Genomic DNA, 288,358 nt, shown 5'->3' with positions numbered 1-288,358 from the left:
TTCTCTCTCTTCGGGTTCTATCTCCACCTATTGTTTACTCCTTATCCCCTAAGCCCATTGTATCTCCTGCATAAAACAAAAAACTTTGTCCTAGCTACCAACAGTTCTGAGTAAGGGTCAGCTGACCTAAAACATTAACTCTGATTTCTCTCCACAGATGCTGCCAGACCATTAATATGTAAATCCCAGAAATTCTTTTAAGTCACATTATCTCGAGAAAGTTCCGGGATTTACATATTAATAAACTGAGACCTGCAGCCCATTCTAAAAGATGAAAGACTTAACAGCAATCTAGGTTTGTTCAATATATCATTTCAGCTGCATGATACTGTAATCTTTTGCTATAAATTATGTCTCTTATGATCCTCTTCCACAGTTACCTGATGAAGGAGCAGTGCTCTGAAAGCTAGTGCTTCCAAATAAACCTGTTGGACTATAACCTGGTGTTGTGTGATTTTTAACTCTATTCCTATGTGTCATTATAAGCAAAAGAACTCAGTCCATAAAGATGAAATGCTTCAGCTGTCAGCTATTCCATAGTGAGAGGACGGTGCATAGAAAGAAATTGAAGCTCGCACAAATACACTTGTCAACTGAGGTCCACATAAAGACATCTTCTATTGTGAATGATGAACAATTGAGAGTGAAAATTTTAACTCATTCTCCTGAGCTTAACATTAAGACTAATTGTAATCACAATTAAACCTTGAAACTGCATACTTTAGTGCAGTCTTTTATCTACTTGGTTATTAGTGAAAGTCATGGGTCAGAAAATAGTAATTAGGAGATAAGTATAAGACAGATGTCATAGGTAGTTTCTTTACTCAGAGAGTAGTAAGGGTATGGAATGCTTTGCCTGCTTCGGTAGTAGATTCGCCAGGTTTAAGTGCATTTAAGTCGTCATTGGACAGCCAAATGGACGTACACGGAATAGTGTAGGTGGGATGGGCTTCAGATTAATATGACAGGGCGGTGCAACATTGAGGGCCGAAGGGCCTGTACTGTGCTGTAATGTTCTATGTTCTAATTCTTTACAGAAATTTGCTTGTCTGGGATGGTAAAAGACAGTAATGGAAACTAACACTGATTTAATCCTCACAGTAACCATTTGTAGATTATGGATTTAATAATACAAGAAGGGTTTCAAGAAGGGACTGACTGAGCAGAAGGGCATTGCATTCAAATAAATTTGAGGTTGTAGAAGACATGGTCACTTAAATATGCTGGATTCCTGACCAGATTCACCACTTGATCATTGGGCGGAAGCAGAAATTTGGCTGCAGGCAGGAGCTCATGGAAAATAGATCATCAATGGCAGGAGGGGATTTTGTTGAACCATATTGGAAGTCTATGAGGGGAATGCTGAGGAAAACCAAGAACTTGCAAGATTTGAAGGGAATACTGATTTCCTTTTGTGCTAAGAGGTATAGTGCTAAGTGCTAAGACACAAAAGGGGGTATTTAAACTTACTAATCCTCATGTGACCTGTCAGTTCATGTTTCTGATGTCGGGCAACAGAGTATCATACTCACCCATGTAAGATCTGTTAAAATTAATTCCTAGCACAGGTGAAATCATGGTACTAACTGTTTTCAGTAGGAGTCTCAATTAGGGTCTGCATCTCTGTCATTATTATGGCAACCAAGAAGGAAGCATTTTTTGATTCTAACACTTTGCTCAACACCTTTGTACTTATCTGAGGTAGGGCAGGTGTAGTTTAAAATCTAGGCCAATGGGTCAGAATATATTCAAGCTTTTTAGATCTATGTTAGATTCTTCATTTCGCTTATCATTGTCTTGATCTACAAACGTTATACTGAGAACTACAAATTCCAAAATCAGAGGTGTGCAACTCTCACATCTATAATGTCTCACAAAAGACTTCCATTACAGGTAGGTACCAAGCTCAAGGAAAGCAATCTGAAGAACACTTCAGCCACCATCATCATATACACACTTCCAAATATTGTTAGCATAATATTGACTATGAAATGCTTGGCATACAATCAGCTGATGTAGATAGAGTAAAGTAAGATAATATTCTTGTGATAAAAAATTAGGTCTGCAGGTGCTGGAGATCAGAGTTGAAAATGTGTTGCTGGTTAAAGCACAGCAGGTTAGGCAGCATCCAAGGAACAGGAAATTTGACGTTTCAGGCATAAGCCCTTCATCAGGAATCTTCTTGTGATACAAGATCTTCACCTCAATAAATTTAAAAGACAAACATTTATTTCAGGTTGTGTTACTATAAAAATACTTGTTGTAGTAGGAGTCTTAAGTTCAGCATCTCAGCAAATTCAGATCTGTGCAGCAGAAAGCATGCAATATTCAGACAGAATCTGTACTGACAAGCATTTGGTATGAGAGAAATAATTTAAGCAGTGCATTTATCAGTTAGTCTGCACAGGACCCAAGAACTAACCCATCCACTACCCCAACTCCAGTCGACAGAGAAATGGTCCTCAAAGCTTTATTTCTTAAAGTAATCTTTAGTTCCAAATGCCTCAAATGTCTGGAGACATCCATTGAACAGTGCCACTATTCTTTGGTGTGTAGCATTACTAATAAAAAGCCCAAAAAAGAAGTAAAACTCTCTTTGACCTTTGTAATCTGCAATTCAGATTTGGTCAAGAATTACTGTGATTATTTAAAGGAATAAAACTAAAAACGTGAAAAAAAACTTAAATGTAGATAGATTTTCATGTGGTGTCACACCTTAATTGGAGACACTGTTCAGCTGCTTTTCTAAACAACCTATGTAACTTCAAACTTTGTTACTGTATCTCGTTGCTCACAATGTATACTGTGTTTCAGCATTCTATAAACAAAATTTTGGGAACATTCTCCAAATTATCAGATAAATAACCCAAGGACCATTCATGTAAAAATAATTTACAATTTGTCTTGAAAGAAGGAAAATTACATTTCAGATAAATTGTAAAGACAATCCAGAAATATATGATCATTGGGTCCTGACCCTGTACAGCTCACTGTACTAAAATATTAAACAATCATTGAATCGATAGCACCAGCCTCTCAAAGCTGATTATTTTGCGGCGTTTCCCCACCACCCCAAACTCTTGCATTTGTTGACCAGACAATGCTGGTCACTGAGCAGTCAGAACTTCGTGGTTTCAGTTTCTCACTGTCATCTCTAGAAACCAGTGACTAAGATGGCAGATGCTGAAGCATACACAACTGAACATAAGAAAAATCAATTGTGTTTTCAGTTATCACTTGGACAGGTTACCGAATGAAGTGCTGGAACCGAGGTTCCCAATTCCCAATAATACATACATACATTCTTAACATAATATTTGTATACAGCAGTGCTTGTACTGGTCATGGTTGAAAAGAAAGGGAATCATATTTGAATTCTAAAGCCCATGGCTAAAGATTTGCACAACAAATTAAAAATGTGTTCAGTTAACACTTCAATGATAGGTCAATTAAAGACACCAACAAATCAAACCCTTTCTGTTAAAGCTTATTCAAACAGCCAATCAGAAATATACATCCAATGTTTGTAGGATCATCTGGCGGCAAAGTGGGCAGTTGCGTTGGTAGACAGGCTGCTCCAAGAGAATAGCTGTGCAACCTTGACAGAGGCATAAGTGTCGGCATGGGAGCAACAACACAGATTTTGCTTGGTCCTGACAAATAACACATTTTTTTCGTTCTTCTTGCTCCTTCAAAAGCATCCAAAGATTGTTTTCCACAGGAACATTGCTATTATTGTCTTTGCCACCTGCTGGTTTTGCTACTGAAGACAACAATCCATTGCCAGCTTCTGGTCCACATACAGATGTCTCAGCCATGGTTAACTGCTCCCTTAGAGGGTTACCATTTCCTTGAGCTGGGGTGGGATCTATTTGCTGTTCTAACTGGAGAGTTAGTTGTTGGTCCGTGATTGTTCGATCCTCCAAGTTGTCATTACGATCAGTCTGGTGTTGCCTTCTTTGGTCAAGAGGCCAGTTACTGATATAATCAGGGTTCAACCCATGTAGTTGTTGACTGTATATTTGTTGCCATGTCTCAGAGTTGACCATCAGCTGCACAGTAGCCACTACTAACCCACAGATATGTGCAATATTTCTCCTGATCCACTGAAGATTTGGTGCAATGCTCAAGTATAGAGTCATCTGATTAGTAATCCTCAATATTAACTCTGGATTTACATATATTGTTGTGACGGAGATGACAACAAAAGTGATTGCCAACCCATACAGATTCAGGAGAAAAATGTCAACCAACAGTTTGGTGAGGGACATCAGGACTTCGATGACAAACTGGCACGGTGTCCACAGCAGGATCACATTGCCAAGGACACTGCTTGACAAATAGGTGAGAATTGAAGCAAAGACATCCGATACTTTTACCAAGGGGTCCCACAGCATTGTGACAAGAGAAAGGAGGTTCTGGGTTCCAATGAGGAACAAGTTGATGAAGGTATTGACAAAATATGCAGACAGGCTAACCAGGATCCCCACAGCATCCCACGCCTGCTTGAGAAAGTGGTGACTAGAGCTGAACGCGTTGGCGAATCCCCTTTGCAGCATCTCCCGTCCCCTCAGGCTTAGGTAAGAAAGCAGGTGACCCACCAGCTTCAGACTTTCTGCCAGGCTGAACAGCACGCTCAGCAAACTGCACACCAGGTTGAGAACGAAGTGCAGGGCGCTGTAAGACAACTCCGCCGCCCCCAGTACCAGCAGCCCCAGCAGGTTGCAGCACAGGGCGAGCAGACACGCCACGGCACCGGGCAGACACAGCAGCAAATGCACGGTACCTGAGACAGCAGCGACCACAGAGGAGACCAGCCAGAAATTGAGGTCCAGCAGGAAGCAGAGCAGGTCCAGGGCCCGGCCCAGGCCGCGAATGAGGAAAATGAGAATGTCAGCCATTGCGGATACCGGCGGCCAGGCGGCCTGGCGAGGCGCCGCTGCGGATCCAGGGCCCAGCCTCGCGCCCAACGGTCAAACACAATTCAAAAATAAACAGTCAGCCCAAAGCAGCCGATCACAGACACATCCACCGAGAGGGGCCTGGAGGAGCACCAAACATTCGATCGAAACCTCTGTCTACGAGGAGGGCTGCATTACCTTTATTAAACACGCTTTTTGAGGTAAATTAGTTTTAAAGAATACAGTTACGCGTTTCGATCCTTCACCAGAATATACTTTAGAATATGAAAACCGTGTTTGGCCCCTCCAACATCATGATTAATTTTTCCACAGAATGACCCCCCTGACACTAAACCAATAACAAAAAAAATTCCAGATGACCCCCTTGAGAAAACCAATAGCCAAGACTTTAACAAAATCTTAGCAGGACTTATACACTTAATGGTAAGGTTCCAGGGAGTGTTGCTGAACAAAGAGACCTTGGAGTGCAGGTTCATAGCTCCTTGAAAGTGGAGTCGCAGGTAGATAGGATAGTGAAGAAGGTGTTCAGTTTGCTTTCCTTTATTGGTCAGAGTATTGAGTACAGGAGTTGGGAGGTCATGTTGCAGCTGTACAGGACATTGGTTAGGCCACTGTTGGAATATTGCGTGCAATTCTGGTCTCCTTCCTATCGGAAAGATGTTGTGAAACTTGAAAGGGTTCTGAAAACATTTACAAGGATGTTGCCAGGATTGGAGGATTTGAGCTACAGGGAGAGGCTGAACAGGCTGGGGATGTTTTCCCTGGAGCGTCGGAGGCTGAGGGGAGAACTTATAGAGGTTTACAAAATTATGAGGGGCATGGATAGGGTAAATAGACAAAGTCTTTTCCCTGGGGTGGGGGAGTCCAGAACTAGAGGGCGTAGGTTTAGGGTGAGAGGGGAAAGATATAAAAGGGACCTAAGGGGCAACTTTTTCATGTAGATGGTGTTGTGTGTATACAATGAGCTACCAGAGGAAGTGGTGGAGGCTGGTATAATTGCAATCTTTAAAAGGCATCTGGATGGGTATATGAACAGGAAGGGTCTGGAGGAATATGGGCCAGGTGCTGACAGGTGGGACTAGATTGGATTGAGATATCTGGTTGGCATGGCCGAGTTGGACCAAAGGGTCTATTTCTGTGCTGTACATCTCTATGGCTCTAATAAGAACAAAATCAGTGTAATTTAAGCATTGCTTTACAGATATTAATAAAATGTCTACCCTGAGCAGCAGTACAATTACACTCAATTGTAGTTTATAATCTTATGTCCCCATTCTATAATCACAATCAAATCTAGAGATCTAAAGACAAAGATCTGTTGATGCTGGAGATCTGAAATAAAAACAGAAACAGCTGGAGAAACTCAGTAGGTCTGCAGCATCTGTGCAGAAAAAGCATTTCAGGTTCAGCGACCCTTCTTCAGAATTGAATGATGGGTGCAGGAAATCATGTAAAGAGCAGCAATATCCAGACACAGAGTCATACAGCTTGGAAATAGATCTTTTGGTCCAACCCATCTATGCAGACCAGACATCCCAATCCCTAATACCATTTACCAGCATTTGGCCCAAATCTCTCTGAATCCTTCCTATTCATATGCAATCTAGATGCCTTGTAAATGTTGTAATTGTACTGTTCCCACCATTTCCTCTTGTTCCATACATGCACCACCCACTGTATGAAAAAGCTACCCCTCAGGTCTTTTTAAAATCTTTTTCCTCTCCCCTTAGAAGGGTGGTAAGGACAAGCCAGGGAACTATAGATCAGTGAGCTTGACGTCAGTGGTAGGCAAGTTTTTGGAGGGAATCCTGAGGGACAGGATGTACAGGTATTTGGAAACGCAAGGACTGATTAGGGATAGTCAACATGGCTTTGTGTGTGGGAAATAATATCTCACAAACTTGATTGAGTTTTTTGAAGAAGGAACAAAGAGGATTGATGAGGAACCTTGTTGAATGCCTTACTGAAGTCTGTATGTGATCTATACAGATGTCAGTAAGGCGTTCGACAAGGTTCCCCATGGGAGACTGGTTAGCAAGGTTAGATCTCATGGAATAAAGGGAGAACTAGCCATTTGGATACAGAACTGGCTTAAAGATAGAAGACAGAGGGTGGTGATGGTGGAGGGTTGTTTTTCAGACTGGAGGCCTGTGACCAGTGGAGTGCCACAAGGATCGGTGCTGGGTCCACTACTTTTTGTCACTTACATAAATGATTTGGATGCGAGCTTAAGAGATACAATGAGTAAGTTTGCAGATGACACCAAAATTGGAGGTGTAGTGGACAGCGAAGAAGGTTACCTCGGATTACAACAGGATCTTGATCAGTTGAGCCAATGAGCCAAGAAGTGGAAGATAGAGTTTGATTCAGATAAATGCGAGGTGCAGCATTTTGGAGTAAGCAAATCTTAGCAGGACTTATACACTTAATGGTAAGGTGCTAGGGAGTGTTGCTGAACAAAGAGACCTTGGAATACAGGTTCATAGCTCCTTGAAAGTGGAGTCGCAGGTAGATAGGATAGTGAAGAAAGCGTTTGATATGCTTTCCTTTATTGGCCAGGAGTATTGAGTACAGGGGTTGGGAGGTCATGTTGTGATTGTACAGGACATTGGTTAGAGTAAAAAATGAGGTCTGCAGATGCTGGAGATCACAGTTGAAAATGTGTTGCTGGTTAAAGCACAGCAGGCCAGGCAGCATCCAAGGAACAGGAAATTCGACGTTTCGGGCATAAGCCCTTCATCAGGACATTGGTTAGTCCACTGTTGGAATATTGCATGCAATTCTGGTCTCCTTCCTATTGGAAAGATGTTGTGAAATTTGAAAGAGTTCAGAAAAGATTTACAAGGATGTTGCCAGGGTTGGAGGATTTGAGCTAAGGGGAGAGGCCGAACAGGCTGGGGCTGTTTTCTCTGCAGCATCGGAGGGTGAGGTATGACCTTATAGAGGCTAACAAAATTATGAGGTGCATGGATTGGATAAATAGACAAAGTATTTTCCCTGGGATGGGGGAGTCCAGAACTAAAGACCATAGGTTTAGGGTGAGAGGGGAAAGATATAAAAGGGGCCTAAGGGGCAACTTTTTCAAGCAGAGGTTGGTATGTGTATGGAATGAGCTGCCAGAGGAAGTGGTGGAGGCTGGTACAATTGCAACATTTAAGAGACATTTGGGTGGGTATGTGAATAGGAAGGGTTTGGAGGGATATGGGCCGGGTGCTGGCAGGTGGGACTAGATTGGGTTGGGATATCTGGTCGGCATGATCGAGTTGGACTGAAGGGTCTGTTTCCATGCTGTATATCTCTATGACTTTATGAATCTATACCCTCCAGTTTTAGACTTGCCTACACAGGGAGAAAGACCTTGGCTATTCACCCTATCCAGCTTCCTCAGAGCCAGCTCTCAGAGTGAACAGAATTTCTGACACTCCTGTTCTTATCTGTCATCCCGGGCTTCCTGATTAGATCAGATTAACAGCCTCAGTCAGGCAACTCATACTCTATGGGATCCATCTGGCTGACAACATTATAATCATTACATCCCTCCCCTTCTGAGTCCAAGGACATCAGTCAGTTCATTTTGTTGTAGCTCCTCCTTTAGCGTTTTAGCACCAGGTCTGGTTCCTCCAACTCAGCCTCTGACATGGGCAGCAAGTAACACACAATAGCTTGCCCCCGGAGTGTCTCAAAAGAAATTCATTCTCTTATTCAGGTAGCATAGGTGTTGACATCAGTTATGCCCATCTCAGATTTCAAGGTATCTTCAACGCTTGAGGGAGACGGAGAATCCACAAATCCCAGAACAGACGGAAAGGTTGTCAAGAAGCTGGGCACATTTTGCTCCAGCACTCTTTGTGAGTTTGCAGTTTTCATAACCATCTGATGAAAGAGCATCGCTCCAAAAGCAAGTGCTTCCAAATAAACCTGTTGGACTATAACATCGTGTTGTATGATTTTTAACTTCATATGATCCACATGCTTGGTGAGGACCGCCACACCTACCTGAACTTTATACATTACTGGACCTGACCTTATGTCTACCATGCCTCTTAACCATGCAGGTTCCTACACCAAACTTTGTCCCCTGAAATAAACTTTCTTTTTCACTTTATGTCTGGTATTGGTGTTCCTGATGCTGTTTCCCCCTCCACCCCAGGTCTGAGAAAATCAGATTTAACCTGGGGGGTGTGAAGACTTCTTCCCATTAGCAATTGTGCTGGAGCTAACTCTGTAGTTGCATGAGGGGTGGTCCAATAAGGACAGTTTAGTATCGAGTGAAGATACAGGCTGTTTCTTTAAGCCTGCCTCAAACTTTAGACTGTTCTTTCTGCCAGACATTGGATGAATGATGGTATAGTGCTGTACTAATCCCCACTCCCGAGGCTTCAGCCTCATTCCTCATGAAGGGCTCCTGCCCGAAACATCGATTTTTCTGCTCCTCAGATGCTGCCTGACCTGTTGTGCTTTTCCAGCACCATTCTAATCTTGACTCTAATCTCCAGCATCTGCAGTTCTCACTTTCGACTACTTCCATCGGAATATCCTGCAACTTATATTCTCCACTGCCGCATTTTCCAATGACAAAGCTGGTTGTAGTGCCTGTTTGAAATCCAGTTGGGCTTGAGCTAGTAGACGGTCTTGCATGGTTACATCATTAATCCCACATACCAAACGGTCTCTCAGCAACTCATTAAAGGTTAAACCAAAGTCACATATCTCTGCCAGTCATTTCAACCTAGTCAAAAGTCTCAATATGGATTCTCCTGGTTCTCAAAACATCGTGAAAAACTTATAGCATCTCCAAATTAGAGGAGGCTAAGGGTTATAGTATTTCTGAACTAAATCCATCAACTCTTGAAAGTTTTTAGTAACTGGTGCCTCAGGGAACGTTAGGCTCCTAATAACCAAAAAACCTATGGGTCCACAACCTGTAAAAAGAGTTACTCGTTGCTGTTCATCTGCCCCAATGTCATTCTTTTGACTTACTGGGCCCAGTCTTTGACAGCAGAATCAAACAAGTCAAGCTTCCTAAATAATGGCATGATGCCATACATGCTTACCGCAACTCAAAGGTGATTACTTCAAATGAATTTCTTCAGGAGTGTGCTTTTCCCTCGCCTCTGAAACAACTCCACATAGGCCAGTATACTGTCACCAATTCACCCTTTATTTACATGAAACGAGACTTTAACATTGATCCAGCTCCCTCAGAGCCCACTTTTGGAATGAACAGGATGTCTGACACTCCTGATCTTATGTCAGCCAGGGCTCCTCCAAAGTCACTTGATTTCTAGAAAAACAGTAGATGTCTTAGAATACACTTTGAACTGCTGATTCATTTCTAAGAAGTCACATGGTACAACCCCTCTCAATCTATAAATATCCAAGTAGTCTAAAATTTTTCAGTGTTTCCAAAATATTCCTTGAGTATAATTATGTATTCCCCACACAAATACATTTTCAGCAGTTACTGAGTGCTCAACTAGTCCTGGGTCTCTATGCAACAGCAACCTTTCACTGGGAGGAGTCAGGAGCTCACACGCTGAAGCCAGCACAGCACTGAGAACTTTGCAGAACTCTTCCATCCTTCGTTCCAGCTCAACAAGTAGATCCCACACTCCTGCCCAATATTCCTGTGCATGTCTCTGCAGACTGACCAAGTCATTCACAATCAGGAATAGAGGATGTCTTCAGCCTGGGTCTAAACAGATGCTCGGTCTCCAGCAGTTCTTGGGGTGCCAGATACCTCATACATATCCTCCTTGAGTAGCCGCAGAAAATTGTCAGTGACAGGCTTATGGAATGTCCCCTTGAGGCTAAGTTGGATAGCGAACCTCTGAGATGAAAGTCACCTTGCTGGTGGAGGATACAGGTGCACCTTACTAAATGCATTTTCTGAGGCTTCTCTGGTTTCCTCCTCAGGAGGTGGAAGTAGAGCTGAGGGATTCTGGCTCAGTTTTTCCTGCAATTAAACAAAAGAAGGAATTGAGTATGAAATAAGTGGATGCAAGAGTAGCTCGTCCTCATTGCATAATCCTTTGTATGGATATAATGCATATAATACTGAGGGTTGTAATGCATCACCCTTAGTGAGATGCATGTTCAATGGCAGAGTTATGATGAATAATGGCCCTTTGAATATAGCAGAGAATAGATGATATTAATCATCTTTGCAAAATGCAGGAGATAATTGAACTTGGATTTCTTCTGTCTTCAATTTCATGGTGAGCACCAGTGAGGTGGACAGTTCCTGGTTTGCGGCATCAGAGGTAGTGTGCAATTGGGCTTGAAATAAAAAATAAGAAGTGTGGAAGCCAGAAGGTTTTCATAGTAATAGAAGCAGGAGTAGGCCATTTGTCATGTTGAGCCTGCTCCACCATTCATTAAGATCATGGCATCTCAACTCCTTCTCCTAAGCCTTAATTCCCCTGCCTTGCAAAACCCATCCTACTGGGTCTTGAATATATTTAATGAAACTGCCTCTACATTCTCAGGCAGAAAATTCCAGAGATTCACTACTCTCTGGGAAAAGCAGTTCCTCCTCATCTCTGACCTAAATCTATTCCCCCTAATCTTGAGACCATGTCCTCTAGTCCTAGTCTCACCCACCAGCGGAAACAATTTGCCTGCCTCTAATCTTATCTATCCCTTTCATAATTTTACATGTTTCTGTACGATCCCATCTCATTGTTCCAAATTCTAGCGAGTACAGTCCCAAGTGGCTCACCTCTCCTCATAGGGTAACCCACTCACTTCCGGAATCATTCTAGTGAACCTCCTCTGCATTGCCTCCAAAGCCTTTAATATCTTTCCTCAAGTAAGGAGATCAGAACTGCGCACAATGATCCAGGTTCGGCCTCACCAACACCTTGTAGAATTGCACTAGAACCTCCCTACTCTTAAATCAAACCCACTAGCAATGAAAGCCAATATTCCATTTGCCTTCCTTATTACCTGTTGCACCGGCAAGTCAACTTTTAGCGATTCATATACGAGCATTCCTAAGTGCCCCTGCACAACCGCATGCTGCAATTTCTCACAATTGAAATAATACTCTGACCTACTATTTTTCCTTCCAAAATGGATAACCTTATATTTACCAACATTGTACTCCATTCAACAGACCCTTGTTTACTCATTTAATCTAAATCTCTCTGCAGACCCTCCACATCCTCTGCAGTTTGCCTTCCCACTCAATTTAGTGTTATCAGCAAACTTGGATATGTTACACTCGGTCTCCTCTCCCAAATCGTTAATGTATATCATGAACAGTTGCGGGCCCAACACTGACCTCTGCGGCACTCCGCTCACCACTTACCTCCAACCAGAGAAACACCCACTTATCCCAATCCCCTGCTTTCTATTGGTTATCCAATCCTCTATCCATACTAGTACATTCCTCACAACTCCATGCATTCTTATCTTATGGATGAGTCTTTTATGCGGAACCAACTAGGACACAGAACAATACAGCACAGAACATCTATGGAGAGAGAAACAGAATTGGTGTTTTGAGTCTGGTATGACTTTTTCAGGACTCTGAGAAGAATAGTTGCCAGAATTTCTCCAGCATTCTCCCTGTGTGTTTCAGATTTTCATTATCTGCAGTAAGTTACTTTTATTATCCTAAAATTGGTCACTGTAGAGGTTCGGTTAGTAGAGGTACAAAGAAAACTGATGTGAAAGGTACAAATGTCATATTGATGTACCAGTTTGATCAGGTTCGTTGTACACTGTTGCAAAATGTAAAAGAATGTAACTCAGGATAGGAGCAGGGCATTGGGAGTTTGGAACCGAGGAACTGATATAAATATTCAATATATAAGGCATAAGTAAAGCCAAATATAAATAATAATTTCAAAAATAAGCACTCATTGTTTTTCAAATATTCATCTGATTTGACACTAGTAGCATCAGTTGCTGGCTGCTGCTGGTTATAGTTAAATTTGCCGGAAAGGCATGGTTCTTCCTGTCATTCACCCTGCTCTAAAGTTTACACACATGAAAAGATACATTGAGTTGGATCCAAGCCTCATAATTCCTGACCAAGCTCAATGCATAAGTTTGAGGGATTTCTTTGATAAATCATTCCTTGTGAATACTAGTATGTAGAAATTTTAAATTAAGCTCAAAAATCTTTTCAATTTCATTCTGTTCAAAATCCTTACTGACTTATTGAGCTGATAACTGATTATTTTATCAGTAATTTATGAGTATTTCTCTTTCAGTGACTGCTACAAATTTTTCTGTGCCCTTGTGGGACCTCTTTGCCAATATCTTATGACGAGTGGATTTTTTTTCTCCTCGTGCTTTTGAGATAATGACTTGCTTCCTCTCCTGTTATTTTTGTTCTTTCCAATCATGGGAATGCCACAATGAACCTTTGTATAGAGGACAGACTGTGTACAATTGCTCCGAATTGCTGCTTGGAATCACTGTGATGAGAAACCTTTAGCTGTTGATTTTTCTGTGACTTACACAAGCTGATTACTCTTTACCCAAGTAAATGCAGGAGGAGACTTTGTTATCCTCGTCACACCTGCACCGTAGTCAGGTCAACTCAGTTTAGCAGAACAACCACACAGACTTGTATAGAGAGAAAAAAACAGGCAAATTGCTATCATTTCATATTGAGGAACAGATGCTTTCTATCTCTAACGTGAAGCCAAAACATCATAGTTTCACATACTGAGGCAAAATTAGCTGACAGGTACACACAGCTGATCAACATCTGAAACACTGGCCTAATTCTCTCTGAATGATCAGCTAATACACCAGGTTTTGACCAAAACACTTCTTCGAAATTTATTCATGAGGGAAGTGGGTGTGATTGGTGGGCCACCATTTATTGCCCTTCCTTAATTGTCTTTGAGAAGGTAAGTGATGAGTTGCCTTTCCAAATTCTGCAGTCCATTTGGTGTAGGTAGACCCACAATGCTGTTCAGGAGAAAGTTTCAGGAATTTGACCCGGTGACATTAAAGGAACGATGATATGTTTCCAAGTCAGGATGGTGCATACCATGGAGGGGAACTTGCAGGTGGTGGTATTGCCATGTATCTGCTGCCCTTGTCATTCTAAATGGTAATGGTTGTGGGTTTGGAAGTGCTATTTAAGAACCATGGTTGATTTCTGCAGTACATCCTGTAAATTGTACTCATTTGCTGCCACCATATGTCAGTGCTAGATGGAGAGTATGCTTGTGGATGTGGTGCATTTCAAGTGGGCAGCATTGTCCTGGATAGTTTTGAGCTTCTTGAGTGTTGTTGCAGACAAGTGGCAAGTCTTCTCACTTGCACCTTGTACATGATGGACAGACTTTGGGGAGTCAGGAGGTGAGTTACCAATTGCAAGATTCTTAACGTCTGACCTGCTTTTGTAGCAACAGTATTTATACAGCTAGTTCAGTTCAGTTTCTGGTCAATGATAATACCCAGAATGTAGATAATGGGGGTTTCAGCAGTGGTAATGCTCTGGAATGTCAAGGAGTGATATTTAGACTACATCTTGTTGGACATATTCATTGTTTGGAACTTGTGTGACACAAATATTACTTTCTACTTATCAGCCCACACCTGAATATTGGCCAAGTCTAGCTGCATTTGGACTTGGATTGCTTTAGTATCTGAGGGATCATGAATGGTGCTAAACATTGTGCAATCATTGGTGAACATCCCCACCTCTGAACTTATGATGAAAGTTCATTGATGAAGTAACTGAAGATGGTTGAGCCTTGGATACTCCCTTGAAAACTCCTGCAAAGATATCCTGGAACTGAGATGACTCACCTCCACAACCATAACAATCTTCCTTTGCTTTAGGTATGATTTCAACCAGTCAACAATGTTCTCCCTGCTGTCCGTTGACTCTAGTTTTAGGGTAGTCACCCTCACCTCACTTTTGGAATTCATCTCTTTCATCATGTTTGAACTAAACTTTGTGCTTATGCAAGTGCACATCAATCACAGATAGAACAGAGATTGCGCTCAAGGTATCTCTACCCTTTCCTCTGCTGCTACACTCAGAGCCATACTGTACGGAAATAGACCTTTGTGTCCAATCAATTCATGCTGACCATAATTTCAAATTAAACTAATCCCACGTGCCTATGCTTGGCCCATATCCAAACATTTCTTTTTCACGTACAGATCTAAATGTCTTTAAAACATTGTAACTGTACCCATATCCTCCACATCCTCTGGAAATTCATTCCACACATGAACCACACTCTGTGTAAAAAATCATTGTCCCCCTTATCTTTTTAAAATCGTTTTCCTCTCACCTTACAAATATGCCTCTAGTCTTGAAATCCCCCACCCTAGGGAAAAGACATCTGTCATTCACCTCTACACCCCTCATGATTTTATAATCTCTGTAAGGTCACCTCTCAACATTCTATGCTCCAATGGAAAAATGTCCTAGCTTCTCCTTATAACTCAAACCCTCCAATCCTGGCAACGTCCTGGTAAACCTTTTCTGAACCCCCTCCAGCTTAATAATATCCTTCCTATAACAGGGTGATCAGAACTGGACACAGTATCCAGCAGAGGCCTCACCAGCGTCTTGTGCACTCTCAACATAATGTCCCAACTCTTATACACTCAAAGGCTTGAGCAATAGATGCAGGCATGATAAGCTGTCTTAACCACCTTATTTTTATGTGATGCAAACTTTAAAGAATTCTGTGCCTGAACCACTAGGTCTCTCTGTTCTACAACACTGCCCAAGGCTGTACTTTTAATTATGTAAGTTCTGACCTTGTTTGTTTTACCAAAATGTAACACTTTACATTTATTCAAATTAAACTCCATCCACCACTCTTCAGCACGTTGACCCAGTTGATCAAGTTCTCTCTGAAATCTTAGATACATTTCTTCACTGTCACTACACCATCAATCTTGGTGTCATCCACAAGCTTACTAACCATGCTTTCCACATTCTCATCTAAATCATTTATATAAATGACAAACAAAAGTGGACACAGCACCAATCCCTGTGAAACACCACTGGCTACAGGTCTGCAGTCCAAAAAACTATTCTCCACTATCGCTCTCTATCTCCGGCTGTTAAGCCAATTTTGTATCCAATTGGCAAGCTTACCCTGAATTTCATGTGATCTAATTTTACTAACGCGGAACCTTATCAAAGGCTTTACTACAGTCCAAGTAAACGTAATCTATTGCTCTGCCCTCATTAATCTTCTTGTTTACTTCCTCAAAAATAACTAAAAAAAAACTCCTCAGAATTAACCAAACATGTGTCCCCAATCAGAAGAGAAATTTGTGCTTAAGGAATATCTAAAATAATACAGGAGCAAGGGCAACAGAGGGAGATAATCTCCCTCCGGCAAAGAATGAGTTATAAAACTTGTGTTGCTTTTGATTTCAATAAAATAAAAATGAAATGTTGACATGTTTGGATGTCTCATCACGTGACATCTAGCCTTCAAATATTCTGTGAATCAGATAAACTTTCTTCTTGTCTCTAACATTCTAATAATTATTAATTAAACTTTTAAATGAAAATGGGAGAGACATATAGTTTTGTTTTAATGCACTAATAATTTTTCTTTTGGGTTTCTTGTAATAGAGTCCAGGAAATTAATTTTCAATTCCTGGAGATTCAGAGATACCCTGGAGGGTTGGTGACCCTCTAATTGCATGAGTGAAATTATCTGTTCTTACTGGTGTCTAAGACCTTTTGGTTTGTCATCCCAACCTGATTTCCATCCATTTAAGTTCATGCCATTCCAGTGTGATATCACTGCATGTTGGCTCTGAGTTCCATGTAGGCTTGTACATTGTAAACATGCCAGTTGTACCCTTATTAGGAAATGACTTTTAAAGAAATTATTTCCATTCTGCTTTGCCTGTAGGAAAAGCTGAGGAAATTTCTCTTAAAAAGGCAATGTTTCATTTTTAGCAATTTAATATTTGAATTTTCTAAAATTAACATAGATGCTTAGAAAAGATCACTGGTCAACCATGACTACCGCAGCATTTATTAGTAATAGGATGGGGTGCAGGGTCAGACAGATGGATTCTTTAAAATACAGTTGATGAAAATCAATGAGTATGACAATCCTGTACCTGAAGGCTGATTTTTCCTGTCCCCATGATGGTGGGCTTACAGGACAGGAAAATAGGAGAAATGTATGTCAGTACAGGACCCTAACTCATTCTTGCATCAGTGAAGTTTCCTTTATATTTCCTAATCAAAATGTTCAGAGGTGTTCTTAAACACCTCTGTAGCAGGTGGGACTTGAACCTAGGGACACTACCACAAGAGCCCTCAGTGAAGTTACCTCTTGTTTTTATACCTAGGAGTGCTATCACCCACATAATTGAATGACTTTCCCACCACCAAATCACCATGACTTTTTTAAAAAAAACACCACTGCCAATAATCACCTGTGTAACCAATTAAATATTTACAAACAAAGCTCATTAAGGGCAAGGCGAACCATCAAGGGGGAGGAAGGTAAGTGAAGTTTCCTTTTTAAAATGTTTTTTATATAGTGCCATAGAAAATGAAGACATTGGTGTGAACTGTTTATGATTTTATGTATATTCATTTTTTTCTCCACCACCAGGACAACACTTATTTTACATATTTACAAGCAAAGCCCACTCTGAGCAATGTGAACAGTCAAAAGTGAGGGGGCTGGTAAGTGACGTTTCCTCAGGACTGTCTGGGAAGCAAATCACCTGGCAACTGCATGAAGCCAATTTATAAAATTAAACTACAATGAAGGACAATTTTGAAACATTGTCAGCAATTTGCCTGTTCTTTAGGTTTACCCTATTCATATGCAGATTGAAATCATCTCTAATCTCCTGATTAATATCATACCTAACACCACTATTACAGTTTGGTGAATGTAAATAACTCCTATCAATGTTTGCCCTCTTGCTTAACTCCACCCCATCAGATTCTACATTTGTTATTTCCAATCTGAGATCCTCCTATCCTACTGCGCTCATCGTATCTCTTACTCTCAGAACAACACCACTTCCTCTTCCTTTTTGCATGTCCTTCCTAAATGTAAAACATTCAATACACAGTTTCCAGTTTTGCTCACCTTGCAGCCATGGTTTTGTGACGGCAATTAGGTTATACCCTTTCATTTTTATTTGTCCCTTTAAATCATTTAATTTTTTGCAAAAGCTTTATGCATTCAGGTAGAATGCCCCTAACTTTGTGATTTGGATATTATTCCACATCCTAAACTTAGTTGATGCTTGCTTTCATTTCATCTGCCTCCTAATTTCATGTCATTTTTATACTTCCAGTTACTGGGTTTATTTCTTTCCAAATTGAGGTGTTCATCTCCCTGACAAGATAGTTTAAATCCTCCCTAACAGCACCAGTGTCTCTACCGATAAAGCTACCAGTCCCAATCTTGTTAAGGTATAACCTGTCAGGCTTTAGAAATCCCATCTGCCCCAGAACTGGTCACAATGCCTGTCTGTCTGTATATCCCTAACTTGTACCGTGATTGTCTCCCTAAATGCACTATGTACTTCTTTGTCTCATGATGCACAACAACAACTTCAGCAGCCACTTGAGTTCTGAAGCTTGTACAGCTGGTGAGACTTCTTGCAGATGTAGTCATCTAGAACACATGACTTACCACATACTACAGGATGTACATCCCACTTAACAGATCTGACCTGCCATACCATGACTGAATAACCTATTTACTATAACTCCACTTTTAAAATACTATGTTCAATTCTGGTCTTCATGTTGTAGAAAAGATGTTATTAAACTTGAAAAGGTTCAGAACAGGTTGACAAGGATATTGCCTGGATTGGAGGGCTTGAGCTATAGGGAGAGGTTGTATTAGCTGGGCCTATTTTCCCTGGAGCATCAGAGACTGAGGGGTGACCTTGTAGAGGTTTATAAAACCATGAGGGGCATGGATAGGGTGAATAGATTTCTTTTTCCCAGGGTAGTGTAGTCCAAAACTGAAGGTTATGGGTTTAAGATGAGAGGGGACAGATTTATAAGGGACCTGAGGGGCAACCTTTTCATGCAGAGAGTGGTGTGTGTATGGAACAAGCTGCCAGAGGAGGTTGTGGAGAAGGGTACACTTACAATATTTAAAAGGCACCTGATTGGGTGCATGTATATATAAGGTTTAGAGGGATGTGGGCCAATTGCTGGCAAGTGGGACTAGATCAATTTAAGATGTCTGGTCAGTATGGACGAGTTGGACCAAAGGATCTGTTTCCATGCTATATAACTATGAGTGAATAAAAGAAGATTACTAAGTTTCAAGGCCTAAGTGAAATTAAACTTCTCTTAGCTTAAAGTGTAACTTTAATTAATAGCTAAATTAAAGGCAAATTGGGTTTTAGATATAAATGAACCTCTTATACGGGTACACACACAGCAATTCTCAGATAATCATTCAGTTTTCTTTTGAAAACAAAATTGAATTTGCCTCTACCTGCAATAACCGGTGTTACATTCAAGATTCTAACCACTTGTGACCTCATGTTGCCTTCAATTAATTAGCCAATGACATTAATTTGATATTCTCCAAATGGAAAAGATTTGACCCCATCAACACCATCCGAACCCTTTGTGATTTTGAATATTTTGATAAAATGATCTCTCAATCTTCCCTTGACAATTAGCTTTGCCAGCATAACCATGTAACTGAGGTCTTGCAACCCTGGAACTATTATTGTAAAGCAGTTTTGTACCCTGTCCTATGCCTTTATTTCCCTCCTGAAGTGTAGTTCTCTGAAGTTAAGAGCAAACCAATGTTTTGTAAAGATTCAACATAAATTCCCTACCGTTACTCTACGCCTCTATTTGTAAATGCTGGGATCCTCTATGCCTTATTAACTAAACTTTTTCTCAGCTGGCCCCTACCACCATCAATTTGTGCACATTCACTCTCTGATCCCCTGCATTTTAGAATATTATCTTTTGTTTTATTCTGCTTCCCATGATTCTTCCTCCCAAAACATATCACTTCATACTTCTCAGCATGAGATTACATTAGTCACATGTTCACCCATTTTACCAGCTTGTCAACGTTCACTAGAAGTCCATTACTTTTCCACAGATAGTTCACAGTATTTCCAATTTGTGTTATCTGCCTATTTTGAAATTGTGCTCTGAATGTAGGCCAGTAATATTAAGAGGCCATTAATATCTTCCGCCTAGGAACCCTCCAACCACAAGGGATGAACTCAGATTTCTCCAGTTTCCTCATTTCCCCTCCCCCCACCTTGTCTCAGTCCCAACCCTCGAACTCAGCACCACCTTCCTAACCTGCAATCTTCTTCCTGGCCTCTCCGCCCCCACCCCCACTCCGGCCTATCACCCTCACCTTAACCTCCTTCCACCTATCGCATTTCCAACGCCCCTCCCCCAAGTCCCTCATCCCTACCTTTTATCTTAGCCTGCTTGGCACACTCTCCTCATTCCTGAAGAAGGGCTCTGGCCCGAAATGTCGATTCTCCTGCTCCTTGGATGCTGCCTGACCTGCTGCACTTTTCCAGCAACACATTTTCAGCATTAATATTAAGACAAAGGTAACTAGTGGTCCTAAATGCAACTCTTTGTAAAACCACTATGTATGATTAATATGTTTAAAAAACAGCCATTTATCATATTTCCAGTTACCCAGCCAAGTTTTTAATCCATGCTGTCACTAATTATTATTCTATAGGCTTTAGATTTACTGACAAACCTGTTACTTGGCATTATGCTCTACTTTGTGGTGGTTCAAATGTGTGCCAAACTTTTAGGCTTCCTTCTCCATTAAATTAAAATACCAGTCCTATAGGAGTTATTTGCTGCACGTTAGTCACACCAGTTGTGTTTTGTAATGTTAGCATCTTTAACTGGTAAGTCATATTACTCACAAGTGCCAATTGCCTGATGATTAAAAGAAGATTCCTTAACAGCCTCACAGACGGTCAGATCATTATGACAGAGCACTGAGTGGAATGTTCTTTTCAGAAATGATTCACAATGCTCATTCTCACCATAGCAACAATAAACTAAATTCAACCTCTATCTCTTTTTGTTTATCAAACAATTTTTTGATGGTAAATCTGTGTTTCTGTCTTTGTGTACTCTGGGTCTATATGTCTCATTCCTGATTGATTGAATTATCTAAAACATCTTATTATGAGCTTTAACATGAAAAGTATAGTCTAACTGCCTCATTTTAAGGTATTTCAAAGCTGTTTACCATTATTTAAAGTATGCTCGAAACGTCGAATTCTCTATTCCTGAGATGCTGCCTAACCTGCTGTGCTTTGACCAGCAACACATTTGCAGCATTATTTAAAGTTAACCATGCTTCCTACCGACACTGCTAATTATTAGAGTTATTCATTGTTATTCACTGCAAATAATATTTAGTAAATCCTTCAATGGCCCACTTTAATTGAACTGTTCCAATATTAAATGGTGTCACTGAGAAAGGGAGCAGTGTTTAAATTTGGTTTTTATTGTTTCTATACACTCCTGCTCAAAATGCCAAGCTGAATTTCAATCTTTTAGTAGGTTGTAGTTACCGTCTGTGCTACATACTGTCAACATAGTACAAGATCATTAAAAAAGGGGAAAAGACACTGTAAGTAAATGCAGCACTTTTGTGCTTCACAGTACATTATTGAGAAGGGGGACCAAATTTCTGATCTTCCCTTCTAATGCTCAGCCCTGATTGTTGTGACATTTTACAAAACAGATAAAGCTGAAGAATTCATGTGGTTAAGGAAATATTTGTCCTGACATCTCGCATACTAAGGCCATCAGCCCATTTGGTAGGTAGAATAGTTCGTTACCATATATAGTGAAATTAATGATTTCACTCCAAGAGCCAAAGTAAACCTCTCCAGACCCATTAGGTTTTGTCTAAAGCTCCTTGGTAACTGGACTCAAACCAGCCTGCAAGCCCTGTTTACAGAAATGCACCAATGTGAAAAGAACACGTCAGAGATCTTAACAAAGTGGGGGATGGGGTTAGATTTCACTTTTAAAGGAGCAACATCATTTATAAGGAATCTGTCCCATCTCTATATGTGCTTAGTTGTGAGATTGAGGTGGATTTTCATTCTTTTGGATATATTCTTTATGACTATGCTCTTTTTTTTGCCTATTATCCCTTTTTAATTGGCACCTCACATTATTCCTTGTGAAAAGATTTGGCCAATGACCTGCCCCAGTATCTTAGTTGAATTCACATACTGACAGCATGCCACACAGGTTCCAAGTGCAAGTACTAGGTCACCCCTAATTACGGAACTGCCTAGTCTTCACATATTGGCATGAACAAGGTTGTGAAGTTGCCCCACAAGGAACTCAAAACAGAAGTTGTGTAACAACATTCCAAGGTCTTGAAATAATTAATAAAAAGTTTTTAAAAATTGTTAGATAGTGCCTCAAATTATATGTTAGCAAGAAAAGAGCTGAGAAAAAAAGTTGTGACCAAATAGTTTTGGTGCTATACCAGGATTTATAGATGCAAAATTCTTTTCTTTACTTCCTAATTGGGATCCCGTAGTTGTTTAAAAAAATACACATTGATAGATGTTCTGCTCATCTGGTGTGACTTTGGCAGAAGAGCTGCAGAAATAAGATAATAGTGGAAAGTCTACCTGACACACTAAGAATACACAATGTGAGTGTTCCAATGTAATGGGAGAATTTATTTACTTCTGAAACTTTCTGAAAATATCACAATGAAGTAAGTGGTCAGCTGTGACTCAGTTGATAGTACTTTACCTCTATACCACAATGCCCTAGGTTCTGAGTACAGAGAAAGCAGTCTTGACCATGTTGTCTTTATCATGAGAGATAAATTGTAGCCCCGCTTGCCTGTTCAGATCATATATAATATTCTGTGGCACTATTTCAAAGAAGAGCAAAGGAGCTATTCCCGTTATCCTTATTTATATGCATTCTTCAATCTACATCACAAAAAGTAGATTATTAGGTTAACCACATTCGTAATTTTAAAAAAATATTGGTGGAATATAGGTATTAGACTGTGTCACTAACACAGTCATAAGCAGAATTACCTCTTTCAGATGAATAGAAATGTGTATGAAGTGCAAATACATGTTGAGATCTACTGCTGTGGGCCACCATTCCTTTAGTTGCCTCCATTGCCAACCCCCCCCCCCAAAAGAAAACTTTGGACTTAAACCTGGAGATTACTGATCTACATCACATTTTCTACACAATGCAATATGTTGGGAGGTGTTGCAGTACAAGGGGTAGCATTGCTGCCTCTGAGCTGGAAGCTCTGGGTTTGCGTTTTGTCTTTAATCCCAGGTCCTGAAGGCCAAGGAAGGTACATTATAACAAAGCCAAACAGATTACTCTTTGGACTTGCCCGTAGCTTCTGGTGCCATCTAATGCCTAGACCACAGCCTTACTATAACTGACACCTTGATCCATCTGAGAAACAAGTACAAGGCCTCACAGCAACAGCCTCAAACTAAGCACCTCAACTATCTAATCACCCAAACGGGGCACTGAAAGGAAGTACATATCACCCATACCATAACAACAGCCAATGACAGACTACCACTCTAGATTGCGCTTTCATTAGCATCAATGTTACCTCAAAGCAACAGGAAAATCAATGCTGAAGTACTCAAAACATCTTAACAAGAAACCTAATTTCAAACTGCACCTCTAATGATTCTTAGTGATGCAGAGTCAGGGTGTCTGCCTTCCAGGCCACTTGCAAAAAACAACACAGTCACTCCATCATGAAACACCACGACTACTTTGATGAGAGCAACCAGGAGCTGATAAACCACAATCACAAGGCATTTCTGAACCTGAAACAGCTGAGTTATGCAAAAAACTTATGGAAGTGCAAGAGGTCCAGCAGTTAGCCAGTAACCAGGACGTGCATGGTTACTTTAGCCAGTTAGCACTAGTTCAGTCAAGTTTACCTATAGTTCATCAATTAAAGGTCCACCCCACTGCTAGCTAAGAAAAGAGATACAACATTACAGTGCAGTACAGGCCTGTTGACCCTTGGTGTTGTGCCATCCTGTGGAACCAATCTGAAGCCCATCTAACCTACACCATTCCATTTTTATCCAATGACCATTTAAATGCCCTTAAAGTTGGCGAGTCTATTACTGTTGCAGTCAGTGCATTCCACACCCCTACGTCTCTGAGTAAAGAAACTACCTCTGACATCTGTCCTATATCTATCACCCCTCAATTTAAAGCTATGTCCCTTCATGCTAGCCATCACCATCCGAGGAAAAGGACTCTCACTGTCCACCCACTCTAACATGCTGATTATCTTATATGTCTCAATTAAGTCATCTCTCAACCTCCTCTCTAACAAAAACAGCCTCAAATCCTTTAACCTTTCCTCGTAAGACCTTCCCTCCATATCAGGCAACATCAAAGATCAGCAAGAAGGCCTTTGTGTGGAGCTGCAGAAAATGGGGGAGACACTAAATGAGTATTTTACATCAGTATTTACTGTGGAAAAGGATATGGAAGATATGGACTGTAGGGAAATAGATGGTGACATCTTGCAAAATGTCCATATTACAGAGGAGGAAATGCTGGATGTCTTGAAATGGGTAAAGGTGGATAAATCCCCAGGACCTGATCAAGCATACCCGAGAACTCTGTGGGACGGTAGAGAAGTGATTGCTGGACCTCTTGCTGAGATATTTGTATCATCGATACTCACATGTGAGGTGCCGGAAGACTGGAGGTTGATAAACGTGGTGCCACTGTTTAAGAAGGATGGTAAGGACAAGTCAGTGAACTGTAGACCAGTGAGCCTGAGCTCAGTGGTGGGCAAGTTGTCAGAGGGAATCCAGAGGGACAGGATGTACATGTACTTGCAAAGGCAAGGACTGATTTGGGATAGTTAACATGGCTTTGTGCATGGGAAATCGGCATGGTGGCACAGTGGTTAGCACTGCTGCCTCACGGTTCAATTCCCGCCTCAGGCAATTGTCTGTATGGAGTTTGCACATTCTGCCCTTGTCTGCGTGGGTTTCCTCCGGGTGCAAAGTCATGCAGTCCAAAGATGTGCAGGTTAGGTGAATTGCCCATGCTAAATTGCCCGTAGTGTTAGGTGAAGGGATAAATGTAGGGGAATGAATCCGGGTGGACTGCTCTTTGGAGGGTCGTTGTGGACGTGTTAGGCCGAAGGGCCTATTTCCACACTGTAAGTAAGTAATCTAAAAAATATCATGTCTCACAAACTTGATTGAGTTTTTTGAAGAAGTAACAAAGAGGATTGATGAGGGCAAAGCAGTAGACGTGAACTATATGGACTTCAGTAAGGTGTTCAACAAGGTTCCCCATGGGAGACTGATTAGCAAGGTTAGATTTCATGGAATACAGGGTGAACTAGCCATTTGGATACAGAACTGGCTGAAAGGTAGAAGACAGAGGTTGGTGGTGGAGGGTTGTTTTTCAGACTGGAGGCCTGTGACCAGTAGAGTGCCACAAGGATTGGTGCTGGGTCCACTACTTTTTGTCATTTACGTAAATGATTTGGATGTGAGCATAAGAGGTGCAGTTAGTAAGTTTGCAGATGACACCAAAATTGGAGGTGTAGTGGACAGAGAAGAAGGTTACCTCAGATTACATCAGGATCTGGACCAGATGAGCCAATGGGCAGAGAAGTGGCAAATGGAGTTTAATTTAGATAAATGCGAGGTGCTGCATTTTGGGAAAGCAAATCTTAGCAGGACTTATACACTTAATGGTAAGGTGCTAGGGAGTGTTGCTGAACAAAGAGACCTTGGAGTGCAGGTTCATAGCTCCTTGAAAGTGGTGTCGCAGGTAGATAGGATAGTGAAGAAGGCTTGGTATGCTTTCTTTTATTGGTCAGAGTATTGAGTACAGGAGTTGGGAGGTCATGTTGCGGCTGTACAGAACATTGGTTAGGCCACTGTTGGAATATTGCATGCAATTCTGGTCTCCTTCCTATTGGAAAGATGTTGTGAAACTTGAAATGGTTCAGAAAAGATTTCCAAGGATGTTGCCAGGGTTGGAGGATTTGAGCCATCGGGAGAGGCTGAACAGGCTGGGGCTGTTTCCCTGGAGCATCGGAGGCTGAGAGGTGACCTTATTTATAGAGTTTACAAAATTATGAGGGGCGTGGATAGGGTAAATAGGCAAAGTCTTTTCCTGGGGTCAGGGAGTCCAGAACTAAAGGGCATATGTTTAGAGTGAGAGGGGAAAGATATAAAAGAGACCTAATGCGCAACCTTTTCACACAGAGGGTGGTATGTGTATGGAATGAGCTGCTAGAGGAAGTGGTGGAGGCTGGTACAATTGCAGCATTTAAGAGGCATTTGGTTGGGAATGTGAATAGGAAAGGTTTGAAGGGATATGGGCCAGGTGCTGGCAGGTTTGGGACTAGATTGGGTTGGGATAACTGGTCGGCATGGATCGGATGGACCGAAGGGTCTGTTTCCATGCTGTACATCTCTATGACTCTATTCCACATCCTTCCTATAATGTGGTGACCAGAACTGTACGCGATACTCCAAGTGCGGCCGCACCAGTTTTGTACAGCTGCAACATGACTTCATGGCTTCGAAGCTCAATCCCTCTACCAATAAAAGCTGACACACCATATGCCTTCTTAACAATCCAATCAGCCTGGGTGGCAACTTTCATGGATCTATGTACGTGGACACCGAAATCTCTCTGCTCACCTACACTACCAAGAATCTTCCCATTAGCTCAGTACTCTTTATTCCTGTTGCTCCTTCCAAAGTGCATCTCCACATTAAATTCCATTTGCCATCTATCAGCCCAGCTCTGCAGCTTATCTATGTCCCTCTATAACCCGCAACATCCTTCAGCACTGTCCACAACTCCAGTGACCTTAATGTCGTCCGCAAATTTACTAACCCATCCTTCTACATCCTCATCCAGGTCATGTATAAAAATTACAAACAGCAATGGCCCCAAAACAGATCCTTGGAGTACACCCACTAGTAACTAACCCCAGGATGAACATTTCCCATCAACCACCACCGTCTTTCCTCTTTCAGCTAACTAATTTTTGATCCAAAACGCTAAATCACCCTCAATCCCATGCCTCTGTATTTTGTGCAATAGCCTACCGTGGGAAACCTTCTCAAACACCTTACTGAGCTCCATATACACCCCATCAACCGCTTCACCCTCATCCACCTGTTTGGTCACCATCTCAAAGAACTCAATAAGGTTTATGAGGCATGACCTACCCTTCACAAAGCTATGTTGACTATCCCTAATCAGCTTATTCCTTTCTCGATGATTATAAATCATATCTCTTATAACCTTTTCCAACAGTGAACCCACAACCAACAACCTAAGTAAGGCTCAGATGTTTATGAAGAGAGACAGTCACCACCTGCTGGAAGGAGCACCTTGTAGATCTCCTTTACAAAGACTCTTGTCTTCAATACGAGTGTCCTCAACTCCATTCCACAGCATGGTACCAACCATAATTTCAGCAACCTGTTACATGGTATAAAAGGTGATATGACAGCTAAAGAATAACAAGGCACAAGGAGCAGATGGAATTCTTGTCAAAGCACACTTAGAGGCTGAACTTCAGGCTTTTCTCAACCCATCAGTGAGATGTACACTGCTAACTGCTCAGAGGCTGGTGTCCTGTCACCAAGTCACCCTTTATTTACTACTGCACAGTACACTCACTGTGGCTAACCAGTTTGGAGTCAGTCCTCAATCTCCTGATTTTATTTTTATATATTTTTGAGAAGATTCTCATGTCCTGGTTATATTTTTAAAAATGCCACACTACCGCAAAACAGCGATTCTGCTTATTTATTCCTCAGGACCCATATCATGTGTGTGCAGGTGTAGGCACAGTGTAGAACGCCGAGTGTAGAAATCTTCATATTCCACCACCAGGAAGAAAGGAAACACCCAAGTGGCCAGTGACGAGCTGTGCCCTCCTTAACAAAGGGCAATGCTTCTCCTGGTTATATTTTATTAAACAGGACAAGTTACAAACAGACAGTTAACATGAACAGCAGTTTACAAGAAAGAGCAATTTACAGGAGAAAGGGATGGCAAAGCCAAACCCCAAACCCCACCATACAACCAGTTCACAGGGAAACAAGGACGAATCCCCCCTTAAATTATCAAAGAGTAAACAATAAATGCAATCACAGACAGACAGTCTGATAAACCAAACAATAAAACAGTTCATATATCACAGACACCCCTGGCAACCCCTGGCCCTCCCATCTTCCGGCCACTCGAAGGCAGCTTGCCTCATGTCCCTTCCGGCCCTGTGTCTGCCCTGACACACCTTCTGGCCACCTCTAGGACAGCCCATCCCCTTCCTTGGGATGATGGCAAACAGGGCAGCCAACAGGCCATCCGGATCTTGGTCTGCCCCTGGCTCTTGGCCGCTCTGACACACCTTCTGACCACTTCTAGGTCAGCCCATCCTGATTACCCCTTCTCAAGATGACAGCGCACAGAACAGCCTACCCACCTTCTGGCTCTAGGGCCGATTGGTATCGGGGCGGCCTACCCACCTTCCAGCTTTCGGGAGAACCTACCCAGCCTCCAGCTCTCAGGGTGACAGCTTTCGGGACGACCAATGAGCCTCCTAGCTCACAGTAAGGCCTGCCAGACCCAGGAACACACAAGACAGTGCAGGTGATAACCTCAACAAACAACAAGACAGAATTAATTACCAACAACGAGAGTCCCTTCTGTTACACAGAGTCCGTTACCATAAACAGTTCTCTTCAGAATGCAAAATCCATTCCCAGGAACAGAATCCACTCCAGTAAAAAAAGTGCATTGTCAGAGATAGAGTCCACTCCAGGTATGCAGAGTCTACTCCTGAAGGCAGCAAACCCACATCCCACAGCACACACAGGTGTTCAGTCTCAATAGAGGCCTGATCTATTCACAGAGAACCAGGCCCACTCACAGGAATACAGTTCATTGTAAAAGGTACAGTTAACTCTCAGGGGATGGTCCACTCCAACAAGCAGGGTCCACTTCAGCATGCAGCAGATGCTCACCTCCCAGCATACACATAGATGTTCAGCCTTTACAGAGGCCTAGTCTACCCACCAAGGGCCAGGCCTACCATCAGAGGAGGAGTTCATCTGGAAAGGTGCATTATCTCAGAGGGACTCAGTCTAAACACCAAAAAAGTGAAAACACACACAAAAAAAGAAAGGAAACTGGAATGCACAGGCTAAGCCCTGCCACAAAATCAGTCTTGTCCTTTTCTCAAAGTAAAAGAAAGAAGTAACACGCAGGCTGTAATCAGCAAGTGAAACAGCAGTTTCCCAATGAGAATTGAAATACTGACTGTGTAGATCAGCCAGTTCAGGGATCAAGTTTCCCCAAAAAAACCAAAGACCAATAGCAGTACACACTGCTGGCTGTGGCCAACCAGCTTGGAGTCCATCCTCAACTGAGGAAATTTGAGATTCTCATCTCCTGGTTATAAACAACAAAACAATGCATATATCACAGACGCCCCTGGCAACCCAGCAAACCACCCATCCCATCAACCTTCTGGCCACTCAAAAGCAGCCTACCCCTACACCTCCTCAGGCTCTCGGTCTGCCCTGACACACCTTCCGGTCACCTCTAGGACAGCCCCGTCCTGTCTCCCCAACCCTCCCAGGATGACAGCAATTAGGACAGCCTACCCACCTTCCAGCTCCCTAACAGCCCTTCCACACCTTTCAGCCACCTCTAGGACAGCCCGCCCTGGTACCTGCCTGGAGTGACAACACTGAGGACGGCCTACCTGCCATCTGCCTCTTGGTCTGCCTCTGTGTACCATCTGCCTCTCGCCCACTCCGATGCGCTATCCAGCCTGTGGACTGCCTGACTCACCTTGCGACCATATCTAGAACAGCCCATCCCCCTCCCCAGGACGTCAGTACACAGGGCAGCCCAAAGCTTTCCGGATCTCAGCCTGCACCTATGACCTTCTGGCTCTCAGCCACTCTGACACACCTTCCGACCACTTCTAGGACAGACCATCCCAATTACCCCTTCTCAGAATGACAGCATTCAGAACGGTATACCCACCTTCCAGCTCTCGGGGCGATCAGCATCAGGACGCCCTATCTACCTTCCAGCTTTCGGGACAGCCTACCCAGCCTCTGGCTCTCAGGGTGACAGCCTTCAGGATGACCAATGAGCCTCCCAGCTCAGAGTGAGGCGTGCCAGACCAGGGACATACAAGGCAGTGCAGGTAATAAACCCAACAAGCAACAAACAGAGTCCCTTCTGGTACACAGAGTCCATTACCACAACGGTTCTTTTCAGAATGCAGAATCCATTCCCAGGAACAGAGTCCACTCTGGTGTGCAAAGTCCACTCTTGAAGGCAACAAATGCACACACCACACACACCCAGGTGTTCAGTCTCCGTAAAGGCCTGGGTCTACCCACAGAGGAACAGTACATCTGAAAAGGTGCATTATCTCACAAGGCTTCAGTCCAAACACCAAAAAGTGAAAACACATGCAAAACAAACGAAAACCAGAATACAGGGCTAAGCCCTGCCACAAATCATTACACCCGTAGTCCTTTTCTCAAAGAATGGGCACATTGGTTTTAGCTGTTTTAAATGTAAATTCCAGAACTCTCTTAAAATTACATTCTCAAGTGAACTTTAACAATAAATGCCATGTTGACCCAGATAATGCATTGAAAGTGTGAGGCTGTCTGTGCCCCAATGTTCAGACTGATTCTAATCTAAAAAAAGGGATTTATAGAATCTTACATGGATTCATGCAGTTTATGAGCAAAATAAAATGTAATTCTGCCGGTACAAATTCACCTCACAAACGTGTGTATGTGGGGTGGGGGGAGTATGAGTGTCTGTGAGAGAGTGTATGTGTGTGAGTGTCAAGGGGTATAACTCTGTGAGAGGGTGCGTATGTGAATGTGTGTATGTGTGTAGTATATAGTGTAGTGGGGTCACCTGTAGTGTGACATGAACCCAAGGTCCCGGTTGAGGCCATCCCCATGAGTACTGAACTTGGCTATCAGCCTCTGCTCAGCCATTTTGCTTTGTTGCCTGTTCCGAAGTCCACCTTGGAGGATGGTCACCCGAAGGTCCGAGGTCGAATGTCCCAGACTGTTGAAGTGTTCTCCAACTGGGAGGGAACATTCCTGTCTGTTGATTGTTGTGTGGTGTCCGTTCATCTGTTGCTGTGGCCTCTGCTCACTCTCTCCAATGTACCATGCCTCAGGGCATCCTTACCTGCAGCAGGGATAAAAAAGAAATACTAGTTAACAAAACTAGCTGTATAGATCAGCCAGTTTAGGGATCAGATTCTCCCTATAAAACAAATACCAACAGCAGCAGCAAAAACAACAGTTGCCAGCCAACTTAGAGTCAGTCCTCAACTGAGGAAGTTGAAATCTTCTGGTTATATATATATTTTTTCTTTTTATTTGAGGAGATTCTTATGTCCTGGTTACATATTTTTAAAAACGCCACACTACCACTGAATAGCTGTACTGCTTATTTATCCCCCAGGACCCATATTGTGTGTGTGCAGGTGTAGGACACAGTGAAGAATGACGAGTGTAGAAATCTTTATGTCTATTCTACCACCAGGAAGAAAGGCAACACCCGAGTGGCCAGTGACAAACAGTGCCCTCCTTAACAAAAGGCAGTGCATTACCTGGTTAGATTTTTTTTCTTCTTATTCACTTTTCTGAGGAGATTCTAAATCTCCTGGTTAGATATTTTTCCTTTTCTTTTTAATTTTCCCCCACACTACCGCCTAACTGCAGTAGTGCTTATATTTTCTTCCGCACCCATGGTGTGTGTGTGTGTGTGTGTGTGTGTGTGTAGGTGTGAGACGCAGTGAGAGACACAAGGTGGAAAAATCTTTATTCATTTTCCACCACCAGGAAGATAGGAAAACACCCGAGTGGTCCAGTGACAAGCAGTGCCCTTCACATCAAAGGGCAGTACATCTCCTGGTCAGACAAATTACAAAACAGTTAATCTCCTGATTTTTTTTTCTTTTCTCTTTTCTTTTTTCCTTTTTTTTAAAATTTTTTTCCCCCAGCACCCATGTTGTGTGTGTGCAGGTGTGAGACACAATGAGAGATGGAAATGTGTTGCTGGAAAAGCGCAGCAGGTCAGCAGCATCCAAAGAACAGGAAATTCGACGTTTCCAGCATAAGCCCTTCATCAGGAATGAGGAAAGTGTGTCCAGCAGGCTAAGATAAAAGGTAGGGAGGAGGGACTTAGGGGAGGGGCGATGGAGGTGGGATAGGTGGAAGGAGGTCAAGGTGAGGGTGATAGGCCGGAGTGGGGTGGGGGCGGAGAGGTCAGGAAGAAGATTGCAGGTTAGGAAGGTGGTGCTGAGTTCGAGGGAATTGACTGAGACAAGGTGGGGGGAGGGGAAATGAGGAAACTGGAGAAATCTGAGTTCATCCCTTGTGGTTGGAGGGTTCCCAGGCGGTAGATGAGGCGCTCTTCCCCCAACCGTCGTGTTGTTATGTTCTGGCGATGGAGGAGTCCAAGGACCTGCATGTCCTCGGTGGAGTGGGAGGGAGAGTTGAAGTGTTGAGCCACGGGGTGGTTGGGTTGGTTGGTCCGGGCGTCCCAGAGGTGTTCCCTGAAGCGTTCCACAAGTAGGCGGCCCGTCTCCCCAATATAGAGGAGGCCACATTGGGTGCAGCGGATGCAATAGATGATGTGTGTGGAGGTGCAGGTGAATTTGTGGCGGATATGGAAGGATCCCTTGGGGCCTTGGAGAGAAGTAAGGGAGGAGTTGTGGGCGCAAGTTTTGCATTTCTTGCAGTTGCAGGGGAAGGTGCCGGGAGTGGATGTTGGATTGGTGGGGGGTGTGGACCTGACGAGGGAGTCACGAAGGGAGTGGTCTTTTCGGAACGCTGATAGGAGAGGGGAGGGAAATATATCCCTGGTGGTGGGGTCCGTTTGGAGGTGGTGGAAATGACAGTGGATGATACGCTGTATACGGAGGTTGGTGGGGTGGTAGGTGAGAACCAGTGGGGTTCTGTCCTGGTGGCGGTTGGAGGAGCGGAGCTCAAGGGCGGAGGAGCGGGAAGTGGAGGAGATGTGGTGGAGGGCATCGTCGATCACGTCTGGGGGGAATCTGCGGTCCTTGAAGAAGGAAGCCATCTGGGCTGTACGGTATTGGAACTGGTCCTCCTGGGAGCAGATGCGGTGGAGACAAAGGAATTGGGATTATGGGATGGCATTTTTACAGGGGGCAGGGTGGGAGGAGGTGTAGTCTAGGTAGCTGTAGGAGTCAGTCGGTTTATAGTAGATGTCTGTGTTGATTCAGTCGCCCGAGATAGAAATGGAAAGGTCGAGGAAGGGGAGGGAGGAGTCTGAGACAGTCCAGGTGAATTTGAGGTCGGGGTGGAAGGTGTTGGTAAAGTGGATGAACTGTTCAACCTCCTCGTGGGAGCACGAGGCAGCGCCGATACAGTCATCGATGTAGCGGAGGAAAAGGTGGGGGGTGGTGCCAGTGTAGTTGCAGAAGATGGACTGTTCCACATATCCTACAAAGAGACAGGCATAGCTGGGGCCCATGCAGGTGCCTGTGGCAACTCCTTTAGTTTGGAGGAAGTGGGAGGATTGGAAAGAGACACAATGAGAGACACAAGGTGCAAAAATCTTTATTCAATTTCCACCACCAGGAAGATAGGAAAACAGCCGAGTGGCCTGTGACGAGCAGTGCCCTTCACAGCAAAGGGCAATGCTACACAAATTCTTTTTCTTTTTAAGGGCAATGCTTTGTGAACGCTCCTATTTTTATTTATTTTTTCTTCTTTATTAACCCCCGCCTAACTGCGGTAGTGCTTATTTTTTTCCCCAGCACCCATGGTGTGTGTGCAGGTGTGAGATGCAGTGAGAGACACAAAATGCACAAATCTTTATTCAATTTCCACCACCAGGAAGATAGGAAAACACCCGGGTGGCCAGTGACAAGCACTGCCCTTCACATCAAAGGGCAGTACATCTCTTGGTTAGATTTTTTTTCCCTGTTTATTTCTTTTTATTTTATTAAACAAATTGCAAAACAGTTTACAAAAAACATTTACAGCTGTATAAGAGACAGCAATTTTACAAGGGAGAGGAGCAGCAAAGCTAGGCCCCAAACCCTACTGTTTGACCATTTTACAGGGAGATGAGGACAAACAAATCCCAGTTCCACATAAGACAGTGACAACAACATTTGTACATTAAACAATACAGTTACATACAGAAGTGCAGACAATACAGACCCAGCAAGCCCCCACCCCTCCCACCTTCCGACCACTCTAAAGGCAGCCCGCCCCTACCCACCTTCCAGTTCTCGGTCCACCCTCACACACCTTTCAACCACCTCTAGGACAGCCCGCCCCGGTACCCGCCCGGGGTGACAGCGGTTTGGACGGCCTACCCACCTTCCAGCTTCACTAACCACCCTCAGCACCTTTCGACCACCTCTGGGGCAGTCTCTTGGTTAGATTTTATTTTATTAAACAAATTACAAAACAGTTTACAATTAACATTTACAGCTGTACAAGAGACAGCAATTTTACAAGGGAGAGGAGCAGCAAAGCTAGGCCCCAAACCCTACCATTCAACCATTTTACAGGGCGATGAGGACAAACCTCAAATCCCAGTTCCACATATGACAAGATAGTGACAACAACATTTGGACATTAAACAATATGGTTACATACAGAAGTGCAGACAATACAGACCCAGCAAGCTCCCACCTTCCGACCACTCTAAGGCAGCCCGCCCCTACCCACCTTCCGGTTCTCGGTCCTCCCTCACACACCTTCCGACCACCTCTAGGACAGCCCGCCCTGGTACCTGCCCGGGGTGACAGCGCTGAGGATGGCTATCCACCTTCTGGCTCTCGGTCTGCCCCTACGTACCATTGGGCTCTCACCCACCCCGATGCGCCTCCAACCAGTGGGCTATCCTAGCACACCTTTTGACCACCTCTAGGGCAGCCTGTCCCCTTCCCTGGGACGACAGCATGTAGGGTAGCCCACGAGCCTTCTGGATCTCAGCCCACCCCTATGCACCTTCTGGCTGTCAGCTGCTCTGACACCTTTCGACCACCTCTAGGACAGCCCGCACAGGTATCCGGCCGGGGTGACAGCGGTTTGGACGGCCTACCCACCTTCCAGCTTCACTAACCACCCTCATCACCTTCGACCACCTCTGGGGCAGTCTCTTGGTTAGATTTTTTAAAATATTTTTTTTTCCTCCTGGTTATATTTTATTAAACAAATTACAAAACAGTTTACAATAAATATTTACAGCTGTACAAGAGACAGCAATTTTACAAGGGACAGGAGCAGCAAAGCTAGGCCCCAAACCCTACCGTTTGACCATTTTACAGGGAGATGAGGACAAACCTCAAATCCCAGTTCCACATTTAACCAAGACAGTGACAATGACATTTGTACATTCAACAATACGGTTACATACAGAAGTGCAAACAATACAGACCCAGCAAGCCCCCACCCCTCCCACCTTTCGACCACTCTAAGGCAGCCCGCCCCTACCCACCTTCCAGTTCTCGGTCCACCCCGTGCCCCTTCCAGTTCTCGGTCCGCCCTCACACACCTTTCGACCACCTCTAGGACAGCCCACCCCAGTACCCGCCCGGGGTGATAGCGGTTTGGACGGCCTACCCACCTTCCAGCTTCACTAACCACCCTTAGCACCTTTCGACCACCTCTGGGGCAGTCTCTTGGTTAGATTGATCAGCCAAGGCTTTTCTGATTGGCCCAGGTTAACAAACTCAATCAAGAGCCTTTTAGCTGGTTCCAATCACTACACTTACACTAAACATTCCTAAGACAAAGGTCCTCTACCAACCTGCCCTTGTGACACTGCATTAGCTCCAGTTATCAAAATCTACAACAAAGTCTTGCACAACATGGACCACTTTCCATATCACTTATTGTCATCAAGGGCAAACATTGATGACAAGGTTCAACACTGCCTTTAGGTGTGCGAGTGCGACCTTAAGTTGCCTGAGGAAGACACTGTTGAAGAGCAGGACTTCAAACCCAGCAGTAAGTTCATAGTCTACAGAATATTAGTAATGCTCACCCTTCAATGTGGCTGAGAGACATGGATTATGAACAGCCAACTTCTCAAAACCATGGAGAAGTACCTCTAGTGCTGCATCCTCAATAACCTGAAGAACCATTAGCAGGATAGACACCTCTCAGCAGCATTCTTGCTCTGGTCAGCATCAAAGCACTGACCACGCTCAATCAGAACCATTGAGCAGGCCAAATCATCACCATAGCTGACATGAGACTTCTAAGCTAAACACAGTGCTCTGAGCTTCATCACAGCAAGTCAGCCTAAGGAGGGAAATTGCTTCAAGGCCACCCACAAAGCCTCCCTGAATAGGTGCAATACCCCACTGATACCTGGGAAATCCTGCCCAAGACCACTTCATATGGGGGGAAAGAATCTGTACACCTGCAGTTTTATTACCAAATATTAGCCAAAGTCAAGCATCAGACAAGAAAGGAGCATGTGGCAACCTGGGATTACCACCCTCTCATTTCTCCAACCACTGTCTGCCCCAGTTGAACTCCTCCAATACTTGAGAGCTAATTTTTACTCTGGAAGCAAATCATCCTCAACTATTAGGGACTACCACAGATGAAGAGTTTGTAAAAGTAAATGTTGCCATAGTAACTCAGATTCTCTAAGAGAACCTTACAGGACACCACAATGTGACAATATGGCAAAGGTCTGGTTAACCATCCAGTCTTTTTCCTATTGCACTTATGTAACAAATTTTCTCTTTAGTGTGTGATCAATTTGCTGTTTTTAAACTATTGTACATTCTTCACATTTTTCAATATTAAGAAAGCCTTTTCAGCTGTTTAGTTTTTATCTAACTGTTAAGTTTCTTCTAATTATATCCTTGCAATCTCCTGTTTTCCTGTACAATTTTATGTGATCCACAAACTTGTCCTTTATTTTTAATACCACAAATAAAATACTATTGAGTGAACAGCAAGAGTCCTCGGCCTGATTGCTCTGTTTACTACCACCCACTTAAAATTGTTCCAGGTTATAATTAACCTCTACTGCTTACACAATTAGTAATCTATTCACAACTTCACGTTAAATTCCATCAGCGTATTCCACAAATTCCAGTAGTAGCAAAAATTAAATTTACTTAATCACTTGCTGGGGAACCCATGCTGAAAGGAATGCAGAATACTGGTGTTACAATATTGCAAAACTGTCAGACACATACTCCACACAGTTTACTGAAATCACCCTGGAAAAATGATCACCATATCCACAAAAAAAAAGAGGGAAAGAAGAGATGGAGTACAAAAGGAGAAAGTGATTTCATTTGATTTGATTTATTGTTGTCACATGTACTGAGATACGTGAGAAGTGTTACTTTGCATATTCGACAAGCAGATCATACCATACAAAGTTCATCAGGAAGCAGAACAGAGTGCAAATACAACGTTGCAGCTACGAAGAAGGTGCAGAGAGAGAGGTCAACATTAAGATTTGAAAGGTACATTCAAAAGACTGGTAACATTGGGGAAGAGGCTATTCTTGAATCTGTTCATATGGACTGGTTGGATTGAAGGGTCTGTTTCCGTGCTGTATGACTCTGTGGATTTGACTCTATGTATTGAAACTTTTAATCTTCTGCCAGATGGAAGAGGGTAGAAGAGAATATAACCAGGGTGGGAGGGGTCGTGGATTATGTTGGCTGCTTTCCTGAAGCAGAGTGAAGCTTAGATGGTGGAGAGAATGAGGTCTGCAGATGCTGGGGATCAGAGTTGAGAGCGTGGTGCTGGAAAAGCACAGCTAGTCAGGCAGCATCCGAGGAGCAGGAGAATCGATGTATCGGGCATAAGCCCTTTATCATTCCTCATTCCTGATGAAGGGCTTATGTCCGAAAGGTCGATTCTCCTGCTCCTCGGATGCTGCCTGACTAGCTGTGCTTTTCCAGCGCCATGCTGTCGACTCTGAAGTATAGATGGTGTCAATGTTTGGAAGGCTGGTTTGTGTAATGGACTGGGCTGTGTTCACGACTCTCTGTAGTTTCTTGCAGTCTTGTGAAGAGCAGTTACCATGCCACCCTGAGATGCATCCAGATAGGATGATTTCTATGGTGTCTCTATAAAAATTGGGAAAAGTCTTTGTCAATGTGCCAAATTTTCTTCGCATCCTTAGTGGGGGCTTCAGAATCAAACATGTTGGAGTGAAGATGAGTGATTGAACCTGACAAGTGCCGGTGGGTTCTGCAACTTAGCTTTTGGTCATGAATTCATGAAGTGCTCCCAACTGGAATGTTAAAGAATGCAGAGGTTGATTCTGAAGACCAGAAATGGTGTGGGAGTTCTCAGAACTTCCATGCAAAAATTGGAAGGCTGACAATCGAGACTGTCATTAACAGTTTAAAATAGAAATATAAAAGAAAAGCATGAAATGTTCATGATGGGGAATATTTTTTTACTATTCTTTGGCTTTGAGCCATAAAGCCTGAAAAGCAGATGATTGATGAGGAGTACAAGTGACCGTAAGTATAGTGGAATGGAGCCACCTTGACTTGAAATTTCTTTTACTTCCTAATCAATGTGTATGGAGCTGTTATTGCACACCTCAGGAGTAGCTAGGACTTGAACCTAGGCCTCCTGGCTCAGAGACAGATACAGTGCCACAGGGCCGTTCTAGCTGAGCTTTCTTCTTCTTTAGATCAATCTGTTCAGCTATGCTATAACACATGTCTGGAACATGTCAGACTCAAACACAGGTCGTCTGGCTCAGAGGCAGGGGCACTACCACTGTGCAGCAAAAGCCCTCTTCAGCTTGAAGTTCCAGCTCAGTTGCATAAAACAAAGCACTTAGTTCTTGACAGTGGTTTGCTTTGAGAATCAGGAGAAGAAATGCAGCTGCTGTCGCTGGTATACTGGCACACGCACACCTGTTGGCTTCACAGCCTTTGGTATCTGTTTACATGCAGTGGTCAGAAGATCTCCACACCTGGTGATCTTGAGGAGCTGGTTTGTAATCTATTTGTCTCCTCATGTCAGATCTATTAATCCTGAGAGTGAGTGCAAGGCTGCTACCAAATGTTTCCCTGCAACTCTTCACACAGACAGGGCAAAGCAGCCCACTTGATTGCCACCACATTCATGAGCATTCATGCTACATTCAGTAGCAGCTGGGGGCACTGGGCACTGTCTACAAGATGTGCTCTAGGAATTCACCAAAGATCCTTAGATAGTACTTTCCAAACCCACAACCAATTCCATCTAAAAGGACAAGGGCAGTAGATATATGGGAACACCACCACCTGCAAGATCCCTGCAAGACGTACACTGGCCTGACTTGGAAATATATCACTGTTTCTTCACCACTGCTGGGTACAAATCCTGGAATTCCCTCACTGATGACATTGTGAATCATTGGGCTGCAGCAGTTCAAGAAGGCAGTCCACCACTTCTCAAGGGCTACTAGGGATGACAATGAATGCTGACCTAGCATGAGTGAATTAAAAAAAAACACATGACTGCTTTATCTCAGATAACTACAAAATGATACTGTGCAGAAGGAGACCATTTTACCCATCATGCCTGTGTTGTGTTCTCAATACATGCAGCCAATAACGTCAATCTCCTATACTTTCTCCACAGCCTAACTAATTTACTTTCAGGTAGTTGTCCAATTCTGTTGAACAATAATAAAGATTTACGTAAAGTAAAAAGTACAAGTGATAGACCATAATTTGAATACACTTGAGAACAAGAATAACTAAGTGTTTATAGTTTGTGCATCTCCAGTTCAGAAATTTATGTGCTGGAGGCCAAGTTGCAGACATTTCTAAACATCATGGAGGAAGAATGTTACCTGTATATTTTGTACCAGAGAGGATAGTCACAGCCCTCAGCACAGGGTATTGCCTTTGAAGCAAGTGAAACGTAGCTTTTCAGGATGATACGTGGACTTCAGGGGACAAATTATGAGGACACTTTAAACAAAATTAGACCTGTTTTCTTTAGATTTAGAAGGTTAAGGGATGATTTGAGTGAAGTCTTCAAGATATTAACAGTAAAGATAGGGTAGATAAAGATAAACTATTTCCACTGATTGGAGATTCTAGAACTAGGGGGCATAGTCCAAGAATTAGAGTCAGATCATTCAGGAGAGATGTTAGGAAACATTTCTACAAGCAAAGTGTGGTAGATGTTTGGAAGTCTGTTCCACAAATGGCAGTGGATATTGAATTAGTTGTTAATGTTAAATCTGAGATTAGTTTTTGTTAAGCAAAGGTATTAAGAGATTTGGGCCAAAGCCATATGGAGTTAGGCCATTAATCCTACATTATCTCATTGTAGAGTGGAATGGGCTAAAATGACTGAATGGCCTACTCCAGTTCCTATGTGTTCTGATTTGCTCACGAGTCAGGGAAGAGAAAGTGTGTCTGCGAGTAAGGCAGATGTGAGAACCCCGAAGGCAGCACAGCAAAAACCTCAGTCTTTGTAAGCTTCTAACAGGTTTAAAATTCTTTCAGTTTGTTTAGTTCAGTATGTAAAGATTTCATTTTCTGTATTTTTGATTGTGGACTGGAATAGAAAAAGAACTGCTCTTAAAAAGCAAGGATTATTGAAGAATTGCTACACATTTTCAAAGCAAATAACCTCACTCTGCTGCTTGTTTAAATGGCAATGCAAGTCTGGTTACACTTGAACTGGGGCCGGGGAGCTGGATACAAAGGAAGATTTGGGCAGCAACAAGTAGCTGATTTGTCTGTGGACTGGTGACCAGTTACTGATGACAAAGGCCTGCTGCATACCAACAATTATGTGATTCATTCCCAGGTAGCAAAACAGTTTAGCAGTATGAATCTTTGACAGAAGCCACCTGGTCTTTGCAAGGGCAGGTGGCACCTCTTTTCTCTGCAATAAAAACTTTCGTAAGCCTGAAGAAAGTCAATTTATTTTTCCCAAAGCAGTTACTGTCAGCAATGGCTCCTTAACCAGTGAGCCACAGAGTTTTATAAGTGTGAACCAGCTACCCTGCAACCAAGTGAAAATATCTGGAGAGGAATCAAGGTGCAGCATGTCCTGACAAGCTCAAAAAGACCACCCCAGAGAACTCAGTGTACAGGGACATTGAACTTCCTTCCCTGTTGTTCCGTCTGCCCATCACACCCGTGTTTCTTATCCTTACTATGTCCAGGTATGTACGTAGGGTAATATTTTAAGGGGGAATCATGTTTTAACTATTGCGTAATATGTCAACAGTTAATAATTGTTTATCTGTAGCTAGAATCCATTTATTTGCACAGTCATTCGTATTAAATACAGAAAATTGGTTTGTACTTTCAGTCAACCTTTGTCTAAAAGACAGATACATGGAGGAATTTTGCATATTTGATAAAACCTTTAACCTTTGGGACAATTACAGGACTAGCAAGGCTTGGTTTCCAGCAAGTTATCTCAGTGAGATGTACCAAAAATTAGGGATGCAGGCCAAGTGAGCTACGCAAGTGGTGGGGAGGGGAAGAAAGCAGTGGTTATAGGGAACAATATATTGAGGGAGATTGACATTTTTTTCTGTAGCAAAAAGGGAAATCCAGAAAAAAAATACGTTGCTTGTCTAGTTCAAGGGATTGAGATATCTGCTCAGTGCATGACAGAACCTGTAGTAGAGGGGAGTAAAGGAAAGTTCTCTCTAAGCTGCACACAGCTGCTCTGAGGCTCTTATGAGATCCCGTGCACATAGACCAGCATATTAATGCATTGACTTCTGGTTTTGGATGTTGATGCTGCGTGTGGACCTCAAGAGTCCAGTGAGTATTGGAGCAGCAAGGATTCAGTCGTTGTGATCCATGAAGCTATCAATGCCATAGATACAAGGAAAGAGGTACTTCAGAGTCAGTAAGAGAAAGTAGGCACCAAATTGGGAAGGCAAAAGTGAGGACTGCAGATGCTAGAGATCAGAGTCAAGATTAGAGTGGTGCTGGAAAAACACAGCAGGTCAGGCAGCATTCGAGGAGTAGGAAAATCAACGTTTCAGGCAAAAGTCTTTCATCAGGAATGAGGCAGGGAGCCTCCAGGATGGAGCGATAAATGGGAGGGGGTTGAGGCTGGGGAGAAGGTAATCAAGAGTGCAATTGGTGGATGGAGGTGGCAGTAAAGGTGATAGGTCAAAGAGGAGGGTGGAGTGGATTGGCAGGTAAGACAGATCATGAGGATGGTGCTGAGCTGGCAGGTTGGAACTGGGGTAAGGTGGGGGGAGGGGGATTGAGGAAGCAGAAGCTCACAGGCAGTTATTTCTGGATCATTACCTGAGCCACGTGTAAATAGGTACAGGAGAAATAAGATTAAAGAAATGAATGTGTAGTTCAAGATTGTTGTGGTAGAAATGGTTTCCAGTTCATGGGCACTGGCATCACTCCCGGGGAAAGTGGGAGCTGCACCATTAGTTGGGTCTACATCTGAAATGCGTTTGGGCCAGCGTTCTAGCAAAACATGTAAATAAGCAAGTTGAGAAAGTCGTAAATTAAATAATAAGTTAAAGAATCAAATTTAGAAAGATGTGGTAAATCAAATAGAGGCGAGGAAAAACAACAAAGTATTAATATGGGAAATCATATATATACTGTGACAGGCAGAGATAACAAGAGATAATCTGAGAATGATTCAATAGGTAAAGCTAAAGACTACAAAAATAATAAAAAGAAAAAATAGAGGATTTGTATCTAAATGCACTTAATACTTGGAATAAAACAGATGAACAGTAAAGCAAAGAAATGTAATCTGATAGCCATGACAGAAACCAGGCTGTAGGATAACTTGGATTGGAACGGATTGTGGGTATAGTACATTTAGGAAGGACAGAGAAGATGAGAAAAGATGGAGGGGTGTGTTTATTAATCATGATATTAGCACAATAGAGAGAGATGACCTAATCTGAGGAATCCAAATGTAAAATTGGGTAGAGATTATAAAATACAAGAAATTATAAATGATGAAGCGGTGTACAATTCCTCTAACTGCAACTATATGGTCAGGTAGAGTACAGAAAAAGAAATAAAAGGAGCTTGTCAGAAAGGTACAGCAATAATCATGGAGGATTGTAATCTAAATATAGTCTGGAAAAATCAGATGACAAAAGTAGCCTAAATGAGGAATTCATAGAATCTTGGTGTTTCGATGATTTCTTAGAACAGCATTGTTTCAGAGCTGACCAAAGAGCAGGTTAGACTAGACATTCTCATAAATTGAATTTATTAATGACAGCCCCCTAGATGGCAATGACCATTATATAGATTAGATTCCCTACAATATGGAAACAGGCCCTTCAGCCCAACAAGTCCACCGAAGCGTAACCCACCAAGACCCATTCCCCCACCCTATATTTACCCCTGACTAATGCACCCAACACTATGGGCAATTTAGCATGGCCAGTTCACCTGGCCTGCACATCTTTGGATTGTGGGAGGAAACCTACACATACACAGGGCGAATGTGCAAACTCCACAGATGGGGTGGAGGTGGGGATTGAACCGAGGTTCCTGGTGCTATGAGGCTGCAGTGCTAATCACTGAGCCACCATGCCACCCATATAGCTAACATGTTTTATAGCTATTTTAAAAAGAAGACATAATTAGGTCTTATAGAAAGTGAATCTGGAGAATTAATTATAGGTAACAAGGAGATGACAAATGAATTCAGAAGGTGTTTTGCATCAGCCTCTACTGTCGAGGATACAAGTTACGTTCCAGAAAAGGCTGTAAGTCAGGAAATGGAAGGCAGTGAAGAACTCAGGAAAATTACAATCACCAGGGAAGTTGTACTAAGCAAATTGCTAGCACACCAGGCTGATATGTTCCTGGGTTCTGGTGGACTCTTCCATTAAGTTTTAAACGAAGTGGCCAGTGAGATAGTTCATGGGTTGGTTTTAATCCAAAATTCCTGAGATTTGAGAAAGGTTCCATTAGATTGAAAAATAGTGAATGAAACTCCATTTTTCAAAAAAAGGAGACAGAAAGTGAGTTAGTTTATCACCTGTCATCGAGAAGATGTTCGAAGCTTTTCTTAAAGTCATCATAACAGGACACTTAGAAAAAATTCAAGGTAATCAAACAAAGCAAACATGGTTCTGTGCAAGGGAAATTATGCTTCACTAACTTTCTGGAGTCCTTTAAAGAAGTAACATGTGCTGTTGAAAAGAGGAACGAGTGCATGTACTGTACTTAAGATTTCCAGAAAGTATTTGATAAGTTGCCACATTGAAGGTTATTGTGGAAATTAAAAGTTTATGATGTAAGCAATAACATACTAGCATGGATAGAAAATTGTCGAGCAATTTTTACATTTTATGTAAATGACTTGGATGAAAGAACCCAAGATATGGTTGCTAAATTTGCTTATGATGCAAAGACAGGGAAAAGACAGTAAGACATAGGAGCAGAAATTAGGCCACTTGGCCCTTAGAGTCTGCTTTGCCACAATCATGGTTGATAAGTTTCTCAATCCCATTCTCCTGCTTTCTCCTCATAACCTTTGATCCCCTTGACAATCTATCTCTGTCTTAAATATACTCAATGAACTGACCTCCACAGCCTTCTGAGGCAGTGAATTCCATAGATTCCCCACTCTCTGGCTGAAGACATTTCTCCTCATCTCTGTTCTAAAGGGTCTTCCCCTTTACTTTAAGGCTGTGTCCTCGGGTCCTTAATGTGTTGCCTGCTGCGCTTTCCCGGCAACACATTTTTCAGCTCTGATCTCCAGCATCTGCAGTCCTCACTTTCTCCTTGGGTCCTAGCCTCTCATATCAATGGAAACAGCTTCCCAACATCTACTCTGTCCAGGGCATTCAGTATTCTGTAAGTTTCAATTAGATTCCCCATATCCTTCTAAACTCGGTCATGTATAAACCTAGAGTCCTCAAATGTTCCTCATATGTTAAAGCCTTTCATTCCTGGGATCATTCTTGCAAACCTCCTCTAGACGTGCTTCAGGGCTAGTACATTGTTTCTGAAGTAAGGGGCCCAAAATTGTTCACAATACTCTAAATGTGTTCTGATCAGAGCCTTCTAAAGCCTCAGAAGTACATCCTTGCTTTCACATTGTAGTCCTCTCGAAATAAATGCCAACATAGCATTTGCCTTCCTAAATGCTGACTCAACCTACAAGTTTATCTTAAGAGAATCCCGGACTAGGATTCCGAAGTCCCTTTGCAGTTCAGATTCTGGATTCTCTCCCCATTTAGGAGAGTCCATGCCTCTATTCTTCCTACCAAAGTGCAAGATCTCACACTTTCCCACATTGTATTCCATCTGCCACTTCGGTGCCCACTGTCTTAACCTGTCTGAATCCTTCTGCAGCCTCCCTGCCTCCTCATTACTACCAGCCCCTTAACCTATCTTTGTACCATCTGCAAACTTAGCCAGAATGCCCTCAGTTCCTTCATCTCGATTATTAATGTATGAAATGAAGTTATGGTCTCAACACTCAGCCTTGCAGAACATTGGCTGCCATCCTGAGAAGGATCCTTTTATCCACACTAGCTGCTTTCTGCAAGAAAGCCAATCTTCTATCCATGCTAGTATCTTGCCTCTAATATCATGGGACCTTATCCTACTCAGAAGCCTCCTGTGCTGCACCTTGTCAAAGGCCTTTTTGAAATCCTGGTAGACAACATCCATTGGCTGTCCTTGATCTAAACTGCTAGTAACTTCATCAAAGAATTCTGACCATGGTTTTTTTTTAGATTAGATTAGATTAGACTTACAGTGTGGAAACAGGCCCTTCGGCCCAACAAGTCCACACCGACCCGCCGAAGCGAAACCCACCCATACCCCTACATTTACCCCTTACCTAACACTACGGGCAATTTAGCATGGCCAATTCACCTGACCTGCACATCTTTGGACTGTGGGAGGAAACCGGAGCACCCGGAGGAAACCCACGCAGACACGGGGAGAACGTGCAAACTCCACACAGTCAGTCACCTGAGTCGGGAATTGAACCCGGGTCTCAGGTGCTGTGAGGCAGCAGTGCTAACCACTGTGCCACCGTGGTGTACTGTAAAAAATCAAAAAAGAGAAAATGCTGGAAAATCTCAACAGGTCTAGCAGCATCTGATAAGGAGAGAAAAGAGCTGACGTTTCGAGTCTAACTGACCCTATGTCAAAGCTAAAAAAAAAGGAGAAATAGGGAGGTATTTGTACTAGGCTGAGAGAAGGCGAGTCATGGCTCCAGAAGCAATCTCTCTACCAATGCCATATGCCTTCTTAACAACCCTATTAACCTGGGTAGCAACAAGTCACTGGATTTGCTTTTATTCAGTGTACTGCAAGGATCTGTTTTGGGGCGACTGCTTTTTGTCATTTTAATAAATGACCTGGATGAGGGTGTAGAAGGATGGATTAGTAGATTTGCAATGACACTAAGGTCGGTGGAGTTGTGGATAGTGCTGAAGGATGTTGCAGATTACAGAGGGACATAGATAAGTTGCAGAGATGGGCTGAGAAATGACAAATAGAGTTTAATGCAGAAAAGTGTGAGGTGATTCACTTGGGAAGGAGCAACAGGAATAAAGAGTACTGGCTAATGGTAAGATTCTTGGTATTGTAGATGAGCAGTTAGATCACGGTGTCCATGTATATAGATCCCTGAAAGTTGCTACCCAGTGTTGATAGAGTTGTTAAGAAGGTATATGGCATTGGGAGAGAGATTGAGTTGCAGAGCCACAAGTTCATGCTGCAGCTGTACAAAACTCTGGTGTGACCACATTTGGAGTATTGTGTACAGTTCTGGTCACCGCATTATAGGAAGAATGTGGAAGCTTTGGAGAGGGTTAGGAGGAGATTTCCCAGGATGTTGCCTGGTATGGAGAGAAGATCTTATGAGGAAAGGTGGAGGTACTTGAGGCTGTTTTCGTTAGAGAGAAGAAGGTTGAGAGGTGATTTAATTGAGACATATAAGATAATCAGAAGGTTAGATAGGGTGGACAGTGAAAGCCTTTTTCCTCAGATGGTGATGGATAACACAAGAGGTCATAGCTTCAAATTGAGGTGGAGATGCATATAGACAGATGTCAGAGGTAGATTTTTTTACTCAGAGTAGTAGGGGCATGGAATGCACTGCCTGCAACTGTAGTAGATTCGCCAACTTTAAGGGCATTTCAATGGTCATTGGATAGACGTCTAGATGAGAATGGAATAGTGTAGGTTAGATCAGCTTCAGATTGGTTCCACAGGTCAGCGCAACATCAAGGGCCAAAGGGCCTGTACTGCAGTGTAACGGTCTATGTTCTATGTTCTATGCTGGATTTGATATGTGTAATGAGGTTAGATTAATTGATGACCTCACAGTAAAGGATCCACCAGGGAAGTTTAATCAAAGAATGTTAGAATTTCAACTTTAATTGGAAGGTGAGAAACTAGAGTCCCACGTTAATGTTTTGGCATTAAATAAAGGTAATTACATAGGAATGAGGACAGATTTGGCACGAGTGGACTGAGCAGGAAGACTAAACAGTAGGACAGCAGATGAGCAGAGACAGAGGAGATACTTCATTGCTCCTAACTAAAATCTACTCCAGAAAGGAAGAAAGATTGTAAGAGGAAAAAATCATCCATGGCTAAGCAAGGAAGTTAAAGATAATATAAAATCAAAAACTAAGGCATATTTTACTGCAAAGGTGAGTGACAGGCTGGAAGATTAGGAAACTTGAAAAAATTGACAAAAGATTACTAAAACAGTAATAAAAAGAGAAAAGGAAATTCTGAAAGGAAGCTAGCACAAAATATTAAAAAATGGATAGCAAAAGCTTCTATTAGTACTTAAAAGGAATGAGAAATGTCCCTTGGAGCATGAGCCTGGGAAGTTAATAGTGGGGAACACAGAAATGGCAGAGTCACTAAATCACTGTTATGCTTCAGTTTTCACAGTGAAGGACACAAACACCATCCCAATAGTTATAGAAAGGGAGGGACATAGAACAATCATCATCACTAGGGAAAACGTACTGAGCAACCTATTAAGTTATAAGGTAGACAAGTCCCAGGGTCTAGCCCGACATTCCTGGGTTTTAAAGGGGTAATGGATCTCTTCGTTTTAATATTCCACAATTCCCTGAATGAAGGAAAGATTGCGACATGTTGGAAAAATGCTCATATAATGCCCTTATTCAAAAGAGAGAGAGATGTAGGAAATAGGAAACTAAAGACTCGTGAGTTTAACATATGTCTTTGGGAAGTTGTTAGAATCCATTACTAAGACAGCAATGACAGGACATTTGGAAAGCCAAAACATAATCCGCACAAGCAAGTATAGTTTTATGAAGAGTAAATCATGTTTGACTAATCTGCTAGAGTTCTTAAAAGATCTAAGTGGGAAATCGAAGTAGATATAGATGTAGTACATCTCGACTTCCAGAAGGCATTTGATAGAATGGCGCACAAAAAGGTTCAAACACAAGGCAAGACCAATGGCGTTTGAGGTAATTCATTAGCTTGGGTGGAGGATTGACTAACCAATAGGTAGCAGAGAATTGGGATAATGGAATTCTTTTTCTAGTTGGTAAAATGTAACTGGTTGGGTACCACAGGGTTTGATCAATTATTTGCAATCTGTATTAATGACTTGGATGCAGGCATAGAAAGTATTATATCCAAATTTGCAGATCATAATAAAATAGATGGAAAAGTAACTTGCAATGAAGAAATAGGAAATTTATGAATGGATATGGATAGGTTAGGTGAATTGGCCAAAATTGACAAATAAAGTTTAATGTGCATAAGTGTGAAGTTATCCACTTTGGCCAGAGGAGTCAAAAACAACTTATTTTCTAAATGAAGAGAAACTTAGAGTGTTTCAGTGCAGAGGGATCTAGGATTCCTCATGCATGAATGGCAGAAAACTAGGAAAGGAATAGAATATATAAGTAGGGAAGTGTCGCTACAATTATACAAGCACCTGGAGAATTACATACAACTTTGGTCACCTTACTCGAGGAGGATGCACTTGCATTGGAGGCAGTTCAGAGGAGGTTTACTAGATTAATTCCAGTATGAGGGGTTTATCTTGTGAAAAGATTGAGCAGTTTAAGCTTATATTCTTTGGAATTTCGAAGAATTAGTGGAGATCTAATGAGGTCTACAATATTTTAAAGGAATTGACAAAGTCGATGTAATGAGGATGTTTCTCATGTGGAGCAAGTCAGAATGACAGGTCGTAGGTTTAGAACATGACCTGTAACAAATTTAAAACACAGAAGAAAAGAAATTACTTCTCTCGAATGATCGTGAATCTGGAATTCACTACCCCAGAGTGTAGTGGATGTTGGGACATTGAATAAATTTAAGAAGGAGATAGATAAGTGTTTAATTAGTAAAAGGTTGAAGGATCTGGAGGACAGAGTTGATAAAATATGGAGGTGGAAAAAGCACAACAGGTCAAGCAGCATCAGTAGAGCAGGACAGTCAAAGTTTTGGGCAGGATCATTCATCAGGATCACAGAGCAAGATATGGAGGGCAGGCAGGAATTTGGAGTTGAGGCCAAGATGAGATTAACCATGATGGTATTAAATAGCAGAGTAGGCTTGAGGGCCTGAGTTGCCTATTCCTCTGCTTGATTCCTACGATCCCTGTGGTACACTGCCAGACACTGGCCTCCACACTCACACAAATAACCTTCTACCACCACCTTGTATCTCCTACCACAAAGCCAATTTTGGATCCACCTTGCCAAGCTCCCCTGGATGTCATGTGCTTTTACCTTCTTTATCTGTCTGCCAAATGAGACCTTTACCAAGGCTTTGGTGAAATTCATATCAACCATATCAACTGCACAACCCTCGTCTATACACCTGGTCAATTCCTCAAAACAATTTGATCAAATTTGATGGGTATGACCTACCTCTGACAAAGTTATGCTGACTATTTTTGAACAATTCTTGCCTGTTCAAGTGGAGATATGAAGTACTCATTCAACACCCACCAACATTCTCCAGCTCCTTGCACAGCTTTCCCCCTTGGTGCCTAAAGAACCCTGCCCTTTCCCTGGTTATCTTCTTCTCCTCAATACATTTATAGAATATGTTGGATTTCCCCTAATCTGACCCAGCAATGTGTTTTCATGCCAAACTCCCTGTCCTCCTCATTGCTTTTTTACGTTTAACTCTGCACTTTCTACACACCACTGGAGCCTCCATTGCATTGCTGCTTTTGTACTGAACCTGTTGTTCATAAATGAACGTTGGTGAACCTACACACACAAACACACAATCACATACACACACCCTTTGCCTTTGCATACCATCTTTTTCCTTTTCCATATCAAACTTGAAATGTACAATAGGAACAAATTACTGCAGGTGCTGGGAATCTGTACTGGCATCATCTTGACCCAAAACATTAGCTTGCTCTCTCTCTATGGATGCCGACTGACCTGCTGTGATCTCCAGCATTTATTGTTAAAATATACAGTGTTGTGATTGTAATCACTGCAACTGCAGCAGCACTGCACCATCCCTTGTTGGACCTCTGCATGTTGATTACAAAAAAAGGGCTCCTGAATTTAAGAAGTCTGCTCCTTCTAGCAGCAGTTGCTTAAATGTCCTTAATGTCTCTGACTCTACTCCCACTGCTGGCAGCGCATTCCACACACCCACCACACTCTGTGTAAAGAACCTAACTCTGACATTTCTCCTATACCTTCCTCCAATCACCTTAAAATTATGACCCCTCATGACAGCCATTTCTGCCCTGGGGAACAGTCTCTGGCTATCTACCCTATCTATGCCTCTCCTTACCTTGTACACCTCTATCAAGTTACCTCTCTTCCTGCTCTCCAGTGTGAAAAGCCCTAGCTCAATCCAGCCCTCTTCATAAGACAAGCTCTCCAATCCAGGCAGCATCCTGATAAATTGCCTCTGACCCTCTCTAAAGTATCTACATCATATAATGAGGTGACCAGAATTGGACACAATATTCCACGTGTGATATGACCAGGGTTTTATAGAGCTGCAGCAAAACCTCATGGCACTTCAACTCAATCCCCCGTTAATGAAAGCCAACTCACCACATGCCTTGTAACAACCCTATCAGCTTGTGTAGTGACTTTGAGGGATCTTTGTACGCAGACCCCAAGATCCCGCTGTTCCTCCACACTGCCAAGAATCCTGTCTTTAACCCAGTATTCAGCATTCAAATTCAACCTTCTAAAATGAATCACTTCACATTTATCCAGGTTGAACTCCATCTGCCACTTCTCAGCCCAGCTCTGCATCCTGTCAATGTATTGTTACCTGAAATAGTCCTCGACACTATCTACAATACCTCCAAACTTAGTGTAATCGTCAAACTTACTAACCCACCCTTCCACTTCTTCATCCAAGTCATTTATAAAAACTACAAAGAGCAGAGGTCCCAGAACAGATCCCTGTGGAACACCACTGGTCACCAGTCAATACCACTCACTGTCTTCTTTGGGTCAGTCAATTCTGTATCCAGACAGCCAAATTTCCCTGTATCCCAGACCTCCTAACTTTCTGAATGAGTCTACCATGGGGAACCTTATCAAGTGCCTTACTGAAATCCACATAAACCATATCCTCTGCTCGACCTTCATTGACCTGTCTCGACACATCCTCAAAGAATTCAGGAAGGCTTGTGAGGCATGACCTGGTTAGACTACACTTGGAATATTGGGTTCAGTTTTGATCACCTTATTATAGGAAGAGCGTGGAAGCTTTAGAGAGGGTGCAGAGAAGATTTACTAAGATGCTGCCTAGACTGGAGGGCATGTCTTCTGAAGAAAGGGAGCTAGGGCTTTTCTCATTGGAGCAAAGAAGGAGGAGAGGTGACTCGATAGAGGTGTACAGGATGATGAGAGGCACAGATAGGTGGATAGCAAAATACTTTTTTCCAGGATTGAAATGGCTATCACGAGGGGGGCATAATTTTAAGGTCATTGGAGGAAGGTTTAGGGGAGATGTCAGATGTTGGTTCTTTACACAGAGAATGGTGGGTGCATGGAATGCACTGCCAGCAGTGGTGGTAGAGTCTGATACATTCGGAACAGTTGTATGGATGATAGTAAAATGAAGGGTATGTAGGTTAGTTTGATCTTAGAGTAGGGCAGAAGGACACAATATCGAGGATCTGAAGGGCCTGTACTCTGCTGTACTGTTCTATTATAGATCAGGGATACAGTAATTATAGTGAAATAAATGCATATTGGTCTATCTTATTGTTACAACATGGGGTAAACCCTCCTGCAACACAGGAAAGATTTATCCCATGCAGTAATCTGTAAAAATCAAGTGGCCAAGAACTATTTAAAGTAAAAATTAGTAACTTTATTTCTTAAAGTATAACAGAGAATAATTAACTAACCATTATTTACAATTTCTTTCTCTGACCTACCTTTTACCTTCCCTTCTATAATATTAGTGTGATAAAATTCCCAATTAAGATTTACAAAACAACACTTCTTGTCTCAAAACCAGGCAGCTGTAGATTCTTGTCTTCAGATCTTCCTGTGTCTTCTTTTCTTCTGGTTAGGAATTTCTGCTTTGCAAGTCATTGATCGAAAAGGTGCCTTTTTAAGAGAGCTATTTTTTCAGCCAGTCCGTTTACATGTTAGATCATGGCAGTTTTCCTCTCAACTGTTCAATTTTCCCCAATCTTATACTCCAGAGCACGGACTGTGTCATTGGCCATCAAGATTGTCAGTATACTCAATTCATACTTGATTGGTGTTTGATATGTTTCGAGTATAATTTAAACTGATTGGCTGAATTCAAATTTGTTTTTGTCTCCAAGCAACGAACTAATTGAGTGGTTCGACCCAGTGTTACATTGTCACCTTTTTGAATACACTTGGTGCTGTGTCCAGTAGTTCTGCTGCTTTTAACTCTCTTAAAATACACCCATATCTTCATAACAGTTATATAGAAAAAGATAGTATGATAAACTTTGTATCACACTAATTATACTGTTCAATCGATAATGAACTTAAAAAATTTGTAACCTAATGTTGGTATGAATTGTACATCAAAACACATAATAGCATGAGAAAAGAAATTCATTTCCTCTTCATAACATTTATGTACAGGATAATATCTTGACTCACAAATGTTGATCTGTTATGTGTGAAGAACTAGGGTTGTCTTTTACACGTGATATATGGAAAATTCTAGATTTTTTGGCCAGAAATAGAAGGGTCGATGTTTACATGAGGTTGATTTTTACTCGAGTATATATGGTAATCGTTTATTTCATTGCTGTTTGTGGGACCTTGCTATGTTAAAATTGGTTGCAAAAACCCCAGCTGTTGTGACATCAGGTGTTGATCGAATATTCCCCATTTGCCTGGATGAGTGCAGCTCCAACAATACTTAAGAAGGTTGACCCCATCCAAAGCAGTCCCCTTGTTTGGCACTTATCTGCAAACATTCATTCCCTCCAACACTAATATGCACCATCTACAAGAGACACTGCAGAAATTTTCTAAGACTCTTTTTACAGAACCTGTCAAACCCATTTAGGAGGACAAGAAAATTAGGTACATAGGAATACCACCACTTGCAACTCCCCTCATAGCCATTCATTCAGCATCCTGCACTGGATGCATATTGCCATTCCTTCAGAGTGAAAATCCTGGAACTTCCTCCTGGACTGCAGTGGTTCACGAGGCAGATCACAACCACCTACTCAAGGGCAACTAGGGATGGACAAAATTACTGAGGCAGCAGCAATGTACAGATCAAATGAATAAGAAAATCTTTAAAAAGTACTGCGTTGGCTGTGAAGTGTGGCAGGACACCAAAATGATTATGAAAGGCTTTATACAAACATATAAATGTATGTTCTTCTTCTTTTGTACTTTTCCCACTGTCAAAATCCAACAACTAATGTCGTCAGCCCTCGTGTAGAGAAATAACCTAACTAACCTTTACAATTTCACTTCATCATTTATGCTCTTCTGATCTTTGAGTTATCAAACTGATACTAAAAGGCGCAAAGAGATTGATGGGTTTAGCCAAATCCTATGGGTTCTCCTTTTCGTAATCTCTGTAGGATTATCTGTACTTTCACAGTTGGGGCAGCATGCACAGACTACAAGTCTAGTCAATTCTGTGACATGATCGACTGGGTGAGAGATTTTAATAAGACACAAACTATGGCCTTAACCCTTTGAGTACTGCCGCAGTACAACTGAATCAAACTCAATGGTCTTAACCTTACCATTTGTGGCTAAATCCAAGTTGCTTAGAATTTTTAGGAGTTCTGTCATGAGGCGTAGAAAACTTTCTTATCATATCTTATCAAACTCTCCTTATTGGCTACCTACCATGCAGCCATAGTGCTGTGACGTCTGATTCCAGCTCCCTTAGACCATGCACTAAACAACTCAGTGGACATCTAATGAAAGACCAGCATTTCTTACACCAACAGCATATTTAAGAGGCCACCAAGCATCAATGACATTGAGTATTAAATGTAGAATGCTTTTCTTTCTATACATTTTGGTTACCAACATGATAGGAAAAATACAAAGCTTCTCCACTTTATAACACAACAAAGAACAGTACAGGCCATTCTGCCCTAGATGCTGGTGCTGGTCTTTTATCCTACTCTAAGATCAGACTAACCTACGTACCCTTCATTGTACTAACTTCCATTTGCCAATCCAAGAATCGATTAAATATTCCCAATGTATCTGACTCTATTACCACTGCTAGTAGTGCATTCCATGCACCCACCACACTCTGTGTAAAGAACCTACCTCTGACATTTTCTCTAAACCTCCTTCAATTATGTTAAAATTTTGCCTCCTCATGATAGACATTTCCACCATGGAAACTGTCTATGCCTCTCACCATCTTATATACCTCTATCAAGTCACCTCTCATCCTTCTTCACTCCAATGAGAAACGTCCTAGTTCCCGCAAACTCTCTTCATAGGATATGCCCTCCAGCCAGGCAGCATCCTGGTTAATCTCCTCTGCACCTCCCTAAAACTTCTGCATCCTTATAATGAGGAAACCAGAACTGAACCCAATATTCCAAGTGTGGTCTAACCAGGACTCTATAGAGCCACAGCATAACCTCGCGACTCTTAAATTCAATCCCACTGTTAATGAAAGCCAACATACCATATGCCTTCTTAACAACCCTCTCAACCTGCGTGGCAACTTTGAGGAATCTATTGACATGGACCCCAAGACCCCTCTACTCCTCCACACTGCCAAGAATCCTGCCTTTAACCCTGTATTCTGCATTCAAATGCGACCTTCCAAAGTGAATGACTTCGCACTTTTCCAAGTTGAACTCCATCTGCCATCTATCAGCCCAGCTCTGCATCCTGTCAATGCCCCATTGCAACCAATATAAGCCCTCCACACTATCCACAACTCCACCAAACTTCATGTCATAGGCAAACTTAACCCTCCTTTCACTTTCTCATCCGAATCATGTATAAAAATCACAAAGAGCAGTGGTCCCAGAACAGATCCCTGAGGACCACCACTGGTCACCGAGCTCCAGGCTGAATACTTTCCATCTACTACCACCCTCTGTATTCTATGGGCCAGCCAATTCTGTATCCAGAGAGACAAGTATTCCTGTAACTCATGGCTCCTTACTTTCTCAATGTAAATGTATTGTTAGCTGAACAATTTAACTTTCAGTTTATTTGTAATTTCATAATGCGACAAAGTAAGTAGTAACAATTGCTGCATTGAGTTGCTTGTAAATGCTGTCATCTTCAAAGAAACAGCACATCACTGGGGCCTCTTTGTATTTTGTAGGTGGCACAGTGGTTAGCGCCAGAGACCCGGGTTCAATTCCCGCCTCAGGCGACTGTGTGGAGTTTGCACATTCAACCCGTGTCTGCAAGTGTTTCCTCCAGGTGCTCCGGTTTCCTCCCACAATCCAAAAATGTGCAGTTTAGGTGAATTGGCCATGCTAAATTGTCCGTAGTGTTAGGTGAAGGGGTAAATGTAGGGGAATGGATCAGGGTGGATTGCGCTTCGGCGGGTCGGTGTGGACTTGTTGGGCCGAAGGGCCTGTTTCCACACTGTAAGTAATCTAATCTAATCTATTCTAATCAAACTAGAGTGATCTTGACTGAAACATTAGCTTGCTCTCTCTTCATGGATGCTGCCTGACCTGCTGTGATCTCCAACATTTGTTGTTTTCAGTCAATTACAGCATCTGTAATAATTTGTTCCTAACTTCTATCTATCCTTTTCCCAGACAGATAACAATGGAAGCAGCATCTTTTCAATATTTTGGATTTAGTGTGAGGTCTCTAAATTGGCTCTACATAAACTGTTGCTGTCCCATAGTTTCCTGGATAAAGCATGAGTAAGCCATCTGTTAAAGCCAGACAAACAGGAAAGACTTTGAACTATATCCTTGGCCAATGATGAATCGTTAATTTTAGCCAGAATGGCAGCCAGAGTTGGAGCAGAGAAAAATAAGCCAGAACTTCCACTTGTGTCACTATCCCAGTGACGCCTGCTGGAAATTGTACACAAGTGATGCATGCCAAAACAGAAATAGCTGAAAGTAGCCATGAAGAATAGCTACTTGAACATGTGACTGAAGCTCTGCCAGCAGCAGATAATTATATGTCAGCAACAATCGAACTATCTGGGTAGAAAGAGGAAAATTGAGAACATATAACTATTCTTTTCCAGTCAGAGAACTGAAAGTAATTTTATTTATATGGATGTTATTAAGCACACTACATCCACACACACAGTCCTATCTTTTATCATGATCTGTCACTAGAAAATTGTCCAGGGTTTTATGCTAGGGTTGAAAACCAGTGAAGTGCCCTTGGTCTCCATCTGATTATTGTGTATAATGGATTTGGAGTGGCTGCCAATTTGGATCTCTGGTAAGTGTTTTTATCTGATTTCTCTTGTCCATATACTTGCAACCTATGCTTTCACATAAATTGCAGGCATACTCAGGTGACAAAGACCATTAGTTGTCCCACAGATTTCACTGATTCAATTAAAATTATTTATCAGTAAAATAGCAGAAACTAATTTAACGCTCAGACCTTTGCTGCTGTGCAAACCAGACATCGACATTAATGATCAAAAATGTCAGAATCTTACCGAGGCATATGAACAGATCACTTATTTTTATTTATTTTCCATGCATATTGATTAATTTTCAATGTTAGAAATGATTTACAAATGTTATAATTATTATTGGTAAAATAATTATGATGAGTCTGATGTGAAAGTAATCTGGTTGGTATAAATACTGTACAAATGTGGAAACATCACTGTAATTTTTTGTTAAAAATCACACAACACCAGGTTATAGTCCAACTAGTTTATTTGGAAGCACTAGCTTTCAGAGCGCTGCTCCTTCATCAGGTGTTGTGTGATTTTTGACTTTGTTCAGCCCAGTCCAACACAGGCACCAGCAAATCATAATTTATTGTTAAAATGTTAGTAAAGATTAGATAATTTTAACGTGAAGAAAATACTGACAGAAGATGTGATTACTCGTAGGATGGTGTATGCTGATTTTAGCAATGATCCATTGTAAACAAATTGCCAAAACCAGAACTAAATGTTACTGTGGGTAAAACCTTATAAGGAATTGAATGGCACGGGCTACGGCAAGACTTATGGCAGAATCTGATGGGAGAGCCAAAGAAGTAAATCTTGACATCAGGAGCATCTCACTTTGTTTTTTAATGATGAGTTTCATGCTAAGCAGCAATGAATTGCCAATTATGGAGGATTATTGCTACCTTGTTAAATCATCTCATTAATATTCAGATTTCTATCTTGCCGATTACACCAAAGAAGCTCGAGTTGAGAAAACTCAACATGGAAATCAGAGCAAGTACCTAGCAAATTTGAGTTTGCTTGCTCTAAAAGATCTTCATGTTTCACATGACCAAACAATACCTCAGAGAATGTCTTCAAGGCTCCAGCTGCACACACCCCTCAGCCATCTGACATTTGGCAACCCCTCACAGCCATCATGACATCTCTCTAATAAATTCACGGGGCACATTGGAAGCAAAGATCTGGCTTTGATGGCAGGGGATGCCAACAACTAGCACTACAATGCTGCTGCAGGGTCACTTTACAGACATGGATAGGCACCTAGCTGAAGGAGTGGATCAGGCTGCATCTCAGGGACTGCTGCCTGGTGTTTATAGTGGTTGCTCACTTGGTGCCTACCTGTATGCTCATATCATTCATGCCTTTCAATGCCTCATCTTTCCTTGCCAATTAACAAAGTCACACAACCAAGCAATTTGTCTTGCTGGTCAGCAGTCCTCAGTCAAGGATGCATACATCATGTTATAAAGCAGTGTACTCTGTCATGGCAAATGCAATGCAAGTGCAGAAAGCAAGCATCAATGTCTGAACATTTGGGAGATTAGTCCTTTCCAAAGAGCATGGAGGTACTACTCAGTCAGAGATCCTGGCACAGTAAGTCAACATAGAACATAGAACATAGAAAAATACAGCGCAGTACAGGCCCTTTGGCCCTCAATGTTGCGCCGACCCAAGCCCACCTAACCTCCACTAGCCCACTATCCTCCATAAGCCTATCTAATGCCCTTTTAAATGCCCATAAAGAGGGAGAGTCCACCACTGCTACTGGCAGGGCAGATATTCCAGTCCAGATATTTGGCCACAGATGTTGTCTTGGGGCATTCTTAGACAACGGTCCATGTCTCAACAATGAGATTACAGGATCAAAACAGATCCCCTGGTTCTGTAGTGTCAGTTCAGGCATAGGGCTTCTGCAGTCAGGAAGATGTACAACCACCAGTCAGGGGATTGGGCACTTCTTATCCTGGGGGTGCAGTTAGACCATATGACAGAGGAGCAGAAATTAGGCCATTCAGCCATCAGGTCTGCTTTGCCATTCAGTCATGGCTGATAGGTTTCTTAACCCCATTCTCCCACCTTCTCCCCATAACCCTTGATCCCCTTGATACTCAAGAACCTATCTATCTCAGTCTGAAATATACTCAATGACCTGGCCTCCACAGCCTTAAGTGGCAATGAATTCCATAGATTCCCCACTCTCTGGCTGAAGAAGTTTCTTTTTATCTCCGTGCCAAAAGGTCTTCCCTTTACTCTAAGTCTATGGCATCAGGTCCCGGTCTCTCCTATCAATGGAAATATCTTCCCAACATCCACTCTGTCCAGGCCACTCAGTGTTCAGTATGTTTCAGTTAGATTGCCCCTCATCCTTCTAAAATCCATCGAGTATAAACCCAGAGTCCTCAAACGTTCCTCATATGTTAAGCTTTTCATTCCTGGGACCGTGCTCGTGAACCTCCTCTGAGCACGCTCCAGGCCAGTACATCCTTCCTGAGATATGGGGCTCAAAACTGCATACAATACTCCAAATGTGGTCTGACCAGAGCCTTATAGAACCTCAAAAATATATCCCTGCAAAATAAATGTCACCTTTGCATTTCCCTCCTAACTACTGACTCAACCTGCAAGTTTACCTTGACAAAATCCTGGATGAAAACTTCCAAGTCTCTTTGCACTTCAGATTTCTGAATTTTCCACCCATTTCAAAAATTGTCCATGCCTCAATTCTTCCTACCAAAGTGCGTGACCTCACACTTTCCCACATTGTACTCCATCTGCCACTTCTTTGCCCACACACTTAATGTGTCCAATCCTTCTGTAGCTTCCGGCCTCTTCGATGCGATCTGTCCCTTTACCTGTCTTTGTATCATCTGCAAACTTAACGAGGATGCCCTCAGTTCCTTCATCTAGATCGTTAATTATAAAGTGAAAAGTTGTGTCCCCAACACTGAGCCTTGTGGAACACCCTTATCACTGACAGCCATCCTGAGAAGGACCCTTTTATCCCTGCTCACCGCTTTCTGCCAGACAGCCAAGCTTCTATTCATGCTAACACCTTGCCTCTGATACCATGGGCCCTTATCTTACTCAGTAACCTCCTGTGTGGCACCTTGAGAAGGCCTTTTTGAAATCCAGGGAGAGAACATCCATTGGCTCTCCTTGGTCTAACCTGCTTGTTATTTCCTCAAAGAACTCTAGCAGACTTGTCAGGCACGTTAGGTTGCTCAAGGGATACGGTCAATGCCAAGGATCTGTCCATAGATATTAAGGGGATTGGGAAGAAGAAGGAGATGCAGCAGGGTGGGGAGGAAAGTGATGGCAATTGTGAAAGGAAGCAACAGTATCTAGAAGGATGGGATAAAGTAGAGCATGGATGAGAATGGGGATACTGTGGGAGGGGTATTTATCCCTGGTCAGGTGCATCCTGACTTCAAGCAGAAGATAACTGTGATCACACTTAGCATAGTCATCTCATATATACCAGGTGTTGGATAGGCAAGGTAGGCACATGCAGACTCTTGTGCACAGGTTGGGTGACGTCTGACGGGGAATGTGTATTTGTGTGTGGGTACCTCATCTGGCAACCCTTGCTATTCATATACCCATCCAAATGCCTTTTAAATGTTGCAATTGTACCAGCTTCCACCACTTCCTCTGGCAGCTCATTTCATACACGTACCACCATCTACATGAAAATGTTGCCCCTTAGGTCCTTTTTATATCTTTCCCCTCTCACCCTAGACCTATGCCCTCTAGTTCTGGACTCCCCCACCCCAGGGAAAAGACTTTGTCTATTTACCCTATCCATGCCCCTCATAATTTTGTAAACCTCTATACGGTCACCCCTCACCTTCCGATGCTCCAGGGAAACAGCCCCAGCCTGTTCAGCCTCTCCATGTAGCTCAAATTCTCCAACCCCGACAACATCGTTGTAAATCTTTTCTGAACCCTTTCAAGTTTCTTTCAAGTTTTTCCAATAGGAAGGAGACCAGAATTGCGCGCAATATTCTGTCAAACTCATCTGAGGGGGCACCCCCCAATTGATGAGATAAAGTGCTGACAGAAAGTGTACTCTTGGCACTGAGCATCCTCTTCTCTCTGTCAGATGTGTAGGGATCAGTCAAAATTGTAGTCTTTTTTTGAATAAAATCACTAACTTGAGAAATACAAAAGAGGCCCCTGTTAGATAGCTCATACTTCCATGCTAACTGATCAAAGGACATCATTGTATCACCCTCAAATAAATCGCCCATGCAAGACACACCCCTAGCTGCCCAATGTTTAAGTCCTGAACCTATCATCCCCGTTGAAAACTCCAGCATACCCACTATAGATGTAAGAGAAGATGTTTTGCTAATATCGCCTTCCCTCTGCCGAATTGCCCTCCATGCTTGAACAGTATTGATAACTATTGGGTTATGGCAATATTCCCTAACTGTCATCATTTTGTCCAAAAACAGCAAGCTAGTAAGGGGGCAACTTGCCTGGGAGGCTTCAATATCTAACCATATTGAGAGAGGGTCCCCACAAGCTCAATCACTCATGTAGGATAAAAACGAGCTTAGTTGGTAGCTTTTAATCTCTGGGAGATCCACTCCCCCCAATCTGTGAGGCAACTGCAGTTTAGCTAATTTAATAAGGAGCTGCTTACGATGCCAAATAAAAGAGATGAACCAGCCGTTCAGTCTCCTGAATGTTTGCTTATTGAAAATCAGGGGAGCATCCGTATAGGGAGAGAATATTCATCTTAATAAGCACTATCCGACCCACTATGAGACTGGAAGCACCTCCCATTTTTCAATTAGTTTTGAACAACCGATCCAGAACTGGAGTAATGAATATGCCCAAATACACCACAACCCCCCCCTGTGACCACTTAAATGGGAAGCGATATTTGCCCTCACCTTTGTAAGACCACCCCAGACACAGCCTCTGATTTTGCAAGATTAGTCTTGTACCCTGAAAAGGGGCCAAACAAGCGGAGGCATTGTATCAGGGCGAGGTACCGAAACTGCTGGATATGACAAAAAAAAGGACATTTCTATGTACAACAAAATTTTACATAATATTGACCCTATGTCTGGAACCGATATATTAGGATCTCTACAAATGGCCTCCGCCAATGGTTCAATCACCAGTGTAAAAAGCAATGGCGAAAGGGGACAGCCCTACCAGCTACCCTGAAAATGTTTAAATTGCTGGATCACACCCCATTGGTGATGACCGCAGCGAGAGAACCTTTACCCATCTTATAAAGACTTCACCCAAGCCAAACCACCCCAGAGTATAAAAAAGGTACGGCCACTTAACTCAGTCAAAGGCTTTCTCTGCATCTAGAGAAATCATCAAATCATGTTTTGACAGTTGTTGACATGCTTGAATTATGTTAAGCAGCCTCCTAACATTATTGGAGGATCTGCGGCCGTTTATGAAGCCTGTCTTGTCCTCTTTAACATTAGAAGGTAACACAGTCTTCAGCCTTAATGCAAGAGTCTTAGAGAGGATTTTAAAGTCCACATTTAAGTGTGAAATGGGCCTGTAAAAAACACAGTCATCTGGGACTTTCCCTTTTTTAAGAATAAGCAAAATATTGGCCTCTCTCAGTGATGGTGGAAGACAATCATGTCTGTATGAGTCATTGAAGCATGTTGAGCATCGGGCCTGACAATATTTTTATAAATTCCTGATAGACTTTGTTGGGAAGTCCACCTGGCCTTTCCACTCTGAAGCTGCTTCACAGCCTTCTTCACCTCTGGGTCTGATAAGGGGGCATTGAGAAAAGACTTGTTCGGGAGTCACACCCGAGAGCTCCCGATCCTTGAAATAAGATTCCATTTTGGCCCACCCTTCCTCATAACCCTCAGATTGGTATAACTTAGAGTAAAATCTCTGGAATGCCACATTAATCTTTTTGGAGTCACATGTTAGTCACATCTCTGAAAGTTGCCACCCAGGTAGATAGTGCTGTGAAGAAGGCATATGGCGTACTGGCTTTTATTGGTAGAGGAATTGAGTTCCGGAGTCCTGAGGTCATGTTGCAGTTGTATAAGACTCTGGTGCGGCCACATCTGGAGTATTGTGTGCAGTTTTGGTCGCCAGTCTATAGGAAGGATGTGGAGGCACTGGAACGGGTGCAGAGGAGGTTTACCAGGATGTTGCCTGGTATGGTAGGAAGATCATATGAGGAAAGGCTGAGGCACTTGGGGCTGTTTTCATTGGAGAAAAGAAGGTTTAGGGGTGACTTGATAGAGGTGTACAAGATGATTAGGGGTTTAGATTGGGTTGACCATGAGAACCTTTTTCCACGTGTGGAGTCAGCTATTACGAGGGGGCATAGCTTTAAATTAAGGGGTGGTAGGTATAGGACAGATGTTAGGGGTAGATTCTTTACTCAGCAAGTTGTGAGTTCATGGAATGCCCTGCCAGTAACAGTGGTGGACTCTCCCTCTTTATGGGCATTTAAACGGGCATTGGGTAGGCATATGGAGGAAAGTGGGCTAGTGTAGGTTAGGTGGGCTTGGATCGGCGCAACATCGAGGGCTGAAGGGCCTGTACTGCGCTGTATTTTTTTATGTTCTATGTTAGGTTCTCAATCCTTCCTTAATTGCCGTAATGGCTTGAGGGGCATTCCTTTTCCTGACAAGATATGCTCAGTATATGCCTGACCTGTCACGATGCTCACATAACCTTTGCTTTGCAAAAGTAAGCTCCTTCTTTGCTGTCTGTGTGAGCACAGAATTCAATGCAGACTATAGTGCCGTAATCCTCTGTAGTTTGACCAACAAGGGCCTGTCAAAGTAAGCCTTCTCGGCTGCCTTCAACCGTGCTTCGAGGAGGCATTGTTGTTCACCTTTCTGCCGCTTCCTATTGCTGGCATAGGAAATAACTAATCTCCTGGCATAGGCTTTGGTCGTTTCCCAAAGGACGGATGGGCTACTAACCGAGCCTGAGTTAATGTCTAGGAATGCCCGAAATTCCCTAGAGAAGTACTCCACAAATCTATTATCCTTGAGGATAAAGGGATCCATTTGCTAGTGTCTCAGACCCACTGTAACTGACTTCATCTTAACCAACAGGCACACTGGAGCATGATTAGAGAGGGTAATATTACCAATCATGCAAGATGCCACCAAGTCCAGGGTTTTTTTTTAGATTAGATTACTTACAGTGTGGAAACAGGCCCTTCGGCCCAACAAGTCCACACCGATCCTCCAAAGAGCAACCCACCCAGACCCATTCCCCTACATTTACCACTACGGGCAATTTAGCATGGCCAATTCACCTAACCTGCACATTTTTGGACTGTGGGAGGAAACCGGAGCACCCAGAGGAAACCCACACAGACACAGGGAGAATGTGCAAACTCTACACAGACAGTTGCCTGAGGCGGGAATTGAACCCGGGTCTCTGGAACTGTGAGGTAGCAGTGCTAACCACGGGAGTCAGAAAAAAATCACTCCTGGTGTGACATCTGTGTGGATTGGAAAAAAATGTAAAAGCCCTGCTCTAGGGTGGAGAAGGTGCCTCCAGACGTCTACCAACCCTAACAATACATACAGATCCACTCCTTGTTTAGTTTGTACTGGGGGTATTGGGGGTATTTGGGCAACCTGTCTACTGTGGGATCCATGAGACAATTAAAATCTCCCCCTATAATGATATGCTGGAACATGGGACTGATCAATTTAGAGAATGCACCTACCAGAAATTTGAGGAGATGGGCCAGAGGGCAATAAGCATTTAAACACCTCATTCTTCCCCATTTATCAGGGCTTTGAGAATTAGAAACCTCCCATGTGTGTCTTTAACACACTCTAGTAATTTAAATCGGAGACTCCTCCTAACCAATATAGCCACTCCCCTACTTCTGGTATTAAAAGATGAAAAGTAAACCCGATCAAAGCCATTCTGCTGTAGTTTCAAATGCTCCCTGTCATCCAAGTGTGTCTCCTGTAACAAAGCAAAATCCACCTTCTCCTTTCTAAGACTCAAAAGTACCTTCTTCCTCAGTGATTGACTCCCCTTGATGTTCCAGGTACGCCATTTAATCAAGTCATTAGCCATAACCTTCTGCAATAACATTTAGATTCCAGAGAGGAGGAACTTGAACCACAAATTGCTAAACCTTAGTGTCGCAAGCTCCATCGAACAAAAAAAACTACATAAACTAAAACCACTGCAATTAACAAACCTACAAGCTATCAAACATTCTGTACAACAAAAACCAAAAAGTAAACCAACATATAAAGTGCCAATGGTGCTGCTTAGGGGAACCCACCCCCCCCCCTGCCCAAAGCAGGTAACTACCCATCCCAAAACCCAATTTCCCATCCCGCTGCCAAGACTGCAGCCGGGCATTTAAATCCCTGAATCGGGTATAAGTAAGTCGACATCTAGCCATCCCAATCATTTTCCCTCCTCCCAGCTAGAGCCGCACTGCAAACACAACAGAAAAGAAAGAAAATACACCATGGAATAGCAATATGAATAAAGACATTTTGAAAACAAAAGGGTACATACCCCACTCATCCTTTGGAAATTGAAAGTACACATCTCAACCGCCGTCAAACATAGTTTAAACCAGATTATTACCAATAATAGAAAAAGGAAAAAAAAAGCCCCAACCAGACTTCCTCTGTTATTTTAAAAAAAACAAAGACATACCCAACCAACACTACTATTTGTACATACTAAATTATTCAGATTAGGTTAATTTTTCCACAAAGTCTCTTGCCTTCTCAGACGTGTCAAAGAGATGTACAGATCCATCTAAGGAGATCTGAAGCACCGCTGGATATTTCAGAGAGTACTGGACCCCAAGCTCCCTCAGTCTTCTCTTGACACTGTCATAAGATTTTCTTTTCTGAATCACCACCGCTGAGAAGTCCTGGAAGAACATGATCTTAGAGCCCTCATAAATTAGGGCCTTCGGATCCTTCCCCTGGAATCTGGAAGCTTCCACAATTCTCTCCTTATCTCTATAATGATAAGACCGCACCAAGAGAGCATAAGGGCATTGACCCAGCCCTAATATTCGTGCCGTGACCTGGTGAGCCCTCTCAATCTTCAAGCCTCTCATTCCAGCCTCCAAGTTAAGGAATTTCGGCAACCTCAATAAATTCCGCCGGCCATTCACCTTCCTTACCCTCCGGCAAACTGATGATCCAAATATTTTTTCTCCTGCCCTTGTTCTTATGGTCATCAACCTGGTCACACAAATTAAGGGCCTGCATCTCCAGGGCCTGGATCCTATCCTTGGAGGAACTGGTATCAGCTTCCACCACTGTGACTCTGTGCTCAACCTCATCCGTCCTCTTTTCCAGGACTCGCAGCTGCTGTTCATGCTTCTGCAGCATGATAGCGATCAGGGCCAGCTTCTCCTCTATCTGCTTATCCAACATCTCGCGAGATTTTGTGAGCTCCTTCACCAGGGCCTAGTAGGCAATCGAGCCTGAAGATCATGCAAGCTGGCCGTGGGCCCGACCTCAGACATTTCTCCTCCTCTAAACGGCGAAAATCCAACTAAGTTGATTTTCAACAATTTTCTGGGACTCCATGACCTTTCTGGAGTCCCAGGATATTGCAATGGCCCAGGTTGGGTGGGTTAAACATTCATCCTGGTTGTGCTGTGGTGCGGAGCTCTGCAATCCTCCGAGCTCACCGCCATCTTGGATCCCCCCCTCTTCACTTTAATACCCATCAATGAAGTTATTGCAGCAAACATCTCATCTTTGGTTCAACGGCTCCATTATGTCTTCTCCTTAGTATTCTTATTCAATTGGAGTCTGTTTCTCGCCAAAACCTTCTAGTTCACATACTAGAGTTTCTGTTTGCTGCCCAGGTTGGAGTAGGACCCGGCCTGCTCTGATTTCCCTCACGAGATTGACTCACATTTCATACCAAAGCAAGGGCTTTTGAAGTGGGAACGCTGGGCCAAGGTGTGGAAGCATTGAGAACAAAAGACACAAACAAGTGAGCGTTAAAGTTAACACAAATTGGGAACTGCGAAATAGAGTCATAGAGATGTACAGCATGTAAACAGACCCTTCGGTCCAACCCGTCCATACTAACCAGATATCCCAACTCAATCTAATCCCACCTGCCAGCACCTGGCCCATATCCCTCCAAACCCTTCCTATTCATATAGTTATTTACAGTTCAATAATTGTTAAATTAGACGATATCAAAAACATTGAAGGTTCAGATAAATCGACAAAATTCAGTCTAAGGCAAAACAATCAAAATTATGTGCACTGCGCTGTTACTACCAGTAATCAATGACCTGCAGTTGCATTAGAACAATAACTTTGCATTGAGCTGTAGTTTAGCTGACCTTGAAGTGTTTGATAGAGCAATATAAAAGAAATCTATGTGACCTTGGCATTACTCCAACTATAGCATCTTGTGTTTTTCCAAGTTTAACCTCTCCACTATTGCATTCAAATATAAAACCCTAAACTCTATAATTCACTCCTTAAACAGCTCTACCTCCCTCCTTCTTTATTCACTGCTCCTGAAGAGCTACAAGCTTGAGGTCATCTGTCAAGATCACTCCCTTTTGTAGCTAGGTTCCAAAATGTCATTAAAGTATATCGTCATATCTAATTTCTGTTGTGTCTGACCTAGGAATGCTTACAGCAGTACAGTAATCCATTCTTCACCATTGATTTATTTTAGTTTAATCAGAACAGGCAGCAAACAAAGTACAGGTTTTCCACAGTTACATTTGTCAGTGAAAATCCATAATGCTGCAAATATGACATTTTTTTCAAATCATTGTATTTTTTGAAGTAGTTTTTAAGAACTATAACCACTGACAAAAGTGGCATGAAAGACATCTGTCTCCCTTCAATGACACATTTGTCTCTTTCTATATTGTCTTTGTCTTCGATATTCTCATTCTGTCCTTGTTTTTCTGATTACCTTTGTCTAGCTGTTTGTTTCATTCTTGCTTTTTCTTTCTCCTTCCCTTGTTCTACTTTGTCTTTTTTGAATGCAGCCCCTTTGGGGTTGGTTTTTTTTTTCTAATGCTACCTTAATCCTTGTGTCTGGATTTTAAGCAGGAACATCTGACATGTTTTCTTTCCAGCTTTTTAATCTTTTGCACTCCACACTCTCATCTATTGGCAAGGCCTTACCCTCGAGACTTGAACATGTTGAGGAAATTCCTGTGACAAATCCCAGACAGCAGATGTCCTATTTAACAACCATTGTAGTCCAAGTATTCCTGATATTCCATATGCCATGCCTTAGTGCTGTAGATATGCCACATACAGTCCTTCATAATTAATTTATTCAAGGAATCATTTCAGTGATCAGTGCCTTTAATTAAAGAATTCCTGTGATTTTTGTAAACTTACATGTTTTTACTTGAGTGATTAATTGTGACAAAATACTAATTGCTCCCTGTACAAACTTTGTGGATTGGATGAAGTTCTTTCCTTGTCTACTGTGGTCAATGACTGAAGATTTTTAATGTACTGGTTTGAAGTTGTGGACATCCCACAAATAACTTCAGCAACGTCATAAGACTGTGGTTCACTTTAGCTTGACAGTTCCAAGTGAGGTAAGCAGTCCTGCCCATCCTATCTTTTCAACACTCAGAAGTGCTGCCTCACTGAAATTAGATGCTCGCTGCTTGCTGAATTCCTAATTTCCTTCATTTCTCTGCTTTTCTCGATTTAAATTTCAAGGTTCCATAGCTCTGCAGTGTCTCAGGCTTGCTTCATCCTTGTTTTTGATGTGGAGGTGCTGGTGTTGGACTGGGGTGGACAAGATCAATATTCTCACAACACCAGGTTATAGTCAAACAGCTTGTGTTTTCAAATAAACCTGTTGGACTATTACCTGGTGTCATGTGATGTTTTACCTTTCTCTTGTGGAGAAATCACATTTGTTGCTTTCCTGGAAGTTAGGCGGTACTCTGATTTTCATTTTGCTTCAATCAAAGCTGCGATATCAACACAACCTGTGCCTAGTCCTCCATGGAATCTATACCTCCTATGTATAAGAATACGCTAAAACAGATACAATATTGGTTTAAATAGCAAAGTCATTCATAAATTTGATTACAACTTTATTAACAGATTATTTGCTTACATCACAAGCATTTATTTTACCAGTCTGCTCCTGGGAAGATCTATCTTGAGCTCAGTGTTTAAGTCCATAACCAAAACTTGTCAGCAGATTAACTAAAGGTAAAGTCACCATAGTCCCAGAAGACCATTGGGTTGCGCTCTCAGTAGAAAATGGTGGTGGTTTAAGTTGAGGGTCACTAGTCTTAGGGAAGGGGAGAGATTGAAAAGGAGAGACCTTCATGATCACCTCAGACATTGTGGGAATTGATCCATGCTGTTGGCATCACTCTGCATCACCCGTCCAGCCAACTGAAATACCTGACCCCTGACCTAATAATCCAAAATCCCGACAGCACATTCTCTGGAGTGTCTATCTTAACAGTGAGCCACATGCAAGAATCACTAAAGCACATGTAGCTCTAGGCAGGCTTCAAACATTGGTCTGGGAATTAAAAGGAATAAGCCTGACTAGCGAATTGGAAGCCTGTAGAGGAATAATCTTACCTACTCTGCTCTATACATGCAAGAGTTGGACTGTGTTGGATTGGAGCGACTGGGCTTGTATACCCTTGAGTTGAGAAGACTGAGAGGGGATCTGATTGAGACGTATAAGATTATTAAAGGATTAGAACATAGAACATAGAACATAGAAAGATACAGCGCAGTACAGGCCCTTCGGCCCTCGATGTTGCGCCGACCGAATCCTACCTAACCTACACTAGCCCAATAACTTCCAAATGCCTATCCAATGCCTGCTTAAATGACCATAAAGAAGGAGAGTTCACCACTACTACTGGCAGGGCATTCCATGAACTCAAAACCCGCTGTGTAAAGAATCTACCCCTAACATCTGTCCTATACCTACCACCCCTTAATTTAAAGCTGTGTCCCCTAGTAACACCTGACTCCATTAGCGGTAAAAGGTTCTCAGTGTCGACCCTATCTAAACCCTTAATCATCTTATACACCTCTATCAAATCTCCCCTAAACCTTCTCTTCTCCAATGAGAACAGCCCCAAGTGCCTCAGCCTTTCCTCATAAGATTTTCCTACCATTCCAGGCAACATCCTGGTAAACCTCCTCTGCACTCGTTCCAATGCCTCCACATCCTTCCTATAGTATGGCGACCAAAACTGCACACAATACTCCAGATGAGGCCGCACCAGAGTCTTATACAGTTGCAACATGACCTCAGGACTCCGGAACTCAATTCCTCTACCAATAAAGCCCAGTACACCATATGCCTTCCTCACAGCACTATTTACCTGGGTGGCAACTTTCAGAGATCTGTGTACATGGACACCAAGATCCCTCTGCTCATCCACACTACCAAGTAGCCTACCATTAGCCCAGTAATCCATCTTCTTGTTACTCCTACCAAAGTGAATGACTTCACACTTAGCTACATTGAATTCCATTTGCCACATTTCTGCCCAGCTCTGCAACTTATCTATATCCCGCTGTAACCTACCACTTCCTTCCTCACTATCCACAACTCCACTGACTTTTGTGTCATCCGCAAACTTGCTTACCCAGCTTTCAAGCCCTTCCTCTAGATCATTTATAAAGATAACAAAAAGCAATGGTCCCAAAACAGATCCTTGTGGTACACCGCTAGTAACTGCACTCCAAGATGAACATAGTCCATCAACTACTACCCTCTGTCTCCTTCCAGCCAGCCAATTCCTAATCCAAACCTCTAATGTATCCTCAATGCCATACCTCCGTAGTTTTAGCATTAGCCTACCATGGGGAACCTTATCGAACGCCTTACTAAAATCCATATACACAACATCTACTGCTTTACCCTCGTCCACTTCCTTAGTCACCTTCTCAAAGATTGGACACTCTGGAGGCAGGAAACATGTTTCCGCTGATGGGTGAGTGCCGAACCAGAGGACACAGCTTAAAAATAAGGGGTTGGCCATTTAGGACAGAGATGAGGAGAAACTTCTTCACCCAGAGAATGGTGGCTGTGTGGAATGCTCTGCCCCAGAGGACAGTGGAGGCCCAGTCTCTGGATTTGTTTAAGAAAGAGTTGGTTAGAGCTCTCAAGGATAGTGGAATCAACAGTTATGAAGATAAGGCAGGAACAGGATACTGATTGAGGATGATCAGCCATGATCACAATGAATGGTGGTGCAGACTCGAAGGGCAGAATGGCCTACTCCTGCACCTATTGTCTATTGTGTACCAACATTAAGCCAGTAAGGTTAACCAATTTCACTTGAGCTGCCTTTGGAAGTCTCTAAAGATTAGATGAAAATATCAGACACCTGAAACGTAGGAACAAAAAAATGCTCAGATGAGCATGCATGCCAAACGTCAACACCATGTTGAGACAGTGACAGCTGCATTGGGCTAGTAAATGTGACACCAAGTCTGACACTCAATCACTCCAAACAATTGTTCAATGGAATATTTGAGTCTTGGGTATCTTGTCATGACGGTGAAATGATGTGCTATAAAGACATTCTGGAGCCTTTGGTAGTTTTTGATTCTAACTTTGAATTGTGGGAGAAACTTACCTGATATCTCAGATCGTAACTCTCCACCCAATGGCAATCACATATAAAATGATGCTACCTCCTTCATAAGCAAGCACATTTCAGAGACAAAGAGATTATCCCTGAGTATATGCTAGAAACCTACCAAACACCCCAGATGGTGAGCAAGGTCCTCTTTGCCTTCAAAGATGAACAAGAAACCTGAATCCATCTGATAAACTATTTATTTATATTTCCTCTTGCATCCCTTCTGCCAGAATTGTGGTATATTTTAGAATTTTTCACTCTCTTCTTCCTCAGGCAGCTTAGGAAATTCAGCAGGCCCAAAAGGACCCTCATCAACTTTTAGTGATGCCCTGTAGAAAGTATACTATTCAGGCCTGGTACTGCAACTGCTCTGTCTAGGACTGGAAGAAACTACAGAAGATTGCAGGCACAGACCACACCATCATGGAAGCCAACCTCCAATCCATGGACTCCATTTACATTTCTCATTGCCAGGGAAAGATTGCCAATAGCATCAAAGACCCCTCCCACCCCAGTAATACTCTCTTCCAATCTCTTCTGTCAGACGCAAGATATAGAAGCTTGAACACACACACACACTCACACACACATACACACACACACACACACACACACACACACACCCACCCCCAAAAGGTCCAAGAACAGCTTCTTCTCTGTCATTATTAGACTGATGAAGTTAGACTCTCTAACTTCAAATAATGCTGATCTTGCTAATGTTGATCTTGCTTTGTGCACTTCCTATGCAGTGTAACGTGTATGCCTTGCTCTTTCAAAGCACCCTTTGATCTCTATGTCCCTGTTCACTATGATCTGCCTGTACTGCTCGTAAAACAAAACTTTTCAAAGATACTTGGGTACATGTGACTACAATAAATCAAATCAAATCAAATTGAATGAGTCCCCTTCCCAGTCCAACTGTTTGTTTCGTGGTGCTGTGGTGTCTGTGGACCATGAGCATGTTGGCTGTGGGTGTTTGCACTCTCTTCTCAGTTACCTGAAGAACATTCTGCTCTGATTTTGGTGAGATTCCAGCCCCATGCACCCAATCTTCAGATATTCGGTGCGGAGGGAAGCCAGAGGATCTCCCTGTGGGTCTGCTCCCAGGCCAGGCCAGACTTGCTACAAAAAGGTCCACGCAGTGGGCCATGGAAGGGGTCGTTTCAGTTGACTGTCTGCCCCTCTTCCTTGGCTATGCTAAAGTCCATGTTTCCATGGAGAGGAAACTTGTTGTGTCCGTCTGTGCTCTCAATGCCTTTAGGGAGAGGTGAGCACCGCGGGGGGACGGGGGGGGGGTTATTTCCCCCTCCAACTCTATTTTGATTTACTCCCTAACCCCTTTTCATGTAAGCACTGTCCCTACTGACTTTGCTTGTTACTGGTTCACTGGCCACATGGCGTTTTTCCTGGTGGTGGAAATATTGAACAAAATTATTTGCACAATGGTATCTTATAAAAAGTAGAATGAGTTCCCTGATTGGAGCTCATTCAAAATTAATTGATTGGTTTATTTCACTGTTCAACCGATTTCAACCAGTTAGGTATTTTTGGTGATCCCAGAAGACCAAGGCTTGGAAGGGAAAAGTAAGGTATTGTTCTTTCTCCTAAACAATATTCAATGACCTGCAGGTAGTGTGCACAGTTTGTCTTGGGTAAAGGTAGGATAAGGTATGAAGTCCTCTTCAGCCTAATAGCCTGCTAATACTAACTTTAGCTCAAAGAGGAAAAAGATACTTTGTGATATCAGAGTACAGCATCACTCAGCTCCAAAGGAAAATGGGTCGAAATGTTAAGATAATAAAAAGAAATCTGTTCATCATGGATCATGTTATTCAAAAGTGACAAGTCCTGCACCTTCACATCCATAAACCGATCATATCTGTCCTAAATGAACTTATGAATATTATCTATTGTGAGAGAAGGCATTATACACAAACAAAATTGTTAGATGTCATTGAAAGGTTGCCAGAAAAGCTTTCCAGACAGGAGATAATGGAAATACACATTCTGAGAGCTTTCAGCTGAAGCTGGATTTTCACTCACATGAAGATGAATATTTGTATGGAAAAGTGATGCCTTTCTAGTAATTTCATTAATAATGATTAGTAATTATAGCCCATTACACTTCTGATATGGTGTTATTATTCTAACAGTTTATGAAAAAGCCTGGCTGAGTGGATTTATGTTCAACATACTAATGCACATGGCACAGACTCCAACCTACAAGTTATCAAGAGAACCCAAAAGATATCTGTCTATCTATCTCTCTATCTATCTATTTTCAGATTTGCAACTGAATCTACTGCTACGGCCCTCCAAGACAGTATGTTCTTTTCCCTGGTGAGGAACAATAATCTCCCATCTCAATCAAAATCTAGCCGTAGAACTTGCCAAACTACCCAGCCAGGTATCTATATAGCTTTTTTTGGAAGGATTATTTTTGTTTGTGCATCTTTATTTGAGAGTCCGTTCAATGTATCATTTTGATTTCTTTATTAAATTAAACAGGTCAATCCATCTTACTCTAGCATGTCCTAGTCTCTGATGTTAATTGTCATTATTCAGTTTGCTTTTTGGTAAGTTACATTTATGATAGTGGTAGAAATTAACTTACAAAATTGAATTTACTGAAGGGAAAGATAGACTATAAGAGAAAAAGGAATCACATTGGTAGAAAGTTACAATATACCTGTATATTTTACTGGACCAAAAAGGTGCTATGCAAATGTATGTAGTGGCTGTAATTATCTCATGACTCTAGAATAGGTGGACACAGAGATTTCCTACCTATCATCAAACTCAGTCAATACAAAAGACATGGAAAGTGAAAGGAAACATAAAGTTAAAGGAGCTTGTCTTCTTTGTTGACTTAATACAGGACTGAACAACTTGTTTTCCAAACATTTGATTGTGTTTTTTTCAAACCATAATATGTTTAATCTAAATAGTTAATCCAAAATAATCTTTTGGAGGCAGAAACGGCATATTTCTGGCAAAGGTATTTATGATGAGACACACATGTGCCAAAGCACAGCCAGTCAGGCAACATCTGAGGAGCAGAAGAGTTGATGTTTCAAGCATTAGCTCTTCATCAGGAATTCCTGATGTAAAGCTTATGCTTGAAACGTTGACTCTCCCCCTCCTTGGATGCTGCCTGACCGGCTGTGCTTTTCCAGCACCACACATTTTGACTCTGATCTCCAACATCTACAGTCCTCACTTTCCCCTCCCTAAGGAAGAAGAGAAGTCGTTGTGCCTTCTTGACAGTTGCATCTACCTGGGAAGTCTGGGACAGGTTGTTGATTATCATCTCTCCTAGGAACGTGACAGTCTCGACCCTCTCAACCTCAGAACCGTGGATGTAGATGGGGGCATGTCCTCCTTCTTTCTTACTGAACATCGTTCATTTCTTTCATTCGGAGGTCCAGCTAGTTGACCTCGTTACAATCACTACATCCTCCTCCCTCTGAGTCTGCAAACATAGATTGGTCCTTTTTCTTGAAGATTTGCATGGAGTGTTTTAGCACTGGGTCACATTTCTCCAACTCTGTGTCCAATGCATGGGCACTCACCTCTTGCGCTAAGAGTAACATGGTAGAATTAGTCATAATTGTCATAGTGTTGTGTAGCATGGAAGCAGACCCTTCAGTCCAATTCTTCCGTGCTGACCAGAGAGCCTAAATTAATGTAGTCCATCTGCCAGCATTTGTCACATATCCCTCTAAATTTTTTATATTTGTCTATCTCTCCAGATGTCTTTCAAATGTTGTACTTGTACCCAGCTCTACCATTTCTTCTGGCAACTTGTTCCATACAGACGTCACCCTCTACATGAAAATGATGTTCTTTAAGTCCCTTTTAAATCTTTCTCCTCTCACCATAAACCTATGCATTCTAGTCTGAGACTTCCCTAATCTGGGAAAAAGCCCTTGGCTATTCATCTTATCCATGCCTTTCATGATTTGATAAACCACCATCACCATCCTTCAGCCTTTGTGGAAAATAGCCCCAGCCAATTCAGCGTCTCCCTATAACTCAAATCCTTCAACCCTGTGAACATCCTTGTAGATCCTTTCTGCACCCTTTCAAGTTTCACAAAGTCCTTCCTATGACAGGGAGACTAGAATTGAGGGAAGTATTCCAAAAGTTGCCTAATCAATGTACTGTACAGCTGCGACATGACATCCCACCACCAGTACTAAATGTACCGATTAATAAAGGTAACATACCAGATGCCTTCTTCACGACTGTCTACCTGTGATTCCACCTTCAAGGAGCTGTGAACCTGCAGCCCAAGATTTCTGTTCAGCAACACTCACTAGGGCTCTACTATTAAGTGTATAAGACCCAGCACTGATCCTTCCAGCACACTGCTAGTCACAGGCGTCCAATCTGAAAAACAAACCTCCAACGCCAATCTGTATCCTACCTTCAAGCTAATTTTGTAACCAAATGGCTAGCCCTCCCTGAATTCCATGTGATCTAACCTTACTAATCAGGTACTATTGTAAGATTGAGCGAAAATCCCCATTATCATCTCAATTACTGGACAAAACCCTGGACCTTTCTAAAGTTTTAAAAGGTAAATGGAAGCTGGGATGAGTTTTGTGTAGGATATACAAACATAACTCACAGAACTGGAATCTCAGGGAATCCCTTTCCCACTGCAATTCCCAGGTCATTTCCTCTGCCCTGAAGCTCTTCAACCATGTCCTGAAACAAACTCGCTACCACAGCCACGTTTGCTACTCTATGCTACTTTCTCCCCACCCCCACCCTCCTCTATCTTATCTCTCCACACTTCAGGCTCTCTGCCTTTATTCCTGATGAAGGGCTTTTGCCCGAAACGTCGATTTTACTGCTCCTCGGATGCTGCCTGACCTGTTGTGCTCTTCCAGCACCACTGATCCAGAATCTGGTTTCCAGCATCTGCAGTCATTGGTTTTATCTATCTGGAACCTTCGCTTAGGCTAGAATTCCAATTTACACCTCCACTCTAAAAGAACTGAAACAGACTCTAACCCGAGACAGCTGCTACACCACGGGCTACCCAGCATAGACAGTTTGGGGCCTCTGGATATACTGGCCGTTCAATTTTAATCAAGATATAGTCACATATACTCTTAACAATCGGGAAACCAATTGACTTTAGAAGAAAATGCCAGGAACACAATGGACAACACAGATTTGAAGGAAGAATTTGGGGCACACAGTCTATGTAACTGCCAGCCCCAATCTCAACTCAGGGAAGGCCTTTTTTTTCAAACAACAAGCTCCTGCAGAAACAGCTTGCCCACAGGCTCTCTTACACACACACACACACACTCTACACACACACCCCCACACACACACAAACCACACACACGCGCGCACACACACCACACACACACACACACACACACACACACACACACCCCCCACACACACGCACACACCACATACACACACCCCCACACACACACACCACACACACCCCCACACGCACCCCCACACACACCCCACACACACACCCCACACACACACACACACACACACACACACACAACACACACACACCCCACACACGCACTCACCACACACAAACACCCCGCACACACTACACACACAAACACCACACACACACACCCCAGACACAAACACCCCACACACACACATACTCACACACCCCACACACACACACACCCCAAACACACACACATACACATACCCCCCACACACACACCCCAAACACACACACCCACACACACAAACACACACCCCCACACACGACCTAACCAAGCACTATTTGAACAAGAGCTTCCAGACACCAGTCTGTTTCAAATGAAGAGAACCGACAGCAAGACCCTCAGCATTAGGCGCATTTCCTCAGTGATGAGCTGAAACTCCTGAGACCGAGCTAGCAGGAGGGGAAGGCAGGTGGTGGCAGTACATTGGGACCCCTAGGGTGGGAAGTCTGATTAAAGATTCTGTGATTATAATTGTTGTTTTTAGGTTCTAATAGTGTTTAATCCAGCTACTAGTGAATATAACATTTTAACTATCCTTTATACAGTTGGTTGTTCCAATTTGCCTGTTTATTGCATTTACCTACATTTCTTTATTATATTTACCTTTTGTATTGTAAATAAATGCAAAGATTATTTTGCCTTGAACACTTGTCTAGTGTCTTCTTCATTTCGCATTCCCGAAATAAGTCTCGTGTATAGAATCAGGCACCTGGGGGTGACTTGAATCCCTTAAAAATCAGACAATAACTGATTGAAAACTAGAACCCTACATCATGTGGAACCTTGTCAAATGCCTTGCTGAAGTCTACATAGTCCACCAGTGAAGTCTGCAGATGCTGGAGATCAGAATTGAGAATGTGTTGCTGGAAGTGGACAGCAGGTCAGGCAGCATCCGAGGAGCAGGATAATTGATGTTTTGGGCAGGAGCCCTTCATCAGGAATGACCTGATGAGGGGGTCCGGCCCGAAACGTCAATTTTCTTGCTCCTGAGATGCTGCCTGACCTGCTGTGCACTTCCAGCAACACGTTCTCAACGTCTTCAAAGCAGTCAATCAAGTTAGTGAGACACAATTTCCCACGCACAAAACCTTGTTATCCCTAATCAGTCCTTGCCTTTACAAATACATATAAATCCTGTCCCTCAGAATCCCCTCCAACAACTTACCCACCACTGACGTCAGGCCTTTTTCCTGGCTTTCCTTCCCACCTTGTTTACATAATGGCACCACATTAGCCACCATCCAATCTCCAGCCTCCTCATTTGTGGTTTTATTGATACAGAACCAATGAACCCTGTTTTAACAATGGTTTATGCACAACTGCTTCGAAAAAATGTCAGATATTTTGTGAAAGTGAAACTGATATTCCCACAACCTATAAAAGTGTCAATTAAACATTACTAGGGTGTTACTAACATAAGCATAATTCAACATTAAGATAATAATAAAGGAAATCACAGAAAAAGCAACTGCTTATGACTAGGAGGTAGTGGCGTAATGATTATATCAATGGAGTATGAATCCAGAGTGCCAGGCTAATGTTTTGGGGACATGGATTTTAATGTAATCAGAACAGATGGCGAAATTTGTGTTCAATAAAATCTAGAATAAAAAGCTACCTAACTGGCAACCAGAAAACCATCATCGATTGCTGTAAAAAACCATCTGGTTCACTAATATCACTTCAAAAAGGAAATCCACTGTCCTTGCCTAATCTGGCCAACACGTGACTCCAGACTCTCAGCAACGTGGTTTACTCTTTACTGCCCTCTAGAGAGCAGTCCTGGAGAGCCAGTCAGTTTAGAAGCAAATATGGATGGACAACAATGCCAGCCTTGGCAGTGGTGCCCATATCCCATGCAAGTGGCAAAAAAGAAGTATTAATCAAAATAATGTCAACATTTCCCTGGACCTGCATAAACATGAGTTGGCATGGAAGGTAAGAGGAGCCATTAGAGGTAGTTGGGAGGCAGGAGTGGGGGGATAGTGTGTGGTTAGGGCTAGAGAGCCTGAAACGCAACCAAATATCTGGGGCATTGTCTGACAGAAGATCTTTTAAACAGCTTGCTCAGCATTCAGGTACAGGCCTCTCAGTGAGATTTCCCCTCATCTATCTAAACTCCTTTGAGTACAAACCCAGAGTCATAGAGTCATAGAGATGTACAGCATGGAAACAGACCCTTCGGTTCAACCTGTCCATGCCGACCAGATATCCCAACCTAATCTAGTCCCACCTGCCAGCACCCGGTTCATGTCCCTCCAAACCCTTCCTATTCGTATACACATCCAAATGCCTCTTAAATGTTGTAATTGTACCAGCCTCCACCACATCCTCATTCCATACACGTACCACCCTCTGTGTGAACAAGTTGTCCCTTAGGTCTCTTTTATATCTTTCCCCTCTCACCCTAAGCCTATGCCCTCTAGTTCTGGAAATCCCCGAACACAGGGAAAAGATTTTGTCTATTTACCCCATCCATGCCCCTCATAATTTTGTAAATCACTATAAGGTCACCCCTCAGTCTCCGACGCTCCAGGGAAAACAGCCCCAGCCTCTTCAGCCTCTCCCTGTAGCTCAAATCCTCCAATCCTGGCAACATCCTTGTAAATCTTTTCTGAACCCTTTCAGAAAGTTTCACAACAGCTTTCCGATAGGAAGGAGACCAGAACTGCACGCAATATTCCAATAGTGGCCTAACCAATGTCCTGTACAGTCGCAACATGACCTCCCAACTCCTGTACTCAATACTCTGACCAATAAAGGAAAGCATGCCAAAAGCCTTCTTCACTATCCTATCTACCTGCGACTCCACTTTCAAGGAGCTATGAACCTGCACTCCAAGGTCTCTTTGTTCAGCAACACTCCCTAGGACTTTACCATTAAGTGTATAAGTCCTGCTAAGATTTGCTTTTCCAAAATGCAGCACCTCGCATTGATCTGAATTAAACTCCATTTGCCACTTCTCAGACCATTGGCCCATCTGGTCAAGATCCTGTTGTAATCTGAGGTAACCTTCTTCGCTGTCCACTACACCTCCAATTTTGGTGTCATCTGCAAACTTATTAAGTGTACCTCTTATGCTCACATCCAAATCATTTATGTAAATGACTAAAAGTAGTGGACCCAGCACCGATCCTTGTGGCACTCCACTGGTCACAGGCCTCCAGTCTGAAAAACAACCCTCCACCACCACCCTCTGTCTTCTACCTTTGAGCCTGTTCTGTATCCAAATGGCTAGTTCTCCCTGTATTCAATGAGATCTAACCTTGTTAATCAGTCTCCCGTGGGGAACCTTGTCGAACGCCTTACTGAAGTCCATTTGGATCTCATCTACTGCTCTACCCTCATCAATCTTCTTTGTTACTTCTTCAAAAAACTCAATCAAGTTTGTGAGACATGATTTCCCACGCACAAAGCCATGTTGACTATCCCTAATCAGTCCTTGCCTTTCCAAATACATGTACATCCAGTCCCTCAGGATTCCCTCCAACAACTTGCCCACCACTGAGGTCAGGCTCACTGGTCTATAGTTCCCTGGCTTGTCTTTACTACCCTTCTTAAACAGTGGCACCACGTTCGCCAACCTCCAGTCTTCTGGCACCTCACCTGTGACTATCGATGATACAAATATCTCAGCAAGAAGCCCAGCAATCACTTCTCTAGCTTCCCACAGAGTTCTCGGGTACACCTGAGCAGGTCCTGGGGATTTATCCACCTTTAATCATTTCAAGACATCCAGCACTTCCTCCTCTGTAATATGGACATTTTGAAGATGTCACCATCTATTTCCCTACAGTCTAAATCTTCCATATCCTTTTCCACAGTAAATACTGATGCAAAATATTCATTTAGTATCTCCCCCATTTTCTGTGGCTCCACACAAAGGCCGCCTTGCTGATCTTTGAGGGGCCCTATTCTCTCCCTAGTTACCCTTTTGCCCTTAATATATTTGTAAACACCCTTTGGATTCTCCTTAATTAAAAGCTATCTCATGTCCCCCTTTTGTCCACCCGATTTCCCTCTTAAGTTTACTCTTACTTCCTTTATACTCTTCTAAGGGTTCACTCGATCTATCCTGTCTATACCTGACATATGCTTCCTTCTTTTTCTTAACCAAACCCTCAATTTCTTTAGTCATCCAGCATTCCCTATACCTACCAGCCTTCCCTTTCACCCTAACGGGAACATACTTTCTCTGGATTCTTGTTATCTCATTTCTGAAGGCTTCCCATTTTCCAGCCGTCCTTTTACCTGTGAACATCTGCCCCCAATCAGCTTTTGAAAATTCTTGCCTAATACTGTTAAAATTGGCCTTTCTCCAATTTAGAACTTCAACTTTTAGATCTGGTCTGTCCTTTTCCATCATTATTTTAAATCTAATAGAATTATGGTCGCTGGCCCCAAAGTGCTCCCCCACTGACACCTCAGTCACCTGCCCTGCCTTATTTCCCAAGAGTAGGTCAAGTGTTGCACCTTCTCTAGTAGGTACATCCACATACTGAATCAGAAAATTGTCTTGTACACACTTAACAAATTCCTCTCCATCTAAACCTTTAACACTATGGCAGTCCCAGTCAATGTTTGGAAAGTTAAAACCTTGTCTGCTTCTCATGAGCAGCCTTTCATTCTCGGGATCATTTTTTGTAAATCTCCTCTGGGCCCCCTCCAAGGCTAGCACATCCTCAGACATGGGGGACCCAAATTCACGACATTCCAAATGTGAACTGACCAGAGCCTTATACAGCCACAACAGTATATCCCTGCTCTTGACTGGGCGTGAGCTCTTCTTCAGGAAACAAAATTTCCTGAAGAAGAAGGGCTCATATCCGAAACGTTGATTCTCCTGCTCCTTGGATGCTGCCTGACCTGCTGCGCTTTTCCAGCAACAAATTTTCAGCTCTGATCTCCAGCATCTGCAGTCCTCATTTTCTCCTCGAAGCTAATTCATGTTGACTTAGAATGACTACAACATTCAGTTTGAGAATTATTTATGAACATGCTTTCTTATAGCTAAGGAAGTACATAAACTGTAAAACATTATAGAGTGATAAGTCCCTGCTGCTGTTAGGTTGTCTTCAATTTTTCATGAAATCTGGGTTTTTGCATTCTACAGATAAGTTGGCCTGGTAAAATAAACTACTGCAGACAAAAATCTTGCCTCTTGTGATTGCATAGTAGTTAAGGAGAATTATTTTGAGTACAAATAGAATATGCTGGAAATAGCGTGTCTGGTGATACTGTGGAAAGAGAAATAGATAATAGATCGGATTTTCGTGTCTTCCTGCAGTCAGGAATGGGGTTGGAAATCAGACAAAATAATTTTGTTTCATATCAACTTTAACTTTCCTGTATAAAAATGGGTAAGGCAGTTTTCGTATAGGCTGGAAGAGGTTCAAATTAGGGTCAAGTGATAACACTGCACTTATCCTCTGCTATTGGAGGTGCCATTGCAATTCTGAATGGAAATTTTTGTAAAATTGATGTTGGAGAGCTGGTTGGTGTCTCAGTAAAACTTAACATTCTCTAACCAGTCCAGAATGGCACTTGCGTTGCTTCAGTACTGTCTCAGGGACCATACCTGGGTGGCATGGTGGCACAGTGGTTAGCACTGCTGTCTCAGCGCCTGAGACCCGGGTTCAATTCCCGACTCAGGCAACTGACTGTGTGGAGTTTGCACATTCTCCCCGTGTCTGCGTGGGTTTCCTCCGGGTGCTCTGGTTTCCTCCCACAGTCCAAAGAAGTGCGGTTCAGGTGAATTGGCCATGCTAAATTGCCCGTAGTATTAGGTAAGGGGTATATGTAGGGGTATGGGTGGGTTGCGCTTCGGCGGGTCGGTGTGGACTTTTTTAGATTAGATTAGATTACTTACAATGTGGAAACAGGCCCTTCGGCCCAACAAGTCCACACCGACCCGCCGAAGCGCAACCCACCCATACCCCTACATTTACCCTTACCTAACACTACGGGCAATTTAGCATGGCCAATTCACCTGACCCGCACATCTTTGGACTGTGGGAGGAAACCGGAGCACCCGAGGAAACCCACGCAGATACGGGGAGAACGTGCAAACTCCACACAGTCAGTCGCCTGAGTCGGGAATTGAACCCGGGTCTCAGGCGCTGTGAGGCAGCAGTGCTAACCACTGTGCCACCGTGCCGCCCACCGACTTGTTGGGCCGAAGGGCCTGTTTCCACACTGTAAGTAATCTAATCTAAAAAACCTGTCCACATCTGTGGGAGACAAACATGGTCACCCAAAGGTAACAGGGCAGATAGATCAGGTGGTTAGGAATTTCCAGCATTTTCAGTTTTTTTCTGAATTTACAGGAAGAACGATTATGTGTATCATGTTGGATGCTTACAAAGAGGAATATGAGAAACCTGAAAATGTTCAGTAACCAGTTGGAAATGGATCAGAGGAATATATTTCAGAAACATTAGACTGGAAGGATTGTGGATAAACTGAAGTTATACAGAGATAGAATTGATGGTGTAAAAGCACTTTTTATGTGCTTCCAATTTCAGTTAAGAAGGTATTGTTTGTACGTCGCTTTTTGTCCATAAGTCTGCTTCTAGAAGTAATCACAAATTACATCTTTTCACACACTGCCCTTCTGAGGCTCACCCTCGGGTTAACACACTGTTACCATCTGATAAAAGTGAAAGTGGTCACATAAATTTCTGTTCAGTTGCATATGTAGTGCAAGTTTGGATACCATATCATGTAGACTTTAATTACCCATTCAAATTAATTTGCAGAACATCAGGTGCTATGATGTTCTCTCCTGATCAGTGACCTCCATGACAATTTTGCCTGATAGGAAAATCAGCTCTTAATCTTATTTATTGTATTTTGTTGTGTTTGTTACATTCACCAATGTTGATGCTCCCTGGTGTATTGTTACTGAATTGCATTAATCTAATATGAATGTCTGGCTTTTCTTAATATATTAGTGAGTTTTGTGAAGATTTGTAGCTCAGGTTGAGGTTCTGGATGTAGGTTTGCTCACTGAGCTGGGAGGCTTGTTTTCAGACATTTTGTCACTATGCTAGGTAATATCATCCGTAAGCCTCCAATGAAGTACTACTTTTTATTTATGTGTTTTGGTTTCCTTGGGTTGGTGATGTCATTTCCTGCGGTGATATCACTTCCTGTTCATTTTCTCAGGGGGTGGAAAATGGGATTCAAGTCAATATGTTTGTTGACAGAGTTCCAGTTGGAGTGCCATGCTTCTAGGAATTCTCACACATGTCTCTGATTGGCTTGTCCTAGGATGGATGTGCTGTCCTTCCTCATCTGTATATAAAGATACTAGTGAGAGAGGGTCATGTCTTTTTATAGCTAGTTGATGTTCATGTATCCTGGTGGCTAGTTTTCTGCCTGTTTGTCCAGTGTAGTGTTTGTTACAGTTCTTGCAAGATATTTTGTAAATGACATTCTTTTGCTTGTTGTCTGTACAGGGCCTGATAATGTGTTGCTGGAAAAGCGCAGCAGGTCAGGCAGCATCCAAGGAGCAGGAGAATCGACGTTTCGGGCATGAGCCCTTCTTTTCCAGCAACACATTTTCAGCTCTGATCTCCAGCATCTGCAGTCCTCACTTTCTCCCAGTCTGTATAGGGTCTTTCAAGTTCATTAGCTGCTGTTTTAGTGTGTTGGTGAGTTTGTGGGCTACCATGATGCCATGAGGTCTGAGTAGTCTGGCAGTCATTTCTGAGAGGTCTTTGATTTGGGGGGAGTGATTAGGGTTTCTGGGTGCATTTTGTCTGCTTGTTTGAGTTTATTGTGAGAAATTGGCGGACAGTAGTCATTGGGTACCTGTTCTTTTTGAAAACACTGTATAGGTGATGTTCCTCTGCTCTGCATAGTTCCTCTGTGCTGCAGTGTGTGGTGGCTCATTGAAATAATGTTCCATTGCAGATTGGTTTGTGGATGTTGGGATATTGCAATCCCAATCATCCCAACACCCACAAACAGAGCTGCATTGGTGCTGCCCCCTGCACACTGCATTAATATATCTTTCCTGGTGTGGATCTTTGGACGTCAGCAAAGGTCTTGGCCTATCAGACTGTTGTGTTGGCCACCCTCCTGTACTGTGGTGAAACCTGGAGCATCCACTGACTCGACAGCTTTCACCAGTGCCTAAACTGAATCTTGGGAGATCAAATTGGAAGATATTTGGACCAGAGCAACCCCCCCCCCCCCACAAGGCTACACCAGCCAGCATCGGATCCCTGATCATGAAGTATGAACTCCAGTGGATGGGCCATTCTGCCCAGCAGGTGCTGTTCTCCAAGCTGTCTGGCCAGTGCTCAAAGGGTAACCAAAGGAAGCAATATAAAGATATGCTCCATGTTGTCCCAAAGTACTGAGGCATCCACACGATTGAGTGGAAGGAGAAGACTGCTAACTGCTCGGCATTACACCTCGTGACTCAGCAAGAGAAGAAAGCCAATCTGGGCTGAAGATTCCATTTCCCCATGCAACATCAGAAATATCAAAATAAAGGGAACAATGAGGGTATGAGGCTGAGTAGTCAGTGATAGATTGGAGAACCTTATTAAAGCTGAAAATGTGTTGCTGGTTAAAGCACAGCAGGTTAGGCAGCATCCAAGGAACAGGAAATTCGACGTTTCGGGCATAAGCCCTTCATCAGGAATCTTTCTGATGAAGGGCTTATGCCCGAAACGTTGAATTTCCTGTTCCTTGGATGCTGCCTAACCTGCTGTGCTTTAACCAGCAACACATTTTCAGCTGTGATCTCCAGCATCTGCAGACCTCATTTTTTACCCGAACCTTATTAAAAGAATTGATGATTAAAAGGCAATGGTTAATATTTAAAGAACATGAATTACAACAACTATTCATTCCCGACTGGCATAAAATTAAAATAAATTAGGGATACTTTCAGATCCAAATAAGAGATATAGAGTAAGCAGCGAGCCTGAGGATTTTAGAATTCAGCAAAAGAGGACAAAAAGTTTGATCAAGAGGAGCAAACTAGATTATGAGAGTAACATTGAAGGAATATAGGAACTGACTGTAAAAGAGCAAACATTTGTAAAGACTAATGTAGGTGGTTTGCAGACAAAAGCCAGGGAACCTATAATGGGGAACAAAAATGTGGCAGAAGAATCAAACTAACACTTTGATTCTGTATTTACAACAGTGGGTACAGATAACCTCCTGGAAATATTAGGGAACCAAAGGTAAATTGAAAGAGCAAAGCTGAAGGAAATCAGTATTAATAAGATAATGGTGTTGGGGAAGTTAATGTGATTAAAGGCTGACAAATATCAGGATCCAAGAATCTACATCCCAGAGTACTAATGGAAGTGGCCCTGGAATATTGGATGTGTAGGTTGTTATCTACCAACCTCTATCGATTCTAAAGCAGTTCCTATAGATTGAAGAGTGAGAAATGTAACCCTACCATTTAAAAAAAGCAGAGCGTGGGGGTGTGGGGTGGGAGATATAATTCCAGACCAATAGCCTAAAATCAAGAATGGGAGAAATGCCAGAAACTTTAATAAAACTATGGTAATAAAACTTTTGGAAACGAGCAACGGGATTAAAGAAAGCCATCATGAATTTATGAAAAGCAAACCATGCTTAATGAATCTCCTGGAGTTTTCAAAGATGTAACTGGTGGAACTAATGAGGGAGAACCTGTGGATGTATTTGGATTTTCAGAAGCTTTTGATAAAATCTCTCTTAGGAGAGTTGTGAGCAATGTTAAAGCATTTGGCATGGATTGGGAATTGGTTGACAGATAGGAAACAGAGTGGGAACAGAGAATGGGAACAATTTTTTTTCCCCAAGTAGTAAGCAGTAACTAGTAGGGTATGGCAAGGATCCATGTTTTGGCCACAGATATTCATGATACATATAAACGACCTTGATGAAGGCATCAGCACTTCCAAGGTTCCTGATGACACAAATTGTGTAGAAGTGTGAGTCATGAGAAGGATGCAAGGAGGCTTCAAGCTGATTTTAACCAAGATGGGTGAGTGGACAACACGTTGTAGATGCTGCACAATCATATTAAATGTAAAGGCATCCTCTTGATGTGGGAAACAGACAGGCAGAGTATTACTTAAATGGTGATATATTGGGAAGAATGGATGTACAAAGGGATTTAGGAATCCTTCTACACCAATCAATGAAAGCAGACAGTCTGGTGCAGTAAGCAATTAGGAAGGTCAATGTGTAAGAGTCTCAGACCAGAGGGTATAATGTCAGACTGAAGAGTTGCCCATTTGAAACAGACAATGACTTTTCTGAGGGTAATGAATCTGGGAAATCAACAAGGCCAAACAATGTAGTAATGGGAGAAATCAACAAACAATGATCAATTTAGAAAAGAAATACACTACAGGGGCAGAGTCATTAACTCTCACTGCTGCCGAAAATAATGGGAACAATGATTATTATGGAAATTAGTTGAATCTAATGGGTGGGCCTGGGAAATAAAGTGACAGGAAGTTAATAGTTACTCTGGCAAATTTGATGGAAATGCTGTGCAAAGCTATCATCAAATCTGATTGTCAGTTATGATGCTGGGATAGGAGCTCCTTCCCCTGAAATATTAACTGTTTTGTCTCCACAGATGTGCTTGACCTTGCTGAATGTTTACACCATTTTCTGTTATGTTTCAGATTTCAAACAACTGCACTGTGTTGTCTTAATATTGCATGGGGTTCGGCTTTGTTCTGTATACATTTCTGTGAAATGCCTGAATGTTTTACTACTTTAAAGATAGAGTGCAAACTGTATTAAGGTACTAATTAGTTACTCCATAATAGTCTACCTTTCTACAATTGTATGAAGATATTAATTGTATTAATTAATTAAGATATTAATTATTTATTCCATAATAATCCACATTTCTCACATTCCAATCACTTAATCTTAACAATCAACATCCCCTCTCCCCAGCACTCTGTTCCCCACCCCCCCCCCCCGCATAAATTGCATAAATGCTGTCCCTCCACATCACATCAGCTCTGCTGAAGAATCATCTGGACTCGAAACATAAGCTTTGCTCTCTCTCCATGGATGCTGCCTGACCCGCTGTGACCTCCAGCATGTTTTGTTTTGTTTTGAGTACATTTATTCTGTCTGTTTTGCTTATTTTATTTTAATGCTGCATTCTACTTTCCATATCACTGTCTATGGTTACTCTGCAATATTCCTTTCGTGCCTTAGTCATACAGAAGAGTCTGTTTCCGAGCTGTATGACTCTATTTGCTTTGTTAGTTGTATTCTGCGAGGGCTGCTCCCTCTGCTGTGGGTGGGACTTGGCGGTTTATCAATCCCTCGCCGCCTTCTCTCTCCTGAGCTGCTGTCTCCCTTGGTCTCTCATTCCTCTCCCGAGTGTCCAGGTGGAAACATGTGTTCAGCAGCGAGAGCAGGGCCAGCGTCAGTCAGCGGGAGTCCCTGCCTCACCATGCTGATTGTTATCCTCACCATCACAGGTAAGAGATGCCGAGTTCAGTGCGAGCCCTTCCCAGGGCTGGGCTCCGGACTCTCTACCTTCCAGGTATTTTCCGATAACGGTTTACACTATTTCACTGAAACCAACTCAAAGCAGCAGAGAGAGAGAAAAAAAGAATTGCTGGAATTTGTGGAATTTTAGGGGAATTTGTGTTTTCTTTTCACGTGCTTTGCTGAAGAGAGCTCTTATCTTTTTAAAACCCATCTCCTGTTGTAAATTAATTGAGTGTTCAGGCGTTTTGACGACCATGGTCCCGGGGGGAGCACCCACATTACTCCGGGACACGAACTGCAGAGGATCCAAACCTGAAAGTCCTCCCGCTGTCTGATTTCGCGGCTTTTCGAGTTGTGTTTGCTGAAATGTAGTAGGAGCCCGCTCGTCCGGGAGGCGATGGGGTCAGGGGGGAAGAGAGCAGCCTGAGCAAGACCAGGAATGTGTCCGGGAAAGGCGAAGGGGGGAGAAAACCACGGGAACATTGAGAAAATAAACCAGGAGAAGACATGAACAACCAAATAAAGTGGGAGAAAATGAATGTATGACGAAATAATGGAGGAAAGGATGAAGTGAAGACCGCAAATGAAGAAAGAGAGTGAAGACAGCAAGGTCTAGCGATATTGGAGTAAATTGAAACATTTTTTTGTCATCGTCTCCAGACCGAATTACTCACTCACTCACTCACCTGAGATTATCTGTTTTTCTCTTGATACGCAATATAGTCATTTCATTTCAGCACAATATGTACGTTTGCTTGTACTTTTTAAAATATTCGTGGATTTAATGTAAAAGTGTGAAACGCAATTTAAAAGTTGTCTTTTAAACGGAGAGATTGCCAGTGGGATGTGCTGTTGTCTGTTCAATGAACTGCCGTTGAGCTAAAGGTCAAATTAAAGTTTACTGTTGCATTTTTATTCACTGTGTAATTAACTTCGTTCATATGCTGCAGTTGCTTTCCCGTATCTGGTGTCTCAGAGTTTTTAAGTTCGGAGTGCCTAGCGTTAACGGCAGCCACTCCCTGGAAATGAAGATCAGTTTTGGTGAATTATGTTAAACTGAGCATCAGTCCTGTCCTTGTTCTTCAGCACTTTCAAAAGTTCAAACTTGAATTTTTATCAACTAATCCATTCCTCTTATTCAATTATTGTAAAATCAAATTTAGAGGATGATTGTGTAAAACAAACCACACCTTGTTTCCACAAACAACTCAGTCTTTCAGTTGGAGGTAGGAAGCTGTTCGGTCCCACCCCAGATTAAAAGACTGTTGACTACTCGGAGGTTCTGCATTAACATTTATATTTAATGTTCATCATTTCTCTCAAGCAGCTTTTTTTTTGCTTCGTCTAATTCCCACTTTTTCTCCTCCTTTGTCAATTGTGATTCCTTTATTTCTGTTTTATCTTTACACTACAGCTCTATCTTTCTTTTTCCCAACTTCTTCGGCAGTCCCCTGGGACCAGGAATGACTTGCTTCCACATTGGTGTGAGAGGTTCTGAGGTGGCAGATAAATAAAATACGACATGTGATTTGCTGATCTTACCACAGAGGGGGATGGGTGCTTCGATATTTATGGGATTTTTCGGACAGTTTGACTTCACCTCCTGCATGTTCCTGATAAAACTAGTCAATGTGTTTGGTGCCTCTTCGATTGAGCACCTCCAGTTTGATCAGGCACAAGCCAGGTTCTCACATGAGTTGAAAATGTGTTGCTGGTCAAAGCACAGCAGGCCAGGCAGCATCTCAGGAATAGGGAATTCGACGTTTCGAGCATAAGCCCTTCATCAGGAATCACATGAGTTGGACATGTTTGAATTCTTCAGGAAAATGAAGATGACATTCTTAAAGCATTTACAGCTCCCACATTAATTATGGGAGGGAATTCAGCCAGGGAATTCCTACAGGCATGGCACTCATCCACTGATTCAATCAAATAGCACATTGACCTGCGCCCAATATACCGTCCACTGCAGCGGACAGCAACTGACAACCAGAAGCAGCAGATTCAAACCACTATAAATGCCGGAGGAATCAGCACAGAAGCGCTTCACAGGAGGCTCCCAAGCACTGAGGATGTCACCTAGACAGGGACGAAACATCTGCAACACAAATTCCCAGCTCGGCGAACAGAACCACAACAATTATGGCAGACATTGAAAGGATCACTTTGCCCTGGTTTTCCCCCTTGTGTGGTTTCCAAATTGGTTATCTGTGCTGATGAAGGGCTTATGCCCGAAACGTCGAATTTCCTATTCCTTGGATGCTGCCTAACCTGCTGTGCTTTAACCAGCAACACATTTTCAGCTGAACACATTTAGAACAAAGTATTTTTTTTCCTTAAAACCATGTTATCATTGCCTGTTGAGAAGGTGTGATGAGCATACCTCATAAGAATAGTATGGAAGCAGGCCATTCAGCCCACAATGACCCTCCAAACTGCATCCCACCCAGACTCACCCCCTAACCAATAACCCTGCATTTCCCATGGCCAGTCCACCTAACCTACACTTCATTGGACTGTGTGGGGGAAAACTGAAGCACCCGGAGGAACCTCACATGGACATGGGGAGAATGTGCAAACTCCACATAGACAGTCACCAAAGGATGGATTTGAACCTAGGACCCTGGCACTGAGGCAACAGTGAGCCAGAAAAAGTAGGGACTGCAAATGCTGGGGATCAGAGTTGAGAATGTGATGCTGGAAAAGCACAGCAGGTCAGCATCCAAGGAGTAGAAGAATTGAGGTGGAAGGACTTATGTCCAAAATGTCGATTCTCCTGCTTCTGGATGCTGCCTGACCTGCTGTGCTTTTCCAGCAACGCACTCTTGACTCCAACCACTGAGCCACCATAACACCCTGTGGATGGTTTGGAACTTAACTAGGAGCAGGAGTAGGCCGTCTGGCCCTTTGAGTCCACTCTGCCATTCAGTTAGATCTTTTCGTGGACTCAGCTCCACTTACCCATCCTCTCATTATAACCCTTAGTTCCTTTATTGTTCAAAAGTTATCTATCTTAGCTTTAAAAGCATTTACTGAGGAAGTCTCAACTACTTCACCAGGCAGAGAATTCTATAGATTCACAACTCTCTCAGTGAAAAACTTCCTTTGCAATTCAGTCCCTCTAATTTTGAGGCTATGTCCTCTTGTCCTAGTTTCACCCACCAGTAGAAATATACTCTGTACTTCTATCTTATAGAGAGGGGTGGGGCGGCAAGGTGGCTCAGTGCAGCAGGAACCTGGGTTCGAGTCTAGCCTCAGGTGACTGTGTGGAATTTGCACACATTCTCCCCGTGTCTGCGTGGGTTCCCTCTGTGTACTCTGGTTTCCTCCTACAGACCAAAGATATGCAGATTAGGGGGATTGGTTGCACTAAATTGCCCGTAGTGTCCAGGGATGTGTAGGTTGGGCACATTAGGGGAATGGGTCTGGATGGGTTACTCTTCGGTACATCCGTGTGGACTTGTTGGGCTGAATGACCTGTTTCCACACTGCAGGGATTCTATAGATTCGATTCTATCTATATCCTTCATAATTTTATATATTTCTATATGATCCCCCCATATTCTTTTAAATTCCAATGAATATAATCCCAGGCTACTCAGTCTCTCCTCATAAGCCAATGCCCTCACCTCCAGAATCAACCTAGTGAACCTCCTCTGCACCCCGTCCAGTGCCAGTACATCCTTTCTCAAGTAAGGAGACCAAATCTGCACAGAGTACTCCAGGTGCCTCACCAGCACCCTGTACAGCTGCAGCATAACCTCTCTGCCTTTAAACTCAATCCCTTTAGCAATGAAGGACAAGATTCCATTTGCCTTCCTAATTACCTGCTGCACCTGCAGACCAACCCTCTGTGATTCATGCACAAGGACACCCAGGTCCCTCTGCACAGCAGCATGCTGTAACATTTTATCATTCAAATAATAGAGCTCTTTATTATCATTTGTACCAAAATGGATGACATTTATTAACACTTATTAACGTTATACTTCATCTGCCAGACCTTTGCCCATTCACTTAAAATATCTATGTCCCTTTGAAATGTTTCACAGTCCTCTGCACACTTTGCTCTATGACTCATCTGCGTGTCATCTGCTACGTGTGGTTCCCAACTCCAGATCATCTCTGTAAATTGTGAATAAGTGTGATCCCAACACTGATCTCTGAGGCACACCACTAGTCACTGATTACCAACCAGAAAAACACTCATTTATCCCCACTCTGCTTCATGTTAGTCAACTAATCCTCTAAGCTTGCTAATACATTGCCCGTAACACTTGCATCTTGATCTTATGCAGCAGCCTTTTATGCGGCACTTTGTCGAATGTCTTGTGGAAATCTAGATACACCACATCTTGGTCCCCATTGTCCACTGTGCTTGTAATGTCTTCATAGAATTCCTGTAGATTAGTTAAGCATGGCCTGCCTTTCATGAACCCATGGTGTGTCTGGACGATTTCTATCTAGATGTCTTGGTATTTCTTCCTTGATAATAGACTCAAGTATTTTCCCCACTGCAGAAGTTAAGCTAACTGGTCTATAATTCACCATCTTTTGCCTATCTTCTTTAAAGAGTGGCGTCATATTTGCTGTTTCCCTAAATGCTGGAGCTGGCCCAGAATCCAGTGAATTTTGGAATATTTCCATAAGAACATTTACTGTTTTTCCCATCATCTCTCTTTTAGTACCCTGCAATGCATTCCATCAGGGCTAGGAGACTTATATACTCTTAGCTCCATTAGCTTGCCCAAAACTACCACCTTCGTGATAATGATTGTTTCCAGATCCTCACCCACCTTCGACTCTTTGTCAGTTACTGGCGTGTTATTCGTGTCCTCCACTGTCAAGACTGACACAAAATACCAGATTTTCCAGATAACATCAAAGTTACTTTATCATCTCACCATAAATTGTGCTTAAACTACATGGAGATCAGACGAGGCCAAACTTTTTTGGGCAAAAAGAGACAAAAGAATTGTGGATATTCAAATACAGAAGTGGCTGGGAAAACTCAGCAGGTCTGGCAGCATCTGTGGACAAAAAGCAAAGTTGGATCCAGTGACCCTTCATCAGAATGGATTTTGAAATTCAGAGGTCTGAAGTTTAAAACAGTGCTGGAGAAGTGCTTTCTCAGCAAGTCTGGCAGTATCTTAAAGAGACAATCAGAGTTAATGTTTTGAGTCCATTATGACACTTATTGGAAGTGAAATTACCCTCTTGTAGTACAAAAAACCTGCACTCAGTGTTTCCTGCTGCTTAAACAACATTGTATCCACTGTCGAAGCGAGGTCCCTTTAATTCAAAGGGACCATTATTGTGGCAGAAATTTGTACAAGTTAAAATTTAAATTCAATGTGCCAGATTGAATTCACAAAAGATGTAATTCTGGAAAAGCATCAGAAAATGAGAATGAAAATTGTTCTTTTACTAATCCAGAGCACTGACAATATAGTCCTCTAGGACTGAACCATCTCCACCTTTCCATTCCTCCTCCTGCCCCATTAACCTGGCCATATCCACATGTGTAAGTGTTACCATGTGGTGGCTCAAAACTAGCATGTATAATACATATTCCCATTACCCTATCAACCCTCCATGTCAAAGCAGTGTGCCAGAATTTGGATAGGTGGAATTTGGAACCGATAGTGTTTATAGCCATTAAATCTTGTGTCCTGAAAGGAATGACAGATATGTACAGCTGCATTTTAGCAACTGAATGCTCTGAGGATCTTGGCTGGTGGGCGTCTTAATCCTCATGGAACAGCACATTCTCTGATTTACCTTAAACCAGACCATATAAGACTCACTAGTTTAGTACAAATTGCTAACATTTTACTGTCATTGGGTCAGTCTCTAATAAGAACTAGGTGGAAACTTTCTTGTACAATGTTAGCAATGAGCTTTGAGACCCATTCCATCTGTCTGAGCTATTTTAAGCCCAGGTGCTAAGGGTGAAAGGGCACTTGTACTGCACCACCCAGTCTCCCTTGATTAACATCACTTAAAAAAAACTACTGAAATATCTCAACAAATCAAGAACATCACAAATTATTTTGTGAATTTAGAACTGGACAAATATTGAGAGCACATATAAATGAACAGAATATACCAGAACAGTGATCAGTACTGATTCTACAAAAAGTCTTCAAATATTTTATATTCTAGCAATTGAAGTGGGTGGAAAATTGAAAATGATGGAAATCTGGAATAACCATAAAATGTTTAAAATTTAAATATTTCAGTATTTTAAAATGTATTGAAAACAGCTAACATTTTAAATAGTTCTTTATTTCAAGTAGACACTAAGTTTGATCTGTTGACCTCCATCTCTTGTATCCTAGATTTTTTGACTTGTTCTGATCTGTTTGACTTCAAAACAGGCTTTTACAGCCTGACATTTCTAAGGATGGACTATCTCAACCATTATTAATGACTTTCTTAGATTGTGATTGGCATACTGGATTTGACTGGTGATTTGTAGTTTTAAACTTAATACAAATTAATTTGGACTAAAAGCACAAAGGCAGTGTGATCAGTTAAAATATTCATTCAGAAGCAACTGTTGTATTTTGCCCAATTTCAATCATATCTTTCTTCTTCTTGTGAATTTGTACAATGTGTGATAGTATTTACAATTCTTCATGAAAGGTGGTGACAATTTAAAACCAAGGCCTGTAAGAAGTTAAACTTATAAGGCATGTACAAATCAAGTAGAGATTTGGCATGCTGCTGCTTCCTTGTAAAATATTTCTAACATGTTTAAACTCCTGTGATTTATTATTGGCCCCTCTTACTTAAGTTACAATGCTGCTGACATGTTGTTAGAAATTCCATTTTCACTGTAAGAAGCAAAAAAGTTTCTTAAAGTCCTACAGAGAAATGATAGGGCATTAGATCTGACAGTAACTATGGGGATTGTAAATTTGATTATACACCAAATAAACTCTTGGTTTGAGGAAGGTTTTATTTATCTATTGAAGACTTAGCAACAATGGATTACTTCTTGTCAGAATGATTGCCTCCTTTATTGATGGTGACTGACATTACATCATTGGTAGGGAAATTATTAGAGAAGATTCTTAGGGACAGATTTGCTCACATTTGGAAAGTAATAGTCTCATTAAGGATAGTTAGCATTTCTTTGTTGGGGCAGGCCTTGTCTCACAAGTTGATTTTTTAGGAAGTGACAAAGATGATGGATATGGATAGAGCAGTGAATGTTTTCTACATGGACTTTAATAAAGCATTTGACAAGGTCACCCATGGTAGGCTAGACCAGAAGATTAAGTTGCATGGGATCCATAGTGAGTTGTTAAGTTGGATACAAAATTGGCTTTGTCATCGAAGAAGAGAGGAATTGTGAAGGGATGCCTTTCTGACGGGAGGTCTGTGACCAGCAGAGTTCCACGAGGATCAATGTTGGAATCTCTGTTGTTTGTAATCTGTATAGTTGAGTTGGATGAAAATGTAGGTTGTCTGATTATTAAATTTGCAGATGAAATAAAAATTTGCAGAGCTATGGATGGTGAGGAAAATTGTCAAATCATACAGCAGGTTATAGATCAGTTGGAACGTTGGGCAGAGAAATGGCAAGTGGAGTTTAAACCGGACAAGTGTGATGTGATGCATTTCTGGAAGTCAGTTCTGAAGATAGATCACTGGATCTAAAGAACAATACAGCGCAGAACAGGCCCTTCGGCCCTCAGTGAAACCGTTAACTCTGATTTCTCTCCAGAGATGCTGTTAGACCCGCTGAGTTTTGCCACCAGTTTTTGTTTTTGTTTCTGATTTCCAGCTAGCACAATTCTTTTGGTTTTTTTGCCTAAGTGTCTGCTGATGTCTGCAAAGCTGTAGTTCCTTCTGCGATTAGGGACTCTGGTATGATTACAGCCACAGCTGGATTGGACAGAGTCAACATGGACTTACAAATTGGAAATCATGCTTGACGAATTCATTGGAATATTTCAAGAATGTAAGGAATAGAGTTGGTTGGGGAAACAGTGATTGTGCTTTGTGTGGATTTTCAGAAGCCATTCAGTCAGGTCCCATTTAAGAGATAGCATGTGAAATTAAAGTACAGGACATTAGGGGAAGTGTATTGGCATGGATACAGAACTGACTGGCAGGGAATAAATTGTGGAAATAAATTAGTCACTCTCTGCGCGACTGGTGAGATACCACAGGGATCAGTGATTGGACCCCGATTATTCACAATATATATTAATGACTTAGATGTGGCAAATAGATTTTTTTAAAAATTTATTCACAGGATTTGGGTGTCGCTGGCTAGGCTAGCATTCATTGCTCGTCCCTAATTGCCCAGAAGATAGTTGAGAGTCAACCACATTGCTGTGGGTCGAGAGGCAGATGTATGCCAGACCAGGTGAGGATGACAGATGTTTGTCCCTGAATGACATAGTGAACCAGATGGGATTTTATGACAATCAACAATGGTTTCATGGCCATCAGTAGATTCTTAATTTCAGACTTCCTTTTTATTGAATTCAAATTCTGCTATCTGCCATCATGGATTCAAACCCAGGTCCCCAGAGCATTTGCTAAGTTTCTGCATTAATAGTCTGGTGGCCATTGCCTTCCCCTGTATCTTATATCTCCCCAGGTTACAACTGACACAAAGCTGCTTGGGAGAGTGAACTTTGAGGTGCAGCAGAGATGCTTCATTGTGATTTGGACAAGTTGAGGGATTGGGTGTGTGCATGATAAATGAAATATAGGGTGGATATATAGGAGGTTATCCACTTTGGCAGCAAAAAAAAACAGAAATGCAGAGTGTTATCTGAATGGCTGTAGTGTGCAATTTTGGTCTCTCTGAGTGTTGTCCTGCTATGGGAGGATGCAGTGAAGGTTTACTAGATGGGATGGCAGGCTTGAGATATGAAGAGAGATTGGATCAGTTAGAACTATATTCATTGGAACTTAGAAGAACTTAGAAGAATGAGGGGAATTTTGTAAAACCTTAGTAAATTCTAACAGGACTAATCAGGGTAAATGCAAGAGGGATGTTCCCAGAGGTTGGGGATTCCGTAGAGTTTTCCTCACCACAGAAAGTGGTCAAGACCAAATTATTGAATTTTTCAAGGAGTTATAGTTCTTAGTGTTAAAGGGATTGAAGAGTATGGGGTGAAAGCAGGAATAGGGTACTGGATAGCTTAATCAGCCATGAGCATGTTGAATGATGCAGCAGGCTCAAAGGGCTGATTGGCCTCCTGTCCCTATTTTTAACTATTCTGTTGGAGCATTGCTATGTTTAGGGGCAGCCAGAAATTCCATCAACATGGATAGTTCAACCCAAGTATTTGGATTTTTAAAGTGGTAATGGCTCTCGTGAGACAGTATCTCAGCGCAGGGCAGGTCTTGCTGGAATGGTTATAATTATTTTGTCTTCAGTCAAAATAAAATGTGAAAGTCAAATCTAAGAAGCTGCAAATCCATAAGCCAATGACAAAAGAATGGAAACAAATGTCAGCAGCGAATTATAATTTATTTATATAATTATCTGGTAAATACAGGCTATGGTGACTTTATTAGGGGAATTATTATCCAACCAACCATTAACTTCAAGGTAGTAGCTTTCCAGAAAGCCTGTTTAACACCAATTGGTGAATGATTGACTTTAGATCCCAAAACAACTTTTGTAGAAGTTCCTTGCGAAAGCTCAAAGCAGTTAAGAGTTGAGGGTTAAAGCTGAAAATATGAGTGTTCAGGTTGGTAGTAGGAGGAGGTTCTCAGCTCCACATGTATGTTCTGCCATTCAGTAAGACTGTAGCTGATTGATTTATCTACATTCCTGCCTACTGTTGACAGCTTGCAACTACTCCTGTTATCAAGAATCTATTGACCTCTGCCTTAAAAATATTTAAAGACTGTGCATCTACCACCTTTAGAGGAAGAGAGTTTCAAAGACTTATAACTCTGTGAGAAAAATGAGAATGCTCATTTGTCTGGAATGGGCGACCCCCAATTTTTAAACAGTGATTCCTAGTTCTCGATTCACCCAAAAGTGGAAACATACTTTCCACATGCACGCTGTCAAGATTCCTCAGGATCTTATATTTTTCAGTCATGTCACCCCTTACTCTTCTAAATTCCAACAGATACAAGGCCAGCCTCCCCACCCTTGCTTCATAAGACAAGCCCATCCCTGCTATTTAGGTATAGAACATAGAAAAGTACAGCACAGGAATAGGCCCTTCAGCCCATAATGTTGTGCTAAACATGATGCCAATCCCTTCTGCCTACCCATGGTCCATATCCCACCATTTCTTGCTTATTCATGTGCTTGCCTAAAAGCCCTGTGAATGCCCCATCATATCTGCTTCCACCATCACCCATGGCAACACATTCCAGGCACCTTCCACCCTGTCTAAAAAAAACTTGTCCCTCACATCTCCTTTGAGCATAAGAAGTAGGAGCAGGTGCAGACCACCTGGCTTCTTGAGCCTGCTGCCCCATTCAATAAGATCATGGCTGATTTTTTCATGGAGAAAGTGAGGTCTGCAGATGCTGGAGATCAGAGCTGAAAATGTGTTGCTGGTTAAAGCACAGCAGGTCAGGCAGCATCCAAGGAACAGGAAATTCGACGTTTCGGGCAAAAGCCCTTCATCAGGAATTTTTTCATGGACTCAGCTCCACTTACCTGGCCACTCACTATAACCTTTAATTCCATTACTGTTCAAAAATGTATCTATCTTTGCCTTAAAAACATGAGACAAGATCGCCTCAACTTGAACTATCTCGCTTTTCTTTTAAATGCATACCCTCTAGTGTTAGACATTTCAACTCTGGGGAGAAAGATTCTGACTGTCAACCCTATCTATGCCTCTCATAATTTTATAAAGTTCTACCAGGTCTCTCCTCAGCCTCCACCACCCCAGAGAAAACAACCCTAGTTTGTCCAGCCTTTCCCCTTAACTGAAACCCTCGAATCCAAGCAGGATCCTGGTAAACCTTTCCTGCCTCCACCTCCTTCCTGTAATGTGGCGACCAGAATTGAATGGAATACTCCAAGCGTGGCCGAACCAAAGTCTCATAAAACTGCAACATCACTTTCTAACTTTCGAACTCAATGCCCTGACCAATAAAGGCCAGCATGCCCTTCACCTTCTTTATCACCCAATCTACTTGTATAGCCATTTTCTGGCTGCTCTGGACTTGAACCCCAAGATCAATAATGTTAAAACCTGTTGATAACTGTATACTTTCCCCTAACATGTGACCTCCCAAAGTGCAACACCTCACACTTGCCTGGATTCATCTCCAAATGCCATTTCTCTGCCCATATCTGCAACTGCTCTGTGTCCCACTGTATCTTTTGACAACTTTTTGCACTATCCCCAACTCCCTGATCTTTGTGTAACTCTCACTAAATCCCCTGTATTCTCAGTACTTCATAGAAATGGAGTTCAATATGAAGTTCAACATGGAGAAAGGTCTATATGGAGGGAGACATACATGTGGTAATCAGCAGGAGGTTTCATTGACCTGATGCAGTGAGATTTCATGGGGTCCAGTGTCAGTGCTGAAGGAACTCCTTCTCAACTTTATACCATTGTGCCATCACCTTTTACAGGTCTGTACCGCTGCTCAGAGAGGACATGCACATTGTTTAAGAATTTATAAAGTATGATTCTGTGAGTATTACTATATCAGACTGTTTCCTGACTAGTCTGTGAGGCAACTCTGTCAACCTTGGTACTAGCCCCAAGATGTTCGTTCAGAGAACTTTGTAGGATCAACAAGCCTGGGTTTTCTGTTGTTTCATTGCCTATGTCAATGCCAGGTGGTCTGTCCATCTTTTAACAGTTTTAACAACTGAACAGCTTGCTAGGCCATTCCAGGGGGTGGTTAAGAGTCAACCACATTGCTGTAGGCCTGGACTTACATGATCCGGGGGAGGTGGAGTGGGGTGAGGGGATCATGGTGCAGTAGCTCAGTGGTTAGCATTGCTGCCACACAGACGGTCACCTGGGTTTAATTCCACCCTCGGGTGACACTGTAAGTGGAGTTTGCAAATTCTCCATGTGTCTGCATGGGTTTCCACTGGGTGCTCCAGTTTCCTCCCACAGTCCTATGATGTGCAGGTTGGGTGGTTTGGCAATACTAAATTGCCTATAGTGTCCAGATTTTGCAGGCTAGGTGAATCAGCTCTCTGAAATGCAGGATTATAGGGATAGGGTATGGGGGTGGGGGTGGGTGGGATGCTCTTTGGAGTGTTAGTGTGGACGCAATGGGCCGAATGGCCTATTTCCACACTGTAGTGGTTCTAAGCCAGACCAGTGATGAATGAGAGAGTTCCTTCTTAAAGGTTATTAATGACAATCAACACTGGCTTCGTGGCCATCGTCAGATTTTTAATTCCAGCTTTTTAGAATTAACCTTCCACTATCTGCTGTAGTAGGATTTCAACCCAGTTTCTTGATTCCTGTTTCAGCAACAATACCATCAGGCCATGTTATTAGCTATGGTCATACTAAACAAAAAATATCGACAGAATGCAGATCCTGTGACGCTGACTCAACTGAAGCAGAATCGGAAGGATAAATACATTGGATGATCTAGCGACTTCTGAGTTTGAGAATTTTGATTACCTTACTGTTATATATTCAATTTCCCTAAAACTAAAACTACCTTCTTAAATTTTATGAATCATCAAATTAGACATTCTCATTGAACTCATATGGTCGTTATAGCTCCAGTATTGATCTTGTCAAGTATCTATGATTATGCTGTTCAGGAGATACCTCATTTTTGTTTAAATTTGTTGATGTGAGATGACAAGTACTTGATCAGCCCAAGTGTCTTATTTTGACTGTTGTGTGAATAGCCTTGTAATGCATGTTGAGAACTGAGGCTAAGTTATTATTGCATGTGAAGGTTTTAAACAAGAATTCCTCACCATTTATACAATCTAAAAAAAATTAAAGCCCAGTTGAAGTGGATCCATTTCACTTTAACCTGCCTCTGTAGGATACACATAGTAAGAGAATTGCTAAAGTTTTTGCTGGTTATAAATGGGAACGTTATGTAATTACACAGTTCTGGAAATCTGTTTATTGTCTCCAAAGTGAGCACCTGGTTTCTTTCTGTTCTTTTTTTTTCAGTTCAAGGCTGTTTAATTTCAGGTTGAGTAAACAGTTGGATGGGGATAGTTTAAAGTTTCAGCCCATAGATCTCTGCTGGTGCCTGTGAAAACCCAGGTTCTCCACTGACAGATCTCGAAAGGTTGATGTTCCATTTGTTTTGTGACTTGCACTATGGGATACCACAAACAAAAGCTGAAGAAAGTCTTTTTTTGAAATGCATTAGCGACTCTCGCCTGCAGCTCTTGATTTATTCTGATTTTCAGAACTTCTTGTTAAGATGTCAGGCCAGCTTCACAGATATTTCAACAGCACAACAGGGTGTGTTTGTCAGACCACACATCGAGCCACCCTTTGTTCAAGTACAGCTGTTTTGTTGTGCATTAATTGTTTTAGTTTCTGTAGTTTCTATGAAATAAGTGTTTCAAGTGTTTAAAGCAAACAGACCAGTACAAAGAAAACTTGAAGCTGCTAGTGCACCGTAAATTAGTCAGAATGTCGAGAGGAATGTCTTCCCATAATAAAGGTTGCAGCCTCATCATTTCTTATTCATGTTTCTGCATCATACTGCCTCCTCTGCTGTATTTGTACCTATATATTCACAGACCTCTAATCACTCTCTGTCAAACAACATTTCATTTAGAAATTTTCATCCTCATTTTCAAGTCCTCGTCATAGCCTCACTCCTCTCTCTTAACATCCTCCAGGCACACAGTCATCCACGATATCTGCACTTCTATAATTCTAACCTCGTGAGCGTCTTCTGATGTTAGTTGCTGAACCACTGGTGTCTGTGCCTTCGGCTGTGTAGCTTCCAAAATCCCGAATACTCTCTCCCCACTTCACAACATCTACATCTCGCTTTCCTCCTTTCCAACAGTCCTTAAAACCCAGCTCAAACAAAGGCAGAAATTGCTGGTGAATTATGGGGAGAAAGCAGAAGGTCATCTACCAGTGACTCTTAAATCCTGAAGAAACTGCATTCTCTCCACAGATGCTGCCAGACCTGCTGAGCTTTTCCAGCAGTTTCTGATTTCCAGTATCCACGGTTTGTTTTTGTTTAGTATTGACTCAATGAATTTGTTGGTTTATATACTTCAGGCAACAATCAGGTGTGTCATTCATTTTGTGCAGAGGCAAGGCCAAATGTTTCATTACAAAGTTTCTCAAAAAACAATTTTGGCGCTGTCCTTTGAGCAAAGATAATGTAAATACCCTGTACACCCACCAATATCCAGTTGCATATATTTGCATGAAATAGACAGAAAACAGTGAAAATAGTTTGGAAAAATCTGCACCTAACCTGACAGTAGTTGAAGTTCCATGGAGCCAACTTGACTAGTAACAAGTGCCTGACTGAGGTTAAAACTGGGAGAAAGTGAGGACTGAAAATGTGTTGCTGGAAAAGCGCAGCAGGTCAGGCAGCATCCAAGGAACAGGAGAATCGACGTTTCAGGCATAAGCCCTTCTTCAGGAAGAGGGAGGAAGAGAGCTTCTTCAAGGAAGGCATCCTTGCAAGAGGATTCGCAGTAGGTTAAAATCTTCGAGGAGAAAGTGAGGACTGCAGATGCTGGAGATCAGAGCTGAAAATGTGTTGCTGGAAAAGCACCCTCGAAGATTTTAACCTACTGCGAATCCTCTTGCTCCTGAAGAAGGGCTTATGCCCGAAACATCGATTCTCCTGCTCTTTGGACGCTGCCTGACCTGCTGCGCTTTTCCAGCAACACGTTTTCAGCTCTGATCTCCAGAAAGTGAGGACTGCAGATACTGAAGATTAGAGTCTATAGAATGGTGCTAGAAAAGCACAGCAGGTCAGGAAGCATCTGAAGAGCAGGAGAATCAACCTTTCTGGCATAAGCCCTTCATCAGGCTTGGGCTCTATTAAAATTAAGCAACTTGGTCTGCATTAGCATGGTTTTCAAAGTCTCCTGTCCCAGCTGGATTCCATGGGGTTAGCTAATTTAAATAATATAAGTATGCACCATATATACTTTTAACATGTCTAGGCATTGTATGGCTTGGTGGAGCAAGGGAATTTGAGAGGAGTCTCAATGCTTTTTAATTGGAAGTTGACAGCTATGACAAAAAAAATGTCAAGTAGGTTCTCTTGGTATAGGCAGTAACATTAGATTAGAGAATTCCAACAGCGTGGAAACAGGCCCTTCAGCCCAACAAATCCACAACAACCCTTTGAAGAGTAACCCACCCAGTCCCATTTCCCTCTGACTAATGCACCTAACACTATGGGCAATTTAGCATGGCCAATTCAACCAACCTGCACATCTTTGGACTGTGGGAGGAAACCAGAGCACCAGGAGGAAACCCACACAGATACGGGGAGAATGCCCAGACTCCACACAGATATTCGCCCAAGGCTGGAATCGAACCTGGAACCCTGGCACTGTGAGGCAGAACCACTGAGCCACCATGCCACCCCTATTAACATGGGGGGGTGGAAGTCAAAAAGTGTGGTGCTAGAAAAAGCACAGCTGGTCAGGCAGCATCTGAGGGCTAAGAGAGTTGATGTTTTGAGCATAAGCTGGTCATCACATTCCTGATGAAGAGCTTATTCTGGAAACATTGACTCTCCTGGTCCTTGGATGCTGCTTGAGTGGCTGTGCCTTCTCCAGCACCACACTCTTTGACTCTGATCTCCAGCATCTGCAGTCCTCACTTTCTCTTAACATGGATGGCTGGCTAGCAGGAAACAAATTATGCCTAAATGGGCCTTCTCTGTTTGGCTGGTTGTGATGGGTGACAATTTCTGTCAATTACTTAAATGTGGGAACAAAAGCACAAAAATAGGAAAGTATGTTGGAAAGAAAACATAACAATATTGCAAAAGGAGATATAGATAGGTTGAATGACTGGGAAGAAAACCTACCAGAGCATAATGTGAGTTATATATGGCTGTAGTGAGGCTACAACTCATGAGAGGCTGTTTGTAGGAGATTTATGAGATTGATACCTGGAATGAGTTGGTTGTCTTATGAGGAGAGGTTAGACAGATAGGGTCTGTTTCCACTGGAGTTTATAAGACTGAAGTATACAGCTCATGATCCTGAATGGTCTTGACAAGATGGACCTGGAAAAGACATTTCCTGTTGTGTGTGAGTCCAGAATTAGATGGCATTGTTAAATATCAGGGCTTGCCTTTTTTGGACCGAGATGAGATTTTGTTTTTCTTTGGAAATCTCCCTCAGAACGCTGAAAAGTGGGGAGGTTGGATATTTTATAAAGCTGAGCTAAATAGATTCTTTGCAGATAAATCAGGGTTAATGTTTCAGGTTGAGTGACCCTTGGAACTGAGGAAGGGTCACTTGACCTGAAACATTAACTTTATTTCTCTGCACAGGTGTTGCCAGACCTGCTGAGCTTTTCCAGCAATTTCTGGTTTTGTTACTGATTTACAGTGTCTGCCGTTCTTTGGTTTTTGTTGTAAATAGATTCTCATAAGGCAGGGGATCCAGATTACTGGGGGTAGATGAGAATGTGAATTTCAGTACACAAACACATCAGCCATGATCTAATTGAATGGCAGAGGAGGTTTCTGCTCTTACATCGTGGGTTCTTGTGTTATTGCAACAGCACAGAACTCTTCACCGTGAGAATAGAGCCTGAAGGTCCCATTGGAAATGGTGGTACTCAGGAAAATGACCAATTTTACATAGCTACTGTGTGCAGGAGGCATGTCTGAAAGAGCTAACACAAAGAAACCAGTAATTTTTACAATGCTTGTGACTGGAACGAATGCAGTCAGATCAAAGTCTGGTGTCAATCATATACACAGTGCACAATGCAATGGCCCAATTCTGACAATTCACATCCCTTCCCTGTTGTCTCCACAAAGGTTTAACTCCAAATCTGTGGCAGTGAAAGGCCAAGCTTTCCGTTCACCTACTGAACTGTTGCATTTCTCTTCACTCACTGTCTCCTTAGATGACTTCGATACTCACCCCTTCTTACACACCCATATACACACACACACACCCCCACACACACACACACCCACACACACATATATACACACACGCGCGCACACGCACATACATATACATACACACACACACTCATACATATATATATACACACACACACACATATACACACAGACATACATATACATATAGACACACACACATATACACACACACACACGTTATGCTATCACAAAAGACAAGCATTGAGAAAGCAAAAGATGATGCATTTTGTCGAGAGAGAAAATATTTTAATTTGTTTTCCATGTTAGCATTAAAACATTCTTTTGCTGTTTTAGAACTGTTTTTGTTCATCGCTGTGGGACACAGACTGTCGTCATGCATTCCATTAAAATGTCAGAAAACTGCAATATTGACATATCAATCTAGACATGTTATCAATGATTACTTCAGCAACAAAACAAAGTGCAATAAATAAAGTTTGAAATTACCATTAAAATGTTGGAGATGACAATGGCCGTTTGTCTTTAATGCAATTTCTTAATGTGTATAATACATTTCAAACTGTCTCTTCATAAAGCTCTGAGTGTTTTTCAGATGTTTCTCAATAGTGGGGCAGGGAGGATGGGGCAAAGGAACATTCAAACCGCGGCTTCTGGTTCAAGCTTGTTACTGAGAAAAGGGCTTCATTGTGTTGATCATGGAATGCAGCTGAACTCAGTCCTATTAACCAGTTGCCCTTTCTTGTGATTACATAGTTCTCTGTGTATCATGCATTGACTATATCCTTCAAGCAGGCTGACTTAGAATCTGTCATATTTCCTTTGGCATTGGTGAACTCCCCATTTCCCACCCTAAAGTCTCTGCCTTACAGGTAAATTAGAAAGCTGCAAGTCGGCCATTTTTACTCTCCTTTGGTTTCCAAGAAGCTTGTTGTATGTTTCTGAGAACTTGGGCAGGCAGGATTAATCTAATTTGCCATCCAAACATGATTTCTGCAGTTAAAGATAAGGCATATCCAGAGATTTATTTCTGACATGCAGCATAGCAATAGGAAGAACCTCGCCATAATTTATGTCTCAGGTCAGTTGCACAGAGAAATCCGATCTCAGTAAAACCGACCTTTTAAAATTGCCAGCTGTAATTTTGGTCAGGGTTGTAGGCTGGAGTTTGAATTGGGTTGGGGGAGCTGGATAGAACAGCAAAGGCTGCTGGTGCCTGAGCTGAGGTGGGAGGAATGCTTGCTTTGGGACTCCAACACTGTTCGAAGTTTAAAAGAAAATATTAAAACATAGAACATCTCTCTTGCTTTCATCCTTTCTTTTCTGCACTCTCTATGACCCATCCATGCAAACCATTGATTATCTACAAAGTAAAAGAAAAGTACTGTGGATACTGGGTATCTGAAATAAAAACAATGCTTCAAAGAAAAACAGCTAACCTTTACAGTCCAAAATTACTCTGCTTAAGAACTGAGAGAGCTGGAAATGTTGGGATAAATGCTGTTTATCAACGGGGAAAAACGAACAAGTGCAATAGATGGTGAGGGTTCTCAAAGCAAAAGACCGCGTGAGTATCAGTGGTCATCAAGGAGAGATATAAATGCAAAATATAGTGAATGGTAGGTGACATTAGTAAGAAATAGGTGGGTTTTGCTGACCAAATTTATGCAAACAATCAATGCACCTATCTGGTCATCCCCATGACCCCCTCATACCCCAGTGCCACCTCATGCCAACCTAACCACATTCATGATTCCCTTGTACCCCATATGCTCTAATCCTTCTTCTGGTGTAGTATCGTCCCTATACCAACCCAGTGCCAACTCAACTCCTGCCTATCACCCATTGCTCATCTCTCTGCACGCTAACTCACCTTTTGTCCAGCATCAGCATAACTCGAGACAGTTGATGATCCCACTACAGAAAGAAAAACATGCTTATTTATACAAGAAAACTAAATACAATTAAGTTGCCTCAATTAATTCCTCATGAAAACAAACAAGTCATTTTCATACTGTAAGCACTTGGAGTTGTCTAGCAAAATGGTCACAGATACGATTATGAAAATGATCATTTGGAAAATCAGTCATGCATTACAAATTCTATGACTTGTATGAATAGGCACTCTATAATGTCCAGCAGAGTTTTTTAAAAAAAGATTCTCCACATGTCTTTTGGATTGTTCCTTCACAAATTGGTACCCGGATGAGCTTATGCACCAGCACACCTTTTCACAATCCCAGAGAATGCCTTACCTCTCCCAAAGACTGCCCTTGGACCAGATCTAAACAATGTGTTACAGCTCCAAAAGGGGAGGAATATAAATCATTCTTCCAACCATCGCCACTCACCTCTTCACCACCTTTCACACCTACAGACACCTCATATACCACCCATCCCCAGTGTGCCATATATCTCCCATGTCACTCAATGCTTCTATCAATCCCCGTGGTTCTTCATATCCCTGTACTAACCTAGTGCCTCCTTGGATGCACCATCCTTTCCCTTTTCACTTACCATGCCAAATATTGAACAGTTATAATTCTGTTACAGTATTACAGACCATTCTATTGAGAAAAGTATCATCGTTCATAAAACACATTTTGACACTTGACAGATTGACACTTCTTAATAGTTGACACTTTTGTACATGTCTTGACAAGTTGGACAGCTTCAGTAACTTATATGCCTTTAACGCAGAATTGCCATCATAGTTAACAGCACTGGATACTGCAAAAGCTATGGGCTCTGATAACTTTGCAGCAATAGAACTGAAGACTTGTGCCCCAGAACTTACATTTCCAGCCAAGCTGATCTAGTACAGCCACAACGCTGGCATCTATCTGACAATGTGGAACATTGTCCAGGTATTTCCTGTACAAAAAAGCAGGCTAAATTCACCCAGCCAATTACTGCCCCATCAATCTGCTCTTGTTCTTCAGTGAAGTGATGGAAGACGTCATCATTAGTGCTTTCGAGTAGCATTTGCTTAGCAATAACCTGCTCAATGAAGCCCAGTTTGGGTGTTGCCATAGCAACTCAGCTCCTGACCTCCTGGTCCAAACGTGAACAAAAGAGCTGAGATCCAGATATAAGGTGAGATGATTGTCCTTGACATCAAAGCTGGCTCTGACTCAGCATAGCCCCAGCAGGACTGCAATCTATAGGAGTTGAAGAGTGTGGTGCTGGAAAAGCACAGCTGGTCAGGCAGCATCCGAGGAGCAGGAGAGTCGACGATTCAAACATAAGCCCTTCATCAAGAATTCATCATCAGAAGTGCAAAACCTACACCCACAACTCCCACCCCCACCCCCAACCTCCATCCAAGGTCCCAAAGGATCCTTCCACATCTGACAGAAATTTACTTGTACTTCATCCACTGTATCTGTTGTACACGATGTGGTCTCCTCTACATCTGGGAGACAGCACACCGTCTTGCAGATCATTTCAGAGAACATCTCTGGGACACCTGCACCAACCATCCCCACCTCCCCATGGCCAAACCCTTCAACTCCCCCTCACACTCCACCAAGGATATGCAGGTCCTAGGTCTCTTCCATCACAAATCCTTACTACCTGATGCCTGGAGGAAGAACGCTTCATCTTCTGCCTTGGGACCCACCAACTACATGGGATCAATGTGGATTCCACCAGTTTCCTCATTTTCCCCTCCCCCACCTTATCCCAGTCCCAACCCTTCAACTCAGTACCGCCCTCTTAACCTGTCCATCTTCCTTCCCACCCATCTGCTCCACCATCGTCTCTGACCTATCACATTCCCCCACCACCTTCATCTACCTATCACATTCCCAGCTACCTTCCCCCCCCCCTCTCACCCGCAGCCCATAAGCCTCATTCCTGATGAAGGGCTTATGCCCGAAATGTCGATTCTCCTTCTCCTCGGAGAGTGCCTGACCTGCTGTGCTTTTCCAGCAACACACTCCTGACTCTGATCACCAGCATCTGCAGTCCTCACTGTCTCCTAGAAAAACTCAGCATGACTGGCAGCATCCGTGGAGAGAAAACAGACTTAATGTTACAAGTGCTGTGACCCTTTTTCAGAACTAGAAGCAGCTATGGAAAGGTAGTATTTATGATAGGAGGGGGGGAGATTAGATTAGAATGGTGCTGGAAAAGCACAGCAATTCAGGCAGCATCCGAGGAGCAGTAAAGTGGGGCATGGGAGAAAAGAAATGAGCAGATAGTCAGAGAGGGAGTTCAGAGAGAGACAAAGGGTATGCAAAGAGATTGTTAATAGTAGAGCAGGGAAGAAGAGAAACTAAGTAAGTAATAATGGGGATTACGAGTAATTGAAAATTGATTGGAACCTGGTGGACATTGTTGACTATGAGTTTCGTGTTTGGGGTTGTTCCCCTGGGCCAATCAGAAAAGCCTTGGCTGACTTATATAACCAGGAGATTAAACCCATTCTCAGTTGATGACAGATTCTGTGTTGGTTAGCTACAGCTAGTGTGCTGAGTTCTAGTAAATAAGTGGTGACTTGGTGACAGGATTCCAGTCACTGCAGTTATTTTAAGTTGTCTGTTGAAAGCAGCCTGAGTTCATGATAGGATTTGGGGTTATGGAGGTAGGTAATAAGGAAAGAAGTGTTTGTGTTCTGAAATTGTTAAAGTTGATGTTGAGTCCTGAAGGCTGGACAGTCTCTAGGCAGAAGGTGGGGTGTTGTTTCTCCAAATTGCTTTGAGCTTTGTTGAAGCATGATAGCAAACCTGAGACTGAAATGCTGCATGTAAATATGAAGGTGTTTTGTAGTGCAGGCAACTGAAAACTTGGGGTCACTTCAACATGTTAACAAGTTAGTGTTCTGTAAAATAGTCACAGTTGGCATTTCATCTCCAATTAGAGGAGACTGCAGTGAGCCCAGTGGACCAGACTGAATGAAGTGTAAGTTGCTGCTTTACCCTACCTGAACTATCTGGGGTCTTGGATAGGGAGAAGGTAAAAGGGTCACATCAATTGATGAATGTGTTTATTATCAATTTTAAGTCTTAAAATTTTAATGCTTAAGATAACTCCACTGAGCTGTGTTTCTACTATCAATTCAGGTAGTGTCATATCCCTAAGACTGAAGGGAATGAGGGATCAGCAGATGAACCTATTATGTTGTTTGTGTTTGAATTGTTTGATTACTAACCCCACCCCCTCCACTTTAACACAAAGGTATGAGTTTTTTGGAGTGTGGTTAACTAAACTAAAACAAATGTGGACTTGAATTATGTTTTAAAGCTCTCTGTAGTATAACAGGCAACTACCTTCTGGTCAGCATGCATGGGCTGGACTGAAGGGTCTGTTTCCATGCTGTACATCTGACTATGGTGAAACAATTCATAGCTATAGAAGTCTCTCCTTTATCATGCTACTGTTTGTAATGCTACAATTTCTATTCCTAGCCTTGAACTAATCCTACTAAATTTTTAAACTAATTTCTCATCTCTGGTGAATATGTATAGAATGGTCACAGCAAAGGAAGCATTTGGTCTCACACCTGTATGGGCCCTCCAGCGCAAGTCACCTATTGGTCCTCTATGGTGTAATACTACACCATGCTGTTATGTAATTCATCAAGTACCACCCTCTGGTTTAGGTTCAAACCTTGGATGTTTTCTTCCATACAGCTTCAGATGTAACCGATCTGACATGAAAATCTAGTTTCATTGCCTCCAATGTCTGTTCTTCCAACCAATACAATACAGGACAGACAGAACCTTTGGCCTATCATGCCAGGCTGATTCCTAATTCTTATTCAGACCTACTTGTTGCCTGTGCAAGGATTTGGTCTTTGTTTGCCTCTTAGTGTCTTATCAAGTGTTAATGATGTTAACATGTCTGCTTCATCACCTCCACTAGCAGTGAGTTCTAGGCACCATGGTAGCTCAATAGTTAGCACTGCTGCCCCTCAGTGCCAGGGACCTGGGTTGAATTCCAGTCTCTGGAGTTGGCACATTCTCCATGTGCCTGCATGGGTTTCCTCCAGGCACTCCCACAATCTAAAGATGTGCAGGCTGGGTGAATTGGCCATGCTAAATTACCATAGTGTTCAAGGATATGTAGGTTAGGTAGATGTAGACTAATAGAGGAGGGGAATGGGTCTGGGTGGGATACTCTTCAGAGAGTCAGTGAATTGTTGGGCCAAATAACCTGTTTCTACAGTGTAGGGATTTGATGTAGGCACCCACCACCCTCTTTATGAAACTTTCCCTAAACATCTTCCCCTGCCCCCCCGTCTTGAACCTGTGCCCTCTTGTAGTTGATCTTTCCACTCAATGGGGGGAGGGGGTGGAGCTTCTATCAACTATCTCAATTCTGTAGACTTCTATTAGCTTGCCCCTCAGCCCCCATCTTTCCAGTGAAAACAATTGATATTTATCCAATTTCCTGTCCAGGCAAGGTGACATCCTGGTAAATCTTCCAAACCATCCACATCCTGGTAGTGTGGGGACCAGAACTGTACACAATATTTCAAATGTGCCCTAACAGGTTTTGCACACTAATAACTTGCCAACTCTTTATATTTGACACCCTAGCTGATGAAGACAAGTCATCTGCCAAAATTTCCACCACCTCTAAAGACCCCACCAGGGATATATTCCCCTCCCCACCCCTTTCCACCTTCCGCAAAGACCGTTCCCTCCATGACTACCTGGTCAGGTCCATGCCCCCTACAACCCACCCTCCCATTCTGGCACTTTCCCCTGCCACCACAGGAACTGTAAAACTTGTGCCCACACCACCTCACTCACTTCTATATCCTAGGCCCTAAAGGAGCCTTCCACATCCATCAAAGTTTTACCTGCACATCTAATCACTGCTCCCAATGCAGTCTCCTCTACATTGGGGAGACTGGGTGCCCTTCCTTCTGCTCCCCCCTCCTCTGTTCCAAACTTCCAGCTCAGCACTGTCCCCATGACTTGTCTGGACTTGTCCTACCTGCCTATCTCCTTTTCCACCTATCCACTCCACCCTCTCCATCACCTTCATCCCCTCCCCCACTCACCCATTGTACTCTGCTACTTTCTCCCCACCCTCTTCTATCTTATCTCTCCATGCTTCAGACTCACTGCCTTTATTCCTGATGAAGGGCTTTTCCCAAAATGTCTTTCGCTGCTCATTGGATGCTGCCTGAACTGCTGTGCTCTTCCAGAATGATGAAGGCAAGTGTACTGTACACCTTGACTGCTTTAGTCACTTGTGTTGTGATCTTTGGGGATCTAGGGACCTGTGCCCAGATCTGTCAATGCTCCTAAGGGTTCTGTCACTTATTGCATAATTTGCACTTTAATTTGATCTCTCAAAACAGTCATAGAATCATGAAGCTGTACAGCACAGAAACAGACCCTTCGGTCCAGGCCGAGCAGATATCCAACCTAACTAGTCCCACCTGCCAGCACCTGGACAATGTCCCTCCAAACCCTTCCTATTCATATACCCATCCAGATGCCTTTTAAGTGTTGTAATTGTACCAGCTGCCACCACTTCCTCTGGCAGCTCATTCCATACACGTACCACCCTCTGAAAAAGTTGCCCCTTAGGTCGCTCTTATACCTTTCTGCTCTCCTTAAATCTGACTCTCCAAACCCAGGGAAAAGACCTTGTCTATTTATCCTATCCATGCTCCTTATGACTTTATAAACCTCTACGTTCACCCCTCAACCTCTGATGTTCCAGGGAAAACAGCCCCAACCTATTCAGCCTCTCTCTAGGTTAAACACTCTAACTCTAGCAACATCCTTGTAAATCTCCTCAATCCTTTCAAATTTCACAACATTCTCCTGATAGGGAGACCAGATTTGCCCACAATATTTCAAAAGTGGCCTAACCAATGTCCTGTACAGCTGCAACATGACCTCCCAACTCCTGTACTCAATGCACTGACCACTAAAGGAAAGCATACCAAATACCACCTTCATGAATCTTCACAATCTACCTACGACTCTATTTTCAAGGAACTACGAACCTGCACTCCAAGGTCTTTGTTCAGCAACACTCCCCAGGACCTTACCCTTCAGTATACAAGTCCTGCTCTGATGTGATTTCCCAAAATGCAGCACCTTGCATTTATCTAAATTAAACTCCATCTGCCACTCCTCAACCCAATGGCCCATCCAATCAACATCTCTAGCATTTGTCCAGATTAAGGTCCATCTGCTATTTCTCTGCCCAAATCTACAATCTATCTATATCCTTTGACAATTCTCTTCACTCTGCAATTCCACCAATTTTTGCTATTATCCTCAAACTACTAATCAGACAACCATGTTTTCCTCCAGATTGTTATATTACATGCAAAGGTCCCAGCACTGATTCCTGAGGAACATCACTAGTTAATGATCTCCAAGCCAAAAAACACCCTTTCACCACTCCTCCCAGTCTTCCAAAACCAATCCAATTTTGTATCCATCTAGGGCAGCACGGTGGCACAGTGGTTAGCACTGCTGCCTCACAGCGCCAGGGACCTGGGTTCAATTCCCACCTCAGGCGACTGACTGTGTGGAGTTTGCACGTTCTCCCCGTGTCTGCGTGGGTTTCCTCCGGGTGCTCCGGTTTCCTCCCACAGTCCAAAGACGTGCGGGTCAGGTGAATTGGCCATGCTAAATTGCCTGTAGTGTTAGGTAAGGGGTATATGTAGGGGTATGGGTGGGTTGTCGCTTCAGTGGGTCGGTGTGGACTTGTTGGGCTGAAGGGCCTGTTTCCACACTGTAAGTAATCTAATCTAGCTAGCTTATCCTGGATCCCATGAGACACTACCTTCTGTACCAGCCTGCCATGAGGTACCTCACTAAAGCCTATGCAGAGATTCACTACCCTTCCCTCAATCATTTTTGTCAGCACCTCGATTCAATCAAGTTGAGACCTGACCTTCCCTGCACAAGCCCATGCTATTTATTCCTAACCAGTCCATTCAATTACAAATGTGAATGAGACACAGGACTTATATCTTCAACAGCTTCCCCACCACTGACTTCAGGCTAACCAGCCTTTAATTACCTGGATTATGTTTCCCTTTTTAAACAAAGGAACAACATTGGTTATTCTACAGTCTCTGAGAACTTACCCCTGAGACCAAAGAGGATGTTAAGAACCCATCTATTTCCCCTCCTGCCTCCCACATTATCCAGGAATAAATCCCATCTGGCTCTGGGGACTTGTCTATCTTAATGTATTTCAAGACCCCCAACACTTCCTCTTCCATTATGTTGACTTGAATGAGAGTATGCTCACCTTTCCCTCGCCTCAACATCCCTCATCACCCTCTTTGGTGAATAATGATAAAGTACTCATTAAGGGTTTCACCCATTTCCTCTGGCCCTACACTAACCTCCCTCCTTTATGCTTGTGGACCTACTCTTGCCTTAGCTACCCACTTGCCCCTTTATGTGTAAAACACTTTGGGACTCTGCTTAACCCTGCTGGCCAAAGACCATTTCTTAGCCCCTTCTGCCCTCTTAACTGAGTTCCTTTTTACTTTCTCTACTCTTCAAGGACTTTGTTTTTAGTTGCCTAGACCTTAGGTGTGTTTCCTTTGGGGAAATCCTTTTTAGACAAAACATAATCATCCAAGTTCTGAATTGTGTCCTTCATTTTCACAGGAACATGCCTGTCCTGCACTAATCAATTTTATAAAGATTCCTACGTGACTGATATGGATTTACCTTCAAATAGCTGATCCCAATCCACATTCTCTGATTCTTACCTAACTGTTACAGTCTGCCTTCCCCCAAATTAACACCATCTGAGGAATATGTATCCATAAAGTAGTCAAAAACTGACCAGTATGTCACTTTTCCCAAAACTTTCCCCACTGAAACTTCGGTCTCCTGGCCAGCATCATTTCCCAATACCAGGTTCAGTATGGCCCCCTTTCTCACAGGACTATCCACATACAGTTTCAAAAGATCCTCCTGGTTAATTAACAAATTGATCCCCATCAAAACCCTTTGGCACTGAGGAGTCCCAGTCAATCTGAGGAAGTTAAAACCACCAGGCAGAACAACTCTTATTTTCATGTCTTGCCAGAATTTGACTACAGAGTCAAAGATGTACAGCACGGAAACAGACCCTTCAGTCCAATTTGTCCATGCTGACCAGATATCCCGGCACATATCCCTCCCAACCCTTCCTATTCCTATATCCATCCAGATATCTCAAATGTTGTAATTTGTACCAGCCGCCACTGCTTCCTCTGGCAGCTCATTCCATACATGTGCCACCCCCTACATGAAAAAGTTACCCCTTAGGTCTCTTTTTTTATCTTTCCCCTCTCACCCTAAACTTATGCCCTCTAGCTCTGAACTCTCCCACTCCAGGGAAAAGACCTTGTCTATTTACCCTATCCATGCCCCTCATGATTTTATAAACCTCTGTAAGGTCACCCCTCAGCCTCTGACACTCCAGCGAAAACAGTCCCAGCCTGTTCAGCCTCCAATAGCTGAAATCCTCCTCTATCTCCTACTGGCAGCTGGGAGGTCTGTAGTACAGCCCAGCATCAATTACACCCTTCATATTTGAGCTTGACCCATAATGCCTTGCTGCAAGATTCCTCCAGGGTGTCCTGCCTCAACACAGCTGGGATATGCTCCAACCAGTAATGTAACCTTCCCCACCTGTTTTGCTCCCTGATGTCTCATCTAAAACATCAACATCTTGAACATTAAGCTGCCAATCCTGTCCCTTTTCAACCATGCTATCTATGAATGCAGCAACATCTTTGTATGCATTAATTTAGGCTCTAACTTCATCCATCCTACCTTTTGTACTTGTTGCATTGAAGCAGACAAAGTCCAAGCCATCAGTTCTGCTGAGCTCAGCAACCTCTCTGATTACTCTTCTTCTTAGCTTTATTTGCCTTAGACTCCAGCTCTACCCCAGGGTCTATTTTCTTATTGACCTGCTCTGGATCCCACCCCCTGCCATACTGATTTAAACTGAGTGGAACTATCCATTCTCCCTGCCAAGATATTGGTGCCTCTCCAGTTTAGGTGTAACCTCAGAAAACATTTGACTACCTTCTCAGTTACTGCATTTTTCATTCCTGAAGTGACTGAACCCAGTGTCTTTAATGCTCTTTTGATGATGGGTTCCCCAAATGCATGCCACATTATTAATATAATTACATATTAATCATTGTCAAGTTTGTGACTTTATTTTGAGATCCATTTCTTACTGTTTTTGCTTTGGCCTCAACATCTGCATTCAGGAAATTGTATATTTTATAGTTGCCTTCTTAATTGTTTGGCATTTCTCAATGTGTCCATTCCTGTTTCTTGTTTCATCACAAGATGTATTGTCTCACTTCCCAACATGAAGGTCTCTTCCACCTATTAGCAATTCTACTAACCCCAAGTAACCCTCCTGAGGCTGTTTGGGAGTTTCACTTAAGTATTGAGGAAACATTAGCACTTGGGTATTTATCATTATTACTGGGTTTTTTTTCTACCATACACAGAGGATGAGGCATGAGTCTGAGTGCCTTTGCTATAGCCCAATGTATTACTGGTCCTAATCAAGTTAGAATGATATCCTTCTACCTTGTTTCCTGTTGCCAACCAGCTCTAGCCATGCTGCTTCATTTCCTTGCCTTTGGGAATATTGAATAATGTGCAGGAAAACCATCTAAAAATATCATAAGGAGGAAAAGGATATGTACAACACAAGAAAAAGGGAAACAATGGTCAGGTTTACTGCATATTTTTGTCAAAAAATATATCCGTTCAGAGCAAACTCAGCTGTTATATCCCTATTGTGAAATAACTAATGGCATTAAAAGTCCATCCTTTCATATAAAGAGTTAGCCTTGGTGTGATTTCTGGAGGTCAACTGGGGTAAGACAGAAAAGTGGAGTTAATGTGGAAGATCAGCAATGATCTTAGTTAGTGGTGCATTCTTAGCTTCTCACGCTTGTTGCTAACTTTCAATCACTGAATTGAATTAATAACTGTAGATGTTTGAACTCGTCTGTAATAGCCTTCTGACTTGGTCTTAATCATCTAGTGGGTTCAGAAGCTACACTTGGACATACAGTAGTAGACTTGTCAACTTTAAGGACATTTAAATCGTCAATCAATAAACATGGATGAAAATGAAATAGTGTAGTTCATTCTACAGGTTGGCACAGCATTGAGGGCCGAAGAGCCTGTACTGCACTGTAATGATTTCTGCTGCATTTGATGCAGAATAAGACATTGGTCTGAGAAGGATGATATCTGGGCTGTCTTCTCAGGCACCTGAGTTTTACTTTTGTTTGCTTTTCCCAATTCCCTTTTCAAACATTCAGCATCCTGCAGTCATGGCTGCCAGTAGTTGGCTCCTGTTGAGTCAGTATCCGTCAACTCCATATTTCAGCTTTGGCCTTCCTTGTTGCAGAGGTATGGATGCTTAAGTTGGCACCAATTCACCATGCAGAGGGTCTTTGGATATGCTGCTGTCATTCATTGAGTGAACTTTGCTGAGCAATGAGCTCACTGCCATCTTAGCCACATGTATAACGATGAAATTGGCATGGAGCACTACCTCTGAGGTGGTAAACTTGTCCTGCAAAGTGATGCCTAGGTTAAATCTGAATCAGACACAAAATGAAAACTGTTCAGCCTTTTCTCCTGCCCAGTATACTGTGTCCAGAACTCACCATTCTCTGGAAGTGTCCAGGCTTGTAGACTGTTTGGAGTTTTCAGTCAGGTGGCTGGTCTGTTAAGTTACTCCACTCGAATATAACAGCTGCAGCTTCTGTAATATTTATACTGATTTCAGCATCAATTGAAAGATTACTGGTGATTGTTGTAAATACTAGAATCTCCAGAAGAGCTGTGATCAAATACCAACTTTAAATGCTATTTTCTACTTGGCTTTCACCTGAAGTCAACATCATATGTTGTGAAGGTTGAAAGTCTGCAGAGTTTAAGGCTAGAAAGAACACTTTATTTGTCTTTGACAATTCCATGCAGTCTTTCCTTTAATCCACACTTGCCAAGTGGTGAATTTTATCCTGAATTATTTCTGCAAGTGTTTTCACTGCTAAAGTTAGTCTGACTAGTCTACAGTTTATCCTTACACTCATGTTAGAAAGAATGTAGCATCTGCAATTCCTGAGTCCTCTAGTACCACTCAAGGGTGTCTCAGTGCTGCCTCTTAGCACCATGGAGCCGATTTGATTCTAGCCTCTGGTAGATGTGCAAAATCCACACACTGTGTCTGAGTGGATTTCCTCTGGGTGTTCCAGTTTCCTGCCACAGTTGAGATGCATGCTAGGTGGGTTAGCCATGGGGGTTGGAGGGGTGGGGGTGGTGTGGAAGAAGTCTGTGTGGAATGCTCTTTGGAAGGTCAGTGAAGACTTGATTGGCTGAATGGCCTCCTTTGCACTGTCAAGATTCTGATTGAGCCCATATGAGCATTGGAAGATTTTGCCCTGTACTCGGGAACATAACCATAGGAAGAAGACATTCAGACCCCAAGCCGGCTGCATCATTAAAAAGGAGCATAGCTGATCCAGTTGTAACTTCAAATCCACCTTCCCATTTACCCTGAACCTTGTAACCCTTTTCTGAATATAAAATTGTTTACCTCTGCTTTTTAAAAAATCAAATTCTGCTTCCATCAACTTTTCAGAAAGAATGTCAAACACCTATGACCCTTTTTGAGCATTAAAAATGCAACTGCTTTATTTTTAAATCGTGATGCCTAATACTACATTTCCTTTAAAAAGATACAGCCTCTCCTTATCTACCCTGTCAAGACCTCTCATATCTTATGTTTCAATCAAATCACCTGTTCCTCCAAGTTCTAGCAGATACAAATCTTACCCTGTCCAACCATCCCTCATTAGGCAATCTAACTGAAGTATTGATTGGGTAAAAATTCTCAGAAGTTTCCAATGCATTTATATCCTCTCAATAAGGTGACCAATTCTGTGTACTCTAATTAGAATGTAGTCTCCCCAGTGTCCTGCATAACTGAAGCATGACCTCCTTAGATACTAAAATCTCCTTGCAGTAGATGGTAACATTGAGACTCAGTTCCACAATCCCTTACTGCTAGATAATGTTTAGTTTTATTCTTCCTGCCAATATGTACACTTTCACATTTTCCCACCTTATACTCCATTTGTCAGATCTTTGCCCACTCATTTAATCTTTCCATATTCCTTTGTAGCCTCCATTTTTATCCTCTGCACAACTTATTTTTCCATCTGTCTTTGTCACCCTCAGATTGAGGATTATACCTTCTGTCCCTTCATCTAATGCATAGTATAAATTGTAACCAGTTAAGTTCCAATACCTGTGATTTGTGGCACATCACTTGTTCTATTATGCCAACCTGAAAAAGACCCAGTTATGCCTAGTCTCCCATTGACAGTCAGCCAATTTTCCATACATGCAAATAAGCTATCCCTACAGAATGAGTTTTAAAATTCCACAATGACCTTTAGTGTGACACTTTTATCATATGTCTTCTGAAAATCAGTAGATCCATAAGTTCCACTTAATCTACAGCACATATTACTTCCTCAAATAACTAAGGTTGGTCAAACATTATTTCCCTTTCACTAATGTTGACAGTGTCTGATTATAGCAGAGCATTTATTGAATTCAAGTTAATATCCTTAATTGGTCATAACCTGTTCCCTATGTTAAACAGCCTGTAATTTCCTGTCTAGTATGGTGCTGGAAAAGCCCAGCAGGTCAGGCAGCAACTGAGGCAGGAGAATTGATATTTCCTGCATAAGCCCTTCAGCAGGACTGTGGGGCTCATTCCTGATGAAGGGCTTATACCCAAAATGTCAATTCTGCTCCTCAGATGCTGCCTGACCTGCTGTACTTTTCCAGCACACTCTCTCAACTCTGCAGTTCTCACTTTCTCCTAGGAATTTGGGACTAGTTGTTTTGTCATTGAGTGAGTGGTTGGGTATAAGACTTTTACACATTTAAAGTGGCTAAAACCAGTTTTAGTTTGGTTATCAATGCTGACAGTTGCTGCAAATGTCAATGAGATTTTGAATTCAATAAATGTAATTTTTTCACTTTAAATGTAACTTTCTACCACCTAGCATGCAAATCACCTTTCCTCAACAATGCAGAGGTAATTAATCCAAGCTGTAAGGTGTAAAAGCAGCTTCAGGTTAATCTTGTCTCTCATGGAAGTACCTTGTTTGCAGTCACTGTCACCTTCTGCTCTAGCAAAAGTATGCCCAAGGTCAGGAACTGAGGAACAACTTGATCTACCTCTCTGATATAGCATACACCAAATAACTTGTGTTAATGTGAATTATGGCAGTCTAGTCCCTTGAGCCTGTACCACTTCAGTATGATCATGGTTGTATCAGCTTGTGGCCTCAACTCCAGTTTCCTTCTGATCCCCAATATCCTTTGAATTTCTTATTTGTCAAGAATCTGTCCACCTCTGCCTTAAAATATTTAGTGATTCCCACCTGCATGGCTGTATGTAGATGAGGTTCACAAACTATCCCTCAATCTTAGTCTGGAACTGAGCATTAAAAGAATGGAAAAAATTGGAATTTTTAATGAAATTTATTAAACTTCCAAAATATTCTCAAGTACTCCAGTTAGTAAATTGCCTTTCAATGATAGTAATGATTGATACATGGACAAAAGCATTCACCAGTGCTGTAAAAACCTGTAGATAGTTAGGTGAATGACTACATAATCTGTTCTTGGCATTGGCAAAGGGAGGAATGTTGACCAAGCAGTTAAGAGAATTCCTCCTTCAAATGGTGCTTATATGTGGGCCAATGCTCCTTGACTGGGCAGAATTCTACCCTCTGGGAGTTTCCACTTGGTGACCATGGGATATCCATGCTTTTAAGAGGACTATCATATAAAACTGACCAAAACCTAAAACGTGAGCTAGGGTTGTCGGAACTGTCTCATCCAAAACAGTAGAAAGCTATTGGAGCATCTTACCTACAGAAGAAGCCCCCACAAAACAAGATGTCAGGCTTTCAATGGTATAGATCATAATGTTAGCCTGGACCACTGGCTGGTTCCTGCAGTAGATGGTTATTGAAGCATGCCAGGCTTCCTTCAAGAAAACCTAGTGTAGAGTCCAGTGAATAATCAGTGCATTACAACATTGGTGTTAAGAAATCCTCCAAGCTCAGTGACCGATATATTGATCATATTTTGACAAGGTAAAGCTTTAATCCAAAAGGTTACTGAGGAAATTTCAGCTGTAGACTTGCATTGGTCCCTCAGATCCAGCCTCATTTCCGGCCTATAACATTCTCCCACCAAAATGCACTTTTTAAAATGCACACATTTCTGGGCATTGCTGGCAAGACCAGCATTTGTTGTCCATACATCTTGGAACTGCATGGCTTGCCAGGTCATTCAGAGGGCAGTTAAGAGAACCATATTGGTGTGGGTCTGGAGTTACATGTAGGCCAGATTGGGAAAGGAAATTTACCATCCTTATCCAAATACAGATTTATTTAATTGTATTTAAATTCCATTAACAGTAGTCCTGGGATTTGAACTGGTCCACAAAGTATTAGTGGGCCTCTGGATTGCTGCTGCAGTGACTGTTACTGCTAGTGGGTGTGTGGGTAATTGCCAAATAATTGTTCACTTTTAATCCTGAAGTTAATATTTTTCATAGCCAAGGGCTATTAAAGGATATGGGGCAAGGACATGTATATAGAGTTAAGACTAGGTTTGGGATGTCAAGTGTCAGATCACATTCAACATCACTTAAGTGCCAATTAATGACTATATCTAGCAAAGGAGAATCTAACCATTACCCTGTAATGTTTAATGACATTACAATTCTGAATCACCCACTGGGATTACCATTGGCCAAAACTGAATTGGATCAGCCATATAAATACTGTCTACATGAACAGGTAAGGGACAATAAACTAATTCACCCATTTTCCCAGTGCCTCCAATGATATTCAAGAAGCTTCGTGTTATCCAGAATATACTAGTCCATCTGACTGGTACCCAGCCATCACTTTCCACATTCACACCCCACCGATGTACCATCACCACAGTATGTACCATTTACAAGCTGCATTGCAGTAATTCATCAATCAAGATTCTTCAACAGCACCTTCCAAACCTGAGAGCTCCCCACTGAAGTGAAGGCAACAGTTGCATGGTAATTCCAACACCTTCCAAGTCCCTTTCCTGAAGTCTCTGTCATAGAGATTACAGCACAGAAACAGACCCTTCAATCTAACTTGGTCATGCTGACCAGATATCCTAAATTAATCTAGTCCCATTTGCCAGCACTTCTCCCATATCCCTTGACCCTTCCTATTCATATACCCACCAAGATGCCTTTTAAATGTTGTAATTGTACCAGCCTGCACCACTTCCTCTGGCAGCTCATTCCATACACTTACCACCATCTGTGAAAAGTCACCCCTTAGATCCCTTTTCTATCTTTTTCCCATCTCCCTAAACTTATGCCCTCTAATTCTCCCACTCCTGCCACCCCAGGGAAAAGACCTTGTCTGTTTACCTTATCCATGCCCCTCATGATTTTATAAACTTTAAGTCACCTCTCAGCCTTCACTCCAGGGGAAACATCCCCAGCTATTCAGCCTCTCCCTATAGCTCAAGTCCTTCAATCCTGGCAACATCCTTGTAAATCTTTTCTAAACCCTTTCAAGTTTCACAATATCTTTCCTCTAGCAGGGAGACCAGAATTGCGCACACTATTCTAAAAGTGGCCTCATCTTCACAGGGAAGGAATGGTGACATTTCCAAGTTGCTGGATCAGAATCCTGGACTACAGCACTGTGGGGTGCTTACATTCCAAGGACTTCAGTGGTTCAATAAGTCAGCTCACAACCACCTTAGTCGAGACAAATTACTATGGGCAAAAAAGCCTATCCTTGACAGCAATATGTTTATCCTGGGAATGAATAAAAATAAATTCTCTCATTGTTTCCATATTTCTCAAGTTTTGTTTATTTATTCTCTATGTAATAGATACCTGCCCAATTTACATTAAAGATTAATTTCACCTTTGATTTAAGGGTAATAAAGAAAATTGTGGGAAAAATGTTACTGGAGCCTGCATTTGGATCTTTGATGTATAATCTTAGGCACATTGAAAGAAAAGCGCAAGACCTGATACAAACTGGGAGCATTGCCTGCTAAGTACACGCACCAGGAAATTCCTCTGGTCTGTGTGGTTTGTGGAAAAGCTTTCTATAAGCAGTGACCCCAGAGGGGTCATTGAAATAAAAGTAAACCAGTGTCAGGGTCAGCATTGTGTGCACATTGAGGAGTAATATGGTCAAGGCTGTACCTCAGTCGGGGCAGCTCTGCGAAATTGACTTGAATAATTTATTGAGCTGCTTATCAGCTTGATTGATCTTATCAGCCCTGCAGATAATGTGTTTTATAAGAGCATTAATGGGATTGGGAATTGTTTGAGTGCTTTCTGATATGAGGATTCAACTGACTTAAATATCTATTTAAAAGGAAAGTAGGACAGGTATTATGCTGTAGGAGCAAATTCCTACAGATAGTCATAGATGTACAGCACAGAAATAAATCCTTCGGCCCAACTCGTCTACACCGACCAGATATCCTAACCTAATCTAGTCCCTTTGCCAGCACCCAGCCCATTTCCCTCCAAACTCTTCCTATTCATATACCCATCCAGATGCCTTTTAAATGTTGTAATTGTATCAGCCTCCACCACTTCCTCTGGGAGCTCATTCCATACACTTTTCGCCCTCCATGTGGAAAACGTTGCGCCTTTTAAATCTTTTCCCTCTCACCCTAAACCTATGCCCACTAGTTCTGGACTCCACCCCCCCCCCCCCCCAGGGAAAAGACCTTGTCTATTTATCCTATCCACGCCCCTCATGATTTTATAAACCTCTATAAGGTCACCCCTCAGCCTCCGACGCTCCAGGGAAATCAGCCCCAGCCTATTCAGCCTCTCCCTGCAGCTCAGATCCTCCAACTCTGGCAACATCATTGTAAATTTTTTCTGAACTCTTTCAAGATTCATAACATCCTTGCAACTGTACAGGACGGAAGACTGGAGGTTGTCTAACATGGTGCTACTATTTAAGGTGGTAAGGAAGAACCAGGGAACTCTAGACTGGTAAGCCTGACATTGTTGAAGGGAATCCTGAGGGACAGGATTTACATGTATCTGGAAAAGCAAGGACTGATTAGGGATAGTGAGCATGGCTTTGTGCATAGAACATGTCTCACTAACTTGAGTTTTTTAAAGAAGAAACAAAGAGGATTGAGGAGGACAGGGTGTTGGATGTGATCTATATGGACTTCAGTAAGGCGTTTGAGAAAGTTCCTAATGATAGACAGGTTAGATCCCATGGAATACAGGGAGAACTAGCTATTTGGATACAGAACGGCTTGAAGGTAGAAGACAGAGGATGGTGGTGGAGGATTGCCTTTCAGACTGGAGGCCTGTGACCAGTGGAGTGCTACAAGGATCGGTACTGTGTCCACTGCTTTTCATAATTTACAAAAAAGATTTGGATATGAACATAAGTATAGTTAGTAAGTTTGCTGACAACACCAAAATTGGAGATGTAGTGGACAGTGAAGAAGGTTATCTCTGAGTACAATGGGCCGAGAAGTGATGGCGTTTAGTTTAGATAGACATCAGGTGCTGCATTTTGGAAAGGCAAATCAGGACAGGCCTTTTACACTTAAACGTCCCTTAGGTCCTTACCATTGTCAACAATGGGATCTTGGAGTGCAGGTTCATAGTTCCTTGAAAAGGAGTCGCAGGTAGATAGGATAATCAAGGTGTTCAGTGTGTTTTCCTTTCGTGGTCAGCGCTTTGAGTTTAGGAGTTAGGAGGTCATGTTGCAGCTGTACAGGACATTGGTTAGGCCACTTTTGAAATATTGCATGCAATTCTGGTCTCTCTGATGTAGGAAGGATGTTGTGAAACTTGAAATGGTTCAGAAACTATTTACAAGGATGTTGCCAGGGTTGGAGGATTTGAGCTATAGGGAGAGGCTGGACAGGCTGGGGCTGTTTTCCCTGGAGCATTGGAGGCTGAGGGGTGACCTAATAGAGATTTATAAAATCATGAGGGGCATGAATAGTGTAAATAAACAAAATCTTTTCCCTGAGGTGGGGGAGTCCAGAGCTAGAAGGCACAGATTTAGGGTGAGAGGGGAAAGACATAAAAGGGGCCTATGAGGCAACTTGTTCACAGAGGGTGGTATCTGTATGGAATGAGCTCCCAGAGGATGTGGTGGAGGCTGGTGCAATTGCAACATTTAAAAGGCATTTGGATGGGTATATGTTTAGTAAAGGTTTGGAGGGACATGGGCCGGGTGCTGGCGAAAGGGACTAGATTAGGTTACGATATCTGGTCGGCATGGAAGAGCTGGGCTGAAGGATCTATTTCCATACTGTACATCTCTATGACTCTAATAGAGCATAGAGTACAAGAACAGGAAGACCATGATGAACTTGTGTAGGACCCTAGATCGACCACATCTAACATGATCGTCTGTCAGCACCATAACAATTATGTAGTTCTGTTTATTCATGTTGAGCAGAAGGTGGATATGAACATGTGAATTGAAGCAGGAATAGGCCATTTGGCCCATTGACCATGCACTGTCATTTCATAGGATCATAGTTAATCTGTTTGTGTTTCAAATCCTCATTCCCATCCACTCCCAATAAATTTTGATTCCCTTGCCAAACAAAAATCTATCTTCCTCCATCTTAAAACCAGCCAGTGATCCAGCTTCTCTTTCCTTTTGTGGCAAAGAAACCCAGAGTCACACAGCTCTCTAAAAGAAACCTTACCTCATCGCTGTCTTAAAAGGGTGGCCCTTCTTTTTAAAAGCATGCCACTTAGTTCTGGAGTTGATTTTTAAATTAATTCACGGGATGAGTGTTACCCATCCCTAATTATCCAGAGGACAGTGAGTGTCAACACCTTGCTGTTGGTGTGGAGTCACGTGTAGTCCAGACCAGGTAAGGTTATGCTGTGCCAGAATTCAAACCCAGGTCCTGCATTATGGATGAACAGTCTCGTGATAACACCACTAGCCCATCACCTCCCCATGTGCAACAGGAGCAATCATTTCCATCTCTAATTTTGTCAAGACCATATAGCATCTTATATGCTTTAATCGAGTCACTCTCACTCTTTTAAACTCTAGTGAATGCCTTGTTTAAAGGACACACATTAAGGAGTAGGTCCACAGTTTGCTTAAGGGTCTCATGCTGAAGATAGAATCAAAATGATGCAAAAGTTTGCGAGAAAGAGTCCAACCACAACATTTGAACAAGCATTTTAAATTAGAAACGGGGTGGCCCATCACTGAAATGTGATTATCTGTAAAGTTGTTGAGAGTAAAAGGGTTAAGTATTTCTGACATCTATAGGACTGTTACAAGTAGTTCTTAAGTAGTGTAAATTTCTTTTTTCTTTTGTGATAAGCTTTGACATTTTTTGTTAAAAGTGCATTGGCTGCCTTGAGTGTGTTCAGTAATTGACCACAATGGTGAACAAATTTCAAAGACAAAATTTATACTCGATTAATTCAGTTTTCACTCTGGGATGTGACTTGTGTAGTATTACCATAAACCAGACCATAACTGTTACGTGTTGAGACGAGCTTGTTCAGGGTGCTAAATGTACTGGCTTGCTTAATGGTTGGCAGACCTTGTTGGTTTCAGGGGAGTTAGACATAGTTGTCAAAGTAATAGTGCTGTGTTTTTGCATTCACTCCTCTGAGTGTTCATGTTTGTTAGTGTCTAGTATTCTCTGGGACTGAATCTTGAGATCAGATGGCTGTCCTTTCTATACATTGGAAGTGGCATTTTTAATGATCATTCTCAATTGGGATAATTGAAATGTTGTAGGTAATTCAAAGTCCAATAAGGACTCTGCCAGCCAACACCATGAAATGAGTCTATACATAGATAGTACTAACACAATCGTTTCATCCATCAACCTCCCTCACCACTAATTTACCCTTCCTAGTCCTGAGCCTTGGTTCAAGCAGCCATTCTCCTGCAACACTTCTGTGTGTTCCAGAATCATAGAATCATAGAGATGTACAACACGGAAACAGACCCTTCGATCCAACTTGTTCCAATCAACCAGATATCCCAACCTAATCTAATCCCATTTGCCAGCACTTGGCCTCCAAAACATATCCCTCCAAACCCTTCCTATTCATGTACCCACACAGATGCCTTTTAAATGTTGCAATTGTACCAGCCTCCACCATTTCCTCTGGCAGCTCATTCCATATACGTACCACCCTCTGTGTGGAAAAGTTGCCCCTTTGGCCCTTTTTATATCCTCTCTTACTAAACCTATGCCATCTAGTTCTGGAAACCCCCACCCAGGGAAAAGACTTTGATTATTTACCCTATCCATGCCCCTCATAATTTTATAAACCTCTGAGCTCAACCCTTAGCCTCAGACGCTCCAGGGAAAACAGCTCTAGCCCATTCAGCCTCTCCCTATAGCTCAAATCCTCTAACACTGGCAACATCCTTGTAAATCTTTTCTGAACCCTTTCAAAGAATTCATCCTTCTGATAGGAAGGAGACCAGAATTGCACGCAGTTTTCCAAAAGTGGCCTAACCCATGTACTGTACAGCCATAACATGACCTCTTAACTCCTGTATTCAGTACTCTGACTAATAAAGGAAAGTATACCAAATGCCTTCTTCACTATCCTACCTACCTGCGACTCCACTTTCAAGGAGCTATGAAGCTGCACTCCAAGGTCTCTGTTCAGCAATGCTCCCTAGGACCTTACCATTAAGTGTATAAGTCCTGCTAAAATTTGCTTTCCCAAAATGCAGCACCTCGCATTTATCTGAATTAACTCCATCCGCCACTTCTCAGTCCAATGGCCCATCTGATCAAGCTGTCATTGTAATTAGAGGTAACCTCCTTCACTGTCCACTACACATCCAATTTTGGTATCATCTACAAACTTATTAACTATACCTCTTATGCTCACATCCAAATCATTTGTATAAATGATGAAAAGTAGTGGACCCAGCACTGATCCTTGTGGCAGTCCACTGGTCACAGGCCTCCAGTCTGAAAAACAAGCCTTCACCACTACCCTCTGTCTTCTACCTTTGAGCCAGTTCTGTATCCAAATGGCTAGTTCTCCCTGTATTCTATGAGATCTAACTTTGCTAACCAGTCTCCCATTTGGAACCTTCAAGTCCATGTAGATCATGTCTACTGTGCTGCCCCCATCAATGCTCTTTGTTACTTTTACAAAAAACACAATCAAGTTTGTGAGACATGATTTCTTACACATAAAGCCATGTTGACTATCCCTAATCAGTCCTTGCCTTTCCAAATACATGTAAATCCTGTCCCTCAGGATTCCCTCCAACAACCTGCCCACCACCGACGTCAGGCTCACCGGTCTATAGTTCCCTGGTTCATCCTCAACACTTTTTTAAAATAATGGTACCATGTTAGCCAACCTCCAGTTTTCTGGCACCTCAGCTGTGACTATCAACGATACAAATATTTCACCAAGGGGCCCAACAATCACTTCCCTAGCTTCCTACAGAGTTCTAGGGTACAGCTGATCAGATTCTGTGGATTTATCCACCTTTATGCATTTCAAGACATCCAGCACTTCCTCCTCTGTAATCTGGATATTTTTCAAGATGTCATCATCTATTTCCCCACATTCTATACCTTTCATGTCCTTCTCCACAGTAAAAACTGATGCAAAATTCTTGTTTAGTATCTCCCCCATTGTCTGCAGCTCTACACAAAAGCCTCCTTGCTGATCTTTGAGGGGCCCCATTCTCTCCCTGTTTATCCTCTTGTCCTTAATGTATTTATTAAAAACCCTTTGGAGTCTCCCTAACTTTATTTGCCAAAGCTATATCACATCCCCGTTTAGCCCTCCTGATTTCCCTCTTAAGTATACTCCTACTTCCCTTATACTCTCCTAAGGAGTCACTCGATCTATCCTGTCTATATCTGACATGTGCTGCCTTCTTTTTCTGAACCAATCCCTCAATGTCTTTAGCCACCCAGCATTCCCTATACCTACCAGCCTTCCCTTTCACCCTGACAGGAATATACTTTCTCTGGGCTCTCATTATCTCATTTCTGAAGGCTTCCCATTTTCCAGCCATTGTTTTACCTGTGAACATCTGCCCCCAATCAGCTTTTGAAAGTTCTTGCCTAATACCGTCAAAATTAGCCTTCCTCCAGTTTAGAACTTCAACTTTTAGATCTGGTCTATCCTTTTCCATCACTATTTTAAAACGAATAGAATTGTGGTCACTGGCCCTGAAGTGCTCCCCCACTGACACCTCCGTCACCTGCCCTGCCTTATTTCCTAAGAGTAGGTCAAATTTTGCACCTTCTCTGGTAGGTACATCCACATACTGAATCAGGAAATTTTCTTGTACACACTTAACAAAGTCCTCTCCATCTAAACCCTTAACACTATGGCAGTCCCAGTCTATGTTTGGAAAGTTAAAATCCCCTACCATAGTCACCCCATGATTCTTACAGATAGCTGAGGTCTCCTTACAAATTTGTTTCTCATTTTCCCGCTGACTATGAGGGGGTCTATAATACAACCCCAGTAAGGTTATCATCTTTCTTATTTCTCAGTTCCACCCAAATAACTTTTCTGGATGTATTTCCAGGAATATCCTCCCTCAGCACAGCTGTAATGCCATCCCTTATCAAAAGTGCCACTCCCCCTCCTCTCTTGCCTCCCTTTCTATCCTTCCTATAGCATTTGTATCCTGGAACATTAAGCTGCCAGTCCTGCCCATACCTGAGCCATGTTCCTGTAATTGCTATGATATCCCAGTCCCGTGTTTCCAACCATGCCCAGAGTTCATCTGCCTTCCCTGTTAGGCCTCTTGCATTGAAATAAATGCAGTTTAATTTAACAGTCCTACCTGTTCTTTTCTTTGTCCCTGCCTGCCCTGACTGTTTGTTTGACTCGCTTCTTTTCTCAGATGTACCAGTCTCAGATTGATCTCTTGCCCCCCCCCCCATTTCTATGGGTCCTACCCCCCACTTTGCTAGTTTAAATCCTCCTGAGCAGCTCTAGCAAATCTCCCTGCCAGTATATTAGTCCCCTTCCAATTCAAGTGCAATTCATCATTTTTGTACAGGCCACTTCAACCCCTGAAGAGATCTTAATGCTCCAAAAATGTGAATCCTTTTCCCATATACCAGCTCTTCAGCCATGCATTCATCTGCTCTATCCTCCTATTCTAACCCTTACTAACTCTCAGCACCGGGAGTCATCCAGATATTACTACCCTCAAGGACCTCCTTTTCAAATTCCTGCCTAACTTTCTATATTCTCCCTTCAGAATCTCATCATTTCCCCTTCCTATGTCATTGGTAACAATGTGTAAAATGATCTCCTGCTGGTCCTTCTCCCCTTTGAGGACATTCTCTCTGAGAATTCCTTGATCCTGGCATCAGGGAGGCAACACACCATTCTGATTTTTTGCTGTCAACCTTAGAAATGTCTGTGCCCCTGACTAGAAATTCCCCTATCATAATTGATCGTTTGGAACCCAATGTATCCCTCATTACATTAGAGCTTGTATCGATACCAGGAACGTTCGGGCTACATTCCCCTAAGAGTCGATCACCCCCTACATTTTCCAAAACAGCATACTTGTTTGAAATGGGGATAGCCACAGAGGACTTCTGTACCACCAGCCTACCTCTCATACCTTTCTTGGAGTTAACTCATCTATCTAATTGTAGCTGCGGCTTTTCTCCCTTCCTATAACTGCCATCCATCACACCCCCTAGCTCTTGTAAATTCCTCATTGCCTCTAAATCCATTTGATCTGACAGGATTCACAACCAATGACATTTATTGCAGATCTAATTCTCAGTAACCCTTAAACTCTCCCGAAACTTCCACATCTGACAAAAGGAGCATATCACTCTACTGAAGGCCATTTTGTTCCTTCCAATCTACAGACCCAGAAAATAGCACTGTCTTATTGCTCTACAAAACACTGTCCAGGCTAACTTAATACTTAGGCTTATATTTTTAATATTTAATCAAGAGACAGATCATAATCAAGAACCCACTCTACTCACTATTGTAGATTTACAGCAAAGCTATACTTAAAACTATTCACTTATCTGTTCCTGTGCTGTGACCTCTGCAAACAGGTTCCTCCAAGATCAGTTGTGAATTTCGCTGTTTAATTGCAACAGCATATAAAATAGTAATTGCTGCTCCTGGAATTCAAGGAAATCACCTCCAACACCTAAAATACCTCAAAGGAGCAGCCTGCTACAGCCAGAAATTTTTCATGTCCTACCCAAAATCCAGACCACAAAGAAAATCTCCGACCTGAGACAAAACTGCACAAAACCACCTTTAAATTGCATGCTCACCTTTAAGTGAATGTGAATCAGGCGACATGATAAAAGGATATAATTCTACACTAGTTCTACACTAATGGATATTTATAACATGCAAATAAATGTATTGCAAGTAGGTACCCATCAAAGGGCGGTATAACGGCTGACACTCTGCTGACTTAACCTTTGCATTGCAGCTGCCCCCATTGGGAAATCAAAATTTTGGCGCACACCCATATGTCATGTTTTCTCGCTCCCCCTCACACTGTGGTCCAAAAAGAATTAATTTGCACAGCACTATTCATTACTCTCAGCTATCGTAAGAAGCACTGTGACCAATCTGCACAATGAGGCCAACCAAAAATAGCTACCAACACATGGAGTGAATAGAATGAAGCATGATTTTAAAAGCACTATAAGGTATATCCTTGTCCTCAGGTTACATGCAAAACACATCAAAGTTGCATCAAAAGAATGTGCCCTAAGTCTATAGATGCTGCCAGAGCTACTGAGTTTCTCCAGTGATTGCTGTTTTTAAATCAAAAGTTGGGACATATATCTCAAAATTTACAATGTAGCAAGATCACAATTTGAAATTAACTTTCCATTGTGTTTTATCTGAACTGGGTCCTGTTAAGAATGAGTTGTGTTCCAAATTGTTATCATGATATCACCATCAGCATTCCCTTTATGTATTAGTAACCCATTCCCTTCTGGATTACTAATCTCAAGAAGAAGAGACCAACAAGAAAAACAAAAAAGAATTGATGCAAGAAGACTGTCTGAGATCAGTTTAGCTTTGACTTCAGAGGACAACATCATATAGATCCATGTTCTGGCTGGTGAGCAATAACAAACTGAAAATGGGTATTGGCAATCAGGAAAGGAGTTCCATGATCAGAAACAATTAAACCTTAAAAGCTTGAAGTTGTTTAGCCCTGATATTTTGGGTCAAGTGGGCAACCTGCAAATTTGGTGTACCCAATGTATTCGCACTATTGTAGTATTAACTCGCAGTTTCCCATAGTGCTGTTACTGTCTCCAAATTATCAATATCTTCTGTGCTCAACAGCAGCTGCTGTTGTATGTGGAGAATGTGGTACATGCAACAGGCTCTTACAGGCAGGCTGTAACTCAAAGGGAATGTGTACAAAAGTATTGATGCAGGGCAAATTATTAAAAATGAGCACCAGGGCATGCTCTATAATAATGGTTAGTGCTGAAAACATGAGGTGGTGCAGGGAGAAGAAAAGGGATAGCAGAGCTCTGTGCAAACCAGGAAATCCTGAAGGACCACGCTCACAAGGGAGTAGGTGTAGCTGGTCAGGAAAGTCAGTTCCTATAGTTTGAACCTGAAGACCTGATAGCAGTGCCTCAAGAAGTCAATGACTTCATGTGGGTGGGTGATCAACATTATTCGGTGCTTCTTCACGTGGCATCTGCTACCTACCTCCCATACTCAACCCTGTCATTCACCCAGTAGCACTCTCTGGAATCCAGGTGTTCTGCCTCACTTTCACATTTATCAGTACTGCCAACTTCCCATCCACCTCTTGTACCTGCACGTGCCTTCGTTTCTTCAGCTGTTGCAGGCATTTCACCAAATCGTACGTTCTTGCTGAACACAGTGGTGGTCTGTAGAATTGTGGGGATCAAAGCTGGTGGGAACATATGTGTTGTGAGTACAACAGAAGAGAATGTGTTCACATCATAGGGACTGCAACATCTGATCAAGTCAGGAAGTTAATGATGATGACATATTTCTGCCTCACTGTCTTTTTCACCTCTCAGCTTACCACCTCCTTCCTTCTGTATGGCATGATGAGCAGCATGATGCTGATGTGACATGGACTTTTGTTTTCGATAGCCAACTGACATACCCTATATCAACCTCTTCCTTTGCGCCTCTGTTGAATGCCACTCAAGACATTCCTAGCTCTCGCAGTCCTGGGCGAAGGAAAGACAGCGATAGTGCAACACTGAAGCTCCTTGTCGCTGACACTCAGCTGTTAGCTCCGATACTGACACAGCATGTATTTTGAAGAGTAGCATTATAGTTTGGTAGTGAGTCAAAGGACATAAATGGGATGACATACAGGAACGTGGTGTTGGACATACACACTGAAATACTAGATGTATTGACTGGCCTGCAAGGAGTCTCACTGTCAAAGAACATGAAAACTCTAATTACAGTGTGAGAGAAAGTGGAACAAGATTGCTGCTTCTACCTCCATTTCCCTGTTGTGCTGCAGAGCCAGAGGCTGCTGCTATAACTCTCTCAAGCACAATCTAAGATTAAAACTGTTAGCAACTTGGTGTCAAATATAATTATAAAAGATTCCTATTTGCACCATCACTTAGATCACTTATTTCTACCTCCATAAATTTGCTTGTCTTGACTCATCTGCTGAATCATCGTTCATGTGCTTCCTAGCTGTAAACATGACCATTCCAATGTGTTCATGGTTTGTATCCCACATATCCCCCTGCATCAACTTCATGTATTTTTTCCCCTTCTCCATCACCCTCTGTGCTTATTGAATTCTGCCTCAGTCAAGCAACAACTGTATTTTAAATTTCTCATCCTTGTTTTCAGATCCTTTCATGACTCTTCATCTTTGCAATCAATTCCAGCCTCTCCACTTTCTAATGTATTTGCATTTCTCTGATTTTGGCATATTTTAATCATTCCACCATTGATGACTGTGTTTTCAATTGCCTAGGCCTTAGACTCTGGAATACTGATTCTTCCTTTGATTTGTCTCTTTCAGACACTTCTCTGACTTAGCCCTCTGACCCAGTTTTATTTCTTTTTTGACTTGACTTCATTTTATAGGCCTTCCTTGTAATGCCTTGTTGTTTGTGAGAACAGGTCAATTCCTCTGTTTCTCTACCCTCCACCCGAACCCATGAGGATGCAGCAACTCTCCAACTGAATTCAAGACTTGCCAAAACATTTTCAAGAACGTTTTATTGTATTTGCCAACACCTAGCAATGGATGAAGTTCCTTTAAAAAAAAGCTTGAAAGTTGCACACCTTGCAGCCTCATGCTTATCGTTAGCATGTAAGATGGCTGTGCATGCAATTAATTTTGGAGTCCTGTTATCAGATCAGCAAGTTTAGTCAAGCACATTAAGATTGTGTCTATTCAAGGTCTTCCAACACATTCAGGGGATTTGCAGGAAGGAGCTGGGGAATTGGACAGACAGGATTGATGTAAACTCAACGGTGCTATACAATGTAGTTCCACATGTATCTTTGTGCAAAATCAAGGTCAGGCCCACTTAATTTATCAAGATGTCAGCTCATCTGTAGCTCATTTCTAATGAGAATTAGGCCATTATTTCATGAGTTGATCACTAGTATTGCACATGTTTATGGAATAAAGATACATTTCTAAATTACTGGTACCATTGCACAGTATGCTGTTTCCTCCTGCAATTCCTATGATAATAATATTTCTGTATTGTGGAAAGACTAAATCTGCAAATAGGTTCCATTCAACTAATTGAACTTTCACTCCCCACCTCCCCTGAGTAACAATGCTTTTGAATTCCACTGAGGTCCTTTTTACTGGGACTACTTGCTCAGATGGCAGGTCTGTTTATTATGTGGCTGACAGATTGTTTGAAGATTGTTTGCCAGGCACAGCAGGGTTAAATCTCTCAAATCAATGGGAGCTCCTCAGGGCTGAGAGGCAGCTTGGTGCCAGCAATGCCTTTTGCTGATGTGTCTGCTTCAAGGCTGTCTGACAATTGTCTACTGTATCATAACAACATTATTATGTAGATAGTAGTAGAGCCATGGGGTTGCAACATCTGATCCATCTTCAGTGCTTTTCATTTAAAAATTAATCGGTGTAAAATAACATTTTTTTCTAAGCTTTTTGTTTTTCCATTTGTGCAACGTTCCTCACTAGTGACAAATATTTCAATACAAAATCATGTTTCTAATAACTGTGTTGGCTAATAATGCACCTGCTAATTCTACCCCCCCTCACCCCCCACCAACCCTGCAGCCATCACCACTGATTTTCAAAAGGTTTTTATTTACTTGCTCTGAAGCAAAGTAATGGTTAATCATTCCTGATCGTTCCGGCTCGCAAGTTACTTTGTCCAGGGGTATGTCAGGGCCAAACCTTAATTCTGCCTTCACTTATTACAGAGGGGCAGGTTTTTTCTTTTTCCATCATGGGATTTATAAGGCCATCGTTGGTTGTATTGCTCTTGAACTGAGTGGCTTGCTAATTCATTTCAGAGGACAGTTAAAACTGAGATGCATTACCATGGATCTGGACTCACGTAAATGATTGCAGTGGAACTGAGCCATAGCAAGGAGGCTGTAACTTCAATCCCTCCCTAAATTAGCTGGTTTCAGCCTGGACACTTCAGTTGGTTTGAGGATCTGACTGTTAAGGTTACCGCTTCTGGTTACAAACCAGAATTCTGATCAAATGTGCAAGGTATTTGGAGAGAATTTGAAGTATGAGTCTATTGTTAGTGGTTCTTGAAGGGAGTTACGTGTCTGATGTGACAATGATTAATGTAGATTTTCTTGCCGGCTGCAGGAGGGTCTGGTTTGATTATTGGAGCAGTTATTTGTGAACTCTATTCATTCGCTGCTGTACAGCTGTTTTGGGTCATTGATCTGTTAACTGTAAATCATCTCCCTGTCCTGCTGTTTTGGGAGTTCTTCACCATCCCTCTTTACTTTAACAGAATGCAGTTGTCAGCTTTGTTTTGATTTTAGAAAATCTTTTAAAACTTCACCCGGACTATTATATCATGTAATCTTATTATTGTACCACTTTTCTGCAGTTCTACAAAGCAAAAAACTAATTATGCGAAACTAAACTCTGTGAAATTGAGCATTTGGAGGATCATTTAAATGTGGCAGCAATAGTGTGTTTATTCTTGCTCTTTATGATGTTTACAAACGGTCACTGAAGTGAGAAGCCTTGCAAAAGCTGGCTGTTGGAGGAGCTCCTGATCCTGGAACTGGTGAAGTCAGCTGCAGCCTCTTTTAATTGCTGCCTCGTCTGTGGTCCAGTATTTCAGCAATACAGGCTTGGTATCTTCCTAATCAGAATTACTGAAGGACTATGAAATGTTTCAATTTTAAATTCATTTCAAAAAGAGCTGATTTATTATAAACTTCTAAAAAGGTTTGAATTGAGAAGTTAGAGATATGAAATGTAGAATGAGGTTGTGTATACAGCACAGAAACAGTCCATTTGGCTGTGCTGGCATTTCTGCTCCATTCGAACCTTCTCCCATCGTTCCTCATTTAATGCTGTCATCATTAGTGGGCGGCACGGTGGCACAGTGGTTAGCACTGCTGCCTCACAGCGCCAGAGACCCGGGTTCATTTCCCGACTCGGGCGACTGTCTGTGTGGAGTTTGCACATTCTCCCTGTGTCTGCGTGGGTTTCCTCCGCGTGCTCCGGTTTCCTCCCACAGTCCAAAGATGTACAGGTCAGGTGAATTGGCCATGCTAAATTGCCTGTAGTGTTAGGTAAGGGGGTAAATGTAGGGGAATGGGTGGGTTGCACTTCAGTGGGTCGGTGTGGACTTGTTGGGCCGAAGGGCCTGTTTCCACACTGTAAGTAATCTAATCTAATCATAACCCATTCATCACATCTGCCTCAAAAGTTTGTTTAGCTTCTTCTAAAGCGCATCCATAGTGTTCATTTCAATTACAATTGTACGTTGTAGGAGTTCTCACCTCCTCTTTGGGTACAGAATTTCACTCTGAATTCCTTGATTTCTTGATAACTGTTATATTTATGGTCTCTATTTCATCCTTTTTCATAAGTGGAAACATCCACTTATTTACCTGATAAAACATTGTCTACTTAACAGAGTAAGTGAGACTTCTGGATGGTATGTTGCCTCTCAGTGCCAGGATCAGGGATGTATCAGATTGCATCTACAGGATCCTTAAGGGAGAGAGAGAGCAGTCAGGAGTCGTGGTATAGAGCGGTACCAATGACAGAGATGGGGAAAGGGAGGAAAACCTGAAAAGAGAATATAGGGAATTAGGTTGAAAGCTAGAAGGCAGGATGAGCAGAGTAATAATCTCAGGATTGCTCCCGGTGCCATGTTATAGTGAGGCTAGGAATGGAGAGCGAGTGCAGATGAACACATGGCTGCAAGGGATGGTGAAGGAAGGAGGGCTTCAGATGTGTGGATCATTGGGATACCTTCTGGGGAAGGTGGGACCTGTACAAGCAGGACGGGTGGCACCTGAACTGAAGGGGCACCAATACCCTGGCTGGGAGGTTTGCTAGAGCTCTTTGAGAGGGTTCAAACTAGGGGGTGGGAATGTGACCTACAGATCAGATGATGGAGTAGTAGTGAACAGCCAGATACATTGTGCAGAGAGTCAGTGAGGAGGGAGAGGGACTCAATAGGACCAGTGTGATGGGTTGGTGTGTTCTATTTTAATGCAAGAAATATCAGGAATAAGGGTAACCAACTTGGTTCCAAGTACTGATCCATGCTCTACGATATTGTGGCCATTTATGGAGACTTGGATAACACAAGGGCAGGAATGGTTGTTGGATGTTCCAGGGTTTAGGTTTTTTAAAGGGAATAGAAGGGGAGGTAAGAGGGGTGGGGGGATTGGCATTGCTAATCAGGGATAGTATCACAGCTGTAGAAAGGGAGGTCATCAAGGAGGGTTTGTCTACAGAGTTAGTATGGGTGGAAATCAGAAACAGGAAAGAAGCAGTCACTTTATTGGGAGTTTTCTACACACACACACACACACACACACAAGCAGATTGGGAGGAAGATTTTGGAAAGGTGCAGAAGTAACAGGGTTGTTGTCATGGGTGACTTTAACTTCCCTAATATCGATTGGAACCACTTCGTTCAAATAGTTTGGATGGAGCAGTTTTTGGCAGGTGTGTCCAGGAAGGGTTCCTGACACAATATGTAGATAGGCCGATTAGAGGGGAGGCCATATTGGATTTGGTGCTTGGCAACGAACCAGGCCAGGTGTCAGATCTGTCTGTGGGAGAGCATTTCCTAAATTGGAAACAGATGTTCTTGGGGAAATGAACAACAGAAATGTGGAGGTTGTTCAGGAAGCACCTGCTAACAGTGGGACAAACCTGTCCAGCACTGAGGCAAGGAAGGGATGGTAGGGTGAAAGAACCTTGGGTGACAAGGAAGAACGAAGCTTACTTAAGGTTGAAGAGGCAAGGATCAGACAGGGATTAAGGGCCAGGAAGGAAGTGAAGAATGGACTTGGGAGAGCTAGAAGGGGACATGAAAATCTTTAGCGGGTAGGATTAAGGAAAACCCTAAAGGCATTCTACACTTACGTGAGGAATAAGAGGGTGGGCAGAGTGAAGGTAGGGCCAACCAGGGATAGTGGAGGGAACTTGTGCCTGGAGTTAGAGGAAGTAAGGGAGGTCTTTAATGAATACTTTGCTTCAGTATGCACTTCCGAGAGGGCCCTTGACATTTCTGAGGACAGCGTGAAACAGACTGTGCTAGAACAGGTTGATGTTAGCAAGGAGGACGCGCTGAAAATGTTGAAAAACATAAGGATGGATAAGTCCCCTGGACCATACGGGATATATCCTAAATTACTACACGAACTGATGGAAGAGTTTGCTGTGCCTTTGGCAATGATCTTTGTGTCCTCACTGTCCACTTGAGTTGTGCCAGATGATTGGAGGGTAGAAAATGTTATTCGCTTGTTCAAGAAAGGGAATAGGGATAATCCTGGGAATTACAAACCAGTCAATCTTACGTCAGTGGTGGGAAAATTATTGGAGAGGAATCTGAGAGACAGGATTTATGATTACTTGGAAAACCTTATTTTGATTAGGGATAGTCAGCATGGCTTTGTGAGGGGCAGGTCATGCCTCACAAACCTTATTGAATTCTTTGAGGATGTGACAAAACACATTGAAGGTAGAGTAGTGGATGAGGTGTACATAGATTTTTGCATGTTATTTAATAATAAGGTTCCCCATGGTAGGCTCATTCAGGAAGGAAGGAGGCATGGGATACAGGGAAATCTGGTGTCTGGATCCATAATTGCCTGGCTCGGAGAATTCAGAGAGTGGTAGAAGATGGAAAGTATTCAGCCTGGCGCTCGGTGACCAGTGATGTTTTGCAGGGATTGGTTCTGGGACCTCTGCTCTTAGCCTGGATGTGGAAGTGGATGGGTGGGTTAGTAAGTTTGATGACACAAAGGTTGGTGGAGTGGTGGATAGTATGGAGGGCTATTGTAGGTTGCAATGGGACACTGACAGGATGCAGAGGTGGGCTGACAAGTGGCAGATGGAGTTCAACCTGGAAAAGTGTGAAGTCATTCACTTTAGAAGGTCGAATTTGAATGCAGAATACAGAGTTAAAGGCAGAGTTCTTGACAGCATGGAGGAACAGAGGGATCTTGGGGTATATGTCCATAGATCCCTCAAAGTTGGCACTCAGGTTGATAGGGTTGTTAAGAAGGCATTTGGTCTTTTGGCTTTAATTAGCAGGGGATTGAGTTGAAGAGCCACAAGGTTATGCTGCAGCTCTATAGGCCCTGGTTAGACCACACTTGGGAGATTGTGTTCAGTTCTGGTCGCCTCATTATCGGAAGGATGTGGAAACTTTAGAGAGGGTGCAGTGGAGATTTACCAGGATGCTGCCTGGACTGGAGCATATGTCTTATGAAGAAAGGTTAAGGGAGCTAGGGCTTTTCTCATTGGAGTAGAGAAGGATGAAAGATGACTTGATAGAGGTGTACATGATGTTGAGAGGCATAAAGTGAATAGCTAGAGACTTTTTCCCAGGGCAGAAATGTCTATCATGAGGCGACGTAATTTTAAGGTAATTGGAGGAATGTTTAGGGGAGATGTCAGAGGTAGGTTCTTTACTCAGAGAGTGGTGGGTGCCAGCCGTATTGTAGAGTCAGAAACATTAGGGACATTTAAACAACTCTTGGATAGGCACATGGAAGCTACTACAATGAAGGGTGTGTAGGTTAGTCTGATCTTAGAGTAGGATAAAAGGCCAACAGAACCTCGAGGGCTGAAGGGTACGTACTGTCAATGTTCTATGTTTAATTTCAATCGGCCACCCCTTAACTCTTTAATGACCTTTTCATAATAGTGATCAAACTTGGACATGTGGTGTGTAATTTAACCACATTCCAAGATAAGTTCATTGTCCCTACATTTCAATTCTCTCCATCTAGAAATAACCACTAGTGTATGATTTTCTACTTATTTAAGATCTTGTTAACGTCTGAGGCTTTCAGTGAATTGTGTATTTGTGCCTTAAATTCCTTTGCTTCTCTAACCCATTTCACTTACAATTTTCTCGGTAAAATGCACCCTCTGTTTATTGCCAAAATATAATATCGTATGTTAAAATTTATTTTCCAATGATAATTCCATTCTCCAAGTTTGACAATGTTACAGTCAGTTACAGTCCTTTGTATTGACTATCCTCCCAATTTCATGACATCTGCAGATTCAGAGGTTGTGTTTGTGATAGCAAGATCTCACACATAGATTTTATTTATTCATTCATGGTATGTGGACACCACTGACTGGACCGTCATTGATTACCCATTACTGGCTGCCCTTGAGCTGCCTTGTTGAAAGACTGCAGTCCATGTGCTGTAGGGAGGCCCACAATACTTTTGGGCAGGAAGTTTCTGAGTTTTGAGCCAGCATTACAAAGATCTGTGATATATTTCCAAGTCTGGATAGTGAGTGGCTTGAAGGGAAACTTGCAGGTGATTGAGCCAATGTATATATTATACACTTACACGTGCGTATTGTTCCCAAAATAAACCTAGACTTCCCAAATCACTTGCTCTGTTAAACAGAGGAGTTCCAAACTAATAGGGATATCCTGTTTATTGTGCAGAGATTGTGATGGCTATGACAGCTGCTCAGGGATACATTCCTTGTGTGTGGTTCCCTGTGGCTTTTGTTTCAGAATACTGGGTTTTTGGGATTATGTGCACTTTTGGACCATCTGTTTCCACATTTATTGCCCAGGGTCAGCAGTTCAGGCATAAATTCAAAGTTTGTGAAAAGTTTGTATAAATATTCCAATGAGGTGTTGCATTTTGATATAACAAACAACAGTAGGGTTGGGTAGGGCCGTGGGTAGCGTTGTAGAACAAAGGGACCGAGGGGTGCAGGTACAAAATTCAAGTTTGCATCACATATAGACTGAATGGTTAAAAAGGGTTTAGTACGCTTGCCTTCATTGCTCAGTCCTTTGACTATAGGAGTTGGGAATCATGTTGAAGTTGTACAGGACATTGAGGCCTTTTCTGGAATACTGCATCCAGTTCTGGTCACTCAGTTACAGGGAGGATATTATCAAGGTGGAGAGGGTTCAGAAGAGATTTACCAGGATGTTGCCGGGTATGGAAGGTTTTAGTTATAAAGAAAGGCTGAAACTATTTTTACTGGAATGTAGGAGGTTGAGAGGCAACCTTATAGGAGCTTATAAAGTAAGGAAGGGTATAGATTGTGGTTATGATAATTGTCTTTTCCCTAAGATGGGGGATTTCAAGACTAGGGGGCACATTTTAGGGTGGGAGGAGAAAGATTTTTAAAAAGACAGACAATTTTTTTACACAGAGGGTTGTTCACATGTGGAATAAATGCGGGTACAATTACAACGTTTAAAAGACATTTAGATAGAGGCATGAATAGGAAAGGGATCTGGGCGAGGAGCAGGCAGGTGAGATTAGTTTAGTTTGGGATTATTTTCAGCATGGACTGGTTGGACTGCTGTATGACTCTATGACAGAGTTTGGAAAAGGATTTTACTTCACACTAGGAGCATGAGTATGCAATTCAGCCCTTCAAGCCTGCTGTTTGATAAAGGGCCAAGCAAGTGTTTCTGTGGCTGCAAATCATTCCACGATGGTATGTTACCCTCAGGTCACAGGGTCAGGAATAGAATGGCTGCAGAGCATCCTGAAGGGGGAGGGCAAACCGACAGAGTTGGTGGTACATATTGGACATTGGGAGAGAAAGGGTTGAGGTCCTGAAAGCAGAATTTAGAGAACTAGGAATTGGATTAAAAACAGGTCCCAAAAGGTAGTCACCTCCTGATTAGTTCTGGTGACACATGCTGGCAAGTATGGAATGAGGAAGTTAGATGAATGTTTGGCTGGAGAGATAGGGGAGGAGGGAGAGCTTTACATTTTTAAAACATTAAGACTATATTCGGGGGGCAGTGGGACCTGTATGAGGCAGATGGGTAGATAATGAGCCAGAATGGGGCCAACGTCTTTGTGGGGAGGTTTGAACTGCTGTTGGGGGGTATTTAAAATTGGCAGCAGGTAGCTGCAGAGAGAAGGGAGATGAATGGGGAAGAGGGCCCAAGAAAACAATGTAGGCATCATAGGTCAGTTAAGGCACAAGGGAATTTGGCAAAGTTGAATGGTTTTTATTTCAAAGCGAGGAGTCTGGCGAACAAGACAGGTGAACTAAGGTCACAAATTAAAACATGGGATATGATATAATCGCTATCAGAGAGACTTGGTTAAGAGAAGGGCAGAATTGGCAGCTCAGTATTCCAGGATATGGGGTTGTCAGGTGAGACAGGGAGGTAAATGCGGAGTGTGTGTTGCAGTATTAATCAGGGAGTCAATTACTTCAAGTAAGGAGAGTTGATCTTTTAGGAGGATTCTCAAATGAAGCCATAAGAATAAAATTTGAAGAATAAAAAGGAACAGTCACATAGCTGGGAGTGTATTATAGGGACCTCTTACCTTTACTCCACACTCAGGCTGGTGTCTGGGGTTCACCGATTACTGTGATGGTCTCTCTCCAGCAGGCTCTGAAACTTCAAAGACCCAGAATGCCACATGAGAGCAATTCTACTGGAAAGAGAGCGTTAAACTGAACTCACTGTTTCCAGCCTGATCAGCGAGTAGGAAATTATCTCCACACAGTAACTGCACCGCCACCAATGCCTGAGCGATTCCCTCTCGTGTTGGTGGGACAATGGCCACCTGGTACCTACCCACTCGGGCATTACCCCAGAGAGAGACAGAGATCACACAGCTTATCCTGGCCAGCAACCCCCATTGAGCGGGTGGTTTGAATCTCCCGGATCACCCTTTAATCCTTGACACTGGAATTACAGTCTGGGATCTGCTGGGAACTCAGCCAGGATTGGTGTACCCAGGAGGAGCACAGACGGACTCTAATATGAATTCAAAATTACCAGTGGACTTTAATACAGAAAACATTCAAGTTGCTCAATCCATATGATACTTCAATGAAGCTTATATTTTATGTCATAGTAGAGACTGTAGTAGACACAATGTAAATCTTTAACCTTACACAATATACAGGGTACTTATTCTTTAAGAATTACACATCCACCCTCCCCTCATGACTAACCAACTACTGCAGAGTCTGAGTGTCCCAGGCCTGAAGAGGGTTCTTACGGTCACAGAGGGACTTGTTGCTTGTCCGGTGGGATCCCCTCTCTGCCTGGGATGTTGTTGTGGACGTCTGAACTCGGAGGTCACAGACAGGATCGATGTCTTCAGCCCCAAAGGGTTGATGTCCAGATACGCAGTGAGCTCAGAGTGGACGAGAGTGATAAAGGAAAAGAGCCCCGATAGCTGGCCTTGCTGCCTGACCCCTGACCCCTGCGATTCCAAAGGGCCAGCCGGATCCACCCCCTGAGGTAATTCCAGTTCACAAAGCACCTCCGGTGATTGCTGGGGCCAGTTTAATCTCATCATTTGTGGAAGTAAAAGGGTCAGGACCGTCCCAAATTTACTTAACTTCATGGAATCTCCCAAACTGTTTTCAGACTAGAGTAAATCATGATCCCATTAACTAGATGGGCTCCATTGTTCACAGTTTCAGGGTTCATTTCCATTTCTGGAAACTGCTACAGGGCCCTAACAGTGCAAGAGAAATAGAAGAGCAGGTGGATAGGCCAATTTCAGAGAAATGTAAAAGTAATAAGGTAGTGATAATAGGAGATTTCAACTTTCCCAAACATAGTTGTTCAAGTACATCATTCTTTGAAGTTTCTAACACATACAGACAGGATGGTTAAAAAGGCATTCAGTGCACTTGCCTTCATTGCTCAGTGCTTTGTGTAAAGGTGTTGGCAGGTCATATTGAGGTTGTACAGGACAGTGGTGAAGCCTCTTCTGGAGTACTGTACCAGTTATGGATGTGCTGTTATTGGAAGGATATTATTAAGCTAGACAGGATTCAGAAGAGATTTACCAGAATGTTGCCAGTCCTGGAAAGTTTGATTTATAAAGAAAGACTGGATATGCTGGGACCTTTTTCGCTGGAGCATAGGAGGATGAGTGGTGACCTTTATAGAGCTTTATAAAATCATGAGGGGTATAGATAGGGTGAATAGTAAGTAATCCACTTTTCCCAAGGATGGGGGATTTCAAGTTTAGGGGGCATATTTTTAAGGTGAAAGGAGGAAGATTTAAAGACATGAGGGGCAATTGTTTTTAGAGTGGTTTGTGTGTGGAATGAACTTTCAGAGGAAGTGGTGGATGCAGGCACAGTGACAACATTTAATTAGATAATTACATGAACAGGAAAGGTTTGGAAGGATATGGGTCAGGAGCAGGCAGGTGGGATTAGTTTAGTTTGGGATTATATTGGGCATGGACTGGCTGGACCGAAGGGTCTGGTTCCGTGCCACATCAATGATTCTAGTGTGAAAGCTTTGGAGGAAATTCTGTAAAAATCTCTTCTGTATATATTTTAAACCAATATACAGAAGGCTGTACAAGACAGAGGGAAGTTCTGAACTTAATTTTAGGAAATGAAGCAGAACAACTGGTTTGAAGTGACTCCATTAGATTCAGGATTGTTATGGAAAACCACAAATATGGGCTTGAAAGCAGAGTTCTAATCTGGAGAAAGGCCAATTTTAACAAGACTAGGTATGCTTTGACCAGAATGGACTGGGAGCAAATGTTTAGGTAAATCTGTGTCAAAGGAATGGGGCGCATTCAAGAAGGAAATAGGGAGGGTACAGTGCCAACATAGGGTCATAGAGTCATAGAGATATACAGCATGGAAACAGACCCTTCGGTCCAACCCATCCATGCCGACCAGATATCCCAACCCAATCTAGTCCCACTTGCCAGCACCCAGCCCATATCCCTCCAAACCCTTCATATACCCATCCAAATGCCTCTTAAATGTTGCAATTGTACCAGACTCCACCACCTCTGGCAACTTATCCCATACACGTACCACCCTCTGCGTGAAAGAGTTGCCCCTTAGGCCTCTTTTAAAACTTTCCCCTCTCACCCTAAACATATGCCCTCTAGTTCTGGACTCCCTGACCCCAGGGAAAAGACTTTGCCTGTTTACCCTATCCATGCCCCTCATAATTTTGTAAACCTCTATAAGGTCACCCCTCTGCCTCTGACGCTTCAGGGAAAACAGCCCCAGCCTGTTCAGCCTCTCCCGATAGCTCAAATCCTCCAACCCTGGCAACATCCTTGGAAATCTTTTCTGAACCCTTTCAAGTTTCACAACATCTTTTCGATAGAAAGGAGACCAGAATTGCATACAATATTCCAACAGTGGCCTAACCAGTGTCCTGTACAGCTGCAACATGACCTCCCAACTCCTGTACTCCATACTTTGACCAATAAAGGAAAGCATACCAAATGCCTTCTTCACTATCCTATCTACCTGCGACTCCACTTTCAAGGAGCTATGAACTTGCACTCCAAGGTCTCTTTGTTCAGCAACACTCCCGAGGACCTTACCATTAAGTGTATAAGTCCTGCTAAGATTTGCTTTTCCAAAATGCAGCACCTCGCATTTATCTGAATTAAACTCCATCTGCCACTTCTCAGCCCATTGGCCCATCTGGTCAAGATCCTGTGTAATCTGAGGTAACCCTCTTTGCTATCCACTACACCTCCAATTTTGGTGTCATCTGCAAACTTACTAACTGTACCTGTTATGCTCACATCCAAATAATTTATGTAAATGACAAAAAGTAGAGGACTCAGCACCGATCCTTGTGGCACTCCACTGGTCACAGGCCTCCAGTCTGAAAAACAACCCTCCACCACCCCCCTCTGTCTTCTATCTTTGAGCCAGTTCTATATCCAAATGGCTAGTTCTCCCTGTTTTCCATGAGATCTAATCTTGCTAATCAGTCTCCCATGGGGAACTTGTCAAACACTTTACTGAAGTCCATATAGATCACATCTACTGCTCTGCCCTCATCAATCTTCTTTGTTACTTCTTCAAAAAACTCAATCAACTTTGCGAGACATGATTTCCCACGCACAAAGCCATGTTGACTATCCCTAGTCAGTCCTTTGCTTTCCAAATACATGTCCATCCTGTCCCTCAGGATTCCCTCCAACAACTTGCCCACCACCGAGGTCAGGCTCACCGGTCTATAGTTCCCTGGCTTGTCTTTACCGCCCTTCTTAAACAGGGACACCATGTTTGCTAAACTTCAGTCTTCCTTCACCTCACCTGTGACTATCGATGATACAAATATCTCAGCAAGAGGCCCAGCAATCACTTCTCTAGCTTCCTACAAAGTTCTCGGGTACACCTGATCGGGTCCTGGGGATTTATCCACCTTTAATCATTTCAAGACATCCAGCACTTCCTCCTCTGTAATCTGGACATTTTGCAAGATGTCACCATCTATTTCCCTACAGTCTATATCTTCCATATTCTTTTCCACAGTCAATACTGATGCAAAATATTCATTTAGTATCTCCTCCATTTTCTGCAGCTACACATAAAGGCCACCTTGCTGATCTTTGAGGGGCCCTATTCTCTCCCTAATTACCCTTTTGTCCTTAATATGTTTGTAAAACCCTTTGGATTCTCCTTAATTCTATTTGCCAAAGCTATCTCATGTCTCCCTTTTGCCCTCCTGATGTCCCTCTTAAGTATACTCCTACTTCCTTTATACTCTTCTAAGGATTCACTCGATCTATCCTGTCTATACCTGACATATGCTTCCTTCTTTTTCTTAACTAAACCCTCAATTTCTTTAGTCATCCAGCATTCCCTATACCTACCAGCCTTCCCTTTCACTCTGGCAGGAATATACTTTGTCTGGATTCTTGTTATCTCATTTCTGAAGGCTTCCCATTTTCCAGCAATCCCTTTACCTGCGAACATCTGCTTCCAATCAGCTTTTGAAAGTTCTTGCCTAATACCATCAAAATTGGTCTTTCTCCAATTCAGAACTTCACCTTTTAGATCTGGTCTATCCTTTTCCATCACTATTTTAAAACAAATAGAATTATGGTCGCTGGCCCCAAAGTGCTCCCCCACTGACCCCTCAGTCGCCTGCCCTGCCTTATTTCCCAAGAGTAGGTCAAGTTTTGCACCTTCTCTAGTAGGTACGTCCACATACTGAATCAGAAAATTGTCTTTACGCACTTAAGAAATTTCTCTCTATCTAGCCTTTAACACCAGGCAGTCCCAGTTTGTTTGGATGTTTGGAAAGTTAAAATCCCCTACCATAACTACCCTATTATTCTTACAGATAGCTGAGATCTCCTTACAAGTTTGTTTCTCAATTTCCTTCTGACGATTGGGGGGTCTATGATACAATCCCAATAAGGGGATCATCCCTATTTTATTTCTCAGTTCTACCCAAATAACTTCCCTGGTTGTATTTCTGGGAATATCCTCCCTCAGCACAGCTGTAATGCTATCCCTTATCAAAAATGCCATTCCCCGTCCTCTCTTGCCTCCCTTTCTATTCTTCCTGTAGCATTTGTATCCTGGAACATTCAGCTGCCAGTCCTGCCCATCCCTGAGCCATGTTTCTGTAATTGCTATGAACATCTTCCAATAAAGACAAAAACGTAGCACCAACAAATCCTGTGAGCTCTGTATATCAAAAAATGTATAGGATTAGACAAGAGGGAAAGGGAGGCCTATGGCAGACTCCAAGGGCTCCACAGCAGAATTCCTGCAGGTCTATAGATGTGCAAGAGAAGACTCGAAAAGGAAATTGAGAACAAAAAGGGGGATTGAAAGAATAATGGCGGGTAAAATTAAGGAAATCTCAAATATTTTACATTAAGGTAAAAGGATAACTAAGGAAAGAGTAGGGGCCATTAAGTTGTAATTTGTATGTGGAGTCAGAAGATGTGTTTAGGAATCTAAATGAATATTCTGTGTCAGTGTTCATTATTGGAAGGAATAGTGTTGGTATAGAAATCTGGCAAAAGGACTGTGATAGTTATTTTCTAATTAACCTGTTCAGAAATGTTATTACACACCTCTAGAACTGGTGGCACTTGAATCCAAGTCTCCTGGATCAGAGCTAGGGCCACAGCCACTGAATTGCATGAGTGGCAGGAAGCATCAGATAACGGTTGAGGGGCACTTTTGTGCAAGGAAGGTCAAGTCCAGTGGAGTTCCACAAGGATCAATGTTCGAGGCCTTGCTTTTTGTATTATGTAGACTGAATGAAGGAGGTTTCATCAGTAAGTTTGTGGATGTTACTGAAATTAGCAGTGTGGAAATTAAGTTAAAAGAATAGTTTTAGATTACAGAAGGATATCGGACAAACAAGGGAATGGACATAATGAACAGTAGGATCTGGGAAGCACTGAGGGGCGGGGGAACTTGCTATGCATGTCCTCCGGTCCCTTAAAATAGTAGGACAGGTTGTTAAAGTGGTTGGGCATGCATATGGAATACTTGCCTTTATTAGTTGATGCATAAGCTTTAAGAGCAGGGAGGTGCTGGAACTGTGTAAAACGTTGGTTCGGCCACAGCTGGTGAATTATGTGTAGTTCTGGAATCTACATTCTTGGAGGGATGTGTTTGCACTGGAGAGGGTACCGAGGAGATTTCCCAGGATGTTGCCTCGGCTGGAGAGATTTAGTGCTGAAGACTGGGGTTGTTTTGTTGGAAAAGAGGAGACTGAGAGGGACATGATTGAGATGGATAAGATTATGAGGCACATAGACCCTATGGGCAGATGGGAAGAAACATTTTCCTTTAGTGAAGGGATCAATGACCAGGGGCATAAAGTAAGGGGTAGAAGGTTTAGGGGCAATGATAGGAAAATGCTTTTGACCCAGAGGGTAGTGGAAATCTGGAACTCACTACCTGTAAGGATGGTAGAGTCAGAAACCCTCATTACATTCAAGAAGTATTTGGATATACAATTGTGCTGCCAAAGCATACAAGGCTATAGACTATGTGCTGGAAAATGGGAATAGAATTGTTATGGTTGTTATTGAGTGGAGAAGAAATGATAGGCAGAAGGGCCTTTTTCTGTCCTGTAGATCTCTATGATTCCAAGGTCATGGTTTTTCTGAATGTGGCCTCAATTCCACTCTCCTGTGTACTCCCGACAACACTTGACTCTCTTGTTAGTCAACAATCTATCTAATTTTGTTCTAAAAGTATGCATCTTAGCTAACACCACTGTCTGGGGAAGAGAATTTCACAAGATCACAACCCTAGTACCATCCTAATAGTAACAGATAATGCAGATGTAGTCGAAATGGAGAAACTTAGAACAACCATTAATCACAAGGGAAAAGTACTGAGCAAACTATTGAGCTTGAAAGCAGGTCTGATGGTCTACATCCGAGGCTCTTAAAGAAAGTGGCAGCAGAGATAGTGAATCCATTGGTTATTGGTTTGGACCAGACCTAGTCCCCTCAAAGTAGAATAAAAAGATTGCCTAGACCCCAACCTTTTTCTTATTTTTAAAGGCAAGTGTAAGGAATTGTGTTCCAGATGCAATTTGATTGCTCAAACTATCAGGCGTGAAGTAAAATACACTTTATTTTCGCATTTCAGTTAAAGTACAAACAAAAGAAAGAAGAATCAGAATAACTTAACTCTATTCAGAAACTTAACAGATTAATAGGTTATTTAAGTAAACAGTAACTGTTCCACTATAGTAACATCCCATAAACACACCTTTGCAAAGGCAAATCCACTAACATAGATTGTCTCACACGCAGTTCTAGCAGCAGGAGGAGAACCTAAGCTGTTAGCTGTACCAGCGAGAGGAATAACAGCTTCCATATCCAGCTTCAAGACCCCAGCAACCATTGAAAGTTTAACGAAAATCCTGGTTCTGTGGGAACTTGACTCCCACCCTTTCTTGCTGCTTCTATTGTTCCAACTATTAAAAAAAAATACCCAAGGCCTCACAAGCTGTTTACGTTATGGGCTTGGAACAGACAATTTTTCACCTATGGCTCAAAACCTCTCTTCGAGAACCGGAACAAAATACAAAACTTTAAGCCATAGTATCATCACAGTTATAATTTTCCTTATTTTCCTCGAAGCGAGAAAGATTCTAGTGGATTGGAAAAATGCACATACAGGCAGTGCCCAGTTTGTGAGCAGGTTCTGTTCTGGTGTCCAATCGCAAGTCAATTTGTGCGCAAGTCAGAACACAATGCAGGATAATATTGCAGCTGCTCACAGGTATAAGAAATGTTTGTATATGGGTCTTTTACACCCCCTGTATGGAATCACATTCGTAAGTAAGTGTTCATCAGTTGGATGTGCAGAAATTGGGGGCCACCTGAACGATGCCCTTATTCAAAAACACAAATACGGCAGAAAGTGGGATACTGCAGCAGTTAGTGTCATTGGGAATTTGTTAGAATCCATTACTAACAAAGGACATTTGAAAGTCAAAACAGATTCCATCAGTCATCATGGTTTTATGTCGGATAAATCATGTTTGACTAATTTGCTAGAGTTCTTCAAACAAGTAGCAAGCATGGAATCAAATGGGGATCCTGTAGATGTATATTTAGATTGCCAGAACCAGAATATTTGATAAGGTGTGACACAAAGGTTAAAACACAAGGTAAGATCACATGGGGTTGTGGGTAACTTATTGCTTCGATAGAGGATTAGCTAACCAAATAGAAAGCAGAGTATGGATAAATGGATCTTTTTCTTGGCAAAGTATAACTAGTGGGTACCACAGAGTTCGGTCCTGGGTCCCCAACTATTTACAATCTGATTCAACAACTTGGCATCAGGGACAGAACGTATTCTCGCTAAATTTGCAGATGACACTAAATACATGGGAATGTAGGTTGTGATGAAGAAATAAGAAATTTACAAATGGGCAAAAATTTGACAGATGAAGTTTAATGTGGATTAATGTGTGGTTATCCATTTTGGTCAAAAGAACAGAAAGGCAATTTATTATCTAAATGGAGAAAGCCATCAGAGGCTTCAGTGCTGAGATGGCCTTGTGCATGGATCGCAGAGAGGTAGCGTGCAGGTACAGTAAGTAATAAGGAAGGCAAATGGAATTTTAGCATTTATTGCTAAGGGAATTAGGAAAGTAGGGAAGTATTGCTGCAGATGTACAAACCAAGAGTGAGACTGCACCTGCATAAGGCATTAGTGAGACCACTTCTGGACTATTGCATACAATTTTGGTCCCCTTATTTGAGGGGTGATTATAGTTGGATTGGAAGTAGTTCAGAGGAGGTTCATTTGCTTCCTTCCAGAGATGACTGGATTGTCTTAGGAAGAGAGATTGAGAAGTTGAGGCCAATACACTGTAAAGTTTAACTGATTGAGAGGAGATCTAATTAGATTAGATTACTTACAGTGTGGAAACAGGCCCTTCGGCCCAACAAGTCCACACCAACCCGCCAAAGCGCAACCCACCCATTCCCCTACATTTACCCCTTTTACCTAACACTACGGGCAATTTAGCATGGCCAATTCACCTGACCTGCACATCTTTGGACTGTGGGAGGAAACTGGAGCACCCGGACGAAACCCACGCAGACACGGGGAGAATGTGCAAACTCCACAGTCAGTCGCCTGAGTCGGGAATTGAACCCGGGTCTCAGGCGCTGTGAGGCAGCAGTGCTAACCACTGTGCCATCGTGCCGCCCACCTATATTGATCTATGTTAGACACTAAAAGAGGATTGACAAAGCAAACCAATGTCCTTGGGGGGGCAATGTAGAATGTGAGGTCATAGTTTTATGATAAGCGGTAGTAGATTTAAAAACAGATGAGGAATTCCTTCTCTTGAAGGGTCATAATTCTGTGGAATTATCTACCCAAGAGTGTTGTGCATGCCAGATCTTTCAGCAAATTGGAGGAAGAGAGACAGATTTTTTTAGATTAGATTAGATTACTTACAGTGTGGAAACAGGCCCTTTGGCCCAACAAGTCCACACCGACCCTCCGAAGAGCAACCCACCCAGACCCATTCATCTACATTTACCCCTTCACCTAACACTATGGGCAATTTAGCATGGCCAATTCACCTGACCTGCACATTTTTGGACTGTGGGAGGAAACCGGAGCACCCGGAGGAAACCCACGCAGACACGGGGAGAATGTGCAAACTCCACACAGACAGTCGCCTGAGTCAGGAATTGAACCCGGGTCTCAGGCGCTGTGAGGCAGCAGTGCTAACCACTGTGCCACCGTGCGATTTCTAATGAGTATGGGTTGAAGGATTATGGAAAGTGGGTATGAAAGTGGAGTTGAGACCAAGATGGGATCAGCATGATTGTGTAAAATGGCTGCATTGCCTACTCCTGCTCCTAGTTCTGTTTTCATATTCTAATAAGCCAGTTGTTAAGAAGGCAGTGGATGGCATTTATTTTGTGAGGACTTGAATATAAAAGCAGGGATGCACTTGTGAGGTTCTGTAAGGCTCTGGTCAGACCACATTTGGAGTATTGTGTGCAGTTAAGAGCCCCATATCTCAGGAAGGATGTACTGGCCTGGAGCGTGTTCAGAGGAGGTTCATGAGAATGGTCCCAGGAATGAAAAGCTAAACATATGAGGAACATTTGAGGACTCTGGGTCTATATTCAATGGAGTTGAGGAGGATGAAGGGTGATATAATTGAAATATACAAATACTGAATGCCTGGACAGAGTAGATGTTGGGAAGATATTTCCATTGGTAGGAGCGACTAGGACCCGAGGGCACAGCCTTAGAGCAAAGGGAAGATCTTTTCGAACAGAGATAAGGAGAAACTTCTTCAGCCAGAGAGTGGTGAATCTATGGAATTCATTGTCACAGAAGGCTGTGGAGGCCAGGTCATCGAGTGCAGTTAAGACTGAGATAGATAGTTTCTTGATTGTCAAGGGTTACAGGAAGAAAGCGGAAGAATGGGATTGAGAAACTTATCAGCCATGATTGAAAGGCGGAGCAGACTCTACGGGCTATACGGCCTAATTTCTGCTCCTCTGTCTTATGGTCTTATGGTCAAAATGAAGGGCAGAGTTCCATTATGTGTATACCACCAAGTTTATGAAAAATAGGAAAGAAGACAGAATAAATCTGTGATATATGGTTTAAATGACACCATATGTAAGTTTCAGAAACTATAGAATGTAAAATTAATGTAAGGTTGGCTGAGACAATCAATAAGGGAATAAAGGGTTACAGGGAAAAGACGAGAAAATGGACTTGAGGATTATTAGAGCAGCCATGGTGTCATTACATGGTTAGAGACAAAAAAACTACAGATGCTGGAATCCAAAGTAGACAGGCAGGAGGCTGGAAGATCACAACAAACCAGGCAGCGTTAGGAGGTGGGGGTGGAGATGTCGATATTTCGGGTGTAACCTGGGTGACACCGGAAACATCAGCTTCTCCACCTCCTGATGCTGCCTGGCTTGCTGTGGTCTTCCATGGTGTCATTACGTGGCAGAGCTGATGTGATGGGCTAAATGACCAAGCTCTGTTCTTGCATCTTGGGATCTTGTGGGATAAATGAAGAATTCCATGGTTTTGAAATTTCAAGAAAGAATTAGGTGTGGAAATGGTGTGTAAAGACTTAATTTTAATATGTTGAGATTTAGAGAGAGGGTGGCACTGGAAAAGCACAGCAGGTCAGACAGCATCTGAGCAGCAGGAATGTGGGGGGAGGGAGGAAGGGGGCTGAGAGATAAATAGGAGGTAGGGTGGGGCTGAAAGGAGGTAGCTGGGAAGGTGATAGGTAGATGCAGGTTGGGGGGGGAAATAGGTCAGAGTGGAGGGTGGAGTGGATAGGTGGGAAGGAAGATGTACAAGTGGAACAATTCAAGAGTGTGGTGCTGAGTTGGAGGGTTGGATCTAGGAAGGGGTGGGGGAGGGGAGATGAGGAAACTGGTGAAATCAACATTGATGCCCTGTGTTTGGAGGGTCCCAAGATGGAAGATGAGACATTCTTCCACCAAGCATCAGTTGGCTAAGAGGTGTAAATGTTAGAAAACACTGCAACAGGTATAAAACCTGCGTCCACACCTCCCCCCTCACCTCCATCCAAGGCCCCAAAGGATTCTTCTACATCTGGCAGAGATTTTCCTGCATATCCAAGCATCTCACCGACTGTGGTCTCTTCTACACTGGGGAGACAGGACACCAACTTGCAGAACGTTTCAGAGAACATCTATGGGACACATGCACCAATCAACCCCACTGCCCTGTGGCCAATCACTTCAACTTCCTCTTCCACTTTGCCAAGGGCATGCAAGTCCTGGGCCTCCTCCACAGCCAAACGCTAAGCCCCACCTTCCCCCCCTCCCCCCACCCACATTCCTGATGAAGGGCTTATGCCTGAAATGTCAGTTCTCCTGCTCCTCAGATGCTGCCTGACCTCCTGTGATTTTCCAGCACCATGCTTTTCGACTCTGATCTCCAACATCTGCAGGCCTCACTTTTTCCTAGCTATAGACAAAGCACATGTAGACTGTTGTAAGTTGTTCAAGGGATGGAAATGTAAAATTCAGATGTTAGAACATATTTGTACTTTTGTGTTCTTCTTTCTTTTGTGAATAAGCAACATATTCTGGATTAATTTAAGAAAGAGTTGGATAGAGCTCTCAAAGATAGTGGAATCAAGGGTTATGGAGATAAGGCAGGAAGAGGATACTGATTAGGAATGATCAGCCATGGTCATATTGAATGGCTCGAAGGGCTGAATGGCCTACTCCTGCACCTATTGTCTATATATGACAGTGTTACAGGAGAATGCAGCTGAAAATGTGTTGCTGGTCAAAGCACAGCAGGCCAGGCAGCATCTCAGGAATAGGGAATTCGACGCATCAAGATGAAGGGCTTGTGCTCGAAACGTCGAATTCCCTATTCCTGAGATGCTGCCTGGCCTGCTGTGCTTTGACCAGCAACACATTTTCAGCTGTGATCTCCAGCATCTGCAGACCTCACTTTTTACTGTTACAGGAGAATAACAATATCTTTTATTTTGTAGTACTATCAAGATTGGATTCTGCTTTGTGATCCTATCTAAAACCAATAGAACACAAAATGAAAATGACAGAAAATGTGGATGTTGAGACCTACTATTACTCCATTTCCCAACCTATATGTCTTTCCTTCAACCCCATTGGAATTGTCACTGGCTACACCTTCCTCATCTGCTGTGGTGGCTCAGAGATAGAAATTGTTGGCTGACTCTCTTGACTTTGTTACCATTGCTTCCTTGAGATGTCACTTGATAGTCATCTAATCAAGGGCTGAGGTGAACAATAACCATCTGGCAATCAACCAGTCAAGGTCTAGAAAACTAAACTCCTGCATTCTGTCACCCTCATACTCATCAACCTTGTTCACAAATCTGGTGTGAAGTGTAAACAGGCTGGATATGCAGGAAGTTGGTCTGCAGGGGACATAAAGGAATAGTCACCGTCACTCACCTAATAATTGGGAGCATCTTTGGGAAAGTATCGTTGAAAGGTGGGGAGAAGAGAAACCTGTGACAGAGTGCATGCAGTGTTACCCTCAGGGCTGCTTCTGCTCATTGCAGCCTTTATAAGGAAAGATGTATTTTTACTGACTGCCTCTTGCTGTTATGTTGGCCTGACGAATGGCATGTGATTCCTTGCACAGGCCTTCGGTAAAATTTACAGTCAAGTCCCCACAGTGTCATAACTGGGGGCTCTGTTCACTAATTTAGGTGGATTTTCTTGCTACTTGAAAGGACTGGTTTAAATTACATCCTGCAGAAGGCAGCAGGATTGGAGGCATGTGTTTCTTTCTGTCAACTGTGCAGCAATATAATCAGCTCTTTAATCATTCGTGAATCTACACCAAATATGGCTACTGGAACTTGTTTAAAAACAATCCTTTATCTCACTTATTTCCTTTCTCTTTCTGTCTGTTTTTTTTCTCTATTTTCTCTCTCTTTCTCTCTTCATTTCTCTGCATTATCTCTTTGTTTTCAAAGTTATTGTTCATTTCCAAACGACAGCATCATAGTGAAAGGAGTCAAAAGGATGTATAAGACAGGACAGCTTTGTTTTATACATGGATTTCTGAATTCCTTTGAGGAACCGATTGCAGCGGGAGGGGGTGCATCTGGACTGTCATCCTGTTTGCTATTTCTCCAACTTAGAGATTGAACTTTGCACAAAATCCTGGGAGTGAACCTGATGACTTCCATTCATTCTCCATGAAACAACACTGTCAGAAAGGAATGTAGAGATTGATGAGGGTGGTGGGGAGGGAAGTCGGAGTGTAAGGAAACAGTGAAATGTTTGAAAGAAGGTCTGGGGACAGTCACAGCAACATGACCCGTGATGACAAAATCTGTTTCATGAGATCAAGTTTCATGCAGCCCTGAGCCTTCAGCACCCATGTTTTCAGTATCTACCTTGTGTGAAGAACCCACATTCCCAGTGCAGTAGTTTATTATCTTCTATCTTGGTTTTGTAATTACGTTAGGATTTTAGGTTTCTGATGTTAAATTGAAATTCCTGTATTTGGATTGTTTGAGGATTTTTAGTTGTGTTTTCTAAATGTGGAATATGGTGTGAATCCTCCATTTTTTCAGTGCAATTGAAGAATAATCAGAATGCACAGCAGCAACAAACACTTCAGTTTTCAGCTGGGCAAAGGGACTGACTTTGCAGGACCCCCAGATGTTAGTATATGGGCATAAGTGATTTGGAAGGCAAATGGAATCTTGCTATTTGTGAGAGGAATGGAATATCAAGGAGAAAGGTTCACCTTTTATGCAAGGTATCGGTGACCCACATTACAGAGATTGTCTGCTGTGTGGGGCCATGGTAAAGTGAGAATCATGTCTTGAAATTCTTGAGAAGCTGAGCCAATACCAATTGCCATGTGACACCATATATGCATTGCAAATTGGCACTGCACATGCATGGACATTCATCACCGTTCATGGACTGGAGATGGGACATCTGCTCATGATGCTGCATGCTTACAAACATTCGGTCTGAGCATGTGCAATGATCAAGGATCAGAGGAAACTGCACCTCTGCAATAAAGAGACGAGCAATAGTTGGAACAACTGGTGACCTGACCTGCCTGCCTGGACACGTTTCCACGTTAGCGAGTTTTTTAGGTAAATATTTTTGGAATTTTTTTTTGAGTTAATCTACTGATCAAAGTTTTAGATCCTATGAAATGGATAACTTTCTTTTTAAAAAAGACATTTCCTTTGTTAATTCAGCTAAAACATCTGAACGCAAAGAACGAAAAGCAAGAACTATTCAGAGACCAGACAATGAGAGCTATCTAACTTCAGATTTTCATGGACAGAAGATGCTGCTCACTGCTTTCCCGAATGACTCATCTGCATAGAGAAGTTGGCAAATTCTGTGGTAGTCCAAATTAAGTTAAGACGCCATTTATAGATGAAACATCCGTCTCTTGCAAAAAAACACATGTAGTACTAAAGAATTTGAGAGTACAAAACATTAACCAGTCTCAACATTTGATGGAGTTTATACAGCTGTCAAATAAAGCTCAAGGTCAAAAAGTGTGGTGCTGGGGAAGCCCAGTAGGTCAGGCATCATCTGAGGAGCAAGTGAATCAACGTTTTGGGCATTAGCCCTTCTTCAGGAATGTGGGGGAGCAGAGAAGGGGGCTGGGAGATAAATAGGAGGGTGGGGGTGATGTTCCCCACTGCCCCATTCCTGATGAAGGACTTATGCCCAAAATTTCGATTCTCCTCCTCAAATACTCCCTGATCTGCTTTGCTTTTCCAGCACCACACTTTTCAACTCCAATCTCTTGCATCTGCAGTCCTCACTTTCTCCTAGATAAAGCTCAAGGGACAATTCTCTGGTGGTAGAGCTTGTAGCAACACTAAAGAACACCAAACCTATGCCAAAACCATAATCATATGATCTGAGGAACTGATTTTGCAAAAGAGGTCGATAATGTTCATTGATAATATAGTTAATTAGCAAATTATAGACATGTTAGCTGATGTCATTACTACTGGGACATTTGCTTTGCAGAGTGATAGTCTACCGTTATAAGTAGGCACTGCCAGCCATTGGTCCGTATTCGAATATTTTGATGGGAATTCCACTCAGAACAATTCTTTTCTTTTGTAAGGAGCTATCAAATAATGAGAATGGTGTAAAAATATTTGGGGTCACAGATACCTGCTTGAGGGAAAACAAACTTACCAGAACCATGTGTTGGAGTATTTGTACTGATGGAGCAGGCCCTATGATGGGGACAGTCAAAGGGTTTGACAGGAAGGTGAAACAACAAAACCCTGACATTCAGATCATCAATTGCATCCTCCTCCAGGAAGCTCTTGTAGCCAGAACAAAGCCACCAGAGTTAGTTGCAGTATTAGAACAAGCCATGAAAATCATGTCTTACATAAAATCAGGGTCTCAAATTCAAACATCTCAAAGTTTCTCAACAAACGTGGAAGACATTGACTGGATACATGGTTGGGTTACTTCAGCGTCTTCTGATTCATCACAAAAGCTGGTGTTAAAAGGAAAAGAGAAACTGCAGAGATACAGAGGACTGTACGCTGAAGCCGAAGTTGAGAGGTATCTTTGTACCCATTAAGCTTTAGTTTGTGAAGATCCAAAGATCTCTGACCATGTTGTTGCTGCACTGTCACCATTTGCGACTGCATTTCTCAGCAAGCTAACATTTTCAACCCAGGTCAACATGAAGAACAAAAGGGGGGTGGGGGGGGGGGGGGGGGGAGTGCTTGTCAGTTGAACAAGATTTGCAGGTGTCCCTCTCATCAGTTCAATTCCTCCCCAGTTCAGTCAGCTGTGCGTGCACTGGCAGGCTCAGCTTTCTCAGTAAATATCAATTTGCTTTCTGTTTTGTTCTGATCCATTGTTCATGAACAGTTAGAAATAGTTGAGTTGAGCAGATTTTGAAGGTGCATCTGTGCTTGCAGTGGAAGACTGTATACCTCTTCTAGTGGATTTGAAACCGCAACGCTTTTGATCCATTGTCAGCTTGCTGTATGCTGTATTGAAACCTCCCTCGTAAGGCCATAACCTTGTAAATGCAAGTTAATATGATGTTTATGAACAATTGGTTTAACTGGTGAAGGTGTGTGTCCCATGGAATTGTTTGTCTCTTTGAAATGTGCCTTATCTTTGAAAAGGCTTAGAGCCACTGATCTAGGCTATGGGGGGACAGTGGCTCACCTCATCCCAGGATAGGCAGAGCAACATTAGTAATGGTTCAGAGAACCTTCACTCAATGAAGTCTAGAATAATGAAAGATTGAGCCATTCTCCATTGATGTTTGGAAGAAAGAATTGTGATTTTATTTTATTTTTTTCCCTCCCACACGACCACCTGACAGCAGTAATGCTTATTTTCCCCTGCACCCATGTCTTGTGTGTGTGTGTGGGGGGTGGGGGGGGGTGGGCAGGTGTTGGACACGCTGAAAAACAACAAGGGTGTAAACCTTTATTTATAATCCACCACCAGGAAGAAAGGAAACACCTGAGTGGCCAGTGAGGAGCAGTGCCCTTCTCAGAAGGTAATGCTGTGTGATCAAACTGTGAAGTGGGGGGGGGCAGGGGTTAATCAAAATAGAGTTGGAGGGAGAAATAATGCACTCCACTCCCTGTGCCCACCTCTCCCTGAACAACTCAAAGGTGTTGGTGGACACCACGTGCTCCTTCTCCAGGGATACCCAGGCTCTAAAGAATTGTGATTTTTTTGAAACTTCTAACAGAATTGCAATTGTTAACAAGTTGAGTGCTGAAAGGATGTTTCCAGATATGGGGCAGATGAGAACTAGGGGGTTCCAGTTTAGAGTGAGCAGTATCCAATTTATTATGGAGAAATGGGGATATTTTTTGAGTGGTGTGAGTCTGGGGAAGTTTTTAGTAGACCAGTTGGTAGAAGTTTGGTCAAGGTTCATTAAATATTTTTAAAGCTGAGTCAGTCCCGTTCTTGACTGACAAGGGAATCAAAGGGTATTGGGGAAGGCAGGAATGTCGAGTTGTGGTATGGTGGTAGAATCCCTCCCTCTTGGACTAGGAAGCCCGAGTTCAAGTCTCATCTGCTCCAGAGGTGCGTAATAGCATCTCTGAACAGGTTAATTAGAGAAAAAAGGCGAATACGACAATCAGGCCATGATCAAGTTGAATGGTGAAGCAAAGTTGAGGGGCATAATTACTTACTGATGATCCCCTTCCTGATATATGTTCCTTTGAGCTCCACATTCTGTGAATCTTCATTAGGTACCACTAGTTACTAATGTTGAGTTGTAGCATTTTTACTTTGTGCCTGTTCATTTGTCAGTTCTCTGCACAAAATGAGCAGCATATTAATTTTGATTAAGTAAACAGCTGCATTAGAATACTTGAATTCATTTAACATAATTAACAATGAAAATGGGAGGATTATGCAACGTCATTCATTAACAAATCCGTGTAACAGTGTTAGAACACAGAAACCAGAGTACCCTCAGGAAACATGCAGATTTGAAGATAATGTGCAAACTCCACACAGACAATCACCCAAAGGTAGAATTGAACCTGAATCCCCGGCACTGAGGCAGTAGTGCTAACCACTATCAATTCTCAAATTACGATTCAGCCTGTGACTGACACTCATTAACTTGACCTGGAACATTCACTGATTCAGCTTTGAAACAGCTAAATAGATGCATATCATGTTGAAAAATTATATTTTCTTCAAATTAGCAAAAACTTCAATGCCCCAATATGTTGTCAGAGTTTAGGCACTATAAAATTAGTGCAAGCCCATTAAACGGAAAGATAATGTGTGGTCAGCTGGTTTGAATTTTTTTGGCATTCCTGGCAAGCAGGATGATTTCCTCTCTTTGCCAGGAGATGTCTGTCAAGAGGAGTCATCCCCTCCCTCTGGATGTAACCGGCTCTTTCCTGTTTTCTGTTTTTGGTACAATGAACCAACAGAAAGGAAGTTGCAGGACCTAGATGAAGGAGAAGAGTTTATTAACAGGCAATCCTATAAGGAGAGGGCAAGTTGGAAGTAAAAATTTCAGTTTTAAGCAAACCTTCCTATTGTTGCCATTTTGAGGAGGCATCATGTGCCTGGAACTTTAATAATGCTGTCCATGTTTGTTACACAAAGGCTTTTTCACTATTGGTCTCTTCTGAGCATGGAAGGCATCTCGATACACTCGGTGCTATTTTATGGTGCTTTGCTTAGTGTAAGTCTTCAAATCCAATGCTTTCTGATGAACAGCATATCTGGCACTCCAGGTAGATTACATGCTCAAAACTCAGAGTGAGACTTGAATCTGTCTAATTCAAATGTGAAAATTTTATCTACTGAAGCAAGCTTACTTTCAGAGAGGACACAGCTTTTCTCATCCCAGTATATTCTTGTATAACACACAATCTGCGGTCCACAGTGACCTCGCACTGTTGAAAATCGCGTGTTGAAGATCACTATACCCATTCATTATTATTCAAATAGTGGCCACAACTCGTCAATTGCGTGATAGCAGATTCACGTTGACAAAGCTTGTATTAAAACTCCTTACTATTTTGCTTTACTCTGGATCCTAAATCAAATATCTATTTTGAGACTATTACCTGGATTGAGCAAATTTTCTAATGAGGAAAGGTTGGACAGGGTGGCATGGTGGCTCAGTGGTTAGCACTGTTACCTCACAGCACCAAGAACCTGGGTTCATTTCCACCCTTGGGCCTCTGTCTGTGTGGAGTTTGCATATTCTCCCTGGGTTTACTCCTTGAGTACTTTTAAGGGAACAGTAGGTACATTCTTCTTAACCAAAGAGTTGAAAGCCGTTGGGGATAGGCTGGAAGGTAAATTTGAGATTATAAACAGACCAGCATGGTGGCACAGCAGTTAGCACTGCTGCCTCACAGCGCCTGAGACCCGGGTTCAATTCCCGACTCAGGCGACTGTCTGTGTGGAGTTTGCACGTTCTCCCCGTGTCTGCGTGGGTTTCCTCCGGGTGCTCCGGTTTCCTCCCACAGTCCAAAGGTGTGCGGGTCAGGTGAATTGGCCATGCTAAATTGCCCGTAGTGTTAGGTAAGGGGTAAATGTAGGGGTATGGGTGGGTTGCGATTCGGCGGGTCGGTGTGGACTTGTTGGGCCGAAGGGCCTGTTTCCACACTGTAAGTAATCTAATCAGCGATGACTTTACTGAATTGAGGAGCAGGCTAGAGGGCTAAATGGCTGATCCCTTCTCTGCTTTGTGTTTCTCTAACTCCCGTTTTCACATATTGAGTTTTCTTATGAGAATCTTGACAAATTATTGAAAGATCAGACAAAACAAATATTTGAAATTCTCATCTTTGTTTTTAAATCTCTCTATGATACTTCTGTAACCTGCTCTAGCCCCACAACGCTCCAAGATAACAGAATTCCCCTCATTTTGACCTTTTCAGCGTTCCCAATTTTATTTCCTCCTTAGTAATAAATGTATTTTCAGCTGCTGAGGCTCTCAGCTCTGAAATTCTCTCTGTCAATCTCTCTGGCTTTCTGCTGATCTCTCCCTTTCAGACACTGCTCAAAACCTACTGCTTCGATCAAGCTTTTGGTCACCAAGGTAACAGACCCTTTTGTGGTTTGTTGTCAAATTTTGCTTTATAAATCACCTGTGAAGTGTCATTTATTTATTGTATTACATTAAAAGTGGTATATATGTTAATGACTTGGAGGAAGGAAGCAAATATACTGTAGCCAAATTTGCAGATGACACAATAGATGGAAAAGCAGGTTGTGGATACGAACAATTTTAGGGATAAATAAGTGTCAAACAGTTGGAAAATGGAGTATAATGTGGAAAAATGTGAAATTGTTCATTTTGGAAGGAAGTACAAGAGAAGAGCATATTATTTAAATGAGAGAAACTACAGAAAGCTGTAACATAAATGGACTTGGGGAAAATTGTACACAAAACCCAGAGCGCGAGCACACTGTAGGTATGGCAGGTAGTTAGGGAGACTAATGGAATGTTGGTCCTTGTTTCAATGAGGCTACAGCATTAGAGTAGGGAAATCTTGCTGCAACTATGCAAGGTGCTGGGGAGACCATATCCGGAGTACTGTAAGCAGTTAAATGAGTACAGTGAAAAGTTTACAAGTGGCCACGTATAGTGGTGATCATAGGTACAAAGGTACCTGGGTACAGACTACTCAGTATACGTTCTTCAGGAAAAAGGTTTAGAAAAATAAAGAAGCAAAAATCTCCAACATTCTAGATCTAGGAATAAATTGAAAAATAGTGAAATGAAAAGTTCAAAACAACAGTCCTTCCAACCCAGTCCGCACAAGCACCTAGCCTCCAATCCACACCAGGCCTTGACTACAGATCACTGGACTTCACATCGGACCTCTCAAGGACAGGACATCACTTTGGAAGTCCAAGCTAAAGCCACGCCAAACCAAAAGACTGCCACAAGCCACCAAAAGAGCATCATGACAGGGCAAGAGACCGCCATGTGCCACCGAGAGACTGCTATGTCAGGCCGGGAGAGTACCACACTAAGCTGAAAGACCGCCATGCCGGGACAGGAGAAGGAGATCCATGCCAGAATGAGAGACTACCACATCAGGCTGGGAGACCATCTCGCTGAATGTGTTGTGGCCAAGAGTCCAAGTCTCTGCGACAGGAAGTTCAGGATGTTGCTGAGAAGAAACAACAAAAAACACGAGACAAAAAGAAAAAAAAATGGATGGAGTGGATGAGCTCCAGCTGAAGCACCCTACTGTGCCGTCATCTTGGTTAACTCTTGGCTTTGGTGCCCTTTATATAAGAAAAATTATTTTATTGGAGTCAGTTCGAATGAACCACGGTATGGTGAAATTGTCTCATGAACAGACTCTACTGATTGGAATTTAGAAGAGCGAGAGGTGATCTCATTGAAATATATACAATTTTTAAGAGGCTTGACAGGGTAAATGCTGAGCAGATGTTTCCCTTCATGGGACACTCTAGGACCAGAGGCCACACTCTCAGAGCAAAGGAGTGCCAATTTAAAACTGAGATGAAGAGGAATTTCTTCAATCAGAGGGCTATAAATCTTGGGCATTCCTTGCCACGGAAAGCTGTAGGGGCAGAGTCTTTGTATATAGTTAAGGCTGCTATAGATAGATTCTTGATCAGAATGTTTACAGGGAAAGGGCAGGCAAGTGGACTGAGGAGTCTCAGGTCAGACTTGATCCTATTGAATGGCAGCACAGGCTGACTGAGCCAAATGGCCCACTCTTGTTCCTACTTCTTATGTTCTTATTTATATCTAAGTTGTTGTTAGTTGTGCCAGTCAGTCAGTGATCAAAAGAAATGTCTTTTCCATAGTTACACTGTCAACCATGGATTTCTTCTGTGTTATACTTGGCTCGGCTGAGGAGGGAGCATGGTTCATTTATCATTATGTTGATTTATATGGGATTTACATGGGTGACACGGTGGTACAGTGGTTAGCACTGCTGCCTCACAGCACCAGAGACCCGGGTTCAATTCTGGCCTCAGGCAACTGACTGTGTGGAGTTTGCACATTCTCCCCGTGTCTGCATGGGTTTCCTCCCACTGTCCAAAAATGTGCAGGTTAGGTGAACTGGCCATGCTAAATTGCCTATGGGTGTTAGGTGAAGGGGAATGGGTCTGGGTGGGTGGCGGGTCGGTGTGGACTCGTTGGGCCTGTTTCCACACTGTAAGTAATCTAATCTAATTTATTAGATTGGCCAATACCTGTTGCCCTTCCCTAACAGTCCTTGGAGAAGGTAATGGTGAGTTGCCTTCTTGAACCATTACAGTCTATTTGATGTAAATACATGCACAGTGCTGTTAGGAAGGAAATTCAGGATTTTCACCCAGTGCCACTATAGCAACGACCTTATATTTCCATGTCAGGATGGTGAGCGGCTGCGAGGGGAACTTGCAGGTAGTGGTGTCTTTGTCCTTCTAAATGGTAATGGGCAGGAGTTTGGAGGATGTTTTGTAAGGATCCTTGGTGAATTTCTGTTGTGCTTATTGTGGATAGTACCCACATTGTTAGTGTCAGTGCTGGAGGGACTGAATTGTTGTGGATGTGGTGCTAATCAAGCAGTCTGCATTATCCTAGATAGTGTCAAATGTCTTGAATCTTGTTGAATGTAAAATCATCCACAAGTAGAAAGCATTCTATGACACTCCTGATTAGTGACTTGGTAGATGGCAGGCAGGCTTTGGGGAGTCAGGAAATCAGTTACTTGCTGCAGAATTCCTAACCTCTGATCTGCTGTTGTAGCTACAGTATTTTTGATTAATGCAGTTCACCTTCTGGTCAAAAGGTAGCCCACAGGGTGTTGAAGGTGGAGGATTCAGTGATGGTGATGCTATTTTCAAAGGACCATGCTAAATTTGTTTGTTGGAGATGGTCATTACTGGCTCTTGTATGGCACAAAAGTTACTTGCCACTTGTCGGTTCAGGAATAGCTGTATTTACATATGGATGACATCAGCACTTGACTCATTGTGGAAGACACGAAGCACTGAGCAATCCTTAGTTAAAATACTGACTTCTGACCTTATGATGGCCAAAAGGTCACTGATGAAGCAGCTGAAGCTGGTTGGGCCTAGGACTTGCTTAAACATCTTCTGCAAAGATGTCCTAGAGCTGAGATAACTGACCTCCAATGACCACACCCATCTACCTTCGTGGTAAATACGACTGCAACCAGTAGACGGATTTCCTGCAGATTCCCTGATTCTAGTTTAGTCAGAGCTTGTTGATGCCACACTTGGTCAAATGCAGCATTGCTGTCAAGGCCAGCCATTGTTGCCTCATCTCGGAGGTTCATTTATTTTATCCATGTTTGAAACAAGGCTGTAATGAGGTTAGGAGCAGAGTGTCCTTGGCAAAACACAAACTGAGCATAAGTGAGCAGGTTATTGCTACTAAATGTGGCTTGATAACACTGTCGATGACGCCTTCCATCATTTTACTGATTATCAAGAAAAAATAGCAGGGGCGGTAATTGATGGAGTTGGATCTATCCTGCTTTTTCTGTACGGGACATACTGGATAATTGTTTCACACTATGGGATAGATGTCAGTGTTGGGACTGTACTGGAACAGCTTTGCTGGGAGCACAAGCAGTGGAGCTATTAATAGAATGTTGTCAGGGCCCATAGATTTTGTAATATCCGGTGCCTTCATCCATCTCCTGAAAATGCACCGAGTGTATCATATTGACTCCAGACTGGTATCGGTGACGCTGGAGACCGGAGAAGGAGGCTGATACGGAGCAGCCACTTGATGCTACTGGCTGAAGATAGTTGCAAGTGGTTCAGTGTTGCCTTTTGCACAGGACGTACTGGGCTCCCTTACCAATCAGGATGGGATTTTTATAGAGCTTCCTATTCCAGTGAGCTGTTTATTGTCCATCACTGGATGTGGCAAGACTGCAGAGCAGAGATCTAATCTTTTCAATGTGGGATTGCTTAGCACTCAATTGATTGCTGCTCACCACATAAGTAGACATTTATTTTCTAGCTTCACCAGATCTACACCTCCTTTTTTGTTATGCTTGGTGCTATTTCTGGCATGCTGTCCTGCAGTATTCAGTGAACCAGGATTGGTCCATGGCTTGATGGTGATGGTAGAGTAGGGGATATGTGAGGCTAGAAGTTTGCAGAATCTGTTTGAGTTCAGTTTTGCTGCTGCTGATGGCCTACAATACCTCATGGATGCCCAGTCTTGAGTTTCTAGATCTGTTCTAAGCTTTTTGCATCTACAACAATGATAGTGGGATACAATATGAAGGAGGGTATGTTTAACATGGACACAGCCATTTGTCATTACAGGAACTATGCAGTGATGAGTTTTACTGATCCCGTCATGGTCATATGCATCTGCAGTAAATTGATCGGCGATGCTGAGGTCGAGTATGCTTTTCCCTCTTGTTGCTTCCTTCACCACCTGCTGCAGACTAATGTCAAAGAGCTATGTCCATCAGACATGACCAGCTCAGTCAGGAGTGATGCTGCTGAGCCCCACACATGCTGAGGAATGTTGAGGTCCCCTTCATGGAGTACTAAGCAAACCGATGGATGCACCTGTGGGCTGACAAGTCTCCAGGTCCTGATCAGCTTAATCCTAGAGTCTTAAAACAGTTACTGATTCACCAAGGTCCTTAGTCAGCACCTCCAAACCCACAGCCACTTCCACTGAGCAGGTACATGGGAACCACCACCCTCAAGTTCCCCTCCAAGCCACTCAATGTCCTGACCTGAGTCGAGAGTGTGATGCTGGAAAAGCACAGCAGATCAGGCAGCATCCAAGGAGCAGGAGAGTCAACATTTCATCCTGATGAAGGGCTTATGCCCGAAACATCAATTCTCCTGCTCCTCGGATGCTGCCTGACTTGCTGCGCTTTTCCAGCACCACACTCTCGTCTCTGATCTCCAGCATCTACAAGCCTCACTTTCTCCTAACTACCTGACTTGCAAATATATCGCCATTCCTTCAGTTTCACTGGGTCAGAATCCTGGAATTCCCTCCCTAAGGGCATTGTGTGTCAACCCACAGCCCGTGGACTACAGCCGTTTGAGAAGGCAGCTCACCCCGACCTTCTCAAGGGGCAACTAGGGACAAGTAATAAAATGCTGCTGGCCAGTGACCTCAATGTTCAAAGGGGTCAATTTTTTAAAAAACTGGTATTGATGTTGATTTTCCAAAATATTTTGAAGGCAAAGGTAGGAAGACTGGTTTGACAAGGCAATCTCAAATTTATCAAGATTAGATAAGACCATAATATATAGAAACAGAATTAGAGTTACCTCAGTTTGAAGGGTTGTCCCTTCACTCTGAGGCTGTGACTCCAGACCCTAGTCTGTCCTATCATGGAAGGATTTTCTCCATGTTCCCCTCTTTCCAGGCATCCTTTTTAAACTCCATCGATTACAGACTCAGAGTCCTTGACTGCTCCTCATGTGACGGTCCTTCATCCCTGGAATCATTCTTGGAAACTTCCCCTGGACCCCCTCCAAAGTCAGCACATCTTTCCTTAGATACAAGGACCAAAATTGCTCACAGCACACAGAATGCAGTTTGATCAGAGCCTTATACGACCTCCACAGTATATTCACGGTCTTGTACTCTAGCTCTCTCGAAATGAATGCTAACATTGCGTTTGCTAACTGCCAACTGATCCTGCAGTTTAACCTAAACTAGACTCCCAAGGCCCATTTAGCTTCAGGTTTCTGAAGCCGTTCCCTGTTTAGAATATAGTCTGCACTTCTATTCTTCCTCCCAAAGTACATAACCTCACACTTTCCTATATTATGTTGACCACTCTCCTAGCCCAGCCAAGTCCCTCTGCAGCTTCCCCACTTACTCAACACTAACTGTGCCTCCACCTATCTTTGTTACTAAGTTTGCAGATGACACAATGTCTAAATTCCTTCGTTCAGATCGATAATATAAAACATGAATAATTGTGATCCCAACGAACACCTGCAGAACTCCACCAGTCACCAGCTGCCATTCTGTAAAAGACCCCTTTAACTCCACTTCAGCCAAACAACCAATACTCTGTCCAAGCCAGCACCTTGACCCTAGCACCGTGGATTCTTATCTTATTTAGAAGCCTTCTGCTATTGTGTGTGGGAATGTGGAATTTGAAACACAATCAGATCAGCCACGCTTTATTTAATGGCAGAGCCGCTTCAGGTGGCTGACTGATCTACTGCTCCTTGGATGCTGCCTAACCTGCTGTGCTTTAACCAGCAACACCTTTTCAGCTGTGATCTCCAGCATCTGCAGACCTCTTTTTTTTTACCTGACTGATCTACTGCCCCTGTTTTGTAGGTTTGTATGAATGAAATCACCAGTTAGCTGTTTTTAATGCAGCATGGCTTCCATTAAACTAATTAGCAATAAAATAATGGCTTTACTAAAATTCTTTTCAGTTTTTATATCTGTTCCCAGTGAGTTGACTTTCAACATTGTCACCTGACTCAAATCATTGCAGCTACAGCTTCTGCCTCTCTGTATTTCAGTGTTGGAACTTTGGGTGAATTCATCCTGAAGCATCTGTGATGATGAGCATTTTGTGGATTACAACTTCTGTGAGGTGGTCACATTGCAGCTGCTGACTGAACAGGCAGAAAGTGTGAGTGACCACCAGGGAGAATAGAGGAAGGCTGGTAGTGCAGTAGTCCCCTGTGACTATCCTCCTTTCTGATCATTTAGAGACTGTTGGGGAAGATGGCTATGTAGTGAAAGCAGTGGGAGCTAACATCACAGTGAAGATTTGGACTCCTGGAGGGGCCTCTCGGTTCCGCGATCGGTCAAATAAACACCAGCAGCTTGGTCTCTTTTGGCAAGTTCTAACAATTTATTATGACACTGGGCAAAGGTTATCCAGCAACACAGGGTTAAGCACCTCCATGTACTGTTTAGATTAGATTACTTACAGTGTGGATACAGGCCCTTCAGCCCAAGTCCACACTGACCCGCCGAAGCGCAACCCACCCATACCCCTACATTTACCCCTTACCTAACACTACGGGCAATTTAGCATGGCCAATTCACCTGACCCGCACATCTTTGGACTGTGGGAGGAAACCGGAGCACCTGGAGGAAACCCACGCAGACACAGGGAGAATGTGCAAACTTCACACAGTCAGTCACTTGAGGCGGGAACTGAACCTGGGTCTCTGGCGCTATGAGGCAGCAGTGCTAACCACTGTGCCGCCCAATCTCTGGAAAAGCTGCGCACAATCTTAAAATACAAACAACTTTTGTAGGTCTCTTAACAAACAGAACAGCCTTAATTGCAAAATTAATCCAATAAAATGAAATATGATAAATAGACATAAAATTAAGCCAATGATATTTCCTGGGAACAGACTTGTTTTGGGCTTCTTTATGTCTGGGATACCTGGTTCCCAAGGTCATTAGGATACTTTAATAATGTCAGTCTTACTTAGTTAATTCATACCATGAACAGGGCATTGTTTGCTAATATCTTTCAATTAGTTCAGAAATGCAGTTTTCAGCAGAGTTAGATGCCATTGCTCCTAGAAGCCATTTTGTTATGTTATTTTATACTAATTGCATTAAGAAGCCATTTTGTAGATAGTAAAAGCATACATTAAATGGTTGCTCCTGACAACAGCCTAAATACAGATTTTAGATCCTCAACAGCAACATTGTTGGGTTGGCAGCACAAGTGGCAAAAACATGGACTGCAGATTCTGGTAACCAGATTCTAGATTAGAGTGGTGCTGGAAAAGCACAACAGTTCAGGCAGCATCAGGGAGCAGGAAAATCGACGTTTCGGGCAAAAGCCCTTTATCAGGATAGAGATGAAGGGCTTTTGCCCGAAATGTTGATTTTCCTGCTCCTCGGATGCTGCCTGACCTGCTTTGTTTTTCCAGCACCACTTTCCTCTTGTGCAGAGTCTAGATTAAAGGAAGAAGAATGGCATGGCTATCATGACAGGGGATTCAATTGGAAGGGAAACAAACATGCATTCGGTGACCTCTGACTCCAGGATGCTATTGTTGCCTTCCTGGTGCCAGGGTCAAGGATGTTACTTTTTCTGTGCTGTCAACTCTGAACTCTGCAACTCTTTGGATATGACTTGGAGGTGTCGGTGTTGGACTGGGGTGGGCAGAGTTAAAAATCACAACACCAGGTTATAGTCCAACAGGTTTATCTGGAAGCACTAGCTTTCAGAGCACTGCTCCTTCATCAGGTGAAAGAGCAGTGCTCCGAAAGCTAGTGCTTCTGAATAAACTCGCTGGACTATAAGCTGGTGTTGTATGATTTTTAACTCTTTAGATAGGTGAGGAGTTCTCTGAAGCATGTTGGGCCTGTCCCAGGGCCACCGTACATACAGCAGAGAAGCAAGCTCTGACAAAGTTGGGACAAAGGGCATCACTGCACCATTGTCAGAGTCGTGCAGAATGTCTATTCAAGATATCGGATAGGGCTTTTCAGTGATAGAAATGTACAAGTTGGACTGGAGGCATTCAGACAGTGAAGTTTGAAGTTTAGGCCTGAACTCAGACATTCAGTGACTCAGAAAATGGAGAAGTTGGAGATGGTGAAGCAGTTAATGAGGGATAATGGAGGAGGAAAGGAAGCGAATAACAGTTCACTTGGATTTGTGTGTGATAACTAAGCAATAAAGCTATGAGTAGGGAAAGGAGTCCACAGAATAACAGATGCATCCCATTTAAGTACTAAAGCTAATCTTTAAATATTGCTTTTTTTACATTCAAGAGAAAACTCTACCTTTTTTTTAGTGGTAGGAGATGATCCATCTGTAGGCTGGTCATCTGGTGGTGTGCGTGGGAAACTTTTTGTGAAGGCTTATTTGAATTGCACTGACATAAAAACCGAACCAGCTGTTGTGTAATTGCTTGTTAGTCACAGTTCAGAGCATGAGAGAAGAGGATTTGTTTCAGCAGAGAGTGATGAGATGGTTGGCAGCAGCTGACTTCATTCTTGACAGGGAATTTTGATAGTGCTATTAGGGAGTTCAGGATTCTGACATAACATAAAAAATGAAAATATAGATCCTACTTAGGATGACATGTGACTTGGAGGAGAGTTTGCAGGTGGTGCCCAATGTCCCTGCTGTCTTTGCCCTTCAAGGTGGTAGACAGAGGAGTTAGACAGACAGACACATTTTTAACGAGTAGTGGGTTAAATTCACATCACACAAATGGCACACTTATCTCCAATACAAAATCATTTAACCAACTGTTCTGCCAAATTCTAGGGTCATCATTGACAAACTTAACTGGCCTAGCCCATAAATACTGTGACTACAAATGAATGCAGAAGCTGGATAATCTGCAATGAGAAACTCATTTCCTATCTTCCCAAAGTCTTTTCAGCTTTCTATATATGAAAACATTCTCTAAACCTGACTGAGAAGTACTCTTAATATGAACACTATCCAGGACAAAGCAGTCTGCTTTGTGGTAACAGCTGTATATTTATAACATGGAATTAGCAAGTTACAGCTTTGCATGTATTAGATGTTACCCGTGCTGCAGCCAGATTGAAGGGTGATGTAGAGAGTTACTATTTAAGGTGATTGATGAAATTCTGAAGAAATAGACTGCTTTGTCCTGGATAGTGTACAGCCTCTCATTCCAGATTTCCTCATTAGGGGAAATATCTGCTCTACATCGACTTTGTCAATCCCCTTTTAGCATCTTATGTAACTCGTTTAGGTCTCCTAGCATCTTTCTAAACTCAAACAAGTATATGCCTAAGTTGCTGAATATCTCCTCGTAAGACAAGCCTTTCACTTTTGGAATTAATCTAGTCAACCTTCTCCGAATTGCTTCCAATGTAATTGCTTCATTGGGCACACCATTGACGAGAGGAATTGGAATGTCACATCGCGGCTGTACAGGGCATTGGTGAGGACACTTTTGAAATACAGTATACAATCCTATAGGAAGGATGTTGTGAAACTTGAGTGGGTGCAGAAGAGATTTACAAGGATGTTGCTGGGACTGGAAGGTTTGAGCTATGGGGAAAGGCTGAATAGATGGAGTTTTTTTTCCCTGGAGTATTGGAGACTGAGGGGTGACCAAAGAGATTTATAAAATCATGACGGGCATTGATAGGGTGAATAGCCGAGGTCTTTTTCCTAGGATGAAGAAGTCCAAAACTCAAGGTGATAGGTTTAAAGTGAGCGGGGAAAGATTCAAAAGGGACCTGAGAGAGAACTTTTTCACATGAAGGATGGTGCATGTATGGAATGAGCTGCCAGACGAAGTGGGGGAGGCTGGTATTATTACACCATTGAAAAGGAAGTGTTCAGAGGGATTTCAACTAAATGCAGATCCAAATGCTAGTTCAGATTGGGATGTCTGGTTGACGTGGATGAGTTGGACTGAAGGGTCTGTATTCTATGATGCTATGACTCCTCAAGTAAGGGGACCAAAAATATATGAAATACTCCGGATGCAGTTTCACCAATGCATTGTACAATAGTTTAGCTCCATTCCTTTAGCAATAAATGCCAGAATTCCATTTGTCCACTACACCTGGATGCTAGCTTTCTGTGACTTAAGCACAAGGACACCCAGATCTCTCTGCACCAAAGCACTCAGAAGTTTCTGTCTGTTTAGATAATAAGTTGCCTTTCTATTCCTCTAACCAAAAGAGACAACCTCTCACTTATTCACATCAAACTTGATCTGCCAGATTTTGGTCCAATCACATAACCTACTTTTTTTCTAAATGTCTTACTTCCTCATTGCAACTTACTTATTTTAGTGTCATCTTTGGCAAATTTGGCTGCAGTACAGTCTATCTTTGCATCCAGGTCATTAATATAGATTGTAAGTAATTGGTGCCTGAGGCCCGAACCCTCTGGTTCCCCAGTAATCACAGCTTGCCAACCAGAACATGATTCATTATTCCCAATTGTCTGCTTTCTGTTGGTCAGCCAACCCTCTGTCCAAGCTAATATATTACCCCAAATCCCAAATGATCTTACTTTGTGTAATAACCTTTTGGTGGCGAATGCCTTCTGAAGTCCATATATGCAATGTCTACAGGACCTCCATTATCCACTTCGCATGTTACAGCTTGTGGGCATGGATTCGTCTGAGAAGCTGCAGTGGCACAGAATATTGTGTAATCATCAGGAAACATCATTACTTATGATCTTATGATGAAAGAAAGATCATTCCTAAAGCACCTGGAGATGTTTGAGTCCGGAACTGCTGTGAGAAATTCCTGCAGCACTCACCCCAGGTGCTGACCTTGAACACTACATGTACGTTTATGCTCAGAATGACTTCAGCTGGGACTCTTGGTGTCACACTCTGTCAAAAACCCCTCTGTCAGAAACTCCAAGGACATTCACTGTTACTTTACATGGGTTTACTTTCTTTTGTCCATGTTTGAACTAACACTGGTTTAACGATTGGAGCTGAGAGATCCTGGCAAAACCCAGACTGAGCATTAACAGACAGATTATTGATTGTAGGTGCTGCTTGATAACAAAATTAATGGCCCCTTCCATCACTCTACTGTTGACCACAGGTAGATTGATGGCAGAAAAACTGGCCAATTTGAATTTGTCCTTTTGATGATTGGGCATACCTGAGCAATTTTCCAATCTGTCAGGGAACATACTAGTGTTATAGCTGTAGTAGAGAAGGAATCGGCACCATGTAAAAGGATGTTCATTTTCAAATTATTAATTAGAAATTATATGTTGTGTGCCTGTCATTGCGTGACTGACTAATTGCCAGTGGTACAACCCTTAACTTGATCCTCAACTGAGAGATTTATTCACAATGTCAGAGTATGGCTTCAATCTGGGCCACATCAAGCAGTAAATTGTACAGTAAGCTTTTAGACTTCACGTTAGGAGCAAAAGTGAGGCTAGGGGGCATTGATACTAGGTGGCCCATGGCGCCATTTGTAGATCATGTGGTGGCTCAAGACGATACTGTCAGGCCAGGTACAGAAGGAAGTGGAAGGGAAGGGAAAGGCAAGTCACCCAAACAAAACTCTGGTTAGAATAAATGAAGCATAGAAGATGCAGACACCACACCAACATTTACATTTATAATGTGTACACTGGTTCCAGTTCATTTTCTCTTTCCCCCATGCACCTGCCATTTGAATCTCCGGATTGCTGACAGGCTGAGCAACAGAGTGAAGGCTTTAATTTTGCATGGAAATTTTAGTACTATGGATTGTTACGGAAGCAGACAGGACGTCTGTCAAGTGGAGTAGTGGAGGCAGGTGTACACACTGGCAGACATTGAGCTCACTGGTTTGGGATTTTCTAGGGAATGAGGTTGAAGAGCAATCTGCATTTTTTGGAAACTGACAAAGATCTCACTCAAGATAATTGTCTGAGTCAGAAGAATCTTTAAACCCATTGACAGGATGTGGTCATCATTGGAAAGTCCAGCATTTATTGTTCATTACTAAACAACTGAATGCCTCTTTAGAACACTGGGGAGAACAGTGTAGAATCAACCACATTGTTACAGTTCTGAATTCACATTTAAGTCACATTCACATGGGTAAGGGTGGCTGTTAAATCCGGATCTGTCAAATTAACTGAATTTAATCCGTAGCTGCCATGGTGGGATTTGAATTTTTTTCTTGATCATTATTTCAGGCTTTTGGATTACTGACTTTGAGTGTAAGCAAAATGCTACAGGACACCAAACATTTACAATGTTCAGACATCACCTGACTTCCATTCCATTTCAGTTTCACTGCTTCTGATACCCTCATTCACATCTTTATTGCCTCTAGATTTGTCTACTCTAATGCATGCCTGTCTCGTTTCCCACAGGATACCCTAGAGGTCATCCAAAACTCTGCTACCCATTTCTTCAGCTTGCAGCAACTCCTGTTCACCTGTTACTCCTGTGTTCACTGTCCTAAATTGACTCCTTGTTAATCAATGTCTTAATTTTAAAGTTTTCATATTGTTTTCAAGTACTTCACTGGTCTGTTCCTTTTAACACATGATCTCTTCTGGTCCATCAACATTCCAAGATTGTCTAACTCTGACCTCGTGAATATACTGATTTTAATTACTGAATTTTTGTGGCTATATTCCCAGGATTGAAGCAGTGGATCATCCTCCCTGCAGTTTCCCAAGTCGAACACCTCCTTTAAGACAATCCTTAAAACATACGTCTTTAACAAAATGTTTGGTCACCTACCCTAATATCTGCTTATGTGGCTCAGTTTCAGATTTTGTTTCATTTTTAAATGTTATTGGAGGTGTTCTCCCCCGCCTCACCCTACCACCCATGCAAGAGATTTCTAGGAGGACTGTGAAAATACTTTAGGGATGCTCACAAAGAATCCCTGACAAAGTGAAACATTGTCACAGACTCTTGGAAGTACCTGGTTTGTGACTGACCAGCATGGAAGAGATTCCTTCTGGAAGACACCGAGCACTTGAAGAGGTGGTGGCTTAATGATCACGTTGTTGAACTAGTGGTCAGAGGCCCAGCCTAGTGCTCTGGGGATAGCGTTTCAAATCTCACCATGTTAGGATTTTAATTCACTTAATAAAAAGCTCAAAGCCAAAGTTAGCCTTAGTAACCATGACCTTGACAACTATTATTTGTGACCAGCACAAAGCCCCCTAGCTGGTTCAGTTATAATGTTTAGGGAGGAAATGTTCCATTCTTACCCAGTATGGCCTATATGTGACTGCAGACCAACAACACTATGGTTGACTCTTAACTGCCTTCTGACATGGTCTAGGAAGTCATTATAATTTAAGGGCATCAGGGATGGTCAGTGAATGCTGCCCTTACTAGTTACACCCACGTCACATGAAAGAATAAAGAAAAGAAACTTTGTCAGGAACACGCAGAAGTAAAGTCAGACAGAAAACAAGCTACAAACAATCCACCCATCCACTCACTCACCCACCCATCCACCCACCCATCCACCCACTCACCCATCCACCCACTCACCCTGTATGCGGCAGAATCTACAGATCAAGCTCAGTTCAGAAATCATTGAACTGAATTGAAAGGAGGTTATCATTACTATTTTTAAAATGCATGTACAGTGGCCGAGATTGTTATGTGCAGAAATATGTTTCACAGTTGTATGGCTGAAACTCCTTTAAATACTTCTGTGTATGTGAGTTTTGAGAAGATTTGTAGCTCAGGTTGAGGTTCTGGATGTAAGTTTGCTCACTGAGCTGGAAGGTCCAATTTCAGACGTTTCATCACCATGCTGGGTAACATCATCACTGATGTTACCTAGTATGGTGACGAAACATCTGAAAATGAACCTTCCAGGTCAGTGAGCAAACTTACATACAGAACTTTTGTGTTCAATGAGCAACCTTTGTTATCAATTAACCGTCTCTCTAAATCACATTAACAATCATGTAATCATAATAATAATGTATTTATAGGAGAAAAGAGATTATCTACATTTGTTCAGCTTCCTTCACAAATCATTAATCACCCTGTATCAGTAATGCTCCCAGTAGAGATTGGAACCAAGTGGTTCTTATTGACTATAAGATCCTTGTTTGGAGGAGTTAACCTGGGCTAATCTGTCGGCCCAGGCTGACAGATATAAACAGAGGACTCAGAATCTCCTCACTTCAGTGACTAGCTGTACCCAGCCAGTTCAGAGTCAATGTACTATGCACATGGGAATAAAGTGTGACTTGGTGATGTGATACTGCCCTCCATGTTGTTATTTCACTCCCATTTTTAAAAATGTCCTGTCACACTGTAATCGTCACACTGCCCTTTTTCCTCCCTCCAACGGCATGGTTCTTGGACATCCCTAGAATGCAGGGTTTAGAGAACATTGAGCAAAGAATGTTCTATGTCTAAATGCAGCAGTGTTTAAACTGAATGTAAAATGAAACTGTGAAACTGCTCGATGAGTTGAACGGCTGCTAGATGATCATAAAATGCAGATTTTAAACATCACCATTTGCTCTGCCAACTGGCAGAGTTCCTTAAAACAGATTAGGAGTAAATAATAAGCCTTTCATTAGCACCCTCGCATTTTATGAACGTAGGGCAAGGGTCAGAGGCCCCATTTCCTGTTGGTATTTTGATGTTTTAAAACCAGTGAGGTCAGGGTAGTTTTCTATATCATTGATTTCTCCCTGAGGCGTTCTCTGGTTTAATAGGATGTGGGTATTCACTGGTAGTTGTTGATTTTTCTGATTATTTTTCTTTTCTGTCTTGAGTTTCTTCTCAGTTCAAAATATTAAACATTGAAGGACTGTAAAACAAGCAGCTGGAAATTTATTTAGAAAGCCACTTTTGCTCACTGCAAGTGATGCAGACAGGTCAAGGAATCTGCGCACTGCTCTCTACATTTTCTGTCAAAATATTTATAGGAACCCCTGAAGAGTTGCCATTTGTAAGGTTCTATGCGAACTGCATCTTTACAGGTTTAGTTCAGTTACACACTCGGATCTCTTGAAGTGCATTTGTAATGACCGTACCTCAGAGCAAGGAGACTGGTGTTCACATCCATAGATATATTATAACACCTCTGAACAGATTGATTAGGAAAATATAGTGCCTGTACTGGCTAATTGCATTTTCTTACACTGGACACACTCGAATAATGACTAGAAACTGCATTTATCTGTCAGACACATGAGTTTGCAATCTGGATAATAAAACGTTTTTTCAGTGCTGCCTTATACACCGTTCACTCCTTCATGAGTTTTACCTCAGCGATGGAATGCATTCGTGCAATTCCCCAAATGCAACAGTGAGTAAATGTGACTTTAAGGAAAGCAGCAAGAGTAATAAGTTTCCAGATTTGCTCCCTCCAGTGTGTCTAGTTATATGTTCTCATTTAGGGCAGCAGCTGAAGGACAATCGACTCCAACATCCTTCATCAAAGACGCCCTAAAGGAAGGGAATAGAGGGATACCAATCGTGTAAGTGAAGACAGTTTTAGTATAGAAGGGCCGAAGAGCCTGTTCCTGTGCATACTGGTCTTTGTTCTGAAGGATTCGAGTATGTAGTGACTCTTGTTGGAAAGTTGGATTTTACAATGATGCCTTTGCAGCCACTATTGCCACAAACCATATCTGAGTCTCTGCCCAAAACGTCGATTCTCCTGCTCCTTGGATGCTGCCTGACCTGCTGCACTTCTCCAGCAACACATTTTCATCTCTGCTACCTTAGACAGAACAACCAGTTTTAGAGGGATACACAGCACTTATAGAACTGTACCCATCTAACTCATGCTAATTTTAATCAGGTGCTGTAGACATTGTACAGTTAGCCTCTGTATTGCCTGGCTGGGGAAGAGAAATTGTGCTAATCTTGTAAATTATGGTTGTCTGGTAACCTGTAGTGAGTATGGACATTGCACAAGAGCTTTGTCTTATCCTTGTACAATGTCCTCACAAATGAATACCCTGATAATACAGTAATGAACAAATACCACGTAAAACTGATTAAAATCCGTTTGAACTTATTAATAACCCCATATTTGCTTTTGTTGAAATGTGACAATGCTGTTTGTTCCAGAATTCTAAATTTGATGGAATTCAGTGAAATATTTGGGTGGTAGTGAGTTGATATTTAATTAATATGTAGTCAGCAAATATTGTTCCTGAAAGGAAACTGGTACCCTTTCCTAGTCACATGGTGAGTTGTGTTTAGTTATAGTTGCATGTGGGTTGTGAGCTGGATGATGGAATTAAAGTGATACCACCACCACTCCCGCTGCCATCTCTCTCACCAGAAAAACAAGTTCAGACATGCCAGGACTAGACTTAAAGCTCTGGATTTTGCAAGGTCGACCCCTAACAGAGGAGTGTAACATTAGTGTTTCGGTATTGATAACCTGACATTGCACCACTCTCTCCTATCTTGCAACATTACCCCTTTTATTATTTAATCTTTCTACTCCACCAGTCACCAGCTACCATCCCGTAAAGGATTCCTTTATTCCCACTCTGCCTTCCGCCAGTTAGCTAATCTTCTATCCATGCCACTACTTTCCCCTAACACCATGGGATCTTATTTTATTTTGCAGCCTCCTGAGCAACACCTTGTCAAAGGCCTTCTGGAAATCCAAATAGATGACATCTACTGCCTCTCCTTTGTCTAACTTGCTTTGTACCTTGTCAAAGAATTCTAACAGATTTGTCAGGCATCACCCCTCCTTGACAAAGCAGTGCTGACTCAGTCGTATTTTACCATGCCCTTGCAAGTACTCTGCAATTGCATTCTTAATAATAGACTCTAAAATTTTACCAATGACCAAAGTTAAGCTAATCGGCCTTTAATTTCCCAACTTCTGCCTCCTTCCCTTCTTAAGTAGGGGTGTTACATTCTCTGGGATCCTCCCCGACTCCAGTGATTCCTGGAAGATGCCTTCACAACCTCCTAACTCTTTCAGAACTCTGGGGAGTAGTCCATCTGGTGTGGGTGATTGTTTTCAACTTCAGACCTTTCAGCTTCCCCAGCTCCTACTCCTTAACGACAGCCATTGACTTTCTTGAAGTTCTGGTTTACTGCTGTTCTCTTCCACTGTGAGGGTGGATGTGACGTACCTACTCACTTCCTGTGCCATTTCTTTGTCCCCTGTTACTAGTTCTTGAGCCTCATTTTCCTTTGATCACTGTCCACTTTTGCCTCTCTCTTACCTTTTTTACATACCTAAATAACTCGTGCAATCTTCTTTTATACTACTAGCTAGCTTATCGCCATATTTAATCATCTCCCATCTTATTGTTTTTTTTAATTGTCTACACCAGCTCTCCAAATGAGCATCATGGCTTTGTGTCACTCTCCTGCCCCTTCCCCATACTTGCGTATGTTGTTTCTATATAAATAATTGTCTATTGCCCTCTAGAATGCCTCAATTGAACTTGAATCCATCACACTACCAGGCAGTGCAGCCCAGACCTCAGTCATTTATTATGTGAAAATGTTTTTCTCACATCAAATTTGCCTGTTTTTTGAATATTTTAAATCTGGAGCCTCTTATTCTTGGTCCTTTCACAGGTGGGAACAGTTCCTTCCTATCTACTCTAACCAGCCCCTGTGGAACCAATTCCACCTTCTCCAATCTATCCTCATAATTGAGGTTTCTCATCTCTGGAACTATTCTTGTAAATATCTACTGCACACTGTCCAGTGTATTCACATCCTTACTGTAATGTGATATCCAAAACTGTACGCAGTGTTTCAGTTGACAAATTCATAATAGCATTAGAACTAGAAACAGAACCCTCATTCTTGATGAAGGGCTTATGCCCAAAACGTCGATTCTCCTGCTTCTCAGATGCTGCCTGACCTGCTGTGCTTTTCCAGCACTACACTCTTGACTCTGATCTCCAGCATCTGCAGCCCTCACTTTCTCCTAGAAGTAGAACTAGACAAATTAGTCCCTTGAGCCTGCTCTGTCATTTGATACGATCACAGCTGATCTTACCATGGCCCCAACTGCACATCCTGCTCTCTCTCACCCTTCAAACCATTACTAATTAAAATTCTGTCTATCTTCTCCATAAATGTACTCAACATTCCAGCATCCACCACACTGTAGATTAGTGAATTCCACAGAATTACAACCCTGTGAAAGAAATAATTTCTCCTCATTTCTGTTTTAATTGTGTTATTGCATCCCATAAAACTATGACCTCTTGTCCTAAATTGCCCCTCAAGGAAACATCCTCTCTGCTTATACTTTGTCAATCCCTTTTTAGCATTTTTTATACCTCAATTAGATCTCCTCTCATTCAATTAAACTCTAGAGAGTACAGGCCTAAATTGTTCAATCTCTCTTCATAAGACAATTGTCTCATCTCTGGAGTTAATCGACTGAACCTCCTCTGAATTGACTCTAATCCAACTATATTTCTCCTCAAATAAGGGGACCAAAATTGTACTCCAAGTGTGGTCACACTGATGCCTTGTACAGTCGCAGGAACATACCCTACTTTTATACTCTACTCCTTTAGCAATAAATGCTAAGATTCCATTTTCTTTCCTTATTACCCGCTGTTCTGCATGCTAGATTTCTGTGATTCTTGCACAAGGGTACCCAGATCCTTATCAAACTGGACAAATGGCAGAGTGCCTCAGTGCCTAAGTCGCCTTTCTATTCCTCTGACCAAAATGGATCATCTCATACTTATCCACATTAAACTTCATCTGCCAAATTTTAACCCATTCACTTAATCTGGTCATATCTAATTGTAAATTTCTTATGTTTTCATTACAGCTTATGTTCCCACTTCCTGTAGTGTCGCTTGAAAATTTGGCGATAGCATTTCCATCCCTGCATTCCAGCATCACCTCCTTGCTCTTGTATTCCATCCCCTCGTTAATAAAGTCCAGGGTACTATAATCTCTATTAACTGCTCTCACCTGTTTGCCACCTTCAAAGATCCATGCAGATATACATCATGCCCTTCTGCACCTACAGCTCCTTTAGAATTGTATCCTTTGTACTGCCTTCCCAGGTTTATTGTCTCCAAAGTGCATCATCTCACACTGATCGGCATTAAACTTCATCTGCCAACCATCCACCCACTCTGCCAACTTTTCAATGTCCTTTTGAAGTTTTACATTGTCTTCTTCACAGTTTCCAATGCTTTCAAGTTTCATATCACTAAGTGCTTATTCAGGACATTTAAAAATAGTGCTGCTAAAGCAATAATTGCAAGTCTGGAACTGACTAGATTTCAAGGAGAATTAAACAGATGCTGCTGCTGGAATCAAGCTGAGATTATTGTAGACCGAACCTCAGTGTTGAAGGATAAACATCCAGTTTTTGATCTGAACAAAGGAGAACTTCAGCCGCTTGCTCTTGTGTTGAGCTGATCTCACAGTCTGAACCCAAGGACTGAAGGGAAGGGAGACAATGGAGGAAGAGGGACAGTTCCGAGGAAGAGTAGATATGGAAAGGGATTAGAGTGAGGAACACAGCAAATGGAAGCATACAGCAGGTTGTGTCACCTGGAGGGGGGTGGGGGGCAAGAGAATTTCTGCTGGAAGAAAGGACACTAGAGAATTTGCACCCTTCTCCTTATTTTATAGAGGTGGGTGAACAGGGAGAATGAGGCAACCATGGCTGACTAGAGAAGTCAGGGATAGTATAAAAGCAAAAGAGAAAGCATATAATGTGGCAAAGGGCAGTGGGAATCCAGAGGATTGGGAAGCTTACAAAGACCTACAGAGGGCAACTAAACAAGAAATAAGGAGGGATAAGGTTAAATATGAGGGTAAGCTAGCCAGTAATATAAAGGAAGACTGTAAGAGTTTCTTTAAATATATAAAGGGCAAAAGAGAGGCAAAAGTAGACATTGGGCCACTGGAAAATGGCACTGGAGAGATAGTCTTGGCAAACAAGGAAATGGCTGAGGAACTGAATAATTACTTATTGTCAGTTTTCACAGTGGGAAACACGAGTAATATCCCAAAAATTCAAGAGTGAGGGGGCAAAGCTGAATATGGTGGCCATCACCAAGGAGAAGGTGCTAGAAAAACTGACAATGCATAAATCACCTGAACCAGGTGGACTACACCCGAGAGCTTTAAGGGTGATAGCTGAAGAGAAAGTGGAAGTATTACTGGTGATCTATCAGACTGATTAGCCTAAACTCAGTCGTGGGTAAGTATTCTGGAATCCAATGTGAAGGATGAGATTTCTGAATACTTGGAAGTGCATGATAAAATAAGGCAAAGTCAGCATTGGAGTTTCATCAAGGGAAGGTCATGCCTGACACATCTGCTAGAATTCTTTGAGGAAGTAATGAGCAGGTTAGACCAATGACAGCCAATGGATGTTACCTACCTGGACTTCAAGAAGGCCTTTGACAAGGTGCTATACAGGAGGCTGCTGAGTAAGATAAGAGTCCATGGTGTCAGAGGCTGGCATGGAGAGAAGCTTGGCTGTCTGACAGAAAGTGGTGTTCCACAAGATTCAGTGTTGGGACCGTAACATTTCACTTTATACATTAACGGTCTAGATGAAGGAACTGAGTGCTTCCTGGTTAAGTTTGCACATAATACAACGAGAGATAGAGGGACAGGAAAAATTGAGAAGTTGGGGAGGCTGCAGAAGGATTTGAACAGATTGGGAGAGTGGACAAAGAAGTGGCAGATGGAGTACAATATGGGCAAGTGTGAGGTCATGCACTTTGGTAGGAAGAATAGAAGCATGGACTATTTTCTAAATAGGGAGAAAATTCAAAAGTCTAAAGTGCAAAGAGACTTGGGAGTTCTAGTCCAGGATTCTTATGGGTTGAGTCAGTAATTAGGAAGGTAAATGCAATGTTGATATTTATTTCAAGAGGACTTGAATATAAAAGCAGGGATGTGCTTCTGAGGCTCTGTAAGACTCTGGTCAGACCACATTTGGAGCATTTCATATCTCAGGAAGGATGTACTGGCCTGGAGCGTGTTCAGAGGAGGTTCATGAGAATGGTCCCAGGAATGAAAAGCTTAACATGTGAGGAACGTTTGAGACTCTGGGTTTATACTCGATGGAGTTTAAAAGGAATGGGTGGGGGGTGGTGTGAGGAATCTAATTGACACATACAGAATATTGAATGCCTGGCCAGAGTAGATGTTGGGAAGATGTTTCCATTGGTAGGAGAGACTAGGAACCGAGGGCATAGACTTATAGTAAAGGGAAGACCCTATAGAATGGAGATAAAGAGAAGTGTCTTCGGCCAGAGAGTGGGGAATCTATGGAATTCATTACCACAGAAGGCTATGGAGACCAGGTCATTGAGTATATTTAAAATGGAGATAGATAGGTTCTTGAGTATCAAGGGGATCAAGGTTTATGGGGAGAATAGGGCTGAGAAACATATCAGCCATGATTGAATGGTGGAGCAGACTCGATGGGCTGAATGGCCTAATTTCTGCTCCTCTGTCTTGTGATCTTATAATATCCATGCTAAAATATTCTCAAATCAGGATGTGCACTTTCACATCAAATTGTATATTTGTAACAAAATCTACACCATGCGATTCATGGGTAGAATATATTTATCTAACCACCTTTTCAAAAATGGTGGAAAAGTAGAAACCAGCAAGTTTTATTTATGAACAATGCAATTGGGATACTGGAAAAAAAAAGTTTAATACTGATACAAATCCGGGAATAGCAGACTCCGGGAATATGGCCGCTACCCTAGTTGGTCATAACAATGCCAATGGTAAAATACTCCATGTAGCCTTGCAGAAATCCAGTGCGAGGTGGAACTGGTTTTGTGTGTGGTGTAAACAGCAGGATAGTGAACGTGACTCAGTTCCACACACTGTTTAGTTTACATGTCCATTGACTTCAATCAAAATGGGTACAACCGTTCATTAAATCTTTATAATCCCTTCTGTGCTAGTATTGGTGTCCTAGTATCCCCTGTGGGGATTGGTGTCCCAGTATCCCCTGTGGGGATTGGTATCCCGGTATCCCTCGTGGGGATTGGTGTCCTGGTATCCCCCGTGGGGATTGGTGTCCCGGTATCCCCCGTGGGGATTGGTGTCCCGGTATCCCCCGTGGGGATTTGTGTCCCGGTATCCCCCGTGGGGATTGGTGTCCCGGTATCCCCCGTGGGGATTGGTGTCCCGGTATCCCCCGTGGGGATTTGTGTCCCGGTATCCCCCGTGGGGATTGGTGTCCCGGTATCCCCCGTGGGGATTGGTGTCCCGGTATCCCCCATGGGGATTGGTGTCCCAGTATCCCCTGTGGAAGAGGAAAGAAGATTGATAAAAGTTTAGATTAAAAAAGTTGATTGAGAGCCACTGGCCTGTTTCAATAATTGCATGGTCTTTCAAACATTTATACTTGTATGAGATTACAAGACAGTCTGCCAACATTACTGGTCTGACCTACACGTCACTCAATATTCATAACAATGTTATCGATTCCGAACTGCCAGTAGGTGATTCAGTTCAAGGGCAATTAGGAATGTGCAATATCGTGTCCTCATCACATGAAACAATAAAGGGAAAAGAAGAAATCTGTGCCTCCACAATAAAAGAACTTGCTGATCAAAGCGAATTAGCCCCAACCCAGGTAAATAGCTTTCATGGAATAGTAGGAAAATACAAGGAACACTATTTGATATGCATACAAAGACTAGACGTTTGAGTGCGGTTTTGAAGAGTAGTCATAATTTGTGGAATAAAGACTACAAAAGAGAAGGTGAAGAGAAAATTGACAGGAGTACAGTCATTCTGGTGAGAGGTATGCTCCCGATATGGACCCTTCACCCAGTTTTTCAGAGCTTCACTTGTCAGTGATGGGGAGGAGGAAGTGTAGTGGTGTGTGTGTGTGTGTGTGTGTGTGTGTGTATGCATGCATTGAATAAAACTAAAGGATAAAGCAGTAAATCTTTCCCCATGTGGAATAACACAGCAATGCACTGTAGCACAGCTATTGCAAAGACTTCTCATTTTATGCACTGTTGTGTCCTCCTTATTTGTACTTAAACTACAGATTTTGATCAGTTTGCACTGAGAGAGTTAACAGATCTTTGTGCCAATACCTAATTTTAACCTTAACAGATTATGCGTGTTTGACATTGCAATCAAGTTGGCTGATTGCTGGCCTGTAAGGATAAACAGAATGAATGCAGCTATTGAGACATTACTGCCAAAATATGTGAAGGCTAATTTTTTTACTAAGCAGACTGAGACTTACTTACAAACTCTGTCGAGCCACAAATGGAGCACAGATAGAGAGAAGCGAGACAGCCAGAAATAGATTCCTGCAACTGGTAGCGGTTGAACGAATTCTCGTTCCCTTAATTGGGAACATCTGGATTCAGCAGCACTGAACAAAAGACTGGCAGAGTGGGAGTTATAGTTGTGCACTGTATGGGATGGATGCAACCTGTTATACTGGAACAGTGATGGCAGAACCTCTCCTAATTAAGGCAGAGGGTAAAAGGAAATCAGTACAAGATTCCTGGTCGAAAGTGAGCACTGCAGATGATGGAGATTAGGGTTGAGTGTGGAGTGCTGGAAAAGCACAGCAGGTCAGGCAGCATCTGAGGAGAAGGAAAATCAACATTTCAGGCAAAAGCCCTTCATCAGGAATGAGGCTGGGACCCTCAGGGGTGGAAAGATAAATGGGAGTGGGGTGGGGCTGGGGGGGGGGAAGGTAGCTGAGAGTGTAATAGGTGGATGGAGGTATGGGGAAAAGTGGTATGTCGGATGGGAGGGTGGAGCGGATAGGTGAGAAGGAAGATTGACAGATAGGACAGATCATGAGGGTGGTGCTGAGCTGGAAGGTTGGAACTGGGATAAGGTGGGAGGAGGGGAAATGGGAAACTGGTGAAATCCACATTGATGCCATGGGGTTGGAGGGTCTCGAGGCAGAAGATGAGGCGTTCTTCCTCCAGGCATCGCTGGTTAGGGTGTGGCGATGGAGGAGGCCCAGGAACTGCATGTCCTTGGCAGAGTGGGAGGGGCAGTTGAAATATTCAGCCATGGGGCAGTGGGGTTGATTGGTGCGAGTGTCCTGAAAATGGTCCCTAAAGCGCTCTGTGAATAGGCGTCCTTTCTCCCCAATGTAGAGGAGACCACATTGGGAGCAACGGATACAGTAAATGACGTGTGGAAGGCTCCTTTGTGGCCTTGGAAGTGGGCAGGGAGGTGTGGGCACAGGTTTTGTGATTTCTGAGGTGGCAGGGTAAGGTGCCGGCAGGGGAGGGTTGGTTGTTGGGGGGGTGTGGAGCTGACAAGGTAGTCATGGAGGGAACAGTCATTATGGAAAGCAGGATAGGGGTGAGGAAGGAAATATATCTCTGGTGGTGGGGTCCGTTTGAAGATGGAGGAAATGGCGGAGGATGATGTGGTGTATATGGAGGTTGGTGGAGTGGAGGGTGAGGACCGGGATGGGGTGGGCTATATCCTTGCGGTTGGAGGGGTGAGGTTTGAGAGCGGAGGTGCGGGCTGTGGATGAGATGCGCGAGAGAGCATCGTCAACCACGTGGGAGGGGAAATTGCGGTCTTTAAACAAGGAGGCCATCTGGTGTGTTCTGTGGTGGAACTGGTCCTCCTGGGAGCAGACACTGCGGAGATGGAGGAATTGGGAATAAGGGATAGCATTTTTACAGGAGGCAGGGTAGGAAGAGGTGTAATCCAGGTCGCTGTGGAGGTTGGGTTTGTAGAAAATGTCAGTGTTGATTAGGTCACCGTTGATGGAGATGTCAAAGATAGTCCAGGTGAGTTTAAGTTCAGGGTGGAATGTGTTGGTGAAGTTGATGAACTGTTCAACCTCCTTGCGGGAGCACGAGGTGGCGCCAATGCAGTCATCAATGTAGCGAGGAAGAGGTGGGAATGGTGCTGGTGTAACTACGGAAGATGGACTGTTCTAATTAGCCAACAAAGAGACAGGAATAGATGGAGCCTATATGGGTGTCCATGGCTACCCATTTCATCTGGAGGAAGTGGGAGGAGAAATTGTTGAGGGTGAGGACCAGTTCAGCCAAACGAATGAGAATATCAATGGAAGGGTACTGATGGGGACGTCGGGAGAGGAAGAAACTGAGGGCTTGGAGGTCCTGGTCATGGCAGATGGAGGTGTAGAGGAACTGGATATTCATGGTGAAGATGAGGCGTTGGGGGCCAGTGAAACGGATGTCTTGGAGGAGGTGGAGGGTGTGGGTGGTGTCCCAAATGTATGTGGGGAGTTCTTGGACCAGGGGGAATAGGACAGTATCGAGGTATGTGGAGATGAATTCAATGGGGTAGGAGCAGGCTGAGACGATGGGTCGGCCGGGGTCATCAGGCCTGTGGATCTTGGATAGGAGATAGAATCCGGTGATGCAGGCTTCCCGAAATATGAGGTTGGGGGATCCCCTGAGGTGATGAAGTTGTGTACAGTCTGGGAGATGGTCAAGGGGCAGTAGGAGGAGGTGTCTTCAAGTTGGTACCTGGTTTCAGAGGTCAGTGTGCCAAACCACCACTGTACTCCCTCGCTCCCCCCACCCCCACCCCCACCTTGTCCGCTGGTTTGATGCTGAGATTGGGGTTGGAGCAGAGGGAGTGGAGGGTGAGAGATTGGAGTGGGGCGGGGTGTGGACAGGTTGAGGGGTCGATGTTGTAGCTGCAGTAGGAAATAAAGAGGTTGAGGGCGGGTAACAGACTGGCACAGGGTGTGTTGGAGATGTGTGAAGGGGTCCTTGGAAGGTGGGCAGGAGTCTTGACTAACAAAGTAAGCTCGGAGACAGAGGCGGCAGATGTGTCTGACATCACAACGCTTGTTGAATTCATTGAACCATGAACAGACCACGCAAAACATTTTTAAGCAGGTAGCCCAGACCGTAATGTTGCTATTTGTTTTAGTGAAGTGTATAGTGCATATTCCCAGAGTAAATTAGCTGGTTTGACTGCCAAGTTTCAAACAAACAAAATGTATTTACAAAATTATGGAATCAAACACAAAGAACAGAAAACAGAATACCAGATAACTTATCCTATCCAAACCCGACTTAATGATGTTGTTCCGAAAATAATTGCAACAATCCCAATACACACATCCCTTTTCATGAACAGTTTTAAAAAAAGGGCACAGGCAGCTTACAGTTTTCCAAGTTAGAAGGACAGAAGGAAAAAGAACTTCCAGTTTCAACTGTAACTCTGACTCAACTAACTGAGCAGCACGGTGGCTCAGCGGTTAGCACTGCTGCCTCACAGCGCCAGGGACCCAGGTTTGAGTCCAGCCTTGGGTGACTGTGTGGACTTTGCACGTTCTCCCTGTGTCTGTGTGGGTTTCCTCCGGATGCTCCGGTTTCCTCCCACAGTTCAAAGATGTGCAGGTCAGGTGAATTGGCCGTGCTACATTACCATAGTGTTAGGTGCATTAGTCAGAGGGAAATGGGTCTGGGTGGGTTAATTTTTGGAGAGTTGGTGTGGACTGGTTGGGCCGAAGGGTCTGTTTCCACATTGTAGGGAATTTAGTCTAACTAGGAGAAAGTGAGGACTGCAGATGCTGGAGATCAGAGTTGAAAATGTGGAAAAGCGCAGCAGGTCAGGCAGCATCCAAGGAGCAGGAGAATCGACGTTTCGGGCATGAGCCCTTCTTCAGGAATGAGGAAGATGTGCCAAGCAGGCTAAGATAAAAGGTAGGGAGGGGCGTTGGAAATGCGATAGGTGGAAGGAGGTTAAGGTGAGGGTGATAGGCCGGAGTGGGGTGGGGGCGAAGAGGTCAGGAGGAAGATTGCAGGTTAGGAAGGTGGTGCTGAGTTCGAGGGTTGGGACTGAGACAAGGTGGGGGAGGGGAAATGAGGAAACTGGAGAAATCTGAGTTCATCCCTTGTGGTTGGAGGGTTCCTAGGCGGAAGATGAGGCGCTCTTCCTCCAGCCGTCGTGTTGCTATGGTCTGGCGATGGAGGAGTCCAAGGACCTGCATGTCCTTGGTGGAGTGGGAGGGGGAGTTGAAGTGTTGAGCCACGGGGTGGTTGGGTTGGTTGGTCCGGGTGTCCCAGAGGTGTTCTCTGAAACGTTCCACAAGTAGGCGGCCTGTCTCCCCAATATAAAGGAGGCAATCTAGTCTAACTCCCAAACTGAACTGAATGGCACAGCCAGAGAGCTGGCCACGCCCTCTTGACTATACGAGTTTTTTCAAAAGACTTTAAGTTTCAGGTAAACAGCAAGGTCCCAATGACCCATTCAAATTTCAGACACGATGGAGCCTGGCCAATGACCCCCTCTCTGAAAAAAACTGAAGGGCAAAGTAACCTTGTACAAGACCAGCATTGTGACAGAGTACGCTGTATTTTAGAAGTTATTTGTTTAAATGCGGTTTTTAGATGTAATTTTGGATTTTACAAATGCGAGAGAAAAACAGCTTATGCATTCAATGTACCTCATCGTTTCTTGAAAACTATGGGTGCAGATTTTGAACAATATGAGCAATGGTGAGAAATTTAGTAAAACAACATCAAAAATAAGAAAATCCAATTCTCAACATTGAGGAGAACAAAGTCTAATTTTTTTCCTTAAGGTTTCAACAGGTATTAAGAATCTTGCTAGTCAGCAGCATCCACCTCATTTCCATACATTTTAATATTAGCTATTTTCACATCATTTAATAGTTTGTGAGTCTGCATGTGCAACAGTGAGAAACCAGATGGCATTAAGTCCCACATGATAACTACAACTTGCAGATAGATCACATTGCATATACAGTGGTGAGGTGATGATCAAATGGACCTTTTGTTTTGGATGATGTGAAGCTTCTGTAGTATTGTTGGAGCTGTACTCCAGAAAGTAGAGAGTATTCCATCAACACTTGTGACTGATTGAAAGGTTTTGAGGAACCAACCTTTGCCCTGGTTCTATAGTCACAGGAGCTCATCCAGGTATCTGGGACATAGCCCACTATCTGTCTGCTGTACTGCGTGGTTACTACGCTTTAGTCAGAATTAAATAGCATACAAACATACATTGGCTACATGCACCAGTATAATATAACTGTCTGTACCTAACATCTACAACAAGCACTTCCAAGGAGGTCCATGTTTCTATTCAATTGACACAACACTGGATTGGGAGCTTTTCTAGTTTGTATAGCTCATTGATTGAAGAGTTTCAACCAGTAGGGGTCATGCACATGCAAGCCTGTCCAATGACAACTGTCAGACTGAGTTAGTGCTCTAAAACAGTATGTCCCTCAATGGTAAGAGGGATTGCTGACGAGTTTCAGTCAAATGGTTATGTTCCCAAGTGGTAAAAATATGAATAATACATGAGCTGCACACAGCTTGCTGTTCCCAGTTGCTACCAGCATCATTGTCTATGCATCAGCTGATATGGTTGACAGTTGGTGTTACAGGTGTGTTCACTGAAGTATTTACACATGCATAGTACATGATACTGACCCAGTCAGCACAGAGCTGGCTTGTAGCATGAGCAGAACCTCTGACGCTCCTGTTTCTATCTGTCAGCCAGGAGTCCCTGACTGGACCAGGTTGACAGTCCCAATCAGGGAACTCATATTCCATTAGAGTCACTTGGTTGACATTGTTCCAGTCACTACAGTCACCTTGAAGAAGCATGTTGACCTGACGTGCAAAAAACTTTTTTCATCAGTGATTGTGCTTTATACTCACATTTTTGCATGGCTGTTAGAACTGTATCCCATTACAAAGTAATATGTTGCAAAATACATTATCAAAGGTTAAACAGAGCAGCATCGGAAAGCTTTAAAGCAAGCTTTAAATTCTCCTTTCCTGAAGAAATATTGGAATCACTTACTTCCAAGAAAGTATATTTACAATTGTTGTTGCTATAGTGATATTAACACACATACCTTCAATCACTTTGATCAATGCTTTCTCATATACTGTACCAAACATATTTCACTGTAACAATCACTAGTGTATACTGTAGACCACTTCAACTTTATTCTGTATGCAGCCCATATATTGGGAACTGCAGCGAAACAATTTGAAGCTAATGCACTCTTTCGTTCTTTTGTCATAGGTATAATTGGTAGTGTTCAAGTTTCGACCCCGCCTGTGGTAGAAGCAGAGATTGGAAAACCCATCCGCATAACCTGTGCTCCTGAGATATCCACTCCAAGCACTGTGAAATATGTCCAATGGTTTGTTGTAAGTAGAACTGTATTACTACTTAAATGACTGTTCCCTACTACTGTGTGACTGACCCCTTGATAATCTTGCAGGGAACATAAGGACTAACTGTAAAAGTTTTCTATCGTCATGTAAAGGGGAAAAGATTTGTGAAAGCTAATGTATGTCGCTTATGGTTAGAAACAGGAATTTATAATAGGCAACAAAGAAATGGCTGACGAACTAAATTCAGACTTCTCTTCCGTCCTCATAAAGGAGGACATGAAAAAATTACAAGAAACTGGGGAATGCAGGGTTTAATTAGAAGAAGAAACTAAAGCAAATATTAGAAGAGAAATGATGTTGGAGAAATTGATGGATTGAAGGCTGATAAATCACCAGGGTCTGATAATCTACATCCCAGAGTACATAAGACAGAGCCCCAAGAAATAGTGGATGGACCTTCCAAGATTCGTTAGATTCTGCAACAGTTCCTACGGATTGGGCAGTAGCTAATGTACCCCCACTAAAGGCAGGTAGGGAGAAAACAGGGAATTATAGGCCAGGAAGTCTGACAGCAGTTGTGGGGAATATGCAAGAATCCATTATGAAGGATTTTATAGCACAGCATTCAGAAAACAGTGATGGAATCATACACATTTAGGAAAATCACATGACAAATCTACTGGAATTCTTCAAGCATGTTGATCAAGAGAGGCAGTGGATGTGTAGTCATTGGAACAAGGTTGGCCCGGTGGATCTTATTGAGTAGGAGATTCCTGATTGGTCAGGTTAACCTGACCAATCAGGAAGCCCTGGCTGACAGATATAAATAGAAGACTCAAGGATTCTCCTCACTTTAGGAACTGGCTCTGAGCTAGCTGGTGAGAGCCCGTGTACTGCACACATTTAAATAAAGGGTGACTTGGTGACAGGATACAAGCCTCTGTGCAACTATAGAAAATGGAACATTCCAGCACAGTACAGGCCCTTCGCCCCTCGCTGTTGCGCCGACCTGTGAAACCAATCTGAAATCCATCTAACCTACACTCATCCATATGTCTATCCAATGCTTATTTAAATGCCCTTAAAGTTGGTGAGTCCATTACTGTTGCAGGCAATGCATTCTATGCCCCTACTACTCTGAGTAAAGAAACTACCTCTGACATCTGTCCTATACCCATCACCCCTCAATTTAAAGCTATGTCCCCTCGTGCTAGCCATCACCATCCGAGTAAAAAGGCTCTCACTGTCCACCCGATCTAACCCTCTGATTCTCTTATATGTCTCAATTAAGTCACCTCTCAACCTTCTTCTCTCTAACATTTCCCTCAGCCTTTCCTCATAAGACCTTCCCTCCATACCAGGCAACATCCTAGTAAATATCTCTAGACCCTTTCCAAAGCTTCCACATCCTTCCTATAATGCAGTGACCAGAACTATACACAATACTCCAAGTGTGGCTGCACCAGAGTTTTGTACAGCTGCAGCATGATCTCATGGTTCCAAAACTCAATCCCTCTACCAATGAAAGCTAACACACTGTATGCCTTCTGATACGACATGGGGTAAACTCTCCAGCTTAATCTAAAACCAGCAACACAGAAAAGATTTATCCCATGCAGTAATCTGTAAAATCGAGTGGCCAAGACCAATTTAACGTAAAAATTAATAACTTTATTTCTTAAAGTATAACAATAATTAGCTAACCACTATTTACAACTAAAAGAGAAAATGCTGGAAAATCTCAGCAGGTCTGGCAGCATCTGAAAGGAGAGAAAAGAGCTGACGTTGAGTCTAACTGACCCTTTGTCAAAGCTAAAAAAAGGGGAGAAATAGGGAGGTATTTATACTGGGCTGAGAGAAGGTGAGTCATGGCTCCAGAAGCAAAGGTAGCAGTAAAGAGATGATAATGACAGTGCACAGAGAGATTATAGGGAGATTAGGAGCTGTGAATGGCCAAGGCTGAAGCCAGTGCTATGTGACAAAATATGTGGGGGATATTTACAATTTCTTTCTCCAGCCTATCTTTTACCTTCCCTTCTATAATACTTGTCCAATAAAATTCCCAATTAAGATTTACAAAACAACACTTCTTATCTCAGAACCGGGCAGCTGTAGGTTCTTGTCTTCAGATCTTCCTGTGTCTTCTTTTCTCCTCGTTAGGAATTTCTGTGTCACAGGTTACTGATCAAATAGGTACATCTTGAAGAGAGGTACTTTTCAGGCAGTCTGTTTACATGCTGGGCTTGTCAGTTCTCCTCTCAACTGTTCAACCTTCCCCTGGTCTTATACCCCAGAGCAGTGGATCATGTCATTGGCTTTTAACATTGTCTATATACTCAATTCAAATTGGATTGAAATTGGTATTTTTTTTAATCGAGGTATGGTTTAAACTGATTTGGCTGAATTCAAAGTTGTTTTTTTTTGTTTCCAGGCAACGAACTACTTGATTTGTTCAACTCAGTGTTACATATATTATTGCTTTATTGAGAACACTTGGTGCTGTGTCCGTAGTTCTATTGTTTTTAGCTCTCTCAAAGATACATCCACATCTTCATAACGTTTCTTAACAACCCTATCACCTGGGTGGCAACTTTCAAGGATCTATGCACCTGGATGGCGAGATCTCTCTGCTCATCTACACAACCAAGTATCTCCAAATCAAGTATCTTATCATTAGCCCAGTACTCTGCATTCCTGTTATTCCTTCCAAAATGAATCACCTCACACTTTTCCACATTAAACTCCTTTTGCCGCCTCTCAGCCCAGCTCTGCAGCTTATCTGTGTCCTCTGCAATCTGCAACATCCTTCAGCACAATCCACAACTCCACCGACCTTAGTGTCATCCGCAAATTTACTAACCCATCCTTCTACGCACTCATCCAAATCATTTGTAAAAATTACAAACAGAACCTTGCAGTACACCACTAGTAACTGAACTCCAGGATGAATATTTCCCAACAACCACCACCCTCTGTCTTCTTTCAGCTAGCCAATTTCTGATCCAAACCACTAAATCACTATCAATCCCATGCTTCCAAATTTTGTGCAATAGCCTACCATGGGAGACCTTATCAAATGCCTTACTGAAATCCAAATACACCACATCAACCACTTTACCCTCATCCACCTGTTTGGTCGCCTTCTCAAAGAACTCAATAAGGTTTGTGAGGCACAACCTACCCTTCACAAAACCATGTTGACTATCCTTAATCAACCTATTTCTTTCTAGATCACTTTAAATCCTATTTCTTATAACCTTTTCCAAATTTACCCACAACCGACGTAAGGCTCACTGGTCTATAATTTCCAGGGTTGCCTCTACTCCCCTTCTTAAACAAGGGAACCACATTTGCTACCCTCCAGTCTTCTGGCACTATTCCTGTAGGCAATGACAACATAGAGATCAAAGCCAAAGGCTCAGCAATCTCCTCCCTATTTTCCCAGAGAATCCTAGGATAAATCCCATCCGGCCCAGGGGACGTATCTATTTTTATACTTTCCAGAATTACTAACATCTCCTTATGCACCGCAATCCCCTCTAGTCTAGTCGTCTGTATCTCTGTATTCTCATTAGTTTCACTTCTTTCATGTGTAAACCACAAAACCTTTTTTTAAAAGTTGTATTCTCGGATTAGCTGTTAACAATGGTGATAGCTAGACAATATGTTGAAGGTGTTAGCCCCTTGTGTTCTCTGTCTACGACCTGATGTTTAGATTGATTCTAATCTAAAAAGTGAGATAACAGAGTTTTACATAAATTCATGCAGTTTTTGAGCTCAGAGTTCTACATGAATGTATGCAGTTTTTGAGCAAAGTGCAATGTAACTCTGCAATGCAAATTCACCACACAAAATATATGTGTGCATGTGGGTCTTTGTCTGTCTGTGTGTGTGTGTGTGTGTGTAACCGTCTGTCTGGGGTGGGGGTTGTGAGTGTGAGAAAGTGTGTGTGTGTGTGTGTGTGTGTGTGCGTGTGTGTGTGTGTGGTGCAATGGTGGTCACCTGTAATGTGACATGAATCCAAGGTCCCGGTTGAGGCCCTCCCTATGGGTACCGAAATGTACTCGAGAATGCAACTTTAAAAAAAGGTTTTGTGATTTACACATGAAAGAAGTGAAACTATCACTGTATTCTAACAGATGAAAGGCTTAACAGACAATCAATTTTTCAATGTATACTTCCAGTTACATCACACTGCAAATCTTTGCTATAAATTCTGTTACGATCGAGCCCTCCACTATCACCTGATGAAGGAGTGTCACTCCAAAAGCTAGTGTGCTTCCAGTTAAACATGTTGGACTATAGCCTGGTGTTGTGTGATTTTTAACTTTGTACATCCTAACATAAACCTTCTTCTTCTATTTGACAAGAGATTTGACTTCCTTAGTAAACCATGGCTCCTGTGCTTGACAACTACCTCCCTGCCTGACTGGTACATACTTTCCAAGGACCCACAGTAGCTGGTCCTCGAATAAGCTCCACATTTCAATTGTGCCCATCCCCAGCAGTTTCTTTTCCCGTCCTATGCATCCTGACTCATGCCTAATTGCATCATAATTGCTTTTCCCCAGCAATACATGTTGGCCTGCAGTTTATATCTATCACTTTCCATCGCTCAAGTAAATATAACCGAATTGTGGTCATTATCACCACAATGCTCACCTATCTCCAAATCTAACACCTGGCTCATGTGGCCTTGCCCCTTGTTGGCCTGTCTACATACTGTGTCAGGAAACCCTCCCGCACACACTGGACAAAAACTGACCCATCTAACGTACTTGAACTATAGTGTTCCCAGTTAATATTTGGAAAGTTAAAGTCCCCCATGACAACTACCCTGTTACTCTCACTCCTGTCCAGAATTATCTTTGCTATCCTTTCCTTTACATCTCTGGAACTATTTGGAGGCCTATAGAAAATTTCCAACAGGGTGACCTCTCCTTTCCTGTTTCTAACCTCAGCCCATACTACCTCAGTAGATGAGTCCTCAAATGTCTTTTCTGCTACCGTAATACTGTCCTTGACTAACAATACCACACACCCCTTGCACCCTTTCCCAATTTCTCTGTTCTTACTAAATCATCCAAATCCTGAAACCTGCAACAGCCATTCCTGTCCCCATTTTAGGATGTGTACTTGGATTTTCAGGATGTTTATGACAGACACTGACATAAGAGATGAATGTGTAAAATTATAGAGAATGGGATTGGGAGTAGTGTGTTGAGATGAAGTGAAAATTGGCTAGCAGACAGGAAACAAGGAGTCAGAATAAATGGGTCTTTTTCAGAATGGCCGGCTGTGCCTAGTATGACAGAGACTGATACAGGGACCCTAACTATTCACAATATACATTAATAATTGAGCTGAGGGAACTAAATGTAAATCTTGAAATTTGCAGATAACAGAAAGCTGGGTGAAAAAGTGAGTTGTGAGGAGGGTGTGGATTTGGACAAGCTGAGTTGCAGTATGATGTGCATAAATGTGAGGTTATCTACTATGATGGCAGAAATGGTAAGGCAGAGAATCGGCTGTAAGTTGAGATAGGGGAATGTTCAATGAGACCTGGGTGTCCTCATGCACCTCATCGCAGAAGGTGCTGTAGGTAGTAAAGAAGGCAAATTCTGTGTTGGTCTTCATGGCAAGACAATTCAAGTCTAGGAATAAGAATGTCTTGCTGCAATTGTACAGGATGTGGAGATGCCGGTGTTGGACTGGGGTGGACGAAGTCACACAGCATCAGGTTATAGTCCAACAGGTTTAATTGGAAGCACAAGCTGCTACCTACAAAGGAGCAATACTCCGAAAGCTTGTACTTCCAAATAAACCTGTTGGACCATAACCTGATGTTGTTGATTTTTAGCAATTATACAGGGCATCGGTGAGACCACACCTGTGCAGGTTTGGGAGGATGCTAGAGGGAGTACAGTGAAGGTTAACCAAATTGATTCCTGGAATGGTAGGGCTGATGCATGAGGAGAGTTTGAAATCAATTAGAATTGTATTAATGGAGTTCAGAAGAATGAGGGGTTATCTCACGGTGTGGCACGGTGGCACAGTGGTCAGGTGGCACAGTGGTTAGCACTGCTACCTCACAGCACCTGAGACCCAGGTTCAATTCCCGACTCAGGTGACTGTCTGTGTGGAGTTTGCACATTCTCCCCGTGTCTGCGTGGGTTTCCTCCGGGTGCTCCGGTTTCCTCCCACAGTCCAAAGATGTGCGGGTCAGGTGAATTGGCCAAGCTAAATTGCCCGTAGTGTTAGGTGAATGGGGTAAATGTAGGGGAATGGGTCTGTGTGGACTTGTTGGGCCGAAGGGCCTGTTTCCACACTGTTAGTAATCTAATCTAATCTCATAGAAACCTGTAAAATTGTAAGAGGACTGGAGCGGTGAAATGCAGGAAGGAAGTTCCCAATGGTGCTGAGTCCAAGACAAGGAATCATGGTTTGAGGCTAAAGGGTAAACCTTTTAGGACTGAGATGAGAAATGAGAGTGCAGAGCCTGTGGAATTCATTACCACAGAATGTAGTTGAGGCCAAAACATTGTGATTTCAAGAAGAAGGTAAATATAGCTGTGAGGCTAAAGGGATCAGGGGATGGGGGGACAGACGAGATTAGGGTATTGAGCTCAGTGATTGTCCATGATCGGAATGAATGGCTCAGCAGGCTCAGACTTCAATGGCCTAATCCAGCTCCTCTCTTCCATGTTCCTATAATGCAGCCATATTACTGGCTGGCTGACCAATCCCTCAGTACTAATGCCCTGTCACTTCTTGTTAATGCAGCTGTATTACTATGCGACTGACTAACTCCTTGATGGCACAACTCATCACTGTGTGTCTGGAAGATGCCATGTTATTGTGCGACTATTTTAAGTATTCAGGAGTGCAGTAACATGAGGAGAAATATTGCAATTTGAAATCTATCACTTAACTGACAAGTTGTATCTGTAAACATAACTAATGTTTTGAAGGATAGACTGAAAGTGCTGGAGAAATTCAGCAGGTTTGGCACTACCCTGCCAAAAAGTTAACATTTTGAGTCCAATAGACTCCTTTTAAGAATGAGACAGTGCTGGAAGAATGAATGGTTTTGTGCTGTAACAAGCAGGTGAGAGGGAGCAAGTAGAACAGATGGTAAGGATATCAAGAGCAAAATGCAAAACGAGTACTAATTGGAGTGGAGAATTAATATAAATGGTAATTAAAGACCATAAGACATAGGAGTGGAAATAAGGCCATTCGGCCCATCGAGTCCACTCCGCCATTCAAGCATGACTGATGGGCATTTCAACTCCACTTACCCGCATTCTCCCCGTAGCCCTTAATTCCTTGTGACAACAAGAATCTATCAATCTCTGCCTTGAAGACATTTAGCGTCCCGGCCTCCACTGCACTCCGCAGCAATGAATTCCACAGGCCCACCACCCTCTGGCTGAAGAAATGCCTCCGCATTTCTGTTCTGAATTTACCCCCTCTAATTTTAAGGCTGTGTCCACGGGTCCTAGTCTACTCGCCTAATGGAAACAATTTCCTAGCGTCCACCCTTTCCAAGCCATGTATTATCTTGTAAGTTTCTATTAAATTTCCCCTTAATCTTCTAAACTCCAATGAATACAATCCCAGGATCCTCAGCCGTTCCTCATATGTTAGACCTACCATTCCAGGATCATCCGTGTGAATCTCCGCTGGACACGCTCCAGTGCCAGTATGTCCTTCCTGAGGTGTGGGGACCAAACTGGACACAGTACTCCAAATGGGGCCTAACCAGAGCTTTATAAAGTCTCAGTAGCACAACGGTGCTTTTATATTCCAACCCTCTTGAGATAAATGACAACATTGCATTCGCTTTCTTAATCACGGACTCAACCTGCATGTTTACCTTTAGAGAATCCTCGACTAGCACTCCCAGATCCCTTTGTACTTTGGCTTTACGAATTTTCTCACAGTTTAGAAAGTAGTCTATGCTTGTATTCTTTTTTCCAAAGTGCAAGACCTTGCATTTGCTCACATTGAATTCCATCAGCTATTTCCTGGACCACTCTCCCAAACTGTCTAGATCCTTCTGCAGCCTCCCCACTTCCTCAGTACTACCTGCCTGTCCACCTAACTTCGTATCATCGGCAAACTTTGCTAGAATGCCCCCAGTCCCTTCATCCAGATCATTAATATATAACGTGAACAGTTGCAGCCCCAACACTGAACCCTGCGGGACACCGCTTGTCACCGGCTGCCATTCCAAAAAAGAACCTTTTATCCCAACTCTCTGCCTTCTGTCAGACAGCCAATCATCAATCCATCCCAGTAGCTCACCTCGAACACCATGGGCCCTCACCTTGCTCAGCAGCCTCCCGTGTGGCACCTTATCAAAGGCCTTTTGGAAGTCTAGATAGACCACATTCACTGGGTTTCCCTGGTCTAACCTACTTGTCACCTCTTCAAAGAATTCCAACAGGTTTGTCAGGCACGACCTCCCTTTACTAAATCCATGTTGACTTGTTCTAATCCGACCCTGCTCTTCCAAGAAATTAGAAACCTCATCCTTAATGATGGATTCTAGAATTTTACCAACAACCGAGGTTAGGCTAATTGGCCTATAATTTTCCATTAAAGGCAGGAAGTAGGTCATCTTTGCTAAGTGCAAACTGTTACCACCAAGACCTTGGGGTTAGTGGTGATGAGGGATGGGAGAGAGATAGAGGCTATCATAATGGGCCTGCACAGGAAGATGGGATTAAAAAGGGCATCTGGGTGTCTTTGGGTCAGCATGCACCAGGTATTCCAAATGGCCCTTTCTGTGCTGTACCATTTCTGTGGTTTTGTGATGGAGGACAGAGTTCATGGTCTAAAATTGTTGAACTCAGTGTTGAATCTGAAAAGTGATAAAATATCTAAGTGGAAAATGAGTGTAGTAGAGGGCCTGCATAAACCTGGAATGAGGAATGGTGCAGACATCCCACAAAAAAGCTGGCATAGCAGGAACTCATGCAGGAGCCTATAGCCACGCCTTTCATTTGGAAAAGTAAAATGATCTAAAGAAGAAACTGTTCAATTTTTTGAATGTACATTTTTCAGACTTTAAAGAAATGTATCTTGGAACAGTTTATGTATCATTTTGAAAGTGTGGTTTTTGAGAACATACATTAAATTGAAAATGATTCTATTATTCAGCATCTTCTGGATGCCAATACCAGCTAGCATTGTCTGATGACTTGATGTAGATCATCTTTCAGCTGGAGTATAGTGCGCAGCTCAAGGGGCAAGAACTGTAACTATCGAACTTACATTTTATTAAAAATCTTTAAATTTAAACTTGTGTCTGTATTCAGATGGAGAAGGACACTCGCCAACGAATCTATTTCCAGGATGGAGAAAATAGAATTATCAACAATAAGACTCACTACACTGATCGAATCAATGTGGATAAGAACTACACTCTGACCATTGACAATGTTGAACTTAGAGATGAACGGACATTTTGTTGCCAAGTTGGTGCTGGTCCAGCAGGCAATGGTGAAGCCACAACAGAGTTGAAGGTTTTTGGTGAGATTTCTTTTCTGGAATAATCTTTTAGAATCATAGAATAATACAGCACAAAATGAGAACCATCTTGCCTATTGAATGGTATGTAATTAATACCACACCTATCCTAGTGACCTGTAATGGTTTTTAATCTTTCAAATATTTGTCCAATTTCCTGTTGAATGTGTTTTTAATTTATTTATGGGATGAGGACATCACTGGATAAACCATTTAGAATACAGAACTGCACAGCACCGAAATGGGTCTTCTCACCTACGGTGTTGTGCTGAACATGACGCCAAATTAAATTAATCCATTCTGCCTGCCTTTGGTCCATATCCCTTCATTGCTCACATATTGATGTGCTTATCTGTAAGTCCCTTAAATGTCCCTATCGAATCTGCCTCCACCACCACCCCTGGCAGCGCGTTCCAAATTCCTACCACTTCCTGTGTACAAAACGTGCCCTTCGCTTCTCCTTTGAACTTACCCCCTCTCATCTTAAATGCATGTTCCCTTGTATTAGACATTTCAACTCTGGGAAAATGATTCTGACCATCAAACCTGATTTATGCATCACATAAGTTTATAGACCTCTATCAAGTCGCCCCCTAGCCTCTGCTGCTCCAGAGAAAACTACACGAGTTTTTCTAGTCTCTCTTTATAGCTCATACCCTCTAATCCAGGCAGCATCCAGGTAAACCTCTTCTGCAAGCTCTCCTGAAGCCTCCACATCCTTCCTGTAATGTTTTATAAAGCTGCAACATGGCATCCTGACTCTTGTGCTCAATTCACCAACCAATAAAGGCAAGCATGCTATATACCTCCTTGAACACCCTATCTGGTTGCGTGGCTACTCTCAGAGAATTATGGACTTGAACCCCAAGATCCCTCTGTACACCAATGCTGTTCGGGGTCCTGTCATTAACTGTATATTTTTCCTTGATATTTGATCTCCCAAAGAGCAGCATCTCACACTTACCCGGATTAAACTCCATCTGCTATTTTTCCACCTATATCTGCAACTGATCCCTATCCTGCTGAATGCTTTGATAACCTTCGAAATTATCCATGACTCCACCCTTCTTTGTATCGTCTGTAAATGTACTAACCAAGCCATCCAACTATATTTTCATCCATGTCATTTATATATATCACAAACAGCAGAGCGCCCAATACAGAGCCCTACGGAACTACGGCCAATGTAGTCATTGACCTCCAGCCTGAGAAACACCTTTCCCGCACTACCCTCTGTCTTCTAAGGGCAAGCCGATTCTGAATCCATGCGGCCAAGTCACCGTGATCCCATGTATCATAATCTTCTGGATGAGCCTACCATACGGGGCCCTGTCGAAAGCCTTATCAAAATCCACGTGGACAACATCCACTGCTCTACCCTCGTGAATCACTTTCGTCACCACCTCGAAAAATTCTATCAAGTAAGAAAGACATGACCTGCCTCCCACAAAGCCGTGCTGACTGTCCCTAATTAGGCCACGTTTTTCCAAATATGCATAAATCCTATCCCTAACAATTCTCTCCAATAACTTCCCAACCACCGATGTGAGACTTACCAGTCTAATAGTTCCCTGGATTATCCCTATTTGTCTTCTTGAACAGATGAACAACATTAGTTACTCCCCAGGCCTCTGGGACATTTCCAGAGACTAGCAAGGATACAAAGATCTTGGTCAAGACCCCAGCAATATCCTCTCTTGCCTCTCTCAAAAACCTAAGGTAGATACCATCGGATCCTGGGGACCTTTAACCTTAATGCTCTTCAAGAAATCCAACACCACTTCTTTCTTGATCTCAAAATGCCGTAACATATTATCATGCTGCACGCAAATCTCACTATTTTCCATATCCTTTTCCAGGGTGAATACCGATGCAAAATGCTCATTTAGGATCTGACCCACATCCTATGCCTCCAAGGGCAAGTTGCCTGCTTTATCCTTATTAGTCCATCTCTAATTGTCTGAGGGTAGTTAACTGTCTGTCCCATTGTTGCGAGTCTGGAGTCACATGTCGGTCAGACCAGATAAAAATGGACTATTTCATTCTCTAAAGGGCATTAGTGAACCAGATGAATATTTTTATGATGATCAACAATACAAAAAACATTACAGCACAGGAACAGGCCCTTCGGCCCTCCAAGCCTGCATTGACACATTTTGCCCTTCCATACTAAAACCATCTTCACTTACAGGATCTGCATCCCTCTATTCCCTTCCTGTTCATATATTAGTCCAGGTGCTTTTCGAATGCTGCTACTGTATCTGCTTCCCCCACCACCTCTGGCAGTGTGTTCCATGCACTTTACCATCCCGTGTGTGAAAATCTTGCCTTGCACATCTTTTTTAAATTTCCTCTGCTCACGCAACTTGAACCCACGCCAATAATAATTGACCCCTCCACCCTGGGAAAAAGCCTCATACTTTCACAATCTTATAAACTTCTATCAGGTCACCCCTCAACCCCCTGCTTTCCAGTGAAAACAAACACAGTCTATCCAAACTTCCTTCATAGCTAAAATCCCCCATAACAGGCAACATCCTGGTAAACCTTTTCTGTATCCTCTCCAAAGTATCCACATCCTTCAGGTAGTGCAGTGACTAGAACGGTGTGCAGTATTCCAAGTGTGGCCTAACTAAAGTTCTATAAAGCTGCAGCACAGCTTGTCTATCCTCATACTCGGCACCCCTTCCAATGAAGGCAAGCATGCCATAGGCCTTTTTCACTCCCTTATCTATCTGCGCTGCCACCTTCAGTGATCTGTGGACCTGCACACCCAGACCCCTCTGCATTTCAATACCCCTAAAGGTTCTGCCATTCACTATATAATTTTAACTTGTACTTGACCTTCCAAATGTCCTTCCAATGTCACCTCACATTTGTTCAGACTCAACTCCATCTGCCATTTTTCTGTCCATGCCCCCAACTGATCTATATCCTACTGTATTCAGTGGCAATCCTCCTCACTATCAGCAATTCTACCAATCTTTGTATCATCCGCAAACTTACTAAATTAGACCAGCTACGTTTTCCTCCAAATCATTTCTGTAGAATACAAGCAGCAGAGGTCCCAGCACTGATCCCTGTGGAATGCCACTAATCACAACCCTCCATTCCAAAAAGCACCCTTACACCACGACCCTCTATTTCCTATCACTAAGCCAGTCCTGTATTCACCTTGCCAGCTCACCTCATACCATGTGACTTCACCTTTTTGTACCAGTCTGCCATGACAGATCTTGTCAAAGGCTTTACTGAAGTCCGTGCAGACAACATCAACCACTTTTCCCTCATCAATTATCTTAGTCACCTCCTGAAAAGTCTGGATCAAGGAAGTGCAGCTTGACCTCTGCCGCTCAAACCCATGCTGTCTATCACTAATACTCCATTCGCCTCTAAATGCATATCGATCTTGTCCCTGAGAATCTTTTCCAATAATTTTCCTCCCACTGATGTGAGGCGCCACAGGCCTGTAATTTCCTGGATTATCCCTGTTATGCTTCTGAAACAATGGGACAAAATTAGCTATTCTCCAGTCCTCTGGGACCTCACCTGTGGCCAATGAGGATGCAAAGATGTCTGTCAATGCTTGTAGTCACATGGTCACCATTTTACTCCTGATTTGTATTGAATTCAGATTTCACTATCTGACATGGTGGAATTTCAACCCATGACCCAGAATTGTGGGGCCCTGGGTTACTAGTCTAGCAACATTACCACCATACCTTTACCATCCTTTCAGGCAGCATATTCTATACCCTCCAAACCCATGATGTACATTGTTCTTCCCCCTTATATTATCTCTGGCTCTTATTCTGATTGTGATGTGTTCTATTTTGGCCAATCACTTGACATAGTTGGGCAAGGACAGATAAGAGCATAGCTCTAGTTTTTTTTAACATCTTTTAAAATGCCTCTGTTTCTGTATTTACCGATTTCTGCTTTTTTTTTTGCAGATGCACCAGAAACACCTGAGATATTTCAAAGTGATAAACTCATATCAATAATGAAAACAGAACCATCAGAGGTAGGCAAAACTGAAAGACTGACACTCAGTTGTCTCACGAGTATATTTCAGGATTATTTTAATATGTAAAGAAATTGAAGAGATTCACAGATACCTTTGTAGTTTAAGAAAAAAATTAGTTAAATTTCCCCTTCGTTACAACATGTCAACATGTTGCTGTGAGTCTCTCTCAAACGGGCCTAAATCTTGTTGTACATGGTATGGAGTTACTTCATAACTCAAGTATGAGTTCACTGACTGGTAGGACAAGCTTGAACAAGCTAAAAGGTGAACTCATCTTCCTAAGACTACAAAGACTGTGTATCAGTTTTAAGCAATTTATTATAAATAAAGGTAACATGCCTCCTATTTTGAATGGATGGCAGAAAAACAAAACGCTTGTTTTGTGTCAGTCTTCATGGAGGAAGATGTTAAAGATCTCCCAGAAATGAAGGAACTAAAAGAAGTTGTTATCAGGAAAGAGGGTATTGAAAAGCTAACTGGGTTGAAAGTTGATAAATTCCAAAGATCAGATGAGCTTCATCCCAGTGTTGAGGTGGTGGATGGAGAGGTAGTAAAATTGATTCTCTTTCAGAGATCTGTAGATTTTAGAAAACATCCTGTTGACTGAAGAGTAGTACTAATGAAAGAAAGAAGGAAGAGGGAGAATGGAAAACTACATTTAGTCTGCTGAATAGGACAGACTTCGACCAGATCTGACAACTAAAGGCTGGGTATCCATGAGACACTGGAGCATCAACAGTATTCCAGCACAATCTGCAAACTCATGGCCTGCCATGTCCCACATTACCATCAAGACAGGAGATCAACCCTGGTTCAATGGAGAGTGCAGGAGGGCATGCTAGGAGCAGCACCAGAGTACCTGAAAATGAGGTGTCAACCTGGTGAAGCTACCAAACAGGACTACTCACATGCAGAACAGAGTAAGCAGCAAGTGATAGACAGAGCTAGGCAATCCCACAACCAACAGATCAGACCTAAGCTCTGCAGTCTTGTTGCATCCAGCCATGAATGGTGGTGGGCAATTAAACAGCTCAACTAATACCCCCATTCTCAATGATCGAAGAGTAAAAAGTGAGGTCTGCAGATGCTGGAGATCAGAGCTGAAAATGTGTTGCTGGTTAAAGCCCAGCAGGTCAGGCAGCATCCAAGGAACAAGAAATTTGACGTTTCGGGCCAGAGTCCTTCATCAGGAATGAGGAGAGTGTGCCAGGCAGGCTAAGATAAAAGGTAAGGAGGAGGGACTTGGGAGAGGGGCGATGGAGATGTGATAGGTGGAAGGAGGTCAAGGTGAGGGTGATAGGCTGGAATGGGGTGGGGGCGGAGAAGTCAGGAAGAAGATTGCAGGTTAGGAGGGCGGTGCTGAGTTCGAGGAAAACGGACCCCACCACCAGGGATATATTTCCCTCCCTTCCCCTATCAGCGTTCCGCAAAGACCACTCCCTTCATGACTCCCTCGTCAGGTCCACACCCCCCACCAACCCAACCTCCACTGCCGGTACCTTCCCCTGCAACCGCAGGAAATGTAAAACTTGCGCCCACACCTCCTCCCTTACTTCCCTCCAAGGCCCTAAGGGATCCTTCCATATCCGCCACAAATTCACCTGCACCTCCACACACATCATCTATTGCATCCGCTGCACCCAATGTGGCCTCCTCTATATTGGGGAGACGGGCCGCCTACTTGCGGAACGCTTCAGGGAACACCTCTGGGACACCCGGACCAACCAACTCAACCACCCCATGGCTCAACACTTTAACTCTCTCTCCCACTTCAACGAGGACATGCAGGTCCTTGGACTCCTCCATCGGCAGAACATAACAACACGACGGCTGGAGGAGGAGCGCCTCATCTTCCGCCTGGGAACCCTCCAACCACAAGGGATGAACTCGGATTTCTCCAGTTTCCTCATTTCCCCTCCCCCCACCTTGTCTCAGTCGATTCCCTTGAACTCAGCACCGCCCTCCTAACCTGCAATCTTCTTCCTGACCTCTCCACCCGCACCCCACTCCAGCCTATCACCCTCACCTTGACCTCCTTCCACCTATCACATCTCCATCGCCCCTCCCCCAAGTCCCTCCTCCCTACCTTTTATCTTAGCCTGCCTGGCACACTCTCCTCATTCCTGATGAAGGGCTCTGGCCCGAAACGTCAAATTTCCTGTTCCTTGGATGCTGCCTGACCTGCTGTGCTTTAACCAGCAACACATTTTCATCAATGATCGAAGAGCCCAGCACGGTGGCACAGTGGTTAGCACTGCTGCCTCACAGCGCCAGAGACCCGGGTTCAATTCCCATCTGAAGGTGACTCTGTGTGGAGTTTGCACATTCTCCCCGTGTCTGCGTAGGTTTCCTCCAGGTGCTCCGGTTTCCTCCCACAATCCAAAAATGTGCAGGTTAGGTGAATTGGCCATGCTAAATTGCCCGTAGTGTTAGGTGAAGGGGTAAATGTAGGGGAATGGGCCTGGATCTTCAGCGGATTGGTGTGGACTTGTTGGGCTGAAGGGCCTGTTTCCACACTGTAAGTAATCTAATCTACGTCAGTGCTAAAGATACGGCCGAAACATTCACAACAATCTTCAGCCAGAAGTGCCGAGTGGATGATCCACCTCAGCCTCCCCCAGTGGTCCCCAGCATCACAGATACCAGGCTTCAGCCAGTTTGATTCACTCCGTGTGATTTTAAGGAACAGTTGGAAACACTGGATACTGCAAAAGCTATGGGCCCTGTCAACATTCTGCAATGGTACTGAAGACTTGCGCTTCAGAACTTGCTGCTCCCCCTAGCCAAGCTGTTCCAGTACAGTTACAACACTGATACCTGGCAATGAGGAAACTTGCCCAGGTATATCCTGTACATAAAAAGCAGGACAAATAGGTGAAGGGCTGACTGTGAGTTTAAGAAGATATATGGAATCCTGGGCTTTAGAGATAGAGAGGAGAAAATGAGGACTGCAGATCTGGAGATCAGAGCTGAAAATGTATTGCTGGAAAAGTGCAGCAGGTCAGGCAGCATCCAAGGAACAGGAAATTCGACGTTTTGGGAAGGGCTTATGCCTGAAACGTCGAATTTCCTGTTCCTTGGATGCTGCCTGACCCGCTGTGCTTTTCCAGCAACACATTTTCAGCTTTAGAGATACTTAAGACAATTAAGTACAAAAAAAAATCCAACCCACCAATTACCACCATCAATCGACTCTTGATCATCAGTAAAATGCCTTGCTGTGTTCTTCCAGCCTCCTGCTTGTCTACCTTACCCAGGAGGCTGGAAAAACACAGCAAGCCAGGCTGCATGTGGAGGTGGAGAAGTTGGGGGAGGGTGTAAGAGAAGCTGCAGTTAAAGGGGATTGGGGGGTGGTGATGTGGTGAGGTAAGGTAGGGGAGTGTATGACCTGGTTGTCAAAGGGAGGATTCATTGACCAACCAGGTCCTACCCTCTACCTGTGTTCATCTATCCCCACCTCCCCACCATCACCCCCCTCCCCTACCTCCACTTCATCTGCAACACCCCTTCCACCCACTCTCAGTCCTGCAGAAGGATTACACCCAAAACATCGACTTCTCCACCTCCTCACGCTGCCTGGCTTGCTGCATTCTTCCAGCCTCCTGCTCGTCTACTTGGAATTCTGCAGTTTTTTGTCTCTAACCATTCAGGATAAAGTAGCCTGCCTGATTGGCACCACATTCACAAACATCTTTTTCCTCCACCACCAACACTCACTAGCAGCGATGTGCACTATCTACAAGAAGCATTTGCAGAAATTCATCAAAGATCCTTCAAGTGTACCTTTGAAACCCACAACCACTTCCATTTAGAAGGAAGAACCACTTCCATCTGACATCTAGAAGGTGGATGTATGGAATGCTCTGCCCCAGAAGGCAGTGGAGGCCAAGTCTCTGGATACTTTCAAGAAAGAGATAGATAGAGGTCTTAAAGATAGTGGAATCAAGGGTTATGGAGATAAGGCAGGAACAGGATACTGATTGAGGATGATCAGCCATGATCATAATGAATGGTGGTGCTGGCTCGAAGGGCCGAATGGCCTACTCCTGCACCTATTGTCTATTGACAAGGGCAGCAGATACATGGGTAGACCACCACCTGCAAGTTCCCCTCCCAGCCACTCACCATCCTAACTTGGAAATATATTGCTGTTCTATCACTGTCATTGGGTTAAACTCCTGGTATTTCCTCCCTAACAATGTTTTGGTCTCCCTACAGCAGGTGGACTGAGGCAGTTCACAAAGGCAGCTCACCACCACCTTCTCAAGGGCAACTAGGGACGGGCAATGAATGCTAACCCAGCCAGCATTCCATGAGTCACCACACTCCCAGAAGGATATGGAAGCTTTGGAGACCATCTAGAGAAGGTTCAGCACAATGGTGCCTGATCTTGAGGGCATTGACTATGAGGAAAGATTAAAAAGACTGGGATTGTTTTCACTGGAGAGGTGGTGGCTGAGAGGAGACCTGATAGAGGCCTACTTAATTACGAGAGGCATAGATGGGCTGGATAGTCAGAGGCTTTTTCCCAGGGTTGAAGTTTCAATTACAAGGAGTTACAGGTTCAACATGAGAGGCGAAAAGCTTAAGGGAGATGTGCGAGGGAAGTTTTTCAGGCAGAGAATGGTGGGAGCCTGGAACACACTGCTAGAAGAGGTGGTGAAAGCAAGCAGGTTGGTTGCATTTAAGAGGCACCTGGCTGGTTACGTAAAAAGGAGGGAATAGAGGGATACGGACCGAATAAGGGCAGAAGGTTTGTATTTTTTAGTTTAGTTAGGGCATAATGATTGGCACAGGCTTGCAGGGCCAAATGGCCTGTTCCTGTGCTGTACTTCACTTTTGAGTGAGTTTTAAAAACCTGTTAGTCTAATGTCAGTAATAGTGTTATGACCCCACTGTTGTTATTACTGGACAATTCCGATCCCAAACTGAAATCTGCTTTTTAAATCATATTTTGTTTTTTTTAATTTAATGAGGTAGTCTTTTACTGAAACACAAGCACACAATATTGTGGATCTAGATTTAGCAATCAAACTAAGTATAATACTCAAAAGAAAAGATAAAGTAAACCAAGCTATTTTACATGAAACACTGTTTAGAAGATTTTGAAATGTGATAAAAATACAATATTCTGTTCATCTCAACAGCATATTCTACCACAGTCAAGCACTAGAGGGAATTCCTTGCTCTAATACATGTATCGGTTGCTTTCAATTTGCAGTTATGCGAGTTTGAAGGCCTTTTCCTTAAGTATTGACACAACTGAACTTAGACTCTCTTAGCTTGAAATAACCCTTTTAGGTTCTAACCAAAATTTTCTGGTCTACATCTTTAAAACAATTACCCTTTCACTGAAGTAACCTACTTCCCAACTTGTCCAAACTAACTCTTTTCTGAAGAAGAAACTGTTTTATACATTAAACTTTGCCCCTAAGCTTAATAAAATCAATTCCTGATCTTTCAAACAGAAAATAAGCTAACCGTCTTTAATGTTTACTCTCTGCTAGTAAAATAAATTACCATCACAAATCTAGGAAGTCTCTCTGAGTGATTTTCAAAACAAGCATGGCTCCAGAAACCTTGAAAAGTTAATCCTCAACCTCCCCTTACACACAGACCAAAACCCACATTTTAAAAAAATCATTCATGGGAGGTGGGTATTTATTGCCCATCCCTAGTTTTTGCCCCTTGGGAAGGTGGTAGTGAGCAACCTTCTTACCCTGCTGCAGTCCCTGTGCTGTAGGTAGATCCACAGTGCTGTTAGGGAGGGAATTCCAGGATTTTGAACCAATCCCACTGAAAGAACAGTGATATATTTCCAAGTCAGGATAGTTAGTGGCTTGGAGGGGAACTTACAGGTGTTGGTATTCACACATTTCTGCTGCCCTTGCCCTTCGAGATAGAAATAGTCATGGGTTTGGAATGTGCTGTCTGTGGAGCCTTGGCGAAATTCTGCTGTGCATCTTGGAGATGCTGCAGTTTCTACAACCATGGCAGTATTTCAAAATCCAAACTCAAAAATAAACATTAAAATATATGTAATGCATATCTTACATTATAATAGCACACTGTAAAGAAGAATGACAATGAGAAAGGATAGATAATCCAGGATTGAAGGTGTTATACTTGAATGTATGCTGTGTAAGGAATAAGGTAAATGAGCTTGTGGTGTAGATTGAAATAGGCAGGTATGACATGGTGGGCATCACAGAGATGTGGCTGCAACAGGATTAGAATAGGCAGGTAGACAGAGGGGATGGGATTGCCTTAGTGGTTAGAAATGAAACTAAATTAATAGTAAGAAACGAAGTAAGAAACAAAGAATGGTCAGATGGTGTAGAATCTGTGCAGGTAGAATTGAGGAACCGAAAAGGTGAAAGAAGCCATATTGAGAGTTATGTCCAGGCCTCCAAACAGTAATCAGGAGCAGGGGCACAGGACAAACCAGAAAATGGAAAAGATGTGTAGGGAAGGCAAAGTTACAGTGATCATGGGGAATTCTGATACACAGGGGGACTGGGAAAATCAGGTTGGTAGTGGATTGCAAGAAAAGGAATTTGTGGAATGTCTGAGATGGCTTTTTGGAGCACCTTGTGGTAGAGCTCACTGGGGAACAGGCAATACTGGATTTAATGTGCAATGAGGCAGGCTTGATAACCCTTAGAAGGTAGAGCATAATGTGATTGAATTTACTCTGCAATTTGAAAGGGAGAAGATAGAGGTAACGGTTTTACAGCTGAGAAAAGGCAACTACAGAGGCACAAGGGAGGAGCTAACCAGAATTGACTGGGAGAGGAGCCTAGCAGGAAAGACAGTGGAACAGCAATGGCAGACGTTTCTGGGAGTAAATCAGGAGACACAGAGATTCAACCCAAGAAGAAGAAGCAGGGTATAGGGAGGATGAGGTAACCATGGCTGACTAGGGAAGGTAGGGATAACATAAAAGCAAAAGAGAAAGCATATCATGTGGCAAAGGGCAGTGGGAAACCAGAGGATTGGGAAGCTTACAAAGACCAACAGAGGGTGACAAAAAAAGGAGCAGATTAAATAGCAAATTACGCTAGCCAGAAACATAAAGGAAGACTGTAAGAGTTTCTTTAAATATATAAAGTGCACATTCGACGACTGGGAAGTGACACTGGAAAGATCATAGCGGGGAACAAGGAAATGGCTGAGGAACTGAATAATTACTTATTGTTAGTCTTCACAGTGGAAGACATGAGTACTACCCCCAAATTCAAGAGAGTGAGGGAGCAGAGCTGAGTATGGTGGGCATCACCAAGGAGAAGGTGCTAGAAAAACTGAATGGTCTGAAAGTGCATAACCTGGACCAGATTGACTACACCCCAAGGTTTTAAGGGAAAAACAAAAGGATTCTGGGTAATCCAAGATGGAGGACGGGAAAAATTTCTGGCTGTAACAGCTGCTCCTTTTTTGAGGTATTTTAGGGGCTGGAGGAGATTTCCTCGAATTCCAGGAGCAGCAATTCCTGTTTTATATGCTGTTGGCATTGTTTTGGAACTTTGGGGAAAAAAAGTCAAAACAACAGATAAAGGAAGCACATGGTGAGGTCAGTGCAGGAGAAACCGAGAAAGAAACTGACACTGCCTTTGTTTGAATTCGTGTATCGCTGGGACATCGGCGTGCATCTGGGAAAATTAACAAACAGTGAAATTCACAACTGATCTTGGAGGAACTGTTTGGGCGAAGTTCACAGCACAGAATCAGATAAGTTAATTGTTTTAAGTGGCCTACAGAAAGTCTGCAGTAGTGAGTAGAGTGGGTTCTTTCTTGATTATGTTTTTGAGCTATGTCTCTTGATTAAACTTACAATATAAAACGTAACTATTAATCTAACCTGGGGCAGTGTTTTGTAGAAGAATAAGACAGTGTTATTTTCTGGGTCTGTAGATTGTGAAGGAGCAAAAATGGCCTTTAGTACAGTAATATGTACTTCTTGTCAGTTATGGGAATTTAAAGAGAGTTTAAGAGTTACTGTGGATTATATCTGCAATAAATGCTGTTGGTTGCAAATCTTATCAGATTGAATGGATCAGTTGGAGAGACGGTTAGAAGCAATGAGGAATTTGCAACAGCAACAGTAAGTTACAAGATAATACATGGCTTGGAAAGAGTGGACACTAGGAAATTGTTTCCGTTAGGTGAGGAGACTAGGACCCGTGGACACAGCCTTAGAATTAGAGGGGATAAATTCAGAACAGAAATGCGGAGACATTTCTTCAGCCAGAGAGTGGTGGGCCTGTGGAATTCATTGCCGCAGAGTGCAAAATTCAGATAAATGCGAGGTGCTGCATTTTGGGAAAGCAAATCTTAGCAGGACTTATACACTACAGGTGTAAAAGGTCCTAGGGAGTGTTGCTGAACAAAGAGACCTTGGACTGCAGGTTCATAGATCCATGAAAGTGGAGTCGCAGGTAGATAGGATAGTGAAGAAGGTGTTTGGTATGCTTTCCTTTATTGGTCAGAGTATTGAGTACAGGACTTGGGAGGTCATGTTGCGGCTGTACAGGACATTGGTTAGACCACTGTTGGAATATTTTGTGCAATTCTGGTCTCCTTCGTATCGGAAAGATGTTGTGAAATTGAAAAGGTTCAGAAAGGATTTACAAGGATGTTGCCAGGGTTGGAGGATTTGAGCTATAGGGAGAGGCTGAACAGGCTGGGGTTGTTTTCCATGGAATGTCGGAGGCTGAGGGGTGACCTTATAGAGGTTTATAAAATCATGAGGGGTATAGATAGGATAAATAGGCAAAGTCTTTTCCCAGGTGTCAGGGAGTCCAAAACTAGAGGACATAGGTTTAGGGTGAGAGGGGAAAGATTTAAAAGAGACCTAAGGGGCAACATTTTCACACAGAGGGTGGTACGTGAATGGAATGAGCTGCCAGAGGATGTGGTGGAGGCTGGTACAATTGCAACATTTAAAAGGCATGTGGATGGGTATATGAATAGGAAGGGTTTGGAGGAACATGGGCCGGGTGCTGGCAGGTGGGACTAGATTGGGTTTGGATATCTGGTCGGCATGGAGGGGTTGGACCGAAGGGTCTGTTTCCATGCTGTACATCTCTATGACTAAATGGAGGTATTACTAGTGATCTATCAGGAATCGCTGGAATCAGGGAGGGTCCAAAACATTGGAAAATCACTAATGTGACACTCCTGTTTAAAAATGGGAGTAAGGCAAAAGGGGGGAAACTTACAGACTGATTAGCCTCAATTCAGTCTTGGGTAAGATCCTGGAATCCATTGTGAAGGATGAAATTCCTGAATACTTGGAAGTGTATGGTAAAATAGGGCAAAGTCAGTATGATTTCATCAAGGGGAGGTCATGCCTGACAAACCTGCTAGAAGTCTTTGAGGAAGTAATGACCAGGTTAGACCAAGGAGAGCCACTGGATATTATCTACCTGAACTTCAAGAGGGCCTTTGACAAGGTGCTATGCACGAGGCTGCTGAGTCAGATAAGAGTCCATGGTGTGAATGGCAAGGTGTTAGAATGGAGAGAAGCTTGGCTGTCTGGCAGAAAGCAGAGAGTGGGGATAAAAGGGTCTTTCCCAGGATCACAGCCAGTGATAAAGGGTGTTCCACAAGTAAGTCAGTAAGTTTGTAGATGACACCAAAATTGGAGGTATAGTAGACAGTAAAGAGGTTACCTCAGATTACAACAGGATCTTGACCAGATGGGTCAATGGGCTGAGAAGTGGCAGATGGAGTTTAATTCAGATAAATGCGAGGTGCTGCATTTTGGGTAAGCAAATCTTAGCAGGACTTATACACTTAATGGTAAGGTCCTAGGCAGTGTTGCTGAACAAAGAGACCTTGGAATGCAGGTTCATAGCTCCTCGAAAGTAGAATCGCAGGTAGGTAGTGTTGGGACCATAGCTTTTCACTTTATATTTAACAATCTAGATGAAGGAACTAAGGGCATACTGGTTAAGTTTGCAGATGATACAAAGATAGGTAGAGGGACAGATAGCATTGAGGAGGCGGAGAGGCTGCAGAAGGATTTGGACAAGTTAGGAGAGTGGGCAAAGAAGTGACGATGGAGTACAATGTGGGAAAGGGTGAGGTCATGCACTTTGATCAGAAGAATAGAGACATGGATTATTTTCGAAATGGGGAGAAACTTCAGAAATCTGAAGTTGGGAGTTCTAGTCTAGGGTTCTCGCACGGTAAACTTGCAGGTTGAGTCAGTCGTTAGGAAGGCAAATGCAATGTTGATATTTATTTCAAGAGGACTTGAATATAAAAGCAGGGATGTGCTTCTGAGACTCTATAAGGCTCTGGTCAGACCACATTTGGAGTATTGTGTGCAGTTTTGGGCCCCATATCTCAGGAAGGATGTACTGGCCTGGAGCGTGTTCAGAGGAGGTTCATGAGAATGGTCCCAGGAATGAAAAGCTTAACATGTGAGGAACGTTTGAGGACTCTGGGTTTATACGCAATGGAGTTTAAAAGGAATGGGTGGGGGGTGGTGTGAGGAATCTGCTCCTTTTTCTATTGGTTTTATGGTCTTGTCTGATAGAACATACATAGAACATAGAAGGATACAGCACAGTACAGGCCCTTCGGCCCTCGATGTTGCGCCGACCGAATCCTACCTAACCTATACTAGCCCAATAACTTCCAAATGCCTATCCAATGCCCGCTTAAATGACCATAAAGAAGGAGAGTTCACCACTGATATGGGCAGGGCATTCCATGAACTCACAACCCGCTGTGTGAAGAATCTACCCCTAACATCTGTCCTATACCTACCACCCCTTAATTTAAAGCTATGTCCCCTAGTAACACCTGACTCCATTAGCGGTAAAAGGTTCTTAGTATCTACCCTATCTAAACCCCTAATCATCTTATACACTTCTATCAGATCTCCCCTAAACCTTCTCTTCTCCAATGAGAACAGCCCCAAGTGCCTCAGCCTTTCCTCATAAGATTTTCCTACCATTCCAGGCAACATCCTGGTAAACCTCCTCTGCACTCGTTCTAAAGCTTCCACATCCTTCCTATAGTATGGCGACCAAAACTGCACACAATACTCCAGATGAGGCCTCACCAGAGTCTTATACAACTGCAACATGACCTCAGGACTCCGGAACTCAATTCCTCTGCCAATAAAGCCCAGTACACCATATGCCTTCCTCACAGCACTATTTACCTGGGTGGCAACTTTCAGAGATCTGTGTACATAGACACCAAGATCCCTCTGCTCATCCACACTACCAAGTAGCCTACCATTAGCCCAGTAATCCATCATCTTGTTATTCCTACCAAAGTGAACGACTTCACACTTAGCTACATTGAATTCCATTTGCCACATTTCCGCCCAGCTCTGCAACTTATCTATATCCCGCTGTAACCTACCACTTCCTTCCTCACTATCCACAACTCCACCGACTTTCGTGTCATCCGCAAACTTGCTTACCCAGCTTTCAAGTCCTTCCTCTAGATCATTTATAAAGATAACAAAAAGCAATGGTCCCAAAGCAGATCCTTGTGGTACACCGCTAGTAACTGCGCTCCAAGATGAACATAATCCATCAACTACTACCCTCTGTCTCCTTCCAGCCAGCCAATTCCTAATCCAAACCTCTAATGTATCCTCAATGCCATACCTCTGAAGTTTTAGCATTAGCCTACCATGGGGAACCTTATCGAACGCCTTACTAAAATCCATATACACAACATCTACTGCTTTACCCTCATCCACTTCCTTAGTCACCTTCTCAAAGAACTCAATAAGGTTTGTGAGGCACGACCTGCCCTTCACAAAACCATGCTGGCTATCCCTGATCACGTTATTCCTACCCAGATGTTCATAAATCTTATCCCTTACCATTCTCTCTAAGACTTTGCCCACCACTGAAGTCAGACTCACTGGCCTATAGTTACTAGGGCTATCCCTACTCCCTTTCTTGAACAATGGGACCACATTCGCTATCCTCCAGTCCTCTGGTACTATTCCCGTAGACAATGACGACATAAAAATCCAGGCCAATGGCTCTGCTATCTCCTCCCTAGCTTCCCATAGGATCCTGGGGTAAATGCCATCAGGCCCAGGAGACTTATCTATATTCATCCTTTCCAATATTCCCAAAACCTCTTCCCTGCATATTTCCAGGGCATCCATTCTAATTATTTGTGATTCCATATTCACATCAGCAACAGTGTCCTGTTCCTGAGTGAATACTGATGAAAAGTACTGATTTAATGTCTCATAGTACTGATTTAATGTCTATTGATGTTGCAATCTATTGTAAAAGATGGGACATTGGACAGGTAAAAGCGAATGGAAAGAATGGGCAGAATCAACATGGATTTATGAAGGGAAAGTATGTTTGGCTAACTTGTTGGGAGTTTTTTGAGGAACTATTGGAAGCATTGATAAAGGGAAACCAGTAGATGTGGTGCATTTAGATTTTCAGGAGACTTCTCATAAGGTTAGATTATATTAGATTCCCTTCAGCCCAACTAGTCCACACCGACCCTCCGAAGACCAACCCACCCAGGCCCATTCCCCTACGTTTACCCCTTACCTAACACTACGGCCAATTTAGCATGGCCAATTCACCCTAACCTGCACATTTTTGGACTGAGAGAGGATACTGGAGCACCCAGAGGAAACCCACGCAGACACGGGGAGAATGTGCAAACTCCTATTGAACCACTGTGCCACCATGGCACCACATGAGCTTCCGCAGGAAGTTAGTAAATATAATTAGAGCACACAGGATTTGGGGAAAAAATGACAAAGATTGAGAACTGTTGTTAGCCTGAATGCAGAACTAAGAATATTCAGATTATTCTCAGAACGGTAGTGGGAGATGGTGGCATAGTGGTAACGACACTCGACTAAGTTGCTGGCCCAGACGAATTATCTGTAGATGTGTTCAGATCCCACCATGGCAGCTCATGGAATTTAAATTCAATTAAATCTGGAATGTAAAGTTAGTCTCAGTGACGGGGTCTTGAAACTATCATCAATTGTCACAAAAACCCATCTGTTTCACTCATGTTCTTTAAGGAAGGAAATCTAGTCCTCACCTCATGCTTAACAATTGGTTGATTTCCTAATTGTCCTCGGAAATTGCCTAGCAAGTCACTGTTTTGAAAGACAATTAGAAACAGGCAACAAATGCTGCCTTGCCAGCAATTCTCACATCCAAACAATAAATTGTAAAAGTGCCTGTTACGAGTGGGTAATGCAGAAATCAGTGCTAGGTTTACAGCTGTGTTTCGAGGATTAGATTAGATTCCCTACAGTCTGGAAACAGGCCCTTTGGCCCAACAAGTCCACACCAAAGAGCAACCCATCCAGACCCATTCCCCCACCCTATATTAACCCCTGACTAATGCAATAAACACTATGGGCAATTTAACATGGCCAATTCACCTGGCCTGTACATGTTTGTTTGTGGGAGGAAACCCACACAGACACAGGGAGAATGTGCAAACTTCACAGACAGTTGCCCGAGGCGAGAATTGAACCCACGTCCCTGTGAGGCAAATGATCTGGATACGGAGACCTTTGTAATATTTCCAGATTTGCTGATGATATTAGACTGAGTCAAAACTAACATGTGAAGAGTATGCAAGGAGACTTCAAGAGAGCTTGAATTGGTTAAGTGAACGAGCTAGAAAATGATGGTTGGAATGTAGTGTGAGTTCTTCACTTTAGTAGGAAAAACAGAAAAACAGAATATTTAAGTAATGAGAGGTTAAGAAGTATCTTGTCTAAAGAGACCTCTTCTGTGTTCACAGGTCACTAAAGAACCAGTCACATCAACAGTTAAGGCAAATAGCACATTGGAAGGGATTGCAAGGGAATTTGAATACAAGAGTAAAGATATCTTGCTGCAGTTGTGTAGAATTTGATGAAACCTCACCTGAAGTATTATGTACAGTTTTGACTTCTTTATAGAAAGAAGGTTTTACTTGCCAGAGATAGAGTGGACAGGGATTCATCAGATTAAACCCTGAGATGGTGGAATTGTTTTATGAGGAAAGATTAAGGAGATTGAGTCTGTATTCACCAAAGTTTCAAAGAATGTGGGGTGACCTAATTTAAACTTGCAGCATTATTTCAGGGCTTGTTGGCAGGATGGATATAGATAGGATGTTTTCTCTGGCTGATAGAACTAGAGAATATAATCTCCGGACTGACATGAGAAACTTCTTTACCCAGAGGGCAGTTAATCTTTGGAATTCTCTATCCCAGAGGAATATGGAAACTCAACCACTCAGCAGATTCAAGACAGACATCTATAAATCTCTGGAGACTAATGACATCAAGGGATTTGGAGATAGTGCATGAAAGTGACATTGAATTAAATGATCAGCCGTGATTTAATTGAATTGCTGAGGGGACTCAATAGGCTGAATGGACTACCCTTGTGTCCCTGCCAATTGTAGCAAGGTGAAGCTCAGTGAAACGTTTGGAGAGATTTCTTTTGCAGTTTGTATATATTTTTCTGTCTTTGTGAGATTTCACTTTTTTTCAGTTTTACAGTGATTTTTTATTTTTGTTTCTGACTTCCAGCATCTGTAGCTGTTAGTTTCTTTTCAGTATTTGTCAATATAGATTCTGAATGCATGTGAACCACTGCTGAACGGTATTGCTTCATTCTATTTCTGTTGGTAAATATATTCTGGCTGCTGAAGAGCTTGCCAGGAAGCTGTGGATCCCTGGCACTGGGTTTGCTGCTGGTTCGGTCAGAAAGGCAGGAGGTGCCATGTTACTGAAGCCCAAATATGAAAGTCATTCCTGCTGCCTGTGTAATTGGGGTATTCCTTTAGATTTGCAGGTATTTGATGCCTATGCTGGTTGGAAAAAATATTGAGGCTAAATTCAACCTTTAGAATGGGTAGATTTGCGTTGCTTGTGAAGTTAACATTGTTTAAAATTCTGATTTTAATGACAGTGGGTTCAGATATGGGCAACCAATTTGTTGTCAGCAAGTGGGTTGGACAGAGAAGCTTTTAACAACATTATTTATGTCCATTTGGTTTTCTTTTAGATTTTAACATATTCTGGTCTGGAAAATAAAATAGGGAAATAAAGTATCCATAAATAAAAGTATTAACAGCACTGCATGTGGATCTGGAGGATCAAGAGTGTTTCATCCTAACTTACCCAAGACATTTATTTGTTTGCAGCTCCATGATTTCACACTTCCTCCTTTATTCCCCCCTCCTTATAATGTCCTCCATCCCAATGTGACTTCACCATCTTCATCCACCCCATTCCAAATCCTAGCTGCTCAACCTCCTGAGTTGCAGACTTCAGTTAGTGTCTTTCCTGTCTAACCAGCTGTCAGCCTACCAATTAGCAAGCATCATCATTGGACCAGAACCTGAATTTTAAAAATGTGCAGGGCACCTGAAAAAGCTATGCTTCCAGTTTCCTGTCATAACTCCAGCACATGCCCAGCACATAACTCCAGCACATACCCAGCACATAACTCCTGCACATACCCAGCACATAACTCCTGCATATACCCAGCACATAACTCCTGCAAATACCCAGCACATACCCAGCACATGCCCAGCACATAACTCCAGCACATGCCCAGCACATAACTCCAGCACATAACCAGCACATGCCCAGCACATAACTCCAGCACATGCCCAGCACATAACTCCAGCACATACTCAGCACGTAACTCCTGCACATACCCAACACATACCCAGCACATGCCCAGCACATAACTCCAGCATATACCCAGCACATAACTCCAGCACATGCCCAGCACATAATTCCACACATGCCCAGACCTGCAATTGCCCTGTAAATATCAGTACGACAGTAAGTAGTATCATGTCTTCCCATGACAAAGGGAAAATGTCGTGATTAGAATAAATATAATTTTGAATACTATTTGCAACTTTTATACAGTGAACTTCTTTTCCACTCTTGAGGTAGACGGTTGGACAGGTTTACTTTGGAGGCATTTACTTTGATCCACATCAGCAGGGGATCTCTGCAGCACTTGGATATTTGCAACATTGTATCTGCAAGAAAAACCAGCCATGATGAAGGTCTCCAAGCCCTCTGTTTCCTCCTCTTACACCGTCCCAACCAGTACCCTTCATCCGCCTGGTTGAACTGGTCCTCACCCTCAACAACTTCTCCTTCGAATCCTCCCACTTCCTCCAGACCAAAGGGGTAGCTATGGGTTCCCGCATGGGCCCCAGCTATGTCTACCTCTTTGTCGGGTACATGGAACAGTCCATCTTCCGCCTTTACACCAGCACCACCTCCCATCTTTTCCTCTGCTTCATCAATGACTATATTGGTGCTACCTCATGCTCCCACGAGGAAGTTGAAAATTTCATAACTTCACTAACACTTGGGCAGCACGGTGGCACAGTGGTTATCACTGCTGCCTCACAGCGCCAGAGATCCAGGTTCAATTCCCACCTCGGGTGACTCTGTGTGGAGTTTGCACATTCTCCCCATGTCTGCGTGGGTTTCCTCCAGGTGCTCCAGTTTCCTCCCACAATCCAAAAATGTGCAGGTTAGGGTGACTTGGCCATGCTAAATTGCCCGTAGGTTAGGTGAAGGGGTAAATGTAGGGGAATGGGTCTGGGTGGGTTGCGCTTCGGCAGGTCGGTGTGGACTTGTTGGGCCGAAGGGCCTGTTTCCACACTGTAAGTAATCTAATCTAATCTTACACTTTTCACCCTGGCCTCAAGTTCACTGGACCATCTCAGACACCTCCCTCCCCTTCCTGAATCTCTCTGTCTCCATCACCAGCGACCAATTAACCACTGGCATCTACTGCAAACCCACCGATTCCCACAGCTTCCTGGTCAACACCTCCTTCTACCCTACCTCCTGTAAAAATGCCATCCTTTATTCCCATTTCCTCTATCTCTGCTGCATCTGTTCCCAGGATGACCATTTCCACCATAGAAAATCCCAGATGGCCTCCTTCTTTAAAGACTGCAATTACCCCTCCCACATGGTTGATGCTCTCCAGCGTGTCTCCTCCACTTCCTGCACCTCTGCCCTTGAACCCACTCCTCCCAATGCAATAAGGACAGAATCCACCCCTGCCCCCCCAGTCCTCTCCTTCCACCCCACCAACCTCCATTTACATCGCATCATCCTCTGCCATTTCTGCCACCTACAAACAGACCCCACCACCAGGGATATATTTCTCTCCCCACCCCATTAGCGTTTCAGAGAGACCGTCTCCTCCATGACTTCCTTGTCAGGTCATTGCCCACAACCCCACCAGCCCACACCCCACTCCCAGCACCTTCCCCTGCCACCCCAAAAATTGCAAAACCTGCACTCACACCTCCCCCCTCACCTCCCTCCAAGGCCCCAAAGGATCCTTCTACATCCATCAGAAATTTACCTGTACTTCCACATGTCATCTACTGTATCGGTTGCACCCAATTTGGTCTCCTCTACATCGGGGAGACAGGACGCCAACTTGTGGATCATTTCAGAGAACATCTCTGGGACACCCGCACCAACCAACCCCACCGCCCCATGGCTAAACACTTCAACTCCCCTCCCACTCCACCAACGTCATGCAGGTCCTGGACCTCCTCTATCGCCAATCCCGAACCACCCAACACTTGGAGGAAGAATGCCTCATCTTTCGCCTTTGGACCCTGCAGCCACACAGGATTCATGTAGATTTCACCAGTTTCCTCATTTTACCTCTTTCCCCCACCTTATCCCAGTCCCAAGCCTCCAACTCAGCACCGCTCTCTTGACCTGTCCATCATCTTTCCCATCTATCCATTCCACCTTCCTCTCCGACCTATCACATTCTCTCTCTTACCTTCATCTATTTATTGCATTCTCAGCTGCATTCCCCCCAGTCCCCCCCCTCCCATTTATGTCTCAGGGCCCCCCTCCCGGCCCACAAGCCTCATTCTTGATGAAAAGGTTTAATCCAAAGCATTGATTCTCCTGTTTCTCGGATGCTGCCTGACCTGCTGCGCCTTTCCAGCACCACACTGTGCACTCTGATCTCCAGCATCTGCAGTCCACACTTTCTCCTCCCTGAAAACCCAGGTGGTTCTCTCAGTCCCAGAGCATGTGACAGAAATAAAAATTACCATTATACTGTTTCTTTCACAACTTTGCAATGTTCTCAAGACCTTTATGGTTAACCAGTTGTTTCTTAAGATCATTGGTGATCTGCTGTTATTGATCTTGTCATTGTTAACGTGGTTTGCTATCTCTCTTACTCAGATTGCCACATGTGTCACTAAGAATGGTTACCCTGCACCGAACATAACGTGGTACAAGGACCGCACCCCATTGCAAGCTACCACGAAGATAAACAACAGTATGTCGTCTTTTCATTTCACATTTGTCAACCTGTCCATTCAAGTCCTGCGACCTCTGCCCGAGTTCATTGAAAGGAGCACATCACCCCCATGTAACCCGTAATTAATTCACATGTTTGTTATTAGCTGTCGCTCATTTTTTAGTCAGTCTCTACAACTGCAGAAGAATGGCAGAAATGTTAGGCCACTGCTGTTTCCGGGAGCTTCTAACTTGCGTTCACCCTTCTCAAGGCAAACTGACTAAGGAAGGATGTACTTCCCATCGAGGGAATTCAGTGCAAGCTCACCAGATTAATTCCTCAAACAGAAGAAACAAGAGATTGAGGCAAAAACAGAAATTGTTGGAGAAACTCAGCAAGTCTGGCTGTGTCTGTGGAGAGAAAGCAGAGTTAACATTTCAAAGTGATTTCTCCTCAGTTCTGACGAAGGGTCACTAGACTTGAAACGTTAACTTTGCTTTCTCTCCACAGACACCACCAGACTTGCTGAGCAATTCCAGCACTTTCTGTTCTCGTTTCAGATTTTCACCATCAGTAATTCTTTATTTTATTTAAGAGATTGAGGCAACCCAGTCTTTTTTCTTTGAGTTTCAAAGAATGAAAAGTAATCCAATTTTAAGTTATAAAATTCTTAGAATATATGATATGTGGGATAACGATAGGATATTTCTCCTGAACCTAGAACTCGAGGACATAGTTTCAGAACACGGGCAAAGCTGTTTATGAGTTTTTTGAATGTGACAATGGAGATTTGATGAAGGCAGAGCAGTAGATGTTGTCTGTGTGGACTTCAGCAAAACGTTCAACAAGGTTCCCCATTCCAGATTGGTTAGTAAGGTTAGATCACATGGGATCCAGGGGGAGTTAGCCAACTGGTTAGAAAGTTGGCTTAAAGCTAGGAGACAGAGGGTGGTGGGGGAGGGTTGTTTTTCAAACTGGAGACCTGTGACCAGCAGTGTGCCATGAGGCTCAGGACTGGGTTCACTGCTTTTAGTCATTCACATAAATGATTTGGATGTGAATATAGGAGGTATGGTTAGGAAGTTTGCAGATGACACCAAAAAAACGGTGGTGTGGTGGACAGAGTAATAGAGATATACAGCACAGAAACAAACCCATCCATACCGACCAGATATCCCAACCCAAACCAGTCCCACCTGCCAACACCCGGCCATATTCCTCCAAACCTTCCTATTCATATACCCATCCAAACACCTTTTAAATGTTGCAATTGTACCGGCCTCTACCACTTCCTCTGGCAGTTTATTCCAGACATGTACCACCCTCTGCGTGAAAAAATTGCCCCTTAGGTCTCTTTTATATCTTTCCCCTCTTATTCTAAACCTATGCCCTCTATTTCTGGACTCCCCGACCCCAGGGAAAAGACTTTGTCTATTTATCCTATCCATGCCTCTCATGATTTTATAAACCTCTATAAGGTCACCCCTCAACCTCCGACACTCCAGGGAAAACAGCCCAAGCCTGTTCAGCCTCTCCCTGTAGCTCAAACTCTCCAACTCTGGTAACATACTTGTAAATCTTTTCTGAACCCTTTCAAGTTTCACAACATCTTTCTGATAGGAAGGAGACCAGAATTGCATGCAATATTCCAACAGTGGCCTAAGCAATATTGTGTACAGCCACAACATGAGAGAAGAAGATTATCTCAGAGTATAATTGGATCTTGATCATATGAGCTGAGGAGTGGCAGATGGAGTTAATTTAGATAAATGTGAGAAGTGTTGCATTTTGGTAAGGCAAACCAGGGCAGGACTTAAACAGTTAATGGTAAGGCCCGAGGGAGTGTGGGGTGAAATTTGTGGCACTGAAAAAGTACTGCAGGTCAGGCAGCATCTGAGGAGCAGGCAAGTCGATGTTTTGGGCATAAGCTCTTCATCAAGAATGTGGAGGGGGAAGGGGCCTGAGAGATAAATGTGGGGTTGGGTGGAAGCTAGGTGGGAAGGCGATAAGTGGATGCAGGTGAGAGGTAATTGTGATAGGTCGATTGGGAGGGTGGAGCAGATAGGTGGGAAGGAAGATGGAGAGGTCAAGAGGGCAGTGTTGAATTGGAGGGTTAGGGGGGATGAGGTGGGGGAGGGGAGATTTGGAAATAGGTGAAATTGATAGTGATGCCATGTGGTTGGAGGGTCCCGAGGCATTCTTCCTCAGGTTGGTGGGAGGGATTTGATTTCATGGTGGAAGAGGCCCAGGACTTACATGTCCTTTGGGGAGTAGGAGGGGGAGTTGAAGTGGAGGGCGGTGCCAAGAGCGGTGAGGTTGTTTGGTGTGTGCCTTCCAAAGATGTTCCGTGAGCTGGCATTCCGTCTCCGCGATGTAGGGAAACCACATCAAGAGCAACAGCCGCAACTGATGAGGTGTGTGGATGTGCACGAAAATCTCTGCTGGGTTTGAAATGTTCCTTTGGGGCCTAAGGTAGAGGTGAGGGAGGAGGTGTAGGTGCAGATTTTACACCTTGTGCAGTGGTAAGGGAAGGTGCCAAGTGTGGAGGGTGGGTTGGGGGGGCGTGGCCTAACGAGGGAGTCATACAGAGAATAGTCTCTGTGGTATGTAGATAGAGGTGGGAGGGAAATATATCTTTGGTTGTGAGGTCTGACTGTCATTGGCAGAAATGGCAGAGGATAATGCACTGTAACTGGAGATTAGTAGGATGGAAGGTGAGGATGGGGGTGTTCTATCCTTGTTGTGATTGGAAGAGATGGGGTTTAAGGACGGAGGTGTGGGAAGTGAAGGAGATGACCTGGAGGGTATCGTTGATCACATGGGAGGGGAAATTGCAATCCTTAAAATAGGAGGTCATCTGTGATATTCTCGAGTGGAATTGCTCCTCATAGGAGCAGATACTCAGGAGGAACTAGGAGTAAGGGATCTCTTTTTTACGGTGGGGGTAAGACGGTGGTGTGGGAGGAGGTGTAGTCAAGGTAGCTGTGGGAGTCAGTGGCTTTGAAACAGATGTCCGTGTTGAGTTGGCTACGAGAGACAGAGAGGTCCAGGAAGGGTACGGAGGTGTTGGAGACTATTCTTGTGAACCTGAGTCAGGATAGAAGGTATTGGTGAAGTTGATGAACTGTTCAGCCTCCTTGTGGGAGCCCAAGGTGGCGCCAATACAGTCATCGATATAGTGGAGGAAACGGTGGAGAATGGTGCAGGAGTAACTGCAGAAGGGGGACTGTTGACATATCCTACAAAGAGGCAGGCATAGCTGGGACCAGTGCGAGTGCCCATGGCTACCCCTCTGGTCTGAAGGAAGTGGGAGGATTTAAAGGAGAATTTGTTGAGGCTGAAGAGCAGTTCCATGAATCAAATGAGTGTGTCGGTGGACAGGGACTGGTTGGGTTGGTGGGAGATGAAGTAACGGAGGGCTTATAGGCCTTTGTCATAGGGGATGGACGTGTATAGGGACAGGATGTCCATGATGAAGGTGAGGTGTTGGGGTCCATGGAATCAAAAGTCATGGGGGCGCTGGAGGGCCTGAGTGGTGTTCTGAACAAACTTGGCGAGTGCATAGACTCAGGGGGACAGGACGGAGTTCAATTTGGAAAAGTGTGAAGTGATTCATTTTGGAAGGTCAAATTTGAATGCAGAATACAAGGTTAAAGGCAGGATCCTTGACTGTGTGGAGGAACAGAGGGATCTTGGGGTCCATGTCCATAAATCCCTCAAGTTGCCACCTAAATTGATAGAGTTGAAAGATGGCATATGGTGTGTTGGCTTTCATCAACAGGGGAATTGAGTTTAAGGGTCGCGAGGTTATGCTGCAGCTCTGTAGAGCCCCGGTTAGACCACACTTGACATATTGTGTTCAGTTCTGGTCACCTCATTATAGGAAGGATGTGGAAACTTTTGAGAGGTGCAGAGGAGATTCAGGATGGTACCTGGACTGAATGGCATGTCTTCTGAAGAAAGGTTGAGGGAGCTAGAGCTTTTCTCATTGGAGCGAAGAAGGAGGAGAGGTGACTTGATAGTGGTGTACAGGATGGTGAGAGGCACAGATAAAGTGGATAGTCAGAGACCTTTTCCCAGGGTGGAAATGTCTATCACGAGGGGACACAATTTTAGGGTAATTGGAGGAAGGTTTAGGGGAGATGTCAGAGGTCGGTTTTTTACACAGAGAGTGGTGGGTGTGTGGAATGCACTGCCAGCAGTGGGAGTAGAGACAGAGACATTAGGGACATTTAAGCAACTCTTGGATAGGCACATGGATGATAATAAAATGAAGGGCACAGATGTTAGTCTGATCTTAGAGTAGGATAAAAATTTCGGCACAACATCAAGGGCTGAAGGGCCTGTGCTGTGCTGTACTGTCCTATGTTCTATGAGGGTCATGGATAGGATGAATAGCCATGGTCTTATTTCCTGGGTGGGGGAGTCCAAATCTAAAGGGCATAGGTTTAAGGTGAGAGGGGAAAGATTTAAAGAGGACCTGAGGGGTAACATTTTCATGCAAAGGGTGGTGCTTGTGTGGAATGAGCTGCTAGAGGCAGTGGTGGATGTTGGTACAATTACGACATTTTAAAGGCATCTCGTTGGATATATAAATAGACAGGATTTAGAGGGACATTAGCCAAATGCCAGCAAATGGGACTAGTTCAGATTGGGATGTCTGGTTGGTGTGAACGGGATGGGCCAAAAGATCTGTTTCCATGCTGTATGACTCGATGAATACAACATCTTAAGAGAATGAAGGTATAAACATGATGGAATTTCTGCTACTGAAAGGGGATAAGGGAATTAAAGAGGAGAAAATGTGGTATCACGTTGTGGATGGAAGAGATAAAATGACAAATGTTATGAAACAAAAGCAAAGAAGTGGTCATGGTTTAGGAAAGGAACAAAGTCTGTTTCCAAAGTGTGCACAGCTAGCAGAATAATGAACAACTCTGCCTGAAAGCAAATATTTGAAAAACAAGATTAAGATTGGCTCTCAGGGAAAAGTAATCAAAATGGGGGGCAGAGTTCACCAACTGTCCTTACTTACATACAGGTATAAAATACACAAACAGGTGTAGTCTCACTAAAACCATAGAAAACTGTAGCAAGACCTCCTTATAATTCCTTCTTTCACTAAAGACCAGCATATGTCTCTCAATAGTTTGCTGTATCTGTGTGCTAAATTCCTGTATTCTTTGGAAAAGCACAAATGTTTCTGAAAATCAACTTATTAAAGCTCTATACCTGCTCAAAACATGTTTATTCTTATTATCAAACTGTATAATTTCTCATTTCCATATATTATGTATCTATCACTTTGTTGCTAGCTCATTTAATCTTCGAGTAAAAAATGAGGTCTGCATATGCTGGAGATCACAGCTGAAAATGTGTTGCTGGTCAAAGCACAGCAGGCCAGGCAGCATCTCAGGAATAGGGAATTCGACGTTTCGAGCATAAGCCCTTCATCAGGAATGAGAGAGAGTAGCCAAGCAGGCTAAGATAAAAGGTAGGGAGGAGGGACTTGGGGGAGGGGCGATGGAGGTGGGATAGGTGGAAGGAGGTCAAGGTGAGGGTGATAGGCCGGAGTGGGGTGGGGACGGAGAGGTCAGGAAGGAGATTGCAGGTTAGGAGGGCGGTGCTGAGATGAGGGAACCGACTGAGACAAGGTGGGGGGAGGGGAAATGAGGAAACTGGAGAAATCTGAATTCATACCTTGTGGTTGGAGGGTTCCCAGGCGGAAGATGAGGCGCTCCTCCTCCAGCCGTCGTGTTGTTATGTTCTGCCGGTGGAGGAGTCCAAGGACCTGCATGTCCTCGGTGGAGTGGGAGGGAGAGTTAAAGTGTTGAGCCACGGGGTGGTTGGGTTGGTTGGTCCGGGCGGCCCAGAGGTGTTCTCTGAAGCGTTCCGCAAGTAAGCGGCCTGTCTCCCCAATATAGAGGAGGCCACATCGGGTGCAGCGGATGCAATAGATGATGTGTGTGGAGGTACAGGTGAACTTGTGGCGGATATGGAAGGATCCCTTGGGGCCTTGGAGGGAAGTGAGTGTGGAGGTGTGGGCGCAAGTTTTACATTTCCTGCGGTCGCAGGGGAAAGTGCCGGGGGTGGAGGTTGGGTTGGTGGGGGGTGTGGATCTGACGAGGGAGTCACGAAGGGAGTGGTCCTTGCGGAACGCTGATAGGAGAGGGGAGGGAAATATATCCTTGGTGGTGGGGTCCGTTTGGAGTTGGCGGAAATGACGGCGGATGATACGCTGTATGCGGAGGTTGGTGGGGTGGTAGGTGAGAACCAGTGGGGTTCTGTCTTGGTGGCGGTTGGCGGAGCGGGGCTCAAGGGCGGAGGAGCGGGAAGTGGAGGAGATGCGGTGGAGGGCATCGTCGATCACGTCTGGGGGGAATCTGCGGTCCTTGAAGAAGGAGGCCATCTGGGCTGTGCGGTGTTGGAACTGGTCCTCCTGGGAGCAGATGCGGCGGAGACGAAGGAATTGGGAATATGGCATGGAGTTTTTGCAGGGGGCAGGGTGGGAGGAGGTGTAGTTCAGGTAGCTGTGGGAGTCAGTCGGTTTATAGTAGATGTCCAGGTAGCTGTGGGAGTCAGTCGGTTTATAGTAGATGTCCAGGTAGCTGTGGGAGTCAGTCGGTTTATAGTAGATGACCAGGTAGCTGTGGGAGTCAGTCGGTTTATAGGAGATGACCAGGTAGCTGTGGGAGTCAGTCGGTTTATAGTAGATGTCCAGGTAGCTGTGGGAGTCAGTCGGTTTATAGTAGATGACCAGGTAGCTGTGGGAGTCAGTCGGTTTATAGTAGATGTCCAGGTAGCTGTGGGAGTTTCCTCATTTCCCCTCCCCCCACCTTGTCTCAGTCGGTTCCCTCAACTCAGCACCGCCCTCCTAACCTGCAATCTCCTTCCTGACCTCTCCGCCCCCACCCCACTCCGGCCTATCACCCTCACCTTGACCTCCTTCCACCTATCCCACCTCCATCGCCCCTCCCCCAAGTCCCTCCTCCCTACCTTTTATCTTAGCCTGCTTGGCTACTCTCTCTCATTCCTGATGAAGGGCTTATGCTCGAAACGTCGAATTCCCTATTCCTGAGATGCTGCCTAACCTGCTGTGCTTTGACCAGCAACACATTTTCAGCTCATTTAATCTGTCTATCTCTTTATAGCCATGTCTCTGATCATGTTTTCGGGATCCTTGAGGGGAGGGTGAGGGGGAGCAGCCCCAAGTTGTGGTCCACATTAGTACTAAAGACATAGGGAGGAAAAGTGATGGGGATTTAGGGCAGAAATTCAGGGAGCTAGGAAGGAAGCTTAATGCCATAACAGACAGACTTGTTAGCTCTGGTTCAAAGATCAGCAAGGTGGCCTTTGTGTGGAGTGGCAGAAAATGGGGAAGATACTAAATGAGTATTTTGCATCAGTATTTACTGTGGAAGATATAGATGGGTCACCTTGCAAAATGTCCAGATTACAGAGGAGGAAGTGCTGGATGTCTTAAAACGGGTAAGGCTGGATAAATCCCCAGGACCCGATCAGGTGTACCCGAGAACTCTGTGGGAAGCTAGGGAAGTGATTGCTGGGCCTCTTGCTGAGATATTTGTATCATCGATAGTCATAGGTGAGGTGCCAGAAGACTGGAGGGTGGTTAATGTGGTACCACTGTTTAAAAAGGGTGGTAAGGACAAGCCAGGGAACTATAGACCAGTGAGACTGATGTCGATGGTGGGCACATTGTTGGAGGGAATCCTGAGAGCCAGGATGTACATGTATTTGGAAGAGCAAGGACTGATTAGGGATAGTCAACATGGCTTTGTGCATGGGAAATCATGTCTCACAAACTTGATTGATTGAGTTTTTTGAGGAAGTAACAAAGAGGATTGATGAGGGCAGAGCATAGATGTGATTTATATGGACTTCTGTAAGGCATTCAACAAGGTTCCCCATGGGAGACTGGTTAGCAAGGTTAGATCTCATGGAATACAAGGAGAACTAGCCATTTAGTTACAGAAGACAGAGGATGGTGATGGAGGGTTGTTTCTCAGACTGGAGGACTGTGACCAGTGGAGTGCCACAAGGATCAGTGCTGGGTCCTCTACTTTTTGTCATTTACATAAATGATTTGGATGTGAGCATAAGAGGTACAGTTAGTAAGTTTGCAGATGACACCAAAATTGGAGGTGTAGCAGACAGTGAAGAGGGTTACCTCAGATTACAACAGGATCTTGACGAAATGGGCCAATGGGCTGAGAAGTGGCAGATGGAGTTTAATTCAGATAAATGTGAGGTGCTGCATCTTGGGAAAGCAAATCTTAGCAGGACTTATACACTCAATGGTAAGGTCCTAGAGAGTGTTGCTGAACAAAGAGACCTTAGAGTGCAGGTTCATAGCTCCTTGAAAAGTGGAGTCACAGGTAGATAGGATAGTGAAGAAGGCGTTTGGTATTTTTTTTTCATTGATCAGAGTATTGAGTACAGGAGTTGGGGGATCATGTTGCGGCTGTACAGGACATTGGTTAGGCCACTGTTGGAATATTGCGTGCAATTCTGGTCTCCTTCCTATCGGAAAGACTTTGTGAAACTTGAAAGGGTTCAGAAAAGATTTACAAGGATGTTGCCAGGGTTGGAGGATTTGAGCTATGGGGAGAGACTGAACAGGCAGTTTTCCCTGGAGCATCGGAGACTGAGGGGTGACCTTATAGAGGTTTACAAAATTATGAAGGACGTGGATAGGGTAAGTAGACAAAGTCGTTTCCCTGGGGTTGAGGAGTCCAGAACTAGAGGGCATAGGTTTAGGGTGAGAGTGGAAAGATATAAAAGAAACCTACCGGGCAACGTTTTCACACAGAGGGTGATACGTGTATGGAATGAGCTGCCAGAGGAAGTGGTGGAGGCTGGTAAAATTGCAACATTTAAGAGGCATTTGGATGGGTATATGAATAGGAAGGGTTTGGAGGGATATGGGCCGGGTGCTGGCAGGTGGGACTAGATTGGGTTGGAATATCTGGTCGACATGGATGGGTTGGACCGGAGGGTCTGTTTCCATGCTGTACATCTCTGTGACTCTATGACTCTATATTGCCTGTGCCATGTGCTAGCGAGGCGAGGAATAGGTAGAGAGAGGAGTTGGACATGCCACAGGGATGATGCAGGAGGAAGGGTTTCAGATTTCTGGATAATTGGGACTCATTCTAGGGTAGGTGGGACCTCTATAACAGGATGGTCTACACCTGAACCAGAGGGGTGCCACTATCCTGGGGAAAATATTTGCTAATGCCCTTCGGGAGGGTTTAAGCTAATTCAGCAGGAAAATGGGAACCTGAATTGTAGATCCAGTGGCCAGAAGGTTGAGAGTAGTGAGGTCAGAAATATGATTTCAAGGTTGCAAGAGTTCACTGGCAAGCAGGAAGTTGGTTTGAAGTGTTGCCAGGAGTATCCAGAATAAGGTGGGTGACCTTGCAGCATGGGTTGGTACCTGGGACTTCGATGTTGTGGCCATTTCAGAGACATGGATAGAGCAGGGACAGGAATTGTTGTTGCAGGTTCTGGGATTTAGATGTTTCAGTAAGAACAAAGAAGATGGTAAAAGAGGGGGAGGTGTGGCATTGTTAGTCAAAGATAGTATTACGGTAGCAGAAAGGACATTTGAGGACTCGTCTACTGAGGTAGTATGGGCTAAGGTTAGAAACAGGAAAGGAGAGGTCACCCTGTTGAGAGTTTTCTATAGGCCTCCAAATAGTTCCAGCCATGTAGAGGAAAGGATAGCAAAGATAATTCTGGACAGGAGTGAGAGAGACAGGATAGTTGTTATGGGGCTTTAACTTTCCAAATATTGACTGGAAATATGATAGCTCAAGTACTTTAGTTGAGTCAGCTTTTGTCCAATGTGTGCAGGAGGGTTTCCTGACACAGTATGTTGATAGGCCAACAAGAGGCGAGGCCACAATGGATTCGGTACTGGGGAATGAACCCGGCCAGGTGTTAGATTTGGAGGGAAGTGAACCCTGTGGTGATAGTGACCACAATTCAGTTATGTTTATGTTAGTGATAGTAAGGGATAGGTATATACCGCAGGACAAGAGTTATAGCTGGGGGAAAGAATTATAATATGATTAGGCAAGATTTAGCTTGCATTGGATGGGGAAGGAAACTGGAGGGGATGGGCACAATTGAAATGTGAAGCTTATTCAAGGAACAGCTACGTGTCCTTGATAAGTATGTACCTGTCAGGCCGGGAGGAAGTGGTCAATGAGGGAGCTGTGATTTACTAAGGAAGTTGAATCTTTTATCAAGAGGAAGAAGAAGGTTTATGTTAAGATGAGACGTGAAGGCTCAGTTAGGGCACTTGAGAGTTACAAGGTAACCAGGAAAGACCTAAAGAGAGAGCACAGAAGAGCAGGAGGGGACATGAGAAGTTGTTGGCAGATAGGATCAAGGAAAACCCTAAAGCTTTCTACAGGTATATCAGGAATAAAAGAATGACTAGAGAAAGATCAGAGCCAATCAAGGATAGTAGTGGGAAGTCATGTGTGAAGTCCAAGGAGATTGGGGGAAGCGCTAAATGAATATTTTTTGTCAGTATTCATACTGAAAAAAGACAGTGTTGTCAAGGAGAATATGGAGATACAGGCTACTGGACTAGATGGGATTGAGGTTCGCAAGGAGGAGGTGTAAGGATTTTGGAAAATGTGAAAATAGGTAAATCCCTGGGCCGGATGGGATTTATCGTAGGATCCTCTGGGAAGCCAGGGAGGAGATTGCAGAGCCATCGGCTTTGATCTTTATGTAGTCATTGTCGACAGGAATAGTGCCTGAAGACTGGAGGATGCAAATGTTGCTCCCTTGCTCAAGAAGGAGAGTTGCAACAACCCTGGTAATTATAGACCAGTGACATTACTTCAGTTGTGGGTAAAGTCTTGGAAAAGGTTATAAGAGATAGGATTTGTAATCATTAGAGAGGACTAATTTGATTAGGGATAGTCAACATGGTTTTGTGAAGGGTAGGTTGTGCCTCACAAACCTTATTAAGTTCTTTGAGACAGTGACCAAACAGGTGGTTGAGGGTAAAGCGGTTGATGTGGTGGATATGGAGCTCAGTAAGGTGTTTGATAAGGTTCCCCACAATAGGCTATTGCACAAAATACGGAGGCATGGGATTGAGGGTGATTTAATGGCTTGGATCAGAAATTGGATCTGTTTTTGGGCCATTGCTGTTTGTCATTTTTATAAATGAGTTGGATGAGGGTGTAGAAGGATGGTTTAGTAAATTTGCGATGACACTAAGGTCGGTGGAGTTGTGGATAGTGCTGAAGGATGTTGTAGGTTGCAGAGGGACATAGATTAGCTGCAGAGCTGGGCTGAGAGGTGGCAAATGGAGTTTAATGCGGACTGGTGTGAGGGGATTCACTTTGGAAGGAGCAACAGGAATAAAGAGTACTGAGCTAATGGTATGATCCTTGGTCATGTAGATGAGCAGAGAGATCTTGGTGCCCAGGTACATAGATCCTTGAAAGTTGTCACCCAGGTTGATAGGATTAAGACAGCATATGGTGTGTTAGCTTTTATTGCTGGAGGGATTGATTTTCAGAGCTAGGATGTCATGCTGAGCTGTACAAAACTCTGGTGTGGCCGCACTTGGGATATTGAGCACAGTTCTGGTCACCGCATTATAGGAAGGATGTGAAAACTTTGGAGAGGGTTCAGAGGAGATTTACCAGTATGTTGCCTGGTATGGAGGGAAGACCTTATGAGGAAAGGCTGAGGGATTTGAGACTATTTTTGTTAGAGAGAAGGTTGAGAGGTGACTTAGTTGAGACATACAAAATAATGAGAGGGTTAGGTAGGATAGACAGTCAGCCTTTTCCTCAGATGGTGATGGCGAGGACGAGGGGACATAGCTTTAAATTGAGGGTTATTAGATATAGGACAGATGTTTTCTCAGAGAATAGTAGGGGCATGGAACGCACTGCCTGCAAAAGTAGTAGACTCACCAACTTTAAGGGTATTTGAATGGTCATGTTTATCCAAATGTATGGATAAGAATGGAATAGTGTAGGTTAGATGTGCTTCAGATTGATTCCACAAATCGGTGCATCAAGATTAGATTACTTACAGTGTGGAAACAGGCCCTTTGGCCCAACAAGTCCACACCGACCCGGCGAAGCGCAACCCACCCATACCCTACATTTACCCCTTACCTAACACTAAGGGCAATTTAGCATGGCCAATTCACCTGGCCCGCACATCTTTGGACTGTGGGAGGAAACCAGAGCACCTGGAGGAAACCCAGGCAGACACGGGGAGAACGTGCAAACTCCACACAGTCAGTCGCCTGAGTCGGGAACTGAACCCGGGTCTCAGGCGCTGTGAGGCAGCAGTGCTAACCACTGTGCCACCGTGCCGCCCATTTTTTAACAAGACCCATCTGATCCTCTGTACTTCCACAGTCTGCTCATTCAATGCCTATTCCGTTGTCGCCTTATTAATCCTCCCATGTTGCATTACCTCACGCTTATCAGAATTAAGTTCCATTTGGCATTGTTCAACCCATCTGACTAGACCGTCTATATCATCCTGTAACCTAAGACTTTCTGCCTTGCTGTTTACCACACCACCAACTTTTGTGTCACCTGCAAACTTAGTGAAGATTAAGTGGGCGGCATGGTGGCACAGTGGTTAGCACTGCTGCCTCACAGCGCCTGAGACCTGGGTTCAATTCCCGACTCAGGCGACTGACTGTGTGGAGTTTGCACGTTCTCCCCGTGTCTGCGTGGGTTTCCTCCGGGTGCTCCGGTTTCCTCCCACAGTCCAAAGATGTGCGGATCAGGTGAATTGGCCATGCTAAATTGCCCATAGTGTTAGGTAAGGGGTAAATGTAGGGGTATGGGTGGGTTGTGCTTCGGCGGGTCGGTGTGGACTTGTTGGGCCGAAGGGCCTGTTTCCACACTGTAAGTAATCTAATCTAATCAAGGGCCGAAGGGCCTATACTGCCCTGTAATGTTCTATATTCTCTGTTGTCTTCACAGTGTACATTCCCACCTCCTGTTGTGTTGTTGGTATATGTTGAAATATTAGTCGTGATCTCTTTGCCTATATATTTAATGTAATTGCAAGCAGCAGAGACCCTAACACTGATTCTTGAAACACTTTATTACAGCCTGCCTTCCTGAAAATGCCTTATTTGTTCCTACTGTCCGCTAATCAATTCTCCATCTGTGGGAATGTGTAATATCTTGTGTATTAATACAGTATTTTGTGTGGTACCTTATTGAGTGCCTTTTGAAAATCCAAATGTATTACATCTACCTGTTAGTGTGCTCTCCACATCCCAGCAGGTTTCACTGCTCATGGTTGTCTTCTCTGCTTTTATGTTTTCTTTAGAGATGTATATGATTCCTCAGGCCACAAAGGAGCCCAGTGGACTTTATACCATTACCAGTACACTTTATTATCTGCCTGAGAAGAAGGACAAAGATTCTAAATTTTACTGTGAAGTAAACTACAGGATGCCGATAGGAGTAGAGAAAATGAAGAAGTCTATTAAGATTGGCATACAAATATCCTGTGAGTATTCAAGTGTTGCAAAGCAGATTTTAACTGGAAACCAGGGGGATATTGCATGGGCCTACCTGACAATGCCACTGTTCCATGTATAAGACTTGATCTGAACTCTATAAACTATGGCAGAAGTAAAATCTTCCTTGAGATGAAGAAGTCCTATCTCGAGGCTTCAACTCCCATTTAGTAAGTGTAGATACGATTGTATATAGCCTGAAATAAATAACTGAAGTGATCTAATTATCATAGCATATGCAGTTGATGAAATCCTCTCTTTGTATCCTTTGCAGTTAATGCAGTTCCATGTGTTACTAGATAGAAATACTCGAATCTGCCCAGCCATGGGGATGGGATCTGTTGCAAGGTTTTCCAAAGATCTTTGGGGACAGTTTGAGGTCAGTGAGGAGGATTTCAAACGGTTACAAGTAGTTGGAGAAATCGACGGAAGTGGACGACATGTCGGAGTGCTGCAGTTAGCCACGCAATTGGATGGCTCGTGCTGTTTGAATTGAGGTGGAATTCTAGAATTAGTAGGCAGCCAAGTATTAGAGTCAAGATTCAGAGAATTCCTGGGAATGGAGAAAGTACAAAGCTCACTGGCTCTGTGTTCGAGGAAGCTTTGAAGGGGTCAGAAGAAGCCTGTGAGCATTAATGCAACTGAGAGTGGATGTTGAAAAGCCCACAATATATTTGTGTAGGAGCTCTCTGTTCGTGGATACTGCCTGACTCGCTGTGATTTCCAGTATTCTTTTGTTTTCATATGCTTCATACAGTTGAGCAAGATTAGAGCTTGGTGAAATGCAAAGCAGTGCCCAAGTGCTGTTCTGAAATTGTGCTGGAGAGTAAGTACTCAAGTGAATATACTCACCTGAATATACTTTATATTCAGGTGAATGCATACTCAGGAAGTGAGGGTGACCAACTAGAACGGAGCAGTCATTGAGGAAATCAATGATGGAGTGATTATTAAGAGGGAATTTTGAGGCCAAATGACACAAGTGAAAAGTTGTGATCCTTTGTTGAGTTTAATGACATTTGATGACCTACCATGAAACCTATGGAATCTGTCCTGATCACATTTGTTGTTTCATGAGCTCTGTGGAGTGTTCGGCCCCAGACCTCTATATTAACCACATGTTAATTCTCAGTGTAAGAAAGCCGTTATTGATGAATTGTAGGTTATATTACTGTTCCAACATCGCATAGTAAAGTGCATTTCTGTTTGTTCAAAGTGTGGAGCTTGTAACTTCATTCCCTTCACAAGTTCCCTTGTTGCTTTTTTCATTTGAAAGAAAATTTCTTGTCTCTAGCCAGATCATAACAGAAACTAGCAGACTGCCCAAACTTTTAACAATGCAAACAGTGTGTAGATGATGCAGATGATGATTCACCTGTGTGTGACAGTCGGACTGATGTCTTTTATTCTCCTGCATTCTTTTCCCTATTTTGGAAAGGATGAGTCTTAAAGCTCATAGTAGTAGGGTGTTTCCCAGTGGTGTGGACATTACCTACAGGATGGATGGAAAACTCAAATCCCAAGAACAAGATGACACTGGCGTTGCTCATGAAATTCACTGTGTGGTTGATAATGTCGCCTCTGCTATCTCAGAAGAGAATCTTCAAGTGTCGTTGTCATGCCTTTATGGAAACATACCAAAGAATTGGCCTCAGCTCAACCTCAAGAAGACTCAAGTCCTTTACCAACCCATTCAAGGGAAAGTTCTGACCTACCCTTTATTAAGGTCAATGGAAACATCCTCCCAAATAAGGAACACTTCCTGGGGAACCACCTCTCAAAGATTGACATCGATGTAAACAGTGCCTCCAGCCCATGAGCGCTACCTTCAGATGCCTAAAGAGGTCTTCGACAATTGCGATATACATATTGACACCAAGATCTTGTTATAAGGCAGTCATCTTCCCGAATCTGCTCTGTAACATGGATGATGTATAAACACCACCTCCAGGCCCTGGAGAAGTACCATCAACATTGAGGTGGATTCTCCACATCATTTAGAAGAACAGCCATACTAACATCAGTGTCCTCAAAGGACCCAATAGCACCAGCATCAAGGCCATAATCATCTGGAACCAATCCCATTGGGCTGGCCACACACTAGGGATGCCCAAGTTGCCACTGCCAAAGCAAATCTTCTTCACCCAGCTCAAGGAAGGCAACTTGAGTAAGAGGAGGACAAAGGAAATCCTTCAAAGACTCCCTGAAGACTTCCCTCAAGAAATACAAACAGGCATTAATGTCTGGGAAACCCTTGCTCAAGAAACTGAGTTGATGGAGCCTTCTGTATGAAGGGTCACAATTCTTCAAGAACACCCATCAGCAGAAGGATATGCAGAAAAGGAACTTGATAAAGGAATGCTAGTGTTCTTGGGACAAAAGACCAGTCCCACCTTCTAGAAACACGTGCAAAATGTATGGTTGGAGATGTGGCTCTACGATTTTACTCATCAGACATGCAGGAATTTGCAGGTGGACAGTGAATAGGACATTCCACAACTGTTATAGAATGTTCACAACATCTCAATGTGTTCTTTATTCATTTCTGTAAAAGACACAATTAAACATTTTATACTGGTCAACTGTTTCAGATTTCTGGTATTCTATTGCTATCATGGTAAGGACATATGGGTATCATGGATGCAGCTCCTCAGGCATTTTGTGTGATTTGGACAACTGTTGGATTTTCAGTCATTTGTCCCCTTTGTGAGTATTAGTAATAAGCCTCCCTTGAGTGCCAGAAAAAGGTGGAAATCTTGAACTCTCATTACCATCTTGATTGTAGAGGCAAAAACCTTCATAACATTTAAGAAGTAATTTTGATGTACACTTGCAATGCCAAGGAATGCAAGCCTATGGGGCAAGTATGGAAAATGGGATTAGTATAGTTAGGTGGTGGTTTTTGATTGGTAGACCTCTGTGACTCTATGATATTGGCACCAGCCACAATAAAATAGGAGAACCAGCAGAGATGAGTGCAGGCTACGTTCTGCATTTTACAAGCGTCCCTCTTTCCTTTAAGGGCAAGAGACCATAAAGTTAATTAGAAAATTGAGGGACAAAACTTAACTCCCTCTCCAATGGTGAGTTTAATGGTAGGGCAGCTTTCAACTGGGGATGAGGATGTTGGCTAGGGGATGAGGATGTTGGCTAGGGGATGAGGATGTTGGCTAGGGCCCTGATACCTTTATTCCCAGCTCAGCCAAGTCCTTAGCAGGAAGGCTCATAGACAAATTGTTGGAGAAAATCTACATTATTGGACAGGTCCTAAAGATTTCATTTGTACTTCCTCCCAGTTTGGACCAAGAGATATGACAGTCTTTGTAAACTTGAATCAACTGCGATATCAGTATCACATAATTATGCCATTGTTACTGTTTGTAGAGTGAGGCTGATCTTTATGGGTACAGATGTAAATATGAGATTCACAAGGGACATTTCTGACATTGTCAGACATGTGCAGGAATAATTACAGATTATATTTTGTTTTTACAACCATATGACAATAGGATCACAGCATTCCAAAGATTAACATATTGAAATTCGTCTGAAGCCATCCATCATTTTTAAGTTGGGAGTAAAGATGCACGCTTCATGAGTTTGAGGCAATACTGTCAATTTTATGACTTGATCGAACTTAAATGAGTAAATAAATAAAATTTAGGCCAACTGCAAGAAGGGATACCTTTCAAAAATATGAATCCTCGTTTGTCATGAGTTTTTAAGGTTCATTGAGAAGAGAGAGATTTCAAAAAGACGTAAGAGGCAAATTTTTTTTAGAGGGTGGTTCACGTGTGGAGTGAACTTTCAGAGGAAGTGGTGGCTGTGGGTACAATTACAGTGTTTAAAAGACATTTGGATGGATACGTGAATAGTGAGTGTGGTGCTGGCAAAGCAGAGCAGGTCAGGCAGCATACGAGGAGCAAGAGAATCCATGTTTTGGGCATAAGCCCTTCATCAGGAGCCTTTCCTGATGAAGGGCTTATGCTTGAAACATCGATTCTCCTGCTCCTCAGATGCTGCCTGACCAGCCGTGCTTTTCCAGCACCACTCTCTTGACTCTAATCTCCAGCATCTGCAGTCCTCACTTTCTCCTGGATACAGGAATAGGCAATAGGTTTGGAGAGATATGCGCAGGGACAGGCAGGTGGGACTAATTTAGTTAGGATGACGTTTGTCTTGGATTGGTTGGACTGAAGGGTCTGTTTCTGTGCTGTATGACTCTCTCGCTCTGTAAATAGAAGCAGGAATAGGCCTGCTATTTAATGATATCGTGACTATCCGAAGCAAATGTGCAAAGTAGACCACAAATTGTGAATTGTATAGTTTTATCCCCCTCTTTTAGTGTCTCAAGTGTTCCAATTTACAATCATAGAATCCCTAGAGAGTGAAAGAGGCTATTCAGCCCATCGAGTCTGTGCCAACAGTCTGAAGACCAACCCACCCAGATGCAGCCCTCTAGCCTGTACCCATGACCCCACAGTTCCCATGGCTAATCCACCTACCTGAACATTTTTGGACCATGGGAGGAATCCAGAGCACTCATCAGAAACAGACGCAGACATGGGGAGGCATGCAAACCTCAAAGTCATCCAAGACTGGAATTGAACCTGGGTCCCAGGCACAGTGAAGCATCATGCCACCACTAGGATTCTATTATTAGAATGATAGAATCCCTACAGTGTGCAAACTGGCCCTTTGGCCCAACAAGTCCATACCAACCCTCCGAGGAGTAACCCATCCTGACCCCCTACCCTATTATCCTATATTTTACCCCTGACTAATGAACCTATCCGGCACATCTTTGGATTGTGGGGGGGAACCAGAGCTCTAAGAGGAAACCCACACAGACACTGGGAGAACATGCAAACTCCACACAGTCACCCGAGGCTGGAATTGAACCAGGTCCCTGGCTCTGTGAGGCAGCAGTGATAACCACTGAACCACTGTGCTGCCCATATTCTTCTATGATGATTCTATTTTTAAAAAATCAGCAAGAAAGCTTTAATTTTAAACAAAGTTAAAGAGCAGTTTATTACACAATTGCTGAAATTTACTAACTAAAGAAGTGATAGTTACTAAGTAAAGTGCAGGTGCAAAGATTGAAATACATATGGACAAAAGATGCTGCTAAAGATAAGAATGACATCAGTCTCATATTGATATGGGCCTCTTAACTGCTTGAAGATTCCCTTTCAGAGAGAAGGGTTTCAAAGCTGGAAGTCAGAATTTGTCTGCTATGATGGCTTCTGTAGTTGAACATTTGGAGGTTTTTCCTATGGGTAGACTGAGCAGAACAGATTCTGCGAGAGAGTGAAGTTTATTTATTTCAGAAGTTTTCAACCAGTATGCTGCAGCATGGTGAGAAATGTGCTCCGACATTCTTGGGAAGCAGTGCTGCTCCATATAGATGTGGAAGTAGGAAGTTGCTCACAATGCAGCCTGCTTATTGAAACAACTGTTGAACAGACCTGCCTGCCCAGATACATATCCACGTTAGCAAGGACTTTAAGGTAAATATTTTGGGATTTTTTTCGAGTTAAGCCACCAATCAAAATCTAAGAATAGATTCTGAGAAAAAATAGGAATGTTTCTTGTCAAACGAGGCAATTCATTTCCAAAGAATAAAACATCTGAAGCCAAAGATAAAAGAGCAAGAACAATTCAGAGTCAGGACAATGAGAGCTATCTGGCCTTTGGATATTCATAGACTGGAGATGCTGCTTTCCTCTTACTTGAATGTTGCATCTACAGAGAGAAGTTGGCAAATTCAGTGCTAGTACAAATTCAAAAATCACACAACATCAGATTATGGTCCAACAGGTTTATTTGGAAGCACTAACTTTTGGAGTGTTGCTCCTTCATCAGGTGATTGTCAAGACTGGTTGTCAAGACAAACGCCTGATGAGGGAGCAGTGCTCCGAAAGCTGGGGCTTTCACAGAGACCAGTTGGACTATAAGCTGGTGTTGTGTGATTTTTAACTTGGTCCACCCCAGTCCAACATCAGCTCCTCCCTATCGTGCTGGTATAAAGTTAATGTACCAATTACAGACAATCTCTTGCAAACAAACACCTACCTCAAAACCTTAAGAGAACAAAATGTCATGTGCACCCAACGTCTGGCGTGTGCGCAGCTATCAGATCAGGCTCTAGAGACGAGTTACCAAGCTGTCTTCAGCACAATCAAAGCGGCCCTATATTATTGTTGAAACATTAATCATGCCTGCATGTAAAAAAAAACCGATAAGTGTGATGTGAAGAACTGATGCTGCAAAAGAGATTGTCAAAATTCCACTCTCTGATAATATAGTTAAACAATGAATCGACAATGTCAGCTGATATCAAGAAGGTGCTTTAAGAGAAGCTAGCCACTAGTTAGAAGTTTGCTTTGCAGATTGCCGACTCCACAGATATAAGCAGTCCCTGCAAGCTGCTGGCCAATGTTCAGTGTGTTGATGGGAATTCCGTTCAAGGGAATTTTTCCTTTGTAAGGAGCTACCAAGGCATGCGACTGGTGAAGAAGTATTTTGAGTAACAGCTGCTTGAGGGTAAGCAAACGTGGGCCACGTGTTGGAGTATTTGCACTGATGGAACAGCACCCATCAGGAGAAAGTCAAAGGGTTTGTCAGTAAGGTGAAAGAGCGAAATCTTAACACTCACCATCAATTGTATCCTCCACTGTGAAGCTCTTGTAACTGGAACAGTGTCACCAGAAGTTTGATTTCTACTTCTCCTCAACAAGATTATGACTTGCTTACTTCAATGTCTTCTGATTCACCACAAAAGCTGGTGTTAAAATACAAAGAGGAATACCCAGACAGACTATACGATGAGACTGAAGTCTGGGGAGATGTTCTTGTATATGTTTTGGCAGACTGCAGTACATGAGTATCTGATGATCTCTGATTGCGTTGTTGCTGTACTCTTGCTGCTGTGACAACATACCTGAGCAAACTAACATTTTTAACACTGGCATATGAAAAGTAACCTCCTCCTAGAATGAAAGGGGATCCTATGAAAACATCTAAGATTCTTGGAGGACTTACTTGAGTAGAAGTGGAGAGATTGTTTCTCATTGTGAGATACTCTAAGGTCAGAAAGCATCCTCTGAAAGTAAGGGATCACCTACTTAAGACAGATAACAATGTTTTTTTTCTATCCAAGTCATTAATATATGTAACCCAGCACTGTTTACTGAGGCACTCACTTAGTTCTGGTTGCCGTCTTGAAAATGCATCCTTTATCTATCTTCTATTATTTGGCCAATTCTCTATCCATGCAAGTATAATTTCCCAACACCATGGTCCCTTTTTAAGTAGCTTTATGTGCAGTCTCTTATTAATTTAACATATGGAAATGTAAATATATTACATTCAGTGGTTCCCCTTTATTTACCCAGCTTGTTACATCCCTACAGAAGTATAATAAATTGGCCAGGCTTAGTTTCATCTTCATGAAGCAATATAAACTCTACTCGATTCATTTGTTTTTCTAAATGCTCTGCTATTACATCCTTTCTAATATGTTCCCAATAACATGTTAAGTTACCTTGCCCAGAGTTACCTTTTTTTTTGGTCTCCCTTTTTGAATAAATGTGTTACAGTTTCCAGTTCTCTGGGATTTTCTTTCCCAAAATCTAAGGATGCATGGAAGGTTATTATCAGTGCATCTGCTATCTCTGCAGCTATTGTCTTTAAATTCCAAGGATGTAACCCATTAGGTTCAGGGTGCTGATCAATTGTTGGATCCATTAGTTCCCCAAATACTTATGCTTTGGTGATGTTTATTGTGCTTATTTCCGCTCTCTTCCCCCACCCTGCCCACTCCTTTTAGCGCCTTGATTATTTAGTATTTTTGTTAGGGTATTAGTATCCTTTTATCGTGAAGACTGTTGCAAAGTATTTGTTCAACTTTTCTGTAATTTTCTGGCTCTCCATTATTATTTTCTCGCTTCATTTTCTAAGGGGCCTAGGTTTTTTTTATGCCTCTGTCCCTTTCTTCTTGCATATTTATAGAAGCTCTTAGTATTTATTTTTTAGTTTACAAGGAATTGCTCTTTTTCCCTTTGGTCATCTTTTGTCAACTTTTAAAACTTTCCCAATCCTCTGATTTACCTTTTACTTTCTGCCACTTTGGATGCTTTTCCTTCAATTTTGTACTATCCCAACTTTCACTGGTTAAATATGGTTCAGTTATCCCCTTCCAAGAATCCTTAGTCCTTACTAGGATATGTCTTTGTTAAAAGTTATGAACACTTTATAAAAATGTCTGCCATTGTTCACCAACCTTCCTTTCTGTTAAACTCCTTTCCCAGATCACTTCCACCAACTCTGCTCTCATTCCCCTGTAATTGCCCTTATTAAAGTTTCAAATAACTGCTTCCAACCCACATTTCTCACTCTCAAATTGAATGCTAAATCTACTATTTTGTGGTCACTGTAACCTAGGCGATCATTTTTTCTGAGATTGATTATTTAATTTGTCTCATTACACATTGTCAGATCCAAAATAGCCTACTCCTTGGTTTGATCCACAATATATTCTAGGACACTTTCCCGAATACATTCTATGTGTTCTTCTTTGTGGTTACCTCTGCCAATTTGATTTTTCCCCAACTACATGAAGATTAAATCATCTATAATTAATTTACTGCCTTTTTATATGCCCTTAGTATTTAATTTCTATCATAAAGAACAGCTACTGTTCAGGGGCTATAATCTATTCTCAGTAGTGGTGTATTTTCCTCGTTATTTTTTATTTCTACCCATATGAATTCTACATATTCTGATCCAAGATTATTTCTGGCTAACACACTAACTCCATCTTGTATTAAGCCACCTCACCAGCCTTTCCTTCCTGCTTGTACTTTCAAAAGATTATGTATCCTGAATATTTAACTTCAGTCTCCTTCTAACCATGCATCAATAATAGCTATATTCTCATCAGCCTCTTGATCCCCCACTACATTTGGAGGGGTTTTTTTATGTCATTATTTTAATGATGCATGCACAATATTTCGTTAACTGCTTTAGAGTGAGGCTTATCAGCAATGTCAGCATCAGTTCTTCTGTCTACTTCACAATACCAAATCTTTCTCTTTTTGACTCCTCCACCAGATCCAACCGAAAATGTGGAATTTCTGTATCGGCCCAAGATATTGAAGGAGACAGATAATATGATACTAGAGTGCAAGTCCGATGGCTCATCTTCTGTTGAAAACACCTTTTACAGAGTGCGGGTGAGGAGCTGTTTGCTGTCTGTGTTACATACCTGGGTTTTAAACAAGAAGCATAAAGTTTAGAAGACCATTGGGGAAAATTGACCATCTTAACAAGGAAAACAATTTATCCCTCAGCGCACTTATTTTCTCTCTTCTTTAAAATTGAGAGCTGAGTTGAATATGTTATTACCAATGGTGCCTCTACGCTGCATTTGTGAATCCAGGCATTGATTTTCAACAGTTAAATTTTAGAAGTCATACATTATAGTAAAACTTAATTCTGACCCTTCCTAATATCCACAGTTTCTTACAGAATGAGTTAGCTAGTTTTTTGAGAAAATATACAGAACACCACAGGATATGGTCTTCACTGGCTCGAACAACATTTCTTGCTCTTGAGAAGATTCCTGAATGCTACAGTCTTTTCTAGCTACAGTTAGGAAAGACGTTCAGGATTAGATTAGATTAGATTCTCTACAGTGTGGCAACAGGCCCTTCGGCCCAACAAGTCCACACCGACCCACTGAAGAGTAACCCACCCAGATCAATTTCCCTCTGACTGATGCACCTACCATTATGGACAATTTAGCATGGCCAATTCACCTGACCTGCGCATTTTTGGACTGTGGGAGGAAACCTTTTGACATTAAAGTGAAATAATAGCTATACAGCTCCAAATGAGAATAGTGTGTGTCTTACAGGGAAACTTGCTAGAGCTAGCATTCCCTTGCATCTGCTGCCTTTGCCTAAATGGTAGAGGTCTCTTGTTTGGAAGGTGTAGAAAGTGTAGAAATAAAAACATTTAGCTATTCTATTCACACCACTGATCACTCTTGCTCACAAACTGCCAAACTACTAGTGCAGAATCTAATTGAAGTGCCAACAGTGTTTTGGAAATTATTCCACAGAAAGTATTTGGGAATGTATTGTTTTTGAAGATTTTAAAGCATTGTGTGATTTGGCATATCTGGTCGGCATGGATGAGTTGACCGAAGGGTCTGTTTCTATGCTGTACATCTCTATGATTGTATGACAGTTTTAAAAGATAACTGATACAATAGCTAATTAAAACATAAGAGGATTTGATCTTGGCTGAGTTTCCTCAGTGGCACAAAGAGCAGAAAGAAAGCTAACACCATTCTCAAGCAACAGGAAGCAGCTGCCAAACTAAAGATGACAGTGCCTGGATTTAAAATAGACTGCACAACAGAATAAAATAACTTGTTTTGTCCAAACTGTTTTCCCCTCACTCTCCCATGGGCTCCCAAATCACCAGCCAGCCTTCCCATCACTCTCAGCCAAAAAAAAGAGGCTGGCATATGGTTCAGACCTATTCTGCCCCTCTCCCATGGCAGTCCATCCCCTCATGAGCACTCCTGGCCTCCATCTCCAGCTCTGACCTTTGTCCCATTCCCGCTGGGTCCCCAGCTATCACCGCATCCAAACCTCCTTCAGCAGTGTGACCTCGCTGACCACATCTGTTCATGCATGGCAGCCATATTGTGTTATAGAACATAGAACATCACAGCACAGTACAGGCCCCTCGGCCCTCGATGTTGCGCTGACCTGTCATACCAATCTGAAGCCCATCTAACCTACACTATTCAAGTACGTCTATATGCTTGTCCAATGACGACTTAAATGTACTTAAAGTTGGCGAATCCACTACCGTTGCAGGTGAAGCATTCCATACCCTTACTACTCTCTGAGTAAAGAAACTACCTCTGACATCTGTCCTATATCTATCACCCCTCAGTTTAAACCTAGCCTCCTCATACTCGCCGTCACCATACTTGGAGAAAGGCTCTCCCTGTCCACCCGATCTAACCCTCTGATTATCTTATATGTCTCTATTAAGTCACCTCTCAACCTTCTTCTCTCCAACAAAAACAACCTCAAGTCCCTCAGTCTTTCCTCATAAGACCTTCCCTCCATACCAGGCAACATCCTAGTAAATCTCCTCTGCACCCTTTCCAAAGTTTCCACATCCTTCCTATAATGCGGTGACCAGAACTGTACACAATATTCCAAGTGCAGCCGCACCAGAGTTTTGTACAGCTGCAGCATAACCTCATGGTTCTGAAACTCGATCCCTCTATTAATAAAAGCTAAAACACTGTATGCCTTCTTAACAACCCTGTCAACCTGGGTGGCAACTTGCAAGGATCTGTGTACCTGGACACCGAGATCTCTCTGTTCATCTACACTACCAAGAATCGTACCATTAGCCCAGTACTCTGCATTCCGGTTACTCCGACCAAAGTGGATCACCTCACACTTGTCCGCATTAAACTCCATTTGCCACCTCTCAGTCCAGCTCTGCAGCTTATCTATGTCTCTCTGTAACCTACAACATCCTTCGTCACTATCCACAACTCCACTGACCTTAGTGTCGTCTGCAAATTTACTAACCCACCCTTCTACACCCTCATCCAAGTCGTTTATAAAAATGATGAACAGCAGTGGACCCAACACCGACCCTTGCGGTACACCACTGGTAACTGGACTCCAGGATGAACATTTCCCATCAACCACTACCCTTTGTCTTCTTTCAGCAAGCCAATTACTGATCCAAACTGCTGTCTCTCCCACAATCCCATTCCTCCACATTTTGTACAATAGCCTACTGTGGGGAACCTTATCGGACGCGTTGCTGAAATCCATATACACCACATCAACCAGTTTACTCTCATCTACCTGGTTTGGTCACCTTCTCAAAGAACTCAATAAGGTTTGTGAGGCACAACCTATCCTTCTTAAAACTGTGCTGACTATCCTTAATCAAACTATTCTTTTCTAGATGATTATAAATCCTGTCTCTTATAACCTTTTCCAACACTTTACCAACAACTGAAGGAAGGCTCACTGGTCTATAATTACCAGGGTTGTCTCTCCTCCCCTTCTTGAACAGGGGAGCCACATTTGCTATCCTCCAGACTTCTGGCACTATTCCTGTAGACAATGACGATTTAAAGATCAATGTCAAAGGCTTGGCAATCTCCTCCCTGGCTTCCCAGAGGATCCTAGGATAAATCCCATCCGGCCCAGGGGACTTATCTATTTTCACACACTGCAGGATTTCTAATACCTCTTCCTTGTGAACCTCAATCCCACCTAGTGGTAATCATTCCTTCTGATCTTGCAACGTTTCCCCAAAGACTATAAAGCCTCTGGATGTAGTTGGTCGCTGAGCTGGAAGCTTCATTTCTACATGTTTTGACATCCTACTATGTAACATCTTCAGTGGGCCTCCGGGCGAAGCACTGTTGATGATTCCTGCTTTCTATTTATATGTTTGGGTTTCTTTGGGTTGGTGATATCATTTCCTGTGGTGATGTCATTTCCTGTTTTTTCTCAGGGATTGGTAGATGTGTTTGTTGATAGAGTTAGACCCTCTATTTCCTCTGGCAGCTTATTCCATACACACACCACCTGTTGTGTGAAAAAGTTGATCCTTAGATCCCTTTTAAATCTTTCCCTTCTCTTTGCCCTCTAATTTTGGATTCCCCCACCCACCCCAGGGAAAAGACCTTGTCTTTTTATCCTATCCATGCCCCTCGTGATTTTATAAACCTCTATAAGGTCACCCCTCAACCTCCTACACTGTTAAATATGCAGGAGCTAAGGATAAGAGGAGTTTAATTGTCGTCTTAAGTATAATATTTGTTTCTTGTAACAATTTCCCACCTTGCACTTTGCCCAAATGGAATTGCTGTATTTTAGTGGCCCTGATAATACAGTAGGTAATACACAGTGTATTGTCATTATAATCTAACTTTCAAACATAAACCTCCTGCTCTCCTGCAGGACTGCATGACCATTGAACCAACAAGAAAGTCCAGTTTGATTAACAAAACACTTGAGACTGGATTTTCATGTTGGACAAGGGACTAATCCTGTTTCCGTTGTCAGTCTACTGGGCTGCATGATGCAGCAGTCCCAGGGTCTTTGTTAATTGGCATTATTTTACAACAGACCCAAGGCAGTGATGGAGGTGGGTTGAGGAAGATCCAGAGCCTTGCTTCTGTTTCATTCCTGTGCAGATAGGAGAGACCAGCATGGAGGGGGTTTGAGCACTCTAATGTTACCAACAAATATGAAACATGTCTTTCAATATTACTTTCTTAAGGCTCTCCACATATCTCAAATCACTATGTAACCTGCTGTCCCTTTAAATGAGTCCTAATAGAGAGTGGCCCATTTTCCTCTCTGACAATTTACAGTGACCCTGGTTCAAATATGATCACAATTTCCATCTTTCAGAATGACCTCCTTACTTTCCACAATAGGCTGTGTGGTCATACCAGCAGCATTACATTAACTGCTATCGTGTATCAGTGGAATTCTCAGCTGTCATGTGGTTCCTTTAGGGGCTATACTTAGAAGAAGGAAGTGTTCATATTGTCTGTACTCCAGTAACAGATTAGTTAAGAGTTTTTATTCTTTTTAAGTTAATAGGATATGTAAATCTGAAAGTGAATCCTCTTAAGATTTTGCATGCAGATCCAGTTCCTTCAAGAACTCTCGATGCATTTTACTTGGCGCATTACTTGTGTTTTACAACTTACTTTCCACAAATGAAGCCTTTTATGTATCAATCTAATTTTCCCTCCAAGTTTGGGGAATTTTAACTTTAATATAGTTTGGGAGAGGCAGACAAGAGCCTGTCAGAAAGGTAGTGTATTTTTGGAGTGTGTTCAGGACAGTGTCCAACAGCAATATTGATAAACTTAATATATGAGCTGAATTGTGGCACATGGAGTTCAATGTAAGCAAGTGTGATCTATCGATTTGAACTGCAAATGGATAGGTCAGGGCAATTTCTAGATAGGTTGAAGTTAAAAACAGTGGATGTCCAAAGAGACTTGGAGTTCATTGCATAAATCTTTAAAATGTCACAAACAGGTGCAGAAAATAATCAAGAAAGCTAATGGAATGCTGGCCTTTATATTTAGTGATTGGACAACAAGGATGCAGGAGTTATGCTGTAGTTCAACAAGTGAGTCAGACATGGGCAGATCTGGGCTCCACGCCTTAGGAAGGATAGATTGGCCTTGGAAAGAATGCAGTGTAGGTTTACAAGAATGATCCCTGGTCTTAAAGCATTATGTTATGAGGAATGTTTATACAAATTAGGTCTGTTTTAGATCATAAAGTATGGGAGCAAAATTAGGCAAATGGGCCCATCAAGACTGCTCTACCATTCGATCATAACTGATACGTTTCTCAACTCTATTCTCCTGCCTTCCCTGTAACCTTTAATCCACTTACTCATCAAGAACCTATCTATATCTTAAAGAAACTCAACGACTTGGTCTCCACAGCTTTCTATGGCAATGTGTTGCACAGATTCACCACCCTCTGGCTGAAGGAAAGGTGATCTCTTCACTCTAAGGCTCATAAAAACTTTTTCTCCACATCCGCTCCATCAGGTCTCTCCATAAACTGTAAGTTTGAGTCAGATTCCCCTTATCATTCTAAACTCCACTGAGTACAGACCCAGAATCCTTGACCACTCCCCATATGAAAAGCCCTTCATCCTGAAGGTCATTCTTGCAAACATCCTCTGGACACTCTCCTAGGCCAGCGCATCCTTCCTTAGATATGGGGCTCAAAACTGCTCATAATGAGATTTTTGAGAAGATTTGTAGCACAGGTTGAGGTTCTAGTTGTAAGTTTGCTCACTGAGCTGGTAAGTTTGTTCTCAGATGTTTTGTCACCATGCTAGGTAGCATGATCAGGGAGCCAAAAGTGGGTGATATGAAACCGGAAATGGTATCACCCACCTTAACAGACCAAGACACATAAATAGAAAGGGGGACAGAACACCAGCGCTTCACCAGAGGCTCACTGATGATGTTATCCAGCATGGTGACAAAACGTCTGACAACAAACCTAGCAGCTCAGCGAACAAACTTATAAGCTGAATGTTCAAAATGTTCCAAATGTGATCTGACCAGAGTTTTATGTAGTTTCAGCTGTATATCCCTGCCCTTGTATTCCAGCCCTCGTGAAATTAATGCAATAAAACATTGCATTTACCGTCCTAACAATCAACTGAATTTGCATGTTAACCTTAACCTCAACCTCAATCCTGAACAAGTCCTTTTGAGCTTCAGATTACTGAAGTTTTGCCTATTTTCCTCTCTCTTTCCCACATTGCATTCCATCTGCCATTTCTTTGGCCACTCCATTAGCCTGTCGAGGCCCCTCTGCAGCCTCCTCAATACTACTTGTTCCTCCACTGATCTTTGTGTCATCTACAAATGTAGTGACAATGCCTGCTATTCCTTCGTCCAGATCATTAATGTGTAACATGATTTGTTGTGGCTCCAACACTGATCCTTACAAAACTCTTACTAATCACTAGCTACCATTGCCTCCTATCAATTGACCAATCCATGCCAGTACCTTGCCCCTAACACCATGGATTCTTATCTGATTTAGCACTCTCCAGCACAGCACCTTCTGAATATTGAAAGAAATGACATCCACTGCCTCTCCTTTGTCTAACTTCCTTGTTATCTTCTCAAAGAATTCTAACAGATTTGTCAGGCATGACCTCCCCTTGACAAAGCTGTGCTGAGTCAGCCCTGTTTTACCATGCACTTCCAAGTACTCCTCAATCTCATCCTGAATAATGGACTCTTAAAATCTTACCAATGACCAAGGTCAGGTTAACTGACCCATAATTTCCAACCTTCTATCTCCATCTCTTAAGCAACTTCCTGTCATTTTCCAGTCCTTTGGGACCCTCCCTGATTCTGGTGATAACCTCCATCATTAAACTGCGATACACAGATGCTTTGTTTGTACTCAATACCAAGCTCCAAAGCCAACATGGTCCTCATTACAGCACTTCCCTCTTCCCACCCCACCATTACCCCCACATCGACACACACACACACACACACCAACTATTAATTTTGTCAGCCATTGAATAATGCAGATCATCTCACATATCTTGGCAACCTTTAGTCAGTGAGAGCAAACACCAACAATAAAGCCCAACATTGCCTCCAGTGTTCCAGTACAGCCTTTAGCCTTCTGAGGAACGGAACATTTGATGACAAAGACCTCAGACCCTGTACTAATCTGTAGGTCCACAGGGACTCCCATGGACACACATGCTGACCTGAATGTATCGAAAATATGCTCAACATACAACAAATGGGAGCATAGGAACAGGAGTCCGTCATTCAGCCCATTGAGCCTGTCCCACCATTCACTGAGATCATGGCTGATCTGTGTCTGACTCCATATGCCTGCCTTTGACCCATATCCCTTGATAGCTTTGCTTAACTGAAATTTATTAATCTTAATATTAAAATTATCAACTAATCCAGCATCCACTGCCATTTACAGAAGAGAGTTCCAAACATCCAACACTGTTTGGCACCTCAAATCCAGAGAAAAATACCATTAGCAATGCCTTTGTAAGTCCTGAAAATTCATTGCCAGGATAGGCACTCCAATATCAGTGTCTTCTCTCAGGCCAACATTCCAAGCATCGGGCCACTGGATATGGTTTATTAGCTGTGATGGAGAGGTCACATTGTCCACAAGCCTGACACAAGGTTTCCAAGGCAAGGTCTCTTATCCGAGCCTCATCATGACCAGCAGTCACATGGAGAGCACAAGAAACACTTTAAGGATATCTGCAACGTTTCACTGAAAAGTACATCATCCTCACCAACTCATGGAAATCCCTTGGTCAAGACCATCCAAACTGGAGAAGCAGCATCTGAACAGGAGCTAACCATTTCGAGCCCTACCAGTGGGCCCAAGTGGAGGCAAAGCACAAGCAGTGGAAGGAGCTTTCAAAAACCTGAGCATCCTAACCACCTGCCTCATGAGGTCCACTGCCCCAGCTGTAGCAACTTTTGTGGATTCAGTCTTGAACTATTTTGTCACCTCAGGACCCATGGGCTCAGATTGGAAATAAGAAATCCAAGGCATTGCTTCGTAATAAGATCAAAAATAAGTGTGGTAACCAATGCTCTTTGTTATGAGTCTATGAAGAGTGGAAACTGTACCCCAGTTTTCATTCACTTATAAACTTTTATTTGCATGAAACACACATTGGAAATCATGCATCTCCAACCAGCAGTGCATTTTCAGCTTACACCATATAAGTGAATCTCTAATTTGTACTGAATATAAACCAAAAGAATTGCGGATGCCGTAAATCAGAAACAAAAATAAAACTTGCTGGAAAAGCTCAGCAGGTCTGGCAACATCTGTGGAGAGAGGCCCTTCCTCAGACCTTAGAGATTTGTCCCTAAATTGCACTACTCACCATGTGTATATAGAATCTTTAATTTCTTTGCAAATATCTTCATACTGAGGGGAAGGGAGGGCCCAGTGGTATTATTGCTGGATTGGTAATCCAGGGACTCAGATATTGATGTTGTGGGGAACCTGGTTCGAATCCCACCAAGGCAGTGGGGGGAATTTGAATTCAGTAAAAACAATCTGGAATTAAGAGTCTTAATGATGACCATGAATCAATGATTGTAAAAACCCATCTGGTTCACTGATGTCCTTTAAGGAATAAAACTGCCATCTTTACCTGGTCTGACCTGCATGTATCTCCAGACCCACAACAATGTGGTTGACACTTAAGCCTGGGTAATTAGGAATGGGGCAATAAGTGCTGATCTCGCCAGTGATGCCCTTACCCCATGACTGAATTTTTAAAATTTCCCACAGGTTTGTTGCCTGTAGATTACACCAAGTGATGTGATTGCACTCTCTTGTTCCTTCAGTCCAGATTCTGTCCTTGGCCTCTAGAATATCATCTTTTACTAGCTCTCCTCTGCCTTTATTATTTAGTAGCCCACCTCTTCAACCACTTCCATCCTATTCTGTCCTCCTTTTGTCTCATTGCAACATGTGCCCATCCATACAGAAGTCGCATTAATTTACCTATAATCCCCGACCTGATTATGCCTGACTTGTGACCAACTGACTGGACTGGAATCAGCGATGCCTTTTAGCTAACTGCTGTGGTGGCGGCCCATACTGACTGTAGTCCCCCTTCACCCTACCATGGACTGGCCGCCTTTGACTTTTAAAATGGTCATTTGGTTGAAGCACGTTTATTATCTTTAGTTGCTGGCACACTCTCAAGGTATTATATTGATGCAGTATGATGCTGAACAGCAACATCTCCTTTGCTCGGTGCTTTTCACGTGTGACAAGTTACTGTCATTCCTTAAGTGCAACAAAGAGCAGCTCAAGCTACAGAGGCTGGCAGCCTCCCATCCTGTGGAGGTGCAGAAAGATGCAAGTTTCTCCTTGCGCACAAAGCAGGCTGAAGTCATGTGTGAGTTGGTCAGAAAGCAGCCATGATGATGTGGAGGGTCTGGTGGTTTGGCAATATCTATGTTTGTGGCCAAAGGGGAAGAGAACTATGTCATGGAGCATGCAGAGTTGTGTGAAGAAGATAAGCTGCTGCCACCAGGTAACAGCTCTGGCTTTCATGGCAGGTATTGGTGCCATCTAGTCTCTTGGGGAAGGAAGGCAGATTTAGGAACTGTCTAGAAGTGCAAGGAACAAGGTAGTCCCCACTTAGTTAGAAGATTTTGAACTTGCTGTTGAAAACTTAAAGGGAAAAATTGAAAACATTTTTCCTCGATATTGAGATTTTTTTTTCATTTTAGCATATTTCCCCAACTTCCTCACTATTTTCCATGCTGCTTATGGCAGAGAAAAAGTTTCTCCTTACTTCTGGGTTTTGTAAGCACAGATGGATTGGTGAATATGTTGCCTATTATGAACAGCTGAAGGGGCATTTGGCATATGATCTTTCAATCATTGGAACATGTAGACTAATGTACCTGACATCACACCAGCATTGAAATTAATATACCACACTATGATTTAAGGTGTGTGATTAAGTTAGATTTTAGTATCATTTATTTTAGAGTTTTTTTAAATGAGAGACAAATGGGTTTGAGCTTTATGTTTGAAGGGGTTTAATGATTATTTTGGAAGTATTTCAGCAGCCATGGTCCTACGTTTTAAAAACAGTCTGAGATGGTTCTTGGAGGCAAATGGAAATTTATTACATTGTGAGAGATTTTACTAGTAAACAAATTAAACAATTGTGAATTCGACTTTTAGATTAGAAGATTAGAGATTTATTATTTTATTTTGTTTAGGGAAAATATCCATAGCTTGAAAAGAAAATGTTTTTGGACTTCTGTTTGGGAATCATTTGTGCAAAAGTTTTAGCTGAAGATGGATGTGTAAAACAATTCCTTCTGAGAAAGGTAGATAGTTTAGAACTTGGTTAGTTCATCGGTTATAAAGTTCCAAACCAAGTTTAACCAAGTGTTTGTTAAAACCCTGACATGGCTATTTCTTTTGCATTATAAATGTCTGAATCTGTTGTGTGTTTGTATTTCAATGTATCTCGTTAAAACCAAAAAAAAATCAAAATATGATCCACGAAGCCAGGTTTCAGTAGGGTCTTTTCCCCAGGGTAGGGGTGTCCAAAACTAGACATCATAAAGTTAAGGTGAGAGGGGAAAGATTTAAAAGGGACCTGAGGGAAACCTTTTCACACAGAGGGTACTGCATGTATGGAACAAGCTGCCAAAGAAAGTGGTAGAGGTGAGTACAGTTACAACATTTAAAAGACATTTGGACAGGTAAATGGAGAGGAAAGGTTGAGACAGATATGGGCCAAATACAGGAAAATAGGACTGGTTCAACTTAGGAAAGCTGACCAGCATGGACATGTTGGGCTGAAAGATCTGTTTTTGTGCTGAATGATTCCATGACTCTCTCTAGCTTGTCCAGTTGTAACATCTGCTGGAATCATACCAACGTTACTCATTTGCAAAATATGGGCCGTGAGGAGATCCTACAACAATATTACCTAATAGGGAAACAAACATGGTGTTATTAAAACTAAATGGAATTTGTGGATTGTTAAGTTCATAAATTCATTGAATACAGATTCACAAAATGGAAGCCTGTGTAGATTACCATGATTTAGGGACAGGATGTATTACTAGTCTATATTTATTACTGATGTCAAATAGAGCACATAGACACATGTATATTTAATACTCTGACAGCATCTGCACTTGCTGGGCAAAAATATTCCAATACATTACTTCCTGAGTCATCTGAGATTAGTCAACGGGAAATAACCTTTGTAACAATATTATGCTTTCCTTCTAATGGACAGGATGGACAAGAGGAGGAGACCCTTCAAAGTGGCACTGGCAACACCTTTGAAATTGTTGGAGTAAAACGAAATGACAGTGGTGTTTATGGCTGTAGAGTGCTGGACTTTGATGCAGATGACAAGGATTTTAATGCAAACAAGACAATAACAATTAATTGTATGTATTTGTTTTCTCTACTTCCTTTTTTCTCCCAAAAATTTAATGTCTGGTGTCGAATTCTACAAATGCCAGCTTCCTTATGATGTGCAGATATTGGGGGTGATTCTTCTTGTATCTGTACAAATAAGGATGCTAATAGAATCAATCATTAGAATATGGAAAGGATATCTGTCCCATTTGTTGAAGTATGCTGCATTCAAGGTTATAGGAGGGCAGATTCTAGGGGGCCAACCTCAACTGGGCTTTTGGTCTTTTCCCACAACCATAAAAAGTCCCAGAGCAATTTAAATGTGTTAGTCTCCATAAAAGTAATCTTTCTTCATGCTTCAGAACTCCAAACTATGCAACACTTCATCTTCCTAGAGTACTTAAGAAGTTGCCATAGAAATGCATTGGTGGTAATTTTTCTAGATTCTGGAATACTTCCAATGAATTGAAGCAAATGTAACTCCACTATTTTAAAATTAAAACTAGAGAGAAAATGACAAATTCTATATTTTTTTTTATTCATTGGAGGGCTATGGGCTCATCCCTAGTTGACCTTGAGAATGTGAACTGCAGCAATCCATGTGCTCTAGATGGAGCATGTCAAAACATTCAAACCTTGTGGGCAAGTGAGGCAAGTGTATTTTTAACAGCACAGACCTTTTCTGTACTGTATGATTTGATGATGGAGTGGGTTCTAGGCACATAATGAATAGAACTAGGGGCAAAGTTTAAGAAAATAAGGTCATTGTTTTAAGATGGAGATGAGCAGAATTTCTTTTCTCTCAGTGGTCATGAGTCTGTGGAATTCTCTTCTCTCAAACATAGTGGAGTCTAACTTATTCAGGGCACCGTTCAGTATGTTTCTTATTGACAGGGGAGTAAAGGGATATAGAGAGCAGACAAAACTGTGGAGATGAGCCAGGTGAGCCATGATGTTATTGAATGGTGGAACAAGCTTGAAGAATCTAATCTGCTCCTTGTTCCTATGTCTCTCAGAGCCACTCTGGAAGTGAACTATCAGGCAGCATGTACTGTTCATTCATTGGATCACATCAGTGTCGAGACCAACATTGATTGCCCATCTCTAATTGCCCGAGAGAAGGTGTAATGAGCTGCCATCTTAAATTGCTGCATTCCTTGGGGTATAAAGACACCCAGTTTATTGTTAGGAATGTTAATTAGGGATGTTCAAAGGGAACTGGGTGTCCTTGTACTCCAGTCAATTGAAGTAGACAGGTGCAACAGACAATTACAAGACAACTGGTATTCATTGGCCTTCACTGCAAGAGGATTTTAGTTCAGATGTCAGGATATCTGACTGCAGTTATACAAGGCCTTAAAGAGAGCACACTGAGTACTGCGTGCAGTTTTGGTCTCCCTACCTAAGAAAGGATATACTTAGCATTGAAGTGATATTTTATCCAAGGGGTGGCACGGTGGCTCAGTGGTTAGCACACCGCCAGGAACCTGGGTTCGATTCCTGCCTCAGGCGACTGTGTGGAATTTGCACATTCTCCCTGTGTCTGTGTGGGTTTCCTCCCACAGTCCAAAGATGTGCAGGTCAGGTGAATTGGCCATGCCAGATTGCCCTTAGTGGTAGGTGCTTTAGTAAATTAAGGTAGGGGAATGGGTCTGGGTGGGTTACTCTTTAGAAGGTCAGTGTGGACTTGTTGGGCTGAAGGGGCATGTTTGCACACTGTAGGGAATCTAATCTAAACGCGAGTTCACTGGGCTGATGCCGGGGATGGTAGAACTGCCCAATGAGGAGACATTGGATCAAGTAGGTCTATTTTCACCAGAGTTTAGAAAGATAAGAGGGATCTGATTGAAACATAAAATAATCTAACAAGGCTAGATGCACTGTAGGGTGAATGTATTTCCTGGTTGAGAAACCGAGAACTGAATGCAGCCTCACAATATGGGATAAACCATTTAGGACAGTGATGAGGAAAAATGTCTTCACTCACAGTGTAGTGAATGTAGAAATGTTTACCAGAAACGCTGTGGAGGCCAAATCACTGAATATATTCAAGAAAGAGATAAGTAACATTTCAGATTTTAAAGGCATCAAAGTATGGGGAGAAAGCAGGAATATGGCATTTGAGAGAAAGGATCAGCTGTGATCACACTGAATGGTGAAGGAGGCTTGAAGAACTGAATGACTGACTTCTGCTCCTGGCCTTATAGTTCTATGAAAGGGCTGAAAGGCCAGATTCAAGTTTAATGTAAGGATTAAGGGGCGCAGCTATTAAATTGGAATAATAAGTAATTGAGTTTCTGTCCCTCTCTGCACCTCTCCAACAGATCTGGATCCTATTGTATTGAAACCAAGAGGACCATACATTTTTGAGGAGGGTGACAAAAATAAAAATATTTATTGTAGCGCAGAAGGATCACAACAGACATCTGTGATTTGGAAAAAACACAAGGTAGGATTAAAACCCATAGAACAAATTTGGAAAGAGCCTTTGGAATAATTTCCTCTTTGTGCAATATTTAGTAGGATGGTTAAGGTGCCTGTACCAATTCCTGGCTCTGTGTTTGATGGAATTGTTTAGGAAGACTTTTATTCTGAAATTCTATGCTGTATCCACTCTGTGTTTGATGGGGACTGTGTAGAGGAGGTTTGATCATTTTAAAAAATTTCCCATTGTTGTTTACCGATATTGTTGACATTCATTGCCCCAATTGCTATCAGCTTTTCCAAACTTACCTGGTTTTTATTATATTTCTATTTTTCCCTGTTACCTTAAAACATATATTATTGGGAATATCTAGGGAATAATGACAAAGTTTTACTCCTCATATCTTTAACTAGCCTTTGGTCATCTGACCTAGTGACGCCTTATTTGGCTTGGAATCATTTTGCTCTGTAATATGGCCATGAAGTGCCTTGGGATGTTTCAATATGTAAAAAGTACTGTAGAAATATAAGCTTTCTTGTTGGAGAAGATCATTGCCTTACTTGTGTGCGGTGAACATTTATTAGCCCAAAGCTGAATACTGTCCAAGCCTTGCTTTGTCATCTCAGTCTGCTTCATTATCTGAGGAGTTGCAACTAGAACAGAGCATTGTATGATTGTAGGAAACACACCCAACTTCTGTGCAAAATGATGGAACAGCTGAAATTGTTTGATGTGGAACATTGCCACATGGAACTCCCTGCGGTGCTGACATAGGACTGAGATGTTTGGTATCCAATTATCACAAAAGACTTCCCTTGTGCTAAATATGGCTCCAGCCCAAAGAGCTTTTTTTCACTAATTTCAATACGGCACTTGGAATTGGTGATAAAGAGAGACTTCTGATTGAATTTGCACAGGAACATACTTTTTGAGAAATTTACCACTTCTCCTGTTTATTAATCATTTCCTGATTCTTCCTTTAGAAGATAGTCAGTTCTACAAATCTTCTTCAACTACCAGTGGTCACATCTGATGGTTCTGGAAACTATACCTGTGAAGTTACAATCCGGGATGTTCCAAGCCTGTTTAAAAAAAAATCCATCAGAGTTACAGTCAAAGGTATGAACAGCCGATTAGTAAAATCACTGCACAACCTGTATACTGTTACATACATGTAAAAAAATTAGGAGCAGGAGCAGGTAATTTGGTTTCTCTTCCTTTCAACAAGCTCGTGCTGATCTGCGTGTGACCTAACTTTGATAACCTTCACTCCCTTATTAGTGAAGAAACCATCTGTCTCTCCCCAAAAGATATTCAATGACTCTGCCTTTACCACTCTGGGGAAAAGTTCCAAAGATTCACAACCTTTCAAAGGGAAAAACCTTCTCCTCATTTCCATATTAAATAGAAGAATGATTTTTAAACGTGTCCCCTAGTTGTCATCTTTCCCACAAAGGGTACTGTCCTTTCAGCATTCACTGTCAGAGCCTTTCATCATCTTTTATGTCTTTTACATATAATAAGATCATCTCTTATTCTTCTAAAGTCATTAGGTACAGGCTTTCCACAGATGATAACACCATCAGTTCAGTGAATCTTCTCTCAATTACTTCGAAAACATTTATATCCTTTTTTAAAGAGAGCACAACTTTATATAGGACTGTAGATGTTAGTTTACTTACAACCTGACACCTGCACAGATACATTATTCATGGCTCCAACAGCTGATATGCTCAATACAACACTTTGATATATTCCATAAATCAATGGAATATATTGATTTATATATTCCACACCCACACTATAAAAATCTGATGTAGTCCACATTGCTCACTCGAATGCCTTACTTCAGCCCATACCTCTCACAGTAATGCTCCGATACACCTAAATTGCTCTGTATAATGTTGATAAAGCCCACCCTCACACTGTAACACTTATTTATCCCAAACTCCTCACAGAAACACTCTGATATACCCTAAACTATTCAGGATTATAATGGTACCCCGAGGCGAAGAAAGACTGTTCGACTCATCAAGTCCCTGCTAACTCTCTGTTGAAAAATCCACTTAGTTCCTCTTCCCCGCTTTATCCCTTTAGCCCTGCACGTTTACTTCCTTCAAGTGCACATCCAATTTCCTATATAAATCATTCAATATTATTACTTACATCACTTTTGTATACAAGTTGTTCCAGGTCATTATTCAGTGTTTCAGAAAAATGTTCTTCCTCACTTTCTCCTTGTCTCTTACCCAATATCTGAAGTTTGTGTTCCCTTGTTTTCCAACTACCTAATCAGAATTGTTTGTGTATGTATTCCCTACTTAAATCTGTCATCGTTCTTGTACAACTCTATCACATTTTCAATGTGCTTTGTTCCAAGGATGAAAACACGGTTTCTCATTGCAACCTTGAAACTGAAATCCACCATTCTGGCACCATTCTGGTAAATCATCACTGCCCCTTTTCAAGGTGCTCCACAACTTTCCTAAGGTCTGATGACCAGAATTGGAAGCAAAACTGTTGTAGCATAACCCAAGCTTTATATAGGTTCAGCATAATTTCCCTACTTGCATCATTAACACCTCAATTTATGAATCCCAAGATCTCATTTGCTTTGCCATTATCTCAAAGGTGTATTTGCATCCAACCCCAGGTCCCACTGTTCCCGCACATAGTATGGAATTGTGCCACTAAATCAATATTGCCCTTTCTACTGATCTCTCTGATATTTGTTTCTACCAAAATGTATCACCTCATTTCTCAGTGTTAAGTTCTGTCTGCCATTTGTCTACCCATTCTGCTGGTTTATCTATGTCCTATTGCAGTTGAATAGTACTTTTTCTCACTGTATACCATTCCTCCAAATTAGATTCATTAGCAACTTTTGAAATTTCACTTTACATTCCATTATCCAAGTCATATATATTTAAAAAATCAGTGTCCTAGCACTCTTGACCATCCTCCATTCTGAAACATGTCCTTTTTCATAATAGTGTTTCTGTTCTTATGGCAGATTTTTATCTAAGTTAACCTGAACTGGCCTCCATATTTCATGAATCTCAATTTTGCAAAGGAAATGTTTAATGGTATTCTTTCAAACATTTTCTTAAAATTTATATAAACAGCAATCAAGACTTTCCTTTTAACATTACTATTATTTTAAGAAAACATTACTTTGAAATAGTTAAGTACAGTTTGTCTTTTGCAAATCCATGCTAATTCTTTATCAACTCAAACCTTTCTAAGTACATATTGATTGCTTTCTTTGATTATTGTTTCTAAAACTTTATGCACAAATTTTGAACTGATCAGCTGTGGTGGCTAGACTGACACCTTTCTTGAGTGTAAAGATGTCATGTTTTCCACTCCCCAATCCTGTTGAACCTCTGTTGTTTCTAGGGAAGATTGAAAGCCTATGGCAAGTCCTTCTGCTATCTCCACTCCCATTTCCTTAAGCAAAATGGGATATAATCTATCTGAAACAGGCTGATAATCCACAATAAGAAAAGCTAGTCTTTCCAGATTTGGAGATGCCAGCATTGGACTGGAGTGTGCAAAGTTAAAAATCACACAATACCAGGTTATAGTCCAAAGGTTTAATTGGAAGCATTAGCTTTCAGAGCGTTGCTCCTTGATCCACCTGATGGAGTGTCGCTCCGAAAGCTAGTGCTTCCAATTAAAACTTTGGACTATAACCTGGTGTTGTGTGATTTTTAGTCTTTCTGGTACATCCTACCCATCAGTTTTTACCCTAGTCTCTTTTTTTTCTTGTCTGTCACTTCTGCAGGAGTAATAAAGAAAGTTTGTTTATGTTGTGGGGATGTTAGACAGAAAAGGGAACAGTAGCCTGTCATTGCTTTCGAATAAGCAATGATTGATTTCACCTTAGGAAAACCCTGAGCTTTTGGGTTCATTTCAAAGGGGATCTAACTGACGTCAGGTGCAATAATAGTCTTCCCTAAAAAAAAAATTAGTCAGAACAGTTAGGAAATAAGTTCCTCAGTGAAAAAGCGTAATTTGTAAAATTTCCAGATCAGGGATATTTGATTAGAACTTTGCAGATTATTAAGAGACTGAGAAAGTCTAAGTTCTCAGTTGGGGTGAGTCTTTATAGTAAAAGATTTCACAGCTTACAGAGCCAGAACCAAGAAGAAAGTTAAGTCAAACTTTCAGATTTGATAGGGAAGAAAATTTTCACTCAGTTTCTCTCACCTGTAAACTGATGTTGCTGAGTATATTTGATTTTGTTTTGCCATCTTTTTTGAAATCTTTCAAACTGTTATATGTAGATAACTAGGATTGTTTTCTTTTATATAATAAACCTGTGTTTTATTATTAAAACCAAGTTTGCAGCCTTGTCTGCTCATGTTTTAGTGAAAGATAGCCATGTTAAATTAGGAGAAACAAAATATGATCCATCAGGCCAGATTTCATTCTGGAACCTGATTTGTAACATCAGCTGAGATCATACTGTACTTCATATGCATCCTGTGGTACAGGGTTCTGTGAGAGGTTTGTAAATGTCTGCAGCTAAGAACCAGACCCAATTTGATTAAGATGACTTCGACCCAGTTGTTTTCCACAATGCGAGACTTAGAAATATTGAACTGTCCAGGTTCACTAACGGGTGCTGGTAATAAAGGATATGTATCCCAGCAACAGGCAGCGCCTTCAGGAAAGGCTTGGAGAATAAATATCCAGCTAAATAAAGAAATGTCTGTTAGTGTAGTACCCTAGAATTGAACTCGTGTGTTTTTCTTCCTGCAGAGCCACCTAAAGTAAATTGTACGGAGAAGATATTCTACAAAAATGGACATTATGTCAACCTGACTTGTATTTTCAAAGGCTATCCAATACCAAACATCACATGTAGCATTGGAAAGGAGGTAAAGGTATGTAAATAGCACACATTGCATGATCCTTTGGGGCACCAGTTGATGAAAGTAGCATGGAGGGCTGAAACAATTGTGAAGAGCTCTCAAACAATACATACAAAAATATGAATGACAGAAACTGGATTAATCACCTATTTTGAATATTGCTGCATTTCAGAAATAGACAACGCACAACTTAAACAAACATAACAGCATTGCATGTTGTATAAGGGTTTTACTTTGATCTGTACAGTTTATTCTGGGATCTTAGGATAAAATTGCCACAGTCTCTGCCTCCATCCTACTTTGTTCTCTACTGGCCAAAACAGCTGTGTTAGTGATAGCTGTAAAGTTCACCTTGTGGTTCTATGCCAAGCAACATTCTCTGTAAGGCAGAGAACCAGGAAAATAAAATCTGCACACGTTTTGATCATCTACACACCGGACGGCTGCATCTGAACGACATATGAAGGAATTCTCCCTAGATCCGTATGGCACGTTCCCAAGGGCCGCGTACAGATCCCCAGTGAATTCCAGGATCCTCCACTTGCCAGAATAAGGCACAATCCTTCTCAGCTGAATACTCTCACTCCACGCTTTCAATCACTTTCAACTCCACACACATTTTAAAAACTTGTGATTGTCAAAGCAGGCACTGGGAAGGGGAAGAATCCAGATCACATCACATCCTGGAGTTAGAATCTTTAGGAACAGAGTTTGGAAGTCCTGGGAGTTTACAGTCTTATCAGAGACCAGGAGGATCAGGCATGAGATCCAGAATGCAGACTGCCATTCAAGAAGGAAGTTACATTTCACTTTTGTATTTTAAAACTTTGTTCTCTTGTTAAAGTTTAAAGTATGGCCAGATGAAAAGCAGACGAGTCTTCAAGCTCCTTAAAAAAGAAATGCTGTGCACATTTCAAAAGGGAATGGCTTTCCAAGTTCATCAAAACAAAAATGCCAGCTTCAACACTGAAGTAGAACATATGAATTAGTGAAATGTTCACTTATCATGAAACTATTTACTCTAAAGCAATTGCTGGCAGTAGGTCAGTACGAAGAAAAAGGGGCAGGATCAGAAATTGGACGACCTAAAGTTGCATTTGAGCAGAAGTGCACAAAGAAGCACTTTTATTTGTTTCATAAACAAATAAAAGGTGGAACTTTACGAGTGCTCACCAAAAGACCATGACATGATGGTAGAGCTTGCAGAGAGGAAAATACCAATGTGGATATGGTGAAAGTTCTCATTGATAATATCATATTAGCAGTAAACTTGAATTCTTTATGTGCAAACCATTCAGGATTATGTAGCAAAGTTCAAAGCAATTGCTGAGAGCTGGCACAGCAAGCATTACACCTTTGAATTTGTGGAGTGTATTAGCCTTGTAATACCGTCACGAGAAAGGTTACTGTATGCAAAAGGCCTGTAATTGTAAACTACATAAATGCACACTTTTAATCTTTAATAAACAAATTGTGAAAAAATTGCTGCATAGCTTCTGCTCAATGAATGCAATGCGTTGCTTAGATGTCTACGGGTTCCACACAAGTCCCAGAAAAATTGAGAGAACTCGAAAGTCGGGCCTGTCACCTGAGTCGACCCAGAAAATCTGGTTCCATCGTTATTAAAAGTTTGTAATTAAACCGTGGAGGCTATAAAATGTCTTTCTGCTGTTGTGCGGAGTTAGGGATGGAATTAGCATTAAGGTGCAAGGTAGTGGAGGCCGGGACGCTAAGTGTCTTCAAGCCAGAGATTGATAGATTCTTGTTGTCTCGAGGAATTAAGGGCTACGGGGAGAACGCTGGTAAGTGGAGTTGAAATGCCCATCAGCCATGATTGAATGGCGGAGTGGACTCGATGGGCCGAATGGCCTTACTTCCACTCCTATGTCTTATGGTCTTATTTTATCACAAGTCTTCTCAACTTATTTATTCTTTTGGTGAATTCCTCAGTTTTATATCTTTGACATCTTTATCCTTTCTGCTCCCTTTGTTTTAAATGTTGCCTTTTTTTCCCCTCTCTCACTGGATTGTTGGCTCACAGCCAACTGTCTCCTAAGGCCTTCCTTCCATTTATAGGAGGGTATGGACTTGCCTATAGGAATTGGCTTTTATGTGAAGGTGCCAAATTACAAAAGTCTATTTCTTGTATCTCATGCTTTCTATTCTGTCCCTCAATCTCTTGTCTGCCTGAACTTGGCATTTGTTTCTCTATTTATTTATTTATTTCTCTCTCTCAGGGAAGTCGGAGAATTCCAACAGTGTGGAAGCAGACCATTTAGCCCAACAAACTCACGCTGACCCTTCGAAGTGTAACCCACCCAGATCCATTCCCCTAACATATTACTCCACATTTCCCCCTGATTAATGTATCTAACTCACACATCCCTGAACACTATAGGCAACTTAGCATGGCCAATTCATCCAACCTGCACATCTTTGTATTGTGAGAGGAAACCCACCCCCACACAGACGCAGGGAGAATGTGCAAACTTCAGACAGTCATCAGAGGTTGGAATCGAACTCAGGTCCCTGGCGCTGTAAGGCAGCAGTGCAAACCACTGAATCAATGTGCCACCCATTCTTTCATGAATGAGAACTTTTTTTTGAAAATTGAGAGCAGAGGTACATGATGCAGTTCCTTGAATCTATTTCCCCAATCAAAAAGACCATGGTTTAATGTCTGCCTCAGGTCCACATTTACAGCGTGTCTCCATATCCTTGACAGCGTATCTCCGTATCCTTTACAGGGTGTCTCCATAACCTTTACAGGGTGTCTCCATCTCCTTGACGGCGTGTCTCCATATCCATTACGGCATATCTCCATATCTTTTCATTCTCTTTGGGTTTGGAGCTATATTTATCTCCTTAAGGGTGTGCATCAGCACCTCTCTATAATACAAAATTCCCAAGATTTGCAACTCTCTAAGTGAAGTCTCCAACTTTCAAACTCTCTTGATCATGATTAAATCGCTTATCTTGACATTCTGTCACCTTGCTAAGGTTCTTGAGCCAGGAGAAACATTTTGTCAACAGCGGTCCTGTCAACCCTTCTATGAATTTTATACATCTCAATGGAATCACCTGATTTGTCCTCAAAGATCAGCCTCTCCACCTTTCATCCTTGAAATCAATTCAGTGAACACTCAATACACACCCTGTAGAGCAAATGTATCCTTTCCGTGGTATGGAGTCTAGAACAATACCCAGTGCTGGGTAAAGTCTCACCAAAACCTTGTATCTGGAGCAAGATATCCTTATCCTTCTAATCCTCTCCTATTGCAATAAAGTCTATCATTGCTTTACCAATTGTTGCTGAACTTCCATTTTGATATTTGTGATACATAACAAAGTCGCTCCAATGTTATACTAATTTATTCCGTATCCTTCACCATGGCGCTGATATTATAAACAGTCTTGCTCCACAACATTCATTGTAGTATACTGATATAGTCCACATGCTCTTTTTTTCCCACCCTACCTAACTTAGTATCATCAGGAAACAGAATTACATGGTGTTTGTGCCCTCACCTGTCTACTTTTTCACTAAATTCAAATTCCACAATCAGCCATAATGAAATATGAACTCTTGCCCCTTGAACGTTAGTCTAGGTTCCTCGATTACTACTCCAGTGATTTGATAATTATGCTACCACCTCTCCTGATGTGCCCTTACCTGAGCCATTGATATTAATTATCAACAGCCAAGATTCAAGTACTGATCCTTATAACATCCCACTAATTATTGCCCGCCAATCTCAAGACGATTTATTTGTTCTTACTCTTTGTCTTCTTTCCATTAACGATCCTCAATCAATGCTAAAATATAACTGCCAATTCTAGGAGTCTTAATGTTTGTCACAGCTTCTAATCCAAACATCTTCTATTATCCCTTATCCAGCCTGCTAGTTACACCTCCACAAAGCTTCAGCAGATTTGTCAATTATTATACTCTTTCATAATACCGTATTGATTCTGTTTAATCATGATTTTCAATGTGCTTTGTTGCCACATCTTCAGTAATAGATTCTAGCATTTTCACAGCATTGATGTCAAATTAATTCATACAGTTTATAGTTTCCTTTTATCTCCTTTTCCTCAATAGCAGGTTACATTTTCTAATTCCAATCAATGTATAGTGAATGGCACAGGTATCTGCTTTTCTCTATTTCTTCTGAACCAGATATCTTTATGAGTGAGATTGTCAGTTTTTAACAGGGATTCTGATGGTTTAGTTAACTCCATATGCAAGAATTTTAAAGGAGAAACTCTTCAAATATCCTCCACTGAATTCTGCCATGGTTCCTCAGTTGATTTTTTTTATGTTCATTTTTTTTCCCATCTTTGTACAGGACATAAAAAAGCATCTGTTGCCTAATCACATTGTTATCAGTGAATTGACTGTACTGCTTCCTGCAGAGGGACTGAACGTGACTTGTAATGGCACCAATGAATATGGGAGTAAGACCCACAACTCCGTTGTGCAGAGAGGTAAGAGTCTAATCACAACTCATCTAGGATTGGACTGAAGCATTAACACCAAAGTGAAGCATTTCTGTCAAAATGATCCTGAGAATTTTCTCTTCTCAGAAGGGTAATGAATCTCAATTGTGCTCAGTCATAGTTTTGTAGGTGCTGGTCACTCACAGCTCCTCACCCAAGCCGAGATAATAACTTGCAGTACCAAAGGAAACATCACACAAATGCTAAACCTGTTTTCATCCAATGCCAATCCCTTCACTTTTTGGAAGTATTACTGATTGGGAATTGGGAGTAGGACTGGAAGATGGAATTCTTCACCAATCACCATGGGGTGGCACGGTTGCTCAGTGGTTAGCACTGCTGCCTCACAGCACCAGGGTCCCAGGTTCAATTCCGACCTCGGGTGACTATCTGTGTGGAGTTTGCACATTCTCCCCATGTCTGTCTGGGTTTCCTCCAGGTGCTCTGATTTCCTCCCAAAATCCAAAGATGTGCAGGTTAGGTGAACTGGCCATGCTAAATTGCCCAAAGTGTTCGGTACATTAGTCAGGGGTAAATGTTGGGGAATAGGTCTGATGGGTTGCTCTTCAGAGGGTCAGTGTGGACTTGTTGAGCTGGAGGGCCTGTTTCCATATTGTAGGAAATCTAATCAATTTTGGGGGAGATTCAGGGCCAAAGGGTACTTATTTAGTTATTTCTTATATCTAAGGATTCCCAATTTTTGTAAGATAAAGAGGAATATTTCCCCTATTGGTAAGAGCTTTACACTGTATTGAACCAGGGGCTGTACCTGTCCGAGGAGTGTTTAATGGAGACAGTGTACAGGAAGATTTACTCTGTATTTAAACATGTACATTGCCCATCCTGGGAATGTTTGCTGGGGCCAGTGTGGAGCAATTATTCCAAATTGTCTTGTGTCTGCAATCCCATTTTTAGGCTTGAAAATTATCATGACCCCTTAATGAGAACTGAGTGGAGGAGGGCAGCTGCACAGCTGTTACAACTGAATTCAATTTTCATGGTAACCATTGCTGCCTCAGAGCTCACAACCCCAACATTTCAGCTTGTGCTGCTACTTGGGATCCAACTCTTACTTTGGGAAGTCCTTCTATTGAAGGACCTTTACTTCATGACTCCATGCTGTATCTGTCCTGGGAATGTTTGATGGGCACAGAGTAGAGGAAACTTGTGCTATCCCTATCCTGGAAGTGTTAGAATGGGACTACAAGAGAGCTTCATTCTATATCTAATCCTGTGCTGCACCTGTCTTGGGACTGTTTGATGGGGACAGTTAGAATGAGCCTCACTCTGTATCTAATCCTGTGCCGTACCTGTCACGGGAGTGTTTGATGGTGATACGGCTTTATTCTATATCTAACCACATGTTGCATATGCCCAGGAAATGCTTCATGGAGTTCTCTTTAACACACATTCTGCATTCTCTGCATTTTTAAATGATATTTCTGTGTGTGAAAAATCAGCTAAATGTTCCATTCCTCACAAGCACCCTTGCTGCGTTTTAAAAAATGCACAGTGGGGTCAATTAACAATTCTCTATTTACTCCTTTTCAGAGTCAACGGCAGTTTCTACAAAAAGGCCTCCTATTGCTGGTAAGAATCAGTTAATGTGGACCACCTTTACATGTCAGGCAATACAGATTAAATCATAGAATCATAGAGACATTGAGATATACAGCTCGGAAACAGATCTTTAGGATCAACTTGTCCATGCCAACCAGATTTCCTAAATTAATCTAGTCCCATTTCCCAGTATTTGGCCCATATCCCTCTAAACCTTCCTATTCATATACCCAGCCTTTCAAATGTTGTAATTGTCCCAGTCTCTTATCACTTCCTCTGGCAGCTCATTTCATATGCGCACCACCCTCTATGTGAAAAAGTCACCCCTTTGGTCCCTTTCAAATCTTTCCCCCCTCACCTTAAAACTGCTGCAAGATATTTGTAAAGATTTATCCTTAGAACACATGAATGTGCAATTTCCTGAGATCTCATTAAAATTACCTCGTTCTGCTTGTTGTATATTAAGCCTCTGAATTAATATGTTAGCACTGAGAATAAGGCTGGTGATTGTCAGAGAATTGTCCAAATACAAATAGAGGCTACATATAGATCTTGTGAAATTGACAAACACTGGTTTAATTCTCACGATATCGTGGGGAAGACAAACTGACTGGACTGATACAAAATGAACACTTTGCACAGTTAGAACATAGAACAGTACAGCACAGAACGGGCCCTTCAGCCCACGATGTTGTGCCGAACATTGATCCTCATGTAAAGTAAACCTAATGTTCAAACCTTCAAATTTCTGTGACCATCTGCATGTCCAGCAGTCTCTTAAATGTCCCCAATGACCTCGCTTCCACAACTGCTGCTGGCAACGCATTCCATGCTCCCACAACTCTCTATGTAAAGTTAAGTCAAGGATTCTGTTCCCTGAGCTTCAGATACAGACAGTTCTTATAGAGTTACAGTAGTGAAATGTTAATTATAAGACAATACAGTTTTGATTACAGTTAATAGAAAACAATCGCTTGTCCAGCAGTATTCATCAGTTAACAATTGTAACAGGAAGTTTAGCTCATCTACAGAAACAGGTGCTAATGGCTAGCATCCTGGCTTCAACAGGTCCCAAGGGTAGTGTTCATTCTTGTCAGCTATCTTGGTGCCACCTAATCTGTGTGGGCTTTGTGCAGATTGAGTACCTGGGGAGACAGGGGATGCCCTTGGGACTTCAGGAGCAGTGATACTATTGAGAGGTCTAGGTCAGTTGGGGAAACTGCTTAGGTAATGTCTCGTTTCACGGTTAGTTCCTGGGCTGAGTGTAGTGACATTATGGGTAGGCTCTGTTTGGCTAAGAACAGACACGGTTTCTGTGAGCAAGTGGTGGGCAGGCAGAGTGGTTTACTTTTTCTCCCACAGTGGTCTTGGAGCTGAGAATAGTGTAAATCCAGGATCTGTTTTTGGTAACCAATTTTTTTTGGTCAGTATTTTTATTTGTTTTCTTTCTCTGACCTTCATAGTCTTTAACCTTTTTTTTTCCCTTTTGAAATAGGACTTGGTGTGCTTGCCCCTAAACACACCATGAAGTGCTATTCTTAAATGATTTGCAGCATACTCTGTTTAGGCTTGTAGCAAAAATGATAGTTGATCCAATCACCAAGGCATAGTCCACAATAGATCCACGCAGCACCAGGTAGACAAGGAGAAAGACTAAAGGAAAAGCTACAATAACAAATTACTTTAAAAATGACATTGACTTACTGGACTCTGATTCACGTGAATCAATGTCCAGTGAAGTTTTGAAGTTGACTAATTCTTACACTATACTTCCAGTTCTAGAATCTTCAACCAGTAGAAATTGTTTATATTTATCTACTCTCCTTCCCTTATTAATATCCTGAAGAACTTGATTGGATCACCCTTTAACCTTCTAAATTCTAGAGAATGAAAGGCCTAATTTATTTAATCTTTCCTCAAACGTAACCTCTGAATTCGAGATACCATCAGTGTGAACCTGTATTTAATTCCTTCTGGGACCAAAACATCCTTCCTGAGATGTGGTGTCCAACATCTGCTTCCTTATACTCCAGCCCTTTGTACGTGGAGAACACCATTCCATTAGCCTCCATGACTATTCTCTGCACCTGTTTGTAAAGAACTTTGTACTTGAGCCCCCAAATCTCTTTGGACATCCATTGCATTTAACTTTGCACTTTCTGAAAGAAAAATACCTGATCTATATTTTATCATTTCGAACTCCATCTGCCACAGCTCTGCCCATTCAGCTAATTTATCAATATCCTGTTGTAAGTTTTTGCTGTCATCAAAACGGTCCACAATGCTGCTTAATTTTTTTTTGACAGGAAATTTGACATTTTCTGCCATTATCCAAGTCAGTAATGAATATTGTGAATAATTGAGGCTCCAACACAGATTGGGACAACATTACTCACATCCTGCCAATTTGTGTACTGACCCATTATTCCAACTGTTTCCTGCCACTCAAACAATTTCCTATTCATGTCAGTAACTTGCCCTTAATTCAGTGGGCTTCTACTTTAGCTAAACGTCTTGTGTGCAATTGTATCACAAATCTTCTGGAAGTCCAAATGAACAAAATGCATTGAATTACCTTTGTCACCTCTTCAAAAAACTCTGAGGTTTGTCAGACATGAACCCTGACCCTTCATGAATCTATGCTGACTCTCCCGACTAACAATTTTTTTTGAGGTGATCAGTTACCCTCGCCTTGATTATAGACCCCCCAACAAATTTTCCCACTACAGATGTTAAGCTAACTGGTCTGTAATTACCTGGTTTTCTCTGTCACCCTTCTTAAAGAGCAGAGTGATATGAGTAAATTTCCAAGTATAAAGGTAGAAAGGTTACATTGAAGCTGTATAACATTCTAAGTCAACCTCAACTGGAGTGTTGGGTCCAGTTCTGGTTGTCACACTTTCAGAAGTACGTGTAAATGTTTGGGTGTTGAAAGGATTCATAAGAGTGGTTCCATGGATGAGGAACTTAAGTTATCAAGGAAGACTGGACAAGTTAGGATTAATTTCTTCGGAGACAAAATGGTATTCAACAGTCATGGACAGAGTACATAGGGAGAAACTGTTCAAGGAGTACCATGTGCAGTTTTAGTCTTCCTTACTTAAAAACAGATATAAATGCAGTTCGGAGCAGGTTCACTTGACTGATACTTGGACAGGGGCTGTGGTTATCTTATTCGAAAAGGTTTGGTCACATATCCTTTGAGTTTAGGGGAATAAAAGATAATCCTATTGACACATAAGAAACTGAGAAAACTTAACAGAGTATACTGTACCCTGAAAGGATATTTCCCCTGAGGAAGACAGTAGAACTAGGAACGTGATTTTTTTTTAAAGAAAGGGCTCTTCCATTTCCGATGAAGATGGAGAAAAATGATTTCCTGGAGGGCCATGAGTCTTTGCCTCCATTGCACTCTTAGGAAGGAAGTTCCAAAGTCATTGAATATTTTTAAGGTACAGGTAGATGGATTCCCCATTGACAAATGAGGTAACAAGGGCATACGGTAAGTGGAATAGTATAGTTGAGGCTATAATCAGAATAGCCATGATCTAACGGAATCAAATAGTTGTTATGGTGCGAAGGGACATCATTCAGTTCATTGCGTCTGCACTAACTCCGTGAGCATTGTGAGTTAGTGTCATTCTCCTGCCTTTTTCCCATTACACTTCACATTAGTTAAATGGAAATAATTATCAAATGCCTCTTGGTGGCCTCAATCCAACCTGCCTCCACCACACTCAGGTCAGAGTTGCTTCGTTTGCAAAACTGTGCCCTCTGATGGTCGATCTATTAGTAGGATTTTTTACCTTACCTGTTCTTTCCATTTCTCTTGCTGTACGTCAGTGACCTGGACAACTGGTTTGTGAGCAGAGTGAAGCCTACAGTGTGGGCTCAATTCACATGTTGGCGGAGGTCATCATGGATGTCCCACCTTGGCAACCTCACCCCCTCATCTGAGGATTGATAACCCTCAGGTTAAGCTCACCAGCAAAAATTTCTCTGTAATGAAAGCAGCCCTGTAGTACTCAGGAACTGTGGTGACTTTATCTTTTACCTAGATTTTGAAACTTTCTATTGAAGCTCCCCTAGGCCATCTCATCTCTAAGGACAACAAGTGCCAACTTCTACAATCTATCCTCATAACTAAAATGTCTCATCCCTGGAACTGTACTGGTAAACATTCCTTGCTCTGTCCTGTGTATCCTCATCCTTCCTAAGAATTGCACAGAATACTGCAGCTAAGGTCTAATCAGTATCCAATATAAGTTTAGCATAACCTCCTTCTTTTTGTATTCTGTGCCCCATTAACAAGGCCTTGAATGGTCACTCTTCCTTACTCATCAATCCATATGTTCATATCGAGAACAAAGTGGCACAGATTTAAAGTAACTGTTTACAAAAAAGCAAAAATGACACAGCAAGTGCTTAACATGCCTAAAGGTGGAAGTTGCAGATTCAACTGAAATATAATTAAGACCAATCTAAAAGCAAAGGGAATACAGGGTTATGGAAAGAAAACAAAGGATTTGGTTTCAGCAAATTGTGCATTTGGAGAGCTGGTGCAAACACAACAGACAGAATGTCCTCCTGCAATGTAACATTTCTACAATTTTTAAAGAAATCTTGCTCAAAGGCAGTTCAATTCAAAAGTTGGATTCCTACTAGAAGCCCCAGATGCCTTCAGCTCTCAATTCCACTCTTAAATTGGAAGAGGACAACATTATAGCAAGAAGGATATTTCCCCAAATGGAAAGACATTGAACAAGGTTCCGCATGGTAGACTGGTTAGCAAGATTAGATCACACGGAATCCACGTGATAGCCAGCCATTTGGATTCAAAATTGGCTAGAATGTTGAAGATAGAGGATAATGTTGTTGTTTTTAGTCACAGGAGGCCTGTGACCCACAGTGTGCTGCAAGGATCAGTTTTGGGTACACTGCTTTTTGTTATCTATATTAAAATTCTAATCATTTATATAAAGGAATGGTTAGTACATTTGCAGATGACACCAAAATTAATGGTGTAGTAGACAGTGAAGAAGGTTATCTTAGAGTGTAATGGGACCTTGATCAGATTGGCAAATGAGCCAAGGAGTGGCAGATGGAGTTTAATTTAGATAAACGTGAGGTGCTGCATTTTGCTAAAGTGGTCCTACGGAAGTAGGGGAGGTGGGTGGCTGTTGCCAAAGAGATCTTGGAGTTCAGGTTCATTGTTCCTTGAAAGTGGAGTCACAGGTAAACAGCATAATCAAGACAATGTTTGGTATGCTTGACTTAATAGGTCAGTGCATTGAGTATAGGAATTGAAATGTCATGTTGTGATTGTACAGGACATTGGTTAGACCACTGTTGGAAACTGCATTCAATTCTGGTCTCCCTTCTGTGGAAAGATCTTGTGAAATGTGAAAGGGTGCTGAAAAGATTTACAATAGTTTGGAGGGTTTGAACTATAGGGAGAGGCTGGGGGTATTTTCCCTGGAGCATCACAGAGACTGAGTGATTACTTTATAGAGCTTTATAAAATCATGAGGAGCATGGTTAGGGTAAATAACCAAGATGTTTTTTTTCTCTCAGGATAGGGGAGTCCAAAACTAGACAACATAGATTGAAGGTGAGAGAGGGAAGATTTAAAAGTGACCATGTTTTCATGCAGGGGGTGCTGTGTGTATCGAACAAGCTGCCAAAGGAAGTGGTAGAGACTGGTACAATTACATTTAGAAGGCATCTGGATGGGTACATGAATAGGAAGGATTTAGAGTGATATGGGCCAAATGCTGGCAAAAGGGACTAAATTAATTTAGGAAATCTGGTCAGCATGAACAAATTTGACCAAAGGATCTGTTTCCATGCTGTATAACTTTATGCAGAGTCTAAAATCACAAATCCTTCCTCTTGAATTGAGCATCATTGATAACAATCAACAAAGAATCAAGAATCTGAGTAGACAAAACGGGCTGAAGAAAAGTTCAAATGTCAGCAAGCGGTAAATAAGAGTGAGTGGAATTTCCCCCGTTATTAAAGAGTTGCAGTGTTTTGTGTGAAAATTCTCTGTGTCAGCAACCTGTGCTTCATCTAGCCTTCTGTTTATCCAGGGAAGACTCATAGGGGGAGCAGTGGTGGAATGCTGATAGTCATCATCATTGTGTGCATCATTCTTCTTGCGTTCCTGGGTGCGATCCTGTACTTCCTGTACAAAAAAGGCAAGATCCCCTGTGGTCGCTCAGGGAAACAAGACATGTAAGTCTCCAAGCTTTTGTAAGAGTGGATGTGAGTGAATATATGTGTGAGCAAAAATAAATTTATGGGAGTGTATATATGAGAGGATGTGTGTGAAAATATGTTGTCACAACCAACTGGGGTAGAGTCTTCAAAATAAACTCACGCTATTCGAGTTGTTGTGAAATGTGAAAAAAATTCAGACTATCCAAAGCCCCTGAGTGATGAAACCAGGTTTAAAGAAAATGATCAGGTTTCTGAACTTAATCAACGAGTAAAGAATTTAGTTGTGAACAAATAGTCTTTAATCAATAACAAAAAGGAAACAGGAATTACTATCTTAACTCATACTCTACCAATTCATGTCCCCTTTCACTGATAGACAGAGACAAAAACAAATACTAAGGCTGGAAAATGGAAACTAAATTGGGAAAACACAGTTCGACTGCACCTGTCTCAACCACAGGAATTGATGAATTGTTTCTTCCACAAAATCAGTAGGGAATAGGAGTCGAAGGCAAAGGTGTCTAAATTTGATTTGGCGAAGTTGAGTGAGGGCAGTACAGTACAAAGTGGCTATGTGATTATGTACACTACCCTGTGAAGAACAGTATTATTTAAATGGTGATATGTTGAAAGTGTGGATGTACAAAGTGATGTGGGTGCCTTTGTATACAAGTCAATGGAAGTAGACAGATAGATGCAGCAAGCAATAGGCTGATACCAAAGTTAGCAGGACTGTCCTAAGAAGAGAGATTGGTTGAAATTCACAAATTGGAAGGATGCAAAGAGATCTGTTAAAAATGTATAAAATTTTAACAGAGCTGAAAGGACTAAAGCCAGGGAAGGTGTTTTCCTGATTGGGCAGTCTAGAACCAGGGAACAAAATTGCAGGTTACGGAGAAGTTAATTTGGGACTATGATGAGGAAAAGTTTCTTCACTCAAAGGGTAAAAAAACCACAGTTTTCACCACCACACATGGCTGTGGAGGTCCAGTCACTGAATATATTTGAGATAAATAAGTTTCTAGAGTTTAAAGGTATCAGAGAGTAAGTGAAGAAAACATTGAATGGCAGATCAGATTCAAAGGCTGGGTGGACTCTCCTGCTCCTTGAAGTTTGTTCCAATTCCTTTTAGTTCTTTGCATACTGATGTTCAGTCTTTCACTCGTTGACAAAGTAAATTCTCAACCAATGTTTTATTCCTTCTTCAACAGGGATTTTTGAGAAGGTAAGTGGAAGCCACTTAGCTGTTACTAGACACTTTCTGGTACCTCCACACAGAAAAAGCAGAGAAGTTTTTTTTCGCAGACTAAAGGCTTCTCTGTTGCAGTGGCCCCAGGAGGTTCCTGGTTAACAGCCAATCAAAATATGATTGTCGGCTATTATTTTTAAAATTGCAGCCATTTCTTTGCATAATCCCCTTGGTTTAAAGTAGTTTTTTTTTAACCCATATTTATAAATAAAAGGAAATAAATAAATATAGTCTTTACAGAACGTGCGTTTGAGAAAGGAGCAATGAATATGAATGATGTACAAGAGTATGTCAGAGACCGTGTCAATAAACTAATTTAGTACGTAGCTTAGTATGTATGTATAATTTGTTGCAAATGCATATGATTGGATGATTTAAACTCGTACATGTTCAATGTTCCACATTGCTCCTCACTCCGCACAATATTCGGTTCCAACCTGATGTCAGGCCGTCCCAGGTTGCCATTGGTAAATTAACAAACGATTTTGTTTAGCACACGGACAGATGTTCATGACGATGTTGTTGTGGAAGTTAAGAATGACCAGAAGGTGCCAGAAGAGACTGTGCTTCTACAAGGAGTCAATGGAGAGAAGAAGTTGCCCAATGACCAGGTTAGGGAACTAAAATGCTTTCGAGGAATCGTGTAACAAAATGGCTTTGTAGAGGCACACACTATCATTTCAGACCTTGATGTTTTGTTATAGTACATGGTTATTTTGGCAAAAATGGCATTTGTTGGCCATCTCCAATTGTACTTGAACAGGATGGCTTGGAAGCCATTACAGAAAGCATTTAAGCGTCAACCAATTTCTGTGGATCTAGATACAGGGAAGACCAGAAGGCAAGTTTCCTTCTCTAACTTTATTCATTAATTAGATGGAGTTTACAACAATGATCTTCCCACAGTTATTACAGTCAATTCCACATTTAATGAACTGGACTTACACAGCAGCCAGCGACATTTATGTGATTCATGATCCAGATACAACCAAGCACATGTACCAGTCTGAATCTATACTGAATGCAGGTGTATACACCAGATCTAGTCAATACCCAAGGAGATGCTGCTACTGATTGCAGCAAATTAGTTAACAGTATTCAATAAAAATGAAGGTACCTGTATGATTGTTAATAATGCGTACTGTTAGGTTTACATTGATATCCTGCTGTTCTGTGGTGTTACAGGGTAAACCCGCCTGCTTATTTAAAACCAGCAACACTGAAAAGATCTGTTCCATGCAATAATCTGTGAAAATTCGAGAGGTCAAGAATTATTTAAAGTAAAAATTAACAACTTTATTTTTTTTAAATATAACAGAGAATAATTAACTAACAACTACTTACAACTCCTTCCTCAAACCTATTCCTCTATAATACTAGTCTGATAAAACCCCCAATTAAGATTTACAAAACAAAACTTATCTCAAATCCAGGCAGCTTTCAATTTTCTCTGTATATCTATCTTCTTTGCTTCTTCTTGGAGATTCTGCTTCCCAGGTTACTGATCAATAAAAGTATCTTTAAGAGAGCTATTTTTCAGGCAGTCATTTTACATGCTAGTGGCTTGGCAGTTCTCCTCCCAACTGTGTAATTTTCCCTGGTCTTATACCCCCAAAGTATTCGATTGTGTCATTGGCTTTTAAGATTGTCAGTTTACTAAAATCAGACTGGATCGGAGTTTAGTATTTTTGGGGGTATAATTTAAACTGATTGGCCTAATTCAAATCTGTTTTGTTGTTTCCAGGCAACCAGCTACCCTAGCTACCCCAGTAGCTGGAGTACATGTTACATTTATCTTATTGAGAACACTTGGTGCTGTCACTGCTAGCTTTTAACTCTCTTAAAGGTACAGTACACCCACATCTTCATAACAATGGTGGCTCAAAAACTTTAGAATCAGGCACAGTTTGAATTTCCCAAAATAAGATGCTTTAAAATCCTTTCCTCTGATTAATTCAAAATCTTGTGTGTTCTTTTGGTGGCTGTCATTTTTTTTTTAAAAGCAGATACTTCATGTTTTCTGTACAGTGAGGATAATTGAGAATATTTTACCTATTGAGATGTTCCTAACAGACCAAGGATTCATACAAATCTATGCCACAAATAAACCTTAAGTAAAGAACTCTCAGGATTTGAAGTAAAGGCAAGGAAATGGAGTTGAGGTGCTGATCAACTACAACCCCACTGCGTGGCAGAGCAGACTCAGCTTTGTTTTATTCCCATGTCACAGTATATCTCTGACAGTCAAACAGTAAGATTTAATGTTAACATGTTGTATTGTTTTCTGTTCTTTTTCTGGAGTGAAGAGAGATGAAGCAATATGCAATCCTGTTGAATGAAGATAAATAACCACAGTGCTCCCAGCCTAACCAGACCACATGGATATGACAGTGACATGAAAAGTTTTTGCCTTTAGAAGCGCTGCACATGCTCCTACACTGAAGCAGTTTCAATAATGCTGGAGCCTTTCACTGGAAACCACTCAACACTTTACTGAAATGAACACATGGCCTATCATTCCCCCTAACATTCCCACCGTCAAACTGGGTGTTTTCTGTGTGATCTCTGCAACTGCAGGTTACCTCTCAGCTCTACATTTCTGCTCAAATTGTATGTTGTCACATCAGTTACAGAGTACAAAATGCCTGTCCAGGCTTCATCCCCTTGACACAGCTGAAAAGGAAATTCATGTTACTTTGCTGTACAATTCTTATAAATTCCTTTTAATCACAACAATTTATAATTGAACATTTTGATGAAGCATGTGTATTAAAAAGCATCCAGATTAGAAAGTGTTGTTCAAAGGGGAAATCGTCAGGACTGTGTTAGTATAGTTCTAACTAACTGCAGACAGGGATGTTCATACCATTAATCAGATTAGAGATTACATTTCTCATTAGTTGTGTAATTGACAATAGGAAGCATGAGATGACATATTTGTACATATTTTAATCAATATCCCCACCTCTCATCAGGAGAAATAGTTACAATGTTCAAAGTATTTTTTGTAGGTTTCAGCTGCAGTCTGTATTCATTATCCAACACATCACAATTTGGCTGGACGGACTTCAGTCAGCATTATGGGTAAACAAGGGTTTTTATTCATAGTGCTTTGCAAAAGAAATGTCAATATTAGTAACATCAGGAATTTTTAAATCAACAGAATCCAGAAATTGTTTGTTTGGATAGATTTTCTGTTAGAAATGCTGATCACACATTGAAAATGGCATTTGCTCTCTGCTGAGTCCAAACCAAATGCACTGCACAATAGGTAATTTTTACTCTATTTCAACATCAGTAGCTCTCTTCTAAATGTAAATTCCAGAAATAATGATTTGATTGTAGTGCAGAATTTACATCATCACCAACCCTTCATCCAGTTACAAGCACAAGTCCTTGGTTTCTGTCTGGTCAGACGCATCTTCCATTGAAAATAATGCAAATTCATTTTCAAATTAGTGGTCTGTTTGAGATGTTATACATTCATGATCACTTGATCCTTAAAATTTTTGCAAGAAACAATGTTTCTTGAAAGGAATAGGAAAGCGTATAGTTCTCATGATGACTATGAAGTAACAATAATGCTAGCTTTTGTTTCTCATTGCATTGTTCTGTAGAGTATTTCCAGCATTTTGTTTGTAGTCGCCATAAGGGAGCAGAACACATGTGGTATAGAAATTTTCCTTTTTAACGTCCAGGACATGTTTCTCCAAACTTGGGAGCTCAGCCAGCTCCACACCAAAGCACCAGGGCTAGATGATTGCATTCTGTCCATTTGCCTTTAAGTCAAGATGTTGTGTTCTTAGATTATCTTGTAAAGAATTTGCATTATTTAAATCAAACAGGACCCCTTTTAGTCCTGTTTCTTCTGCAGGCTGTCTGCAGCAGTCAACACCACCATATCCTCTCAACTTTCAACTTCCCCACTTAAAGAACAATTTGGTTACTTTCTACTTTGCAAATACTGACTCAGGTTTTTTTTGGCTGTTTCACATCAGAGGCACCATAAAAGCAGCAACTAAGTCTCACTCAGTGACCAAAGCATTGGCCTGTAGTTAGATTGCATGAAATGTTAGACCCTAGTGCACAGAAAGGGCAATATTTCCAGTCATATGCTCCGTGTATAGCGAGATAAATTGTTGCGTGGTGTGGGTATGTGAGTGGAGAAATAAAATGTAGGAATAATTTCCTTCAAAGCGTTCTTGAAGGGTGTGGAATCCTGAGAACTTAGTTTTGGTTTATCCTTCTGGTAACCCCAGTGCTGCTCAGCACCAGTACTCAGAGCATCATACATGTCTGAAGATCCCAGTTCAAATTGATGAAGACAAGTTACTATTCTACAACCTTCCCTATTAATCCTATTATTATTTAAAATGATCTGCCTTCCCCCACAATGCAGATTACTGCATTCCATTTGCTTCCTTTCTTGCCTGTATTTGAGAACTGTGCAGTCAATGAACAATCCACACTTTTTTTCATGATCATAACGAGGATTAGACGGGGAAATAAAATAAAAATAAGTGCTGACGAAACACTTTCTCCACAAATGTTGCCAGACCTGCAGCATTTCTCCAGCACTTGCCATCTTTATTTCAGATCTCCAGCATCTGCAATACTATACTTTTATTGAATGGATGGAAATCTTCTCTAAAGTCCTCAAATGGTGATCATAGCACCACAAAAATCTAAGATCCCTCTATGAAGCTGGTTCGGACTTCCAAAAGTTTAATATTGGATTTGAGGATCAAAGAAAGCATTAGAATGATGTAGAGAATCACTTAAGAATGAGTTGTGTCTCACTTTCATGCTGCCATTGCTGCAGAAAATTGGCCATTTCTGACTCATTTGGAAGGGAGGCACATAAACATATTAACACATCGCTGTGCTAAAGTTAACTTGCTTGCTTGTTATTTATGTTGAAATTTTAACAACATTGTGACAGATGCTGAAGCTGTGGCTGGATCTTTCAATATACATAAAATTAATTAGTTAAAATTATATTGTACACTATTTGAACTGTTGCAGAGTTAGTGTAATACCACAGAAAGTGCTTCATTTAAATAGAGTGAAGCCTATTAATTAGAAAGCAACTAGGTGACCCTGTGGGCAGCAGGGTAGGCGGTTTTGGAGTCAATGAAACAACAGTAGTCACCCCATTATTTTTCTCAAGTGGCGGGATATCCTGACAGGCATTAGCAAGTACCCCTCACATTTACATATTTTCTAATTGGTAAAAATAGTGTGCCCTCCCATTATAGGGACACCCCAGGGAGCTGGAACCACCTCATTCTTTTGAAGCTTAGATTTTTTTTTCTATTCATGAGCGTCACTGGCTAGGCCAGCATTTACTGCCCATCCCTTGTTGCCCAGATGTCAAGTTAAATGTCAATCACATTGCTGTGGGTCCAAAGTCACATGAAGACAGACCAGGTAAAGATGAAAGCTTCCTTCCCTAAATGATATTAGTGATGACCATGAAACCATTGCTGAATGTCAGAAAAACATCTGGTTCACTTGACCCTTAATTCCAGATTTTTAAGTGAATTCAAATTCCATTATCTGCCAATGGCAGGGTATGATCGCAGGTCCCCAGAACATTATCTGGATCACTGGATTAATAGTCTAGTGATAAAACCACTAGGCCATTTCCTCCCTGAGTGAGAAAATCATTTCCTTCATCGTTGGGTCAGTTCATTATTGGACCTAAAATCCATAGCTGGATGTAGACCCTTGCTTCTGGCTTGAAACTACCGACAACACTGAGGTATTGAGCACATCTAGCTGTGCAAGATCAGCTCTGCACAGATAAGAGTTAGGAGCTACCATTACTGACCCATAGTGGATATATAGGTTGCTCTAAACTCCATTTTTTGAGGCTCTAATGCAATTCCTAAAGCTACCTGCCCAGCCTCGTTCCATTGAAGTACTTTGTCTTATGTAAATTTGAAATAAAAACTGTGACTGACTGTTTTTTATGACTTGCAAAGAAAATGCTAAATAAAATATTGTTGCAAATACCTGACATGATTTGTTGCACTCTGCAATCTCTAAACATTCTAATGGATATAATAAATAGAGTTTCTCTTTATTTTACGTGGACTATAATAGACAATTAACGGACCAAAGAGCTGGATGTCGAACCTTGTCAAATTAGTATCATCATTCCTGCTCTTTCTTCCTCTTATCTCCATCAATAGTAATCCTTTACAAAATGCAGTTAAGAGATAAGATTTACTCCTGGATAAGTCACGTGCTTTATCAGTCCAAGACCAAGCATTGTTTACTGGGGAGGTTCCAGAGAAAAATACAAGACAGCAGTTTAATTGGAAAGCAAAGGTACAATTGGATTCAGTTTAGTTGAGTCAATAGTGTGATGCTGGAAAAGCACAGCAGGTTATGCAGCAACCCAGGAGCAGGAGAATCAATGTTTTAGGCAAAAGCCATTCATCAGGAATCATTCCTGACGAATGGCTTTTGCCCGAAACGTTGATTCTGCTGTTCCTCGGATGCTGCCCGACCTACTGTACTTTTCCAGCACCACACTCTCGACTCTAATCCCCAGCATCTGCAGTCCTCACTTTTGCCTTCAGTAGAGTTGAACAGAGTACAGATTTTACTGCTGCACAATTGAGTTATTATCATCTGTTTGAATTTCTTGCAGCTGGGTTTACACATTCTAGCAACAGCATTTCAACCCAAATGGGAGATGAACTTTGTCTAAAAATTCCTACAGATCATTCGTTCAGTCATGAGAGTTAGTTTAAAAGCATTAAGGCTGAACTTGCTGCACTCAAATGAATAGGACTCTTTCTTTTTGACATAGTCAGTGGCCGCTCAGGTCTCAGAAACCCTAGCCTTTTGGCAGCAGAATCATTTACCCGATGATCCTGTGTCTACATGAATAGCAACTGAATTCATGGGATGGGAAGAGAGACAAAACTGGCAGAGATTCAAGTAGCTTTTGATCCTAAACCATGAGTAACTAAATGTTACTATTATTAGGCAGTCATTGGCAGAGTAAGAATTCAACAAAATGCAACTAATCCAGTACGATAAAGCAACTAAACAAACACTTCTTTATAACTAAGAACCAGTATCACAATAGCAAATCTCAATTTAAACTACTTCTCTGGTATGTTTCTAAGTTACTGCCTTTCTCATTCTAAATGTGGAGGTATTATCATTTATCAAACTTGGATTCATTTCAATCCTGATTGAATAGACTTCCTTTCCATGTGTTATTTTTCAGAATTACCATTTGTTCATTTATTTTAAGTAAACCTATTGTTTGTTTAGCAAAATCTTTCTGCGTGGGAAAACACAAAGGAAAATCTCAATACTGAATCATCAATTCATTCAATCTTTTAATTTTCCACTTACAGCTCAGATGTTACACAAAGATCCCTCAATTTCACAATTTGCACCCCTCAAAGACACAGGTTCCACAAATGCTTGGTACAAATACCCTAAACCTCAATGATGGGATGGTCCAACATGTCAGTACAAAAGAACAAAGAACCAAGAATATTTACAGCCCAGGAACAGGCCCTTCGGCCCTCCAAGCCTGAGCCGACAGTGTTTACTGTCTAAACCTATCACCCAATTCCTAAGCATCTGTATCCCTCTGCTCCCCACCTACTCATGCATCGGTCCAGATGCACCTTAAATGAATCTACGGGCCTGCCTCTATTACCTCTGCTGGCAATGCGTTCCAGGCATCTACCACACTCTGTGTAAAGTACTTGCTGCGTATATCCCCCTTAAATTTTTCACCTCTCACTTTGAACCTATGACCACTCGTTATTGGATCCCTCACCCTGGGGAAAAAACTTATCTCTATCTACCCTGTCTATACCCTTCATGATTTTGTCGACCTCAATCAGTTCCCCCTCAATCTCCTTTTTACTAATGAAAAAAATCCTAACCTACTCAACCTTTCTTCATAGCTCGCACTTTCCATACTAGGCAACATTTTCGTAAACCTTCTCTGCACCCTCTCCAAAGCGTCCACATCCTTTTGGTAATGTGGTGACCTGAACTGTACACAGTATTCTAAATACGGCCGAACCAAAATCTTGTACAATTTTAACATGACCTGCCAGCTCTTATATTCAATAACCCGTCCGATGAAGGAACGCAGACCATTTGCCTTCTTCACCACTCTATCCACCTGTGCAGCAACCTTCAGGGTACAATGGACCTGAACTCCCAGATCTCTCTGCTCATCAACTTTTCCCAAGGCTCGTCAGTTTACAGTATAGTTCGCTCCAGAATTAGACTTCCCAAAGTGCATCACCTCACATTTGCCAGGATTGAACTCCATCTGCCACTTCTCTGTCCAACTTTCCAGTAAATCTATATTTTCCTGTATTCTTTGACAGTCCCCTATGCTTTCTACTACTCTTAATAATATTCATGACATCTGCAAACTTACTGATCAGACCAACAGCGCCCTCATCCAGATCATTTATGTATATCACAAACAACATTGGC

The 288,358-nt window shown here is 42.5% G+C and overlaps 2 protein-coding genes across 3 annotated transcripts; one reads left to right on the top strand and one right to left on the bottom strand.

Moving 5' to 3' along the window:
• Nucleotides 1–2,211: 2,211 nt before the first annotated feature.
• Nucleotides 2,212–5,014, bottom strand: rnf26 (ring finger protein 26). Its single transcript, XM_060846722.1, has one exon. It carries the CDS (start codon nt 4,899–4,901, stop codon nt 3,504–3,506), a length of 1,398 nt encoding a protein of 465 aa, XP_060702705.1. The 5' UTR covers nt 4,902–5,014; the 3' UTR covers nt 2,212–3,503.
• An 83,297-nt stretch (nt 5,015–88,311) lies between these two features.
• LOC132829626 (cell surface glycoprotein MUC18-like) lies at nt 88,312–285,887 on the top strand. Of its 2 annotated transcripts, none has more exons than XM_060846939.1 (16): nt 88,312–88,401; nt 192,971–193,098; nt 202,392–202,605; nt 206,556–206,626; nt 224,865–224,961; nt 238,285–238,467; nt 247,595–247,716; nt 258,902–259,058; nt 261,354–261,478; nt 262,438–262,573; nt 266,222–266,346; nt 270,684–270,822; nt 272,386–272,424; nt 278,487–278,631; nt 280,359–280,476; nt 282,172–285,887. In XM_060846939.1, the coding sequence occupies exons 1-16, from the start codon at nt 88,317–88,319 to the stop codon at nt 282,202–282,204; spliced, it is 1,917 nt and encodes a 638-aa protein (XP_060702922.1). In that variant the 5' UTR covers nt 88,312–88,316; the 3' UTR covers nt 282,205–285,887. The 2 variants fall into 2 exon arrangements, with proteins under 2 accessions (XP_060702922.1, XP_060702923.1); XM_060846940.1 differs by having other exon boundaries at nt 282,167–285,887.
• The last annotated feature ends 2,471 nt before the right edge of the window (nt 285,888–288,358 follow it).

This window comes from Hemiscyllium ocellatum, chromosome 29, assembly GCF_020745735.1.
Source record: "Hemiscyllium ocellatum isolate sHemOce1 chromosome 29, sHemOce1.pat.X.cur, whole genome shotgun sequence".
Classification (NCBI taxonomy): domain Eukaryota; kingdom Metazoa; phylum Chordata; class Chondrichthyes; order Orectolobiformes; family Hemiscylliidae; genus Hemiscyllium; species Hemiscyllium ocellatum.
Note: the sequence above shows the minus strand (reverse complement) of the source record. Positions and strands in the feature narration are given on the sequence as shown.

Coding starts and splice junctions, on each gene's coding strand:
- rnf26 (XM_060846722.1), bottom strand. CDS start 4,901: ATGGCTGACATTCTCATTTTCCTCATTCGCGGCCTGGGCCGGGCCCTG.
- LOC132829626 (XM_060846939.1), top strand. CDS start 88,317: ATGTGTTCAGCAGCGAGAGCAGGGCCAGCGTCAGTCAGCGGGAGTCCC. Junction 206,627..224,864: donor TGAAAACAGAACCATCAGAG/GTAGGCAAAACT, acceptor TCTCTTACTCAG/ATTGCCACATGTGTCACTAA. Junction 224,962..238,284: donor TACCACGAAGATAAACAACA/GTATGTCGTCTT, acceptor TGTTTTCTTTAG/AGATGTATATGATTCCTCAG.